Source organism: Pseudorca crassidens, chromosome 5, assembly GCF_039906515.1.
Source record: "Pseudorca crassidens isolate mPseCra1 chromosome 5, mPseCra1.hap1, whole genome shotgun sequence".
NCBI classification, from domain to species: domain Eukaryota; kingdom Metazoa; phylum Chordata; class Mammalia; order Artiodactyla; family Delphinidae; genus Pseudorca; species Pseudorca crassidens.
Window position 1 is genome coordinate 67,715,529 of NC_090300.1, and position 244,915 is coordinate 67,960,443.

Below are 244,915 nucleotides of genomic sequence, written 5' to 3' on the forward strand. Positions count from 1 at the left end.
GTGTCTGTATTTGTGTACTTGGTCATTAAATAAAACACATTTTTCCCTTTGAGTTGCAGTCGCTGATCTAGGAGTATCATTTCAGTATTAATCCCTTTCCATGCATTTGGATTCTAAGGAGACTCAATGTTTCTTTTCACTTCATACAGCTACTTGTGACAAAGGAATGAACAGTTAATATCAGTTTGACTTTGGTCTAATTAATGAACTATTCTTTAGTTCATAGCACAGAGAAAACCTATAGGCCCTAAGGGTATTTTATTTAATATTCTAATACCATCTACTCTCACACCCAGACCGTTATAACATTTAAGGTTGGTTTAACCTCATACTAGTTGAAAGATGGTATTAAATGTTTTCCCTTTAAATTTTTTTTATTTTACTTTTATATTTCTGGACTAATAAAAACAAAAAACTCCCGCTTAGTTTAGCATTGTTTGAGGACTCAGTGGAGATAGGTTCCAGAGAATATAGTTAGCATAACTGGGAGTTTGATGGTCGCTAGAAGAGAAAATGCCAATTTATCTTTCTCTGAGTACCTAAATTATCTTTAATGATTTAAGATTAAATAAGCCACTGGCATTAACTTATTCAACTGTTTCCCTAAAAACAGATATCCACTGTTTTGGTGATAGCATTAGTTAGGAATAGGTGACTTTTACAGTATCCATGAACAATAGGTAATGGCTTCTTCTTCCAAGGGTTGCACATTACAATTCATTGGGGAAGAACTAATTCTTTAGTGCTTGACTAAGTTGTAACCAGCATTTTTTTTTAAACGAAAGTACATAGAACAGAAAATTTCACAATGCATCCCACGTGGTAAACGTAAATATTGTTTTAGTTCTCTGTCATCTCCTAACAGTCCCAGCCACCCTGGTCTTCTAGCTGATCCTCAGAAAGAAAGCTTTCTTCTGCTTCAGAAACTTTGCTTCTCTGCCTGGAATGCTCTTGTGTTAGATATCTATGTGGCAGATATCTATGTGGTTTAATCCCTCATCTTCAGATCCTTCAGGTCATGATATGTCACCTTCTCAGTAACGCTCTCTCTGACATCTTATTTTAAAACTGTAACCTCACCCCCGCCCCCCGCCATGGCATCCCTATTCCCCTTCTCTGCTTTACTTTTCTCCATTGTACTTATCTCTGACTGACATCCTATTCGCCAGTGTTTTTCCCAGCACCTAGCACAGTGCCTGACACATGTAAGTGCTTAGAACATATTTATTAGGTGAATGAATTTAACTTGTATTCACAGAGGTGCACATTTGGGACAATGAGTCCTATAAACCGAATTATGGGGGCCTAATATTTTTAAATGACTTTAAAAGATAAGTTAATTAAATTTATTTATAGCTTGCTTTGTTCTAAATATTTGAAGTAGCTTCTAAAAATGCGTATAGTGCAAAGGGATGAAGACATAGAAAGAGAAGAAAACAAAGTGAATGTAATAGTAACATTAAACTGGGTAAAGTTAATGTATAGAAGGGCCTCCATAGTGACTAAAGGCAGATTGTAAGTTTGACTAGTTAAAGAGTTAGCTTGCTCAGAAATGATAATTGGACTCGAATCATGAACTTTGTCCTGTGGCACAGGTCACAGACATTTGAGTCTTATGTAGGGACCCAGAAAACCTATTTGGTTTAACTATAAGAACTTGTGAGATTACTCTTATAGAAAAAACTTGCTTTCTGTATTAGGAAATTTCCTACTGGTATAAAATGTACACAGTCTATCCATAATAAAGCTTCTGCTGTGTCTGAGAGATGGCAGTCATAGCTGTCAGCCTCTGCTTCTGTTGTGTTTAGGACATTTCCAAGGTTGATTCAAAGTTAGTAATCTGATATTTTTGAAAGTTTGCTGTCAAAGATACCAATGAGGACATCAATTACTCTAATTTCTCCTACTCATGAGGTAGTATGAGATTCCAGTGGTTGTGGCTTCCTTTTAAGATAGATAATTGGAGGCTTAGAGTTAGGTTTTTCTTTTTGTGATATACGCATATATCAAATTATTGTGATCAAATTATTGTGTTGTATACCTTAAACTAATGTAAGGTTATATGTCAATTTTATCTCCATAAAACTAGGGAGAAAAAGAAGTTTTTATACAGTCAACCACTGAATTGGGGTGGAGGATTGGGAGTTAAGTAGGTGAAATAGACTTCAAGAAATCTTTCACCAATATATTGGGTTGGCCAAAAAGTTCGTTTGGGTTTTTCCGTAAGATGAGCTTTTTGGCCAACCCAATAGTAACCAAAATTAGAGCTACCTTGTGTACGTGTGAAGTTCAATGGGACATTATGCAGTAAGACATGTCTTTTTTTTTTTAAGATTTTTTTTTTTTGATGTGGACCATTTTTTTAGTCTTTATTGCACTTGTTACAATATTGCTTCTGTTTCATGTTCTTGTTTTTTGGCTGCGAGGCATGTGGGATCTTAGCTCCCAGACCAAGGATCTAACTGGCACCCCCTGCATTGGAAGGCGAAGTCTTAACCACCTTGACCGCCAGGGAAGTCCCAAGACATGTGTGTGTTCGTAAGAAGTATACCTCCTGAATTCTGTTTTGTCTTTTTTTTGTCATTTAAAACAAATAAATGAAATGAATGAAAACAAAACAAAACTGAGAACTGTTGAGATAGTGCAGGCCAGAGATAAAGTGGGGGATGTGAGTGGGGGTGGACTGCAGACCTTCCAGTAAACTTCGCCATGCTTCGTTAAACAAAGCTGGCATTTTGAGGCAAAAGGAAAGAATATTTAGCTAAGTGGTGTTGCACTGGCAAAATGTGCTTTTATTTGACTTTTTCTTGCTTGTACCTTTCTCCTTTCTATCTTTGACCTGGAGATGAACAGTACTTTTGGAAGTCAAATCTTCTGCCCTGCCCCATTTTTCAGGTTGAAGGATGGGAACTAAGTGAACATTAGACTTTTAGGGAAATGATGAAAACATGGATTTAAAAAAAATCATTTATGTTCCACATATTTCAAAGTCAGAATATGGGGAAACTAATAACACCACAGAACCATTAAGGTGGACAATTCGCATAAACGGAAAGTAATTTTACCAAAAGCTTTATGTATAACATGTTGCTGATTAATCGATTATATTGGGTTATGTTTAATCTATAAGTATACATTTTTCTAACCGTGTATAAGTATACATTATTCTAATTTAAAATGTACTGATTTTGCTTTGCACATTTTATTTATTTGATGGAACTTTATTTTTAAAGAAATCAAGCAACTCTTCATTTTGGCATTTGATGAGTAACAGTAGAAAACCTGAGAACAGACAGAACTATCAGTGTAAAAATAAAGCAAAGGTCATCATATCTTCTAGCATAAGTGTTATAGAAGCAGAGAGCTCTTGTTTTCATTAAAAGTGCTGAAGTGGCAGAAAGAAAATATCCCCCAACAACTTTGCTGACACAAATTTTGCTACAGTGAGGACGAAAAAAATTGTCCAGGCTTTTAACTTGATAGTTCTCAAACTGTGTTACTCAGAATAGCTGATACAGCTAAAAGAGACTTCGTAAACCAAAAGGGTTCTATAATGATATAAGTTTGGAAAATGTCACATTTTTTTGGAAATTTATAATGCAAATAAGCATTTTCCAAACCTATGTGTGGCCAGAACTCTTTTTGGCTCATAAAATCTTAATAACCCTTGGAATAGGGTTTCAGGAAATGCTGTTCTAGATTGAAAAATAAATTTAAAATATATCTTTATACATATACACATGTATGCTAATATATTCTATTGTAATATTTTATGTACTGTTTAGTAAATAAATCCTATTGTCAATGAGATTTTTACCCAATATCATTAATGAATATAGAGGTTAGAATATTACGATTATTCAGAAATTTGTACATATGTACTAAGTTGGATGTGTGGTCATTAAATAATTGTACAGCCTTGACCTAGATAATCACTTATCTTTTCCTGGACACATTCTCTTTACTTGGCCTCCAGTATATCACACCCTTCAGGCTTTCCTCCTACTTCTCTGACTATTCCTTCTAGGCTCCTTTGTTGGTTTCTTCTCATTTTCTTGACCTCTAAACACTGGAGTGCCCTAAAGCTCAATCCTAGGACCTTAGCTCTTTTCTACCTAGACCCATTTCTCTTATTTACTCTCACAATTTTAATACTGTAATTACTAAAAAATTTTTAATCTCCAGCTTGGACCTCTCCTCTGAACTCCAGACTTTTATATACATCTGCCAACTTAACATTTCCATTTGTATGTCTAACATTCATCTCAAACTTCACGTGTTCAAAATTGAACACCTAATCTTCCTTCCCATCAAACTTCTTTTTAGTTTTTTTATCTCGGTAACAGACAATTAGATCATTCCTGTTTCTCAGCCTTGGAGTTATCCTTGACTCCTCTGTTTCTCTCATACCTACCATCTGATCCTTTAGAAAGTCCTGTTGACTCTACCCTAAACATACAGGCAGAGTCCAGTCACCTCTACCACTACCTCCTAACTTATTATCTTTTTTCTTCTACCCTTGCCCCTTTCAACCTATTAACACAGCAGCCAAAGTGATCCTGTTAAACAGAAGTAACATCAAGTCACTCTGCTCAAAACTCCAGTAGCTTCCTTTCTTACTAATAAGAACCCTTTACTTCTTTGACCTGATCTGCTACTACTCTTCACCAGGTAACCTGCTTCAGCCTTCTCTCTGTTTTAGGGATTTTGCTGGTGCTGTTCCCTGTGCTTGGAATGATCTTGCAGAAACCATGTGGCACTTTCCCTCACCTCCTTCAGGATTTGACTCAGAGGTCACTTCCTCAGTGAGATCTTCACTAGCTCCACTACCTAACTCCCAACTCTCCCTCCTGGCCACCACACACATACTTCTTAATCCCTTTTCTTGCTTTCTTTTTCTCCTTCTCACTGTATAACATTCCATGTATTTTCCTTACTTATCTTGTCTATTTCTTTCTTCCAGCTCTAGAATGTAAGCTGCATGAGAGCAGAGTGATTTGCTTTGTCTTTTTTGTTCTCTGCTGTAACCCTAGTGCCTAGAACAGGGCCTGGCTCATAGAACGTACTAAATAAATATTTGTTGAATGAATGAATGAATTAATCATGTATAGAATTGCTTAAGTGTCTTAATTAGTTGAATATAATATTGTTTATTTGTCTTAATGTGGCTGAATATAAAATAATTAAAGGTTTTATTTATACAGAAATAAAAGTAGTTTTGACATAATGGGAAAAATCCCATTTAAGCTGAGACTTTCTCAAAATATCAGTATATATTTATACTCATTTGATTACTATTTATCAAACACTTGATATTTTCAGGTATGCTGTCAATGTGCAATTAAGAAATAATGCTTTCGGGGCTTCCCTGGTGGCGCAGTGGTTGAGAGTCTGCCTGCCGATGCAGGGGACACGGGTTCGTGCCTCGGTCCGGGAAGATTCCACATGCCGCAGAGCGGCTGGGCCCGTGAGCCATGGCCGCTGAGCCTGTGCGTCCGGAGCCTGTGCTCAGCAACGGGAGAGGCCACAACAGTGAGAGGCCCGCGTACCGCCAAAAAAAAAAAAAAAAAAAAATTACTCTTGAATGGGTAAGGTAAATATAGTCAATATAGTGGTAGTATCTTTTTCTGAACTTGCCATAGTATGTAAACATAGATGTATTTAAAATGGTAGCTAGTTTAATCGGAGAAAATTACAGAGCACATATAAATAAGAAAATCACTGAAGGGGCTTCCCTGGTGGCGCAGTGGTTGGGAGTCCGCCTGCCGATGCAGGGGACACGGGTTCGTGCCCCAGTCCGGGAAGATCCCACATGCCACAGAGCGGCTGGGCCCGTGAGCCATGGCCGCTGAGCCTGCGCGTCCGGAGCATGTGCTCCGCAACGGGAGAGGCCACAGCAGTGAGAGGCCCGCGTACGGCAAAAAAAAAAAATCACTGAAGAAAGTGCGAGAAGAAAAGACTGACTTCCAAAGTTTTATGTGCTATAGAATACAACTGCCCTTGTAACCATGTGGTATTAGTACGGACAGATCAAAATATAAGTAGCAAGATTGAAAACCACAATTAGATACATCAGTATTAAAAGGACTATTTTGAAAAACGAAAACCTAAACCATGAATCAGGAATTAGCATGGATCCAATTCAGAGGAGAAAGCACTAGTATATATATTGTACATTCATATATAGAATGAAGACAAAAATGGAAACAAATACCAAGATAAAGATTTGTGAAATCAAGTTGTTTAGATATAGTTTAACAGGCATTGAATATCAAAGTGATAACATTTTCTTAGTATACATAATTTATGCCAAAAATTAAAAGTATTAGTAAACAGAGCAAATAAAGCAAAGTGCTTTCTGGACATGATTTTAGATAAAAAACCATTTGTAGTGTATACAAAAATTAAAAATCTCTTAAATCTAAAAGAGTTCATATTAACTATAGGAGGAGAGTTTTGCTTCTGTTTAAGATGTAGAAAGCTGCAAGAGAACATTTCTCCCACTCTAATGTGAGAAAAAGCCTGATAATCCACAAAGTCATAACTTTTCTTGAGCCCATGAGAGAGTTGAGTTCACAAGGCAATCAGGTGAACTGAAATTCCAAAGACAAGCCCTTCTGAGAAGAGATGGGACACAGGAACTGTTTTGCCTTTGGCAGAGCATGGGAGGAAGCAGCAATCACCATAAACGGGGATAAGAAGAGAACAGCTAAAATTTTAATGAATTCTTGAAGTCTGAATATGGGGCTAGAATAACAGTTCAGAATAACTGGGAGCCCCAGACACAGGGGGGTCTGCACTCACTTCAAGCTCTTTTCTATGGGTCCCTTGTATTAATTTCCTTAGACTGCCAAAACAATAAGTGCCACTAACTAGAATGAGTTAAAACACCAGCAATTCTATCACAGTTCTGGATGCTAGAAGTCCAAAATCGAAGAGTTGGAAGGGCCATGCTCTCTCTGAAGAATCTAGGGAAGAATCTGCTCCATCCCTTTCTCTCTCTCTTTTTTAAAAATCGGTATTGGATATTTTTATTATTTTTTAAATTTTATTTTATATTGAAGTATAGTTTATTTCCATGCCTTTCTCTTAACTTCTGGTATTTGCTGACAATTCTTAGTGTTGCTTGCTTTGTGACAGCATAGCTCTAATCTCCGCCTCCATCTTCACATGGTTGTCTTCCTTATGTGTATCTGTGTCTCTGTTGCCCCACACACAACATCTTAACCGTTTAAAGTGTACAGTAGTGTTACCTGTATGCACACTGTGCAGCACATCTCCAGAACTTTTTCATCTTGCAAAACTGAAACCCTGTACCCATTGAACAACTCTTTTCTTCTTCCCCCAACCCCTGGCAACTCCATTCTCCTTTATGCTTCTAAGAGTTTTACTACTCTAGATACCTCATATAAGTGGAATCATCCTGTATTTACTTTTTGGTGAACTGGCTTATTTCACTAGTACAGTGTCCTCCAGATTTATCCATGTTGTAGCATATGACAGGATTTCCTTCTTTTTAAAAGGCTGAATAATGTTCCATTGTATGTATATACCACAGTTTCTATACCCATTTATCTATTGATGGACATTTAGCTTCCTTCCCCCTCTTGGCTAATGTGAATAATATTGCAATGAACATGGAAGTGCAAATATCCCTTCAAGATCCTGTTTTCCATTCTTCTGGCTATACACCCAGAAGTGGGATTGCTGGATCATGTGGTAGTTCTATATTTAATTTTATGAGGCACTTCCATACTGTTTTCCAGAGTGGTGGTACTATTTTACATCACTCCCACTAATAACTCACATGGATTCCAGTTTCTCCACATACTAACACCTGATATTTTCCCTTTGGGGGGTTTTGGGGTTTTGGCTTTTGGGATTTTTTTTTTTTTTTGGCAAGAGGGATAGTGTCCATCCTAACCGATGTGAGGTAATATCTCGTACTGATTTGCATTTCACTGATAGTAAATTTGAGTGTCTTTTCATATGCTTATTGGCCATTTGTATATCTTCTTTGGAGAAATGTCTATTCAAACCCTTTGCCCATTTTTTAATTATATTATTTTGTTGTAGGAATTCTTTATATATTCTGGATATTAACCCCTTATCAGATATGTGGTTTGCAAATATTTTCTCCCATTCTGTTGCTTTTTCACTCTTGATTGTTTTCTTTGCTACACAGAAGTTGTTAAGTTTGATGTAGTCTCATTTGGTCTGTTTGCTTCTGTTGCCTGTGCTTTTGGTGTCATATCCAGAAAATCATTGCCAAATCAAATGTCATGACGTTTTCTTTTGGTTTTTTCTATAAGTTTTATAGTTTTAAGTCTTATGTTTAGCTATTTAATCCATTTTGAATTAATATTTATATATGGTATAAGGTTAAGGGTCCAGCTGCATTCTTTTGCATGTGGATATCCAGTTTTCCCTATACTGTTGGTTGAAGAGGCTACCTTTAACCAGTTTAGCCTTGGCTCCCTTGTTGAAGATTATTTGATCATAGTGAGTGTTTATTTCTCAGTTTTCTATTTTGTTCCATTGGTCTCTATGTCTGTTGTTATGCCAGTACCACACTATTTTGAATAATGTAGCTTTGTAATGTGTTTTGAAGTCATAAAGTGTGAGGCCTTGAGCTTTGATTTTCTTTTCCAAGATTATTTTGATTATTCAGGGTCCTTTGAGATTCCATATGAATTTTAGGATTTTTTTTCTATTTCTGCAAAAAAAATGTCATTGGAATTTTGATAGGTGTTATATTAATTTGTAGATTGTTGTGGGAAGTATGGACATCTTAACAATATTAAATCTTCCACTCCCTGAACACAGGATGTCTTTCCACTTACTTGTGTCTTCTTTAATTTCTTTCAGCAATGTTTTGCAGTTTTCAGTGTATAAGTCTTTTGCCTCATTGATTAAGTTTGTTCCTAAGTATTTTATTCTTTTAGATGCTACTGTAAATCAGATTGTTTAATTTCCTTTTTAGATTGTTCATTGTTAGTGATTTTTATGTGTTGATTTTGTATTCTGCAACTTCACTGAGTTCATTTATTAGTTCTAGTCGGGGTTTTTTTGTGGAATCTATAGTGTTTTCTACATATAAGATCATGTTTTCTGTGAACAGGGATAATTTTACTTCTTCCTTTCCAATTTAGATACATTTTATTTCTTTTTCTTACCTAACTGCTCTGATGAGGACTTCCAGCACTATATTGAACAGAAATGGCAAGAGTGGGCATCCTTGCCTTGTTTCTGATCATAAAGGGAAAGCTTTCAGTTTTCACCACTGACTGTGTGTTAGCTATGGCCTTTTTTTTTTTTAATTGAAGTATAGTTGATTTACAATGTTGTGTTGGTTTCAGGTGTACAGCAAAGTTATTCAAATATATATATACGTTCTTTTTCAGATTCTTTTCCCTAATAGGTTATTAAAAAATATTGAGTATAGTTCCCTGTGCTATACAGTAGGTCTTATTTTATATATAGTAGTATGTGTATGTTAATCCCAAACTCCTAATTTATCCCCCACCACCACCACTTCCCCTTTGGTAACCATAAGTTTTTCTATGTCTGTGGAGCTGTGGACTTTTTATATATGGCCGTTATTATGTTGAGATGATTTCCTTCTAATTTTTTGGACTTTTTTTTTTATCAAGAAAAGGTTTTAATTTTGTCAAATGCTTTTTCTGCATCAATTGAAATGATCACATGGATTTTGTTCTTAATTCTGTTAATGAGGTGTATTACATCAATTGATTTTTATATGTTGAACCATCTTTGCATTCCAGGAATAAATCCCACTTGGTCATGGTGTATAATCCTTTTAATGTGTTGTTGAATTTGGTTTGCTGGTATTATGTTGAGGATTTTTACATCAGTATTCATCAGGGATATTGATCTGTAGTTTTCTTGTAGTACCTTCATCTCATTTTATCAATAGTATCAAGGTAATGCTGGCCTCATAAAATGAGTTTGGAAATGTTCCCTCCTCTTCAGTTTTTTGGAAGAGTTTGAGAAGGATTGGTGTTAATTCTTCTTTAAATGTTTGGTAAAATTCTCCAGGGAAGCCATCTGGTTGTGGGCTTTTCTCTGTCAGGGGGTTTATGATTTGTGATTCAATCTCCTTACTAGTTGTAGGTCTGTTCAGATTTTCTGTTTCTTCATGCTTCAGTCTTGGTATGTTGTATATTTCTAGAAAAATATCTATTTCTTCTAGATTATCCAATATGTTGATGTATAATTGTTCATAGCAGACTCTTTGGATTCTTTTTGTTTTTGTGGTTTCAGTTATAATGTCTCTTCTTTCATGTCATATTTTTGTTATTTGAGTCTTTTTTTTCTTAGTCTAGGTAAGAGTTGTCAATGTTGTTGATCTTTACAAAAAACCAGCTATTAGGTTCATTGATTTTTTTTCTAGTCTCTATTTTTTTAATGCTGCACTAATATTTGTTATTTCCTTTCTTCTGCTAATTGAGTTTAGTTTGTTCTTCTTTTTCTAGTTCTTTGAGATATAAAATTAGCTTGTGGATTTGAGATCTCTCTTCTTTTTTTAATGTAGGCATTTACCACTACAAACTCCCCTCTTAGTAGTGCCTTCACTGCATCCCATAAGTTTTGATATGTTGTGTTTTCATTTTCATTTGTCTCAAGATATTTTCTAATTTCCCATGTGTTTTCTTCTTTAATGCATTGGTTGTTCATGATGTGTTGTTTAATTTCCACATATTTATGAATTTTCCCATTTGCATTCCTCACCAGAAGTTGTTTGTTTCTTTTTTACACTTTATCTTTGTTGATAGTCTCATTTTGTTCGTGCATCATTTTCCTGATTTTCTTTAGTTGTCTGTGTTCTCTTGAACACAGCACATTGAGCATCTTTAAGATGACTGTTTTCATTCTTTGTCAGGTAATTCATGAACCTCCATTTCCTTAGAGTCAGTTTCTGGAGATTCATTTTGTTTCTTTGATTGAGCCATGTTTCCCCATTTCTTCGTATCCCTTGTTATTTTTTGCTGGGATTTGCACATTTGAAAAAAACCGCTACCTCTCCCCATTCTTTAGACTGGCTTCATAAGGGGAAGACCTTCACCAATCAGCTCTACTAAAGATTCTGGGAGCCTCTCAAACATTGTATGAAGAGGCATCTTCTCTGAGCTTGTATGTATGTACCTTCCCAATTAGTTTCTTTTTCAGGAGTTTGTAATCTTATCCTCCCTCTGGTGTTGGTCTGTAGTATTGCTGGTTTTCTGGTGCTAGAACTAGTGTCTGTGCTCTCCCCTGTTCTCAGTGGAACAAGACAACTTCCTGGGAGTTGTCAGAAGGTGTTTTGAATCAACCTGTTTTGTGTCTCTAAAGAGCTCAAACGAGTGGAACTTTGATCTGGCTAGTACCTTAGGATTTTCTCCTATTTTAGAATGAGTTTCCTAGGGATATTTCTACTCCAAATAGTAGTACTCTTTGTTTCCTCCCTCCTTTGAGAATGTTAGTCTTGCAATCCCATGTGTCTGCTGTGAGCCCCAGAGACATCTTTGCTCATTTTCTTGGCAGCCCCGGGAGGTCTTCAAGCCCATCAAGGTTCTCTTTAGTTATTGTTTGGACTCTCCTTTCCTTCTCATTCAGCTGTTTTGAAATAATCTGTGTGCCTTTTGGTTGAAATTGAGAGAAAGAGAAAGGAGGGAAGGATAGGGGAAGGGAGAGATCTAGACACATTTTCTTCATATTGCTGAAATAATCTATTAAAATATTAATTGCATCACTATTTTTTTTTTTTTTTTGCGGTACGTGGGCCTCTCACTGTTGTGGCCTCTCCCGTTGTGGAGCACAGGCTCCGGACGCGCAGGCTCAGCGGCCATGGCTCACGGGCCCAGCCGCTCCGTGGCATGTGGGATCCTCCCCGACCGGGGTACGAACCCGTGTCCCCTGCATCGGCAGGAGGACTCTCAACCACTGCACCACCAGGGAAGCCCGCATCACTATTTTAAAAGAAAAAAAAAGTAAATAGCTTTCCTCTAAAGTTCTATTAAGAGGAAAATGGATGAATGAGCTTTGCTGACTGTTCATTCATTGTAATAAAATTCATCAGTGCATTATAGACCTGCTTGTATCAACATGGATCAATCTCAAAAAACAATGTTGAATAAAATAAGTTTCAAAAGGATTTTACATATTTTCATAAAAATGAAAAATAGTACAGCTGACCCTTGAATAACATGGGGGCTCAGAACACCAAACCCCACACAATCAAAAATCCACGTATAACTTTTGACTCCCCCAAAACTTAACTACTAATAGCCTATTGTTAACAGGACACCTTAACTATAACATAAACAGTCAATTAACACATATTTTGTATATTATATGTATTATATGCTGTATTCTTACAGTAAAGTAAGCTAGAGAAAAGAAAATGTTATTAAGGAAATCATAAGGAGGAGAAAATATAGGTACAGTACTGTACTGTATTTATCAATACCGTACGTTTACATCTGTTTGCAAGATGAATCATCTGTCAGTACCTACATCAATATTGTCTTATATGATACAAAACATGGTAGATGTTATCTATATTACTAACACTGGACATCAAAAATGAAAAGATAATGTGAAAAAGAAATTCATATTTATACAGATATAACAATTCATGTATTGATAATGAAGAAGCAGCAATATGACTGCTTTATGGAAGCCTAATGTAATCAATACGATTGCTTCATGGTAGCCCAACCTATACACTAATGAATGAATCATTATAAAATTTTTATGACATAGACTATTACTGTTATATTTATAATGTAGTATTAGAAACATTGTTATTTTTTTTTTAAACGACTTATCTGTGATGATAGGCTGTTTCTCCATTTAGGAGAGAGAGAGGCATACTGCATGGTAATGTGATTCTTTGAAAGCAAAATTATAAAACAGTAAGAAAATGAACACATTATTCTTATATTAAATATCACTCACCTTATGCCTGTGTTAGGATAGACTAGTATCTATATATACTTTTATGCATTCATGACATACCTTTTTCTTAAGTTTTTTCATATTTCTAGGCTACATGTTTCATCTGTGAGTTTTTTCAAATTGTCACACATCTCCAAAAATTTTTCCAGTATATTTATTGAAAAGAAACCATGTGTGAGTGGACCCACACATTTCAAACTTGTGTTGTTCAAGGGTCCACTTACTTTTTGGGGGATGATGAACACTATATTCAGAATAGTAATTAAAGTATTGGAAGTATGTGAATTTGGAAGAGTACAGAGAGTGTTTGAAAATTTTTATATTTTGGAAAATATCTGACAGAACTATGAAAAGATGAGGTAGCAGTGGGAAAAGGGTGAATTATTATAAAGTTAATTGTGGATTAAAATTGGAAAGCTCTTTGGACTCTTAGGCAGCTCTGGAGACTGTCTAGCTACTTTCTCTACTTGTCTCTCATGGCCTCTGGATTCTATCCAAGGAGGAATGATCTTACTGAGTTTGTTAATCACTGTGTGACAGGGAAGGCTGCTATGGTAATACCCCTGTTTTGGGTATGAGTCCCTGGGTTAGGACAGCAGGATATGTTCACACAAAATAATGTTTATCAGAAGGGTGCAATGGAGTGCAGCAATTCCTAAGAGATCAAGACACAGTCTTTCACCTATTGCAGTTTGCCCTTCCTCAGCTTCCTGTGCATCTCTGTCACTATATTACCACGTGGCATTGTAATTATTAAATTTCTGCCTATCTTACTAGACTGTTAGTTCTTCAAGCACTCATTCTTTTTTTTTTTTTTTTTTTTTTTTTGCGGTACACGGGCCTCTCATTGTTGTGGCCTCTCCCGTTGCGGAGCACAGGCTCCGGACGTGCAGGCTCAGCGGCCATGGCTCACAGGCCTAGCCGCTCCGCGGCATGTGGGATCTTCCCAGACCGGGGCACGAACCCGTGTCCCCTGCATCGGCAGGCGGACTCTCAACCACTGCACCACCAGGGAAGCTCCAAGCACTCATTCTTAAGCATGTAGTAGGTGCCTAGTAAATGTTCGTCAAATGAATGCAAATGAGTGCATCTTTCCAAGAGATATAATACGATTAGTAAAAATACAGTTATACCTCAGTATATGAAATATGTGGCCAAATGGGATCTTTTTCATAACTGATCAATATATTACACATTAGAACAATGGTTCTCAAACTTTAACATGCATCAGAATCATCCTGGAGGAATAATTTAACAAAAGCAGATTTTGTGTCTGTGTGTGTGTGTGTGTGTGTGTGTGTGTGTGTGTGTGTGTGCATGCGCGTTTTAACAAAAACACAGATTGCTAGGCCCTTACCTAGAGCTTCTAATTCAGTAGGTCTGGGTGGGGCCTGAGAATTTACATTTCTAACAAGTTCCCATGTGATGCTGATGCTGCTGGTCCAGAGATCGTAAGTAGAGAATCACTGCATTAGAAAAATCCTGGGAAAAGAATATGGAGATACACAATGAAAATAGCAAAATCACACATCCCTTTCCTCCAAGTATCACTCCTTAGGAAATACCTCCTGAAGAAATCAAAAAAAAAAGAAAAGAAAACAAAAGCAAAAGCAAATTATTTAATTATAAGAAACAAATTTTGCTACTGTGCTTTATTGCAGTTGGAATATAAACCACCTCTGTTTCCAGGTCCTATTTTATAAAGTGGGGATAACAGTATATTTTTAAACTGGAAGTAGTATCTCACAGGATTATTGTGAAGATTTAATTAATTGTTTGGAACAATGTCTGGCTTAATACATATTAGCTATTCTTGTATTTTTGGTTAAGAAATTTCAAAGCTAACCATAGAGAATAAAAGAGAAATAGAGAGGTCTGAGCAGAAGATATCAATGTGGGAGTCAATAGGATATAAGAAGTCAGTAAGAGAAAGCCTTGAATAAAAAAGGCAAGGGATTTTTTTCCCATACGTGTAAAAATGAAATTGTATCTTAGAAGCCAAAAGACCTCTTGTTTTTGCATTTAAGAGTTTACCGTTTGGGAGCTCTACTCAATACTCTGTAATGGCCTATATGGGAAAAGAATCTAAAAAAGAGTGGATATATGTATAACTTATCCACTTTGCTGTACACCTGAATCTAACACAACATTGTAAATCAACTAAAATAAAAACTTCTTAACAAAGGAGTTTACTGTTTGATGACATCACATAAAAATCTTTACGTCGAGTGGCTTTTATTTTCCAAAATGAAAATAACTTTATAGGGGCTTTGGGGTTATAAATGTATTTCAGCCAAAATATATAAAGAAGCATAAAAGATGTTCTTGAACTCTTCTCCCTCCCCCAAGATGCCCATATCCTTTAAGATATCTCTCTATATTGCATAGGTTTTAAAGAAAGCATTTTGGGAAGTAAAGGTTAGGAAATAATTGTGAATTGGTTATGCTAAGTATCTTAATTTTTCCAAATAATATCATCAAACTTTTTTTTTTTCTTTTTACTAACTAGATGAAGGTTGGGAGGTGGAGATAGAAGCGAGAAGTGGTTGGGAAAAGCAATTTGATACCTAATTTTTCCTTCCTCCCTGCCTCCATTACACTTTTATTCCAGCTTTATTTGAAAGCTCAGGTTGCAATTGGACATGGAATTATTATCCCATTTACTGTGCCTTCCTAAATTGGAGGCAGTAGGGACGGGAAACATTGTGAAATGTCATGCTAATGGTTTAAAATTTTTCTTTAAAGAATATTTTATATTCTTTATATAATATTGAAATGATTCCAGCCACTATTATAAAATAGTGCAGAGATACTCTAGGAAAAATATTAAAGTGCAGTGCTCCCTCTGCTGAACTTTCCCTGATACTCTTTCCCCATTCACTCTTGTGTACCAATTCATCTCAACTTCTGAAACACTAATATATTCTGTCGAAACTGAGATTATGAAACGTTTAATTTTTTTTTTTTCTGTCCTGTAAACAGCATTTGAGAGCAAGATAGATGACTGGGCTAAAATTCCAGAGCGAACTTATCGTACTTTCACCTTCTGAAAATGAGGGAGAGAAGTGCCAAGGGTGAAACTAGGGGTGTGGCCTAGATTAGGGAAATATTTTGTGTCTATTCTAAATCGTTCCCACTGTTGCTTATGACTCTGTATTGATTTTCAGTGGTTTAGGGTTAGTTTCAGGACTGCCTCACACTGGAAAGGACAGGTTTGCCATAAGCCTTTTCACTGTAAATCTGAAATAACTTCCTCTTGGTGAAAATAGGTATTTTAGAAAATCTGAAATAAAGCAAAAACAATAAATGCTTTATTATTATGTAGACTTTTAGTTATGCTAATGTAATGGGAATTAAATATGGACTCAGATTCTCACTTCAGCATGATATATTCAGTGTTTGACATACTTAAAAATTGGCCTTTGATAGCTTGCAGCTGTATCAGGGTGAATTTCTTGGATTGGGTAAATATGTGAAGTTTTTCTGTGTACAATACAAATATACACTGTTAGGTACAATTAAATTTGATCTTTTCTTAAATTGCCCAAGGGAAAAAAGCTTTTCATTTTGTGTGAAGTTTATTGATTCATCGGTGATGTAATATCTGAGTTCAAGGTGCAGAAACAGATACCACTTGGCATACCATTATAATGTGTCGTGTGAACGTAGTTTCTGTTTGAAATTTCCAGATAGATACTCCAGAACTGACAGGGGAATTCCAGCAAGGTCACTCACCTATTCAAATTTAAAGAGAAAGAAAAAAAAAAGCAAACGGAAAAAAATTGCCTTTGTGTAAACATTAACCTATCTGCTTTTAAGTGACTCTTTTTTTTTAATATTAAAGGGAGAGCTCATACTGGGTTTCCTTTATATTCCAAGTCAAAAATAATAAATTGAATTAATTTAGAAGTTAAGTTTCTATTTCTGTGGTCTATTATAGCTCTTCTGGATTGGCAAAATAGCCAGTGCTTAGAAAAATAGCTTCCCAGTGCCTAGCCCTTAAACACAAGAAGGAAGACAGAATAGAGGCAGGAATTCTTAAACCATTTTCATTGTGTTTTCCTTGATAGCTATATCAGATGAAACAGATCTAGTTCTTGCTCTTGAGGCTTTATAAACCTGCCCTTAAATGACATTGACAAACAGACAGACATTTGACTCAGCAAACATGGCTGGATATACATGATGAATTAAAGTATTGTCAGTCTGTAAATGTCTTTTGTGTGGTCTAAATACACAATGAAATGTTGACTGTTTAGAAAATAGAAAGAAGAGTTATTCATCCATAGGCTGGCAGTTTATTCATTCCTGCTTCTTTAAATCTGTGTTTACTGTTAACAGTTGCATATGTGGTGCCTCATAAAATGATAGCATATTGAATTTAGTCTTAATTTTAGTTATTGTGTAGCTTACAAATCTTTCCTTGTTGCAACTGTGTATGAGTTTGTAGGACCTCTGTGAAAGGTTCAGTGTCTGACCTGCAGCATTCTATGTATTTGGTGCTTTCTGTCCCTCCTATTCCATGTACCTCATACTGTGGCAGAGATCACAGATATATTTGCTGTCTACCTCTGGACAAAGTAGGACTTTTATAAAAGATGTTTATTAAACATTGAGTAGATATAAAACATTTACAAAATATCTGTAAGGCTTATGGAATAACTATATAGAGAGCATATGTGTCCCTACAGCCCAGTTTTAATAAAGCAATATGGCCATTACCTCTAATATCGCCTGTGTGCTTCTCTCTGATCCCAAACTTTGCATCCTCCCTCAGAGGTAACCAAAGTTCTGTTTTTTTTTTTTTTTTTTTGCCACGCTGCACAGCTTGAGGGATCTTAGTTCCCCAACCAGGAATGGAACCCGTGTCCCCCTGCAATGGAAGTGCAGAGTCCTAATCGCTGGACCACCAGGGAACTCCCCTGAATTTTTGTGTTAATAATTTTCTTCCCTTTTTCAATGGTTTTTTCACATATCTGAATATCCCTAAACAGTTTATTGGTTTTACTTGTTATTGAGTTCTATAAAAATAGAATTATATTGTATGTATTTTTCTGGGACTTACCGTTTTTTTTGCTCAACGTTATAGTCTTAGATCTATCCATGTCAATGCATATAGCTATTGTTCATTAGTTTTCACTGCTGTATAATATTGCATTGTATGAGTATTCCAGAGTTTATTAGCAGATGAATTGATTGATGAATATCTGAGATAGTCCAATTTTTAGTTATTACGAACATTGCTCCTATGTATACATATATTCCTGAATATGTGTCTGCCACACACAGGCAAGAACTTCTCAGTGTTTCCCAACATTTTTCATGCCATAGCACACATAGAAAATTGTAGATCATATTTGTACAAAACTCTCCAGTAAAGGAATGAAACTGTGTCTCTGGCCTGGGGGATCCATATCTGGGCACACCTATGACCTATTTGTTGCACTCTAGGGTACCATGGAACAGCAGTTAGGAAGCTGGGCTATGGTGTGTGCCTGGGAGTTAAATTGCTGGTTGTAGGAACGTGCTTCTTCATCTTTTCTAGGTAATACCAAATTGCATGGTGGTACTAATAATTCCATTTAACTGACATCCAAAGTGCTTGTATCAATTCTCATTCCTTTAATATTTAGTACAGAAAGGGAATCACTGAGAATTCTACCACTCTCATGATAATGAAGGTCAAGAAGGAAAATAAAATGATATATTGTTCCCTAAGATATCAATTCAGATTTGCTTTCTCAAAACATGATAATGTCAAAGTTTCTTTAAACTGTGACAACGGAGAGTTATAGGCAGTAGATGATGTTAAGAAGTGACAACGTGCCTCCGTAGTTGTAACTGACTGTGAAAGCTAACAGCCCAGGCTGAATGAAATATGTGTGAAAGCTGTAATTTTGTCTTTCAGATTTAGTGTTACATTAGCTTTTTGTTTCTTAGCCTTAAGAGGTACTTTCAGAGAAGGTATACAGGATGGAGTTAATGAAAGCTATTTGCTATGTAAGTAACTTTTAGTTTAGAAACCTAAACATTTACAAAAGACGCGGTTTGACTATTCTTAAAATCGGTTTTCTTTCAAACAGTAAAAAAGTCTCTAAGTATTAGAATTACAGTAGGGTAATAAATGATGCTGATATTAATTTCTCCATTCAGATGACATTAGACTAGATAGTTGATTTTTTTTTTTTAATTACTAACCCTACATAGTTTTCCCATGACATTTTCAAGAAGCTCCTGTATATTACCTACACTGTTACTGATCTAATGACTTTCTCACACAAAAGATTTAAAAGAAATCTTTACTTGGTGTGAGTATTGCCTTGTGGCTTGTAGACCAATGCTGTTTAAAATTAGATGGAAAATATCAGAGCAAAGCTTTCAAGTATGTATTTAGCCTGGTTTGTGAGGAACTAATGCCAAAGTAGTGTTTCAGGTTACTTGGCAGGGAATTGCATATGAAAACTACACTTCCATTTTACCAATATACCATGCACTACACATAAGCCAGGATTTCATTTGTTTTGTTATAAATTAGAATTTGAAGCACAGTCACCAATTCTTGCATTAACATCTGTGTTTACAGTATGTGTATGTACGTGTATGCATGTATATACATATTTATGCTTGTGTATATGCACACACACCACACATACATACATATTTACATGTGTATATATAAATTTTATATATGTATGTATATATATATATATATATACACACACATATGTATGTATATAGTATTGGTTGGTACTTAGTATACATTCATCATTCTCAAATAGCATTGATAAAGCATCCGAGTATAGTTGACACTGTGACTTCCCTCTCAGTTTGTAGCCAAGCTCTAGCTATAGACATAAAGGGTAAATAATATATGGTTACATGAATAGAAATAGCAAATAGTGGCAAATATGATAAATCCAAGATTTTGTTCATTATTTTTCTTCTTTGAATGTGAAATGTTTATTTTAATTTGCCATGCGAGGCCATAATTCATCGTTGTTTTTTTTTTTTTTCTTTTGCGGTACGCGGACCTCTCACTGTTGTGGCCTCTCCCGTTGCGGAGCACAGGCTCCGGACGCGCAGGCTTAGCAGCCATGGCTCACGGGCCCAGCCGCTCCGCGGCATGTGGGTTCTTCCCAGACCGGGGCACGAACCCGTGTCTCCTGCATCGGCAGGCGAACTCTCAACCACTGCGCCACCAGGGAAGCCCGATCGTTATTTTTAAATTATAGTTATCTTGAGTTTTAATAGCAAGCCCACATTTCAGCATAGCTGGCCATTATATCAGTGCTTCTCAAATTTCTACCCAAGTACCCCTTTATGGAAGTGGAGAGTGAATTTGTAGCCCTAGAAGTAAGAAGATGACCCCCATGCTTGAAATTTTAGGATTTGTCTTAGAAACTCATGCAAACTTTGTGTGTTCTCTCTCATTCAGTGTATTTTCCTCCAAATAAAGCTGATGCTACATAACAATATGTGCTGTGGCTTCAGATACCCAATTTGAGAAGCATGATAATAAATGGAATCCCATTTCCCAAAGGCCTTTGACTCAGAAGTGCTTTCTTGTAAAACTTTGACTTCTGTGATCTGGGTTCCATTTAGACTTCACTGAAAGTGAAAAAGGTATTTTGAGTGACTTATTTTGCCATCAGTTATCTCTCTCTCTCTTTTTAATCCACTGTCTCGTGGTCTTTTGTATATCCTCATTTCTTGGACAGTGCATTTGATGGAACCCTTCTTCTTTGATCCTTTATCTTGGTTTCCAGGAAATTACCCTACCGTGCTTCTTTTCAAAACCCTCTGCCCATTCCTTCTCTGTCTTTTTTGCTACTATGCTCTTCCCCCTAATTGTGTTTCTGTTCCATGGCTCAGTTTTGGCCTCTCCTTCCTCACTCTGTATCACCTTTCTCACCTATCCCAGTACTCTCATCCTCTAATATCCAGAGGCCTTTTAGACAATTGAACTAGAACATTTTAGGGTCACTCTCACATCCCCGGTGCCTTGCACAGTGCCTGGCATAGTAGGTATCAACAAATATTTGCTGAAGGAATGAATTAAATGAATTTCATTCCCCTTCAAACCAGCTTCTTCTTCTTTTTTTTTTTTTTTTTTTTGCGGTACACTAGGCCTCTCACTGTTGTGGCCTCTCCTGTTGCGGAGCACAGGCTTTGGACGCACAGGCTCAGCGGCCACGGCTCACGGGCCCAGCGACTCTGCGGCATGTGGGATCTTCCCGGACCGGGGCACGAACCCGTGTCCCCTGCATCGGCAGGCGGACTCTCAACCACTGTGCCACCAGGGAAGCCCCAGCTTCCTTTTTTAATTTTCATCTTTCATCTGGTATCACTATTCTTCTCTCTCTCCACTACTGCAAATATTTGGTTGATTTTTTTCTTTTGAAATGTATCTTATATCTGTGTTAGTTCTTGTCATTGTATTTTCATGACTTTTACCCTAATGCAGGCCTTCATCCACTCATGCCAGGATTACTCCCAAAGTTTCTCATCTGGCCTCTTTTTGGTTCCAATCTCTCCTCTCTCCAAGCCATTTCCACCATAGCTGCCCTAGTAACTTTTTAAATGTTTATTTCTTGTCTTAATAAACTTTTTATTTGGGGAATAATTTTGCATTTACAGAAAAGTTGCAAAAATAGTACCTTCACCTAGTTTCTCCAGATATTAACATCTTACATAACCATGGCTCATTTGTCAAAATTAAGAAATTAACAGTGGTACATGACTGTTAACTAAAATCCAGACTTTATTTGGTTTTTGCCAGATTTTTCGCTACTCTGCTTTTTCTATTCCAGGATGCCATATTGCCATTTAGCATATTTCTATTTTTAAAGAGCTAATACCAGCTTGGGTAAAAATTCAAAAAGGACAAAAAGATGCATAAGTCTCCTTCCACCTCTGAATCACAGCTATCCAGTCCCGTCCCTAGAGAGAACCCACTGTTTCTGGATTCTTGGTTATTCTTCCAGAGAGATTTTCTGTGTATACACTCTCTCTCAAACACACACACACAAATAGTTGCATTCTAAATATAGTGCTCTGTACTTTACATTTTAAAACTTAATACAGCTTGATCATTCTTTATCAGTAACACAAACTTGCCTTGTTTTCTTATTCCAGTATTCCATTGGATATCTGCACTGTAATTTACCAGTTCCCTGGTCATCGACATTTTTAACTTTTGCAAACAAAGCTACAGTGAATAGTCGGACATAAATCATTTTTTATATGTATGTTTTTAGTTATTGCTGGGTCAAAGGGGATATATATTCATAATTTGATTGCCAATTTGCTTTTCAGAGGTTCTACCAATTTATCTTCCATTATTTCCCTGTAACTTCACCAACATTGTGTCTCATGTGACTTTGAACTTTGCCAATTTAATAGGTTAAAATGTTGTCATTGTACTTTTAATTTACATTTCTCTTATAATGAGTAAGGTGGAGAGTCTTTTCATATATTTAAGAGCCATTTATATTTCTTCTTCTGTGACCTGTCCATATAACTTTGCCCATTTTTCAATTTGGTTATTAATGTACTCATTTTATTTTCTTTCCTTAAAATCTTTCAATTTCACCTATTTCCTGATATATTAATTTAAAATCCTAGTTCCCTTTTCAAGACTTTACGTTGTATGTTAAAACCCTAGTTTCACACTACTTTCCAACAACTACTGCCGCTCTGATCAGTCTGTTTTTTATACTCTCCCAAGGGCACACAGCACTCGTTCCTTCCACCATGCCTTCTTTCATAGTGTTCCCCCATTTCCTCCCTCCACTATATCTCCACTTTGAGACAGAGATTTTTGTCACTTCCTACAACTGGGAAAAATTTCGTTTAATTTCAAGTAGACTTCTAGAAAGAATAATTAACTGATAGTTTATAAACTCTTAAAAAAGAAAATGATAATCACTAAGAGACAGCACTGACTTACAAACAAAACAAAACAACTCACATCACAGTAACCACATCTCCATTTCCAGTAGAGTTCTAGTGGATTGGTATGCTGTAGACATATCTTTATTTATTAAGGCAGTTTATTCTCCTGATACATTTGAGAAGTTAAAAAACAGTATAAGCTACATGAGAGTGTTTTTGTAGCTGATCAAACTTGTGTACCCAAAGAGTATTGACTTGTGGACCAATTTCAAACTGAAGATCTCTAATAGCAGGACTCTGTTCTCTGTGTCAGAACTCTGTTCTTGATCTTGACTGCTCAGTGTTTATTTACTAATAACTTGGTGAATACATGGAAATTAAATCAATGCAGTTAGGCTTAAAAAATATTTCCAGTGACATAGTACAGAGGCATGATTCAAAATTATCTTAATATTGGAAAGATGGGCTAAAACCAATAAGATGAAATTTTAAAGGACTGAATATACAGCTCTGCATTTAATCTCCAATATTAGCTGAAAAAAGCGAATGAGGCACCTGATTTGATGTCGTTTGTGTGACAAAAACTTGAGTCCACTAACTTAAGAGCATAATGCATTAAAAATCTAAAACAGTCTTGAGTTGCATTTATAAAATTATAGTATCTTGATAGTTCCACAATTATTTTTTTTCTTCATCAGACTTCATTTGGAGTGTTCTATCAGTTCTGGGTGTTATGTTTTCAAAGAGACGTTTTGGAAGTAAAGTACCTATATTATATTTCTATTGCTGCTATAAAAAAATTTTCACAAACTTAGTGGCTTAAAACAACACAAATTTATTATTTTACAGTTCTGTAGGTCAAAAATCCAATGTGGGTCTCACTAGGCTAAAACCAAGGTGTTATCAGGGCCGTGTCCCTTTCTGGAGGCTCTAGAACAGAATGTGTTTCCTTCCCTTTTTCAGCATCTAGTGGCCCCCTTCCTCCATCTTCAAAGCCAGTAAGAGCAAGTCAGGTCCTCACATTGCCCCTCTCTTACCACAGCTGGGAAAGATTAGACACCATCTCGATAATCTCCCCATCACAAAGTTCTTAATTGCATCTACAGAGTCCCCTTTGCTGTGGAAGGTAACATAGTCGCAGATCTGATGGTTAGTGTGTGGACATCTGTGGAGGAGGTCATTATTCTGCCTACTACAGTGCTTATTGCAGAGGATCACCAAGATAGTGAAGGGGCTAAATTGGATACAGAGAATCAGACTAAGGCAAATTGAAGATGATCCCAAAATGTATTGCTTAGGAGAGAATGCGTTAATGTTTATAAAGTGATTAGTAAGTGCATAATAAATGGTTTCTGCTTCAAAGGCTAATGCTACAAATTATAGAAATATAGTAGCTCAGAGGGAAAGAAGCTTCGGGATGTGGAAGGGGATGAAGCAGCATAACATTTTATCTTGTGAAGAACAGAATTTGGGATCCAAGTTTTCACTTTACGTTAGATCAGCAAGTAGTTTCAATGTCAGAAAGCACTAAGTTTAACAAGAACTTTGCATTGTTTCCCTAACTAGTGAAAGAGTTGAGGTGAATGGAGGTGATGGACTATACAGTAGTTGTGACACAACTTTCTGGCCTCTTTCTGCCGTGACTGCACAATGTATGCACTCTGAGGAGAAGGGAAAACTTTTATCAAAGGAAGAAAGCAAGATTTTTGAATCTCAGAGGACTACTGTATTGGTTTGTTTGTTTGATTTTTCTAGGAAGGAAATCCCCTCTGAAACCAAATCCCAGCCATTAGAGATTATGAGATTTTTCAGGCTTTCTCTATAATCTTTCTTACATTTGTCTCTTTAAACATGTCCAACTCCCCCTTTGAGAAGTTGCTGATAGGTGGTTATCATGCAGGATTTAAATTAACAAACCCTCCCACCGCATTGGGTGGTAGCTTCCAAGGCGCCATGGTAAATGTGTATCAGTGTGAACCTGATCCAGAACCAGCCAGGAAGGGAACAAAGTTTAGTCTATGAGGAAGTAGGCGGCTGCTGGTAGTTTCATGCTGTCTCTGCAGACTTCAGGTTGCTGTGGTGTAAGTTTTTTTTTTTTTTTTAATATTTTGATATTTGAATATGAAAGCATGGTAGGAACAATTTCTATCTAAGATTAAATTAAGGTACTAAATCTTGTGTACTAGACCTACTTACAAGAAAGTTTCAGCGTTTCACAAGTAGTTTGATTTTTTTTAATGAAAAGGAAAGCCCTAAAGCTTTTTCAGCAAGTGTTCTGCTAACACAGGTCCTCCTGCTTGCATGAGATGACTTTTAATGTCTTGTCTTTGGTTGAGTTAAGGTGCTTATGGTCAGAAAATAAAAGTGCTTGTATATATATCTGGTGCCCTGAGACTGATTATTTCTGAGTAGTGCTTAAATTTTCTCCCTGATGTTCTTTCCAGTTGCTTTCCCTTTAGTTTAGGCTCATGTTACAAGATTATGTTAGCAAATATTTAGTAGTCTCTCAGGTAGTTAAACTGGAGGTTTTGATATTCAAAGAAATTGAATGAATGAGAACTAAGTAGAACTAACATAATCAGTTGTTGGGATCCTAGATTTAAGAGCAGCAGAATAAGAGGAGGAACTTCGTGAAATGGATGGAAATGGCAAGCAGCCTTAGAAATTTCATGCAACTTTGGAAAAATCTGTTTTTAAGATTTTGACATGTGTACTAATTTTCCAGACTAAATTCCCAATACTATAGTGTGTAAAATAAATTTCATATATGAAATTAAAATTGCTGTAGTTCAGCTGCTATAGTTCTGTGTTGATATTAGGATTCCAGGAACTACACATTGTTATACAAACATTGACTTTATTGAGTGCAGCTATGAGAGTGTTAAGATTGCATTTGGTGCTGGCGAGGTTGATATTTTCTATTTCCCTTTTGTCACGATGTATTTGAAAAAAAAAATCCTGGTACTTGACAAGTGTATGACTTTGAACATAGAAAAAGTTTGATGCGGTTAATGTATTATATAAAAATTATAAAGGCTGGCTGTGGGCCAGTAGCCTTTCAAATCATTCAGAAAGTACTGAGGAGACAGATTGTTTATGTGGAAGTACAGTTTTCCCTTTCCTCTAGCTTCATCTCAGACCTTAGGGACATTGGGTCTATTTCTCTAGCCTGCCTCTTATTCCTGCTGGACTGAGCGGGAGCCCAGATGATGGAATTGGGGCCCAACTGACCCTTGGTGGGATGGAAGACCAAGACACACTGTCCTAAGCAGGCTCTAGGGCTATAATAAAGTGAAACCTTGGCTCATCCTTTAGATTGCTGAACTGCAATGATTCTAGGTTCCTGAGCTGATTAACTTCCCCAGCTCTATTAATAGCAACTGCTGGGCCAGGTTACTTAGTTATCGGTTCATGGCGGGGGAGAGGGTTCGGTATCCTGGGAGAGGAGCCAGCATGGCAGGTGACACTATTACCAGGGAAGCAGTTATTTTCTGACCATATTTGAAATATTTCAGTCGTTTAACAACCTGAAAGGCCATACAGGTGTGCCCTGGCCAAATCTTAATGAAGACCCTTCTAGATTTTTTTTAAAACCTCCAATAGTTGTCTCTAACACCCAAACCCTTGCACATGTCCCACAAAGCCCATATGATCTGCCTTCTGACCGTCTGTTTAACATCATTGCCTGCCTTGTTCTCCTCACACAGTTTGCTCCAGCTGTATAAATGTTTTTGCTGTTTCTGCAACACATCAAACTTGTTCCTGCCTCAAGCCTTTTGCTGCCTGGAAAGCTTTCCCTTACATTGTTTCTTCTTTCCCTTCATTCAGATCTCTACTCAAATGCCTCCTCTTCAGAAGTACCACCACCTCACTTTCACTACCTCGCTCCTTTTTCCTTTACCCTGATTGACGTTTTCTTAAATAGCTACCTGACATAATTTATTTTATTCAGTAAAATATATATAGTCTTTCCCACTGGAATGTAAGTTCTATGAGGGCAAGAACTCTATCTTGTTCAGTGCTGTATTGCTAAATAGTGCCTACTTGACATATAGTAGATACTTGGTAAACATTTGTTTTATGAATCATTTAACGTCACTTGGTGCCATTAAATTTATTTCTAAGCATAGGAATTTTAATTGAACTTTTTGAATAGGTGATATAAGTCACATGGTTCCAAGACCAAAACATATAAAAAAGTATATTTTGAAAAGTCTTTCCACCCCAGTCCCCTACCTATTCGGTTCCCGTTCAGGGCCCCCAAATCATTATTATTATTTTTATTTATTTATTATTATTATCATTATTACTCTATTTTATTATTATCCTTTTCATGTATCTAGAGTTTCTTTATATGTCAAGGAAATATAAAAGTATAAACAGATTCCTACTTCCCTCCTTTTTTATACATACTATTATATATATTCTTAATTTTTTCACATATCTTGAACCTATTTCCATATCAGTACATAGTGAGCATTCTCATTTTAAAATAGCTGCATAGTATTCCATTGTATAGATATAACTTTTTTGACCAGTCATCCAGTAATGGGCATTTTGGTTATTTCCAGTATCTTTCTTTTGCAAACAATGCTGAAGTTCACGATCTTGTGCCTATATCATCTCATATATTCATACAGTATATCTGAATGATTAAATTCACCAGAGTAGAATTGCTGGATCAAAAGGTGTCATAGTTATTGCCTAATTGCACTCCATAGGGATTGTACCAATTTGTACTCCCCCAGCAATGAACATATAAGAGAGTGCTATCAGACTTGGATTTTTGCCCATCTGATAGCTTAAAAAATGGTTTCAGGACTTCCCTGGTGGCGCAGTGGTTGAGAGTCCGCCTGCCGATGCAGGGGACACGGGTTCGTGCCCCGGTCCGGGAAGATTCCACATGTCGCGGAGCGGCTGGGCCCGTGAGCCATGGCCGCTGAGCCTGCGGGTCCGGAGCCTGTGCTCCGCAACGGGAGAGGCCACAACAGTGAGAGGCCCGCGTACCGCAAAAAAAAAAAAAAAAAAAAAAAATGGTTTCAGCGTAGTTTTTTTAAGAATTTATAATAAAATTTGTGTTAAGGTTTTAAAAATAGTTTTTAAATTTTAAATTGTGATATAAAAAATAATGTAAAATTTACCATTGCAACCATTTTTAAAAATTTATTTATTTATTTTTGGCTGCATTGGGTCTTCGTTGCTGCACTCAGGCTTTCTCTAGTTGTGGCGAGCAGGCTCTCATTGTGGTGGCTTCTCTTGTTGCAGAGCACGGGCTCTAGGTGCGTGGGCTTCAGTAGTTGTGGCATGCGGCTCAGTAGTTGTGGCTCTCAGGCTCTAGAGCACAGACTCAGTAGTTGTGGCGCACAGGATTAGTTGCGTCGTGGCATGTGGGATCTTCCCGGACCAGGGCTCGCACCCGTGTCCCCTGCATTGGCAGGCGGATTCTTAACCACTGCGCCACCAGGGAAGTCCACAACCATTTTTTAAGTGTACAATTCAGTAGTGTTAAGCATTTTAACATTGTTATGAAACAGATCTCCAGAACTTTTTCATCTTGTAAAATTGAAACTCTTCACCTATTACATGACAATTCTCCATTTCCCCCTCCCCCGCTTCCTAGCAACCACCATTCTACTTTCTGTTTCTATGAATTTGACTAATATAGATACCTCATATAAGTGAAATCATACAGTTTTTTGTCTTTTTTGTGAGGCTTGTTTCACTTAGGATAAAGTCCTCAAGGTTCATCCATGTTGTAGCATATGACAGGATTTCCTTCCTTTTTAAGGATGAATAATATTCCATTGTGTTGTAGATATCACATTTTGTTTATCCATTTATCCATCTATAGATATTTGGTTTGCTTCTACCTCTTGGCTACTGTGAATAATGCTGCTATGAACATGAGTATGCGGATAACTCCTTGAGGTTCTGCTTTCAGTTTTTTTTGATAAACCTAGAAGTGGGATTGCTGAATCATATGGTAATTCTATTTTCATTTTTTGAGAAACCACTATGCTGTTTTCATACTGCACCATTTTAGCATAGTTTTAATTTGCATTTCTCTCATTTTGTGTGGGGTTGACATCTTCTCATATTTAAAAGAAACTTGCCTTTTTTTTTTCTATGAACATTTTGTATCTTTGCCCTTAATGAGATTTTTTTCTATTATTAATTTGAAAATTTTTTTGCTTTTGTGCCTCTGAGTCTTCCAAATTTAGAAGCTAGTAGTCATAAGTACGGGTTTGGAGTAAGACTGCCTAGGTTTGAATTCTAGATCTGTTAATAGATGTGCAATATTGATTGGGCAAGTTGCTGAAAATTTCTGAGCCTTAGTTTTCTTATCTGTAAAATAGGAATATCACTGAGTTGTTATGAAGATTAAATGAGATGATGTATATTATGTGCTTAGTATAGGGCTACTGTGTTAAGGCAAGAAAAGGGGATAAAAGGCCAAGTTTCAGGAAGGAGGCAAAACTGGCGTGATTCACACACGGAAAGATTGTATACATAGAAAACCCTGTAGAAGCTATAAAAAGCTATTTGAACTAATTAATAAATTTATCCAGGCCATAGGTTATAGTCAATATAAAAAATTTATTTGAAATAATTAGAATAGCTAAAACAATTAGAAACTAAATAAAAATATCACCATTAAAATACCAAATACATAGAAATAAATCTTTGAAAAAAGCACAAGACCTCTCTACTGAGAACTACAAAACATTGCTGAGAAAAATTAAAGATCAAAATTAAAAGTACAGTATATATACAGTTGACCCTTGAACAATGCGAGCATTAGTGGTGCTGATGACCCTCGTGCAGTTGAAAATTTGCCGTAATTTATAGTCTGCCCTCCATATACACAGTTCCTCCCTCTGGGTTCCAAATTTGCAGATTCAACCAACTCAGATCATGTAGTACTGTACAGTGTACTATTGAAAAAAATCTAAGTGGACCCATGCAGTTCAAACCTGTATTGTTCAAGGGTCAACCATACCATGATCATGGATTATAGAACTCAAAACTGTTGAGATGCCAATTCTCCCTAAATTAATGTATAGATCCAATACAAGCTCTATCAGAATTCTAGCAGGCATTTTTGAAGAAATTTTCAAGCTGATTCTAAAATTTATTCGGAAACACAATGAATATAGAAGAGCTAAAACAATCTTGAAAAGAAACAGCAAGGTGGAAGATTTATAATATGTGATTTCAAGACTTTAAAGCTACAGTTAATCAAGTATTGCCCTAAGCATAGATAAATAATATCAATGGGACACAACAGTGCGTCCAGAAATCGGTCACACATATAAGGTCAATTGATTTTTGATCAAGGTGGCAAGTAAATTCAATGGGAAAAGGATAGTCTTTTTAAACATGTTGCTGGATCAAGTGGATTTTCTTATGGGGGAAAAAAAAGAACCTCCATGTCTTTCTCACTCCATACACAAAAATTAAATAGGCATGGATCATAGATCTAAATATAAAGCTCAGAACCAAGAGCTAGGAAAAACAAAGAAAAATATCTTTGCAATCTTGGAGTATGCAAAGATTTCTTGAGCAGGCACTGAAAGCACTAACCATAAAAGTAAATTAAATACAATTAAATGAACTTACGTTCTTACTGCAAGACTTCTCGGGACCTTTATTAATGTTTTTAGTAAGAGGATCATGCAGCATTTCTCAGCATGTTTGACCACAGAAGCCTTTTTCATCTGGAGCACTGAACTAAAATACAGGAGTGAGTGTGGCATAGAATTTACTTGGAGAAGTGTTGCTTCAGTCCTCTCCTCAAAACATACTATTTTTGAGGGTTGTAATAAGTTAATGATCATTTTCTCCCTCTTTGGTGTGAATTACTGTAATTGCATCCATTTCAACAGAGTGAAGAAAACCCTTCTGCCAAAAGAGCTGTAATAACTCCTCACCCCATAATGACTGGTCAGCCAGCCAACTGTTGCAGTTATTACTACCGGTAGGATTCTGGGATAGTGTCACATTAGATTGAAATTTGCCATAGTAAGAGGAATAAAGAGTGACTGAAGATACAAAGCATTTTTGCATTCTGCCTGCTGCTGTTTCCATATACTTGTTTGGCCTGCTCTGCCCTGCTCACTTATTGCCTGGCAAACAAACTCCAAGTTATTAACCCCTTGCTTCTCTCAAATCACTCAACTCCTTTAGTAATTCCAGTTCCTAATTGCTTGAAAGCCTTTTTTTTTTTGCCCCCTGTGGAATTCCCACTCTCTGACTCACAGTTCACTGTCCTAATCAGATTCCTTTTTCTGCTGTTTCTGCCCATGAACTGATTTTTATGGAATATGGATTGTCACATAAGAAGTAGAAGGACCAAAATAGAAAGTAGAGGGAAATCAAAGCCAAACTTTACTTAAACCAGAATTTGGCTGAAGGCTGTATTCGGAGAAAGAGATCTGAGGAAGAAGTCAAAATAGTATTGTAATGCCAGTAGAAATATATAAAGAAAAGAGAGTTTAAGGAAGTGTCCCTATAATGTTTTTGGATTGTATTTTAAAAATTGATTACTGTAACAGATATTAGTTTCTCCTGAATGTGGAAAGCTAATAGCCAGATAGGGAAATGTTATCTGTGACATCTGAATGTCTTCCAATGACTTCCTCATGTGGAAAGTGAAGTGATAATATCTCACTCTGCCTTCCTCCCAGGACAACAAATACAATCATAACCAGATAATAAAATATACTACTTTGAGCATTAGTCTAGAATTTAAGGAATAAACTTTGAATGCCATGTTGTGAGATGTGTACCATTGTTTTCATAGCAAAATGATATGATGGATCCTGGTAAAATTCATTTCAAAATACATTTGCAATACAAACTTAGTAGAAACAATTTACACAGGTTGTTCTGCAGACATCAAAGAAATGATGGAACATCTGGAAAGTATAGAACGGCCTTTTTTCTACTTCTCAATAAATGCAACACAAAGTAAACACACCCTTTACAGTACTTTATGACACACCTCATCAAAAAACAGGCAAGAGAGATTACTTAGGCAAATGCTTAGAGGCAGGATTACAACATAGATGACAAAAGAATTTTACATTAGAAATTGAAAACCAATTTTTAGTTTGTATTATAATAGTATAAACAAAAGGGTGAGACATGCCTCAGAAGGCATCTAGGGATTGTGAGGTGTCAAATGGAAAGATGTTTACGTAACTCTACTGCTTATTAACCTGGACCTGGGAGCTGAAAGAAACTTGATGTCTTTATAGCAGCCTGATACTTTATTATAATCAGAATGGAAGTTTTAAAAGTTATTGAACCCCACCTCTAGGCTGTCTTTCCATTCTCCTTAACAGCTTTCATAATTTAATAAGATGATGGAGGTGGGGGCACAGTGGCTGCCGAGTGTCTCGGAAACTACAAGCTTTCCTCACTAAAGTTCCCTAAAGTATCTAGGGGATCATAAACCAGGAAACAAACCTCACCAAGAAAGACCATAAAAGGTTACTAATTGAAAACCTGAAAAAGGCTGCCTTGTAATCTCTTACCTGGAAAATGATTAGACAATAAGGTCCATAGGAACAAACATGAAAAACAAAGTGGTTTCTATGGCTGCTTTGAGAAACTGTGAAAGAAAAATAATTTTGCCAGAACTTTTTCCAGTTGAAAGTTTCAAGAATAAACTTTTCAGACAGTACTCTTCAGAAATCATATGAGATACACGTTAGCAGCAATAAATACAAATTGGAAATGACCAACATATAAGTGGATATTAACAGTGCTGGTTCACTGAATAAAGCAAAAGAGCAGAAAACATGAGAACCTTACATTCCAGTAGAGAAGTTACCTGCACTCGATAGCAAGACCGTTATGCCCATCTAATGAATTCTTAAATTTTTATATTTATTTTTATTTCTAGAATTTCCTTCTGATTCTTTTTTTTATACTTTCCATCTCTGTGGTAAAATTCCTCATTTATTCATGCTCCTTGTTTCTCCTAAATCCTTTAACAGAGGGACTTATTGTGATGGCAATTACAAGAATCCATACATAAGTTAAAATTTGTAGAACTGTACACCACAGGAAGTCAATTTCACTGTGTGTTATTTACAGAAAAAACTATGGCCTATTTAAAGCAAAAATAATAACAATGTACAATAGAGTTAAGAGCATATAAAGAAATAAAATATATGATAACACGAGCACAAAAGTTGGGATTGAAGTAGTACAAAATAGTATGAGGGAGATTGTAATAAGTTAAAGTTATATAACATAATCTCTAAAACAGTGGTTCTTAGGACGTAGTCAGCCCAGCAGCATCGGCATCACCTGGGACCTTGTTAGAGATGAAAGTCTCTGGCTCCACTGCGGACCTGAGTCAGCAGCTCTGGGGGTATGGCTCAACAGTCTTTCTGTGATTCTGATACATGTTAAAATGTAAGAACCATCACTTTAGAGCAAAGGTTGGGAAACTTTTTCTGTAAAGGGTCAGATAATAATATTTTAGGCTTTGTGGTCTCGCAGCGCTGCGTTCTAATAAAGTATTATTTATTCTTTAAAAAAGGCCATGAGCTGGATTTGGTCCATGTGCTGTAGTTGCTGATTTCTACTTTAGAGCAACCATTCACACACACATGCACATGCACATGCACATATACACATAAACAGATATAGCTAAACTGCCAGAAAGGAAATAAAAAGTTAAAAAACACAAACAACCCTCTCTATGCACAGTAATGTGGGACCGTAAAAATGATCATGCAAGCTGAAATCATGCAAAGCACTTTTAATATCAATGGGAAAAAATATGATTGTTCTGTGACCTTTAAAATCTTTTTTTTTTTTTTTTTTTTTTTTGCGGTACGCGGGCCTCTCACTGCTGTGGCTTCTCCCGCTGCGGAGCACAGGCTCCGGACGCGCAGGCTCAGCGGCCATGGCTCACGGGCCCAGCCGCTCCGCGGCATGTGGGATCTTCCCAGACCGGGGCACGAACCCATGTCCCCTGCATTGGCAGGCGGACTCTCAACCACTGCGCCACCAGGGAAGCCCCTTTAAAATCTTTTTTGTCATAACATTTTTGGCTTTACTGTGGTGTCATGCCATCCTGTGCGGCTGTTCTCCGGAACAGTAGTTATTTATCTGTCCGCTTTCTCTCCCACCTGAGTGCATGCCACCAACCCATGGAAGATTCGATGGAGATGGACATGAGCCCCCTGAGGCCCCAAAACTATCTTTTCGGTTGTGAACCAAAGGCTGACAAAGATTATCACTTTAAGGTGGATAATGATGAAAATGAGCACCAGTTATCTTCAAGAAGAGGGGCTGGCGCAAAGGATGAATTGCCCACTGTTGAAGCAGAAGCGATGAATTATGAAGGCAGTCCAATCAAAGTAACACTGGCAACTTCAAAATTGTCTGTACAGCCAACGATTTCCCTTGGGGGCTTTGAAATAAGACCACCTGTGGTCTTACGGTTGAAGTGTGGTTCAGGTCCCTTGCATATTAGCGGACAGCACTTAGTAGCTGTGGAGGAAGATGCAGAGTCAGAAGATGAAGAGGAGGAGGATGTGACACTCCTAAGTATGTCTGGAAAGCGTTCTGCCCCTGGAAGTGGTAGCAAGTTTCCACAGAAAAAAATAAAACTTGCTGCTGATGAAGATGAAGATGATAATGATGACAATGATGACTTGATGATGAAGAAGCTGAAGAAAAAGCTCCAGTAAAGAAATCTGTACGAGATACTCCAGCCAAAAATGCACAGAAATCAAACCAGAGTGGAAAAGACTCAAAACCATCAATACCAAGATCAAAACATCAAGAATCCTTCAAAAAACAGGACAAAAACTCCTAAAACACCAAAAGGACCTAGCTCTGTAGAAGACATTAAAGCAAAAATGCAAGCAACTATAGGAAAAGGTGGTCCCCTTCCCAAAGTGGAAGCCAAGTTCATCAATAATGTGAAGAATTGTTTCCAGATGACTGACCAGGAGGCTATTCAAGATCTCTGGCAATGGAGGAGGTCTCTCTAAGAAAATAATTTAAACAGTTTGTTAAAATTTTCCATCTTATTTCATTTCTGTAGCAGTTGACATCTGGCTGTCCTTTTTATAATGCAGAGTGAGAACTTTCCCCGCCACGTCTGATAAATGTTGTCCAGGTTCCATTGCCAAGAATATGTTGTCCAAAATGCCTGTTTAGTTTTTAGAGAGGAAACTCCACCCTTTGCTTGGTTTTAAGTATGTATGGAATGTTATGATAGGACATAGTAGTAGTGATGGTCAGACAAATGGAAATGGTGGGGAGACAAATATATACATGTGAAATAAACCAGTATTTTAATAAAGTAGCACTGCTCTTTCTAAAAAACAAATTTTTTTTTTGGCTGGGGCAGTGGAAGAAGATATTTTGCTTGACTGGAAAGGAGCATTAGGGAACTTTCTAGAGGTCTAGAAGTGTTCTAGATCTTGCTTGGGGTGGTGGTTACATGTGTAGAACTGTTGACATTCATTAAACAGAACACTTGCGATCTATGTATTTCATGTATGTAAATTATATGCCACTCAAAGATTTTTTTTAAGGTACAAAATAAAGGTCTGGAATAAAATTTGCAGTTCACGTTAAGTGACATCCTTATTACAGATAAAATAAGGTAGATTAGGGCTTTCCTGGTGGCGCAGTGGTTGGGAGTCCGCCTGCCGAGGCAGGGGACGCGGGTTCGTGCCCCGGTCCGGGAAGATCCCACATGCCATGGAGCGGCTGGGCCCGCTAGCCATGGCCGCTGAGGCTGTGCATCCGGAGGCTGTGCTCCAAACGGGAGAGGCCACAACAGTGAGAGGCCCGCGTACCGCAAAAAAAAAAAAAAAAAAAAAATAAGGTAGATTATACGGAATGAATTCTTTAGGAAGAAAGATGAGGAAGGCAGTCCAGGCAGAGGAAACATTTGCAACGCTTGGGAAGAGGTATGGGAATGAATGACGTTTGAGAAGCATTGCTTTATGCGATGGGGAGCCATGGAAAGATTTTCATTAAGGGAGTGAAATAATCAGAATGTATTTTAGAAAGATTGCTCCTGTAGGAATTGAAGGGGAAGGAGATTAGAAGCAGGGAGATATATTTGGAAGCTCTTGTTACAGACCATATGAGAAATGAAAGGAACCTAAGGGAAAAATGTGCGAATCAAGAGTGGGGCAAGGGCTTCCCTGGTGGCACAGTGGTTGGGGGTCCACCTGCCGATGCAGGGGATGCGGGTTCGTGCCCCAGTCCGGGAGGATCCCGCGTGCCGCGGAGCGGCTGGGCCCGTGGGCCATGGCCGCTGGGCCTGCGCGTCCGGAGCCTGTGCTCAGCAGCCCGGGAGGCCGCAGCGGTGAGAGGCCCGCGTACTGCAAAAAAAAAGAGTGGGGCAAAAACTTGAATGATACTTAGATGGAATCAATTGGATTTAGTGACTAGATTTATTAAAATATTAGCAAACATTTGTGAGCAGGCATTGTGCTTTGGGCTGCCATGCCTTATCTCATTTAACCTTTACAGTAACCATCTCAGTAGGTATGGTCATAATTATCACCATCACCAGCACCGCTGTCATTTTCTCCATTATACAGATAATGCTAAGTAACTTGCCCAAGGTTACACAGCTTAAAAGTGCCGGATGCAAAGTTTGTAATGTACAGTTTCTCAGGAATAAATTGTGGGAATTCTTAAGATATTTTATGTCCCAACTTGCTAACACAGTAAGTGAGAAAACAATAACGGAAGACTGATTTCATGACCAAATGTAGAAAAGTCAAGCAAATCATAAAATCAAAAGAAATACAGTCGTCCCATAGTATCCCTATGGGATTGATCCCAGAACCCCTCAAATACCAAAATCCACAGATGCTCAAGTTCCTTATATAAAATGACCTAGTATTTGCATATAACCAAAGCACATCCTCCTGTATACTTTAAATCATCTCTAGATTACTTATAATACCTGACATAATGTAAGTGCTATGCAAATAGTTTTAAATACAATGTAAATGCTATGTAAATAGTTGCTGTTACACTACAAATTTTGCTTTTTGGAATTCTTTTTCAAATATTTTCTATCTACAATGGGTCGAATCCATGGATATGGAACTCATGGATATAGAGAGCCAGCTATACTTGATTTAAATCAAATTCTTGGAACATATAACCTATGCCATATTTTCCAAAGAACAATTCAATAAAATTTCACTTATTTCTTTCTCTATATATTAATTTTCCCCAAAAAAATCTTTAGCAAGAAATATTAAGTTTATTAGTATACATAAGAAAAATATATAAAATTGAAATCATACTGCAATATCATTAAAAGAAATTGACTTTTTCACATAAAATATAAAAAATATTTTTATAAATAGTATAATGTTGAGAAATATTATAAACTGGAGATTAAATTTAATACCATATGAAAAGCCTCCACAGCACTAAGAAAAACTATATTGCATTAAGTTCCTCAAAAAGAAAATATGTAATTGAAATTTACATTTTGTAAATGTACAGTATGTACGTACAATGTATACAATGTATACAATGTATACATACAATGTATTGTATTGTGTTATATAATATATCCTTGTAGCTAAAATTATGCCTATTAGTTTGTACCTCTTAATCCCCTGCCCCTATATTGCCCCACCCCTCTTCCCTCTCCCCACTGGTAACCACTAGTTTGTTCTCTATATCTGTGAGTCTGCTTATTTTTAGTTATATTCACTAGTTTGTTGTATTTTTTAGATTCCAATAATTTGTACCTCCTACTCCCCCACCCCTATACGGCTCCTCCCTCCCTCCCCACTGGTAACCACTGGTTTGTTCTGTATATCTGTGTCCGCTTCTTTTTTGTTATATTCACTAGTTTGTTGTATTTTTTAGATTCCACGTATAAGTGATATCCTAGAGTGTTTGTCTTTCTCTGTTTGACTTATTTCACTTAGCATAATGCCCTCCAAGTCCATCCATGTTGCTGCAAATGGCAAAATTTCATTATTTTTTTGATGTAGTATTTCATTGTATATATGTACCATATCTTCTTTATCTATTCATCTATTTATGGACACTTAGGTTGTTTCCGTATCTTGGCAATTATAAATTATGCTGCTATGAACATTGGGATGTATTGTATCTTTTTGAATTAGTGTGTTTTCTTTTTTTAGATACATACCCAGGAGTGGAATTGCTGAGTCATATGGTAGTTCTAGTTTTAGTCTTTTGAGAAACCTCCATACTGTTTTCCACAGTGGCTGCACCAATTTACAGTCCCACCAACAGTGTATGAGGGTTCCCTTTTCTCCACATCCTCACCAACATTTGTTATTTGTGCTCCTTCTGATGATAGCCATTCTGACAGATGTGAGGTGACATCTTATTGTGGTTTTGATTTGCATTTCCCTGATGATTAGCAATGTTGAGCATCTTTTCATGTGCCTGCTTGCCATATGCATTTCCTCTTTGGAAAAATGTCTATTCAGTTCTTCTGCCCATTTTTAATCTGGTTGTTTGTTTTTTTGATGTTGAGTTGTATGAGCTGTTTATATATGTTGGATATTAATCCCTTATTTGTCATATCATTTGCAAATATTTACTTCTATTCACTAGGTTGTCTTTTTGTTTGGTTGATGGTTTATTAATAGAATTTTTTCAAATTTATTTATTTTGTTTATTTTGGCTGTGTTGGCTGTGTTGGGTCTTTGTTGCTGCACGCAGGCTTTGTCTAGTTATGGCGAGCGGGGTCTACTCTTTGTTGCGGTGTGCGGGCTTCTCATTGCAGTCGCTTCTCATTGCGGAGCATGGGCTCTAGGCACGCGGGCTTCAGTAGTGTGGCACGCGGGCTCAGTAGTTGTGGCTCGCAGGCTTAGGTGCTCCGCGGCATGTGGGATCTTCCCGGACCAGGGCTCAAACCAGTGTCCCCAGCATTGGCAGGCGGATTCTTAACCACTGCACCACAGGGAAGCCCCCTTAATAGAATTTTTTGAGCAGTTTTATGTTTATAGAGAAATGAGCAGAAAGTACCAAGAGTTTCCCATAAACTTTTTCACCTCTACTCCCACCCCAAGTCTTCCCTATTATTAATATCTTGCATGTAGTGTGGTACATTTGTTACAATTGATGAGCCAAAGTTGATACATTATTATTCACTAAAGTCCATAGTTTACATTAGGGTTCATCTTTGTGTTGCAGATTCTATGGGTTTTAAAAAATGTATAATGACAGGTATTTACCATTACAGTATCATGCAGAATATTTTCACTGTGCTCCATCTCTTCATCCCTGCCTCTTTCCCTCTTCCAAATTCCTGGATTTCTTTTACTGTCTCCATAGTTTTGCCTTTTTCCAGAATGGTTGGAATCATATGTATGTAACCTTTCAGATTGGCTTCTGTCACTTAGCACAATTTGTTTTTTCCTTTCCGTTTTCCATCATCAGTCTCACTTGCGTATTAACAGTTTTACTAATATTTTTTTAATTAGCTGTAGGCTTTATTAATTTTCTCTTTTGTTGTTTTTTATTTCATTGGTCTCTATTCTTATCTTTATTATTTTCTCTTCTTTCTTTAGGTTTAGTTCTACTTTTTGTAATTCTTACTTTAGGTTTAGTCTGCTCTTTTTTTTTTTTTTTTTGCTTTTTATTTTATATTGGAGCATAGTTGATTAACAATGTTTTGTTAGTTTCAGGTGTACAGCAAAGTGATTCAGTTATACATATACATGTATCTATTCTTTTTCAAATTCTTTTCCCATTTAGATTATTACCAAATATTGAGCAGCATTCCCTGTGTTGTACAGTAGGTCCTTGTTCGTTGTCTATTTTAAATATAGCAATGTGCTCTGTTTTTTCTAGCTTTTTTGGTGGAAACAAGATCAAGATTATTACTTCAAAATCCTTCTTCTTCTCTAAAACACACATTTAAAGCTATAAAATTTCCTCTAAGCACTGTTTTCTTTGTATCTTGCACATTGTGGCATGTTGGGCTTGTTTCATTTTCATTTAGTTTGAAATCTTTTCTAATTTTCCTTGTGATTTGTTTTTTCACCCATGGGTTATTAGAGGTGTATTTTTAGTATCCAGATATTACAGGGATTTTTTTATTGCAGTAGAGTTGATTTACAATATTATATTAATTTCAGGTGTACAACATAGTCATTCAATATTTTTATAGATTATACTCCATTTAAAGTTATTACAAAATAATGGATATACTTTCTTCTGCTGTACAGTGTATCCTTGTTCCTTGTCTATTTTGTACATAGTAGTTTGTATCTCTTAATCCTATACCCTTTCTTGCCCCCACTTCCTCTCCTCACTGGCAACCACTAGTTTGTTCTCTATATCTGTAAGTCTGTTTGTTTTGCTGTATACATTTGTTTGTTTTATTTTTTAGATTCCATATATAAGTGATAACATAGAGTATTTGTCTTTCTGTAACTTATTTCACTAAGCATAATACTCTCTGGGTCCATCTATCTTTTTGCAAATGGCAGAATTCCATTCTTTTTTATGACTGAGTAATATTCCATTGTGTATATATACCACATCTTTATCCATTCATCTGTTGAAGGACACTTAGGTTGCTTCCATATCTTGGCTAATAATGCTGCTATGAACATTGGGGTGCATGTATCTTTTCAAATTAGTTTTTATTTTTTTTCATATACATACCCAGGAGTGGAATTGCTGGCTCATGTGGCAGTTCTATTTTTAGTTTTTTGAGGAACCTCCATACTGTTTTCCATAGTGGCTGCACCAATTTACAATCCCACCAACAGTGTACAAGGGTTCCCTTTTCTGTGTATCCTCATCAACACTTGTTATTTGTGGTCTTTTTGACGATTCTGACAGGTGTGAGGTGAACAGGGATTTTTTAAAAAGGTATCTTATCGATATATAAAAATACTTATCTTACTGATGTCTAATTTAATTTGTATATGGTCAGTGAACATACTCTTTAAGATTTCAGTCTGGAAATTTATTTATTTTTTAAATTTTATTTATTTATTTATTTGGCTGCTCCGGTCTTAGTTGCAGCACTCGGGATCTTTGTTGCCACGTGCAGGATCTTTGTTGTGGCACGTGGGATCTTTAGTTGCAGCATGTGGGATCTTTAGTTGCAACATGCAGGCTCTTAATTGTGGCATGTGGGATCTAGTTCCCTGACCAGGGGTTGAACCTGGGCCCCCTGCATTGGGAACACAGAGTCTCAAACGCTGGACCACCAGGGAAGTCCCTGGAAATTTATTGAGAAACATTTTAAGGCCCAGAATAAGGTCTATATTGGTGCAACTATCTTTGCACTTATGTATTCTGCGGCTGCTAAGTGCAATGTTCTATGAGTGTCAATTAGAGCAAGATGGTTGATAGTTTTGTTTAAGTCTATCTGCTTATGGATTTCTTTTGTCTACTTCCATTACTACCTATTATTGAGAAAGGGGTGTTAAAATCGCTATGATTGTAGACTTATCTATTTCTGTAGTTCTGTCATCCCATACTTTGAAGCTCTGTTGTTGATTTTGTCCATATTTAGGATTATTTTGTCTTCTTGATTAAGTGGCCCTTTTATTATTATTAAATCTCCCTCTCTATCTCTGCTAATGCTCTTTGTTTTGAAGTCTGTTTTGTCTGGTAAAACAGTCACACCAGCTTTTTTATGCTTAGTATTTGAATGGTATATCATTCCTTCCTCCTTTTATTTTCAAATTGTCTGTCTTTTTTATATATGAGTTGTGTTTCTTAGAAATAGCATATAATCAGATCTTGCTTTTTTTAATCCAGTCTCAGTCTTTACCTTCTAGTCCATCTACATTTAATGTAGTTTTTTTTTTTTTTTTTTTTTTTTTTTTTTTTTTTTTTTGGTACGCGGGCCTCTCACTGCTGTGGCCTCTCCCGCCATGGAGCACAGGCTCCGGACACGCAGGCCCAGCGGCCATGGCTCACAGGCCCAGCCGCTCCGCGGCATGTGGGATCCTCCAGGACCGGGGCACGAACCCGTGTCCCCTGCATCGGCAGGCGGACTCTCAACCACTGCGCCACCAGGGAAGCCCTAATGTAGTTATTGATATGTTTGTACTTAGGTGTACTTTGTTTTTTGTTTTCTGTTTATCCCTTCTGGGGTTTTTTGTTCCTTATTTCTTCCTTTGATTGATCAATTGACTTTAGTTTAATCAAATGTTTTGTAGTATTCTATTTCAATTCATCTAATGACTGCTTAGCTGTATCTTTTTAATATTTTTTAGTACTTGGCTGTAGCCATTTTACTGTGTATCCTTAAATGATCACATTCTACATATTAACATGATATCATTTCTTATAGAATGTAAAGTCTGTGTATATAAAATATGACAATAGGAACATAAAAGATGGGATGTAATAGAACATGCTTTAGGGTAACATAAGGGATACTTGCGGTGTTGAAACTGTTCAGTATTTTAACTGTAGTGGTGGACATATAAACCTACACAGATGATAAAATTGTATAGAATGTAATGCACACTCACACAAACACATACACACACAAATGAATACAAATAAAATGGGGGAAATCTGAGTAAGATCAGTGGATTATGTCAATATCACTATCCTGTTTGTGATATCATACTATAATTTTACATAACGTTAACGCTGGGGAAAACTGGACAAAGTTTACAAGGGATTGCTCTGTATTATTTCTTCTAACTGTATGTGAATCTACAATTATCTCAATAAAAATTTCAATTTAAAAACTGTTCTTGCTATAAGGCAACCAAACTTTATTGCTTAAAGTAATGAGCCTTCAAGTATCAAGAAAGAAAAAAGTTAGAGAAAGGATATTTCTACTTTGATTCATAATATATAAAACTAGAATATTCAACACTGCTTCGCAGTTCACATTGCCTGGTTGGTGGAGAGTGGTAGAAGGGATTCAGAACAGTACTCATCAACTTGCCTGCCCTTATGTGTTCCAGATGCGGGCCAGCTGTGCACCCACAGTCCTTTATTGCCATGGCTCGGGCCTAGAGAGACTTTAATAAAAGTAATTATTGAAATAACAAATCTAGCCTCCTGTGTTCAGGAAGGACTGTGTTACAATTGTCCTAGCCCAAAGAGATTTTATCCTGCATTTAAGAATTTACAAGAAGAAAATCCTGTAACTTTGTTCAATCAACAAATGTTTCTTGAATACTTTCTGTTTATCGAAGTACTCTGCTAGTTGCTGAAGACACAGGAATGAAAATGACAGTTACTGATATCAAGCAGCTTAGGGTTTAGTGTAGAATACAAACTTATATACTAGTCATTACAATACAGATGTGTTAGAAATATGCAAAGGGTGCTGTGGAAACACGTCCAACAGATCCAGGGGTGTCATCAAGGGATTCTGAAGGGATAATCTTAAAGGTTAAGTAGAAGCAAGGAAGAGGTGACAGGGCACTCTAGGGAGAGCAACAGCAAGATCATATAGCCTAGCAGGTTAGGAGAACGAGCCATTCACTCTGACTAGAGCCTAGAGCTAGGAGTGGCAGGAAGTGAGGACAGAGAACTTGGTAGGGGCACTATTGTGTGTAGGGGGGGTGTTGAATAGTGTTCCTCTAGAATCCATATTCACCTAGAACCTCAGAATGTGACCTTATTTGGAAATAGACTCTTTGTAGTTATGATTATTTAAGTTAATACGAGGTCGTTCTGGGTAGGATGGGCCCTAAATCCAATGAGTGGTACCCTTATAAGAAGAGGAGAGGACACACAGAGAGAGAAGGGGCCATTTGAAGACAGAGGTAGAGATTGGAGTGAAACAACTACAAGCCAAGGAACACCAAGGATTGCTGGGAGCCACCAGAAGTTAGGAAGAGGAAAGATTCTCCCTAGAGCCTTCAGAGGGAGCATGGCCCCACTGATACCTTGATTTTAGACTTCTAGTCTCAAGAACTGTGAGGGAATAAATTTCTGTTGCTTTAAGCCACCCAGTTTGTATAATTTGTAACAGCAGACCTAAGAAACGAATGCAATATTTAACCCATATTCTGCTTACTATGTGTTAAGCCCATTGTGATGGTTTTAAAATACATCCAGAAATTCTTTTATTCCTCCCTTCAAGAGATAGAGCCTAATTCCTCTCCCCTGGAGTGTGAGCTGGACCCTAATGACTTGCTTCTAATGAATGAATAAAGGGAAAATGAGGGCATGCAGCTTTGAGACCAGGTCAGGGGTTAGCGAACTTTACTATATGGGCTGGACGCCTATTTTTATAAATCAAGTTGTATCGGAACATATCGTCCCCATTTGTTTACATATTGTATGTAGCTGACTTTGCAATGAAACAACTGAGGTAAGTAGTTACAATACTCTATGGCATGCAAGCCTAAAATATTTATTATTTAGCCCTTCAAGAAAGTTTACGACAATGAGTTATCACCTCACGCTGGTCAGAATGGCCATTATCAAAAAATCTAGAAACAATAAATGCTGGAAAGGGTGTGGTGAAAAGGGAAACGTCCTGCACTGTTGGTAAATTGATAAACCACTATGGAAAACAGTATGCAGGTTCCTTAAAAAACTAAAAATAGAACTACCATATGACCCAGCAATCCCACTACTGGGCATATACCCTGAGAAAACCATAATTCAAAGAGTCATGTACCACAATGTTCATTGCAGCACTATTTACAATAGCCAGGACATGGAAGAAACCTAAGTGTCCACTGACAGATGAATGGATAAAGAAGATGTGGCACATATATACAAAAGAACATTACTCAGCCATAAAAAGAGATGAAACTGAGTTATTGGTAGTGAGGTGGATGGACCTAGAGTCTGTCATACAGAGTGAAGTAAGTCAGAAAGAGAAAAACAAATACCGTATGCTAATGCATATATATGGAATCTAAAAAAAAAAAAAAAAAAAGGTACTGATGAACTAGTTGCAGGGCAGGAATAAAGAGGTAGACATAGAAAATGGACTTGAGGACATGGGGTGGGAGGGCAAAGCTGGGGCAAAGTGAGAGTAGCATCGACATATATACACTACCGAATGTAAAATAGTTGGCTGGTGGGAAGCAGCTGCATAGCACAGGGAGATCGGCTCAGTGCTTTGCGATGACCTAGAAGGGTAGGATAGGGAGGATGGGAGGGAGGCTCAAGAGGGAGGGGATATGGGTACATGTGTATGTATATGGCTGATTTGCTTTGTTGTGCAACAGAAACTAACACAGTATTCTGAAGTAATGATACTCCAATAAAGATCTATTAAAAAAAAGTTTGCTAATCCCTGAACTAGGGCATAAAAAGCACTGCAGCTTTTTCCTTGCTCTTGATTAACTTTCTTTGGGGGAAGCCAGCTGCCTTGTCATGAGGACAGTCAGAAATTCCTGTTTTCAAGGAATTGAGGGCCCCTGCAAACAACTATGTGAGTGAACAGTCTTGGAAGTACAATTGACCCTTGAACAATGTAGGGAGGTTTGGGGGACCAACCCTCTGCTCAGTTAAAAATCCACATATAACTTACAGGTGGCCCTCTTTAGTCATGGGTCTTCCATATCTACAGTTCCACATCCAGATACTCAAGCAACCGCAGATCATGTATTACTGTAATATTTTTAAAAGCCACATGCAATTTTTTAAAAGCCACATGTAATTTTTTAAAAGCCACATGTAAGTGGACCTGCACAGTTCAAACCTGTGCTGTCCAGGGGTCAACTTTAGTTCCTCAAGCCCCAGGCAAGCTTTCAGATGACTGCATCCCAGTCAACAGCTTGACTGAAACTTCCTGAGAGACCCTGAGCTGGAACCACCCACCTAAGCTGCTCCCAGATTCCTGACCTTCAGAAACTATGTGAAATAATAAAGGTTTGTTGTTTTAAGCTGCTAGGTTTTGGGCAATTTGTTATGCTTCAATACATAACCAATTCACTCATCCTCCCCTTCTGCAGTTTTCCATGCTGCCTACAAGCTGCTCTCCGTGCCTTATCTATTCCTCTGGCTTTGCTATTTTAGAAACACTGGGAAATAAGACCTTTATATAAAGAAACTCCCAGATGACACAGATAAGACTTAGGAAACAAAGGATATTGGAAGGGGGGGGCTGTATCTTTTATACTTTTCATAATTCTCCTTACTAACTAATATAGCACTGTGTATGATTATTGCTGCTGAATGTGACTATCACTAACAAAGTGTTAGGCTTGTAAACCATGCTTATTTGAGTTTGCTCTATTATGTTACTATTATTTATATAAAACGGAGTATTCAAGTATGCCATTATAATCTTTATTGGGTGTACCTCAAGAGTTTTAGTTGCTTTCTATATTAACCAAGTTGTCTCTAGTCAGGATGGTGTTGAATTCTGTGGGTGTATTAGTTTTCTATTGATGCATCACAATATTATCTTAGTGGCTTAAAACAACACACATTTATTATCTCAGTTTCTGTGGGTCAGGACTTTGAACATGGCCTAGTTGGGCCTTCTGCTTAGGGTCTTACAAGTCTTCAATCAAGGTGTTGGCCAGGGTTGGATTCTCATCTGGAAACTTGACTGGGGAGCTCGTGTAGTTACTGACAGCATTCAGTTCCTTGTGGTTGTAGGACTGAGAGCTTCAGCTTTTTGTTTTGGGGTTGGGTTTTTTTGTTTGTTTGGTTTTTGGTTTTTGGTTTTTTTGGTCACTATTACCTATTGGATAGAGGTGTCCCTCAGCTTATAGAGACCACCTGTACTTCTTTGCCATGTGGGGTTCCCCAACATGGCCATTTTCCTTCCTCTCAGCTAGCAAGGGAGAAACTCCAGCAAGACAAGGAGTGTATGGTGTTAGGGAATATCCTAATTTCATTCTTTTACAGGTAGCTGTCCAGTTTTCCCAGCACCACTTATTGAAGAGGCTGTCTTTTCTCCATTGTATATTCTTGCCTCCTTTATCAAAGATAAGGTGACCATATGTGCATGGGTTTATCTCTGGTCTTTCTATCCTGTTCCATTGATCTATATTTCTATTTTTGTGCCAGTACTATCTTGATTACTGTAGCTTTGTAGTATAGTCTGAAGTCAGGGAGCCTGATTCTCCAGCTCCGTTTTTCTTTCTCAAGATTGCTTTGGCTATTCAGGTCTTTTGTGTTTCCATAAAAATTGTGAAATTTTTTGTTCTAGTTCTGTGAAAAATGGCATTGGCAGTTTGATAGGGATTGAATCGAATCTGTAGATTGCTTTAGGTAGTATAGTCATTTGCACAATGTTGATTCTTCCAATCCAAGAACATGGTATATCTCTCCATCTGTTTGTATCGTCTTTATTTTCTTTCATCAGTGTCATAGTTTTCTGCATACAGGTCTTTTGTCCCTTTAGGTAGGTTTATTCCTAGGTATTTTATTCTTTTTGTTGCAATGGTAAATGGGAATGTTTCCTTAATTTCTCTTTCAGAGTTTTCATCATTAGTGTACAGGAATGCAAGAGATTTCTGTGCATTAATTTTGTATCCTGCTACTTTACCAAATTCATTGATTAGCTCTAGTAGTTTTCTGGTAGCATCTTTAGGATTCTCTATGTATAGTATCATGTCATCTGCAAACAGTGAGTTTTACTTCTTTTCCGATTTGGATTCCTTTTATTTCTTTTTCTTCTCTGATTGCTGTGGCTAAAACTTCCAAAACTATGTTGAAAAATAGTGGTGAGAGTGGGCAGCCTTGTTTTGTTCCTGATCTTAGTGGAAATGCTTACAGTTTTTCACCATTGAGAATGATGCTTGCTGTGGGTTTGTCATATATGGCCTTTATTATGTTGAGGTAAGTTCCCTCTATGCCTGCTTTCTGGAGAGTTTTTATCATAAATAGGTGTTGAATTTTGTCAGAAGCTTTTTCTGCATCTATTGAGATGATCATATGGTTTTTCTCCTTCAATTTGTTAATATGGTATATCACATTGATTGATTTGCATATACTGAAGAATCCTTGCATTCCTGGGATAAACCCCAGTTGATCCTGGTGTATGATCCTTTTAATGTGCTGTTGGATTCTGTTTGCTAGTATTTTGTTGAGGATTTTTGCATCTATGTTCATCAGTGATATTGGCCTGTAGTTTTCTTTCTTTGCGACATCTTTGTCTGGTTTTGGTATCAGGGTGATGGTGGCCTCGTAGAATGAGTTTGGGAGTGTTCCTCCCTCTGCTATATTTTTGAAGAGTTTGAGAAGGTTAGGTGTTAGCTCTTCTCTAAATGTTTGATAGAATTCGCCTGTGAAGCCATCTGGTCCTGGGCTTTTGTTTGTTGGAAGATTCTTAATCAGTGTTTCAGTTTCAGTACATATGATCGGTCTGTTTCTATTTTATATTTCTTCCTGATTCAGTCTCAGAAGGTTGTGCTTTTCTAAGAATTTGTCCATTTCTTCCAGGTTGTCCATTTTATTGGCATATAGTTGCTTGTAGTAATCTCTCATGATCCTTTGTATTTCTGCAGTGTCAGTGGTTACTTCTCCTTTTTCATTTCTAATTCTGTTGATTTGAATCTTCTCCCTTTTTTCCTTATGAGTCTGGCTAGTGGTTTATCAATTTTGTTTGTCTTCTCAAAGAAGCAGCTTTTAGTTTTATTGATCTTTGCTATCATTTCCTTCATTTCTTTTTCATTTATTTCTAATCTGATCTTTATGATTTCTTTCCTTCTGCTGACTTTGGAGGTTTCTTTGTTCTTCCTTCTCTAATTGCTTTAGGTGTAAAGTTAGGTTGTTTATTTGAGATTTTTCTTGTTTCTTGAGGTAGGATTGTATTGCTATAAACTTCCCTCTTAGAACTGCTTTTGCTGCATCCCACAGGTTTTGGATCATCGTGTTTTCACTGTCATTTGTCTCTAGGTATTTTCTGATTTCCTCTTTGATTTCTTCAGTGGTCTCTTGGTTATTTAGTAGTGTATTGTTTAGCCTCCATGTGTTTGTATTTTTTACAGTTTTTTTTGTCCTGTAATTGATATCTAGTCTTATAGTGTTGTGGTCAGAAAAGATAGTTGATATGATTTCAATTTTCTTAAATTTATGAAAGCTTGATTTGTGACCCAAGATGTGATCTATCCTGGAGAATGTTCCATGCACACTTGATAAGAAAGTGTAATCTGTTGTTTTTGGATGGAATGTCCTATAAATATCAATTAAGTCCATCTTGTTTAATGTATCGTTTAAAGCTTGTGTTTTCTTATTTATTTTCATTTTGGGTGATCTGTCCATTGGTGAAAGTGGGGTGTTAAAGTCCCCTACTATTATTGTGTTACTGTTCATTTCCCCTTTTATGGCTATTAGCATTTGCCTGATGTATTGAGGTGCTCCTATGTTGGGTGCATAAATATTTACAATTGTTATATCTTCTTCTTGGATTGATCCCTTGATCATTATGTAGTGTAATTCTTTGTCTCCTGTAATAGTCTTTATTTCAAGTCTACTTTTTCTGATACGAGAATTGCTACTCCAGCTTCCTTTTGATTTCCATTTGCATGGAATATCTTTTTCCATCCCCTCATTTTCAGTCTGTATGTGTCCCTAGGTCTGAAGTGGGTCTCTTGTAGACAGCATATATATGGGTCTTGTTTTTGTATCCATTCAGCCAGTCTATGTCTTTTGGTTGGAGCATTTAATCCATTTACATTTAAGGTAATTATCAATATGTATGCTCCTCTTACCATTTTCTTAATTGTTTTGGGTTTGTTATTGTAGGTCTTTTCCTTCCTTGTGTTTCCTGCCTAGAGAAGTTCCTTTAGCATTTGTTGTAAAGCTGGTTTTGTGGTGCTGAATTCTCTTAACTTTTGCTTGTCTGTAAAGGTTTTAATTTCTCCATCGAATCTAAATGAGACCCTTGCTGGGTAGAGTAATCTTGGTTGTAGATTTCTTCCCTTTCATCACTTTAAATATGTCCTGCCCCTCCCTTCTGGCTTTCAGAGTTTCTGCTGAAAGATCAGCTGTTAACCTTATGGGGATTCACTTGTATGTTATTTGTTGCTTTTCCCTTGCTGCTTTTAATATGTTTTCTTTGTATTTAATTTTTGATAATTGGTTTAATATGTGTCTTGGTGTGTTTCTCCTTGGATTTATGCTGTATGGGACTTTCTGCACTTCCTGGACTTGATTATGTCCTTTCCCATATTAGGGAAGTTTTCAACTATAATCTCTTCTTATATTTTCTCAGTCCCTTTCTTTTTCTCTGCTTTTTCTGGGACCCCTATAATTCGAATGTTGGTGTGTTTAATGTTGTCCCAGAGTTGTCCCTGAGACTGTCCTCAATTCTCTTCATTCTTTTTTCTTTATTCTGCTCTGTGGTAGTTATTTCCGCTATTTTATCTTCCAGGTCACTTATCCGTTCTTCTGCCTCTGTTATTCTGCTATTGATTCCTTCTAGAGAATTTTTAATTTCATTTATTGTGTTGTTCATCATTGTTTGTTTGCTCTTTAATTCTTCTAGGTCCTTGTTAAACGTTTCTTGTATTTTCCCCATTCTGTTTCCAAGATTTTGGATCATCTTTACTCTCATTACTCTGAATTCTTTTTCACGTAGACTGCCTATTTCTTCTTCATTTGTTTGGTCTGGTGGTTTTTTACCTTGCTCCTTCATCTGCTGTGTTTCTCTGTCTTCTCATTTTGCTTAACTTACTGTGTTTGGGTCTCCTTTTCACAGGCTGCATGTTCGTAGTTCCCGTTGTTTTTGGTGTCTGCCCCCTGTGGATAAGGTTGGTTCGGTGGGTTGTGTAGGCTTCCTGGTGGAGGGGACTGGTGCTTGTGTTCTGGTGGAGGAGCTGGATCTTGTCTTTCTGGTGGGCAGGACCGTGTCTGGTGGTGTGTTTTGGGACATCTGTGAACTTATTATGATTATAGGCAGCCTGTCTGCTAATGGGTGGGGTTGTGTTCTTGTCTTGCTAGTTGTTTGGCATGGGGTGTCCAGCACTGGAGCTTGCTGGTCATTGAGTGGAGCTGGGTCTTAGCATTGAGACAGAGATCTCTGGGAGAGCTCTCGCCGATTGATATTATGAGGGGCCGGGAGGTCTCCTGTGGACCAATGTCCTGAACTCGTCTCTCCCACCTCAGAGGCTCAGGCCTGACACCCGGCCAGAGTACCAAGACCCTGTCAGCCACACAACTCAGAAGAAAAGGGAGAAAGGAAAAAAAAGAAATAAATAAATAAAATAAAATAAATAAAATTATTAAAATAAAAAAGATTAAAAATTGTTAAAATAAAAAAATTAAAAAGTAATTTAAAAAAAAGAAGACAGCAACCAAACCAATAAAACAATCCAGTGATAACAAGAGCTAAAAACTATAGTAAAAAAGAAAAAAAACAGACAGACAGAACCCTAGGACAAATGGTAAAAGCAAACATATACAGACAAAATCACAGAAAGAAGCATAAAGATACACACTCACAAAAAGAGAAAAAGAAAAAAAAAAATATATATATATATATAAGGAAGAAAGCAACCAAATCAATAAACAAATCTACCAGTGATAATAAGTTCTAAATACTAAACTAAGATAAACATAAAACTAGAAACAAATTAGACGCAGAAGGCAAACCCCAAGTCTACAGTTGCTCCCAAAGTCCACCACGTTAGTTTTGGGATGATTCATTGTATGTTCAGGTCTTCCAGAGATGGATGGAACATCAAGTTGATTGTGGAGATTTAATCCGCTGCTCCTGAGGCTGCTGGCGGAAATTTCCCTTTCTCTTCTTTGTTCGCACAGCTCCTGGGGTTCAGCTTTGGAGTTGGCCCCGCCACTGCGTGTAGGTTGCCTGAGGGCATCTGTTCTTCGCTCAGACAGGACGGGGTTAAAGTAGCAGCTGATTAGGGGGCTCTGGCTCACTCAGGCCTAGGGGAGGGCAGGGTATGGAATGCGGGGCGAGCCTGCGGCGACGGAGGCCAGCGTGACGTTGCAACGGCCTGAGGTGCGCCACATGTTCTCCCCGGGAAGTTGTCCCTGGATCACGGGACCCTGGCAGTGGCGGGCTGCACAGTCTCCCGGGAAGGGAGGTCTGGATAGTGACCTGTGCTTGCACACAGGATTCTTGGTGGCTGCAGCAGCAGCCTTAGCGTTTCACGCCCGTCTCTGTTGTCTGCGCTGATAGCCGCGCTCGCGCCCATCTCTGGAGCTCATTTAGGTGGTTCTCTGAATCCCCTCTCCTTGCGCACCCCGAAACAATGGTCTCTTGCCTCTTCGGCAGCTCCAGACTTTTTCCCAGACTCCTTCCCGGCTAGCTGTGGCACACTAGCCCCCTTCAGGCTGTGTTCACGCAGCCAACCCCGGTCCTCTCCCTGGGATCTGACCTGCGAAGCCCGAGCCTCAGCTCCCAGACCCCACCCGTCCCGGTGGGTGAGCAGACAAGCTTCTCGGGCTGGTGAGTGCTGGTCAGCACCGATCCTCTGTGTGGGAATCTCTCTGCTTTGCCCTCTGCACCCCTGTTGCTGGGCTCTCCTCCGTGGCTCCGAAGCCTCCCCCCGACCCCATCCCCACCAGTGAAAGGGCTTCCTAGTGTGTAGAAACGTTTCCCCCTTCACAAGCTCCCTCCTAGAGGTACAGGTCCCATCCCCATTCTTTTGTCTCTGATTTTTCTTTTTTCTTTTGCCCTACCCAGGTACGTGGGGAGTCTCTTGCCTTTTGGGAAGTCTGAGGTCTTCTGCCAGCGTTCAGTAGGCGTTCTGTAGGAGCTGTTCCACATGTAGATGTATTTTTGATGTATTTGTGGGGAGGAAGGTGATCTTCATGTCTTACTCCTCCACCATCTTGAAGGTCCTCCTCTATTTATGAGAAACTTTAAAACAGATCTTTCTCTGAAAGATTTTTGGGTTCTGTCTTCTCTGTTCCCTTCATTAGTGTGAATAATAAAGAGCTGACTGCAGTGCTGAGTGTGGGTCTACACAGAGTGAGCCTGTTTATGGGTAGCCATATAAAGCTCATTTTAAAAGCAGGCCACACTTTACTGACTCTGTGTTAACATCTTCTCCACTCTGACTTCCAGTTTTTTCTCTGTGAACTTGTACACTGTAATCCAATATGGGAATGAAAAGCGCTGGTGTGTGCCTTACCAGTTTTACATTTGATAAGAACTACCTTGGAAGAATTGTCCTATTTGCTCATATCCAGTTTCCTCAAATCTTCCCCTTTCAAGTTTACCTACTTTTATAACTGACTGTAACCACCCAGCTCAAAATGATCATTCTATCAGAAAGAGAAGAAGGCTTGGTTCAAGCCCTGGGCAAACTGCAGCATAAGGACAAGGTGTGTTTGTATAAGACAAGCCTTTATTCCCTTTACAAACATGCCAACTTGCCAAAGACAAGCAAATGACAAATACTGGCTATAGTCTGGACCAGGAAGAGTGGCTCCCAGCCTTTACTCAGCCTCACCCCACATTCCCAGAACTCTCACTGAGCCTCAACACCAGGCTGTTCTTGGGACATTTTTCTCCAAGGGATAGGACACATTTTTTTCAGCTAAGGGCTTGATCTTACCTTTCTATGTCAACAGAGGGCAGCAGAGAGCACCACTCTGTAGCCTAACCTGTAGGCCTCAAACTGGGTGAAGCCCAATCCCCTAGTGCCTACAGAGACAAATAACATGGGTGATATTTTTAGCTATGGCTAAGACTAGGGCTGTTACAGGCATGGGGGAGGGGGGGGTTGCTAAACATTTTGCATTATGTAGAAAACTCCCATGCATGGAAGAATATTCCCACCCCCAAATGTTAGTTAACTTCCTTCTGGTATTGTTCTCCAACCTCAAGTAAAGCATTCCTGCCTAACTTAGCACTTTCACCATTTTGTGTTGTTATTCATCTTAGCAAAGCTCCTTGATACTACAAACTGGCCTTTTCATCTTTGCATTTTCACTTTTTAAACTCATTTTAAATTTTAGTCATTGAATGATCGTAGACAGATCTTTAATAGGGGAGGGACAAGAGGTAATGGATAGAATTTAAAAGTATGTCAGTAGGTTACAGAGTTTAGATAGAGCTGGATTAGATGAGCCCATCTTCTTGAACCTTAATTTTCTCACATATAAAATGAGACTAACATATACCCTATTTTAAAATACTCTGTAAATTGTAAAGTGAAGGACAAAATTTTTTCCAAAGAATGTCTAGGACCAGATTTGTTCCCAATGATTATTTTTGGAAATTAGATATCCAAACCTCTGAAAGAGCACAACTACGTAAAGAAGATATTTTAGCACAAAAGGCATGGTATATAATATGGGACATAAAAAAATAACAAGAAACAGATATGTATTGTATGTATATATCATTGAATAGTGATTTTTGAAGTTTTTGTACCACAACTCACAGTGGGAAGCATAGCTTTTATAGTGTCCCATTACATATATATAACAAGTTTCTTGAAACAATATACTTAACTTCACCACATGGGATATACTATTTTCTGTTCATTTCATCTAATTTTTAAAATGATAGTCATGACCTACTAAATTAATTTTTTATTGAAGTACAGTTGATTTACAATGTTGCATTAATTTCTGCTGTACAGCAAAGTGATTTGGGTATATATATGTTATATTATATATATTCTTTTTCATATTCTTTTCCATTATGACTTATCACAGGATGTTGAAAATAGTTCCCTGTGCTATACAGTAGGACCTCGTTGTTTATCCATCCTGTATATAATAGTTTGCATCTGCTGACCCCAACCTCCCAATCCATCTCTCTCCCACCCCCTCCCCCTTGGCAGCCATAGGTCTGTTCTCTATGTCTGTGAGTCTGTTCTGTTTTGTAGGTAGGTTTATTTGTGTCATATTTTAGATCATATACATATATATATGTATATATGAGACCTGTTAAATTCTTATTTTCCCAACAACAACAACTTTGATTCTTTAAAACAAATATGTCAAATATCTGAGTCCATCAAAAATAAATATTTCGGGGCTTCCCTGGTGGCGCAGTGGTTGAGAGTTCGCCTGCCGATGCGGGGGACACGGGTTCGTGCCCCGGTCTGGGAAGATCCCACATGCCGCGAAGCGGCTGGGCCCGTGAGCCATGGCCGCTGAGCCTGCGCGTCCGAAGCCTGTGCTCCGCAACGGGAGAGGCCACAAGAGTGAGAGGCTCACGTACCGAAAAAAAATAATAATAATAATAAATAAATAAATAAATAAATATTTCGGGTGCCTCTTTTCCTAGGCCTCTGTGCATATAGTCTGCCTGGGTGGTCCTGAACAATTCATTTCATGAAATAAATTCTAACAGCTTCTTTTTCATTTGCCTATTATTGCTCTTACCACTGTCACAGATCAGGCTGCCAGGCCATGGATTATTCACAGGCCTGTGGATCATACCCTTAAAATGGACTTCTTCAATAACTACTGTAGCATAACTTTTAAAATGGTTGATTATACATATTCCTCTGAAAACATATCCAGTTGTTTGGATGCTTTTTGTTTGAGACTCCCAGTCAAGTTATTTTTCTCTTACAAACAGACTAGTATAATGAGAGCATAGGTTCTGGAAACTGCTGCCCTTTTTTTTTTTTAAACTGGCTTTGTGATTTCAAATTATTTAGCTTTTCTGTGTCTCACGTTCCAAATCTTAAAACGGGGATCAAAATACCTACGCAAATCATTGTATTAATTGAGGTATTTATATGGGGCCCTTAGCATAATAGTTGATATATAGTAAAAATTGATAAAAGTCACTGACTTTATTTTTTTTTTAATTTATTTTTATTGAAATATAGTTGATTTACAATGTTGTGTTAGTTTCAGGTTCCCCCCCCCCTTTTCCCTTTGGTAACCATAAGTTTGTTTTCTATGTCTGTGGGGTCTGTTTCTGTTTTACGTATAAGTTCATTTGTATCTTTTTTTTTTTTTTTTTTAGATTCTACATATAAGCGATATCATTTGATATTTGTCTTTCTCTGTCTGGCTTACTTCACTTAGTATGATAATCTTTTTTTTTTTAAATAAATTTATTTATTTATTTTTTGGCTGCGTTGGGTCTTTGTTGTTGTGGTGCACAGGCTTCTCATTGCGGTGGCTTCTCTTGTTGCAGAGCACGGGCTCTAGGCATGTGGGCTTCAGTAGTTGTGGCACGCAGGCTCAGTAGTTGTGGCACACGGGCTTAGTTGCTCCGCAGCATGTGCGATCTTCCCGGACCAGGGATCGAACCCATGTGTCCTGCATTGGCAGGCAGATTCTTAACGACTGCGCCACCAGGGAAGTCCCTGTACTGAAGTTTTTACATGTGCTATTTTACTTAACTTTCACGTAATAGGCATAGCCTATTATCCCCACTTTATTTTTCCTCTTCCAGTTTTATTGAGATATAATTGACATACAACACTGTATGAATTTAAGGTGTACAACATAATGATTTGACTTACATACATTATGAAATGACTACCACATAAGTTTAGTAAATATCTATCATCTTATATACATACAAAAGAAAAAAAAGAAAAAACATTTTTCCCCTGTGATGAGATCTCTTAGGATTTACTCTCTTAACTTTCATATATAACATACAGCAGTGTTAATTATATTAATCATGTTGTACATTACATCCTTAGTACCTATTTATCATATAACTGGAAGTTCGTACCTTTTGACCACCTTTGTCACCATACAAAGATGTTACATTATTAATGACTATATTCCCCACACTGTACATTTCATCCTCCCTCTAATAATGAGAAACTGACACTCAGGTTTACCTGAACTTACATAACTAATAAATAACAGAGTCAGGATTTGAACCCAGATCTCTTTACTAGCTTCTAACCACATTGGTGCCTGTGAAGGAAATCTGAATCTTCATGCATTAGCACTGAGGTCGTCATACTCCTTCTTTTTCTTGGTGTTTATGACAAAAATTGTCACTGGATCATAATACTTTAACTTCTCTTAGGTTCTGGCTTAACTGAGTCATTTTCCTTTAAAAAAAACACATTTTTTTTTCTCAAGAACAAAACCAACTCTAGAATAGCTCATATTTTTATGCCAGAATAATTGTACCTTAACTTCTATTCTTAAATTTTTTCCTAATAATGAGTTTTGAATATCTTCTTGGGAAAGGAGACCAGTCATCTTCTAGTCATTATTGAAATTTGAAGAGGTTCATTTGGTTCTTTAAAGAGCTTACTCACCTTGATAATGGCTTTGTAGTACTCCACACTTAGTATGCCCACGTGCTGAAATAAAAAATTACTTGTGACTATGGGACTTGGCTTAATATCTCTAGAGGTGCAATGTCCCATTCAGTAGCCACTAGCCACATGTGACTATTTATTTTTCAATTTAAATTAAATAAAATTTAAAATTCAGTTCCTCAGTCATACTAGCCACATTTCAAATGCTAATGTATGAGACAGTGCAAAGTATAGAACATTTCTATCATCACAAGAAGTTCTCAGGAAGTATTGCTCTAGGATGTACATTTTTCATGGCCCCCTTTCCCTACCTTCCAAATTCTGTCCCTAAAACAACATTGGCCTCCTTGAAGAATAACTTGTGCAGTTTCTGTAATTTGGGGATACAGCTTATCCTCCCAATGATTTCCCACGATGTTTGACATAGAGAAGTTTTTATTGGCCCAGTTGGTATTTCTGTGCTCTACGGAGGCATGCTAACCCAGACTAAGTTCATCTTACTAAAATGGCAAGTCTGTAGAGCCAGCTAATTTTTATTTGCCAGATTACATATTAAACCAATATCTTAGGTGGCTGTTATTAGAAGCATTTATATACTGTTTTGTTGAATTGCTTCAGAAACCTACCCTGATCCTTGATTGAGTAGTGATGTTGCTCTCAAACCTTACAGGCAACATGTTAGCTTCTGTAACAGATTTGGCCATCTTATTGACATGTTCCACAAAGAGGTTGCCTGTATTAGTTAGTCTGTATTATTTGGAAGTGTTTGTTCTTTGTTTTTTTTAATAAATCCAATTCTTCCAGTGTATCCTGGTTGGCTTTGATTGCTGTTGAAGGAAACAGAGATGTATATTCATCTTCTTTCCATTTGTGGGTTCTAAAATAATCCTGGTACATGGACATATTGATTGATATAGATTAGTGTGGTGCACTCAGACCTACTAGGAATGTACCAGTACTACATTGGTCCTGAGCACACCCATCTCGCATGGGTAAATTTCTTTGGTCTATCTTTTCCATAGTGACATACCACAATAAGCTCCTTTAGAGAAATTTGTTGAATATGTTGTTTGCCAGTGATATTTTATTGCTTGAATATATAGAACAATATACTGAACATCTTTCCTGTGTATAAAATAGTCCTGGGAAGTTGGGTGTTTTTTTCCCCCAAGTGGGGTAAGCAGTGAGCAGTGCTTACTAGTGTCAGGTTTGAACCCTTTATAACCACATAGAAACAGGCAACCGCTCTCCTTCTCTCAGCTGTACAAATAATCTGATTGAGAGAGAGAGCAGATATCTGTTCAGAATGTTCTTGGTCACTGGACACCTTATAACCAAGGCCTTATATTAACCACCTTGTTCCAGTTTCAAGGATTTAAGGTCATTCCCCAAGTTCAAAAAAGTTATGATCAGTATTAGTAAAGTATTGGTAATTGTGAAGTGAAATGATGGGATACAGGGCAATAAATTATATTAATCTCCATTTCTGTGTAACTTTGAAAAAATTTAAAATGAAGAGTAAAAAATGAACTCTTCTCAATAACTCTGTAATGACCTATATGGGAAAAGAATCTAAAATAAAGAGTGGATATATGTATATGTATAACTGATTCACTTTGCTGTACAGCAGAAACTAACACAACATTGTAAATCAACTATACTCCAATAAAATTTTAAAAATTTTGTTGACGATACTAAGCTAAAAAAAAAAGTAAACAATGTCACAAGTTTTTTTGTTGTTTTTTTGGGGAGGGTTGTTTTGTTTTGTTTTTGCTCCTGAGTTGTATGAGTTCCTTGTATTTTTTGGAAATTAACCCATTATCAGACAATATATCTGGTTTACAAATATTTTCTTTTACTCTGTAGGTTGCCTTGTCATTCTGTTGACTGGAGCTTTTTAGTTTGATATAGTCCCACTTGTCTATTTTTGCTCTTGTTGCCTCTGCTTTTGGTGTCATTTCAAGAAATTATTGCCAAGACTGATGTCAAGAATGAGTAAGGAACTTGAACAGACAGTTCTCCAAAGAAGACATACAAATGGCCAATAGGTATATGAAAAGGTGCTTACCATCATTAATTATCAGGGAAATGCAAATCAAAACCACAATGAGATATCACCTCACACCTCTTAGGATGGTTTATTATTTTTTAAAAAGATAACAAGTGTTGGGAAGGTTGTGGAGAAATTGGAACCCTTGTACACTTTTGATGGGAATGTAAAATAGTGCAGCAGCTATGAAAAACAGTATGTAGATTTATCATAAAATTAAAAATGGAACTACCATAGGATCCAGCAATCTCACTTCTGGGTATATATCCAAAAGAATTGAAATCAGGATCTCAAGGAGATATCTGCACTCCCATATTTATTGCAGCACTATTCACAGTAGCCAACATATGGAAACAACCCAAGTGTCCATTGACAGATGAATGGATAAAGAAAATGTATATACTGTATGTACAATGGAATATTGTTCAGCCTTTAAAAAGGAAATTCTGCCATTTGCAACAACATGGATGAACCTGGAGGACATTAAGCTAAGTAAAATAAGCCAGTCACAAAAAAGACAAATACTGCTTGATTCCACTTATACGAGTTATCCAAAATAGTCAAACTCATGAAAGCAGAGAATACAATAGTGGTTTCCAGGGCCTGAGGGGAGAGGGAAATGGGGACTTGTTATTCAATGGGTATAAAGTTTCAGTTATACTAGATGAATAAGTTCTAGAGGTCTGCTGTACAATATAGTGCCTATAGCTAACAATACGGTATTTTATTGTGCATTTCAAAATTTGCTGAAAGTAGGTCTCATGTTAAATGTTCTTGCCACAAAAACTAACAAAAATATCAGCAATAACAAAAAACCCAAAGGAACATGAGGAACTCTGGGAAATAGATACTTCTACTACCTTGACTGTGATTATGGTATCATGGGTATTTGCATAGTTCCAAGCTTATCAAATTGTACACATTAAATATAGTAGTTCTTTGTATAGCAATTACACCTCAATAAAGCTGTTAAAATTTTTTAAATAAGAAAATTTTTTTTAATATCATGAGCTCTTTGGGTGAATTTAATTATAGCTGTTTTGTTATTAGTAATAAGACATCTTACTAAAACAAAAATTAGCTCAAAGAGACATTAACAGCTCTTTTGGAGCTGCATCTTAATTGAATGTCAGAAGTTTAATAAACCAATGAGGAAATGTCCTACCTTATTTAAATGTAGCAGTAAATTACTCTTCCACACCCACTTTTGATTCATCGCAAATGTCAGCAAGGTGATATTGTTCTACCAAACAATTACACTTATGTAATATTTTCTTACCTATTTCCTTAATCGCTAGGTTGTTATTCCCATTATTATTTCTCTACTATTTTGCTTTTACAAGTCTTGGTGTGCAGGGCATACTTGTCTACTGGACATCAGTTTTAGAAACTGTGACTTTGATTTGTTTTTATCACATCAGATCAGGCACATTGTTGAACAGCAAGAAAAGGGTTAAAGAAAATAGCTCTAATGAATAAAAGATCGTGATATCTTCTATATGCATGCACTGAGTTCACCAAAATTCTGATTCCCTCATTCAGTAGTAATAATAATGTTTTCAGGACTATTGCAGCGCTTGCACACACACGCACACATACGCGCGCGCGCACACACACACACACACACACACACACACACACACCCTCCCTCCTCAGGCTGCCAGTCTGCCCTCATTCAGTAGCAATAATAATGTTTTCATGACTATTGCAGCGCTTGCACACACACACACATATGCGCGCGCGCGCGCACACACACACACACACACACACACACACACACACCCTCCCTCCTCAGGCTGCCAGTCTGTCCTAAGGCATTGGCAGACGCCCTGATTGGTGGGCTCTGTTTATTCTGTGACCAGATTCCTTCTGAAAGAAGGCAGGCCATGACTGCCTGAAGTCTATTGGCCGGGGCTGCTCTGGACCCTCCCTTTCTTTTTCACAGCACACACCACAGCGAAGTCTGTGCGGAATCCTAAACCAGCCCAATTTACATCCATTCATGAATCTGTGACGTCAGCAAGCCTTCGGGCTCCTTTGCGGTGGGAGGGAGGATTGTGTGGGTAGAATCCCCCTCCCCCTTATTTTTCTAATTCTGCAAGGCTTTTTAAATTAACCTTACATCTTTTTAAAGCAAGAAAATGGAACGGCATGTGTAGGAATTCTTCATTGTTGTGAGTATCGCACTGTTTTTCTGTTTCATCAGCATTTATTTCACAAGGACAGATGGAGAATGTATTTGTGATTTGAGGTGATTAGAAAACTGATATTATTGAAGGAGACACGATGAGAGAGACAGACAGAAGCAAAGAGAAACCTGAAACCCCGTTACAGCTAGGAGCCTCTGAAACTGACAGCTGATTTTCCTTTGCTTGTCTGCCTGCTAGACGTGGACATTTTTCATTTACGGTTCTGCACGTTACCTCTGGATGCTGGCTTGGCTTTCCTTAAAGGGAGATTCATCCCTCTGAGCGATGATGTGAATTGTATTACAGGAGAAGCCCAGAACTGGTACCAGAAAGGTGCTGGAGAAAGCCGGGCCAGCTAGACAGAGCAGGTTCTAGCCTGATGAGCACTTGTCTTCCTTTCTGCCGTCCTTTCTGTTGTTTCTCACCCTTGACCTTGCCTTTGTTTCATAATTGTATAACAGTCAATATCTTGGGATTGCAGTTTGGGGAAGATGAATACCAGTTCAATCTTTTTTTTCTTCCCAAAAGCTTTTATTATGGGAGCTGTAGTCGTATATGCATACATATTTATAGCTCTTTATGTCACTCTGTACATTTTATTTACGTTTTCAAAAACCTAAAGCCTGCACCAGAGGCAAAAGGGGAATTATCCTTAAATTCTGATTTGTTAAATATCCCCTAATGAAAACTAAGAAGTGGTTTCTTAGTATATCCCATAATTATATGCCTAGAAATGCTCATGAGCATTTTTCTAAGATGAACTTCCCACTGAAAATCGTTTATTCCACTGTGTCTGGGGAACACAGAAAACTTCTGATATGTTCCAGGTATTAAGTTGGTTTGATAGTTTGCTTGGAGTTTTAACAGAAAGTTAGTCTTTGTGACTGAATTTGTTTTCCAAGGCTCTGGTTGATTCTGGTGAAAGTTGTGGTAGTAAAGAAGAGGGATGTGACATTGTGACATGTTCTACCCCTGGGGCAGCTCCTCAACCCATATAATCTAATAGCATTTTCCAACTGCCTCACTTAGAGCAGTTTATAGTCTAGCAGCAGCATGTACCCGGTTGTTCCTTCTAGTGAGAGAGAACACAAAATGTCTTGTTATTTTTTTATCATTTAGCCTTGTCTTGTTTACCTTGTATAATCAATTCTTAGTTTTGAGATTTTCAGATTATAATCTCCTCATGAAACAAGACTTCTAAATTATGGTCCTAATGCTATCTTTTGAATTATTCTTATTAATGAATCTTCCAACTGTAAACTCATTTCATTTCAAAATTACCTGAGGATTTAGAATTTTCTTTTTATTTCTCATCTGACATTCCCCTCATTCATTTTGTTTTCCTGAGTACATTTGAACTCACTAGAGTTATAGAAGGGAAAACTTCTGCCTGATTGTAAACCAGATTTTTGTCCTATGCTCAGATAACTATGGTGTCATATTTTGCTACTTTTTAATCTGCTGGGTTGAATAAATGACAAAATTCCCTATATTTGTAAACATCTAGACTTATTTCAGCATTTTTTGTGTATGTACCTTCAGAGCCTCTATTGAAAGTAGCAATTTCGAAGTTAGTTTAAATTATTAAAGTCTACTAGGTCACTGCTAGATCAAAAGACTGAATCCTTATGACTTTTTAAAAAATGTGTTTCCATAATTAAACTCATCTTAGGAAATGTTCATCAGACTCTTTTATATACATTTTGCCAAAGAGAGCTTAATTTCCATGAAAGAAATACAGTTTGCCTTTTGGTTTTATTAAAGTAAAGCTATCCCTTTAAGGCACAGAGTGGATATAGAATCTCCCCCTCTCTCCACTCCTAGTGGCTGTATTCTAGATTATATTTATTTTCATGTATGGTGTACTTGTAGGGAAAAAAACAATAACTCTTAATTGTTTAATATCAAACAATAAAATCCTGTGTATCAGTGACTGTCAATAGATGGCTTTCTGTTTAAAAATTGAAGCTACTCCAGAAGTAGGAATTAATTTATTTAGTAAACAAAGTCAGTCAAACCAGAGCTGTGTCCTGGGGAGCTGTCAAAAGAATAGTTCCTAAGGGCCAGCGGCCACATCCACTGTTATATGGTGAAACAACCATACTTTGAATGGCAGAACCGGTCAGTTTGGTTTGCACTGTCTGCTTACCATCTCTCTATGTGCTATAGCTGAATTAATTGCTTGGGGCATTTAAATGAATCAAGATAGCCAAGATGATCAGTTCTGCCAGGTGGCAGCCTGACTCTTTACAATTTTGATTAAAATTTTAAAAAAACCATTCACCAAGAACACTCTTTTACTTAAAAAAAGTCATTTAAAAGATATCATACTCCTGCTCTGTGTCCATTATTATTCCTTAAGGATATGGGAGAGAGAAAGAATTAGAAGATGCCATCTTTACCCCTAAGGAATCTAGAAGGTAAAATACCATATACACTTTGAGTGTTGTGGTTCAGAAATTGGTTTCTGTAAATAGACATTAAGATTAGAATTACCTGGGGAACTTTCTGTCTCTCTTTCCTAGCCAGTGGTTTTTCATATGTTCATAGAGTTGTTCAACCATCACCACAATCAATTTTAGAACATTTTCATCATTGCAAAAAGAAACCCCATACCTATTAGCAGTCACTCCTCATTTCCCCTCAACTATCAGCCCTAGGCAACCACTAATCTACTTTCTCTACACATAGACTTGCCTATTCTGACCACTTCTTATAAATGAAATTATACAGTGTATGGTCTTTTGTGACTACAGTTGACCCTTGAACAATGTGTGAGGGGGGGTTAATCTGAGTGTAATTTATACTCATCCTCTGTATCTGCAGTTCTTCCACATACTTGGATTCAACCAACCACAGACTGTATAGTACTGTGGTAGTTACTATTGAAAAAAATCTGAGTATATGTGGACCTGCACGGTTCAAACTCATGTTGTTCGAGGGGGAACTGTAGCTTTTTTCACTTAGTACAAGGTTTTCAAAGTTTATCCATGTTGTAGCATGTATCAGTGCTTCGTTCCTTTTTATCACCGAATAATATTCCATTGAATAGCTATACCACATGCTACTTATCCATTCATTGGTTGATGGACATTTGGGTTTTTTCCACTTTTTGTCTACTGTATGAATAATACTTCTATGTACATTTGTGTACAAGTTTTTGTGTAAACATATGTTTTCATTTCTTTTGGGTATATACCTAGGAGTGAAATTGCTAGGTCATATGATAACTATATGTTTAATATTTTCAGACTTTTCCAATAACCATTTTCCAAAGCAGCTGCACCATTTTGCATTCCCACTAGCAATGTATGAGGGTTTCAGTTTCTCCACATCTTCATCAACAACTATTATTATCCATTTTTCTGGTAAGAGCAATCTTAATGAGTTTAAAGTGGAATTTCATTGTGGTTTTGGAGAAATATCTATTCAGATCCTTTGCTCATTTAAAAAAGTAGGTTATTCATCCTTTTATTATTGAGTTTAAGAGTCCTTTATATATTCTGGATACAAGTTCTTTATCAGGTATATGGTTTGTGATTTTTTTGTTGTTGGTCTGTGGGTTGTCTTTTTCACTTTCTTTATGATATTGTTTGCAGCACCAAATGTTTTAATTTCGATGAAGTTCAGTTTATCTATTTTTTGTCATTGTTGCTTGTGCTTTTGGTGTCATATCTAAGAAGGCTTTGCCTAACCCAAGGTTATGAAGATTTACTCTTATGTTTTCTTGTAAGAGTTTTAAAATTTTAGCTATTACATTTAGGTCTGTGATCCATTTTGAGTTAATTTTTGTCAATGGTATAAGGAAGGGTTCAACTTCATTCTTTTGAATGAGGATATCTAGTTCCAGCAATATTTGTTGAAAAGATTGTTCTTTCCCCCACTGACTTGTCTTGGCACACTACCAGGGAACTTAAAAAAAATATTGATGCCATGCTCCCGCCTCCAGAGATTCATATTTAATTGGTCTGTGGTGGGGGCCAGACATCTGCATTTTTCAAAAGCTCCGCAGATGATTCTAATGTGCAGCCAGGGATGAAAACTATTGGTATGGATAGAGGGTTAGTCTTACAAAAGAAGAGGGACATTATTTCTGAATCGGGAGACAGGATGAGTGAAGACATAGAATTCTGATATGGAAAGGAGAGAAAAGAAGAAAATTAAGATTCATACCAGAAAGTTTTGATTTTCTTGCTAAGTAGATGTTAGTCATTTTCAAAGAGTGAGGGCATCATCAGAGGTTAGTGAAATATGTTAAATTAAAGGAAGAGAAGGAGCTAACACTTACTAAGCAACTTTTACATGCCTGTAAATCTGCTAGGAGCTTTCACGTACATTATTTCATTTCAAATATAATCCTCAAGATATGAAGTGAATACTACCACTCCCATTTTACAGATGAGAAAACAGCCTCATAAAGGTTGCTGACTCAGCCAGACACCAGGTAGTGTACATTATACGCAATTTTTAAACCCAGCTCTAATTCTTATTTTTTTTAATTAATGCTCCCCCTTTTTTTTCTTCTAATTTTACACATTTTTTGCCTGTGTTGGGTCTTTGTTGCTGCGAGCGGGCTTTCTCTAGTTGCGGCGAGCGGGGGCTCCTCTTCGTTGCGGTGCGCGGGCTTCTCATTGCGTTGACTTCTCTTGTCGTGGAGCACAGGCTCTAGGTGCACGGGCTCCAGTAGTTGTGGCACGCAGGCTCAGTAGTTGTGGCTCGCGGGCTCTAGAGCGCAGGCTCACCAGCTGTGGTGCACGGGCTTAGTTGCTCCACAGCATGTGCTATCTTCCCAGACCAGGGCTCGAACCCGTGTCCCCTGCATTGGCAGGCGGATTCTTAACCACTGCGCCACCAGGGAAGTCCCCCCAGTTCTAATTCTTAATCCCATTCTCTTTCTTCTGTATACCATGAATTTTGAGCATTGAGTCCTACCATGCATTGAGATTGGTCCAGTCTAGCATGAATCTAAATCTTCTCTAGCAATGCTCTGGACTGGACAAACAGTAAGATAAGTTGGACAATGGGAGTAATATAGGGTTAAGTGTTGGTGCAGCAGGTGCAGTGGAAGATAAGAGGGTGAGGTGAATGAAAATCATCATGTGTTAGCTAATCATGGTGCCCAGGCTGGCTGTACTTTGCCTAGATGTAGCTGACAGGAAGGACCTGTAGAGGTCCTCTGTCCTCTGTAGAGGACAGAGGCCAATATACTGGACATGGGAGAATGATTGAAGGGAATGGTGGGGAGACCAGGGTAGAAGCGAGGATATATCAAATGGACTTGGCAGGTGTAGAAGTGTTGGCATTCATTTAATCAACAAATATTTATTGAGCATTTACTATACTTCTAGGTACTGGGGACCCAGCAAGAGAAAAAATAGACAAAAATTCTTGCTCTCTTGAAGGCTTATTTTATTGGGGCTGACAAACAATGAATAAGTAAATTATGTTTATTATTAACTTAATAAATGTTAAGGAGAAAAATAAAGATAGGGGAGCAGAGAGTAGGGGTGGGGTAAAATCAAAAAGGGACCTTTTCATCATTTGGTTTATGTGCAGATATAGATTCCTCAAGGAGATTAAGGAGCCATCAAACTGAGGGGATGGTGGCTGACCATGCCAGGCACTTTGGGTATATAAAGACAGCAGCTTCTAAGTACTAAAACTCAGAGTGAGTATTTAGTGTTAACTCGATACGTGGGCCTCTCACTGTTGTGGCCTCTCCCGTTGCGGAGCACAGGCTCCGGACGCGCAGGCTCAGCGGCCATGGCTCACGGGCCCAGCCGCTCCACGGCATGTGGGATCTTCCTGGACCGGCGCACGAAACCGTGTCCCCTGCATCGGCAGGCGGACTCTCAACCACTGCGCCACCAGGGAAGCCCTAGTGTTAACTCTTGTTAAGCACTTTATACCCTGTTCGTGGCACAGGGTAGACACTTCATAAACGTTTGTTTATTGGATGAGTACTTTTTTTTTTTTTGGATTAGTGATTTTTCCACTGGATGGAGGCCAGGGCAGGGATGGTGCTTGGGAAACTTTTTCAAACTTTGCTTGCTGCCCTATTAGGATAGATCCTTCTAAGTATGTGTGTTTATGTATAGTGGGGGTAAGGGGTTGTGTCCTTCCATAATGTCACAACTGAGAATCACTGCGTGATGAGGGATAGTTAACAAGGAGGATGTGTTCTAGCATTCAGATGAAATGGGCAGAGAACCATCAGTGTAGGGAATACTGCAGACTCCTTTTGCTTTTTACACTTTAGCAGGAGATTCTCATGCACCTCCTTGAACAGAGGGCGAATTGAAGCCTTAGTGTATAGTAAAGTTTTTAATGAGGATCTGTTATGCATTCACCTGCCTTCTTTCTTTATCTAAAAGGTTACTTATATTAAAATGGATAAAATCAACATGTTTTCTATTTACCTGCTGTAAGAGACAGTGATGCAATGGAAGAAGAATTGTACTAAGACTGTAAGGGCCAGTGTAGCAGTTTCAGATCATCCTTGGCAAGATTCCAATTCTCTCAGCTTTTTGAAATTTTCCCTCAGCTTTGGTTTTAATAGATGAGATGAAGAAATTGTTCTTAGTGATCTCAAATGTCCTTTCTAACCCTAACATTGTTAAGATTCTTAAAATCTGGTTATTACCTACATCAGATGGGCAAGTGACAGTTTGTAAGGCAATCTGGTTAATCTACCTTTATTCCAATTTTTTCATAGTACTTTTATAGAAGTTTAACCCCCATGGGATGCTGCTACAGTGGAGGAGGAGAAAGCGTCAGAAGTGTTTCAGGTGGAGATATCTGGGTGCGACATAGAAAGGTTAAATCACTTTCAGATTTTCCTCTGTATGAGGAAGTTGTCTTGACCATTGTTCTTTGTAGTTAAGAGAAATTTTCCATTAGACTAGTGATTTGGTGGTCTGGGCTAATAGGGCATGTGGCAACAGATAATCTAATAACCTCAGGCTGGTTGTGTTTTGTAGACTTTTCCTTAATCTGACTTTTATTAGTGCTCTTAAGAAGCAAAACTTGGGGCTTCCCTGGTGGCACAGTGGTTAAGAATCTGCCTGCCAGTGCAGGGGACATGGGTTCGAGCCCTGGTCCAGGAAGATCGCACATGCTGTGGAGCAACTAAGCCCATGCGCCACAACTACTGAGCCTGTGCTCTAGAGCCCACAAGACACAACTACTGAGCCTGCGTGCCAAAACTACTGAAGCCCGTGCACCTAGAGCCCGTGCTCCGCAACAAGAGAAGCCACCACGATGAGAAGCCCGCGTACCACAATGAAGAGTAGCCCCCGCTCGCCGCAACTAGAGAAAGCCCGCGCAGCAACGAAGACCCAACGCAGCCAAAAATAAATAAATAAAATAAATAAATTAAGAAAAAAAAGAAGAAGCAAAACTTATCATATTGGCTCTTTCTGTCCATCTCTCACTACCTCCTATGATTCTCTAATTCAGGCTGAAGTGTGATGAAGAATGAAAGACTGCAGTGAATAAGAAAATGAAGACCCACTAAATTCATAATTGGTATATCTAGGCTTTGAAAAAATAAGATTTGGTTATTTTGTATGAGAGTTGCTAGCCTTTGAAAATTATTCTTTTCACAGTTCTCCAAATAACAAGTTGTTTGATGGATTGGTGTTTTGAATTTGCAGATTTTGTCAGAGAAAATTTTTTCAATTATAAAACAGAAAACCCCCTTTTCATTTTTATGCTCACTTCTTTCAGTCTAAATTTTTTCTTATATCCTTTTTCATTTGTATAATAGTCAAGCAGAGAGGCCTAATGTCTAGTCCTAACAGCTACAATAATTTCATATAGTGGTTCCATTTAGTAACAATACTTATATGTGTAGCAGTGTGGTTAAAAACATCTTACAAAAAGCAATCATGTATTGCAGGGAAACCCTAAGAGAATGTGTAGTAACTGCAATTTTAATTATTTAAAAAATTTAAGGAAAGGCAATGTAGGACTTCCCACTGACCAATAGTAATTGTCTTCAATATGCTAATTTATACTGTGAGTTCCTGGGCTGGGGGTCATATCTGAATTGAGCAGTACTAGGAGGACATTTTCATGAAATTCTGGATTCCAAAAGGCCAGAGAAGTGAAAAAATGAGTTGATAAAAAGTGAACGGCTTGGGACTTCCCTGGGGGCGCAGTGGTTAAGAATCCACCTGCCAATGTAGGAGACATGGGTTCCATCCCTGGTCCAGGATGATCCCACATGCCACGGAGCAACTAAGCCTGTGTGCCACAACTACTGAGCCTGCGCTTTAGAGCCCGCGGGCCACAACTACTGAAGCCCGCGCGTCTAGAGCCCATGCTCTGCAACAAGAGAAGCCACCGCAGTGAGAAGCCTGCGCACCACAACAAAGAGTAGCCCCCGCTCACCACAACTAGAGAAAACCCGCATGCAGCAACAGACCCAACACAGCCAAAAATAAAAATAAATTAAAAATAAAAAAGTGAATGGCTTAGGAAATAGCCAAAGACAAAGGAGTGGAGAAAGGTGATGGAGAAAAAGGGAGGCAGAGCCCAGGGAGACTGTGGCTGTGCTGATGGCTCACCTGCCCAGGCAGGTGGCAGCCAGGCCAGCAGTTTTCACCTTAAACCAAAGAGAATGGATCTGAGACCCAGACTGAAACAGACTCTTAGTGTCCTAAAGAGGGCTGTCACAGTTGCTATAACTAAAGAGGGCTCAATTTACCAAACAAGCCCTCCGAGGCTTCTTATTACCCCTGAGGCACTGTGCCTGCATTTCTAGTAGCTCTCCCTCCTGCCTTTAATGGGACGCATTAGGCTATCTGCAAACGTGCATAACCGTGGAGAATTGGGAGATTTGAGATTAGTGAGATGAAGCCCACCAAAACACAAAGCCATGATTGCTTTTTCCAGAGAAAATAATCTTTTGATTAAAGTGAGATTACGCATTTTACTAATTACTCACCAATTATTTCCTCTCACATAACAAATTCAAATATATATGCATGCTAAGAAGAAACAGATGCAACATACCTTTGGATATTTCCAGTCACTGCTAGACCTAAATTACAGACTCATTTTAAACCTTTGCTAAGCATAAAAACTCCTGGGAAATACCCACCTGATATTGCAGCTGCTGGGGCTCAAGAGCCAATTTGAAAAGAAATTTTACTGTTTTGCCAGGTTCTCCCTCCTTCCTCCTCATCCTCCCCCTCCTATGTATGGCCGTTTTTGAACAGAACCCCTTCCGTCTGTTTGTCTAATCAAAAATAACTGAACGTTTGCTTTATACTGCTTGTGTTAATCATCAAAGCTAGGTCCTAATCTAATCCTTATGTGTTCTCAGAGACCTGGAGACCAGAGTAGATTTCTTGGAGAAAGAAAATTAATCACATAATACTTTATGTTTTCTTAATCCTTTATATGATCTTTTCTCCATTCAGGGCTTCTACCATAACGCATCGAAACAGCACTCACTTCCCATCACCTGCTCCCCTTTGATCAAAAGGTTATCTTCATTGATAAGGATATCTTTTAACTGAATCTTACACCTTTGAGTATAAGATTAAGCATTTTACTAATTACTCACCAATTATTTCCTGGTTCTAGAACCACACTTTGAGAACCACTTCATTAGTTGGTTTATGAGTAGATCTCCAGCAGGATTAATGGGGTTTTTTTGTTTTTTGTTTTTTGTTTTTTTTTTTTTGCCGGTACGCGGGCCTCTCACTGTTGTGGCCTCTCCCGTTGCGGAGCACAGGCCCTGGTCGCGCAGGCTCAGCGGCCATGGCTCATGGGCCCAGCCGCTCCGTGGCATGTGGGATCTTCCCGGACGGGGGCACAAACCCGCGTCCCCTGCATCAGCAGGCGGACTCTCAACCACTACGCCACCAGGGAAGCCCAGGATTAATGTTTTTAACTGTTAGTGTCAACTGCTTTTGTCACAGATTGTCTTTGTCTTTTTCCTACTAACTATTTGAAAGGACTTGGAATGGTTTTAAAAACAAAGAGCTGCTAGCCACCCAGTTTCTAATAGCCTTGGACCAGGCCTGGAAAGTAAAGACGAATGACCAAGAGAACCTCACTATTAAGGTAGGGCAAAGGGGTCCCAGGTTAAGGAAAAGGAAGGCACTCCAAGGAAGTACCTATCTAGGAGACTGTACTGCCTTAAAACTTTGCCAAGTTCATAAGCAATATGAAATGGTAATCGTGATTTACCTGAAAGGCATATGGCTTGTTCCCAAAAATGTGTTTATGCTGGAGAATAATTATGTGTTTGAATTGACTGGGCTGGACATGAAGATTCAGGGTGAGGAAACTGTAGTCTCAAGTCTTCTATCTTCTAAAAAGAAATCTCCAGTGTATTCCTGAGTCATAGCCAAAGATTTGCCAAAGACTAAAAACACTAAGCTTTGGGACCTTGTTTTGGGACCTATCCTTTCATTGCTGTACACATATTATTTTTCACCACAGGAAACTCGAAGTAAAAAAAAAAAATCTCTTTGACACTTTTTACCATATTCTCTTATTTGGGGATGTAATTAATAAAATATAATTTATGAAAAACTATTCATTAGGAATTTTTCCAGGTACTTAAATTATAGATTCTTTTATAGGGAGGTGCCTAAATAAGAAGAGAAAAAACTTTTTCTTCTTTTTCTGTTTCTCAGTTGATCCATCCACAGTAGCCTTCCCCCACCAACCATGACTAGGTCTAACCATCCTGGCTGGCTTACCTGCCTCCACAAACCCTGGCCCTATACAGTGAGAAGGATTTTTTTTTTTTTTTGATGAGCTATAAATTGATTCTATTTTCCCTCCCTTCTACAAAAATAAGATGCATTAGCAATTTAAAAACATTAATCCTGCTGGAGAGCTACTCATGAACCAGCTAGTGCAGTGGTTCTCAAAGTGTGGTCTTAGAACCAGGAGCATAGGATTACCTGGAAATGTGTCAGAAATGCAGTTTCAGGTCCCTCCCCAGATGTTCCAAATCAGAAATGCTGGGGGTAGAGTCAGGCATCTGTTTTAACAAGCTGGCTAGGTGACGCTAATGCATAGTAAAGTTTGAGAATCCTTGATTTATAGGAGAGCTTCTCATAATTTTAATGTGCATGGGAATCACCTGAGGATTTTGTTAAACACCAGATTCTGATTCACTTAGTCTGGGGTGATTTTGTCAGCATTTCTAATCAGCTCCCAGGTGATGCTGGTGCTCCTGGTCCTAGGACAACACTTTGTATTGAAGAATTGGCACGAGCTACTCCAAGAGCTACTGCAATAAGCAGGATCTATCAAAATTGTAACTAGCCCTGTTCCTAAGGAAGTACTCCTAAAAGAAGTTTTATGCATAAACTAATCACAGCATTATTTTCATAGAAAGAGAAAGAAATAGCCTAACTGTTCAATAATAGGGAAATACAGTTGATACTCATTATTCACAGATTCCATATTTGTGAACTCACCTGCTCACTAAAATTTATTTTTAACCCCCAAATCAATACTTGCAGCACTTTTACAAAAGGTCATTTGCAAACATGTGTAGAGCAGTGAAAAATGTGAGTGGTCTGAAGTACACACTCCCAGCTGAGGTGGAATAAGGTGACTGTCTCTGCCTGCTTGTTTCAGAGCTCATACTGTAAACAAGTGTCTTTCTTGAAGTCGATTTAGTGCCCTGGTTTTTGCATTTGTGTGCTTTTTGTTGGTGATTTCTCTATTTAAAAGAGCCCCCAAGCATAGTGTTGAAGTGCTGCCTGGAGTTCTTATGAAGGCCATGATGTGCTAAGAAAATCAGCTTCATTTAGGCATGAATTATTGTGCTGTTGGCTGTGAGTTCAATGTCAATGAATCAACAATGTATATCAATAAAGTGTCTTTAAACAGACACACACATAAAGCAAAGTTGTGTATTGATCAGTTAATGAAAATGTTGTGTCCAGAGGCTCACAGAAACCTAACCCTATATTTCTCCAAGAAGCAACGGTTCAGTATTCACTAATTCATTGTTCATGGTGACTTTATATAGAACATAACTATCACGAATAACAAGAGTAACTACAGTTAATAATCAACTGACAGAATATATGCTGCCTTTTAAAAATGATGGTGACGAAATCTCTTTGATCAATATGAAAAATATATATGATGTAGTTGTAAGAGAAAAGAAACAGGAGACAAAGTTTCAAGTACAGCACAATTCGAGTTATGTTTAAAATTTTTCGAGGGAAAAATTGAAGGAAGTACACCAACCTTTTTTGAGTTAAGGTGAAAGAGTAATTTTTTCTTTATTTCTCCAATTTTTATAATATTGTTATGTTAGGTTTATAATGTTACACTTTAAAATTTGTGTCTTACTAGTTCTTTCAGAGACATAAGGTACTAAGAGGTACCACCTATTCACCTCCTTAAGAGACAGAGGCAATACATTCTGGTTGAGGAGCTGACCTTCTTAGGAAAGATCTTATTAACCTTAGTATAAGAGAGTATGCTCTCTGTGTTAAACCAAATAAAAATTGTTCCAAGTCACAATGTGAATATCCAGGAGAAAACCAGACTTACAAACCCCTTGCAAAGGTAAACTAGCTACTTGATAGAGACTACTGGAACCATGCTTTGTAAATAATTTGTCTTGCCTAACTATAGCTTTTCTAATTTCTCTGCATTTTTCCACTCTTTTGACATGGTTAAGAGCTTGGCTTCTAAAGTCAGAGAGTTGAGTCCTGGCAGGTCCATTTATTAGCTATCTATGCCTTTAAGTTATTTAATGTCTCTAAGTTTCCACCATGTATATAATAGGGGTAATTCTAGAACCTAATGAGTGTTAAATGAAAGGCTGAGCACGGTGCGTAAGAAACACTAAGCCCCAAATAAATGGTAGCTGCTACTATATGTTAGCTTCATTCGCTTTGCTGATGGTCTGACATATAAAAATAAAAAGGCTGTCAGTCAATACCTGGGGAAATTTTTTTTTTTCTTGCGGTACGCGGGCCTCTCACTGTTGTGGCCTCTCCCGTTGCGGAGCACAGGCTCCGGACGCACAGGCTCAGCGGCCATGGCTCACGGGCCCAGCCGCTCCATGGCATGTGGGATCTTCCCGGACCGGGGCACGAACCCGTGTCCCCTGCATCGGCAGGCATACTCTCAACCACTGCGCCACCAGGGAAGCCCCTGGGAAATTTTTTATAAAGAAAAAGAAAGAAGAGAAAAAGAAAGAAAGAAAAATTGTATTGCTGTCCACAAATACAGTCTACTTGAAGAGACTGACACATACACCGTAATATATAATAGAACAGTGGTTCTCAAACTTATTTGGCTCAGGACCAAGAAAATTATTGAGATTCTCAAAGGGCTTTTGTTTATGTGAGTTGTATCTTCTATATTTACTATAGTAGAAATTAAAACTGAGAAAAATTTTAATACTAATTTATTTTTTTAAAACCATTACACATTCACATAACTTTTTTTATGAAAAGTAACTGTAATTTCCATACCACCAACAGTTTTGTGAGGAAAGTGGCATTATGAGAAGAGACTTTTGCAAATCTTTTTATGTCTGACTTCGTAGATGGTAGTTGGATTCTCATCTTAGCTTCTGCTTTCAATCTATTATAATATCAAATGGCATATAGTAGCCACTGGGAAATTCCACTATAAGAATTTATGGAATTGTGAGAGAGTGTGACTGAAAAAGGAAAATAATATCTCATTATTATGAAAATAGTTCTGACCTCACAACCCCCCTGAGGTCTCAGGGATCCCCAGAAGGTCCCAGAGCCCACCGTGAGCACCACTGCACACAGGATGTGAGTGTGACAATGGAACAAGAACCATAGTGAACATCAATATTGTGCTCCCCATGTGCCAGAAACTGTACTTTACATAGTTAAACCTCACACCGGCTCTCTGAGGTAGGTGCTATTATTACTGTCCCTAATTTCCAGATGAAACCAAAGCAAAAAGATGGTAAATTCCTCAAAGTGGAGCCAGCATTCAGTTTCAGATAGTCAGGCTCCAGCATCCAAACTCTTTTCTATGCCTCTGTACTGCTTCCTTACTTGGGAATTGAGTAAGATTTCATAGTGAAGACATTTTTCTTAAAGGATATGTAAGAATGGGTGTTCTTATAGACAATCTTAAGAGAACACTTCATTGTTACTAAATACAGAGCAGGATTTTATTCTTGTGAAAGGTTTTAGCCTTCAGCTTTAACTAATAAGTTTCTTCTAAATCACTTTACACTTTTTTTCTTTTTTGCAACTTCATTAACAGTGCTATTCTACATACCCTAGTCTGTCCAGGGTTCCTACTAGTAGCTGCCAGTTACTTCAGTTTCAAGGCTACAGACAGGATATATTCCCCCTTCTTTATTTCTTTTTATTGTGATAAATTTACGTTTTAACCATTTTAAAATATACAATTCAGTGGCATTACGTAAATTCATATTGTTATACAACTGTTATCACCATCCGTCTCCAGAACTTTTTCGTGTTCCGAAACTGAACTGCTGTACCCATTAAAGAATAACTCCCCATTTCCCTCCCTCCCTAGTCCCTGTCAACCAGCATCCTACTTTCTACCTCTATGAGTCTGACTACTCTACTTACGTCATATACGTGAAATCATACAATATTTATCCTCTGTGACTGGCTTATTTTACTCAGCATAATGTCTTCAAAGTTCATCCATGTTGTAGCATGTGTCAGAATTTCTTTCTTTTTAAGGTGGAATAATAAATTCAGGGCTTTGTTTAAGAATAAATCAAACGCAGGACCTAAAGAAACATCAGTTAACAAAGAAGAAAAAGAATGTAAAATACTACAGGACATAAACCTATATTATGCTGCTTCTATGCCTTATTACAAAGTTACTATTTTCAAAATTTATCCTGTAACTTTTAATATTGCTTGGGTAAGAAGAATTCAGGAGATTTAAAAAAAAAAGAATGGCTGGGCAATAGGTAGGACCCATCAGTGTATACTGTAGCCAATTCTCGTGATTCTGGTCTTTTCTCTTTCTCATGCTTTTTTTCTACTCCCATTCCCTTTTTTCTGTCATAGAAGAAGTAAAACAAAACCCTCTTTCATCGCCTCTAGGCATGGCCATTTTATGGAACCGTTTCACATTTAAAAAGCCGATGAGTTAAAAATTTTGCTCTGACTTTACAAAATAAAAGCCTAAATAAACTGAAGTGCATTCTATTTGAGCATAACCGGTCCTTTTTTCATTGGGAACGTGGGGGCAAGAGGAGTCATGGTCCTTGAGAAGGCTTTGTATAGGGAAGTTTGTTATCCTGGGACCATACAGAGAACTCAGCTTTCAGAATACGTTCTTGAATGACTACTACATGCTGGTTGCTATGCCATGTACTGGGGATATAGTGTGAACAACCTAGTCATGTCACCTGCCCTCACAGAATTTACAGACTAGCAGAGGAGATAGTTAAAGAGCAATTATAATACAGTGGTATGTGCTATTAGGGGAGAGGTAAAGAGGTGAAGGCATACAGGCTGCTAGTGGAGGACAAAAGTGGAGCATCAACCCAGACTTGAGGGATTCAGGAAGGAAGTGATGACAGACATGAACCCTAAAGAACAAGCAAGAGTTGGGTGGAGACAGGTGTACAGAATGTGTTGCATGCAAAGCAGACTGCAAGTGCTAGATTCCAGAGGTGAGAGAGAAGGCAGTGAATTCAGAGAACTGAATTGAGTCTGGCTGGTGAATTGCAGGGCTCTGCCAAACCTGAGGCTAGAGAAGCAAATCATGCCAAGAGGGTTGAACTTTATGCTAGGAGCCGGAGATTTTACAAAGTTGAGAAATATGTTCAGCATTACAGTCTAGAAAAAGCACTCTGGCTATGGAGAGAATGGAATAGGACGGAGAGACTGGAGACAAGGGTAAAATTAGAGGATTGTCAAAATAAGCTAGGCAAAAATGATGCTGACCTGTGCTAGAAAGGCTTATTGCAATGGAGAGAAGTGCACAAATTCAAAGAGATACTCAGTATATTAAAGGATACTTTTTTAAAGGGTAAAACAATTCATACACATATAAAATGAATATATGTCAAGGTTATTATTTAACCCATTAGTTAATGAGGGAACCAGTAGGACATTATAAAGAAAATTCAAAGACCATACTTGTAGGTAGGCAATAAGGAGTGGTGAAAGGCTGAAATGGCTGTGCAATTAGGGGCGAAACAAGTCAGTATCCACAGGGCATTAATAATCAATTGCATTTCACCAGATACAATTTATTTGCATTTTTCTGGACAAGGGTCAGCTGCATTACTAGATGTGTGCTACAATTTTCAGTGTTGTAAATATCTCAAAAACAAGGAAAGTCTCACATAAACTGGGGATGGTGCCCTAGGCACGGATACCCAGCTGTCTTTTTTCTCATTTCAAAGTCTCTGACAATTTTCGCTGACAAGAAAATGTCCACAGGATTTTGGTGATTAGTTGAATGTAGTGAGGGTGAGCAGGGAGGAAAAGAGAGAGAGAAGTCAACTCTAACCATTCATTCAAAGGGGTGAGGGAACATTCAGTCACGATGTTGAAGATTGAACAGGAGACTACAGTGGCCAAGTTTTGGAAGGAAAGGATGATGGAAGATGGGGTCAGGGAAGAGGATGCAAAGAAAAATACAGAACTGAGACTATAAACCAGAGATAGTTACATCTTGGGCAGTAACAAAGGAGACAGGAATGTTATGCAAGGTGGGATTAGCTGGCTACAAGGTTTGAAGAATTATTCCCAGTAGTCCTGTGATCTCTAGTGTCAGTGTTAGAACTCTTCATTTATCCCATGTCCCTCTGGGCACTTGTTCCTATGTACCTCCTTACTTGGAGTAGAAGCCTAAAAGAATGTTGAAGATTAAAAATATAGATGGTGATTTTGATTTAACTAAATTGATTTAATGAAAATAAACTCTGAAGACAGAGAACCATGTCTTATGTATCTTTCTATCCCTGGGATGCCTAGCAAAACACCCAGCAATTATTTTTCATAAATATATACAATGAAAGATTAATATATTGGATTATGGCCTAAAGAGCTCAAGGGTTTACCCTAGTTTGTGTAGCTGCTTAGGCAAGGATTCTAAGATTCAAGCCCAGTTCTTCTGATTCTAAAGCTCATGTCACTAGGATGCGTGATTTAAATTATAACATCTCATGGAATTTTCAGCCTACCAATTATTAGGAAAGATGAAAAGGTATTTTTTATCTTTTAATATCTCATATTTCCAGTAACTAAATATAACTGTAAAAGATATACTTTTTCTAAGAAGTAACTTTCTAAAAAGACTGGGTTTGAAATCAGATGGACCTAACAGGCCATCTACTAACTGTGTAACCTTGGGCAAGTTATTTAACCTTTCTGAGCCTCATTTTTCTCATCTATAAAATGATGATAATATTGACTTCTATGAAGGTCTGAAGATTAAATGAGATAAAGTGTATTAAAAGTATAAGCATAATAGGTGCCTTAACAGATATTGCCATTTTTTTTCTTCCAAAGCTTAAAGCTTTTATATGCTTAGCCTATACCAAAATCTGCCTTTATTTGAGTGGGGCTATATTTAGAATTTAGCTCCTTTGCCTAATTCTTGATTAATCCAAATTTAGTTTTTTCAATATAATTTCTTTAGAAAGATCTTTGTTTCTTGATATGCTTATTTATCAGCTATTTCAAATACTTTTCTCTATCTGCCCAGTATACTAACCTTTTCCACTATGTGTTTCCAGAATCACATTGCTAGATTACAACTTAAATTGGATTTGGTTTGTTATAGTTTTTTTTTTTGGTCCCCTTTATTATTTCTCGGATATAGGAGGCATTTCTAATTCAACATCTATTTCTGTCAGCTTTTTAAAACAGCATTACAATTCAGGATTGTTATTGTTGGTTTCCTTTTTAAAAGATATTTCCTGAAATTCCATAACAATATTATATTCCTCTGTCATTTCCTGAATATATGCAAATATAATGAAATCATAAATAGATCCATAGATCCTAGCAGACCTCTTATGACAAAAGCATTAAAGGGACTTGAAAATGATATAATAAGGATTTGATCAGTTTCTCATTTTTGAGGAAAAGGAATATTACTAAACTTTGGTAAGCTTTAATTTTTCTCAGAGGGGTCAATAATACCTGGTCTGCTCACCTCACATGGCCATTATGAGGCTCAAAGGAGATTAAAATAGATGGAATTACTTTGGAAACTCAACTCCACGTATAAATGTAAGATAACGCAGTGATTATTGTTATTATTTGCCACCCTCTTGTTATATGGCCCTAAGAACGTGGGCCAGTGGAGCACATCAGTGTAGGAAGTGTCTGCGCCCAGACAAATGAGAGCCCATTGAGAACTTCCTCCCTCCTTCCCTTAGTTTTTCTGACTGACAATCAGAGGCTTTACTTGAAGAAACTCTATATGCTCACTTTGGAGTGACTGAAGGCATTTAGACCTTTTTATTGCTAGGTGTTGTGTTTGCAGAGTTATTTACACCACCTAGCAACCTGGCCCAAGGCAAACAGTTCATGTTAGCTACACAGTGACTTGCTATACCTGTCATTACTCTGTTAATGTAACAGCAAACATTTGCTGTACCTAGATGGTGTTCCCCTCCTCCACTTAATTTCATTCTCTGGTTGTTTTATGGTCTCTAGAACTAATTTGTAAAATGACAGAATCTTCCAGTTGAAAGACATAGGAGAGGTCATTTGGTTCAATCCTCTGTACCAAAGCAGGAATATTATAATTTCTCTGATACATCGAGCATTTCCAGAGATGGGGAGAACAAATCAGTTTTGAGATATCCTTTTCCATTGTTGGATTGTTCTGATTCCTTACACTCACAGAATACTTTTTCAGTTGCTAAAAGGGACCTTAGAGACCATTCTAGTCCAATTCCTTCAATTTGCAGGTGAGGAAATTGAGGCCTAGAGAGGTTTGGTGACTTGCCCAAGGCCAAACAGTTAATTTAGGACACAGCTGGGACTCCTGACTCCTGGTAGCTTTTTTCCAAATCATTAAACTGCAAAATTACTGAAGTCGTAAATGCTGAGTAGTGTTAAATGCTATTATGCAGTGTATAAATGCTTTAGATGCAGCATATTTTAGCATAGCAAATGTTTGTGTTATACTATAGATAAATTTATTTTGATTTTGATAGAGAAAATCTAAATCTTTCCTTTTAATTATGTATAAATATCTCCTTAAACTTAATGAGAAACTCCCTGCTTTAAACAGGACTTTTTTTTTTTTTTTTGCTTTCCTTTTTAGAGGAGGGAAAAGGAAGTCATCAGTCTGGTTCTTATATCTAAGTCATATGACCAAAAAGACACAAAAAACACATTTTTCTGCCTGACATGAGGGTTGTAGAGTGGACTGGAGCCAGGGGCTTTTTTATATTCCTGTCAGGCTTTGGTCCCAGGCCTGTCAGTGGCAATGTGGATGACACGGAGTAGAGCCTGCCCATATGCCAGGGGCACTTTGAAAGGTTGCCTGGCCTTTCCCTGCCTTCTGGAAGGACCGCACTTAAAGGGAATCTGCAACCTTTTTGTCCTGTGAAATTATACGCTGGAAGCTTTAGGATCACCCCTTGGCCTGTGTGTGGAGTGGGGGAAGGGTGGTAGTGAAGGGAAGGACTGTACACTGATTGGCTATGATGGGAGAGGCTGACAGACTCTGAGAGGGTTTTGAGGTACAAGGTGGACACACTGGAGGGGAAGGAGCATTGGAAATGGTGTGGTGTAAAACCCTGACAAGCAATGCTATCTGTTCCGAAAAATAACCAAGAGCCTTAGAAGGAGGACCAGCGGGGGGCTTCCCTGGTGGCACAGTGGTTAAGAATTCGCCTGCCAATGCAGGGGACACGGGTTCGAGCCTTGGTCCGGGAAGATCCCACATGCCACAGAGCAACTAAGCCCGTGAACCACAACTACTGAGCCTGCCCTCTAGAGCCCACAAGCCACAGCTACTGAGCCCACGCGCCACAACTACTGAAGCCCATGTGCCTAGAGCCCCGTGCTCCGCAACAAGAGAAGCCACCGCAACGAGAAGCCTGCACACTGCAACGAAGAGTAGCCCCCGCTCGCTGCAACTAGAGAAAGCCCTCTTGCAGCAACGGAAACCCAACACAGCCAAAAATAAATTAATTAAAATAAATAAATTTTAAAAAAATAAAAATAAGAGGACCTGGCAGCAGCTTTGGGCCTGTGATCCAATGGGCTAGACTTAGTGTCTTTCCAGTTGTAGATTCAAAAATATTTCTTTAAGGCTTATCAGATGTATCAGTGAGAAAGATACATATTCTTCCCAATTTTCAAACTTTTGGTCTCATATCCTTATAAAGATAGATGACCAGACTCTTGTTCCTCAAAAGCAGATTAATCTATTATTTATTATCTCATGGTAATTTGTACCCCTATTATAAGCATGTATCATGGCCTGCCTTCATTTGTGTTTGTGCCGTCTTCCCTGCTGGACTTGAGTTCCAAAGAGAAGGGACCATTTTTTTAAAAATTACGAAATATGTAAGGCATGCCAAAAAATAAAGAGGATGCCCTCTTTACACCTTTATATCCTCATATGGCTTCTAAGAAGCACAGTACAGCACCTAGCATGCACCTGGCACTCATGAAAGGTTTGTAGAATTGCAGTACTAACTTCCTTCTTACACTTGCACAATTGTCCTTTCTGTCTCTTGAAGATTATGCAGAATCAGAATCATTTTCCCTGGGGGCCTAAGTTCTGAGGGTCAATGCAAAATCTACTCTGATATTCATGAAAATAGTAGCTTTTCAAAAAGGCCTTAGAACGATGTTGCCCACATTAGACAATCCTAATTTTTGATGATGATTAGAACTCAGAAGTAGTGTCCTATTCGGATGACTTAAAGTTTAAATAAAGTAATGAAACAATAAAGGTATAAATAGCTAATGGGAATATGGATTTGGCATTAAATGAAAGAAGTAGTTTGTTATCTGTGTTCGGTTACATCCTTTAGCCATCACTGATTTTTTTGAGGAGGGCTCAAAAGTGGCTCATGGAAGACACAGGATTATGAAGGAAGGAACATGCTTGGGTTGAGGGAAGGACAGGAGATTATTCATGTGTGGTGTGGGGGGAGGGTAAGGAGCTAGGTGGTAGATTTAGGAGGAACATGAAAGAGACAAAGGACAATGATAAAATAACCCTTGAGAAAAGGCTAATACTCATCAACAAACTAAGGATAAAGTTGAGTCCATGAAATTTATAAATCTCCTGACCTGACTATAATAATTATATAAAACTTTTCCATCGTATTTGTCTCCCCAACAATATTTGTAGCCCTTTGACCCAGTTTCAGTTTAGCTACTTCCTTATTCCATTTCCAACTGCCTTGCCTGGTAGAGTTTGTGAAATATAAACCCTAGCTTGTTACCTCATCACTGCATGTCCCTGGCTGGCACTTTTCTACCTGATCAATGGTAGCATCTAGTCTGCCCTACTGGAGAACCGTCTTTCACCGTCACATCCAGCAGTCACATCCAGCAGTCACTATATCCTGTCAATTCTGTCTTCTAGATATCTCTCGGATGCTTTCCATTCTCTCTACAGTAGCTTTTTTCCATCCTCCATCCATCTGTCTTCCACCCTTAAACAGAATCATCTTTCAAATCTAATCATGTCACTTCCCTTCACTTCTCCATATTTCTCTGCCCATAGGGGAAAAAAAATCTCTAATCTATTTTTTCCAGCCCTATCTTCTACATCTCTCATCACTTCCCACCAGCCCTGCTGACATGTTCCCCTCTCCCCAAATAGCAGCATGATTTCTTTCACACCTCCATGCCTTTGTGCATGCCTATTCCTCTGACTCATATACCCCTTCTTTATTCTTCCTGGACAGCAATTTTCCCTTCTTTGTACTTCAAAAATTTGTATCCATCTCCTTCAGAGAGCTTCTGATACTACATATTAATCATTTATTCGTATGTTTCTCCTCTGTTAGACTGTAAGCTCCTCCAGAGCCAGGATCCACTGTCTAGTTCATCTTTGCATTGTCTTTACTGCTTAACACAGACGCAGCACCCTGAGTGATTAACAAAGTATTTGTTGATTCAGTGAATGAGCTGAGTAGAAAATATCTAAGTGACCACCTTCCTCACAAAAATGGGAGTTTTTAGGTGTAGGTTTGTGGTTTTGCAAATCTAATGTGTGCCTTTCTCAGATCCTTGTTGCAAGAACTGATGTGAGAATGTCTATAAAAGTCCTTGAATATCTTGAAAGATGTGACAGGTCAAAGCTTTAGGTGTTCAAGCAGCATACCAAAAAACCCAGTTGCTTTAGCACTTCTAACTTGTATTCTCTTTCTAAGAATGATCTCAGGTGCCCTTTAAGGCTTAATGTAAGGCCTCAGAAAATATCCTAACGGTACATTTTTCTTTCGACTTGTAATTTTCTGATTATTTTTATAAACTTGACTTTCTGCACTGTTTTCCTTCTTATTAGGATTATTCCTGTCTTCTGTCTTCTTTTCACCTGCTTATACTATCTTTGAAATTATGGTATTAGGAGTAAATAGTCCAAAGCAGCTAAGCCCTTAGTTTGCAGTAAGAGGCAGAAGACACTAATCAGCAGCCAGGGCGCCAGGTTTGGGGGCTGTGCGAGTTTACACAAGCACATGTGTGCACAATCTCATAGCTTCTTCTTGCTAGGTTAATGTCTCAGTTCTCATTCTGTGGTAAATAGTGTCACCTTTTTCTTTTCAAAACATTTGGAAGTTCATTAAAAATAGATGAAGCAGCTCTGAACCTCTTGTTTGTTCTCTCTCACTTGAGGACATTTTTTGGCCAGAGCTTCTTGAATCCTAAATTCCCCTCTAGTTGCCAGTATTTAAAGTGTGAGAATTTTCTCTATAATTGTCTTATTTCAGAAATTTGGTATGGCATTGGGGCTGGGGGTGTCTGAGAGGTGCTTTTGAAAACTGACTGCGCTGTATCCTTCCGCTGTAGCCCTTGTCTGGCCTCAGAGCTACCCTGTCCCTGAGTCCCTTGTCTAGATGGCTGCGCTGATAGACGGCTTCTCCTGGGGGAGCTTCATGGATCAGCCCTCTGCCCGTTACCGTGTAGCACGATTATAATTTATAGCCCCAGATGGTGACTCACAACCGTCAGAAGAGGTATTAACTATTAAATTGCTTCCCTCTTTTTAAAATAGTTGATGCTATTTGCAGAAGGTTCTGTAAAAAAATAATTATAAAAATATTGAAAAAAGTACAGTTTCATCAGAATGGGAAGAACATTATAATAAAAAAATAAACCACTGCACGGTCAGGTTTATTTTTGGGGGGGCCCACCTCCAGGTGGAAATGAGGTTTTGAGGCATAAATTCTGGTCATATTCCTGAATTTTCATAGGAAGGTATCAGCTTTTTCTCCTTCTTGGTTGATTCTTAAAGCTTATGGGTCTACCCCTTACATGAAAACCCAGAATGTTTGAGTTCCAGGTTCTTGCCAGAGAATAGAACCTGCAATTCTTGCTACTCAATTTTTTGGAAAGCTTGAGTGTGATCAATAATGATCAGGGAAAGATTTCCTGAAGGAGATGCAGTCCATCCCTTTCTGCATTAAATCAGAATTTCAGCTATTTCCTTGGAATTTCTTACTGTAAGTATTGCTTTTCTGGAATACTTGGGAAACTTACCTTGAATGGAGAGGTGCTCTAAAATCTGTCCAAGAAATGCTGCTGTATTTGCTATGAGGGTATTGTTGAGGCTGTTTTATCATTTTGTACAGATCAGTAGAAGAAAAGCCTCTTGGGCCTTAGTATTGTAAAAACTGCTCTTGGACAATTGGTATGGTTTTCTCTTACTTGAACAATTGTGTCTTTCTCCTTACTTTGATCCACAGAAAGCTCTGGTCCAAATTTGTGAACCATCTTTACAGTTGCTAGCATACAAATTATTTTTGCCTACTGTTTTTTTTCTTGGTGGTTTTTTCTTTTTTTTTTTTACATTTTATTCTCATTTTCCCTTCACCTGTTTACCTATTGTACTGTGTGCATTTTTGTCAGTAGCCTCAAGTCCTTTTTAGAACAAAGTCCATGTGTCTGTTTTCTAATATGTATTTGTTTAAGTCAATTTAAGAAGTCAAGCTTACTATATTCAGTCTCAAATAATATTGTAATATATTATCACTTTTAATATCACCAAAATATTTTCACTTTTGAATTTTAGGATGTAGCTGTATATGTTTTTGAACTCTTACGATCTTTAACAGCTCCACAATGTGAACCATGGACAGCATTTATCAGACAGGATGTAGAGGCCAGATGACGCCTGATAGTCTTACTGTGTAATTTAATCCTGGGTGCTGTGTTGTTTGGCTTCACTAGACTCCGAGTGTGCATATATAATTATGTGCGCATGTGTAAAAAGCCCAGCCCTGATAGGAAAGAGAGGGAGGAACATCATTAGCAAAGATTAGGTTTGTCTCTCCAGCTGGGCAATGTGCCTCTGAATTCCAAGGGCTTTCCCCAGTGTAAATTATGAGACTGACTCAGCTGCTGTTCAGTTCCCCTCTGGCTGAGCTGCATTTGCTAATGCTGTTAAGCTGTGGCTCAGGAGGCACAGTGTCCTGAGGTACTAAGTAGACCTTCTGCACGGAAAAAGAAAAACCTCCCTCCTTCTCATAGTCACGGGATGGGGGTATACGGTCTTCTCAAACCAAAGATAAAAAGACAAAAATGGAGAAAAAGGTAAACTGTATGCCAAACTTCAGCTACATATCCAGGGTTTTGGAAATTATTAGTAGACTGAAATCATTCCAATCTAGCGAAAGCAAATAGGAGTAATCTAATCCAAAGAGTTTAATTCGAATCAGTTGAGAGCCTCTGACTTTAGATTTGCTTCTGTTCTAAAATTGGCGAAGTTTAAACAAATTAACCCCCTCAGACAGCACTGAACCAAATTCAGGTTCAGAGCCACAGGAGGGTCTTGTCTGAAGTTCTTCAATGATAATAGTACACTCATAACATGAAAACATGCACTGTTTTAATGTAGCACGAAGCACACGGCTCAGCATAATATACATATCAACTGGTTGAGTAGAATTCACAGCTACAGTAAACGATCTGTTTCAATTTTTTCTATTGACAGCTAAGGCTATGTGTATTGTACGAATGCAATTCAAAAAAACATGGTGTCTTCTCTGATTTTATTGCCTAAGATAGCCAACTTATTGATTATAGATAAACCTAACGGTCAGCTTATCCACTGAATGTCAGAGAGAATAAACGAAATGCACGGATAATATAGGAGCTGTAATTAAGTTGTTGTTTTAAATCGTTTTTTGAGTCATTAACAGTTTTTTCTTACCAACCCTATTAACAAGTAGCAAAATTGTCTGACCCAAGTGATTTTTTTTCCCTCTCCTTCCTCTGTTTTTTCTTTGGGGAAAGTGTTAATATGCTGAGGAATAGGACTAAAATATAAAGAACAAGGAAATCAGATAGCAACAGGATCATCCACTGATCAATTTTCAGGACAGTAAAGTGCCCAGCACCGTACCTAGGCACTCAACCACATCATCAGTATTAGCAGCAGCAGTGGCAGCTATACTTAAACTCTGCACAAATAGTAGCCTAAACAGTGCATCAATTAAGATTAAATACTGGATGTGTTTGAGAACTTATTACCTTACCTCCTATTAGTGAAGACTTTATGAGGAAGGGAAATTTTCAACACAAATGATTAAGAACAGAAAGCCTGAGTTTTCAGTGAGCAGAAGAACGGCATTATAAGATCAAGTGAAGGAGTTAGCACATCTCTAAGAAGGGCTTTCTTGTAGTCACCACTGCCAGGGAAGGTGGAGAGGAAAGCACGTTGGTGGGGATGGGATAAATTCTGGGGGGGTAAATTGGTGTCAGAAATTCACACTTGAATATGAGAGCTGTTATACACATATCAGGCTGTGGAAACTAACTGGATTATCATTAAAAGTTAGAGTTGGAAGTCAGGCCAGCTTCACGGGTGTGTAATGGGGGCTTGCATAGGGCCCTGCTCTTGGTTTAATGCTCTAGATTGAAATGTCTCTAGATTGAAATTCTTACTAGTTCTTGAACAGGGGGTCTTGTTTTTTTATTTTGCTCTAGCTCTGAAAATTTTGTAGCCAGTTCTATTAGCATGTATAAAATTGTCAGAAGCCCTTAGATGATGATCTCAGTGCATCTCAGTACGTTGATTTCCTGTGACATGCCCATTTTTGCTCAAAGGTCAGCACTTTTATTCCTTCCTGTCTACTATCAGATTTCTAGAAGTGACTCTGAAAAATGTGTTTGTGCCAGAGTGACTTAAGGAAAACTCTGCCTCAATTTTATGCCCCCAAACAATGCTTTTAAGCTAATAAGGTATATACACATTATTTAATGTGATAGCATGATTTCAAAAACTATATATTTTCCTGATTTTAATTCCTGTGGTTTTTGCATAGGAAGTTTTCTGATCATTACACAAGTAATGAGTAATGGCTTTTAAGAAGCCAAATTATTCTGATGAGAGAAAAAAGACTTGTCAGCCCAGCCTTCAAAATCTTTCGTGATGTGACACCACTCTATAGTTATAGCTGTGCTGATCACTGCCCTCCATGTACCTGTTGCTCCAACTATTCCAAACTGCTTGCTATTCCTTGGAAAATGCCATTTATTTTCTTGCCTTCCATTCTTTTCTTTATGAAATTCTCTTTGATAAGAATGTATGCCCTCTTCCAAGTAGCACTTCTGCCTCCCCCATCCCTCACCCTTTTCCCACTGGTATGACTCTTACTCTTCCTTTAGGGTCCCACTTTGTTAGATGAGTGTCTCTTCCTTATGAAGCTTTCCTGTGATATTCTTAGTCAGAGTTAGTCATCGCACCCACTGCCGTGTCATGGCACATACAGCTCTTGAAGCCTTTCTTAATTCCGCCTTGCTTTCTAGTTACTTGTTTACTTGCCTATCTGACACAATAGGTTGTATATTCCTTGAGGGCAGGACTTTCTAAACTGTCTTTATTCCATCATCCATGGCATGGTAACACATTGTCTGGCACATGCTCAGACAATGTGTTTACTGAGTGAGTGTCTTAATCTGTACCAGCTGCTATAGCAAAATACTACAGACTGGGTACATTTTAACAACAGAAATTCATTTTTCACAATTCTGGAGGCTAGAAGTCTGAGATCAGGTGCCAGCATTGTTGGATGAGGGCCCTCTTCTGGGTGGCAGACTTCTCATTTTATTCTCACATGGTGGAAGGGGCTAGGGAGCTCTCTGGAGCATCTTTTATAAGGCACTAATCTCATTCATGAGGACTCCACCCTCATGACCTGAGTACCTTCCAGAGGCTCCACCTACTAATACCATAATGTTTGGGGGTTAGGATTTCAGCATATGAATTTTGGAGGGACATAGTCAGGCCATAGCAGTGAGTGAATTAGAAAGATAACTCAAGTTCCCTTACAGTATTTTCTTGTGTGTTGTTGTCCCAAAGCACTTAGTTGGGACTTCCCTGGTGGTCCAGTGATTAAGTGCATTGGTGGTCCGGTGCAGGGGGCATGGGTTCGATCCTTGATCGGGGAAGATCCTGCATGCTGCGTAGCATGGCCAAAAAAAAAAAGCACTTGGTTGTAATTCCCTAAAGTGAAATAATCAGTTGATCTTATTAGAAATAGTTTCTACTTTAAGAAACATTTGTGGGAAGAGAGAAATAATAAAAATAGAGCTGTCATTGGGGATGAAGTCCCTTAGAATTGTATAATGTAGTGACCCTAGGTGAAAAAGTAGTGAGAGTCCAGTAGTGGAAAAGTTAAAAAGACTAGAGGGCCCCAGAGTAGTCAGGAAAAATTACCTAAAACGTTTTGAAGTCAGAAAAACAGGAAGCCTAGGGTACCATTGACTCTCAGTTTAGCCATTCCTAGCCTGCAATTTAGTTCTCAACTTTTCTTTTTGTAGTGCCTTCCCTTAATTAAATTATACTGCCATGTCAAGAAAAGACTTGAAATAAAGCCAGTATAATGGCAGGCCTATTTAGGAGTACGCTACATACATTTTTTTAAGCCCAGGTAAAGCAGTTTAATTTAATTTAATTCGATTGAAACATGTACAAAAGAACAAAGACAATCTCTTTGAGCTGATATAGGGTGATTTTAAGGATATATTCTTTTTTCATTTACTTTTTATTGAAGTATAGTTGATTTACAACATTGTGTTAATTTCAGGTATACAGCAAAGTGATTCAAAAATATATATATATGTTTCAAAATATATATATATTTTTCAGATTCTTTTCCATTATAGATTATTATAAAATACTGAGTATAGTCCCTGTGCTATATAGTAAATCCTTATTGTTTATCTATTTCGTATATGTTGGTATGTATCTGTTAATCCCATACTCCTAATTTTTCCTTCCTCCTCCCAAAATACGTTTTCATTCTACCACTTTGACTCTTAAACTAAATCCTAGCTATTGTGAAATTTGAGTCTTTTCTCTTGATCCTGCCTAGTTGTAAGTAAGGAGAGAGAGAAAAAGAGAATAAGTCAGAATCAGAACCTGAATCTACTGGGGTTAAAAAATAATCAGGGTCTTCCCTGGTGGCGCAGTGTTTGAGAGTCCGCCTGCCGATGTAGGGGACACAGGTTCGTGCCCCCATCCGGGAAGATCCCACATGCCGCGGAGCAGCTGGGCCCGTGGGCCATGGCCTCTGAGCCTGCGCGTCCCGAGCCTTTGCTCCGCAATGGGAGAGGCCACAAGAGTGAGAGGCCCACGTACCGCAAAAAAATAAAAAATAATAATCAGACTCTTCTTTGAGTTTCTCTGTGACCACAGCCAATCATGTCTTTACTTTTGTCCCATGGGTAGGCTAATAGAATATATCACTAATCCCAAAACCTGAATTGTCCAAGGTGTTGTAAATGGGTTAATTTCCAAGGTACTGGTATAATTGGTGGACCATCCTCACCCTATTGTCATTTCAGTGATGACACATGCTCAGAAGGCCATTTAGTTGATTAGGTATAAGGACTCTGTAATTCCTCATAGGTATTTATTTATTTTCATATTTTAAATTTTCGTGCTCAATTTATTTCAGTCTAGTGAGGTTGAATTGATGCCCCATTGCAAAATCCATTCTTCTAATGAAACTGCTTGTTTTTATGGGCTCTGTGGAAAAATTCTTCAACTAAAAGTCATAAACTATACAGTGGAGTGGGATCATCCCAGAGGAGATGTGGGGTATATTCCCACAAAATTTTTATCCACTAAAATAAAGTTTAAAAATTAATATCGAAAGCATGCCTAGAAAGGGAAGAAAATCACAAAAGGACGTTAGAAACCCTGAAGATTTAATCAGAAGGACACTTTGATTTGCCTTAGTAAGTGAGGGAAAGGATACAGGAGGTGATTATGTGTTTGTCTGTGAACCCTCAGGCTATAACTAACGTCTCCTTCCTTAACCATTTTCTGTCACCTCACCCTAGATCTCAACCCTCAACCTTCAGTCAACACTGATTCTGGCATAGGAAACTCCAGGAATGGCTTTTAGATTCTAAGGACAAGTAACCTTGACTGTGCTAAACTCTTGCTCATTTTATTCTGTAGACTCATGTTTATTAACTTTCATTTAGAAACACCCAGAGGTACATCTATCACAAAGGATGTTAAAGGATTCTAAATATAAAATTAATTCTAATATACGCATGAATGGAAATTTATAAATCTAAAGCAATGTGGTTGCATTTTAACAAAGCTTACCACAACTTACACAACTAACTGGACTTTGTCCGAGGCATCCTAGTAAAAGTGTCAGGAAAAGTATCAGTGTCCTTAGAACACCGGTAGTTTCTAAGGAGCCTGTCAGAAGGCTATTGATGTATTCTGGTGATTCTGCCATTGCTCAGGACAGCTTGGGGACTTTGCCTTCAGAATGCCTTTTGCAAATCTCAGTATTGGAATTAAAGGGAAGAAAAGGGAGAGGTCCCCTCTCCCTCAACCCTTTCCCTGTTAACCACTTTTCTGTTTTCTGTATGGTTATGTCTTTTCTATAAATGTATTTCATATAAATGGACTCATAGAAAACTTTTTAGGAACACGTGATTGAAAACGTACACTTGTAATGAGTTCAAATTTTAATTTCTGAAGGGAAGCAGCTAAATATGTCTAAATTCTATCCTCTGTAATATTAATGTTTGTATTGAGGCACTACATACTGACTGTTTACTCTCACAAATGGTTGATTATTCTGCATTTATTTTTCTTTCCATTAGAACTGTCTTGTACATTTTTTAACACTTAGGAAAAATATTTAATATTTATTGATATTTATCCTCATCAAGGATCCTTTAGTAGTTTGCAAATTTTAGCTATATATTTGGAGTAGAAATGGAAACTACACCAATGAATAATTAAATGATGGGTTTAGATTACTCTCTAGCACGAAGTCAAAATCACATTCCAAAATAGTGACAGGAGACAGGTGAAAAATGATTGATTTTTGCCAGTGTCAAACTTCTTTTCTTGGTAAAGCTCAAAATGTCCTATCATACACTTTCTAGAATATCATCTTGATTGAACCATCACTTTAAAAAATTAAAACTGCTGTGCTTCTGTGAGCAAAAACAATATTAAGGAGAAATGTAAAAGTCTAAAGCAATAGGATCTTTTACTAATATGGTTTTAATTACTTCTCTCTTAAAATTGGATATTGGATCCAGAGTCTAGAGTTCCTTGTTCCCCCCTGGAGTCTTTTTTTTTTTTTTTTCGCGGGCCTCTCCCATTGCAGAGCACACGCTCCAGACGCACAGGCTCAGCGGCCATGGGTCACAGGCCCAGCCGCTCCGCGGCATGTGGGATCCTCCCAGACCGGGGCATGAACCGGCGTCTCCCGCATCGGCAGGCAGACTCCCAACCACAGCGCCACCAGGGAAGGCCCCCCTGGAGTCTTTATCCTGTTTATCTGTACAGTTTTCTCTGAGAAGTGACAAGAGCTGTTGGTGATTTGGTAGAAACTTCTGGTCCTGTTCAGCCTTCCCTCCATTAGCCCTCCCCTAGTTTTCTGCCTTTCACCTACACTAGTCCTATGATTAGGAACTTTAAGGAATGGTAATTATGAGAAAAATAGCAATCCAATTTCAGTTTTAAAATTCTCCACAAATGACTGTTGAAACTACTTAGGTATTTGAAAATGAATCCTTTGGCTCTTCTAATGATTTTAGACAACTGACTATGGTCCCTTGGAAAATCCTTTTAAAAAATCTCTGCTTTAATTTGATCCTGATGAACCATCATTAGAATGAACTGTACTTAAATCATCTTATTCACAGACATTACTAGAATTTGGTAGCAAACCTGTTATTTTAAAGGTGCTATTGGAGCTCTATGCATTTATCAAATTCCCATGTACAAAGGGAAGCAGTAATCTTTATTAATTCTCATAACAAACAAATCTGTTGATATGAATGAGTCATATGGAGAACTGCTGTCCAACTGAACCTTCTGTGATGATGGAAATGTTCTATTTTGTATTAGCCAGTATGGTTGCCATTACTCACATGTGGCTACTAAGCACTTGAAATGGACTACTGCACCTGAGGAACTGAATTTTTATTTCATTTAATTTTTAATTAATTTTAGGTTAAATATCCTCATATGCCTAGAAGCTACCATATTGGACAGTGCAAGTATGGGGGGTTAATATTAAAACAGAATGGAGTAAGCCCTGTAGAAAGTGGGCATATTTTAGAATTTTCCACTTGTGTCTATTCGTTGCTAGGAATTTTTACCTTTTATCCTAAATATAGAACTTAACCTCGAGGTAAGATGTGAGTCTAGTCCATCTTTTTCTTAGACCTTTCTTAATTAAATAGAAGCCCATTATAATATTGACAGTAGGACGTTGTGACTAACATCATGGGCTTGGACTCAACTCGGGCTCAGGCTCTGGAATTGGAGTGGAACTGGGTTCAACCCCTGTCTTTACCACTTAGTAGCTGTTGATGAGTTATTTAAACACTCTATGCCCCAACTGCCTTGACAACTATAGGAGTAATAGTAGTACTTTTCTCAAAGGGTTGTTGTGAGGATTAGAGAAGTTAATATAGGGCAAGTGTTTTGAGCAGTGTTTGGCAATAATCTCAGCAAATTTTAGCTATTGTTATTAATGTATTATTTATCAGATTGCTCTGTGTGTGTGTGTGTGTGTGAAGTTCCCTCATCCAAAAAGTAAACTGCATCATCTTACATAGGTCCTGTACTAGGTGCTGAGACTAGGTAGGGAGGAAAAGAAGAGGGACAAGGTACAGAGATAAATAATACTTGAATTCTACCCCTAGCAAATTTACAAACTAATTAGGATGAGTTGTTTCTCTTTAAAAATAGAAGTATCACCCACTCACTGCTCCCTCCAATTCTAACAATCTCTGTTTCTATCATTCCTAAGCAAGACCTGAAAAAGCAATGCAAAGGTGGCAGAAGGATCCTTGACAACTTGTCTTGCCTGCCAGGAACAAGCAGGACTTGCCCAGGAACAGTTTGTAGGATCTGCAGCTTTGTGGGAAATTCCACATATATCATTGGAAGTCTGTTACTGATGCTTTTCAATAACTCTATTATACTAAGCTGGCAATGAATTATTTCATTTTCATGTTATATAGTATAAAACAAGTGTGTAATGTGTTATATTCATAGCTCTACTTCAGTTATATTTCACTGTCCAACTAAACAGTCCAAACACTAACAGTAAATTTAATGGGAAAAGAGAACTTTCATGATATAATTTCAAAATATAAAATCAAAAAGATTTTCCTTCCACTCTCACCTGCTTAGAGCCCTGAGCAGTAGCTCCTGACAACAATTCTTACTAAGCCGTACACTATCCATCATTTCCCTATGGCTGCCATATATTTTAATAGTGACAGCATCAAGATACTACTTCATAGCTTGAAAAGCACTTTCATGTACTTTACCTCATTTAATACTCACTTAAACCACATGAGGAAGCCCATTTTTTCAGAACCCCTGTGTAGCAAGCTGCCTCCACTCTAAGTAGTTAATCACAATGTGGATATCATTTAGTTTTCTTTGATGAAATGCGTTTTTTGGAACATAGTACATGGTAGTAAGACTCGTAGATGACCTGAATATAATAAATAGTATTTTATATATTTAGAGGGGAAAATATTCTCCATACTTCAGCCCAGGCAGAAAGAACAGATTGTCCAGTGGTACCCAACTGCTATAGAGCCCATAACTGACACCGAAGTTCAAGTTTTCCCACCAAACTGAAAGATCCAGGAGCCAGAGGGAGACCTCTTACTAGCAGGGGCTTAACTCTCTGCTCATTGCATTTCCAGGTTTGGCCATCATGTCTCTGCCTTTAGCAGGAGGATCTGCACTGGTCTGGCGCTTAGAATCAGATCCATTTTCAGTCCTTCTCAGAGCACTCTGCTCTGTGCCTCTGAAGGCTGCATTAATGGACTTCCTTGCCTTCTTGTTTTCTTTTGGGTTCAACCAATGGGAAGCACCTGCAGGGTCTCAGAGAGCAAGAGGAGCGTGAGGTTGGGGTTCAATATTAATTCCCCTGGCTCCCTCCCTATCAGGTCATTAAACTTTGGTTGCATCCCTCTCCCAAAGCCACAGCTCTTGTTGGATGACTTTCTTCTATAGTTACGCTCTCCAGGTTCTGGCAATAATTTTTTCCCCTGCTCAGTTAACAGCCTTTTGACTGTTACTAGCTTTGGGGAATGGCACCATCCCTGTTGCTTTTCCTGCCCCCACCTTTGTAAGTAGTCTCATACATTCTTGTCATTTGCCCCATTTGAATGTGGCATCTCTTTCTTGCCAGGGTCTGGGCTAATACAGGGTCCTGCACCAACTTCAGTGTTAGTGCCTGCTTCTGCTGCTCGCTCATCATACAGACTTCAGAAAACCTTAATTCAGAAAAATGATTATTACAGCCTAAGAAAGCTTCCTTCAGTTCAACCCCTAGTACCTTTGGAATATAAATTAACCTCTAATTAGATTCTGCTTATTTTTTCTTTAGAATCATGCCCAGTCTACAAAGGAAGATACATATGACATAATAAACAAATGTTAACATTAATATTTATTAATTTATTAATATGTTGACATCACGATGTTATTAAGAAGTAATTATTAAATATGTTTTTATTCTCAACATCAAGTTAATTACTCATGCTACTTGTACTCTCTCCTAGTTAGGGGTTTATTAACCTCTCAACATCTATAATTCTTCAAATTACATCCAAAAAAACTTTTTTTTTTGCAAACTAGACAAAGCATGGCGACTTATGAGATGGGTCAAAGTGGTCTTAGGGCCTGGGATCAATGAATAGTGGTGTCAAATCCCGCAGGCTGGGGCCATTACTTATTTCTGGGCTAAGCTGTTCTGCTTAACTCCTTGGAAATAAATGGTCTTTTCATTATAAAATGAAAATAGCCATCCTCTGGGACAACTTTAAGTTTCCCTTTTTCTATGGTTATATCCCTGGAATGACCAAGGACAAAACTGTTGTAAACTATATGTACTCATTTGATCTTACTCCTTTAACAATATGGATATTATTATTAATAAAGAATATACTCTTATTTTAGAATAAAATGTTTATTAATTTAAAGTATAAATAGCAAAACCTTATTAAGTGCTTACTTTGTACCAGGATATATGTTAAGCACTCTGCAAGTATTATCTTATTTAGTCCTCATTACAACCCTATGAGGTAGATACACTTATTATCCAAGTTTTTGACTGCAAAAACTGAGACACACAAAGATAAGGAACTTCCCCATGGACAGAATCAGTATTCAAACCAGAGGGTTTGAATCTAGAGCACACATTTTACTACAATGTTCAATTTATCACTTAAGGACTATTTTTTATGATTTTTCTAAGCTTGTGGGAAGTTGCTACTGTACAAAGTTCTCTAGGCCTAGAGCCACAACAAACTCTTTAGACTTTGCCCTAGGGATGAGGTCTTCATAAAGAAAGTGAAGGCAAGCTACCTGAAAACTATAATGTTTCCAGGAAGGTGGGTGAGACAAGAGTAGAATTAAGGAGTTCCTGAAAGACAGAATGTCTTCATGTGTACATAACGTGATGTTGAAACATGTCGATCTCTAGGCAAGAAAATTCCATACTCTCCTTTGGGAACACAGTTCTGCAGTGGTTCTCCTGTGTTCTAATTGCTCTTCTGTTTAAAACATAAGCAGTCTTTTCCTAGAGGTATTTTCTTTAATCAATAAAATTATCTCTTAATTTAATATAGCAATGTTAAAACTATGGGAATTACATACTTTTTTCTCCCAAATATTAGAACTACATAGTATTAATATTCTCCCAAATATTATAGTTACATAGAGCCTTCCTTTTTTCTTTCAATTTAATGGAAACCTGGAATGTAAAAATAACTGCTGTAATTAAATCAAAGACAAAGGAAATTAAATATGAAAAAGAAGTTGCATACGTTTGGGATTTTCCTCTCTTGTTTTCCATCTTCCGTTTGCCATTTTGACCCAGTATCTCTCTGTTTATTGATTCTTTGTGCTTTCATTTATAATTTCAAATGAACGTTACAAGCTAAATGTGCCTCAATTTCTATGTATATTGATCTATCTCTCTCTTATCCCACTTTTGTCATTTTTCCACTTTCTTTTTTTTTTTCCCCACTTTCTTTAAGAAAGCTCACTTGTCTTCCTTTTGCCCTTCCTTTCATGCCCCTTGATCTCACATATATATTGAGCATATTGACATATATCTTTTCATTCTAGTTTTTCTAGTTAAAGCTTTGGATAGCTAACAAGTCTTGAGGATTTGCTGTGTGCTAGATAAGTGCATTATATATGCATTATCTCATATAATCATCTAATCTCTTCTATGAGTTGGATTCTGTTGTTATCACCACTTATAGATAACAAAATTGAGGCTTAGAGAGTAAGATCAAGTTAATGATTAGTATTTGAATCCAGGTCTATCTTCGTCCAGTGTCTCCCCTCTTAGCCCCTCACAGTGTTGCTCTCTATATGATGAAGTGCATAGAAGGTTCTGAATTGGTTGGGAAACAATATGAAAGTGTGCATTATAGCCCAAATTGTAAAACATAACTTAAATTTTAAATAGTAATTTTAAAATAATTTCAATGGTCATTTCAACTGTTCTCCTGAACTATTTATCTTAAGGAGAGTCTTAGATTTCCCAACGAAAGAGGGGAAAGGCACAAAATAACAGGAAAGGAAAAAAAGAAAAGGGACTAGCTTTTATTGAATGCTTACTGTATACTTGGTGCTGTTATCAGGGACCAGCTCAAGTTCACAGTTCTATCTATGTATTCTATAATTCTCCTTTATTAAAAAAAAATTAGGGTATTTCTCTATCTCCTACTTTTCCATGAATATCTTGCTCACAGTTCCTAAAGATAATTCTTTATGAAAGGTTGTTTTTGTGATCCTAAATGCAAGAGTTTCAGTGCATTAGTGTGTAATTCATCTGACCTTAGAACTTGGAAATAATCAAGATATAATTAGATATGCCTTTGTCTCTTCATCTGTCTTAAGTTTCAGTTCTCTTATCTAGATTATTCTGCCTTTTGAATATGATTCTTACTAGTAGAAAAGGTAAAAACAAAATAGGAGTCATCAGCTTTTGTTTCCTCATTTGTCATCTGTTTTTTATTCATTTTTCTTTTTGTTTTGAATTTATAAATGATTCTTATGCCTATTCGCAAGCCTCAGCACACACTGACGGTTAGTTTTCCTGACCATGTCCTTAACATCACATATCATTTTTCAAATATGCAAATGTAGTAAAGATGGCTCGTTCATCTATGTGTTTAAAGCAACAAAGATTTGGATTGAAAATTTCTGATTAAACAAGTGATGGATGCTAAGACTAGAAATTTAGGAAAATATAGAAAATTTTAAAAAACAACAGTGATAACCACTGTTGACCTTTTAAACCTATTTTCCTGTTTTCTCGAAAGGCTTCTATAATTATTTTTATACTCATTCATATTAAATATTTAAGGGCATATATGTCTGTATCTCATTTTTTAAGACATTTTAAGTAGATTTATTTAGTTACTAATTTTCTTCCTCATATAGCAAGTCAGATTTAAGTCAGAAAATATTGATTCTATTCTGGAATATTAACACTTAGTATATATTATTTATCATAGATTTATGGAGGTTATAGAGAAACCATTCCTTTGGTCAAGAAATTTGTTTGGCCTTTGACTGAAGGTATATTTGAAGCCTCACAAGTTGCTATTTTTTGATAAGATTATAGTCTGTAACTCTGAAAATGAAACATCTTTATTCATTTTATTTTTTTTAATTTAATTTTTTAACATCTTTATTGGAGTATAATTGCTTTACAATGGTGTGTTAGTTTCTGCTTTATAACAAAGTGAATTAGTTATACACATACATATGTTCCTGTATCTCTTCCCTCTTGCATCTCCCTCCCTTCCACCCTCCCTATCCCACCCCTCTAGGTGGTCACAAACCACCTAGCTGATCTCCCTGTGCTATGTGGCTACTTCCCACTAGCTACCTATTTTGTGTTTGGTAGTGTATATATGTCCATGTCACTCTTTCACTTTGTCACAGCTTACCCTTCCCGCTCCCCATATCCTCAAGTCCATGCTCTAGTAGGTCTGTGTCTTTATTCCCGTCTTACCCCTAGGTTCTTCATGACCTTTTTTTTTTTTTCCTTAGATTCCATATATATGTGTTAGCATACAGTATTTGTTTTTCTCTTTCTGACTTCATTCTGTATGACAGACTCTAGGTCCATCCACCTCACTACAAATAACTCAATTTCGTTTCTTTTTATGGCTGAGTAATATTCCATTGTATATATGTGCCACATCTTCTTTATCCATTCATCTGTTGATGGGCACTTAGGTTGCTTCCATGTCCTGGCTATTGTAAATAGAGCTGCAATGAACATTTTGGTACATGACTCTTTTTGAATTATGGTTTTCTTAGGGTATATGCCCAGTAGTGGGATTGCTGGGTCATACGGTAGTTCTATTTGTAGTTTTTTAAGGAAGCTCCATACTGTTCTCCATAGTGGCTGTATCAGTTTACATTCCCACCAACAGTGCAAGAGTGTTCCCTTTCCTCCACACCCTCTCCAGCATTTATTGTTTCTAGATTTTTTGATGATGGCCATTCTGACTGGTGTGAGGTGATACCTCGTTGTAGTTTTAATTTGCATTTCTCTAATGATTAGTGATGTTGAGCATTCTTTCATGTGTTTGTTGGCAATCTGTATATCGTCTTTGGAGGAATGTCTATTTAGGTCTTCTGCCCATTTTTGGATTGGGTTGTTTGTTCTTTTGTTATTGAGTTGCATGAGCTGCTTGTAAATTTTGGAGATTAATCCTTTGTCAGTTGCTTTAAAACCTACATTATAAAGTTATTTTAACTTTAGTCATAGTTGTATTTATAGGTAGTAATATTCATTAAGTAATCTGTCAACGTGGAGGTTGCCTGTTCGTAATTTTTATTTTTTGCTGGCTCCAGCATACTTTAATATTATGAAACATTCATAATCTTAACCAAAAATATAGATATATGGTAGACACTGAATCAGTATTTCTGAATGCATGACTATTGGATGAAATGTTATAAAGAAGATGGGACAAGGTAGGTCGGTGGATTTGGTTGATGTGAGGTTATTATTGTCCTTTCAAATAGGGATTTCAGTAGAGGGTTCACAGTTAGGAGAGCAAGTTAGGGGTAAAGGCGCAATTGTAGGCCACTATTCTGATCTGATTAACTTTGCAATTCCATTAGAAAAAGCAATCTAATTTTTTTAAAGTTCAAATCAAGATCTCCGTGATAGACCTCTATCCTAGAAAGATCATTTTTTATGTGATTACTATGAACAAGTAACTTAATCCCAGTTTTAAAATGGGAATGATGCCCTAACAGCAGAAATCTCACTTGTGCTCTAAATACTGCTATGTGAATTTTAGAGAAATAACCAGAAAGTTAGGATAGCAGCATTGTGTTCATTTTAAGGCAAGAAAATGCCAAGTAATGATAAGACAGCTTGAGAAGAGGTGAGCATCAATCAAGAAATCTCAGCAATAAGGCTTACTTTCTAGTTTTATTCAATTTTAGTCCTACTGAAAACTTTGTGAGGCAAAATTTCCCAAAATCTTTGATTTATTCATATTTATGATGTAAAACTCAAAATCTGATCTATTATAAAATTATCCTCTATTAGCAACATGGGGAAATTGTATTATATAATAAAAACACAAGAACTCAAGGGCCATTTGGCCACATGACCGCTTCCACTCGTCTTTTTCTCTGTGCCGAACCCATCTTGGCATGAAGCCAAGGTAATTTCCAGAAATTGGCAGTGCGCTGCCAAATGCACATCTGCTGCTGTCTCCAACCCTTGCCTACTAATTTTGCACAAACCACTTCCTCCTTTTGAGGGCAAGGGAAGTGTGCCCAAAGGGCAGAGACGGAAGCACCACCTTGTGCTCCTGGCAGATTCAGGAGCCCTTGTAAGGGAAGCAGCAGCATCACCTCACCTGCAGCCTTGCCCATAGAGCTTCCTACTGATAAGGGTGACACGCCAACCTTGCCCCTTTGCCCCTCTGCTCTTCCTTCTCTTTTTCCATTTGACTCTCAGTGTTTAAAATTCTTGCCTCATTTCCTTTCTATCCCCTTCTAATGAATTCTAGCTTTGACTTCTCATGAATTAAAATATCCAAACAGTCAGTTCCCAAAAGGGTACCTGAGCCAAATCTGGACAGAGAGGGAGGAACTGAGAGGACAAAGACAGAGGCAGAGATGGTGGGGCTGCTTGTGTTCCCTTAGGTTCCACTTACCAGCTCCTTCACTGTGCAGTGTGGCAGTGTGTGGGTGTACGTACAAACACAGGTAAAATTTAGATATTTTTATCCTCCTACACTCTTACATGTAGAGTCAGCTCTGATCATATTTGAATATAGCCATGGTGATGATTTCTTTCCCTTTGTTCTTGTGCTTCTCCATCTCTCTGCATTTGTTGGTTGCAATTGGTCTTGATATTCTTGGTGAGCAGAGGGAAACCTCTCTGACTACATATCTTTATACACACCTTGAGGTTTCCATCACTTCTGCCCACTCTCAGAGCCACTGAATCACCAATAGCTGGGTTCCCTTCACTCCTCTGTTAACAGGTGCAGGGCCACCCCTCTAAATGGGTGCTTGTGCTTCTTTGGGTGTAGCTTTAGTGCACCTAGAATAACACAGTGAATTATTATCGTTTTTGTCATCAATGGTCATGCTATCATGGCTATTTGTTTCTGTTTGTTTGAATAAACAGCCAGACTAGGGGAAGATCATAGGTTGAAGATCATTCTATCTCTGACACTAATTAGTTGTATTGAGGGAGTCAGCAATCTCTCTGGGATTTGATTCTCATATGTAAAACAAGTGGGTTGGACTATATTCCTTGAAGGTCCTGTTATTCCTTGATGTCTTAAATATCAAACTGAATGTGATGACCATGCTGACGTTCTCTTCTTTAGACTCATTCCCAGTGCCTGTGTGAACAGGTCCACTTCATGTATACCATTAACCTCTTAGAAATGTGAAGAGATGGGAGTTCCCTGGTGGTCTAGTGGTTAGGATTCTGCGCTTTCACTTTCATGGCCCGGGTTCAACCCCTGGCTGGGAAAATGAGATCGGAGGCGTGGCCAAAAAAAAAAAAAAAAGAAATGGGAAGAGATTACAGAACAAACACATGTTTTTCTAACTTTTTGTATATGAGCTCATTTCAATATGAGGTCATCAGAGAGAAGAAACTCAGAATAAAAATGGACAAAATGCAAATTTACCAGGAATTAATATAAAATCCTGTAGTTGGGTTCAAAGAACAAATTGCACAAATAGGTGTTTGGCTGACATTCACATATACATTTGGGTATTTGCATTATCAAGTCTGATGTGAGCCAACAGCATAATATATGCCCTGTGCTGTAAAGGATCCCAACGGCAAAGACAGACTGGAAGCAACTTTACTAAGGCAGTGGCCAAGTCTGAAAATATGAAGTCAGCAGTCTTGAAAGAGATCAGGCAGAGCAAGGTCAGAGAGACCAAAGGCAAGAGACAGCTCAAGGTTGTGGCAGGAGGTCAGCAAGAAAGCAAAATGAGGGGATCAGTAATGTCAGAGCTTAGAGATGAGTAAAAAAGAAGGAAGTGGAGAGGATTGGGGTGGGGAATGGCAGTCAATTCAGCAAACAGCTGTTGCTGTAGCGAAGGGTTCCAGCTTTTCTTTTTCTTTCTTTCTTTCTTTTCCCCAACATTATAGTCCCAGGCAGCTTCCCAGCCCCTAAATTTCTCCATGCCCTAGAATTTGTCCCTCTTAACCTAACCTCAAACAGTTAAAGTTTTCTGATTTGTTTAAAGGGAAGAATTATCTGCATTATTTCATGAGCTTTCAGAGCCCGTATGTGAAGGAGCTACCTTTATTGCACATTACTCTCCAACCTTAGCTGGCTCTTTCCTTATTTCCGGGTGATCAGCCCTCCCACACATGCCCTGGTCGTTTTTTCCCTGCCTCTGCTAATGCTCTTGTTCTTTCCTGACTTCCTTTCCTCTGTCAGTTTCAAACACATCTTCCTTGCAAAGGTTCACCTCAAGTCCAGTCAGCCCAATCTACCTTCTCCTGCCCCATTCTTGTTCCCCTTCTCCCACAGCCTGTAGAACAGAATATGGCTAGTATGTCATGGGGGTGGGAGTGGGGAGGAGGTAATTCCCTCGGTGTAATTATTAACTCTTTAAGTAGTGTATAAGCTTTGAAAAGAAGAAACTATGTCTTACAGAGACCACATGGTATAGGAGAGAGTTTGGAATTAGGAAAAAAAAAAAATGGTATTCAGTCCTGGCTCTGTGACCTTTGGCATATACCTCTCTCTAGGCCTCCGTGTCCTTCTGGGAAAAACAGGAATAACCATTCCATGCTCTGGCTTCCTTAAACAGGCAATCAGGTGTTTAGGTCAAGGTCACAGGAAAAGTACTCTAAGAAAGTGAAGGGTTATCATAAGAGGTGCCTTGTCGTAAAAAAAAGGCAAGGGAATTTGAGAATCTGAATTCTGAGTTAGATTTTAATTCCTGCTCTACCGCTTACTCAATATGTGGCCTTAGAAGTTTCTTGCTTCTCTCAAATGAAAATGAGATTATGGTGTTGATGCTGGTTTATATTGCCAATTTCTAAGAGCCAGCTGTCAAATATTTAGTAACTTTGCAAGCAGGTTGTTAAGCTGTTGTTATTAGCTTGAAATCTGCCTTGGTGGGAGTATTTACACCAGGGAAATGGACAAACACTACAAATCAGATTGTTGGGTTTTTTTATTCTGGAGAGTAAACACATCGGTGATTATGTAAACGGGGCTCTGTAAAGTATAAAGCCCTTTGCCTTCCTTACCATTAAAAGTAGCAATGGTGGGCTTCCCTCGTGGCGCAGTGGTAGGGAGTCCGCCTGCCGATGCAGGGGACATGGGTTTGTGCCCCGGTCCCGGAAGATCCCACATGCTGCGGAGCGGCGGGGGCGGTGAGCCATGGCTGCTGAGCCTGCGCGTCCGGAGCCGGTGCCCTGCAACGGGAGAGGCCACGGCAGTGAGAGGCCCGCGTACCGTAAAAAAAAAAAAAAAAAAAAAAAGTAGTAACGGTAATAGTAATGTCCTGTACCCATAGAACCTAGCCTAGTGCGTGGTTCTAGCATTTATTTAATAAAAACATTTTAATTTAACTTGGTACTGCTCCTAGCATGCATTTAATAAAAACGTTTTTAATTTAACTTGGGTTCACCTTTGTATTATTTTGATACTTCTGTCCCTGAGCTAAAGAAGCTCCCATGTTTACCTCTCTTTAAATTCCTCTCTATAAAGTGTCTTTTTATTTTTTTTGTTTTTCCTTTTTGGCCACACCGCCCACGGCACATAGGATCTTAGTTCCCAGACTAGGGGTGGAACCCGTTCCCCCTGCAGTGGAAGTGCAGGGTCTTAACCACTGGACCGCCAGGGAAGTCCCTAAAGTGTCTTTTTAAAATCAGATAACATAAATAAAAATCTGGTTCAGTGCATGAAACACACAGTAGGCATTAAACCGTCTACATTTATGAGCTAATTATCTTCATTCTAAAACTTCATCTCTTCTGATATTTCATATCTCAGTTAATGACATTGTCCATCTATCCATTATCCCAAGTTAGTTATCTGAAAGTATTCCTCTCCTGTCCCTTTCCTCACCCACCCCCATGTTTTATCAATCACTAGATCTTACCAGTTTTACCTCTTAAAACCTGTCCCCTCCTCTTCATTCATTGCCATTGCTACTGCCTTGGTGTCCTCATCATTTCTTACTTGATCTCTTCCTCCTAACTGATATCTTGACCTTCAGTCATTCTCCTTCAATCCAACCTCTATTGCTATGGGTATGATTTTAAATTACAAATCTGACCAAATCACTCCATTGCTTAAAATTCCTTAATGACTCTCTGTTGTCTTGAGGATAAAATCTAAAAGCTTTAAGCTTACCATACAGGTCCACCATATTCTGACCTTGGCCCACCTTTTACAAGAGTTATCTCCTACTGCTCCCCATTACTACCTGGAACGCCTAGTCTCACTTCCCTAGCAATCCCTGGTCTCAGTAATGAAGATGAGAAATTAATAACATAAGAATGGTCTATTTTTATTTGTAACCCCCAATATAGGATACTGTGGCTCCCCATCACCTTCAGAATAAAATCCAAATCTCTTAGCCTAGCATACTTACAATCTAGCCCCTGACTCTCTCCAATTCATATCTTTCTCTGTATATATACATATAACCTACATTCCAGCCACTAAGATATCTCATCTGTTCCATATTTTCATCCCTCCATGCCCTCGTTCACACTTTCTCCAAACCTGTAGTATCCTCTTCCTCTTCTTTCACTCACTCCTTTCCTGCCTGCCCGATGAATTTCTACACTTCCTTCAAACAGATCAATAGTTACCACCTTTGGGCAGCTATCCCTGAAACTATCCCTCCCTCTTCTGTGCTCCCAGAGCACTTGGTTAAGCAGTGTACAGTCAATCTTTGTTGGTCTGTCTTTTGCCCCCTCTGCGAGATCATCTTTATCCCGTGGCCTCTAGCACATCCTTGTTGCTTAATACAGAGTGAAAGAAGGAAGGGCTATTATATAGGGATTTGCAAAGAAAGTAAATTTCTGATAAGAGACATACATTGAATAAGTTTAAGATTGATTTTGCATGATCTGGTGAATCTAGAACAATTCTATGTCTTTATTTTCAGGGGGTAGGTGGCTCTGAGAAATTGGTGCTAATGGACAGATCAGAAGCAAAGAATAAGTTTAAAGAGCTGCGGCTTGGTCACATTGCTCCAGATTTGGTGCAGTACAGTAAAACAAAATTTACATCTTAGGAATTTATCTGTCACATACACAAGACATTTATCTACATGCCTTAATGAATGCCTTAGAAAGTAAAGCAAGGTGCCAGTGGACAAGACACTAAAGCAAACAGAAGATATCAGCAGTGACTTATAATAACTCAGAATGTAGTTTCTAACAAAAATATATTTATACCTTTGGGAAGGGAAACAATTTTTTTCTGATTATAAATATAATATATATTTCTTAGTCTGTTCAGGCTGCTATAACAAAAATACCACAGACTAGATGGCTCAGACAACAAACATTTTTACTTCTGACAGTTTTTTGGAGGCTGAGCTGAGATATCCAATATCAAAGCACTCACAGATTTGATAATCTGGTGAGGGCCTGCTTCCTGGTTCATAGACAGCCATCTTCTCACTGTGTCCTCACATGGAAGAAGAGGGAAGGGAGTAACCTGGGGTCTTTTTTATAAGGCACTAATCCCATTCATGAAGGCTCCACCATCATGACCTAATCCCATCCCAAAGGCCCCCACCTCCAAACAGCATCACAAATGAGTTTCAACATGTAAATTTTGGGGGGACACAACCATTCAGTCTATAGAAACATATTAATGCAAAATACTTAGAATATCTCGAAAAACACAACATAAATCCCTCCCAAATCTAACCACCTAGAATTAACTGTTGTTAATTCTTTGGATGTATCCTTCCAGTCTTTTTTTCTTGTATATGTGTTTGTGTATCCTTTTAAATAATAAAAATTTTTAATGGCTTACATTGTATATATTTTTCTAACCTATTTTTTATATTAATATGTCATGAACATTTTCTCATGTTAGTAAATACTCTTCTACAACATGATTTTTAACTGCTGCACAGTATTCCTTCATATGGATGAACACCACTGTTTATAATCAATCCCCCTTGTTTCAATGTTTTTATTATTATAAACGGAAGTGTAGTGGTGTGGATGACTAAAGAAAGGGTGATCTCACGACCTCCTCCTGTTTTCCCCAGGTTCTGAAGCCCCCTCTTACATCAGAACTCTTTTCTAATGATCCTCTGAGTGTCATCTCAGGACCCTGGGCACACTCATGGCACGATGGCCAACCCTCAGGAGCACCTGAGCTGCTCCCCTTCCCCACACTTGCCTTTGAGTGAAAACAAAACCTTCAATGGACTACAAGATGACATCGCACCTATGCGAAGCCACCCTTCACCCAAGCTTCTTAAGGACCAGCAGGAAAAGGGGGTGGTGCAAACAGAGCTAAATGAGGGCATGAACAGCCCCATCACCACAACAGTGTTGACAAGCGTAAGCGAGGATTCCAGGGACCAGTTTGAGAACAGCGTTCTTCAGCTAAGGGAACAAGATGAATCAGAGATGGCCATGTCTCACGGGAACAGCAACACTGTGGATGGAGAGGGCACAAGTGGAGAAGACATCAAGATTCAGTTCAGCAGGTCGGGCAGCGGCAGTGGTGGGTTTCTTGAAGGACTATTTGGATGCTTAAGGCCTGTATGGAATATCATTGGGAAGGCATATTCCACTGATTACAAATTGCAGCAGCAAGGTAAGCTAGAGTATGGACCTGGAAGATATTTCCTGTGTAAACGCACTACCACCATTAACTGCATAACCTTTGATAAATTAAAGACCTAGTGCCAGAAGAATACCCCATATCAATTTCCTATAGACCTGAATGGAACAGATTGACATATGGTTGGTCTTTTTTGGTCGAAGCCCACCTTTTGTGGTTGTACAGTCCAGTGGTGTCCAGAGTAGAGTACATATAAGACAATCCATGACATTGTGAAGAAGAAGATGTTAGAGCTTCTGTTCCTTTTATCTCATCATTTTAAATTTCTATTTTCATGCATGTTTTCATATATATTTGGTATTTTAATAAAGTTTTACAGATATATAATTTATAAATAAATTACATAGTGAGTGCATATTCAAAAATTTGATTGACAGTTTTTACAGTCAAAAAGTCTGATGGTCACTGGACTAATTCAAAACCAGACGGAAGCCACATGGTACTGCCCCTGAAGATTGCAGGCCTGCCTTAGGTAGTAGTAAAAAGGAATTTTTTTATCTTACAGTCAGGCACAGAAAGCTCACATTTTGAGGAAAGAACAAAATATCTAACCATTCTTGAGAAACATTATTATTTCGAGATCCCACAGCTTTTTAAAAAGTAAAAATTTAACTCCCATCATTGTGTAGTATGTATATTCATATACTCCAATTCAAGCCTTATGCTTTTGAAGTAAAGAGAACACATGGCACTAGTGTCCTTTATAACTTCATTTATATTGTTGAAACAATTTTTTCCTGAGAACAAAAGTAATATATATAGAAATTTTGAAACATACAAGTAAGTTCCCCCCCAAAAATTAAAATAATCTATGATTCTCCCATCTCCTGACAATAACCACCATTAGTGTTTTGGGTATATGTTAGTCTATACATGTGTGTATGTGTGCTTAAAAAAGTCACGCTGTTCTGTAACACTTTTTTACTTCATACTGTGAACATTTCCTGTATCATGAAATATACTTTTTCAGCATCATTCTTAATCGCTGCATAATATTAAATTGTGTTAACATACACAGTTTAAGTAATTATAATTAAGTAATCCTGTTTTTTTCCTTGTAATGAGAACTCTTAGGGTTTACTGTCTTAACAACTTTCATGCATTAACATAAACAGTGTTCATTATATTTATCAAGTTGTACACCACATCCCTAGTACTTACTTATCTTATAACTGGAAGTTTGTACCTTCTGACTGCCTTCATCCAATTCCCCCTCCCCTACTCGCCACCTCTGGTAACCACAAATCTGATCTCTTTCTTTGTGAGTTTGTTTTTGAAGTATAATTGACCTACAACACTATATTAGTTCCTGGTACACAACATAGTGATTTGACATTTCTGTACATTTCAAAATCATCACCATGATTAGTTACTGTCTGTCACCATACAAAGATGTTACATAATTATTGACTATATTCCCCACACTGTACATTTCATACCCTTGACTCATTTATTTTGTACTAAAAGTTTGTACCTCTTAATCTCCCTCACCTACTTCTCCCCTCCCCCCTCCCTCCTTCCCTCTGACAACCACCTGTCTGTTCTCTGTATCTATGACTGTTTCTGTTTTATTGTGTTTGTTCATTTGTTTTGTTTTTTAGATTACACATTTAAGTGAAATCATATAGTATTTGTCTTTCTCCATCTGACTTATTTCACTTAGCTTAGTGTCCTCTAGGTCTGTCCATGCTGTCACAAATGGCAAGATTTCATTCTTTTTTATGGCTGAGTAATATTCCATTGTGTGTGTGTGTGTGTGTGTGTGTGTGTACACCACACCTTTTTTGTCCATTCATCTACCGATGGGTACTTAGATTGCTTCCATATCTTGGCTATTGTAAATAATGCTGCAGTTAATGTAAGTGTGCAGATATCTTTTCTAAAGAGTGGGGTTTTTTTTGGTTTTTTTAAATTTTTTATTTTTTATACAATTTTTAAAGATTGCTTTCCATTTACAGTTATTAGAGAATTTTGGTCATATTCCCCATGTTGTACATTACATCCTTGAGCCTATCTTACACTGAGTAGTTTGTACCTCCCATTCTCCCACCCCTCCCTCCCTCCCCACTGGTAACCACTGGTTTGTTCTCTATATCTGTGAGTCTGCTTTTTTGTTACATTCACTAGTTTGTTATATTTTTTAGATTCCACATATAAGTGATATTCTACAGTATTTGTCTTTCTCTAACTTATTTTACTAGCATAATGCCCTCCATATCCATCCATTTGCCGCAAATGGCAAAATTTCGTTCTTTTTTATGGCTGAGTAGTATTCCATTGTGTGTGTGTGTGTGTGTGTGTGTGTGTGTGTGTCTGTGTGTGTGTCTATGTGTGTGTCTGTGTGTGTGTCTGTGTGTCTGTGTATCCAATCTTGTCCACTCATCTGTTGATGGACACTTAGGTTGTTTCCATATCTTGGCAATTGTAAATAATGCTGCTATGAACATTGGGGTACATGTATCTTTTCAAATTAGTGTTTTTGGTTTTTTCTGATATATACACAGGAGTGGAATTGCTGAGTCATATGGTAGTTCTATTTTTAGTTTTTTGAGACACCTCCATACTGTTTTCCACAGTGGCTGCACCAGTTTACATTCCCACTAACAGTGAACAAGGGTTCCCTTTTTTCACATCCTCACCGACACTTGTTGTGTTCTTTTTGATGATAGCCATTCCTTCTGACAGGTGTGAGGTGATATCTCATTGTGGCTTTGATTTTCATTTCCCTGATGATTACTGATGTTGAGCATCTTTTCGTATGCCTGTTGGCCATTTTCTTTTCCTCTTTGGAAAAATGTCTGTTTAGTTCTTCTCCCCATTTTTTAATCTGGTTTGTTTTTTTGATGTTGTGTTGTATGAGCTCTTTATATATGTTGGATATTAATCCCTTATCAGCCATATCATTTGCAAATATTTTCTCCCATTCAGTGGGTTATCTTTTTGTCTTGTCAGTGATTTCCTTTGCTGTGTGAAATCTTTTAAGTTTAATTAGGTCCCACTTGTTTATTTTTGTTTTCATTTCCTTTCCTTTAGGAGACAGATCCAAAAAAAATATTGCTGCAGTTTATGTCAAAGAGTGTTCTGCATATTTTCCTCTAGGAGTTTCATAGTATCTGGTCTTACATTTAGGTCTCTAAAGAGTGTTTTTGTTTTCTTTAGATAAATACCCAGGAGTGGAGTTGCTGAGTCATGTGGTAGTCCTATATATAGGTCTATTTTTAGTTTTTTGTGGTATCTCCATACTGTTTTCCATAGCGGCTGCACCAATTTGGGTTCCCATCACCAGTACCCAAGGGTTCCTGTTTACCTACATCCTGGCCAACACTTGTTATTTGTTGTTTTTTTGATAATAGCCATTCTAGCAGGTGTGAAGTGATATCTCACTGTGGTTTTCATTTGCATTTTCCTAATAATTAGTGATATGGAACATCTTTTCATGTACCTGAGAGCCATTTGTATGTCTTCTTTAGATAAACGTCTGTTCAGATCCTCTATCCATTTTTTTTTTTTTTTTTTTTTTTTTTTTTGCTGTATGCAGGCCTCTCACTGTTGTGGCCTCTCCCATTGCAGAGCACAGGCTCCAGACATGCAGGCTCAGTGGCCATGGCTCATGGGCGCAGCCGCTCTGCGGCATGTGGGATCTTCCCGGACTGGGGCACGAACCCATGTCCCCTGCATCGGCAGGCGGACTGTCAACCACTGCGCCACCAGGGAAGCCCTACCCATTTTTTAATCAGGTTGTTTGTTTGATGTTGAGCTATATGAGTTATTTGTATATTTTGGATATTAACCCCTTATCAGATATAGCATTTATAAATATCATCTCCCATTCAGTAAGCTGCCTTTTCATTTCATTGATAGTTTCCTTCACTGTGCAAAAGCTTTTTAGTTTGATGTAGTCCCATTTGTTTATTTTTGCTTTTGTTGCCCTTGCCTGAGGAGACATATCCAAAAAATATTGCTAAGACTGATGTCAAAGACCATACTGCCTATTTTTTCTTCCAGAAGTTTTATGGTTTCAGGTCTTACATTTAAGACTTTAATCCATTTTGAATTTATTTTTGTATATGGTGTAGTCCAGTTTGATTCTTTTGCATGTAGCTGTCCAGTTTTCCCAACACCATTTATTGAAGAGGCTGTCTTTTCCCCATTGTATATTCTTGCCTTCTTTGTCATAGATTAATTGCCCATGTAATTATGGTTTCATTTCTGGGCTCTCTATTCTGTTCCATTGATCTATGTGCCAGAACCATACTGCTTTGATTACTGTAGCTTTGCAGTATAGTTTGAAATCAGGGAGCATGATACCTCCAGCTTTGTTCTTCTTTCTCAAGATAGTTTTGGCTATTTGGGGTATTTTGTGTTTCCATACAAATTTTAGAATTATTTGTTCTACTTTTATGAAGAATGCCATGGGTATTTTGACAGGGATTGCATTGAATTCCTAGATTGCCTTGGGTAGTATGGTCATTTTAACAATATTAATTCTTCCAGTCCATGAACATGGTATATCTTTCCATCTGTTTGTGTTGTCCTCAATTTCTTTCATCAGTGTCTTATAGTTTTCAGAGTACAGGTCCTTTACCTCCTTAGATTTATTCCTACTATTTTATTCATTTTGACGCAATTGTAAGTGGGATTATTTTCTTAATTTCCTTTTCTGATTGTTAGTTGTTAGTGTATAGAAATTAACATATTTCTGTATATTAATTTTGTATCCTGCAACTTTACCAAATTCATTGATAACTTCTAGTGCAATCTTCTATTGCTTAACAATTTGTTTACTATTTTCAGTGATTATAAGCCACACTGCAGTGAACATGTCCATTCCTTAATTTTCGCACATATCTTGATTACTCCTTAGGATAAATTATTAAAAGAGGAATGCTGGGTTCAAAGGATTTTTTGCTTTAAAGCGTTTGATACATATCTTTGCAGCCTTATGTAAATGATCAGTTGTTATGAGTTCTTTCATCAAGAAATTTTATAAAGGAATAATATGGACCAGAAATGATATTCTGTTTTATTTATTTTATAACTGAATATTGGATTCTGTAGCCCTCCCTTAAAAATGTATTCATATATTTTAGTCAAGACTGTTGACAGCTTTTCCACAACTACCAGGTGACATTAGTTGCTATTAGCCACTTTTTCCATGCATTCAATTTTTTCTATTTCTGAAATACTTTTTCTTTTTTTGATATTTTATTTTAAGGTATTATTTTATTTTATTTTTTAACACAATTTTTACACTCCATTTACAGTTATTACAAAATGTTAGCTATCTTCCCCGTGTTGTACAATACATCCTTGTGGCCTGTCTTACAGCCAGTAGTTTCTACCTCCCACTCCCCCACCCCTATATTGCCCCTTCCCCCTCTCCCCACTAGTAACCACTAGTTTATTCTTATCTGTGAGTCTGCTTCTCTTTTTTTAATATTCACTAGTTTGTTGTATTTTTTAGATTCCACATATAAGTGACATCATACAGTATTTGTCTTTCTCTGTCTGACTTCTTTCACTTAGCATAATGCCCTCCAAGTCCATCCATGTTGCTGCAGATGGCAAAATTTCATTCTCTTTTATGGCTGAGTAGTATTCCAGTGTGTGTGTGTGTGTGTGTGTTTGTGTGTGTGTGTGTGTGTGTGTGTAGATATATATATACCACATTGTCTTTCTCCACTCATCTATTGATGTGAAATACTTTCTTTTAGAAATGCAAATCAGAACTACAATGAGGTACCACCTCACACCATTCAGAATGGCTATCATCAAAAAGTCTACCAATAACAAATGCTGGGGAGGGTGTGGAGAAAAGGGAACCCTCCTGCACTGTTGGTGGGAATGTAAGTTGGTGCAACCACTGTGGAAAACAGTATGGAGGTTCCTCAAAAAACTAAAAATAGAATTACCATATGACCCAGCAATCCTACTCCTGGGTATATATGCAGACAAAACTATAATTCAAAAAGATACATGCACCCCTATGTTCATAGCGGTACTATTCACAGTAGCCAAGACATGGAAACAACCTAAGTGTCCACTAACAGAAGAATGGATAAAGAAGATGTGGTACATATATAATGGAATACTACTCAGCCATAAAACAGAATGAAATAATGCCATTTGCAGCAACATGGATGCAACTAGAAATTATCATAGTAAGTGAAGTAAGTCAAAAAGAGAAAGACAGGGGCTTCCCTGGTGGTACAGTGGTTGAGAGTCCGCCTGCCAATGCAGAGGTTGCAGGTTCGTGCCCCGGTCCGGGATGATCCCACATGCCGCTGAGCGGCTGGGCCCGTGAGCCATGGCCGCTGGGCCTGCGTGTCCGGAGCCTGTGCTCCGCAACGGAGGAGACCGCAGCAGTGAGAGGCCCGTGTGCCGCAAAAAAAAAAAAAAAAGGTAAAAAAGAGAAAGACAAATACCATATGATATCACCTTTATGTGGAACCTAAACTATGGCACAGATGAACCTATTTACGAGACAAAAACAGACTCACAGACATAGAGAACAGACTTGTGGTTGCCAAGGGGGAGGGGGTATGGGGGAGGGATGGACTAGGAGTTAGGGGTTAGTAGATGCAAACTATGACATATAGAATGGATAAACAACACCGTCCTACTATATAGCACAGGGAATTATATTCAATATCCTGGGATAAACCATAATGGAAAAGAATATGAAAAAGATTGTATATATATATATATGTATAACTGAATCACTTTGCTGTACAGCAGAAATCAACAAAACATTGTAAATCAGCTATACTTCAATTTTTTTTTAATTGACTCTGAAATACTTTCTCTTAAACCAATACCAGACTCCCCATCTATACCCCTTCTCCATAAGTATATTGGGATTTTCCTGTAAATCTGTCTATTCCAGGTATACTTTCCAGGATTTGTCAACCACAGCATTCTTTCTCAATCCCTAGGTTTTGTCTGTCTGTTTTCTCTCCGTACCCTGCACATTCTATCCTCTTTTTCTCTCTATGATCTTAAGGTTTCAGGGAAATTAAAGAGTTGTTCCTTGTCACACAGCGGTTGGGGACTCCTATGTTAAACAGTTTTATTATTTTAAAAATTGGGAATAAAGACAAATCCAAAGAGGAAAATAAAAATCACTTGTCATCCCATAACCACCCACCCTTAATTTATTATTTTTTAGAAGTTCCTTCTTCTCTGCTTAGACACAAAACTTACTAATATCTGCTTATGTGATAAACTCATTTGGTTTTGGGGGTCTTAACTTGTCCAGTCTAATAATTATTTTGGTGGCAATTTGGAGGTCTCAGGATCCAAACGCAGCATTGAGGTTCAGACTCATAAAGAAGACTAACAGACACATCCTATGTCTGTTAAAAGAAGCCTTTAAAATTCTTTATTGTTCTGTAACCTTGTATTTAATCTGTGTTCCGATTGATTATGTGACCTTCAGAAAGGCTTATTTCAGGAGCAAGTAAGACACATCCTTGGTCAGTTTAAGCTTACAAGGGTACGGCAGCTGCCCAGCTCTTCAGCAAATGCAGGATATCCTACCGTGAGCAGGTGTTGCTGTGGGCTGTAGAAGAGATTCACTAGCCTGAAACTAAGTGTCGTTTTTTTCTTGTCAGCTCTGGGATCATGGAGCTAATCTTTAATCCTGGATTACAGTCAACCAAAGGATAGTACATATAACAGATGTGTCCCTGCATTTGGTATTATGAGGAAATTTCACTTGATTAAATTTTTTTTAATGATATCTTCATCTCCCATTTAGTATGTTGGTAGTGAAGCATAAGGTAATATGTGAAATCTTTTATTGCCAAATAGTTCCCAGTCTCAAAGCAAGTATTGTCATAGACTTGTCTGAATAAACAAAGGAGAACTTATGTGTTAAAGTGAGTGGGCATGTGGCTTTTTCTCAGTCCTAGGGATCATGGTGGATATTGGAATTAAGATAGTAGTCATAGTGATGAATCAGAGAGAAGATAAAAGCTGGGGAAGAGTACCAATGGGACAGCTGTAAAAGCAGCAGAAAGTCTGGGACTAACCCTGGAGGGAGCACAGCCAGTTTCCATCATTATAAGGTTTGTTATCTTGTTCCTCAGTGATCTAGGCCCCCAATTTGTATAGCCTTGTTGCTAACGTTCTTTTTGCTGCCATTTTCTTGTTCCTTGACTCCCTACTAGATATCGATCAGGATATTGGAACTGGACAGAGAGGACTAAATCACATGAATCAATTTTATTTCTGGTAGTCAGTTCTAGTAAAAAAAATTGATGGAAAGGTGGTTGAAGTATTACTTTACACTCTGTGTTCTTGAATTACCAATGCCGGCCCCTTTATTTTTCCATGGACAATTAAGATTTGGTTGAACATAGATGAATTAACACAGGCGTGAGCTACTGTTGGTCAAGGAAATTTTTGTTATTTATTATAATATCAACCTTTGGTATTTGAGTGCCAAATATATTTATCATTTGTATTTTATTTTATTTATATTTTTATTATTATTATTATTTTGAGGTACACGGGCCTCTCACTGTTGTGGCCTTTCCCATTGCAGAGCACAGGCTCCGGATGCACAGGCTCAGCGGCCATGGCTCACGGGCTTAGTTGCTCCGCGGCATGTGGGATCTTCCCGGACTGGGGCACGAACCCGCGTCCCCTGCATCGGCAGGCGGACTCTCAACCGCTGAGCCACCAGGGAAGCCCTATTTTATTTATTTTTTAATTGAAGTATAGTTGATTTACAATATTATATTAATTTCAGGTGTACAACATAGTGATTTAATATTTTTATAGATTATACTCCATTTAAAGTTATTATAGGGACTTCCCTGGCGGTCCAGTGGTTAAGACTTCACCCTCCAATGCAGGGGGTGCGGGTTCAATCCCTGGTCGGAGAACTAAGATCCCACATGCCTCGTGGCCAAAAAAACAAAACATAAAACAGAAGCAATATTGTAACAAATTCCATAAAGACTTTAAAAATGGTCCACATCAAAAAAAAAATCTTTAAAAAAAAGAAGAATAAAAAAATGTTATTATATAATATTGGCTACATTCCTTGTGCCATACAATATATCCTGGTAGCTTATTTATTTTATACATAGTAGTTTGTGCCTCTTAATCCCCTACCCCTATCTTGTCCCTCCCTCCTATCATTTGTATTTTAATACTTCATTTATTTCTCATTTTATAAAAATACTAAATAATAGGAATTATTTATAAAATATATAGTAAATTACAATATAAACATTATAAAATTATGTAAAGGGATTCCCTGGTGGTGCAGTGGTTGAGAGTTTGCCTGCCGAAGCAGGGGACGCGGGTTTGTGCCCTGGTCGGGGAGGATCCCACATGCCTTGGAGTGACTGGGCCCGTGAGCCATGGCCACTGAGCCTGCACGTCCGGAGCCTGTGCTCCGCAACGGGAGAGGCCACAACAGTGAGAGGCCCGCGTACCGGAAAAAAAAAAAAAAAAAAGTAAAAAGAAAGGATTATTTAACAAATTGTTTTTTGAATCACTAAATAACACTATGAAAAAAATTAATTTGCATCAGTTCTCATACCATACAACAAAATAAACTTCAGATGTAAAGGTTAAACTTTTTAAAAATCAACTATAGATCACTCTTAGAAGATAGATTAGGCAGTAGAAGAAACTGCAAAGCAGATGACAAGCAGCTATAAAAATATTTTGTTCAAAACATAATAAAATTAAAAGAAAAATGCTTTTGTAAAAAGCCTCTTCGTATGTATCAAAGAAATAGAAAGCTCCTTTGAGCTTATGAGAACTGCAAGACCCTAATAAATAAATGGACAAGGGATAAATTTGATAATTCATACAAAGAAGATGTATTAAACAAATGTTGAGAAAATATCCTATATCACTGGCAATTAAAATAGTGCGAACTTATAAAACACTATTTTATACCTAACTAAATTAGCACCAAAAAATAATCGGCAACATACATTGCTGGCAAAGTTGTAGTAAAAGAGACTTGCTCATACTTTGCTACTGTCAGCAAAAACTAGAAAAATCCTTTTGGATAGCAACTTGGAATGTATACCAAGAACCAGGAAACTATACTCTTTAATCTCAGGATTGAACGTGAGGAAGTAATATAAAGAAAGAAAAAAGTATCAAATTTAACTTAGCAAACAAAAAAGTGGAAACAAGTACAAAAAAAGGTAAGAGGGTACAGTAAGTAACTATTAAGCTTATAATAAAAACTGTAAGTACATGGGGAATACATAATATATGAAAAAAGTAGAAAAAATTATACATCACATACAACTCTGACATAGCTGTATACATATAAACAAAGACTAAAAGAAGATGAAAACAATATGTGCTGGGATTTCAGATAAAATATGTGCTTTTCTGCTTTTTCTAGTATTTTCTAATGTTTTCTAGTACTTAACAGTAAATAAAGATTGCATAAATAGGAAAAAAGACAGCGAAAGACTGTCTAATTTTAGTAATTATGTATTAAAAATTAGGGTAACTTGGGCTTTTATAGAGTTATTTGGAGAAATATTGCCCAGTTATGTTCTTGCTCAGAATCCAGTGTTAGTACTTTATTCAGCCCCCAGAATGGTCAAAATGACACTGTGTTTAGTTCTTCACTAGACCCCTAATGAATAAAACTAAGTGTGCCATCAATACCTGTGTCCTATGGGTGCCACATGAAAAGCCTATAGGGATGAAAGTCATTAGACGCTGTAAAGATACTAAAAGCAGTCGTCTGTAACTTATTGTTTCCACCCAAACTTGTTTCTTTGGTGATTTCATATTTGTGAGCTATTTGTATTGTAGAGAGATTGTTTTTGTATAGCATCTATTCAATTTCAGTAGAGCAGAAACCTTTAATACTGCTCATACCAGAAGAATGGGACAAGTGCCGATGCTTTTAATCACCCTCACTATAATTTTTTCTGCTCTATGTATTTATATTTTAAAGGTCATGTTTTAACCTTTGTAATGAGAAACCACATTTTATTAAGCATCTACAGAATTTCTTTTCTGTTAGAGAAAATTAGAAAAGAGGGAAATGTAGTTCCCTTCTACTCTTTCTGCGCTTGCTTCATTGATGTAGTAGTGAGTTGATTTGCTTTCAAGACCAGAATATCTTCAAAGCTGATTCAACACTACTTTGTTCAGTGTTCTGCAAACAGTGGCCTTTAAGCGATTGGTGATCTGACAAGAATCTCTCATAACCTTTAGCATTGTCATCATCTTCTCCTCACTCTGTGGGGCTCTTAGCTCTTTGATGTTCATTTCTGACCAGTGCAGTGATAATGCACTGGCAAAAAGGATAATCAATGGATTATAGTCGTCTTTTTAAGTTGCATGAGATTAAAGCACATATTGATTGAATTTTTGATCTATTTTAAATAGCATTTTATTCATTTTAAATGTAATATAGGCTGAAACTAACACAATATTGTAAATCAACTATACTTCAATTAAAAATAAAAGTACTATAGGCTTATGGTTTAAAATTTTTAATACAGAAAAGGATAAACAACATAACATGAATCATCAATAATGCCACCACTTAGAAATGACCCCTGTTATATTTTTGGTGCAGAAAGAAATTAAACTTTAAGAAAAACAGAAACTTGAAAATACTGCATCTATATGAGTAAATATATTATGACTAATGACCCTCTCTCTCAAATACTTCATGAGAGATAATGTGGTATAGTAGAGAAAACACTGTCCCTGAATTCAAGCCAGTTCTGGAGTCCTGGGCCCTGTTTTGCCACTTACCAATTATGTGACCTTGATTAAGTTACTTAAGGCATGGTTACCCTATGGCTTAGTTTTCTCATTTTTAAATAACCGTAATAAGGCCAGACTTATAGGATTGTTGTAAGAATTAAACACATGACAGATCTAAAGCATTATGCTAGTGTCTGGCGTATAGTAAGTGCTAAATAAAAGGTATATACTAATTTAACTATTATACATCATTAGATCTTTAGGAGAGTATCACTGAAAATTCATTCAGCAAGTATTAATTGAGAACCTGCACTAGAAATTCAAAGAGGAATAAAGCAACACATAATGGGTGATGGGGTAGGGATGGTGATGTAGAGACAGATAGGTGAATTGACTGAACATGCAAGCTTCAAGTGAGGAGGTGGGGCTGTGGGAGTGTCAGGATGTGTTTTGTTCAGAGGTGATTATATTGGAGATCTCTGATCTGCTGAATTTCACTGGTTAAAAATTGATACAAACTAATACATGTGAATATCTTATCTATGGTATCAAGACCCATAGAAAGGTTATATCTTTTGGAGAGTTACCGGGTGAGAGACAAAGGATAGAGGTCATTTTGGGTGATGGTGAAGTTGGTCCCTTCAGAGTGGCCTTGTAGAATGGCCCCTGAGCATTCTACAAGGGGCCATTGAGATCTCTTTAAGCTTGTTTCTCACTTGTGTGCCTAGATACTTGGGAAGTGCCATTTGAGGAGATCTCAGAGCTGCAGTGGCTGGGTAGTGGAGCCCAGGGAGCTGTCTTCTTGGGCAAGTTCCGAGCGGAGGAGGTGGCCATCAAGAAAGTGAGAGAGCAGAATGAGACGGATATCAAGCATTTGAGGAAGTTGAAGCATCCTAACATCATCGCTTTCAAGTAGGTCAAGGCTTTTTTTTTTTTTTTTAAAGAAATAGAGAGATTTTCTTTCCCCCAGTATATACATTTAAGTTCCTGCTTTGAAAGACATGTTAAGAACACTCTACAGACTTAGCACTGTGCTAGGTGCTTTGGGAGGGTACCAAAGAACTATTATATTAGAATCATGTCTTTAAGGATTTTATAGTCTAATAGTTCTTTTTGCCAGAGCACACACTTCTTGGAAGGGATGTATGTGGGACAGAGGGAGAAGGTAGATTCCTGCCAAGCAGTCAGATCTGCTGAATCAATGTCATTATCAGTAGGACAACAGAGGCTACTTCAAGATAACCTGAACATCCTAAAATTCAGTTAAGAAAACAAAGCTAACATGTGAAGTGATCAGAGAACAATTAGTTCCTTGTAAATAGAGATGTATTTTCTTACTAGTTTCTATTAGTGTCCGTTCTTAAATATTAACTTGTAATAACAGGTACCTTCAGAGTATTTCTCCCTGCCTCAAGTTTTGCCAGATCCATTTTCAAGGAATGCCAAACACTCAGCTTTCTAAATCTAATAATAGTAGAATTAGTGATGATAGTAAGTTAAATGCTATATTTATTTCACAAAGTGGTTGTTTTCAAGAGTATGTGAATATATCTTTCTAGTTTAGTCCCTTATTTTCATAATATTGACAGGGATCCCTAGCAAAATAGAAAGATTCAGAGGTAAATTTGTAGAAGGCACCAAACTTGGCAGTGCTGAGCTCTGAATATGTATAATCTCTTCTCCCTGTACTCTTCCCTTGAGTTCCTTCTCTTCCCAGCCTTGAAATTTTGCCCTAGGCTTGAACAAATGAATAATGAGTGGCTTAAGAGGAAGAAAGGTGAAGAACAGGAAAGAAAGCCTTTAGGAAGGAAGAGAGATTAGAAATTAGAGCTTCTTGGTATATTTTTATATTATATATATTTCAATTCTGGAAAATAGTATGACCAATAAGCCTATAGCTAAAAGTAGAATAACTTACAAATTCCCCTTTCCTAACCTAGGAGGGACTTCCTCCAGCCCCCAAGAGGAATCCTTTCCTCAATAAAACTCTCATTATAAAGCTAAACATGTCATGCAATAATTTCTAATTGGAAATATATCCCCAAAGTAAGGAATAGAAATCATGGGTACAAGTTTTGTAGAATGGGTTTAAATGTGTATTGAGGTTGAGTTTTGATTCCCAAAGAAGACCCCTTACTTTGGAAAGGGAAAGAAGTGTGAAAAGAAGAGAAGCATTCAACTGGGATACTAAATGAAGTCCTTGGATTCATTTCCTTGTGGAAGGAACATCCCTGGAGAGGACATGGGAGAGAATTTCAGTTGCTGTAGTGATTCTATTATTGGTTGCCTTAGGAGGGCCAGGAGGATGTGAAACTAAAACAAAATGCTATCGAGACCAATTATAATCCTTCCCAAGATGATAAGTTTCTCAAGACAATAGGAGGATTATTTTTAAGCAGACAAGTCTGTCAGAGGCTCACTTTCATTCATTTTACTTCACTGAGAGGATCATCATTGCAGTGCGGTTACCCTCATAAATGGAAGGAAGAGCCTTTTATTTAACTAAACTTTAAGCTTAAATCACTGGTATGCTAGGTTTGAGACACTGAATGTTCTATAGATGAGCATGGCTTTTTGGCCTCCCAAAGTGAACTAGGCTATGAGTCTCAGGTAAGAGGGCTTTCTAGCAAGAGGTCGTGGGTTACTGAAGGTAGAAATGTGTCCTCAGAGGATGAGTGCGAGAAGCTTGATTTTTCCTTCCTTTCTTTTGTTTCTTCCTTTTTCCTCTGAGTCTTTTCCCCGCTTTACCCTCTGACCCTCCTACCTGCATATAGAGTTTTCAGCATTATGGATAAGTATTGCTCTGTTGGTGTCCAACTCTTTAGGCTGAAGATGCTTGAATTGTCTTTACCTCTACATGGAAAACAATAGTGAGACTGTGTCCCTGGCCCATTACACCATGCTCTTGAGGCATTGTGCAGTGTTATGTTTGCAGCCATCTGTGCCATGTGTTGCTTAGCCAATGAATCATTCAGAACCGTCTGGAAGATATGAAGGCATGATTAGATTTTAGTACATCTCTCTGGATACTGATTTCTGTGCTTTCAGCTTCTTTTGAAGTTAGTAAGAACCATGTACAGAAGGGAAGTGCAAGAAAGGAATACTATATTCTCTTTTTCTTCCAATTTTTAAGCAATCTTTTAAGAAAACCCAACCTGCCTGTTCCTAATGGAATTGAGTGCCAAAGGGAAGAAAAGGTAGCAATTAGAAGTGATTATAGAGCTGTTATTTATAGCTACTAAGAAGTCTTGTCATAGTACAGGGCTGATGGAATGATTGCTTCTCATTTGTCAGTCAAGAAAGACGAAAAGTGTATAACATATCGCTGTTAGGCTCTTTATGTCAATATTTGTCTGACAAGTTAAAACATACTTGAGTAAGATGCTGAGTAGTTTCAAATAAATATTTGTTTTGATATTCTTAAGCACATTACACTATTTCTGCCCTTATTCATTATTTCTCTGTAGTAAAAATTAAATTGTCTGTTGCTGTATACTTGTGCTCCACTGAGGTTTCCTGAAAGTCAAGTAATAGAAACTTAAAAAATTTTTTCTTTAAAAATCAAGATGAGAATTCTGGGGAGCTTAGAAAATGATAGGAGAGTAATAGAAATAGCTTTGCGGCATTTGACAGGCACATCAAAGCAGGGAAAATAAAAACTAATTATACTTATTCATAATCTGCCGTTGTTATAAGACTTTCACATGATCACAAGTCACAACCTCTAAATTCTTTCAGCACTTATGGCAGCCTAAGAGATAGGACATGAATTGGTAGCTGGCTGAGGACTTTAGCTGGGAGTCTTGTAGGTAGAATAACGATATTCCTTTGGAGGAAGGCATACGTATCATTAAGAAATAAGACACAGAGAATTGCTCATGGTAATTTTTCTTCTCTTTTCTGATTCTCAGAACAAAACTGTGAAGTAGACCTAATATGATTTTCCCACTTTTATAGGATAACAGTATTAATATAGGCATCCCCAATATGCTTGTCTATACAAACTTTTAAAAGCTGGAAGGGAGGCAGTGTAGCATAGTAAGTGGAAAAAGCATGGGCTTTGAAGTAGACAGACTGGATTCGAATCCCAGCTCTGTCATGTATTAGTTGTATGATCCTAGGACAAGTCAGTTTTCCTCGCTGAGCTTTACCTGTAGAAATGGAAAAGATAATATCTATCGTACAATGGTTTGAGGCAGATTAAATACGACAACTAACTAACATGTAAACATGCCTGACAAATAGAGGATGTTCTTTCGTGTTAGTACCCTTCCTCCTACCCCTTGCCTCTGTACTTGTTTGCGCAAAGGCTTTATCAGCAAAGAACGTGCAGGTGAAGTTAAACAATATTTGTCAAGGACTTGCTGTGAACTTCTAAGCTATGTGGTAGAAAGAAAAGTACTTGAAGACCTTTTCCTTTAAGGAACCGATAATCTGTATAGGGAGAGAAAAATTGCATATAAAAAACAAATATGTAGCATAAGAAATTAGAGAAGAGAAAGATTTTTTTTTAGACTGGAATAATCAGGAAAGGCTTCATAGAAGATGTAGGAATTGATGAAAATAGAGGCTGCATAGGTGTATAATACATTGTGTAACATTATTTTTGTTCTAAACAGAAATGTTTTTCAGCTACTCTATAACATAGAAAATTGATTCTTTTGGTCCTCAGTCTAGTTATCTTAAATTTGAGTAATTTGAAATTCAACAAATAGTAAAAATAGCAATATTTTATTTGAATTCTCTCTGTACACTATATATAAAACTTTCCATTTAATTTTTAAAGGAAGATATTTAAATTATTCTTAACAATCTAAAATATCCAGGCTACACAAGTATCAGAGAAAGGTGCTCTTTGTCCTAGAATGGAATGGTCCCCCGGAAAAAGCACCGATATAGCATAGCATATAGATATCTAAAGTGAACAAAACAAACTAAAATTGTCTATGCACATAACGAAGAAACATGTAGACTAGAGGGACTTAAATGGTAATTTAAGGGTCAGGAAAGATTATATGCATTTTTAAAATAATGTGGACAGAGAATTGGTCTTAATTATTAAATTTATTAAATATTCTTAAAATATAAATATGTATACATATATGTTTATATGGATGTGTGTACTCATGTACATGTCTGTGTTTTCTTGAAAGGGGTGTTTGTACTCAGGCCCCATGTTACTGTATCATCATGGAATACTGTGCCCATGGACAACTTTATGAGGTTTTGCGAGCTGGCAGGAAGATCACACCTCGATTGCTAGTAGATTGGTCCACAGGAATTGCAAGTGGAATGAATTATTTACACCTCCATAAAATTATTCATCGTGATCTCAAATCACCTAAGTGAGTTCTGGAACTAATTTTTCAGCCATTTTGTTTTATTGTTTTGAAATATGGAATTTTATCAACCATAGTTGAAGCTTTTGGACATCATATTTTCAGTTCAGTTTAAATTAGCACAGTGGATAACTCTATTTGCATGTTTGGGGGATTATTGTTAACCTACTTACCTATATGGCAGATATGTCCAGGCACCTGACAGTAGTTTTCCCTTTTTGTTGCCTTTTAATTGTACAACTATGAAACAAAATATATTAACTAAAGTATTCACTTTCCATCATCTCAGATAATTAATGCCAGACTTTCCCATTGGAAGGCTTGACTTGTTGTTTTCCCAGTGTGTTCCCCCCAGAAAACCAATTTTTTAAAAACTGAGTTTCAGAAATATATACAACAGGATAAAAATGGATAAGAAACAGAGGCAAAGAGAAAATAAAAACATTAACTAAAGCTTCTTCACAAAATGTATGCCATAAGATTCTGTACAGTTGTTAGAGGTGGCTTATGAATTTCGCTTTGAGCTTCCTAGAGTCTAAGCAAAGAAGGAAACAAGGTAACGAGGTTCACAGTGCCCATTAAATAATATAAATTGGTTATTTAAGAGAAGCAGATTGGCATATCCCAATGATCTGTATTGTTCTAGGGTGTGATGGCTTAGGAGTGAATATGATTTGAACCTAATACATTTTTAGAGGGTGTCAAATTCAGAACCAGGCAGATCCATCTCCTGACCCTAAACATGGTCCTAAAGTAAATCGCTTGAGGAAATTGGATCCCAAAGATTACAGGTGGGGAATTTTGAAGTGTGTCCATATTTCATTGGAGATCAAAGAAGCCTAACTAAAAGAATTGTGGGCTGACTCACATGATAACTTCTTTTTGAAAGGGCTATTTTATCTTGAAGATTATGAGTTTGGAGGAACTAAGGTGATTGGCAGTGGAAAGAATCAGAATGTGTGAAATTCCATAAAAATGTATTGACTTAAATAACTTTGTCTGTGTTACACATAATAAAAAAAAAACCTTTAAAAAAAAAAAGAAAGAAAAGAAAAGAAAAGCAGAGCTGTTTTTAGTAACCTGTTTTCAAAGTGATTCTTTGGCTACCAATAACCACTTCAAAAGGAATGTTTATTCAGTTCCCCAAAATGCATGAAGGAAGGAAAGGAATTGATTAAATGGTATATTTCAGTGTAGCTCCTATTTTTAAACATTATTTTCATTATTTCCCACCACATTTTTGTTTAGAGAAGCAGAGAAGAATTAATCTTTATCCAAAAACATATTTGCATAGTGCTTTCATGGTTTACAACATTTTAAAATATCCATGATCACATCTGCTTTGATCTTAGCAAAAATGTATGGAATAGATGTAACATATATCATTTTATCATTTTATATAAGAAAATCTAGAACTCAGAGCCCAAAGTCATGGAGCTAGGACTTGAACCCAGAACTTAGCCCACAGACCACTGCATTCTCCCTCATCATGTGAAGATGAGGGATTCACAATTAATCCTGCCTCTTCTCCATGGAAGATACAAATCTGTCCTTGATTATCAACTTCAAAGCAGCTCTTATTTATCACCATAGTTCTCAACAATGTTTATTATAGTCGTTAGCTCACTGAACAACCTTCTCCTTGCTTTACTTGCAAATAAACTTTATTACAGTGTTCATTCCTTCTGTTCACATTTTTCACACAATCTGTTGCTTTTGCCATCCACTGCATACACATGAAGTACACAAAATACTTGCCGAAGACCTCTTTTCGGTACGCGGGCCTCTCACTGTTGTGACCTCTCCCATTGCAGAGCACAGGCTCCGGACACGCAGGCTCAGCGGCCATGGCTTACAGGCCCAGCTGCTCCGCTGCATGTGGGATCTTCCCGGACCGGGGCACGAACCCGTGTACCCTGCATCTGCAGGCGGACTCTCAACCACTGCGCCACTAGGGAAGCCCCCAAAGACCTCTTTGAATGGCCTCCTTCTTAACCACTTTGTTCTCTTTAAGAATTAATTTTAGGAAATTCCCTGGCAGTCCAGTGACTGCCCCGGTTCAATCCCTGGTCAGGGAGCTAAGATCCTGCAAGCCAGGCAGAGCGGCCAAAAAAAAAAAAAAAGAAGAAGAATTAATTTTAGAGGAAGAATTCAGGAAATTTTAGGATATGTAAATCACATGCTACTCTCTTTAACTCTTGTCATTTAAAAATTAGAGCAGGCACTTCCTTGGTGGTCCAGTGGTAAAGAATCCGCCTTACAATGCAAGGGACGTGGGTTCGATCCTTGGTCAGGGAAATAAGATCCCACACACCGCAGGGCAACTGAGCCCGCGCACCACAACTACTGAGCTCGTGCACCTCAACTAGAGAGCCTGCGTGCCGCAAACTAGAGCCCACGTGCCCTGGAGCCTGCGTGCCACAGCTAGAGGGAGAAAACCCAGACTCCACAACTAGAGAGATACCCACGCACCGCAACGAAAGATCCCACGTGCCTCAATGAAGATCCAAGTGCTGCAACTAAGACCTGATGCAGCCTAAAATAAATAAATAAAATAAATCTTTTTAAAAAATAAAAATTAGAGCAATAAGTTTGTTATCTAGTAAGTCTTTCCCTCTGCTATCAGTACCATCCCGAACCTCCAGCAGCCTTGGCCTCTTTGGGTTCCAAGCTGACACTGAGAAGACAAAGGTCAATCTGCTGTAAAGAGAGATTTCATTACCTACATTAAATCCTTAGGCTGTATGACCCCAACTTTGTCTCAGAAGCCTTCACGAAAGTCCCAACGTTGTATCTTTTCTAGTCTCCTCCCATGGCTCTTCCCTCTTGTCATACTAACAGGTCCCATAATGAGCAGAACAAAAGAGGCAGAAGAGGAAGCTTCTAGTGTTTTTCTTACTAGGAGCTTATCACCTTTTTTTACTTTCAGCGTATATGATACCAGCAATTCTCCAGTTATCTCACATATCCCATGATATTTTAATCCTTATGCATTTTCACCAAGACTAACATGATTAAATCAAAATTCCTAAATTATGTAAATTTTATATGTCACGTACAAAACCAGGGTTAAGATATGGATGAAGGTATTCTAAAGCAATCATAAGCAATGAACTGTTTGGTAGAGAGCCATCTGACATTGGCGGGGAGAGGGGCAAATGTCAAGTTCCTGGTTCACATAGAGGAGGAAGGAGATAGATTGAGCAGTTTTCTGTTTTCTAGCCGCCTCGATTCTGATACTATTTGAGTATTAAGACTTCTTGTTAAAATTAAGTCTGTATATCATTAAGCCTCTGAAACCCTAACTCATTACATTTTAAAGTTCTAAACAGGTTATTTCAAGTGAATTCAGTCTAGTGTGTGTGGATGCTAATTCTCTGGATTTGACTGGTACTAGATTTTATTCACTTTAAGGCTAGCAAAAGAAGTTTGCCCCAAGTCACAACCCAGATCACTGTAACAAGTATAACATGACTTGTGTGGAATCTACCTAAGCTTAAATTTATTCCTGCTTTTCCTTATCAACATTAATGGAATCCCAGCATACTTATTAGCCTTTTATAATAATGAATCCCTTGTGTCATGGTGCCATGCATGATTTTAGTTGGTCATCATTTAATCAGTGTTTTAAAAGAAGTGTTTTTCCTGTTGAGTTGTCTGAGACCAGCAAGGATGAAGACCAATATTTATGGAGATGGGTGCTTTACATATATTACCCCATTTAGTTCAAATGAAAATCCTATGAGACCATTATTACAGACCCATAATCCCTCATCCAAAGCTCTTGGAGTCAGATGATTTCAGAAATGTAACATAGGGCATTACCTTACACCCCCAGCGAAGTCTGGGGCCACATCCTATGATCAGCCACATTCATAAATCTGCAGCAAAACCTTTGACAGTCGCACAAAGTGGGATAAGTTGAGTTTGCTTTATATATATGAAAAAATATTTATAAAGAATTTTTGGAGATTTTTGAATTGTGGATAAGATACTGTGACTTGAATTGTCTCCATCTTACAGATGAGAAAACTGTCTTAGAAGAATTAAGTAATTGGCAAAGGTCACACAGTTAGCAGTGGTGGAGGCAGGATAAAACCAGATGTAGAAAGCCCACTATGCTATGCTACCTCACAAGTATGAATGATGCTGTTTGTGGTGTGTAGCTAATGCCCCAGTAGTACTGGAACTCGAGAGCTGAATTCTGCAAGGTAGGAGGCAGCAAACAAAATCTTCAGTTGCCAGTTAGTCGTGATTTTCATTAATACTAACGATCTGGATGTTTTCTTTATTTCTTTTTAAAGTGTTTTAGTGACTCACACAGATGCAGTAAAAATTTCAGATTTTGGTACATCTAAGGAACTTAGTGATAAAAGTACCAAGATGTCCTTCGCTGGCACAGTAGCATGGATGGCGCCAGAGGTGATACGGAATGAACCTGTCTCTGAAAAAGTCGATATATGGTGAGTGGTGCAATCTGTGCCAACCAGAAAGCCTGTTCCCACTTTCACCCTGTTAGCGCTTTCCTCTTTCAACACGTCTACTTTCCCAAAATATTCTTTAGTATTACTCACTTCTGGTTGGTTTCAGTCTCATATAATCTGAGGTACTACCCAGCATGATCATCACACCTGGTAAGAAGGTCTGGGGGAGAAGGAATTAGGGTGAATATCCATTCAGTAAGTCATCAGTTTGGGGGACTCCCAGAGAATATGCTGAACTTTCTGGAAAACTAATAGTTCACTTTATATAGCCATTTAGTATAAAAGTCTTTCTGAAATATACTACATAATTTTCACCTTCTTGAATAAAATATGTTGAACAAAGTTTACCTATTCTTGGTGACTGAGACCATCATTGGGTATATCAGTGATGTACTTTGTGATACAGTTATATGATTTAGACCTATTTGAGGTGTATGGGGCTGTTTGCCCTTTTATTAAACAGCCCTGATGGGCTTTATTTTTTTGGAGGGGGAGTTAATCTTTATTAACTTTTCCTCTGAGGTTACAAATCTCTGCTATTAACAGTATATTTCCCTTGGGACTTCCCTGGCGGTCCAGTGGTTAGGACTCCACGCTTCCACTATGGGGGTCACGGGTTCAATCCCTGGTCAGGGAACTAAGATCCTGCATGCTGCGTGGCCTGGCAGAAAAAAAAACAAAAAAAAACAAAAACAAAAACCCCGGAATATTTCCCTATAGTTGTTTTTCTTCCATTCTTAATATTGGCTACTAGTAACTTTTAGACTTAAAACCAAAAAAATAGCATATGTTAAAATTGCATGTAATTTTAGAGTAAATAAGATAAAGTAGAAATGTGGGATCATTTGTAATTTGGGTAATTATTACCAAAGTGTCCTTATTAGGGATTATACCAATTTATGTTCCCAAAAGAAATGTGTAAGAGTGTTCTTACAGTCTCAGCAATAAAATGTGTTAAACTTTGGGATTTTTTTGCCAACCATATAGGTAAACAAAGTGTCATAGGTGCAGTTTTAATTTGTATTCCTCTTCTAATATTATAAATAAGGTTGTACATTTTTTCATATATTTATGAACCATTTGTAATTTCTTATTTGTGAACTACTCTAATCCTTTACTAAGCTTTCTGATCTTTTATTCTTATCAATTTACAGGAGTATTTTATATATTAAGGATTTTATCCTTTTGTGTATATAAATTATAGGTACTTTTCACTTTTGTTGTTTTTCTTATGGTGGAAGTTTTTTTCCACAGCAAGATTTTCTTTTAAGCAGTTTGATTTATCAGTCTCTCGTGTTATGGCTTCTGGATTTCTTAACTAGAAAAGACTTCAACATTCTAAGATTCTTTTTTTTTAATTTCCATGTGTTCTTTGACGATTTTTATGATTTCGTTTCTCACATTTAAATCTTTGATACATTTAGAATTTACCTTGATGTAAGATGAAGTGTAAATTTGTTTCCCCAATTCTCCCAACAGCATTTATTGAATAATCAGTTTTCCCCACTGGTGTGAGATGTCACTTCTCTCATATACTCAATTCCTATATGTTTTGGGTCTATTTCTGGATTTCTATTCCATTCCAATATTCTGGCTGACTGTTGATCACCAGTGTTAATTATTGAAGCCTTATAGTATGTCTTAATATCTGATAGTGTTGGTTACCCCCTCACTAATTTTCTTTTTCAGAGTTTTCCTGGCTGTTTCTATTTTTCCTATAACAATATTAGAATTTTAAAACTGGGTATATATTCGATTGAATATTAATAAATGAATAACTAAAATACAAGTCAGTCTTTCTGAAATGTCTTTTATACTTGTTCCCGGTGCTACTGTAGGTCTTTTGGAGTGGTGCTTTGGGAGCTGCTGACAGGAGAGATCCCATACAAAGATGTAGACTCTTCAGCCATTATTTGGGGTGTTGGAAGCAATAGCCTACACCTTCCAGTTCCTTCCACTTGCCCTGATGGATTCAAAATCCTTATGAAGCAGACATGGTAAGAAATATGTTTTTCCCAATATTCTCTTTTACCTTCTTCCTCAAAACCATATTTAAAACTCTCTAAACTATATTTAAAACTGCAAGGAAGTCTCTAACGTGTATTTGGAGTGAATAACCTTACTTTGTGTAAAGTCTAGGAGACTTGGAATTTGAGAACTTTGGATTCAAATACTTGCTCTGCCCTTTTTTATCTGTGTAGTTTTGGGTATGTCATCCAAGTATCAGTTTTCTCATCTGTAAAATGGGGGTAACACCTACTCATAGAGTTGTTGTGTTATGATTAATTAAAAGTTATAAATAAAGAATTTGGTGTGATATCTTAAAATAGTAGGCCTTAGTAAATGATAGCTATCATTACTTTACCAGTCCTAAGGGATAATTATTATAAAACAGATCCTAGAGATTTCCAGTTCATCATTAGAGGTATCTCATAATTACATTTTCCTTTTGCTCTTCAGTACATCAAAACAGCCTGAGACATAGCCACACATGGAGTCAAAAATATTTTTTATAAAGTAGAGTAAAATCTTTATCCTCCTGGACACAACTTCTCAAATGCACAAGCTATTTTTTTTTTTTTTTTTAACTTTTAGGCAGAGTAAACCTCGCAATCGACCTTCTTTTCGGCAGACACTCATGCATTTAGACATCGCATCTGCGGATGTACTTGCCACCCCACAAGAAACTTACTTCAAGTCTCAGGTAAGTCTGGAAACTGTTCCAGGTGCTGCTAAACAGACAGGAAACTCTCAGTGAGAAGGAGTAAGGGTATTCTGATTCTGATAGCAATTATATGACTCTATTCATTGTGAAACAATAATGATATCTCACACGTATGACATTTTTGGAGTTTTTTAAGCCCTTAACATATATTATTCTCTTATTTGAAGATAGCATGTATTAAAATATCATCTTCCTAGTGGGTTCTGGTGAAGTTGTTGGAGAGAAAAGAGGAAAAGAGGATATGAAAACTGTATGTATATACATTTGAATTAGAATTACTGCTGACCTTCATGAAAATATTGCTTTCCTTAAAGTTAGAAAAGCTAAAGTACAGAGGAGGAAAATTAAATCCCAGAGAGAGCCCGTTGATTAAATTAGGCTTTTCACTAACTTTAAGTGTGTCACCTAGTAGCACCAAATAAAATATAATTTAATGTATCTGTTAGCCTTTACTCCATTACTTATGGCTCCATTACTTTTGGCATAAGTCCCAAAACTTATGGCTTAAAACAATAAGCTGTTGTTTAGCTCATGATTCTGTGGGTTTGTAATCTATGCTGGGCAGTTCTTCATTTGGCTTTGACTTGGGATCACTCACGTGTCTGCAGTCAGTTGCCAGGTTGACTGGGAGGCTGGCTGATTCCAGATGGTCTCATTCACAAGTCCAGCGATTAGCTGGCTATTAGCTAGAACACCTCTGTTCTCCTCCACGTGGCTTCTTATCCTTCAGCAGGCTAACTTGGGCTGGTTCACATGGTCTGCTCAGGGTACCAAATGCAGCAAGAGAGCAAGCCCCAGCGCACACGTGACTTTCCAGCCTGTGTGTGCATTGTGGCTGCTAATGTCTCATTGGCCAATGCAAGTCACGGGCTAACCCAGATTGAGAAATAGATCTCACCTCTTGACAAGAGAATCTGCCGTCACATGTTGTAAGGCATGGGTGCATTACTGATAAATTTGTGACCATTAAATAAAAATGCTGTAAATGGCATAAGGATCAGTGGTCTAACCACCGTCAAGATGGGTAGGGAGTCGTGAGGGATCAGTATACATGAGGTCCTTACTTACCCCTACCAGACCCAGGCAATAGCAAAAGGAGTAAAATGGGATGAAACTATGGCTTTTGAAATAATTGTGATGATCTTAAATTATAGCTTTATGCTTATAGAATTTTAAATATAGTATTACCTAATTTCTTCTCATACAGAAGAAATTTCTTCTCACTTTCCAAAATGAATTTTTGCAAGATGAATTCCACCTCTGCATTGACTTCCAGTATGATTTCAAAGATTCATTTTCAGAGAATTTCTTCTCAGAGAAGAAATATTATTACCAATTAGTGTCTCAGTCTACTCCTAATAGCCCCCAACTCCAATGGGTGATGAGTTTACCTACCAGGAAAGTATGCATTGAAAGCAAACTGGACTGGGAGGGGCATCATCCCTGGGAGTTGAACAAGTCCTCCAATATGCTTTATTACCTGGCCCAACCAGAGGCTTGGAGTACTTGCTTCTCTGGTGTCTGATAAACAGAGAGATATTCCGCCCATCAGATATTGGGGAATATCTTAATTAAGGAACAAGGTCTTTGCAGTTTCTAAGGAATAATAAATCAGAGACCTTTCCTCTATTGCCTGAAGTTCTAACATGCTATGACCCACAAACTTAGCTCTCCCCACACTGTCTTTGAATAGTCTGGCTTGCCCCTATAGTTTTTTGGTGTTTCTGGGGGATTCTTATGTAAGTAAAGTGTTTGATTTTAGAGAAAATAAGAGGATAACTTCATGACATTTCCTATGTTCTTTGATATGCATTCAGGTAAATTCCCTTAGAACTATTAAAACTATTGCCTATCTATAAAAATACATGTAGGTATTGGCTACTGGATTAGAAATCTTTCATATATTTTCTTTTGTTAAGAAGAAGACTTAAGTCCTCTTGTGAAATGAAAGAGAATAATAGTGAGTACTCTCCAGGAAATTTTTCAGACTTTAAGATATGGTTACAATCACAGCGTTGCTTCCTTTACTAGAAAACTATACGTACCACAATTCTGAAAAGCAATTTTTGGTGAGAATACTAAGCCACAAGCCATTGAGAGTATAACTGTACATACTTGGAAGACATCAAATTCTAAACAGATGCTACTTGTGTGCTCCCAGAATATCACTTCTGAAGCCAGCGCCACACTTTCTGAATACCCACCATATATATAAAACACTGTGTAGTACAACTAAGTCCCCGCAGTTAGTATCCTTACTTGTGTAAATTCACTTTTATTAATCTATGCAGCATTAAGATTAAACTCAGAGAAGGTTCTCTGAGAGCAAGAGTATGAAAAGGAGAGGAAGGGGAGGAAAAGGAATAGAAAGGAAAAACAGTGCATTGGACATCTTTTAATATTCATACATTCTACCACATTTTTCTCCCAGCATAAAATTTTACCTCTCCTTAAATAGTTCAAAATACCCTTGCTAGTTCCTAAAATCTTTCGGGTATTTACAAGCTGATTTGTTTCTGGGTCTGAAATTCAGACTATCTCTGGCTAATGATAATAAAGTATTGGGTTGGCCAAAAAGTTCGTTTGGGTTTTTCCCGAATGAAAACCCATCTTACGGAAAAACCCAAACGAAATTTTTGGCCAACCCAATATTTATGGACTAACGAGGGAGGTACTGGGAAAAGTAACAGATTTTGAGCCTAAACCCCTGTCCTGTGACTTTGGATAAGTCACTAAATTTCCCTAAACCTCAGCTTACTCATCTAAACAATGAGGATAACCATATCTTCCCTTCCTTGTGGAGTTTTGGTGAGGATCAAATAAGATAATAAACATGCAAGTGCATTATAAACTGTAAAGAACTGTTTGATTGTTAAGATATTATTATTCACCTCCCACAAAGCTATAAAAATTAAGCCTCCTTGGAGGTATTACATTCTGGATACTTTTTCTTTCTTTTTTTAAGACCCATTTATCCTTGTTTTTATTATTAGAAATGGGAAAATAGTTATTTACTGGTTGCTAATTATAAAGAAGATGGGTTGCTATTTGAGGAATGGGTATTTAATATATGTGAGAAGCACTGGTCTTTGAGTCTGGGGACCTGGATTCTGGTCACCATTACACCATTAATGTGGATGAGTAATTGGATGCCACTGGGCCTCTATTTTCCCACATATAAAATAGATGTAACAATGTCTGCCATATATCTCAGACATGTTTATAAAAATCTAATAACTAAAGTCCTTGGTATTTGCTGCTACTATAGAAAGGAAAAAGTTACATAGGAAGCTAGAAATAAAATTACCTAGGACATCTCAAACTCTAATTGGGAATTTAAGATTGAGTTTTTTTAAGTCACGTTATTCTGTATAATCTACAAACATAAAATACATCCTTTTTACTTGTACAATTTGATGTGTTTTGGCAAATATATACACCACAAACAAGATACAGAATATTTTCATCATTCCAATTTTCTCCACGTCCTTTTGTATCCAGTCCCTTCCTCCCAGCCCCAGTCCTTGCTAAAAAGATATTTGTCTTCTATTCCTATGGTTTTGTATTTTCCAGAACGTCATATAAATGGAATAATATGATATGTAGGCTTTTGTGCCTGTCTTCGTTCACTTAGCATAATGCATTTGAGATTTGTCCATGTTGTGGTACATATCAATAGTTCATTCCTTTTATTGCTGAGTATATGCCACGGTAGAGATTCTGGGTACTTTTTCTGATGAACTCCTGAGATGGATAAGATGGCAGCTAGGGAGCTCCATCCACAATTAAATTCCTATTTAAATTAAATTCCTATTTAATTCCACAATTAAATAGGAATTAATTGTCTTTTGACTTTATCCTCCCTCAATGGGCAAGAACTAGTTTTTTAGCACATAGTTTTGCTTTTCAATAGCACTTTTATACCTGCGGCCTTGCCTCCTGCCTGCTGACCAAACCCTTTCCTCATCAGTCATCCATCAATGGTTATTAGCTGCTGGTCGCCACCTTCCCCCAGAACTGTCAGTCAAGAGTGCTGACAAGAGCCCAGCTGACGCCTTCCTGAGAGAAAATGCTTCATCTGTTTCTCATCAACAGCACATGTATAAGGAAACAGCATATATAGAACAGATGAACAAAGCAACCAATTTCAGTACAATATTAGATTCTGCCAAAGCTATTGCTTCATTCCTAGACAATAACCCATTTCTCCAAGTAGGCAATTATTGCTCCTGGTATTCAATTACATTTGGTATGAGTTTTTAGAAAACATTTTAGCCTGGTCCCAGATCCCAGCTGCTAGGTATGTCACGTGCCCTGCTTCCGAGCTCTTTCACATCCCTCTGTCTTTGCACCATTCTAGTTTCCTTTTGAGTGCCACCATGACCACCCAGAAATTCAGGGGCTGGGAGTTGCAGACAGATAGCTCATTATAGGGACAGACTCTTCTGCCTTAAGAGTAATTTCATTGGGGGCTTCCCTGGTGGCGCAGTGGTTGAGAATCTGCCTGCCAATGCAGGGAACACGGGTTCGAGCCCTGGTCTGGGAAGATTCCACATGCCGCGGAGCAACTAGGCTCGTGAGCCACAACTACTGAGCCTGCGTGTCTGGAGCCTGTGCTCCGCAACAAGAGAGGCCACGATAGTGAGAGGCCCGCGCACCGCGATGAAGAGTGGCCCTCACTCGCCGCAGCTAGAGAAAGCCCTCGCACAGAAACGAAGACCCAACACAGCAAAAAATAAATAAAATAAATAAATTTTAAAGAAGAGTAATTTCATCATGAGCAAGTAGGCGCTTAGGCACAAGCTGGGCACTTACGTGGGGAGACAGTAAAGAGGACTCATGCCAATCAAGATTTGGACTTGACAACCTCTAAGACCTTTCTGACTCAGAATCTATGTTTTCCCACTACTTAGCCCCTCAACATCCTGCTTCTCTATTCCTCAAGCTAGGCTGGAGCTGGCTCAACTTCTTTTTTTACTTTATAAAAATTGTGGTTAAATATATATATAATTTGCCATTTTAACCATTTTTAAATATACAGTTCAGTGGCATAAATTACATTCACAATGTTATAAAACTGTCACCATTATCTATTTTCAAAATTTCTCACTACCTCATTAAGCAATAACTTCCCATTCTGTCTTTCCCCACAGCCCCTGGTAATCTCTGTTCTACTTTCTATCTCTATGAATTTGCCTATTCTAGATATTTCATGGAAGTAGAATCATACAGTAGTTGTCTTTTTGTGTCAGGTTGGTTTCATTTAGCATGTTTTCAAGGTTTATCTATTTTGTAGCATATGTCACAACTTCATTCCTTTTTATGACTAAATAATATTCTACTGTATGGATATACCCTATTTTATTTATCCATTGATATATTAATTCAGCTTCATTTTGACACATATTGTGAGAGAGAAGAGGAGCAAGGTTTGGGTACAAGAGCTTCAGTCTACTGAAGTCTACTGATTGAATAACTGAAAGACTGGAGAAGACAAAAACCTTCTAGATGTTACAGCCTTTCCCAGGCCTTATGTGGGTTATAAAGAGGATTCCATTCATGACAGTAACCCAACTGTCACTGTATTTTTCCCTTACCTGCTTACACAGGACTTAAGTACCTTGTGAAGCACTCCGTACTCCCTCCCTCCACCTTACATGCAGTTTGGGGGAATCCCCAGTAACGAGTCGGGGGGAATCTCAAACAGCCTCATATTAACGTCTGCCCTACTTTCCAGTGACTCTGGCTGGAACAGCACTCTTCCACCAAGCATCTGCTGGGTATTACTTTATTGGTTAGTACTGTTTTCTGCTGAAAGGCTGTAGTCCCCAGCTGGCATCCAGTGGATGCTGCCGTATCCTTAAGGCACTGCCATCACCCACCAGGAGCTGCTATTTTATGGAGAAGCTCTGGACTTCTCCATATTCCAAAGTTGCACATTGTTCTGTTTATGCAATGAATTGTTCCTTTCCCTGTTGAGTTACATTTTGTTAAAGGTCGCAGAATAGTGCTGATTATGGCCCAAAATTTTACAGATATTAGTGGAACAAATGGGAAATGCCTCTCCACTCCTATGTTGATGGCTTTGTTATAGGTCAAAATCACACAGGATTCCTTCTTCCCTCATATTTTCTTTCATAGACTCCTTAATCTCTGTGCAAATTGGCTTCAGCCTGCCCACCTCCATTTCTTAGTTATGCCCAGAAATGTCTAAATTGCAGATTAAGTGCAAATTGGAACTCCTATTACATAAAGATTCTAAGTATAGTGATGGAACTCCAAAATTAACATCTACCTGTAACACAGTACCTTTGGGGAAAACACATTATTAATCAGTACCTGGTGTTTTCCCACAGAGGGAACTTCTTTTGGGAAATCTACTTTCTTAATAAGTTTCAATCTTGAGAAGGTTTTCTTTAAGTTTCACATTCCCGTAAGCTAGATGTCAGGAGGTTTATTTCCTCTAGAATTTAAAAAATCTGATCTGTGATATCTGATTCCTCACTGCCAGAGGGAGGTATTCCTTTTCCTGGTCCCTTCTTTAAGTGCTGGAGTAGATCTACTGACATGTTTTTCACAAAAGAGGATGCTTTAAGGCCCACATTTGGCCCTCTCCCTTATCCTTCTTAGGTCCAACAACTCTTGATTTTCATCTTTGGCCTCTTAAAGCTCAAATGCTCTTCCTACTTCATGACTTTGATCTGATGGCTGAGAGAACAGCATTTCCTGGGGCTCAGTCAAACCTGCATTTACTGCTTAGATACAGTCAAAGACTGTTACCAAACAATGGACAGTGCATTCTAGAGCTCCACTCTTTGATGACGTTGGCTGTCAGGTTTGATGCCCGAAAGTCAACTAACAGAAATCTCTCCCCAATGGTCAGTCAACATATATATATGTGAAGATCTAACGTATTATAAACAGATAAGTAGGATGACCACTTTCTAAATAATTGCAATATTATTTCCTCTATAGAAACAAATGAAGGACTTCCCCGGCGGTCCAGTGGTTGAGACTTTGCCTTCCAGTGCAGGGGGTGTGGGTTCGATCCCTGGTTGGGGAGTAAGATCCCACATGCCTCGCAGCCAAAAAACCAAAGTAAAACAGAAGCAATATTGTAGCAAATTCAATCAAGACTTTTTTAAAAAACGAGAAACAGCAAATTTGGGGAGAAACTTCTGTAACTTCACAACTACTTAAGCATAACTTCTTCCATGATCTAGAGAGATCATTTTTAACATGAATCTGAAAGTAATAGAATAGCTCTAGAAGAAGATGATACAATTAGAAACATTTGGTTACATATCTAGCCTTCACTAGAAATTATTTTAGATCATCTCATTAGCTTCTTGGGATAGTAGTGTGTACATAATTTGAGGAAGCGTCTCCTTTAGCTGCTTTTCTAGAAATGGTCTGTAGAGTATATTCCTGCAGAGATGTTCCTACCTCCTAAAATTTAGATAAATTGGTCTGAAATTCAATGCCCTATGGAAAGTCCAATGTCCTTTTTAATACTTCTGTGAATTCCTGGGAGATTTATAATTTCATGGACACTTTGACTCTGTTTGCTTGGGCCCCCATTCCTGCCATCTTTTGGTTGTTCCTTTATCTTTTTCCTGTCTTTGACCTAAGCATGAAGTTCAGCACATTTCCTTGATTTAAAAAAACAAAACAAATAAAAACACTCATCCAAAGTCAAGGTGAATGTCAGAGGCTTTACTAAAGGTTTAGGAAATTGGAAGAGGCTTACATTTTGAACAACTTAAATCACACATTAGATATCCATCCCTCTCCTAAAATTTTTGTCAAACTACTAAAATGTTTGGCCGTGCTCTTTCTCCTCCTTCCCCTTCTCTCTTTTCTTTTCTTTCCCCCACCTCCAAATTCCCGTATAATTCCCCATATTTTTATCCCCATCTCCTGCTGTTCTTGCCCCTTGGATCTTCTATTCCAAATATTTTCTCAAGATATTTTCATAAACAAAGCCTAGGAGGAATTCTGGTCCAAATGTAAAGACAATCATATTGTCACTGACACATGCTTGTACCATATGGTTATCAGAGCTGTTCTTTCTAGCCAGGCTCTCTCAGCCACCATCCTGACTTAAAATTGAGCTCTTTTGTTCCAGAGATGATGGCTAGCATGCCAGCTGTGATGTTTCTTTTGGTTAGTACTGAAAGAAAATTAGAAAAGACAGCACTGACTGTCTTTGAGTACTGGACTACATACAGAAAATGGGGTGAGGAGTGGGGTGGGGTATGCAGATACACTAGCATGAGATATTTTGCTATCAAATAACATTTATTGAACATCTATTCTATAAGGCTCTTTAGTAGAAGCATACAGGGGGGAAAATCTTGTACATGATCCTATGGTTATATCAGGGATTAAAACTCCTGGACTATTAACAAAATCTAATTTGTCCTTGCCTAGGCTGAATGGAGAGAAGAAGTAAAAAAACACTTTGAGAAGATCAAAAGTGAAGGAACTTGTATCCACCGATTAGATGAAGAACTGATTCGAAGGCGCAGAGAAGAGCTCAGGTCAGCTGATGTCTCCTACTTCACCTCTTCTCATTCCCAGGTCTTCAGATAGTAGCAGGAACCCTTGCTGTGAATCATTTCATTTTCTACACACCTTGCACTTCTGCTGGTTATTGTTATTCTCTTTAAAAGTTGGTCCTCCCTTATATCACTTTTTTATCGTCTCCCCCCCCACCTCTGTTATCCTCCTTTATTATATCTCTGCAACAAAGATTCCTGGAGCAATGCTATTTGTTTATTCAGCCGCTGTCCTAGGTAACATGAAAGGTCAGAAGATGTAGTCCCTGGCCTCAAGAGGCTCATAATCTGTCAAGGGATAGAACACATGTTCTCAGATAACCACTAGATTAGACAGGATCTGTAGTGTGGATAAGTATAAATGAGTGATGAGTGACCGTGCTTTAACTGCATATTTCCCTTAACATATATTATACTGTATTCTTATTAAGATATTGCCAATACTGCACAGACAAAGGCTGTACATTATACATAAATTGCATTCAGTTTTATCTGTAGCCCTCCTGGCTATCCTATATGGCTGGATATGACCCTTAACAATCAACTAAGTGGAAAACTTGGATTTCCCATCTCCCACTCACTCTTGTCTGAGGCTTTGCATCGGACAAGGGAGTATTAAATTTAGAGGGCCCTTGGGCAAGTGCTTTTGAGATAAACCACCCTGTTCTTGTTTCATTAGAGCTGACCTTAGTTCTCCCTCACATTCATCAGCTTCACTGCTTCCGTGTTTTCTTTGATAGGCATGCTTTGGATATTCGTGAGCACTATGAGAGGAAACTTGAGCGGGCTAATAATTTATACATGGAATTGAGTGCCATCATGCTGCAGCTAGAAATGCGGGAGAAGGAGTTAATCAAGTATGTATCCAGACCACTGTGTCCTGACTGATTTGGGTCTATCCATTGGCTGAAATGTACTACTCGTCCAGGTTGCTGCTACTCAGAACTGGCAGCTATTTTATTCATCCACCCAGCATTCCTTAGGGCACGTGCCGGGCACAGGTCCCCGTCCCGGTGAGGCTTACAGCTGAGTGGAGCTGCCACAGAGCTGGTTCTAGGGGACTATGCGCTTGACAAGCCTTTGCCACTTCAACCTGCCGAATGGCTCAGGAAAGGGGTCCTCATTTCCAGAAGAGCCTGGTGTGGATGCATGGGAGCTTACTGCCCCCTGGGGAAGTAAGGCAGCTGCTGCAAGTGGTTCAGGGTATTCCTGAGAATGGTGAGAAACCCTGGGGTCCTGACTAAAACAGCAGCTGCTGAAAATAAGTAGGACTTCAGCCACTGCTGTGTGTCTCATGAGGCATGTTGGGGACAGGAGGGTTGGCCTCCAAGTCCATCTGCGACCTGAAGAAAAAAATGAAGTCAGGTTAGTTTGAATTTTTTTTTTTTTCCTTTTTAACCTGAAGAGCCGCCTTGCTATTCTTCAGATAGCCTGTATCTGTTAAGTATGGCCAGAATCTCTGGGTAGAGTTAACCTGTGAAAACATTCTGCCCAACTTTTCTGTCTGCGGTGAATGAGACATAGCTTTTTCTTTCATTCTTCAGGCGTGAGCAAGCAGTGGAGAAGAAGTATCCTGGGACCTACAAACGACATCCTGTCCGTCCAATAATCCACCCTAATGCCATGGAGAAACTCATGAAGAAGAAAGGTGTGCCTCACAGACCTGGGATGCAGGCCAAGCGGTGAGCACCTGTACTGACCTGATATTCAGATGAATGGGGAAACATGCCCCTAAAATACATGATCAGATGATGGTGGGTGTGGCCACACGGTACCACGTCGTCAGCGCACTTGCCTCTAGATATGGCCTAGGCAGGTGGGAGAGAGTGTGTCATGGACTCCAGGAATCTAGTTTTTACTGTCTGAGGCTTTGATGTTTATTACCTTAGCATGGAATAACGAAAAGAGAAATGAACTGGGGGCCAAACAGACCTGGATTCAAATCCTGGCTCTGCCTATTAGAAGCTGTGTGATTTGGATCATGTCACTTGACCACTCTCAACCCCATGGGTAAAACGGTGTAACTATAGCACATGAGATTTCTTTTTCTTTTTTTGACCCCTAGTGCACAGAATTGAGTTCACCATAATTCTTGATTTATGCAACATTGGTCCACGCATGTCCCACTTTTATTTATTCATTTAGTTAGTTCTTTTTAATAATGTAATAAGTGCCTGTAAATCCACCACCAAAAACAAAAGCAGGCACTTTAATAAGTACCTGTGTCTAACCATATAGTTCCCCTCATCCCACTCCTGTGTGGAACTTTCATGAGGTTTAAATAAGACAACGTGTGAAATCACCTAGGAAATCATAGTTGCTCAAAAAAAAAAAAATGGGTTTTTTAATTGTTTTAAAAGATGCCCTTTCCCCTAATTATAACACATTTTCCTTATATTAGTTTAATTTTAGAATGCTCTTCCAGTCAGTTTTTATTACCAGACTCTGCTAGAGCCTCATTCCTCCCAAGGAATAGAGAGTTGACCCTATCCTAAATTAAAGCAAAAGAAGGAAATATCCCTTAACCTGGGTTGTAGACCCAGCAGTGAGACTTGAGCTAAATGCAGGAAGAATAAAGACAGTGAGAAAAGGCAAACCAAGCATGTATTTTCAGGCTTTCAGAACAGTGACCATTCCAGCACAGCATGACTAACATAAATCTAAACTACTGAGGGATAACTACATGGATTCATTACAGTTTTGCTTTTACTGACCATCTTCTGGTCAAGCTCTGAGAAATTGTTTTCAGTTGGCACCCGGCAAAACCTTCCAGGAATCCCAGCACCTCTCTTCTTTTGGTGTACAAACGAGGCACAGACTTCACCTGCTGGCTCCTCCCTGCAGTCTGCCGACAGTTAAACCAAAGAGCACTTTGGGAGAAAATAGTACTGTTTAATTTTTCACAGTGTGAGCTTGTGTTTACTTTTATTTTGCCTGTGAGAAATGCATTTGCAAGAGTTTGACAGCACCAGTAGATGCTTAGTCAGTGAGCTGAACTTGTCTGGAAAGGTAACCCGGAGTAGGTATTAGAGCTGCAGAGAGTTATGCTTTCAGTTGATTGCCCCTTGAAAGATTTATGTTTCAGATTACTTGGACAGTCCAGTGATTATGGAGTCAGAAGGCCAATGCCCACTGAGGCGATCAGAGAGGAGAAACCATCCACTATCCTTTAGCCTTGGTTTCAGTTTGTGTTTAGTTAGGGACTGAAAAGAGAGTCGGAGTTCAGTGATGGATCCACCAAGCCCATCACAAGTGAGTATAGTCTAATAAGATAATCTAAATACTTCATAATATGGAGAAGCTTGGAATGGAGGAAGAACTATTTCTCGGTGTCCAAAAACTTGGCTTCAAGTTGTGAGTTTTGCCATTTACTAGCTTTGTGAGAGACACAAGCCAGCTAAGTTACCCTCTGATCCCTCAGTGCCCTCGTCTGTAACATGGATATTGTAATGGTAGGAAACTTGTGTTTTATATATTGTAAATTGCTTTGTCAACTGTGAAGCGCTGTCTCAGCGTTATTCTTTGAGTTTTGCACTGCCAGGTTCAATAAACACAGCCTTTACCTGACTTAATGGCACTCTCACCTTAGCTTTCTTTTAGATCCCGCCATAGCCAGTTACTGTGTAAGTATTGATAGATGCCCTAACTGGGCCTTGGAGGGCTCTCTTTCCCCAATAAAAAGCCCCAGGACCTCCTCGATCCAGATGCCTTCTGTGCCACAAGTTGGCCAGCTGACCACAAAGCTGTGAATCTGAGACAGGAAGATGCTGACAGCAGCACAGTACCCTACCCGCCTCATCATAAACCAGTTATACCTGGAACTTCTGTGCTAAGACAAGCCTTTAACTGAACTTCTCCTGAAAGAGAAGAAAAACCCATCTCCTATTGCCGGATGCCTACTGATTTCCTGTGAGCCTCTTCAAACTGTAGTCCTTAGTTCAGCATCATCTGAGAGCGTGGCTGCTAAACGCAGGCTCTTAGGCCCCATCCCAGACCCGTGCAGTCATTTCAACAAGCTCCCAAGTGATTTGTACGCACCTTCAAGCTGTATTCTGACGTCCAACAAGCCAGACTGTCAAGTAGGAGAGACTTCTTGTCTGGATTCTAATAGTAATGAGCTGTGAGACCAGGAGCCACTTTGGCTGGGGTTTGGGTTCTTCATCACATAGGATGAAGGCAGGACTGCATCTGTGGTTTCCTTACAAGGTCTGGGACCCCCTAGGGCCTGAATAGAGGTGTCTCTGCGGCCACTGCAGGGGTAGAGAGGACAAGGAGGGGGAGCCCCATGGGAGGGGCTTCTGCTCTCCCTCCTCTCTTCAGCTGTTCTACTATATCTGGGTTTGGGTTTTTTAAGATATAATTGACATAGAACATTATATTAATTTCAGGTGTACAACATAATGATTCAACATATGTGTATATTACAAAATGATCACCAAAATAAGTTTGGTTAACATCTATCACCACACACAGCTACAAATTTTTTTTCCTTGTGACGAGAACTTTTAAGATGTACTCTCAGCAAATTTCAAATATCCAATACAGTATTATTAACTATAGTTACCATGCTGTACATTACATCCCATGACTTATTTATATCATAATTGGAAATTTGTACCTTTGACCCCCTTCACCCATATCGCCCACCCCCTATTCCCACCCCCACCTCTGGCAGCCACCAATCTGTTCTCTTACTGTATCTCTTTTATATATTGGGTTTCTCATAATTCATTTGAGTAAAGGATTCTGTTGGTTTTTTTAAAAAAAAAAAAAGAAAAAAGAGTTTGGGCCCTCCAGCTCTGAAATCTCCAGCTGATTTGTGTCTGTCTGGTCCAAAAGAAGGGTGGGGCTACTCTTTGGGGGGAAGGAGGTAGCGATACTACCTGGCATCCTAGAGTCTCTGCCCTGAATCAGTTCTTCAGTTTAGAAATCATTTATTGGTTGCCTGTGTGCCTTGGTGTTGGTGTGTGTAAGGTTTACCTGCAGGCTCTGGGTTCCTCCTGCACATGAGCCACGTGACTAGCTCAGTGGGCTGAGAGAGGCCCTCCTCCCTTTAGGAACACGGTAGAATACCAGGTCGTTCCACATGAGCCCTTCTCTTACTGGCTCTACGCAACCTCCTGGGCTGTCTATTAATTCCCCCTCCTCTACTGCCACCCCCTTCGGCCCCTTCCTGAAACATTTATTGAGTACCTACTGTGAGCAAGACTCCTTGCTAGTGTCCTCCACATGCAAAGGTGGCTATGACTTAGTAGCAGCCCTCAAGGGGACCATGTCTAGACGAAACTCCCTGCATTTAGCCTCTTGTCTAATTAACTGAGGTTTCCTTCTCTGGTCCCAGACCTCTGTCCTTTGTGATCCCTCATGGGATCCATCACCAGACAGATTTCTGATCGTGAGCAAACACCCATGCCTGTGCCTTGGCATATTGGCACCAAGCTGAGAGCTGATACTATGAGGAAGAGGTCAAGAAGCCTGTAGGGTAAAATTAGAATTTAAAGGGGTTTGAGTACTCAGCTAGTGAAGCACAGAATAAAATCCAGAAGGAATAAAGGGAATCCTCTGTAAGTGGACATTAGGTTGTTTCTAGCTTTCTGCTATTTTAAACAATGCTTTAACATAACATCTTCCAACATACATCTTTGTGCACATCCGTTATCTCCACTGGATAAATCCCTGTGTATGTAACTGCTGATTCAAAGATTATGTGTACTTTAAGGCCTGGGATACATTTCCCCAAACTTGAATGTGTCTTCATGTGTTTAAAACCAAACCTGTTCTTTTCTCCCAGGCCAGATCTGTTGAGATCTGAAGGTATCCCCAGTGTGGAAGTGGCTCCCACTGCATCCCCTTTGTCCGGAAGTCCCAAAATGTCCACCTCCAGCAGCAAGAGCCGATATCGGAGCAAACCACGCCACCGCCGCGGGAGTAGCCGAGGCAGCCATAGTGACTTTGCAGCGATCTTAAAAACCCAGCCAGCCCGGGAAAATTCACCCCATCCCACTTACCTGCACCAGGCTCAGTCCGAATACCCTTCTCCCCATCACCGTAGTCCTCTGCAGCAGCAACACCAGCATCCCCCTCCTGCCACGTCTCAGAGTCACCGTCCCAGACTTGATATGCACGGACAGGACGTTGCAACCTGCGCCAACAACCTGAGGTATTTTGGCCCCGCGGCGGCCCTACGGAGCCCACTCAGCAGCCATGCTCAAAGACAGATGCCTGGCTCCAGCCCTGACCTCATCTCCACGGCCGTGGCAGCAGATTGCTGGAAAAGTTCTGAGCCCGACAAGGGCCAGGCTGGCCCCTGGGGCTGTTGTCAGGCTGACCCCTATGACCCCTGCCTCCAGCGCAGGCCAGAACAGCATGGGTCCATAGACGTCCCCTCTGCCAAGCCCGTGGGGAGGAACCCCAACCTTTTCAAGCCACCAGCACACAATCCCCTCTCGGAAAATGCCCAAGGTTCTGAGAAAATGGAAGAAAAGGAATTCAGCGGCTGTGGGTCTGCATCATCCCTCAACACCTCTCATCACATCACCCCCCCAGCGCTACCTCGAAAAACAAGGCCCCTTCAGAAGGTAAGGTGTGATGATAGCCGCGGTGTGTGTCACTGCCTTCAAGGAATGTCAGAGCCTGTCATATTCTATGCAGTATAAAACGTACATAAAAAATATGCATTTTGTAAAAGGATGAGATAACAAAAGCATAAATAGCAGTTTATTTACTTTTAATACTTTCCACACTGCTTAAGTGATGGACTAAGGAGTACACTTTGGAAACTCCTGAATCAGGGGACTGATTCAAATGTAGATAATTTATCAATGAAAAATAGCCATGTGTTAGCAACATGTCATCAAAATAGTTTGGAATCCGCTACTCTAGCCTAGTCCTAAGGGATGTAGCAAGAAGGAAGTCTCCTGTTATAAAACATGTTTGGGAAACAGTATTCTCTGTCCCCTCTTGGACTTCCTAAGCTCACATTAACAAATCCTAGGCTTTGAGAAATCATGCAATAACCTTGTTTAATCCAGCACTTCCCTCACCTATGTGACCGTATTGCCTTTTTAAAATAACATCTATTAATCCCCCATGGAACTAGCTTTCTTCACAGTATCGCCTTAATTAATAACCGTCATGATCCAGCTGGTTCTCAGTCACTGAAACCTGTTCCTCGCCCACTGGCTGCCTGTGGTTTATTAGCTGGGAGGCGGGCTACCTCTCCTCCCTTGTGGGTAAGAGCCCTAACTTGGGAGTCAGACCTGAGTTCAAAGCCAGCCTCTTCTACTTATTACCTTTATGAACATCGGTTTCTAATCTATGAAGTGGAGCTAATAGTGGACCCTGTCTCATTGGTCGATGTGAAGATTAAATGAGTTAATACATATAAAACATTTAGAACAGGACCTGGCACATAGCAACCTTCCAAAAATGTGAGCTCATCTTGCTAATGTGTTAAAAATAACACTATGTATGAAAAGTATTTAGCACAGAGAAAACACCCACTCAATTCTAACTACTGTTTCATATCATCATCGTTCATCAGAAGTTCAGTTGAAGGAATGAAAATGTCTAAAATGTAAATGAGGATGTTTTGGTCAACTAGACATTTACTAGAAAAGCAGTTGAAGCTGAAGGCCACTGTCTCAGAACTGTATTTCTTCCTCCGCATACAGTGCTGCTATTGACTGAGCTTTCCCAGAAATAAATTGTGTTTCAGGTAGTGCAGTGGATTTGGGCTAAGTCAGTCTCTGCTCCTCTGACCCCTAAAGCCAATAACATAATTTTTTCGTAACAACTTTATTGAGATACAATTCACATACCACACAGTTCTCCCATTTAAAGTGTATAACTCAGTTCTTTCTCTCGAGTTGTGCAGCCATCACCACAACTAATTTTAGAATATTTCCATCACCCCAAAAAGAAACCCTGCACCCTTTAGCAATCACCCCATTCCCCCGTCCCCTCCCAAGTAACATGTATCTTTGAACCATCCTGATGCCATTTTGAGGCATCCGTGGGTCTGCAGGCCACGGAACACACCCCTTCTACTTTTGGCCTCACTAAAACCACACTCCCACAGAGCAGCTTAACTTCTCTCTGCTGAGATACACTCCCACGGGTCTTCTAGGGGGAAGTGCTCATCTCCACAGTCAGGATAACTCCATCCCTGTCTTTCCTACGCAAAAAAGCACATCAGAATACAAATGGGTAAAAGTGATGGATTGTCAGAAATGACTTTAAAGGTAAATTATCCTCAATTTTTGGTACAGTTATTTGGACCTACTTACCCACCTCACAAGGGATTGTAGTAATCCTATGCATTAATGACAGTTGATCTGAAGTGGGGCTGTTCCTATGCCCTGGAAGGGAAATGGAATCTTCCCTCACAGGGAAGATCATGTTCTCAGATGGGACACTTACCCACCCTTCCAGATCAACCACAGAGCCCCAGCAATTATGAGGCCTCAGATGTCCCAACCAGAGTTCTCTTATCTGTGCCCACATGCTGACTCAGTCATGTGCTAAGCACCTGCCTTGTATGCAGTGTTGTATTAATGGTGGAGGAGGAATACAGTACAACAAGATGGGGTCTGACCCTAAATAATGTATGTCTTAGTTGTAGAGATGATGTAAGCATAATAACTATAATATTAGTGAAAAGGTGATTGGTACATAAAAGGGGAAAAAGTAGTTGTTGGGCTTTGAAGAACTAAAAGATCACCTCTTATTGGAGTCTCTATATCAGAGCCTAGAACCACAAGTGACAATGGTTACAAGACACCACCCCAAAATCCAAGACCTCTTCTCCAGTTTCCCCTCTTCAAGTTCAGGGCCTTTCATCATGGACACCCAGGGAAAGTTGCTAAATGAATGAAGAGATATATGTTTAAAAATGACAGCAAGCTACCACTCAATGTCTTTGATGAAAATTAAATCTTTTACAGGGACTGTGTGCGTGTGTGTGTGTGTGTGTGTGTGTGTGTAAGAGAGAGAGAGAAAGAGAAATAAGACTCTTCCCTCCTTGTTCTCCTCAGAGTGGAGATGACTCCTCTGAAGAGGAAGAAGGAGAAGTAGATAGTGAAGTTGAATTTCCACGAAGACAGAGGTAAAACCAATAAACACATGTGATTGCCTTCAGTGTAATCAGGGAAAATCCTGAGTTTGCCCTCCGGTTCGATCATAGGCTGCTTTCTAGCCAGCTTGTAGGGAAGTTGGAACCTACCATTGCCCATTTTGGCAGCTGGCTATGCACAGCAGATTCTAGTTTATCCAAATTCACTAGATAGGAACTGCAAGATGGGGAAAATAAATATGGATTCAAGGTTATAATTGACAACATAGTGGGCAGTTTATGAGAGATGGCTGTGCTGTTTTATGGGTAATTTTACTGATTTCTAGTGTACCTCCCTATATTAGTCTGCTCAGGCTGCCATAACAACATACCACAGACTGGGTGACTTAAACAATGGAAATTTATTTCTCCCACTTCTGGAGGCTGGGAAGTCGAAGTTCAAGGTTCCTGGTGAGAACGCTCTTCCTGGCTTGCAGACAGCAGCCTTCTTGCTGTGTCCTCATATGGTGGGGGAGAGAGAGAGAGAGATCTTCATCTTATAAGGCCACAGACCTGTCAGATTAGGGCCCCACCCATATGACCTCATTTAACCTTAATTACCTCTTAAAGACCCTCTCTCCAGATTCAGTCACATTGTAGGTAAGGCTTCAACATATGAATTTTGGGAGGATGCAATTAAATCCATAGCACTCTCCATGCCTTGGGTTTTATACCTCAAATTAAGTATAATTAAATGAGTCGAGTCCTCCTTCCACCCATCCTTAGAAATAGCTTCCTGCCTAGCCAGTAATAATAACTTTGCTTATAGGACTAAAGAAGGACCACACCCCTCATTTCTAGAATTAAGAACTGCCCTTTTGTAGAAGTATGGAAGGTAGTTTTCCTCCCAGGAGGCCTTTTCTGCTACTAGGCATCTGTTTTTGAAGAGGAAGCCTTTAAGAATCCCCCAGGAAGGTTTGTGTACCTACCCAGAACCAGGAATTTCCTAAAACCAAGGGACTTCTAGTACTTTGGTAAATTGTACTCCGGGTCCCTATGCTGTACACAAAATTGAAATCTGTCCTCATCCCCTGAGCTATTCCTACCACATTGCCATTGCTGTCTTGTTGTTTCCTTGGACGCTGTGTTTTCTCCTATGCAGGGACATTGAGCCCGAATAAAATGTCTTTTCACCCTCTGACCTCATTCTACAGGCATCACAATTATGTTACTTCCAGCTTTTGTTCTTATGACCACCATTAACTCAGCCCATCTGATGGCTTCCCACCTTTCTTTCTTGCTATGATGCAAAATTTTGGTTTTACCTCACGGTTTTGCTTTTAATATTATAACATTCTTCTCTCTGTCTCCCTTCTGCATTACCAGACTTTCTTTCTCTCTTTCTCTCTTTCTTTGTTGGATCTTCATTGCTGCACGTGGGCTTTCTCTAGTTGCGGTGCGCAGGCTTCTCATTGCAGTGGCTTGTCGTGGAACACAGGCTCTAGGCGCGCAGGCTCAGTAGTTGTGGTGCAGGGGCTTAGTTGCTCCGCAACATGTGGGATCTTCCCGGACCAAGGCTCGAACCCGTGTTCCCTGCATTTGCAGGAGGATTCTTAACCACTGCGCCACCAGGGAAGCCCCTGGATTACCAGCCTTGAGAAGGTGTGAGTCCTACTTTAACTTCCGTTTCCCACATGGGCTTCCTCCATCTGGCCTCTTTTCATGTGTCCTTGATGCCACCCCCGCCCCCAGCCCATCACCTGGCCTGCCCATCACCCAAACTCAGATCATATGCCATCAAAATCGCTTTGTACTAAGAAATACAGAAAGATCAGACAATGACAGAGGGAAAGGGCAGTCTTCTTTTTTCTTATTTGTTTTGTTTGTTAAGTCAGCGTAAGCTAACAGTATTCTTATTTACTAGGCTTCTTGCAAACAATGGAAAAGAAAAGAGGAACTTTCGTAAATCCCCTCCCCCTACCCCAGGAGCTTTGCCTCATCAGAGCTAAACCCAGATGTTACCTGGAATGAGCCAGCAACTGGCTGGGCAGCGCCCACAGCTGCAGAGTGAATGTTCCTTCCAAGCACATTTCTGTTGGAGGTCGGCCTTCTGGGCCGCTCTGCCCCATGAGAAACGCCCCACCATGCCCAGGCAGGTAGGGAAGGACATGGTGGTACGTGAGTAGACCTGGCCCGAGCCCAGCTCTGCTGTGTGGCCTTGAACACGTCACTTCCCTTCTCTGCCTCCAGTTTTCTGCTGTGGGAGAGGAGTCAGACCAGAGACTCTCCAAAGTCTCTTTCACCCTTGAGAACCTAGGTGGTTGATTCTCTGTGTATAAGAAGCATACTCTCAATGTGAACGTTTCCATACCACACCAGTGTACACAGTGTCATTAGACCAGCGGATTTTCTCAGAGACCAGCGGTAGCCATCAGTTTTGGAGCGTTGTGTGGAGCCACATAAACATATAAAACAAACAGAGCTCAGATTTCTCTCTCTGTTGCTTTAAACAGTTTCTACCTTTTGGGATTTGACTCTCCCTCAGGGGCAGGAAAAAAGAACTAGATCACCTCCCACCAAGGCTGCGACTGACTGACAAGGAAAGGAAAGTAAGGACTTCCCTGGCGATCCAGTGGTTAAGATTCCACGCTTCCACTGCAGGGGGCGTGGGTTCGATCCCTGGTCAGGGAACTAAGATCCCGGGGCATGCCAAAAAAAAAAAAAGGAAAGTAGCCGTTCCTGGGACTAAGTTCCTCTGGTTCTTTGTGGTTCTAGGCCCCATCGCTGTATCAGCAGCTGCCAGTCATATTCAACCTTTAGCTCTGAGAATTTCTCTGTGTCTGACGGAGAGGAAGGAAATACCAGTGACCACTCAAACAGCCCTGAGGAGTTAGTGGATAAACTCGAAGACCGCCTGGCAGAGAAGCTAGATGACCTGCTGTCCCAGACGCCGGAGATCCCCATTGAGATATCCTCGCATTCAGACGGGCTGTCTGACAAGGAGTGTGCTGTGCGCCGTGTGAAGACGCAGATGTCTCTGGGCAAGCTGTGTGCGGAGGACCGTGGCTATGAGGTGGGGGGTTCTCCTCCCTTCTCCTCTCATCACTCTTCCCTTCCTGGAGCTCTTTGGGTTAGAACATGCTCAAGTCCTTAGGGCCTTTACAATCATCGTCTAGTATATAAGATAAAACAACTGCCTCCATGAAGTCAGTAGAAGTACAGAGATAACAGAGCCCCCCCAGAATGGGGGCAGTTCTCCCAAAGGAAGCACAGACACGGAACTGCTCAGGAACCCTTCATTCCAAGATTTCACTCAAGCATCACTTCCGACCCCATCTCCCAACCTGGTTAAGGGTGTGAGCTTCCCTCCTCTGTGTCCCCACCAGCCCCTACATGCTATCAGAGCACATGTAACACTTTAGTTCACAGACGGTACTGCCTTCTGAGAGGCACGATAGCATAGTGGTTGGAAGTGTAGACCCTGAAATCTGACTGCCTAGATGCAAATCTCAGCCTTTCCACTAACTCACTGGGTGACATTGGGTAAGCCACTTAACCTCGCTGTAGGTCAGTTCCCTTATCTGTAAAATGGGCATGATAACAGCCTCTATTTCATAGGGTTGTTGTGAGGATTGAGTGGATTAATAGATGTTAAAGCACTTACAGCAGTGCCTGGGACATAGTAAACAATATATGTAGGGCTTTGGGGGCACTGTTATCACTGTCATCACCTTCGTCATAATTGCCATCATCATCTTTATATGTCTTCTTTCTCCGTAAACCCCACAAGGACAGGACCTGATCTCCTTTATCTTAGCGAGCAACCCAGCACAGCGCCTGTCACATGAGAGGTGCTCAAAATATGTTTACTGAGTGATTGCAGAAAGGAATTAAGGTCTTATGTTGTCTTGACTTTGCAGAATCCTATGCAGTTTGAAGAATCGGACTGTGACTCTTCAGATGGGGAGCGTTCTGATGCCACAGTTAGGACCAATAAACACTACAGCTCTGCTACTTGGTAATGAAAGAATACCTACCCTGAAGATCTCATGACTATACTGGCATTTCACATCCATCCCACACCCAGACTCTTCCCACTCTCTCCCTGCTTTTTTGTCTGGGAAGAGAGCTGCCCCATCTTTCTTACCCCTAGACGTGAGCTGCAATAACAGGAACATGAGACTTCACAAATCTCTGGAAAAAAATATCCAAATGAAATTAAGTCTCACTGAACATTTCAATCAAGAATGGCAGGGATCTATTTTATTGAATATTCTAGCTACTGTAACACTGATATTTATTTTTGTTTGACATTTTAACACTTTGTACTGTAAAGAGTGAACTATATATGATAGAGAGAAAGACAATAATTTCTTGCAAAAAAAAGAGAGAGAGAGAGAGAAAGAAAGGAGGAAAGAACAGAAGTGGAATTCAGGAGCAACATCCTTGGGAATCTGTGGAGCCAGGAGGTATTAACTGCTGCTTGAACAGGGGACCAGTTCCTCTGGCCATAAGTGACTGAAGAAGAGCCAGAGCAAGACATACTGAACATTTTAGAAAACAAAAACAGCAAAAGAAAAGCAATTCCAGGTAATCTGTGAACAGACCACATTAAATTCACCCAGCTTGTCCAGATGGGTGATGGAAAGACCTAGACAATTTTGGAGACCAGAGACTTGCACCCAAGGCCTTTGAGGGCATGTGCTTCCTCTAGGAGGAAAAAGAAAACTGCGTGTGTCAAAGCTGATCTCATTTTTAAAACGCTGAGCAGCGTTGGTAGTGAGACTTACAGACAATGTCCAACCTTGTCCTTGACAAATTTTCTGCTTTTTATGTTGTCAATGTCACTACCTTGGCAAATGCATTACCTTGACCGATGTGTTGATTTTTCAGACTCAAGTGCCAGTTTCCTGTAGCCTATTTCCTTTCCACCTGTTGGCCGCTTCTTTTAGGGAAAAAGGGGGCAGGGGAGGGAGAGCCTGAGGAGGAGAGAAGGAGAAGACAAAAAGAGAATGTCCAACAGTGTTGGAAGAGCAAATGTGGAATTTGTAAAAGGACATTCTCAGAATGTCTCAGTTCAACTACGTGCAGAAGATGGGATCACCCCACCCTGGAACCAGGTTGCTTGTCTACTAGAGTTTTATTGATTTAAACAGAACAGTCCTTGAAGACAGCTAGGAGGTGTGTCAGTCTGCCCGATGTCCAATCCCAAACCATCCCCCATGTTTTTATTTGTTAACTCATTCTATCCCAGAAGCTGTAGTGACTGGCTACCACTATCAGAATAAAGGCAAAATAAGCAACTTGCAAAGGGCAACCCCTCCCCTATCACGATAGCATTTTTGTTAAATGCTACTTGTAACATGTATTTGGATCAATGTAGTTTTGAATAATTGGATTTGGAAATTCATAGAAAGAACAACTGATGCTAAGCAGAGATTGGAAAAATATTGTCCAAGGCATGAGGTCCTTCCCGTCTCTAGGGTCATGGGCTCTGAGAAACATCCCAAGGTACCTCATGGTGCCTTGGCGTTAAGGAAATTTTTATCTAGAATTTTATATAAAAACAGATGTTGGCCTAGTTCCTGTCTCTGTCTCCAAAATCAGTTAAAGCCAAACAACCTCGAAGCTCAAGACCTGGAGAGGGTGGCTAGACGCTCTGATATTGCATCGGACTAGACTTCAGGAAAGACTTACTACATACACAGGTATTAAACCATTTCCAGTACAGATGAAAACATCACCCTCTGGGTGTCACTGATTGCATTGGCCAAAAAGGAAAAGCAGGAGGGAATATAGAGCAGTTCCTTTTGCTTGTTTTGATCCCTCCATTTGTTTACACTTTATGTTGAGACATTGATTTAAAATTTAGTGTCTGTAATTTATAGCTCTTAGGTAGGCTGAAGGAAAATATTTAACTTATACAGAGAGCAGTATTGTTTCATTAAATTATTCCATTTTGTATAAATTCTGTAGCTGGACTACATGAAAGATCTTAAGTTATGGTATTATTATCATTGTTATTTTATTTTATAACTATCTTTCTCATTTTCTGTCGATCAGAAAGTGTGGTTTATGGTGTAGCACAATGATTGTTTTTATTGCTAACCATGAATTATTATGGATTTTTATGAAGGAATGAAAATGGAACTGCCATTTGGGAGCTCCCTGGTATTTGTCTTAGCTGTATTCCCTCATTTTCTGTGTACAACAACAATCATCTGAGGATGCGTGTACCGCCCTGAGGTCCAGTGGATACGTTGTGATTTTGACTTGATCGCAAAAGCTCCTAGGTGGGCATCAGATGACTGAGTGGTGGACAAAGAGTTCAAAAGCTGTACATTTTCTCGAGTTTCTTAAGAAATAAAATCATGGGACTACATTAGAAGCACAAACAGAATTATTTAATGCCCTGAGAGGAACAGGCCTACAGGGAATCTGCATGGGGCCTGTGGGGTAGATAGTTTCAAGAACTGGCAGCATAGTTTGTAATCTCCTTCCTACTAAATCCCATAAAACCAACATTTTTCTCCTAGTTGGGAGACTATAAAAAGGAAATAAAGAGATGGCATGACCAAAAAAATGCCTAACTGTGATGTCACCCCATAGCAAGACAAGAGAAATTCTAGAATGAGGCTTAGTCTCTTAGTCACAGAGCTGGAAAAGTACCTTGAAAGCCCATATTTTTCATCCTCTGACTTCAGACCACACCATACTGTGAATCTCTCTGGTTCATTACTTCTGAGAACAGAGAGGCTACAACTCTGTGTCCTCTTTATTTATTTATTTTTTTTGACGTGGACCATTTATAAAGTCTTTATTGAATTTGTTACAATATTGCTTCTGTTCTATGTCTTGTTTTTTTGGCCGCGAAGCATGTGGGCTCTTAGGTCCCCAACCAGGGATCAAACCTGCATCCCCTGCATTGGAAGGTGAAGTCTTAACCACTGGACCGCCAGGGAAGTCCCTCTGTGTCCTGTTTCTGTCCAACATACAACACTGACCCTTCAGCGTGTCCAGGTCTTGCCCACCTGTCGTGGCCAAGGAGGAACATGAAGGTTAACGTGTCTTACCCCTTTCAGTGATGGTCTTCCTGGAAAACCCACCCCAATACCTCATAATTTTGATAACTTTTTTGAATTCCCATCTTGACTGTCTGTCATGGTAATGCCATATACCTGTCTGGATTGACTGTTATGAGCAAGTTAGCATAGCAAACAGTATTGAATATTCAAGTCATTCACTCTATTGTCAAGAGTTGAATAGGGCTTCCCTGGTGGAGCAGTGGTTGAGAGTCCGCCTGCCAATGCAGGGGACACAGGTTCGAGCCCTGGTCCGGGAAGATCCCATATGTCGTGGAGCAGCTAAGCCCATGTTCCACAACTACTGAGCCTGTGCTCTAGAGCCCGCGAGCCACAACTACTGAGCCCATGAGCCGCAACTACTGAAGCCCACATGCCTAGAGCCTGAGCTCCACAACAAGAGAAGCCACCGCAATGAGAAGCCCGCACACCACAACGAAGAGTAGCCCCCGCTCGCCGCAACTCGAGAAAGCCCGCACGCAGCAACAAAGACCCAACGCAGCCAAAAATAAATAAATAAATTTATTTTAAAAAAAAAAGTTGAATAAAGTTCCACGTTGAACATTTTACTTATTTTTTAGTAGAAGTGACTAGAGGCTTCAGAGAACAGTGTCTTTAGTCTAGGTTAAAAGAGAAATGCCTTCTCTATCCCAGGCTACCCTTCACTGCCTGCCTTGAAATAACCAGCACAATTTTGAATTAGTGTGTGTTTCTTTGAGAACAACTCCACAGTCATCTGAAGAGTGGAACGAAGAGCTCAGGGAATTTAAGAGCTAATTCTTCAGTCTGACAACTGGGTGGCAGTGCTTTAAGGAATCACAGGACTATGATTTCAAGCTTCATTGTTGATCAAAAGTTTAACCCCCTTGAAGTGAATTCCACATTCATTTAGCATCTGGTTTTGACTGACTGCAAGATAATGAGTTTTTATTTGTTTTGCAGATGGGCATTTGGTTCTGATTCCTATCTATTTCTAGATCATGTCCTCTGAATAACAATTCCTCTTAAAATTGCTTGGCAGAGGGACTGAGAAGCCTGCATCCTCCTTTGCAGTTATAATAGACCTTACCACCACTAAAGTTTGGACCTGTTGGTGAGATTGTGGGGAGCACCTACCCAGGGAGGTGAAGGTGTTAACTGTGTTGTATGATGGTTCGGTATGACCAGCTTGAAGTTCACATATTTTAAAACTTTAGTATCAACAAATCCATCCTTCTAGAATTAAGGATATTTTAGTAGGGTTTAATAAGTACACTGGACTTCCACTTAAAGGCCTCATTGTACTAAATTTTCCTCTTACCCTAAGTAATAATAGATTTGATGATTTGGGGTTTTCCTGGTACCAACCCAATTTTCAATGCCCTCTCCCACTGTGGAGCATTGACGTTTTTCCAGTGTGAATGCATTCTTATCGATCAAAAGATTTACCCTTTTTTTCCATGCCCTTTTGTCTCAATCCGCCCCCCTTCCTTAAAATGTTTCTACTTGAACTTCCTGTGACTGAATTCTACAAATTCCAAGGAATTCCTGCCCTGCTCTGCAGTATAGTGCCCTATGTTGTATTTTGTTTTTCTACCAAGCCAGAAACCAAAATACCACCTCATACCACCATCTGCCATCTCCACCCTCAATACCCAAGACCGTGGTATTTATTGATCACCATATTCTTTCCTACTGAGCCTGGACATGGCCTCAGAACCTCTCACAACACAGCATTTGGAGCCATAATTGGCACTTGATTGGAATTGGTGTGCAAGGGGAGATCTGTTTGCTGCCCCAGCTCTAACCTCATAATTAATTTCCTAAGGTGGTTTGAGATCTCGAGTTAGCCCTGATGGGAGAATGACAGGATATACCAGTGTACTCCTTATAGATCCCACCCTACAGCTATCAGGGGGCAGCACCAATGACAGCAAAAAGGCCATGTGCCTCCACCCACTGCCCTTTTGGAGTACGATTCCAATTGTATATTGAATTCCAAAATGTCTCTTCATTTACATCATTTCATTGTTAAATGAGCATGTTCCTCCACCACCTTCTATAAACAGAAAGTTAATACAAGTCCCAGTTACTTGCTTCTTCCTTAGACTCTATGAGACTGATGTACCAAAACGTGACATTCTTTTCAAGACTCTGACTTGTACTGTCAGTATGAATTTAGTGCCTTTCTAGGCAGCAAGATTTTTCTTCATTGCTGATTTCATAGAATAAATGTCCTAATGTACTCACATCGCCAATGTTAGCAGCCTCACAGACTAGCACATAAGAATCACATTAGTCTGCCTGTTTGCATGTTACAGCCAATACTGCAAGCACCTATTCAAACTGGAAGGAACTAGACTGCCAAATGGAGGACCCCTGTGGAACCTGGAACATTTCTCAGGGACAGGTGGCAGAAGAGGGGAGCTCTGAAATCACTGTTCTGAGAAATAGGGTAACCCCAAAAGGGTTAGGTTAAGGCTTTTGTTAACTGTCACGTAACCGGAGCATGCTGGCAGGATTTCACACAGGGCCAAGCCCCCAAGCAGACGGTAAGGCCACTGTAAGAAAACGTCCGGCCAAATCCCAGGCCTACTCGCTAGAGCCACTTCACAGCACTCAGGGGCACGCTGGCTCCTGGCCCCAGGCTGCTGCCCAGTGACCAGACACACAGGGTCCTCCCGTGGTTGCAGACCAGAGGGAACCCCACCAGAAGGCGCAGGCTAATAGGAAGATGTCCCTTATTGACCGCATCGCCCGGGTAGCTCACTACCTCGAGCGACCACTTCTCAGAGTCTGGAAGTGGGACGACCCACTTTGATTCTTGATTGCAATAATTTGAGTTCCTTTCAATTTGGAGCAAATTAACTTCTTTTGTAGTCAAGTCTCAGAATGATCTCCCTCATCTGTGTCCTCTGAGGTCTCCGGTACTGTTAGTTCCCCTGCTCCCTGTGTGGGTTCTGATGCCGGCTCCCTCTTTGTATTGAACAATTGTACAGCGATGGGAACAAGAGCGACTATCAAAGCAAACAAATGCATGGAATTAAACAAAAAGTGTACTTCACTGTTTTCTGTCCTGTCTTTTCCTTATAGGTACTGTTTGTGTCCTGAGAGCTGCCTTCACAAGTCTCAGTATTTGTCAGAACTTACGGGAAAGGAAGACTTTACATGACTGGGTCTCTCGCAGCCAGGAAAAATAGGTGATGGGAAAAGCTGGTTTCTGGGGCTCTTTCGTCAGACACATCCACAGAAGGAAGAGATGACCATGATTTTCTTTGGTTATCGTCTCTTGGTGATTATTCTGTCGTATCCTAGACAGGCACTCTTCTTCTTCCCTACGACTTTCCTGCTGCCCATCTTACAGCTACTTCTGTGGTATTAGTACCCTACTATAAAGTATGCATACGAGGGAAAAGGCAAAAGTGAAAATCTGGCTTCCAGTGTGTACAACTGGTAAGAAGCTTGAGAGTAGAAAGCTAAGACACCACTTTGGATTGTCTGATTTTCAGCCAATCCTGATTCCCACTGGCAATGGGAATTGAAAGTTAGCAACATGTATAAACACACACCACACAGAATATTTATATCCATTTATTTGGGAAATTGCTTTGCCTGTAAACTCACAACTGATAAGGCACATTGTTGCAAAATCACGGGGGAGATGGGAGAGAGACCAATCCAAGGATCTGGATAAAGGGCAAAGGGCCATACTTTCAATAGTGTAGAGAGCTTCCTTGTGTCTCCCCTTCCCTCCTCCTACTTCACAACACAAAGAGCCACGGATCTCCAAGTCCAGTTGGCATCCTCCTCACTCCCACTCTTGTTATCAAGCTTCTTTTAAAGCAACACATCCTTAAAAATGAAGTCCTTGTTGTGTTTTTTGGATTATACCATGTCCAAAAAACACTGCTTGGAAATTCATTCTCTGTCATGAATTCCCAAGAATTCATGTAGAACAACTGGTCTACATTAAAGCCTTGGCAAGATTCTTGGCCAAGCCAAATCAAAAACCCAGCAGATGGTGCCCAGGGACAACAGTTCTGCTAAGAAATGATGAGTTACTCCTGTAGGGTACAGGATCCCAGAGCTGGTCATTTTAGGTGCCAAGGCCCTTCTGTCCTTGGAAGCATGAACAGGTCTGTGCCAATTCAATCCTGCAGCCATAGGAAGCCATGACAGCTACAGATCATTAAAATACAACACAACAAATTAATCCAAAACCAAATTCTCCCCTTAATTCACCTGAATTAAAAGATAAAATAGAATTATTCCCTCAGTTATTCTCAGGAAATGACAAAATGAAAAAAAGCATTCAGAGGGTATACTGGGTGATATTGGAGTGTACTGAATCCATTGTCCCAGCAAGACAGAGGAGGGATTTCCACACAGAAAGGACAGACTAGAAAATGTACTCACAGTCATTTGGTTCAAGTGAGTCAAGGGTTCTGCCCATCCAGATGGGTAAGAACTTCTCCAGAGTATTCATAACATACAGAGTTTGCTCCACTGATATTCAATAGTCTGTTTGCAATCAGCTGAATTGTCAGGACATGCAAACAAGAGGAGATGTGACATATGTGGTAACATCAGTGCGTCTGAACACAAAGAGCATCACAGCAATCACTGTGGTTTTGAGCTGTACATGGAAATCCCATGCAGTTTGTCAGCTTGTTTCCTCTGATTTATGGAAGAGGTAGGTCATCAGCAAAACAGTGCAGAAGGATCACTCTTCAGGAGACTAACAAGATGAAGAGTGGTGTCAGTGATGTGGGTTCACATGTCATTATCTACACTAATCATGTCCACGAGGGACGTAAAAGGATAACACCTGTCACAACAGCTGATCACTGTGCAGACGAGGCGCCCTGGACAAGGGCAATCGGCAGCCTCTCCCGAAGCAGCTCAGGGCTTGGCCTGAGTTCCTTGTTATTCAGTAAAATACAAACAGGATTTGCTAGGAGGCCATCCATTTTGCAGAGTGTCCTGCTAAATCAGGGCTGCCTTGAGAACCTGATATAATTCACCTTCTAGAGCACAGAGTGTCCTTCATGACAAGACAGTGCACACAGAAGAATAGTGTCTAAATCAACTGTTGAGAATAATTTAAAAACAATGAGGGGCTTCAGAGGACCACGCCCATTACACAAATAAATAAACAGTAGAGTCCAGGGACGAGGCAACCAAAGGATCCAGATCAGGTGTACTTTCTACTATTTAGATGATGAGCGTTGCTCGTTTCATTCAAATGTAGGTCCTTCTGACTAAATTTTTTAATGAGGGTCCCAGGAACTAAGGCCACCAGGGCAATGGCCAACAGCTTAAAGGCAGTTTCCCAGGAGAAAAGAGCATCCAGAGAAGTCAGGGTTGACAGGATGGAGCCCGTCTGCACACAGATGAAATTATATGGAATCAAACCTTGAAGAAGAAAAGGGAAAGAGCCTGTTACTGGGGAGCAGGAAAATGAAGAACAATAGTCCTTCAGAAATGTCACCAGGAATTCACAACAGTGACTCCAGTTTTGTACTGTTTTTGCCCAATTCCTGACCTCTAAACATATTACGTCTTTCCCTTCTTTTCCACTCTTGCCCCTCCTTTCCTCACTTCCCACATACATTTGTCTCATTCAGCAAAAGGACTTGAGATGGTTCACAAAATATATATACTACAGTAAGATTAGACATTTTTTTAAATAGGAAAAAACAAAATGAATGGAGAATAAAACAAAATGAGAGAAGAATAAACAAAGTACAGTTAGTACTTAAGCAAAAATGCATAAAGTTCACTCATTTGCTAGAGGTGACCCCAAATTTGGTTCTGAGCGCCCAACAGCCAAAGTAAAGAGAAGCACCAGCATTATGAGGTTTACAGTACGCCTGTGATAAAAACAGGTTTCTTAGAAGCAGTAGTACTACTCATGTTCTGTACTGTCTGTAAGAGGTCATCAAATCCACTGGATCCCACAAGTCTGACTGGTGGCTAGAAAGGCTGGTTGTATAACAAACCCCTGGTGAAGTTGTTAAAAACACATCCTCAGGGCTTCCCTGGTGGCGCAGTGGTTGAGAGTCTGCCTGCCGATGCAGGAGACGCGGGTTCGTGCCCCGGTCCGGGAGGATCCCACGTGCCACGGAGCGGCTGGGCCCGTGAGCCATGGCCTCTGAGCCTGCGTGTCTGGGGCCTGTGCTCCGCGATGGGAGAGGCCACAGCAGTGAGAGGCCCGTGTACCGCAAAAAAAAAAAAAAAACACCACATCCTCGGGTAACACCCCAGGGATTCTGGTTACCTGGGTCTGGGGTAGAACCCAGGAACCTGCATTCTAACAGCCTCTCCTGACCCCCACTCCCAAGATTCTGATTGGTTTGGGACTCCCTGATGATCTGATCCACTCCTCTAGTAGATGATGCCTCAAGATCATAGACTCATGAAGGTCACACAGCTTGTCAGAAGGGTAACTAGAATCTCAGTCTCTGGAGTCCTTCCAAGTCTCGTGCCACCTGGGTGATTACAGGCTGCTAACAGAGGTGCTGAGGCATGCTGTCTAAAAGGCTGTCTGACAGAATTAGCCGTGGTAGATTCTGCTTCAATTTAAGATCTCAACTTCTCTCAGGAATTCCCTATTAATAGCAGCTGCTCAACCACAGATTTGTCATGTCTGACCCAGAGCCCTGAGTAGCCTTCCCTTCCATGTTCTAAAGAAGGGTTAAGAGAGGAGACCCTTGCCTTAGGTTTAGAGAGGGTGGTTTGCTTCCAGTGTGGAGAAAGTAAGTCAGTGATTTTACAGGCTGTTAACAATTTTACCATTCAGATGGTTCAAAGCTCATACTTAGAGAAACACTGCTCTAGTCCTAGCCCCTCATTTGGCCAAGTGGCCCATGAGGGTAAGGAGCTTGTTGAAGGTCATACAATTGTCAAAAGGCAAGAAGGAACCGCACTAGTACCAGCTCTTCCTAAGGCAGATCTTAATCAAAACGGGCCAAAGCCAAACAGGAAGCCCCTTGCTCTGACCCTTCCCTGCCTCCACTTGCCTTCTGCCCACGTCCCCTCACTCCAACTCTGCTTTTACTGAGCCCTTACTATGGGCCAAGATGTGTGTGTTACACAGAGTACTCTTCTAATCCCAGGGCCTGGCACAGTGCTTGGCACACAATAGGCATTAAATACAGTTACAGAATGAACAATCCCTATTTTTTCCAGAAGTATTTTTATGGGTTTTCATGTTCAAGCCCGAGTAGGTCTGCAGTCAGGAACAATTACTTTAGATAAGGTCTTTCAATGCTCTTCATGAGCCTGTGCTCGCAGAGGCAGGCACATGCCCAGGACAACTGTGAGACTCAAATTTACACACCACGTCTTACCGATAAGAACAGAGAAGAAAAACTGCACGATGGGGATGTTCAGAATTGGGGCCGAGAGGTTCAAGAACCAGTTTGGCGTCATGGGGAAAAGTCTCAAAAACAGTAAGAAAAAAAACAAGCTGTTTCTGTTCTCCTCCACCTGTAGCCAAAGAAGACAAGGCCATTAAGAAGCAGAAAGAGTCTCCAGGTATTGAAAATCTGTTAATGCCAGGCACTGTTCTACATACTCTATTTTACATATTCTATAAATTCCAGAGCAGAGATTCTTTTCCTCATTTTTAAAGTGGAGGTACCTGAGGCTCAGAAAAGTCAGGAACCTGCCCAAAGACACAGGCTCAGAAAAGTCAGGAACCTGCCCAAAGACACAGAGTTGGTAGTGATGGAGCTGGGATTTGAGCTCAGATCTGCGTCTCCTGGAGACATCAACAGGACCCCTGGGACATCCTGAGGCAGGATAGAGGAACACTGTGGGAGATCTCTGCCCCTACTCCCCTCAGGGCCACGTGGTAACTTTCTGGGGGCCCGGCACTTAGATGTACCCCCTCGCCTTACCTTCCTCTGCAGCAGGGCCACTCTGTCAGGAAAATAGGAGACCACCAGCTGTTTGCCAAAAACACTGGAGAGCAGGTAGCAGCATGTGGCACCCACCGAGGTCAGCACACAGCACAGCAGAAGCCCCAGCCATGGCCCAAACAAAGCACCGGCTAAAACATTCTGCAAAGAAAACAAATCCTCTGCCATGAGAACATGTGGCAGCTACCAGCCATCTTGTCCTAGAGCCCAAGAGTCCTAGGTTCCCTCCTCCTTCAGTGATTTTCCTGGAGAAAACCTAACTCCCACTCTAAAGAGATGAATGAAAAGTGATGAAGGGGCTTCCCTGGTGGCACAGTGGTTAAGAATCCGCCTGCCAATGCAGGGGACACGGGTTCAAGCCCTGGTCCAGAAGATCCCACACGGGCGCTCTAGAGCCCATGAGCCACAACTACTGAAGCCCGTGTGCCACAACTACCGAAGCCTGCGCGCCTAGAGCCTGTGCTCTGCAACAAGAGAAGCCACCACAATGAGAAGCCCGCGCACCGCAATAAAGAGTAGCCCCCGCTCGCCGCAACTAGAGAAAGCCCAGGTGCAGCAATGAAGACCCAACACAACCAAAAATAAATAAATTTTTTAAAGAAAAGAAAAAAAGTGATGAAGGAGCTGGGAACTACAGCCCCCGGCCTCGGTCTCCTCACCTTTGAAACTGGGAAGAAGATTAAAACCTCAGCGGGCGAGACAATTAAATGGGGAAATCTGTGTATACAGCCCCCAGCCTGCCACTTGGGCTGTGCAAGGCCCCGCCAGCCCTGGTGCCCTAGGAAGAGGCAGCAATGAAGCTCACAAGTTATTTCTGCTACTTTAAATAAACACAAACCATGAATTTTCCCTCAGGAAGACCTCCTAAGCTTTAGAAAATGTCTCATGTCTTTCCTTCCTGTAGGAATTACTTCTCTATAATGCTAACACTGGGGGTTCCATGTTGACCAGAGTTCTAGCTGACACTCAAAAAAGCCTTAGATTGACAAAAATGGAAAAGTGAACTAATACTTCCTAAGTGCAGTTTGGCTGGTAGACATCATCCTGCCAAACATGGGATCCAAGAGAGAAAGTAAAAGGGGAACCTGGAAGTGAGAAGGTGGGGATCTCCTCAGCACCTACTATGTGCTTGACTACAGGTCTGATTTAATCCCCACTATGACCCTGTTTAGTATACCATCCTCACCCCTTCTATAGGTGCAAGATTAAGTATCGTGCCCAGAGTCACACGAGGCAGAGACAGGATTCACCTCCAGGTAGCAGCTGGCTCTTCGCCCTGAAGAGGGATCAGCTCAAGAGAGAAAGAGGTACAGGGGAAGCCCCAGGAGTCAGTCCCTGGCCTCAAGCACCATACACACCCCCATCTCTCTTGGCAGAATGTGTTTGCTTTTCTTCCAGTTTCTAACAAACTGCTTAGGTGGATCCAGCCTGAGCTGAATGTTGGGGCCGGAGGGAGAAGCAGGGCAGAAGGAAGCTTTCAAGTCTTCCTGCTCAGTCACCCAATCATTCAACAAGTGCAACAAGTGCCAGGCAGCACACCATCACCGTGCCAGCCCCTCTGCACCCACTGTGTCATTTAATCCTCCCATGTAACAATCCTAGGGGGTTACATAGGAGAATGCCGGTTCTACAGATGAGGAAACAGCATTAGAGAAGTTAAATGACTTGCTCAGGGTTACACAGCTGGGATTCAAACCCAAAGCCATAACAGACATATACATTTATACCAACCAGCTTAAAATGCTGCTGGGAGGACAGCACAGATTCTTCTGTATCATCTGAGATGGCAACTGATGAGAAGCACCCAAGAGCCCCAGCACAAGCCCAGGTCTAACACTGTGGCTCCCGAGAGCCAGGGGGCCGCCCGGACAACCAGAATGACTCGTCCTCTCCACACAGGGAGACTTCCCAATCCTCTACAGCCTAACATCACCATGAACAACCTGCATCTGTTCGTCAAACATTTATAAAGGCACTTCCCTGGGCCAGGCAAAGAAGCACATAGGCTGAGAATAAGGAACAGGTCCTGACCTCAAGGAACTCACAGACTAGTGGAGAAAAAAGATTTTAAAAGAATCACCAGGGGCTTCCCTGATGGCGCGGTGGTTCAGAGTCCGCCTGCCGATGCAGGGGACACGGGTTCGTGCCCCAGTCCGGGAAGATCCCACATGCCGCGGAGCGGCTGGGCCCATGAGCCATGGCCGCTGAGCCTGCGCGTCCGGAGCCTGTGCTCCGCAATGGGAGAGGCCGCAACAGTGAGAGGCCCGCGTACCACAAAAAATTTTAAAAAATTTAAAAAATTTTAAAAAAAAAGAAACACCAACATGCGGAGGGGGAGAGGTCTCAAGCACAGTGCTCCACACCTATCCAATCCTTAGAAACAAAAGCAGCATACCTGAGAGGAAAGGCAGGCTCTGGAGCTGGGCGGATGTGGGTTCAGACCTCAGCCCAACCCCCTCCTCGCCTTGTCACCTGGGACGGTTACTTAACTTCTCACCATTCATTTCCTTATCTGTAAAATGTGGATAAAATTGTCCATTGTTGGCTCTTAGGAGAATTAAATAAGGTCGTGCAGGTAAAGCAACTAGGACAGTGCCTGACACAGGGAAAGCGATCAACAAATGGTAGCCACAGTAGTCTGTCCTCTGGACCGTAGGATCTGCAGCCTAAGGGCCCCTCTACAAAGACAGAAGGTGGCTTCCCGGGAGGCAGGCACAGGAGGAGGACAGGATACTGACCAGGAAGCTGGAGCCAGGGATGGCAAAGCCCTGTTTGTAGAGGTAGGCACTGCAGAAAAGCAGGAACACGTAGGCCTGATGCTCCTTCCGGTACTCTTGAAGGACCTCAGAGAGTTCCCGCAGCTCGGCCAGGTCCGAGGGGAACCACAGTGACCTGAGATTTGGAAAAGCAGATGGAAACAAGAGTCCAGATCAGCCTAATACCTAATAAAGTCACTTGTTGTGTCTTCTTTCCAAAGTAGGTTTATAAATGTGACCATCATCTGGTCTGCTGGGAACACACACTTAATGGGAGGCCAGAATAATGGATGACCTGATATAACACAGCAGAGGCAAGGAGAAGAGCCTTGGTTTGGAAGCAAGGGACCTGGCATAGCATCTCAACTCTGCTACTGTCCAGTTGTGTGATCTCAGGCTAGTCCCTGAGCCTCAGTTTCCTTATCGGAAAAATGAGGGGTTGAAGGTGGATAATCACTAAGTTCCCTCTTAGCTCTCAGGTTTTATGAACTATTCTTAAGAGGCAAATGGATTAATTTCTAGGCAAGTACTAAACGTCCTAAACTGCCTTTCTTTCTAGGAGTACCCCCTCCCCCTAAGCTTTAGGCCAAGGACAATTCAAACTTCACAGTGCTCCAAAGTTACTAGGTAAAACGACTGCTTTATCAGTCACAAAAGAGCCAATTAAAGGTTCCCTGGGAAAGAATATTTGTCCATACCATAAACATAATCTTCTTGATAATATGTCAGGCTTGGAACCAACCCTTTCAAAGAGGCTGCTTTTCACCCTGCCTCTCTATATGATCCTCAGTGCACTCTGAACCCTGTACAAGGGTTACAGTGTAAAGGCTACCTTGCCTCTGCCAGCTGAACAACTCTTGAATCCATCAATGATCAATTATAAGCAAACCCTCCTGTTTCTCATCAGAATATTTCTCTTAGTATGTCTGACACCCACAGCAGAGTCTTCCCAGCTAGAGTAAAAGAATACAGTCACTGAAAACAGCTGTCCTAATATTCAAACATCAGTAACATCCTTGACACACTTCCATTAACTTTATAAACAGTATGCTGGTTTATCACGACAAATCAGCCCGGTAGGTATTTGTACTGCCTCCTGCCTCAACCTGTCAGGGAGTAAAAGGAAAAGAGCAGAGACAGCCAAGAAAAGACAGCAGATAATTAATTAGTGAATAATTTAAAGTTGTCTATCAACGTTTCTCCTGAAGACCGGATGCCTTAAAGCCCCAAGGGCAGACCTGACAGAAGTGTAGTGAAGTGAAGTGGGGAAGACGATGGAGTGAGGCTGAGAGCAGTCGTTAAGAAGGGGCTGCGGGCCGCATAGCACAGGGAGATCAGTTCGGTGCTTTGTGACCACCTGGAGGGGTAGGGAGGGTGGGAGGGAGGGAGACGCATGAGGGAAGAGATATGGGAACATATGTATATGTATAACTGATTCATTTTGTTATAAAGCAGAAACTAACACACCATTGTAAAGCAATTATACCCCAATAAAGATGTTAAAAAAAAGAAGAGGCTGCGGGTCCACATAGAGGCGAAGGTCGGATGCAAACGGGGATCAGGGCTGGGCCTGGGAAGGCGACGGGAACACCGCTGAAGAGGCGATCCAATGGCGGGAACAGAGGTGCTCCAGCAGGATCCACCCAAGGTAGGGCGCCGCGTTTCCCTCCGCAAATCACCACCCCAAAGGCACCAGAGAGCACTCCCGCGCAGCCGGCAGCACGCAGGTCCCAGACAGGGCCAGGCCCCGCTCTCGTCCACCCGGTCTGCCCAAGACCGTGTAGACGCGGCCCAATCTCCAGTCCCAGAACTGAACCCCAAATCCCAGCCCCCGATGCCTCCGATCCAGGAACCCGAAAATCCGATTCCTAGACCCCATCCTCGGACCTGGCTCCCTTCCTCTGACCCGAACCCCGGCCTCCGTGACCGCCGCCACGCACCTGTCTCCAGCCTCCTTATCTGTGCCCAGTGTCGACCCGCGGGGCAGTCGCGTCGACAGCAAGTACAGGGCGAAGGTGCAGCCGGCAAAGACCAGGAGGAGGCCGAGCACGGGGCGCATCTCGGCGCCAGCAGCACCCGGACCCGCCCCGCCGCGGAGGAGCCTGGAAGCAGCGCCAGGAACCTCGCTGCTAGCGAACTGCTACAGCGGAGCGCGTTAGTGGACGGACAGGGGCGGGGGTCCGCTCCAGGCCCCGCCCCCATATCCTGGCCCCACCCCCGGCCCGGATTCCGCGTGCAGTTGGCTCCAGAGTCCAGCAGAAAGCTGTCTTGCAGCCCCTCTGCGCTTGCGTCTGCCCTCCTTCCGCCTGTATATCTTTTTCCTACGTTTATATCTGTCCCGTTCTCCACTTATTTGCAGGCTCTCTGCCAGGCGGTATGTGGTCCGGGGTGAATCACCAGCCCTGCCCACAGCGAGCTTGCAGTCTAGTGGTCAAGACGGCCTTGTCGACCACCAGGTGTAACACAAAGCAAATGCAGCCCGCGTAGAACCAGAGGCTCCAATCCAGTGCGGTGGGATAGTCAAAGCGACCACGGAAATACGGAGAATTTCCTTTTATTGAACGCCTACTATGTGCCCATTATCCTTAATCCTCACAACAATTCTGCAAGGTTGGTATTTTTGTCTTTATTTAACAGATGAAAAATCCAAGTCTCAGAAAGATTAAGTGACATTCCCCAAGAGAGTCACGATTAGAATCCAAGTCACCCTGGGTTCAAAACTAGTGGTCTTGCACTGAGTGGATTCATGGAAGAGGTGGGGTTTGAGTTTACCATAAAGGATGAGCAAGATTTCCACAACAGAGACAGGAGGGAGAAGGTGAGCTGGGGGCCTCAGTAAGGCACTAGCATCCAGTTTCCTTGAAGCCTAAAGGTGTGTGAGAAATGAGTGAGAAGGTGGGAACAAACTGGAAAGCATGGAAAGGCAGCTAAGGAGTTGGATTTTTTTTTTTAATATTGTACTTGGGGAGACACCAATAGAGGCGTTTAAGCAAGAGAATGATGTAGTTCCCGTTTTAGGATGTGTTGCCCTGGCAGATGATTAGACTACATTCTGAGTTTGTAGCAGCAACTGTCTTGGTGAGAAAGCGATCAGGCCTGAGCCAGGACCACAGCAGTGGGGAGGAAGGTGGACAGACTCGGAGGAGTTGAGTAGGACATGGCTGATTAAATGGAGAATGACAGAGAGGATTCCAAAATGTCACAAGCCTGGAAAACAGAAACCGTCCTTGTTGTATCATTCGAAGGCCCTCCTGGGCCAAATAAAGAGCACCTGTCAGAAGTCAAAGTGCACAAAGTCCTAGCAATTCCACGTCCGGGAATTTAACCCATAGATGTGCCTGTAGGTAGACAAAGATGTATGTTCAAGGGTATTCTCTCAACTTTGTTTTGATATGAGGATATTGGGAACAGCCTAAATGCCCATCATTTGGGGACTATCGAGGTTAATTATTGTATATTCACAAATGGAACACTAAGTAGCTTCCTGAAAGAGGGAGACAACGTTATGTATCCTGATACAGTACAGTAGCCAGATAGATGGCTAGGATAAAAATCAAACAAGTTGGGGGCTTCCCTGGTGGCACAGTGGTTGAGAATCCGCCTGCCAATGCAGGGGACACGGGTTCGAGCCCTGGTCCCGGAAGATCCCACATGCCGTGGAGCAACTAAGCCCATGCGCCACAACTATTGAGCCTGCGCTCTAGAGCCCGTGAGCCACAACTACTGAGCCCACCTGCCACAACTACTGAAGCCCACACACCTAGAGCCCAGTGCTCCGCAACAAGAGAAGCCACCACAATGAGTGGCCCGCACACCGCAAAGAAGAGTAGCCCCCACTCACTGCAACTAGAGAAAGCCCGTGCGCAGCAGTGAAGACCCAACGCAGCCAAAAATAAATAAAATAATTTTTAAAAAAATCAAACAAGTTGCAGTGTTAGACTATACTATGACTCATTTGTAAGAAGAAGAAAAAAGATATCCTTTTCAAAATACTGAAGCATTTATGAATGAAATGACTCAATGTCTGAGATTTGCATTAAAATAATGGGATGGGAGTGTAGTGAGTAGGGATATAAATAAAACAGGATTGGCCATTGAATTGATAATTGCTGAAGCTGGATGATAAGCACATGGAGGTGGATTTTATACCATTTCCCCTATTTCTGTGTATGTGTAAAATTTTCCATTTTACAATGCGGGGAAATGTTCTCAGCCTTCCAGTCTTATTTTCTCCCTTCAAGTCTCCCATTCCAGCTAAACATGCACCGTGTATGCACCGTGTTCGTTTGTGCCTCTAACACTCTTCTCTGGAAAACTTCTCTGCCTGAAAATCCCTACTCTTTCAGCAACACCCGGAGCAGTTGTCACCTCCTCTAAGAAGGCTTCTCCAGCTCCTACAGTCAGAAAGGTTGTGCCTTCTCTGTGCTCGGGGCTGCCTGTGGAGTGTCTGTATTCCAGTGATAGCAAATACTGTGCTCCAGTGTCATCATCCATCTCCTCAGGAGACAGTGAACACTTCTGTAAATGAGACAAGGTCTCACCATCCTATGTCTATGCAAACCCTTAGCCCTGTGCTTGGCTTATTATTGGCACTTAATAATAGTTTGTTAAATTAATGGACCGGGGGGCTTCCCTGGTGGCGCAGTGGTTGAGAGTCCCCCTGCCGATGCAGGGGGCAGGGGTTCGTGCCCCGGTCCGGGAAGTTCCCACATGCTGTGGAGTTGCTGGGCCCGTGAGCCATGGCCGCTGAGCCTGCGCGTCCGGAGCCTGTGGTCCGCAACGGGAGAGGCCACAACAGTGAGAGGCCCGCGTACCACAAAAAAAAAAAAAAATATATTAATGGACCGGGTCTACGGAGGAAATGGTTGGTTGTTTGGTGTGGAACGTGCTGATTTTGAGAAGTCAGAGGAGTACAGGGGAGAGAAAGTGAATGAATAACAATATTGAGCTTGTGCTAGAAGTGTGCAGAGCAGAGAACGAGAAGAAAAGCCCCTGCTCTCAAGGACTTCACTTTGCCTTTGGTTGGGGGAGAGGATGGAGAGAGTTATAATTATAGAGCACGTTGGTGCCGCAGAGGAAACAGACATGGCCAAGCTTCCAGAGGAGCAAGTGTCATCATCCCTCTTATGGATGAGTGGCTGAGCAGGTGTTCAGATGGAGTCACTGTGAGGGCTGATGAAGCCCACAGCTGTGAGTGCTGAGCAGGACTGAGCCCTCATCGGCCCCTCCCGAGCCCATGCTCTTTCTCTGCCCCACACTGCCTCTCAACAAGCAGGTGAAGATCCAGAGCTCGGGTTGAACATTCAGATTTAGAGGTCATCTGTCTAGAGGAGACAGTTGAAATGGGAGGAGGGAAGGGCTCTTAGGGAGACCATGAGAGGGAACGTAACAGCAGCTGACATTCACTGAGTCTAGGCACGCTTACCCCACAGGAAGACTTCTACATGCATGAATGCATTTATTATATAACAACCTTCATGAGGCAGGGGCTCCTAACAGCCCCCACTTTACAGTCCAGAGAATGGAAACTTTGGCAGAGTGAAGTCAGTCGACAGAGGTCACACCCCAGCAAACAGCAGAGCCTAACCACTTATCCTACCTGCCTTTTTCGGAGAGAAGACGGAGATCAGAAGCCTGGTAAGAAAATAGTGGAACTGGTGAAAGAGAACAAGATTTCATTCAGGGATGTTGGGTGAGAGATAGGGTGGTGGGGGAAGAGTGCACTGGGGGCCCAAGAAAGACTGTTAGAAAGGAACCAGTGCACAGTGTCAGAGTCCGTGGGAAAATCCAGGAAGGAGACCTGAGGGGCTATGGGACTCGGCCAACACCAGGTGACAAGGGACCTTTGACAGAGCTCTTCTGGGAGATGCAAACCTGATCGCCTACAGGCTCACTGCCCAAGCCCCTGCTTGCTGCCCCTGACTTACCCACCTTGCCTCCTGTTCTGATTCCTCCTGCTCAACCTGTCTGTTTCGGGGAAGGGGCCCTGCTCCCCACTCTCAGCCCGCCTCTCCCCAACCCTCCTGACCCCCAACCCAGCACCTGCAGAGCCAGCTCTAACCAGCCGGTGTACCGCCTGCAGGCTGTACAGCCTCCCCCGAGGCCACTCACTTGCAGCACATACCAGGCAGCCTGTAAAGGGCAGCGGCAACCCTCACCAGGGACACATGCTGGACTGGGGAACAGGTAGGGGCTAGTGGTGCAGGGGAGTGGGAGGGAAGAAAAGCCAGGAGGCTCTAGTGAGAGCAAATTAGCCAGCCGCTCCCCATGGGCCTTTATCATGGGGCTCGACCACGTTTCCTGGCTTAATTGGATCTACACGGAGCAATTGAAAGGAGTAGCTCTGATCAGACCACATGGCTTTGTTTCCCCATCCCCGCTCCAGCCACAACCAATGGGAACAGCATGGACACCTGCCCCAGGAGGAGGATCTGAGGGCTGGATCCTCTCCCTGAGCTTTGGGATTGGGCCATATAGTAAGCGAGTGGCCAAGGACCCAATGGTCCCAAGGACCCCAATGGTCCACAGCTGCCCTGTGGAGGGAGTGGAGTTGAGTCAGAGAGATACATGGCAGAGCACAAGGGTTAGTAAAGGCCTATGGACTCTCGTTGCTGAAGGTCCAGGGCATCCCCGTCCCTGCCCTTCCTGAGGTCTGATGGCTCAGCTCTCCCTGGGGTTCCACAAGTCTCCTCTCTCTGATAAAGTCCAGGTAAATATGAGTGGATTTCTGTTGCTGGCATCCCAGGTCAGGAATGAGAACATGGGGCAGGGGTCTGAGGGTGGGAGGTTCTACGTTTAGGTTTTGGGAATGAGTGTGTTGATGTCTAAAACAGAATGCAGGTGGCTCCCTCGAGTCCCTAAGGACAAATCCACTCCATTCTGTTCAATAGACATCTGTTGAGCACCTGCTTTGTGCCGGGCATTGTGTTAGGTGCCAGGCCAGCAAAGACAAGTAAGCAGCAGCTGCTCTTGTGCTGCTCACAGTTTTGGAGGAGATACAGACGTGGAAACCTATTACAATATGGATTAATACAAGCAGCGATGGTAGCACATACAAAGTGGGTGGTGGAGGGGAGTCGTGGAAGAGCAAGCCCGGCTTGGAGTCACCCAGGGATGCCTGAGGGTCCTGGAGGGTTTTAGCTGAGGTGCAAAAACAGGAGCTGGGGAGAGCAAAATCTCCTAGGCTTCAGGACAGGTGGGCTTGCTAAAGGATGGTATTGGGACCACCTGGAAGTTGCGAAGAGGAGTGAAAGCAAAAGCCAAACTCTCTTTTTCCCAGGGAGCCTGGGAAGTGGGCAGTGGGCCTCCAGAGATAACAGAGACAAGAGTAACAGAGGTGCCTGGGAGAGAGGTCTAAGGCAGCGAAGGGTGGGCACCTCTAGGGAAATGGGCTGTGGCTGGGGGTGGAGGCCTGTTCTTTCCTCACAACCGAACATGGCTCCATAAGGCTCACAAGATAATGGGGAACGTTCATTTAATCAGTATTTCCTGAGCACAGACTGCATTGTAGGTGCCACACTAGGCACACGGCCTCTGCCTGGCAGAGCAGCCTAGTGGAGAAGACAGACAGACAGTAATCAAATAATCATACACATAAATGTAAATAAACGCAGCTTAAACAGTGAACAGTGCTACGGAAGGACAGGTCCAGTGGGCTCTGTGGGCCAGGAAGACTCCCCTGGACCATGAGGTCCAGGGGAGTCAGGAATGAGGGCCAGGAAGACTCCCCTGGACCATCCAGCTAAGGTCCAAACATGGAGTGGGAGATATTGGTGAAGACAGGAGGGAACAGGGTAGGCTGCAGTTTCATTGCATCTTGGGTTGGGTATTTAGACAAATACACTGACAAAAGGAAGGGAAGAGAGGCAAGGGTAACGAGACAGAGAGGAAAGTTCCAGAGGCCTTGGGAGAAAGATTGTGAGAAGAGAGTGGCCACACCTGTAACTGCCTTCATTTCACCTGATCACTGTTACATGAAACACATTGAATTCACCTCCACTCCAGGCAACAAACTTCCTTCCTTTACTCCTTCATTTATCTATCTGTTCACCCACCCACCCACCCACTCCCCAGTGAGCCGGGCACCATGCTAGGAGAGCCAGCAGGAGAAGCTCAGAGACACCCACTGGCCTGAGGAGCTTATACATTGATAGAAATGCTATTCCTGGCATTTTCTTGATGTTGTTTTGATCCCCTGCTTACCAAGGAAGGCAAAGAGCACAAAGAAGTGACTGTGCTAATCAAAATATAGGACCAATAAAACTCTAAAAAAGAAATCAGGACCTATCAGCACCGGGATCTCTGTATCCACCACTGCTGAGGAAACGTGGGAAGGAGGAAGGCTGAAAAGATGTGCAAGTGGGCAGGAGCCTCGCTGAGCCTTACTCCTTTCAGAGTTCAGACATTCACTGCAGGCATCCCTCACTTAAGTGGAATAGACTCTGGATTTGCTATATAGGTATAAATCAAGTGTGCCATGCTGGATTACATTCACAGAGTTCCATCATTTTTGAAACAGAGAGTCTGTTTCTTTAAAATACGGCTCTCCACACAGAAAGCAGTAGGAGAGCAGTCACTTGGACGGGGAGGAGGTTAGTGAACCTATGACTCGGGAATCCCAGGAACCTTCCTGCAGTGGCCACGGCTGGGGGATGGGTGGTGTCCACCCCTCTGGCTCTGTCTCCACCCTGGGCATCTGATCTCAAGTGGTTCTGACCTCTCTGACCTTGGCCCTTGGGAGGGCCTCTTGACTTGGCTGCTGTTGTCATTTCAGATTCATGGATCGCACCTCTTCCTAGGGAAGCCTGAGAATTCCTCAAACTGGGAGCTTCGGGTGCGCCAAGAGCAGACCGGTTAGTGCTTTGAATTCACATGTTGGCAAAACAAGTTATTTAGCATCGCTCCAAAAGGTTAACATTAATTACCTCTAACAGGTGGGATTATGGATAGCATATTTTCAATTTGCATCCGTGCATTTTTGAAATTTCCTTCAACAAGTACAGATTACATTGGTGATAAAGAAAAACAAAACATTTCTTAAGTATTGCTTCAGATGAGGGTTGCATGTAAAGTGATGCTTCTTCACCTTAAGTGAAAAACAAGCTCTGCTTTTTCTCTCCTGCCTCTCACTCTATCCCTTGTCCCTGTGAGCAAGGCTGCCCCACTGCTTCATCTGCTCTTCTTCCCTCATCCACTAGTCCCAGCAGCTGCCTTCTTGGTTGTTGGTCTGTCCCCACCTCCTCCTGCACTAGCCCCACTTTAAACAAGGCAGGAAGCCATTCCCCCTCTGTGCAGAGCCCGGAGGGATCTGGCACAGAGAACATGGGGTCGAGTCCAAAGTGATGTCTCTAGCCAGTCCTTCCCTTAAGATGCTTGCCTGGCCACTGTGATTGGCAGAAATGCCCAAGTGACAGGCAGCAGAACCAACAGTTCGGAACAAATGAGGCCCCAGGACACAGCCTAACAAGGCGCTGCACCGTCAGGAGCCTGGCTATTTCTGACTTGCCCTATTTAGGGGCTCCCTTCCCAGGACTGTTTCATAATCCAGGATCACTTGATATTTTGCAATATGACATCCACAGGACATGTTTTTAAAAAAACAAAACAAAAACCCTGGTTATTCCATACTTTTTATGCCTTGAGGAGAAGGCGAGGTGAAGCTTTAAAAATCCTGTAGTTGTAGCATTCTTGATGTTACTGGTACCCGGGTGTCCTGACAACAGTTACATTTGCAACTCTGGGCAAATAATAGGTTGGAAGACTGTTTCAACATTTTCGATCAGTACAAGATCATAGCGACACAACTGGGGCCTGTGAAAATAAGATGAAATATGCTCGTCAATACAATAATAAAAATACCCCATTCTAGTAGAGTAAATTATATCATCTCTTTCAGATATAAAATTATTTAGCAATTATTTTTAATGTTCTAGGGAAATGCTTGTGCTAAATAAGCAAAGCCACATCAACAACAGCAAAAAACTCAGGGTGTAAAATTTTATTTACCATATAATTTCAACTAGGTTTAAAAGCAAATAGAAAGGGACTTCCCTAGTGGCACAGTGGTTAAGAATCCACCTGCCAGTGCAGGGGACATGGGTTCAAGCCCTGGTCCGGGAAGATCCCACATGCCGCGGAGTAACTAAGCCTGTGCGCCACTACTGAGCCTGCACTCTAGAGCCCGCAAGCCACAACTACTGAGCCCGTGCACCTAGAGCCCATGCTCCACAAGAGAAGCCACCACAATGAGAAGCCTGTGCACCACAACAAAGAGTAGCCTCCGCTCACGGCAACTAGACAAGGCCTGCGTGCAGCAACGAAGACCCAATGCAGCCATAAATAAATAAATGATTAAAAAAAAGTAGAAGATTAGAAAGAAATAACCAAAAATTTTAACAGTGGTTGCCTCTGGATAATGACATTATCCGTGGTATTCTTCTTCTTCCTCCTAACACTTTCTGTACTTTCCAGATTTTATAAAATGAATATGTATTCCTTTGATAATCAGGGAAAGAAGTATTTAAAAGTCCCAGTTTTAAGATGTAATAACTGGGCTTCCCTGGTGGCGCAGTGTTTGAGAGTCCGCCTGCCGATGCAGGAGACGCGGGTTCGTGCCCCAGTCCGGGAGGATCCCACGTGCCACGGAGCGGCTGGGCCCGTGAGCCATGGCCGCTGAGCCTGTGCATACGGAGGCTGTGCTCCGCAATGGGAGAGGCCACAACAGTGAGAGGCCCTCGTATCATATAACAAAAAAAAAAAAAAGACCCAATGCAGCCAAAAATTAATTAATTAATTAATTAAAAAGAAAAAAGATGTAATGACTATCCTCTTAGGAAAAAAACAACTTGTATTATTAAATGTTTTGAGGTATCCTAAACCTTCAGGAAAAAGGAATTTATAAACATAAAGTAGTAACTGCTCACATCATTTCCTGTCTCTGTCCACAGATTGAACACTAGGAATATATGTAGGAATGGCATTACTCACAAAACACACATACCATCACAGCTTTGTTCTTTCTCCCTCTCTTTGTCTCTGCCTCTCTCTCTCTTTCTACACACACACATGCAGTTTATTTTTTCTGAACCAACTGAGAATAGGTTGTTTACCCCTTAATACTTCAGTGTGTATTTCCTAAGAACAAGCACAGTCTCAGTGCAGTTATCAAATTTAACATTGATATAGTAGTTGTATCCTGTATCAATGGAATAAAACATTCCAAATTATCTGTACCTTTTTTAATGCTAGGCTGTGTTTTATCAGTTTGCCAAATTATATGAGGGTTTCTTTTCTACAACAAATTATCAGCTTGCAAGCAGCGTGGGTAGAGTGATTAGGGAGGAATCGTGTAACTCTAAGCATATAACAACATTGTTTCTTTGGATTATTGGACTGTTTGTCTTTAAGTGCATACCAGTAAATTTTTCTTGGATTACTGGGCAACTTATTTTTATCAAGTCTAGTTTTGGAAAACCCCTCACTTCTTTCATTGTGATTGATGAAGTCCTGTTAAAACGTTAAGACCAAGCAGATTGGACAGGAACCAATAACATCTTTGGAAAACAGGGGTTTGTCAGACGTTGCCTCAGCTCACCTCTCTGGATGGGCAAGTGACCTTAACTTCATTCGGAGAATCCTGAGCTTGTACCTTGGGCCTGTTACAGATCCTGTAGAGAACACCAAGGAAATGGCTGCCACTTTATCCAGATCTTGATTGAATCTTGCAAGCAGACTCACTTGGTGGTATTTCTGAAATGTTGTGGGTTCACTGGAAGGGAGAAATAATATATTTTTAAGTGGATATGAATTACCAATGAAAGAAAACAGTTTTGAAGCCTACAAAATCACTCATCAGCAAGTAGCCATTTGACCCCATAGCCTGCACTAGCCAACTTTCATGGGCAAAGTCCGTTGGATTCCAAGGGACTGCGTAAGTGAAGCTGCTGACTGATGAGATGCTGTGACATTGGAAAGGTATGCGCTGCCTACTATAGGCCAGACAGCATCCTCATCTCTTGACACATTTCTCCAATCCCCGGAAAAATTCTGCAAGGTATTATTGTCTTCATTTTACAAACAAGGAAACAGATGCTTTCAAAGCTGAAGCTCACCCAGGTCACAGGGCTTCTCTGTAGCAGTACAGTGATTAAAACCCAGTTCTGGCTGAGTTCAAATTTATGGTCTTTCCATTAAACTGCATTGCTAGATGCACAGGTATATTTTTAAGCCAGACTAGATACTAACTTATTTTTTTTTAATGCAAGCAGCCCTATAAGTTCTTTTTTTATTTATTTTTAAATATTTATTGACTTATTTGGCTGTGCTGGATCTTACTTGCGGCACGCAGGATCTTCATTGCTGCATGCGGGCTCTTAGTTGCGGCATGTGGGATCTAGTTCCCTGACCAGGGTTCGAACCTGGGCCCCCTGCATTGGGAGCGTGGAGTCTTAACCACTGGACCACGAGGGAAGTCCCTAGATACTAATTTAGAAGTTGTGCTTAAGCATATATTTTTTCAGTTCTGCCCTCAAGAGAAACCTTAAAACAGCTACAACCCAGGTTCCAATACTTTTTTTTCCAAGTGTGTGGAGATGTTTCCTACAATTGGAATCCCAAATTAAGCCTAAGGTGTATCCACTAGGGAGATTCACCTGGGTACTGTCCCTCTGGGGAGCTGCAAGAATAGGCTGTGGAGAAATGATTGCTCTAGGAATGAATCCTTAGTTTGGAGGTCGGGATGGGGTGAGGAGGTGCCTGTCACCCCAGCCTCACTGTGCAGAGCAGAAGTGCCACAAGTAAAACTAATCCAAAAGGTTGCCCAGATTTTGGTTTCTAAATACTATCTCCACAAAATGGAACTAGGGCTCCCTGGAGAAATGGTTGATTCCAGGGCTAGGGCAGGGAAAGTACAAAGTGATCCTGGAACAACATGTGTGCCAAAAGTAAGGAAACACTCAAAGAGTGATGGAGATGTTCAAAAGAATATAGAATCACACCCATTAGGGTGGCTACTGTGAAAAAAACAAAAACAGAAAACAAGTGTTGACAAGGATATTGAAAAATTGGGACCCTTGTACACTGTTGGTGGGAATGTAAAATGGTACCGCCACTATGGTAAACAGTATGAAGGCTCCTCAAAAAATTTAAAATAGAACCACATGATCCAGCAATTCTACTTCTAGGTATATACTCAAAAGAATTGAAAGCAAGCTCTCCAAAAGATATTTGCACACCCATATTCATAGCAGCATTATTACAATAGGCAAAAGGTAAAAGCAACCCAAATGTCCATCAATGGATGAACGGATTAAACAAATGTGATTTGTACCTACAATGGAATATTATTCAGCCTTAAAAAGAAAGGAAATCCTATCACATGCTACAACATGGATGAGCCTTGAGGACATTATGCTAAATGAAATAAACCAGTCACAAAAAGATAAATATTGTTTGATTCCACTGATATGACATATCTAAAGTAGTCAAATTCATAGAAATAGAAAGTAGAATGGTGGTTGCCAGGGAGTGGGGGAAGGGAGAAATGTATGTTGTTACTTAATGGGTATAGAGTTTCAGTTTTGCAAGATGAAAAAGTTCTGGAGGGACTTCCCTGGTGGTCCAGTGGTTAAGACTCCACACTCCCAATGCAGGGGGCCTGGGTTCGATCCCTGGTCAGGGAACTAGATCCCACGTGCCACAGAGAAGATCCCGTGTGCCACAACTAAGACCTGGCGCAGCCAAATAAATATATAATTTTTTTTTTTTACGTTCTGGAGATCTGTTTCACAATAATGTGAATACACTTAATGCTACTGAATTGTACACTGGAAAATGATTAAAATGGTAAATCTTATGTTTTTATTACCACAATTAAAAATGCATTAAAAAAAGGCACTGGCCAGATTTGGGACAATTTGAATATCAAAATAAATAATGATAGTAACTGATTATAATTCCCCATTGATAAAATATAAAAATCTGGGAGTCTGAAAAAAAAAATCTGGGAGTCTGTATTGATATATTTGGACATGAAACAAATAAATGAATAAATAAATGAGAAAAAATGCCTTTCCTAAATGTTGAATTAGAAAAATCACCGTATGGCAGCCATCAGAGTAATAATTCAACCACAAAACATTAAAACCAGTGGGTAAAAGTTTGAGGAGTAATGGACCATTTACATGGTCTCAAAGTACCTACCCACAAAATACTAATTACAAAGGGAAAAATAGTAACCTTAAAGTGGAGAAACTTGGCAGAAATCACTTTAATTGCTTGATCCACATTAATGAAACAATCAAAATTGTGAGCCTCCTAATAGGATGCACTGAGACAAACATTACGTCACCTTTGTGGTGTCTTTGCCAAAGATGCATGATCTGAACCTAATCGTGAGGAAACATCAGGCAAACCCAAACTGAAGACATGCTAAAAATAATTGACCTGTAATCTTCAAAAGTGTCAAAGTCAAAAGAGTCGAGGAGGGCTTCCCTGGTGGCGCAGTGGTTGAGAGTCCGCCTGCCTATGCAGGGGACACGGGTTTGTGCCCCGGTCCGGGAAGATCCCACATGCCGCGGAGCGGCTGGGCCCGTGAGCCATGGCCGCTGAGCCTGCGCGTCCGGAGCCTGTGCTCCGCAACGGGAGAGGCCACAACAGTGAGAGGCCCGCGTACCGGAAAAAAAAAAAAAAAAGAGTCGCGGAAAGGCGGAAGAACTGTTCCAAAGTGAACACTGAAGAAGCAGGAAAACCAAATGCAGCCAGTGATCCTGAATTGAATCCCTTTGCTACAAAGGACATTATCAGGACAATCAGTAAAACTAGAATGGGGTCTCAGGATCAGACGGTAGTAATGTATCAATATTATTTCTCTTATTTTGATGGTCAATTGTAGTTATGTAGGAGAATATCCTTGTTTGTAGAAAATACACATTAAAATACTTAGGGTTGATGAGGCAGCATGTTGGAAATTACTGTAGAATGGTTCAGAAAAAGAAAAGGCTCTTAGTACTACTGCAACTTTTCTGTAAACTTTAATTTTCCACAATAAAGAGGAAAAAAAAAAAGCTAATAGGAAAGGAGTGGTTTAACCAAAGAGGCTTATTAGCAGCACCACTCTGGTCCTCTCTTGATCAGAGTGTAGCAAGAGAACAAGGGATCCCTTCCCACTTCTCCAAGGGCAGCTATGGAATCAGGAAAGGGCAGGGACTCCAGGAGAAGGTGATGCCACCTGCAGATGGCAGAACCCAGTGGGGGTACTAGGAAGGCGGGAGAAGAAAAAGGAGATCGGGAGCTGATCAGGGTTGTCCATGAGTAGAGGTAAGATGCTCTCTTCCTCCTAGAAGGATGTCTGGAAATACATGGGGAGGCACTAACCAAGCGTTGGGTTCATACAAGAGTAAATAGAGTGAGAGACAGTGAACTGTGAGTTCTGGCAGTATGGTGCACTAAATACCCTGAAAGCATTCATAATAGTGGATACAATTACAAACAACAAAAAACAAAACAAAAAACCTTTTCAATTGCACTGAACTAAGAAGAAAGGAAAGAATACTGAGAAACCCTCAAAATATGTGAAAGCAGAAATCCAAATAGATAGGAATCCTGAAATCACCTTTTGTTGGTCTTTTTTGAAACTTTGTAACCTTGAGCTTCAATTTTCATGGCCTTGCAGTGCAGTAGGACATGAAACAAAGTCTATGGACCCCTCAAGGTCGGGAGTTGAATAGGAGAATTCTGGGGGAAGAGTGAACTAAACATGAATTTGAAGTAAACAACCTTCTACCACCTCAGGTGACAGAAAGTCCCCACCTCGAATCTTGGCGCTATGAGGAGCTAGGGGGCTGAGTGCCCTTCACATGGGTCAGCAGCTAAATTCAAACTACTTGTGGTCTGAGAAACCTCAAGTTTAAAAATTAAAGTGGTCTCAGATGGATGGTATCTCCAGGAACTTGACAGGCAAACGCAAAATCTTTCTGGAGAAATCTACTCCTCAGATCCTCAAAGAATTCCCGCACATAGTGAAATAATTATAATAATAATAAAGGCATTTGTAAGGAGGGTGGGGGGAAGCTGCGGGGTGCAGGCTTTATGGCTGCCAGCTGCGGGCGGGAGGACGGATCCTGGCGGGTGGGGCAGTGCAGCTGCCGGCTCCACACAGCGCCTGCGCAGCAGCTGCAGGGAAGGGGCACCTCCTGCCCGGGCTGGGTGCGAATGAGGAGGCCGGCAGGACTGAGTGCTGGGACATGGGACCACCAAAACGACCTTCCCAGCGGAGCCGCGTGCCCGGGGCACCCCTGCTCTGCAGGCGGGGAGCAGGCAGCCGCCTCCCCGCTGCACCAGACCCTGATGGGACCCAGATTGCTAACGGCAAAAAGAACTGGAAAAATGCAAAAGACTGGAACGATTAAAACCTACCAAAGACTCCTCAGAATTCTCAAAGAGCATGCAAACGTGTGCTTACATGTAAAAAATGTGATGCGTGGACTACCACACTCAAGCAACCTGGCAAGCACTTGCCGGTGACTGTCACTCTCAGGTTTCACTGTGGAATTTCAAACTGCCTAGGGGTGTGAGAAAAGATTAAGGCACCAACCCCAAAAATAATGGCCCATAAAAGGAAAGAGAACAAAAGGAAGTCCACCACTGAGTACTTCTGTTCTAGGGAAGGGGGACATGTGGCCAGAAGAGCCTGACTTCCCATAATGTCCTCAGGAAGAGCCAGAATATCACCCTGATGCTGCAGCCCAAGAGTGTTTTGCTGTTTCAAATTGAAAATTGTCATGAGGAGGAAAAGTCCATTCTGGTGCTTGAGGGGACCTCTCAAACTGAAGGCTTGTGTTCAGCTGTCTGAATAACAACCAGTAAAAACTACAGGAACAAAATCTCTCAAGAAAGGGATTTTTAAAAGAGACACGACAGAGCTTCCCTGGTAGCGCAGTGGTTGAGAGTCCGCCTGCCAATGCAGGGGACACGGTTCGTGCCCCGGTCCAGGAAGATCCCACATGCCGCGGAGCGGCTGGGCCCGTGAGCCATGGCTGCTGAGCCTGCGCGTCCGGAGCTTGTGCTCCGCAACGGGAGAGGCCACAACAGTGAGAGGCCCGTGTACTGCAAAAAAAAAAAAAAAAAAAAAAAAAAGAGACACGACAGGGACTTCCCTGGTGGAGCAGTGGTTAAGAATCCGCCTGCCAGTTCAGGGGACATGGGTTCGATACCTGGTCCAAGAAGATCCCACATGCCGCAGAGTAACAAAGCCCATGCGCCACAACTACTGAGCCTGCGCTCTAGAGCCCGCAAGCCATAACTACTGAAGCCCACGCGCCTAGAGCCCATCCTCCGCAGCAAGAGAAGCCACCGCAATGAGAAGCCCGTGCACCACAGCAAAGAGTAGCCCCCACTCACCACAACTAGGGAAAGCCCGGGCGCAGCAATGAAGACCCAATGCAGCCAAAAATAAAATAAATAAAATAAATAAATTTAAAAAAGAAGAAATAGAAAAGAAAATCTGAACAGACCTATAATAAAGAGATTGAATTAGCAATTAAAAACAAAAAGCAAACCTACAAAGAAAAGCCCAGGCCAAGATGGCTTCATGGGTGAATTCTACCAAATATATATTTTTTTAATTTTTTATTTATTTATTTATTTATTTTTGGCTGCATTGGGTCTTTGTTGCTGCACGCGGGCTTTCTCTAGTTGCAACAAGCATGGGCTACTCTTCATTGGGGTGCGCGGGCTTCTCACTGTGGTGGCTTCTCTTGTGGCAGAGCACAGGCTCTAGGCACTCGGGCTTCAGTAGTTGTAGCTCGTGAACTCTATAGTGCGGGCTCAGTAGTTGTGGCACGCGGGCTTAGTTGCTCTGCAGCATGTGGGATCTTCCCAGACCAGGGCTCGAACCCGTGTCCCCGGCATTGGCAGGCGAATTGTTAACCACTGTGCCACCAGGGAAGCCCCTCTACCAAATTTTTTTTTAACACTTTTTAATTAATTAATTTATTTATTTATGGCTGTGTTGGGACTTCCTTGCGGTACGCGGGCTTCTTATTGTCGTGGCTTCTCTTGTTGCGGAGCATGGGCTCTAGGCACGCAGGCTTCAGTAGTTGTGGCCCATGGGCTCAGTACTTGTGGCTCGCGGGCTCTAGAGCTCAGGCTCAGTAGTTGTGGCACAGGGGCTTAGTTGCTCTGCGGCATGTGGGATCTTCTGGGGCCAGGGCTCAAACCCATGTCCCTTGCATTGGCAGGTGGATTCTTAACCACTGCGCCACCAGGGAAGCCCCTCTACCAAATATTTAAAGAAGAATTAACACCAAATTCTTCACAAACTCCTCCAAAAAAAAAAAAAAAAATAGAAGAGGAGGAAACACTTCTCAACTCATTCTGTGACACCAGTATTATCCTGATATCAAAACCAGACATCACACACAAAAAGAAAACTAAAGATCAATATGTCTTATGAATATAAATTCAAAAAAGTCAAATAAAACTAGCAAACCAAATCCAGCAAAATATAAAAATGATTATATACCTTAACCAAGTGGGATTTATCCCAGAATGCAAAGTGGATTTTATATGCAAAAATCAATTATTTTAATACACCATATCAATAGAATTAAGGACAAAAACAAATGGTTATCTCAATACATGCAGAGAAAGCATTTGAGAAAATCCAATATCCCTTCAATATAAAAATACTCAAGAAACTAGGAATTGAAGGAAATTCCCTAACCTGATAAAAGGCATCTACAAAACAAAAAAGTTAATATGTACTTAATATTAAAAGACTGAATGTTTTCTCCCAAAGATGAGGAACAAGACAAGGCTGTCTCTTGCCACTTCTATTCAGCTTAGAAAGAAGTTCTAGCCAGGTCAGTTAGACAAGAAAAGGCGGGGGAAAAAAAGACATTCAGATTAGAAAGAAAGTAGTAAAACTATCTCTATTTGCAGATGACCTGATCTTGTACATAGAACATCTTACTGAGTCCTCTAATGAGTTAGCAAGGTTGCAGGATACAAGATCAGTCAGTTGTAATTCTGTACACCATCAATGAATAATCTAAAATGAAATTATGGAAAGAATTCAATTTACAGTAACATAAAAAAGAGTAAAATACTTGGATTAAATTTAACAAAAGTGCAAGACTTGTACACTGAAAACTATAAAACATCACTGAAAGAAGTTAAGTAAGACCTAAATAAATGAAAGATACCATGTCCATGTTCATGGATTGGAAGACTTACTATTGTTAATACAGCAGTACTCCCCAAATTGATTTGCAGATTCAAGACAACCCCTCTCAGAGTCCCAGCTGCCTCTTTTGTTTTTTCACAGAAATTGACAAACTGATCCTCAAATCTATATGGAAATTCAAGAGACCCAGAATAACAAAACAGTTCTGAAAAATACCAAAGTTGGGAGATTTATACTTCCTGATTTCAAATTTTGTTATAAAGCTACAGTAATGCTACAGTAAGCTATAAGACAATGTGGTACTTGCATAAAGATAAGATATATCAATCACTGGAATAGATTGAGAGTCCAGAAGTAAACTCTTACATTTATGGTGGATGGAATTTTTTTTTTGACCATGCTGTGCGGTTTGTGGGATCTTAGTTCCCGACCAGGGATTGAACCTGGGCCCTCGGCAGTGAGAGCACAGAGTCCTAACCACTGGACCACCTGGGCGTTCCCGGTCAATTGATTTAGACAAGGGTCTCAAGACAATTCATGGAGAAAGAAGAATTTTTTCAATAAATGATGCTGTGACAACTGGATGTTCACAGGCAAAGGAATGAAGCAGAAGCCCCTTACCTCACATCACATGCAAAAATTAACTCCAAATGGATGAAAGGCCTAAATGTGAGACCTAAAACTATAAAGGAGTTGTATCCAGAATATACACAGAACTCTTGCAGCTCAACAATAAAAAGATAATTAGCTTAGTTTAAAAATGGGTAAGGCACACAAAAACCTGCACCCAGATGTCTATAACAGCTTTATTCAAAACTACCAAGACTTGGAAGCAACCAAGATGTCTTTTGTAGGTGAGTGGATAAACTGTGATACATCAGACAATGGAACATTATTTAGTGCCAAAAGGAAATGAGCTGTCAAGCCATTAAAAAAAAAAAGAAAAGAAAAGGAGGAACTCTAAATGCTTATATTACTAAGTGAAAGAAGCCGATCTGAAAAGATTACATACTGTATGATTCCAATTACATGACATTCTGGAAAAGGCAAAACTATGAAAACAGTAAAAAAAAAATCAGTGGTTGCCAGAGGTTGGCGGGAGGGAGGGATGAATAGATTTGAATAGGGAGGGAGCACAGATTTTTAGGGCAGTGAAACCATTCCATGATCCTATAATGGTAGACATATGTCATTATACATTTGACAAAACTCAGAAAATGCACAACACCAACAGTGAACCCTAATGTAAACTATGGACTTAGGGTAATAATGACATATCAATGTAGATTCTTCAGTTGTAGCTAATGTACTACTCTGGTACCAGATTTTGGTACTGAGGGAGGCTGTGCCTATGTGGGGCAGGGAGTATGTGGGAAAGTTGTGTACTTTCTGCTCAATTTTGCTGTGAACTTAAAACTGCTCTAAAAAATAAAGTCTGTTTAAAAGGAAAAGAAATGGCTAAGGGATCTGAATAGACATTTCTCCAAAAAGCTCTACAAATGGTCTACAAGCATATGAAAGATACTCAGCATCATTAATCATTAGGAAATTACAAATCAAAACCACAGTGAGATATCATGTAATGCCCACATGAATGGCTGTAACAAAAGACAGACATGTATGAATGGATAATCAAAATGTGATATATACATACAATGGAATATTATTCAATCTTAAAAAGGAAAGAAATCCTGTTACATGCTATAACATGGACAAAACTTGAGGACATTATGCTAGGTGAAATAAGTCAATCACAAAAAGACAAATACTGTATGATTCTACTCATATGATGTATCTAAAGTAGTCAAATTCATAAAAACAGTAGAATAGTCGTTGCTAGGGGATGGGGGTGGGGGAAATGGGAATTGTTATTTAATAGATGTAGAGTTTCAGATTTTGCAAGATGAAAAGGTTCTGGAGAGCTGTTTCACAACAATGTGAATATACTTACGAATGAACTTACACTTAAACATGATTAAGTTGGTACACTTTATGGGGTTTTTTATCGTATGCTTCTTTATCATGATTAAAAAGAAAAAACAACTTTTAAAGACTGACAATAACAGTGTTGGCAAGGATGTGAAGAAACTGGCACTCTCATACATCGCTGGAGGGAATGTAAAATGGTGCAGTCCTTTTGGAAAACAACTTGGCAGGGAGTTCCTTAAAAAGGTTAAACACAAAGGCCTCTATGATCCAGAAATTCCATTCCTAGGTATATACCCAAGAGAAATGAAAGCATATGTCCACACAAAAACGTGTACATATATGTTCATAGTAGCATTATTCATAATAGCCAAAAAGTGGAAAAAACCCAAATATCCATCAACTGGTGAATGGATATTTAAAATGTGGTATGTGTGAGCACAGTGGTGCATCTGGGCCAGAGGTCAGTGGATCAAAATACAATGTAGGGCTTCCCTGGTGGCGCAGTGGTTGAGAGTCCGCCTGCCGACGCAGGGGACACGGGTTTGTGCCCCGGTCTGGGAGGATCCCACATTCCGCGGAGTGGCTGGGCCCGTGAGCCATGGCCGCTGAGCCTGCGTGTCCGGAGCCTGTGCTCTGCAACGGGAGAGGCCACAGCAGTGAGAGGCCCGCGTACAGCAAAAAAATACAATGTAGAATATTCATACGATGGAATATTGTTCAGCCATAAAAAGGAACGAAGTCCTGATGAATGCTACACATGGATGAATCTTGAAAACATGCAAATCCAAAAAAAAAGCCAGACACAAGGGCTTCCCTGGTGGTGCAGTGGTTAAGAATCCACCTGCCAATGCAGGGGACACAGGTTTGATCCCTGGTCCAGGAATATCCCACATGCTGCAGATTAACTAAGCCTGTGTGCCACAACTACTGAGCCTGCGCTCTAGAGCCCGTGAGCCACAACTACTGAGCCCACATGCCACAACTACTGAAGCCCACATATCTAGAGCCTGTGCTCCACGACAAGAGAAGCCACGACAATGAGAAGCCCGCGCACCTCAATGAAGAGTAGCCCCCGCTTGCTGCAACCAGAGAAAGACAACGTACAACAAGGAAGACCCAACACAGCCAAAAATAAATAAATAAATAAAATTTTTAAAGAAAGTCAGACACAAAAGACCACATATTGTATGATTCCATTTATATGACATGCCCAGAATAGGTACATCTATAGAGACAGCAAATTAGTGGTTGGCAGGGGCTGGACAGGAGGGAGGAATGGGGAATTACTACTAACAAGTATGGGGTTTCTTTTTGAGATGACGAAAATGTTCTGAAATTAGATAGTACTGATGGTTTCACATTTTGTAAATATACTAAAACCCCCTGAATTATAAACTTTAAAAAGGTGAATTTTATGGTATGTGAATTATATCTCAATTTTTTTAAGGTTAAAAAAAGAAATATATCTAAAACACATATACAGGGAGAGTCAACAGGCAGATAATATCCTTGAATGTGACTTCATTTGTAACCCATAGACTGGTAAGACTGAATAAGCTCAGGGTACATATTCTAATATTATTATTTCCATTTTCTTAAATCATAAAAATACTAAACACTAAAATGTTCAAGTTTACCTGGCAAAAAAGAGAAAAGTGTCCATAATCTTACCATGAAATAGAACAACTATTTCCTTTTCTCCCATATATTCTCTGATCAGTGATGACTTTTTCACAAACATGACTAAAATAGGAATGACTAAACATGACTAAAATAAAGATGTTAAGGTCTCTATCTTAATCAAGAAACAAGCCTCCAACTTTAGGAATTCCTACTTGGGAGAAATTCGCTATATGAAATTCAAATTTCTAAGACATATGCAGAGCAAATATGTAACCAATTATTGGCACGAATACCCAAATTTTGCTGAGTGAGTGCTCCTCATATAACTGCACAGTCTCCCCTGCTGTTTCTTAGACTCTCCAGATGAGGTCTCTGCCCACCTTCCTCATTGATGCTATAAACTACCTGAGGCTGGTTTCTCAAGATGCGGCCCCTTAGTGGTTCCCTCCCTGAAAATGCTGCCCCACTATGGGTTTCGGGACATCGGTGCTGAAGGGAGTGTGATATCGGCCAAACTGCTTGCCCTCTGTGAGGCTCAGTTTCCTCATTTATAAAATAGGGATGATAGGGGCTTCCCTGGTGGCACAGTGTATAAGAATCCGCCTGCCAATGCAGGGGACATGGGTTCGAGCCCTAGTCTAGGAAGATCCCACGTGCCGCGGACCAACTAAGCCCATGCACCACAACTACTGAGCCCGCGCTCTAGTGGCTGAGAGCCACAACTACTGAAGCCTGCGAGCCACAACTACTGAAGCCTGCGAGCCACAACTACTGAGCCCACGCGCCTAGAGCCCGTGCTCCACAACAAGAGAAGCCACCGCAATGAGAAGCCCACGCACCGCAACGAAGACACAACACAGCCACAAATAAAAATAAATAAAATTAATTAATTTAAAAAAATAGGGATAGTAATACTACTTCACAGGGTTTTAGTGAGAATTACATTAACCAATGTCTGTAATGTGCTTGGTTCAGTAAACAAAGGCTGTTATTATTATGATCCAAGGATGCATTTTAAAAAGTCACTTCCAGGGAATTCCCTGGCGGTCCAGTGGTTAGGACTCTGCGCTTTCACTGCTGAGGGCCCAGGTTCAATCCCTGGTCAGTGAACTAAGATCCCACAAGCCATGCGGTGCAGCCAAAAAAAAGTCACTTCCAAACCCCGCACCCACACCTTCCTTATTTATCTACACAGTGAGCCCAGAAGGCGATTGCCAGTTTCAGATGACCATCTACATGGTACTCTATGGATGAGGCCAAGAGACAACCCAAGTGTCTAGTAGATAATAGGACCCAGGAAACATCTCCTAAGTAAATGAATGAAAGGAGCCTCAAATTCCTTTGCTTACACTAAAGGGTTTGGGGGTTTTTTTCCCTTTTTCCTGATTATAAATGTAACATGAAAAAAATTATTCATTATTTTAAAACTATATATATACAACAGCACAGCAAATTGAAAAGTAAAGAGAAACTTTAAAAAGCACTCACATTCCTACCACCCAAGGGGCAATCTAACATGTTTTGTCATGTTTCTTTTTCATTATTTTTACAGTGTTGAGCTAATTTTATACTTTATATAATTTTATATCCTGCATTTTTTCACTTAGTACATTATAAGCATTTCATTTAATGTTTTATAAATAACTTCAGAGTTTGAGTACTATTTTATTATATGGAAACTAACAATTTCCCCATCATTGGATTTTTAGGGTGTTTCCAATTTTCTATTGCAAATTAGATTTTCTGAGTGTCAGAAATATATTTATGTATATATGTATATTATGAGCTCAGAAAAGAATAGAAACGTGTGTATGTGAGTGGGTGCCTTTGGGCATGGGATTGTTGGGATGGGGCAAGGTTTGTGCTTTTATGTTACATAATTCTTTACTGTTTAAATCATTTATAGCTAGCGGGGATGACTTTTGAAATTAAATGTTTATGCAAAGGAAGGAAGGAGGAGAGAAGAAAGGAGGGAGGGGGGAGGGAGAAAGAAGGAAGGAAGGAAAGAAGGAAGGAAGGAAAGGAGGAAGGGAGGGAGGGAAGGAAAGAAAGAAGGAAAAAAATTCCTGTACCAATTCCATTTGTAAAGAGCCTGAAAGATCAAGAGCCACAAGAAGTAACTAAGCAAAAAAAAAAAAAAAAAAGTAACTTAGCAACATATCCCCAAAGACGCATACAGACCTATAATTAAAAAGTAGATATGTTTGGGATTTAATTTCTCTGAGCAGGAAAGGAAATAGCAAGCTGCAAAGAATCCGAGCCCAACTTACTGATTGATTTTGGATTCTGTGGTGTTTCCAGCTTTGTCTCTCAATTTGATTGTAATGGATCCTCTTCTTATATTCTTGTTCCAAGTTATAATATCCACAAAGTAATGATATACTACAAAACAGGGAGAGAACATGGTAAGAGAAGAATATTACCAACTTCTTTCCTGAAGGTTCAATTCGTAAAAACCCAACCTCCCTAATAACTGAGTCTCCTTTTCTCTTCCTCTAGTTTTTCTGCAAAGATCCAGGGCAGAATTTTCTAATATTTTTTTCTATTCTCTTTGGTAAAGATGGCCTGAGTGATGGCAGGACTCAGTGGTATGCAGTTGCCATGTGTAGGCATCACTCTTGGATCAGTGTTTCCACCTTATCGACTGAAATCTCATGGCCTACCGGCAAGTATGATTGGTTCACTTCAATCCCTGCCCATTTTAGAATAAACCAAATAGGGGGCCATGTAGAGACCCTCCACAGCTGTCAAGGTCTTCTTCAATCTGGGCCATGTCCACCAGCCTACCCAGCCTCCCTCATCTCCTCCCCAGTCATGCCACACCACCTGCACTGCCATGCTCTCTCTTGCTTCTGGGCCTTTCCCCACCTTGGACACTCTTACTTTGCCCCCTTTGCCAATTCATCCTTCAGGTTCCAGCTGAATGCACTCCCTCCAGGAGGCCTTCACTGACCCTCAGACTAAGTCAGGTCTCTCTCAGAGCTCTTATCATGCTCTGGTATTCTCTCATCATTAGTTAACACACTCTATTTACAAAATGTAAGAAAAATGATAACCAAAAAGTGGTAAACATATGTGTACATCTGTACAAATATTGCCTGTATAACGTCTTATGGGGTTTTTAAAAAAGCTAAAATATACTACAACGGTAACTAGGAAGGGATGGTTATTCCTCTTTGTAATCCCAGCAGTAATACCTATGGATATCCATTAATTCCTACTGAATAAACGAGAGCACGTAACGTATCCAGAGAACTATTCTTCCTCCCTACTCTCTGCTCCCGAAGGTCAAGGATGCTCTGGGAAGACGGGGATCCCACCATGATAGTCAGATTTGCTATCTCTTGGTCAGACTTGCAGAGAAGGGGAAAGAGGCTCAGGGAAATGACAGTCCCACTAGGGAATAAGGTCAGCCATGGGGTTGCCATTTCATGGCCCATTATTACTCAGGGGCTTGCTCCATTTGGATTGGGCAGACACCAAACCCTGGGCTGCCACTCATGATTCCAAAGAAGGAGGGAAACCTGGTGATGTGCAACCTCTTTTATAAGGGTTGCTCCCAAGAAAAGTGAAAAGGGGGGATAAGATTGTAAGATGTACATCTGCCCAGGAAAATTCCTACTTGCTTCCCGGGGCATCTGATCATCTGCTGCCCCATTTAGCTCCCATCTTGAATACCCAAACTCTCAATGTCTTTAGAAGGTCATTGTTTTAGTTTTGGAGCTGGAACTGGCCCATAGATGTGGCTGACACCTGATTTTTCCTAACCACAATTTCACGTCTCTTGGGGCTCAAGCAAATTTTCTGGAAGATCTTAGTGATTAGAATGGCCATCCAGTGAAGCTAACAACTATGATTTGTTGAGCTTTTAATCCTTATAACTCAGAAGATAGGCATGATTATCCCCCTTTTACCAAGCAGGACATTGAGACTCAGAGAAGTTAAATGTCTTGGTCACACAGCTATTATGTAGGAGAGTCAGGATTCAACCTAGGTCCTTCCAACTCCAAAGTCCATGCTTCACCATGGCCTTCATTTGCCAAGAAGTAGCCAGGAAGCTGAGACTCAGCCATTCCAAAACTAGAAGAGCTGGGCAACAGCAAGCAAGCACATTCACCACTCACTGCAGAAGGGTTTCTCCTCAGCTGTGTCAAAGAACGCTTTAGTCATAGGAGGATCCCGCTCCCTTAAATAGTCTTTCCAATTATCAGCATAGTAGCCTATAAAATAAGTCAGAAAAGTGTAACATTAACATGTATTATATAAATGGAAAAGCAATGGAGGAGATAGTGAGAACAGCGGGTTTGACTGCCACCACCATCGAGACAATCCCCCACGTACCCACTTGCCAAAGGACCCTCCAGTGGCTTTTCCCCCTATCTATTGACATTACATCACCAGCCCTGGTCCTCAGTAGCAGGGGTGGGATTGTGGGGAGTGACACACACTGGGTAGATTAAAAATAGCACTGATATATTCCAGCAATTCATTTTCTAGATTATTTAAAACAGATTCAGGTTTATACCTAGAACAGCATCACTTTTGGAAAGCGATGTGCTTCCTTGAAGAACTGTGATTGGGCCCCTGAAGTGCAGAGAACTTGGAATTGCTGTGTTACTCTGTCAACAGGCAGGGAAATGTCCTCCTTCATCACGTGCCTACAGGAGTGAGGCTGAGGGCCATCCCTGGGGCCTCTCTCTCTCCTCTGTCCCCACTGCTAGGGAGTGGCCTCCACATTCTGACTTAATGATCTGGAGTGGAACCCAGGCATCAGTATTCTTTAAAAGCTCCGTAGATGATTCAAATGCACAGTCAAGTCTGAGAACCCCTTGTCTATAGCATGCCCTGATGTTAACTTGAGTCTTTCCTTTGGGTACAATCAGAGAATTCTCATGACCATCCAGTTGCAAAGTCTCCACCACCCAGAATATTTCCACTAATGCTTAGCAAATATCCAAGCAGTCTCCACGGTGTCTATTACCCCAGCCCACCCCTGTATGTGTCCATGCACACAGCACCAGAGTGTGGCGTGAGGGCATTTACAGACACAATTTGTTAGAGGGGTCGCCTTGCCAAACCCTCCCCCAGCAGAGAGGTTGTTTGCCTGGAAAGAGTGCTCCTGTCCCCACAGGAGTAGACTACATAAGGTGACTGTGCCTGGGTGAGCTTGGAAAGTCTTCTGGAACCTTCTTTTTCTTGCTAGAATAAAGTATACAGGGAGGTGGCACTACCTTCTGGATGAAATCCTATATAGATTGCCTTTCTAACATTCTTTATTATTAGGAGACCCCAGAGTACTTCACAGAACAAATTGGCTAGAAAAAACTAAGTAAGTTTTTTAAAAACACAGGATTTTCAGGCCCATTTTTAGATGGTAAAATGGTACTAGGATTCTACCAGAAATTAGCTCTTTGTTCATCAGAGTGGGAAACTGCTTACTGGACTTACCCAGAAGTGGGCAGGACTCCGTCTGTGATATGCCACAGTTGACACACTTGCCGTTCCTATAATCCCGGTAGGAGTCACAGGGATACGCGGTGATGGTGCAGTTCTCTCTCAGCGAAGAAAGGTACAGGTACACGGACCTCTGGTGGTCACACTTAAAATACTGCATTCCTGGGTTGTAAAAGGAATGATCAAAGAGTAGAGCAGTTGTAGCATTTAGTAATAAATAGTGCCTCGCATATTGTTTATACACATAATTTATCATGTCCCCTACATCAGGCACTGTGCTAACAGCTTCAATGTACTTGATTCCATTTAATCCTTATAAAACCAATAGATCAGGATTCATGCTGACAAATGGCAGGAGACAAGAAGATAGGCATGATTACCCCCATTTTACCTAGCAGGACATTGAGACTCAGAGAGGTTAAAGGACTTGACCTTGTCCTTCCTTTGTCAGTGAAAGGAAGAGGAAATGTCAGTGGTAGTCAGAGATCCACCAGAGATTTTCAGCAGAAGGCAAGCACATTTAAACCAGTAAATACATGAGAGAAAGACGGCATTGGGGAGCAGTTTGTAGAGGAAGATCCCCAATGAGGGCAAGGAGAGGAGATAGTTGTGAAAAAGGATGGGGCGATGCTTCCACCTTGGGTCAGATGGGGAAATGAATGTAAAGACCAACTTTGTGATCTAAGGTTAGGATAGATAAAATGGCTCCTTCGGGTGGGACCTTGATCTAGGTACAAAAGTCAAATCTAGCTCAGCTCTAAGAGGTGAGGGTTTATAGCTGGGGCAGTATTTGGAATAGAAGCATGAGGAGTGACCATAGGGAGTCCGCAAGAGATGCGTATGAGGCTTTTCTGGCATTATTGGGGGCCATGGAGAAGTTAACAAGTTTGCCTGGACCTTGTACTTGATCAACAAGACTCCATGACTTCTCCAGAATGTGCCCAAGCAAAGATGGGGGCTGACATGGCAGAGACCTAAGGGCCTGGGGGTGCACAGGGCATTCATGAGAGCAGACAAGTGGCAGGGGCTCCATTTCTGCTCCAAAGGTGAAGGGTGAAGTGAGAGGAGCTGAACAATAGGAGGTGGCACTGGAAGCTGTAAGTGGGCAAGAAGAGGTGAGACACAAGCCTCAAGTTAATTCTTGGTGGGTGCCATGTGATGTGATGGTGAGAGAGGAAGCGGATGAGGCACAGAGGTGGCCATCAGAAGAGTTGGAGCTGATGAAGGACTTCAGTACAAAACATCAGAGAGGTTCATCAGAAGGTTGATGGGTCAGACGATGAAGTCATTCAGAAACAGGAACTGGGTCCCAAAGATGGGTAATCAAAGGAGGTAAGGATCTCAATAGCAGACAGTGAACCCCATGGAAAGAGGAGTTGTGATTGTGAGCTAGTAGTTTGGAGAGGCACTGGGAGCTGGAGTCAGATCAATGTTTCTTCTTTCTCCGGAGTCCACATATGCCCATAGAAGAGATCAGTGGAGGACATAAAGAAATAAACTGGGTGACAGAGGAGAAGCATGGGGCCAAGCTGGACTGGAGTAAAATCTGACAAGTCGACATTTAATTATTGTTCCTGGAACTTCCACTTGCAGAAACAATGAAGTTAATAATGCTACAGAGGATGTCCTTTGTAAGCAAAGCACATTATCTTTGGCTGCTCATGGATGTAGTTACATTACAGCACACAGGACAGGATTTGAATACACACCATTTATGGTACAATGTGATTGGCCCTACTTATGTCATTTCATCTGGATCATTTTCAAACACTACATCATTCCCATTGAGCCATATACAGCTACCATTTTGGAACAAGATCATCTTTTTCTAGAATTATTTCCATGATTGCTTAATTGTCTCTAACAATGGTGAAATACAGATTCAGAGCACTTGGCGGGGGCGTTGTTTTTTGTTTTATGTTAATTTTTGGCTGCATTGGGTTTTTGTTGCTGTGCACGGGCTTTCTCAAGTTGCGGCGAGCGGGGGCTACTCTTTGTTGTGGTGCGCGGGCTTCTCATTGCAGTGGCTTTTCTTGTTGCAGAGCCCGGGCTCTAGGCACATGGACTTAAGCAGTTTTGGCACGCGAACTCAGTAGTTATGACACACGGGCTCAGTAGTTGTGGCTCACGGGCTTAGTTGCTCCGCAGCATGTGGGATCTTCCTGGACCAGGGCTCAAACCCGTGTCCCCTGCATTGGCAGGCGGATTCTTAACCACTGTGCCACCAGGGAAGCCCAGGGTGGGTTTTTTTAATTCTGTCCCCCACCACACTTTAATGTTGCCCTCCAACTACCCATTTTTGTTTTGTGAGTTTTTTCTCGTTATAAAACTAATACATGCTCATTTAGAAAATAAAAAATAATAGCAAATTATGATGCAAAAATTACCTAGAAATCCAACATCCAGAGATCACCACTAATAATTATTTGGAGCACTTATGTTTAGTGTTTTTCTCTGCACTTACACATGTACAAATATACATTTAAAAAACAAATTGGGATTATACTGTATAATTTGTGTATTTTTCATTTAACATCATATTGTAAGCATTTTCATTAATCTGACAATATGGTTTTTAAGAATTACATTCCTTTGTGTAGGATGCACCATACTATTTAATAATTCTCCTATGTTGGACATTTAGATTATTTCTAAAAACTTAACTATTATAAACAATGCCATATTGATATCTTCACTCTGATTTTTGTCTACATTTTCCATTATTTCTCTAGGAGAGATTTCCAAATGTGTAATTTCTAGGTCAAAGACACACCTTTTCAAGAGAGAGAGAGAATTCAAAATCGCTTTTAATCATATGGTTATTTTTTTTAAGTAGTATATTTGAGTAATAATGTTTAATTTATAATTTATATTTATACCACCTCTATCTTCTCAGGAAATTTGTTTTTGATTAAAAACGATTTCACATAGGATGATATCAGATTTTTAAAATACGCCTTTTTAAACCACTATTTTACAAAATATAAAGTATCTGCACTTACCTCCAAATATTGTTTTGGGGCAACCAGGTTGATCCAATCCTCCGTTTGGGTAGAAGTCTATGTTTCCTAATGGTTCCCTGTAGCCCAGTGCTAAAAGGCAATATACTAGGCTTTTATACTGCTTTGAACTTTTCCCATCTCACAGCTCATTTGCCTGTTTAGGATATAGGCAGAGATTGTCTCATTCTTGTCTTTGCTGCTGTTGTTGTCGTTAAACCTATTTAAATATTTTGTCCAAAGTTAGCCAGATAGTTAGTTAGAAAGCAGTGATTTCCAAGTAGGAGACTATGAAGCTGGTAACAGAATTTACTTCCCATATTTCTGAAACTGTAAGAGAGTTTGGTCACTCATTCACTGCATGGCTGATAAAATGATATGTTTCCTGTTTATATTTGGCTGGAACACTCATTGCTAGGTGCTTCCTGAGCCTCTAATTACATGTGTGTAAGTCTTTAATGAATAAGAAACAGGAAAAAATGAACCTTTACTTAGTAGGAGAAACCTTTAAAATTTGGGGATCTAGGATGGTTAAAAGATTGGAAACTCTTCTAGAAAATGGGGACCTAGAAAATTATAGATTTAATAATTGCTTATTCTCTTTAACCTTGTAACTCCAAAGTAATCAGTAAAATGCTTGATTAAAAGTTTATACAGGGGGGCTTCCCTGGTGGCGCAGTGGTTGAGGGTCCGCCTGCTGATGCAGGGGACGCGGGTTTGAGCCCTGGTCCGGGAAGATCCCCCATGCCACGGAGCGGCTGGGCCCGTGAGCCATGGCCGCTGAACCTGCGCTTCCGGAGCCTGTGCTCCGCAATGGGAGAGGCCACAACAGTGAGAGGCCCGCGTACCACAAAAAAAAAAAAAAAAAAGATTATACAGGATCTTCCCTGGTGGTCCAGTGGTTAAGACTCCACGCTTCCACCGCAGGGGGCATTGGTTCAATCCCTGGCCAGGGAACTAAGATCCCACATGCCGTGTAGTGTGGCCAAAAAAAAAAAAAAAAAAGATTATACATATGTATGTATGTATATATATGTATAAACACATATATAGTGTATCATTGCAATAATGATAATAGCTATTATATGTTCAGGAAACTACATGTGTCTGTGGGTGTGACACTAGGGGTTTTACACAGATTTCTTCTAATTTTCACAATGTCTGAAAAGTAGGCATTGGTAAATTCAGATGAAGTAAGTTACACATGAAGATTCTGGGGCTTGGAGGACTTATGGACCAAACATGATACCACCAGAAAGAACCAAACCTGGGATTTGAGTCCACACCTGCCTTGACTGCAAAGATATTTTTCCTTCAAAATTTGCCCTCTCCAAGAACAAAAAATAAATTACTCTGTGCCGTCAAACATTAAAATAACATTGAGGTACTGCACCTAAGTAAGGTAATACTTTGCAAACTGCATAGTAAGAACACAGCTATTTCACAGAGACACTTCTTCTAAGGCAAACAATTGCTGAATACCACACCAGAGTGCCCACAATAGGCAGTCAAGGGTGTTTCAGGTGGTTGTATCACAAAGGAGATGTACTATTAAGTGTCCACTATGGTCTGTCCCCTCAGCCCTCCCCCAAGTTCCTACTCCAGCTCTTCTCCCAAACATCTGGATATAAAGACCCATCTGTAACATCAGCCCAACCCCCAAGCCATGTACCCAATCCCAGAAATGAAATCAACACCATAAAAGATAGAAATAGCCAGGAAGATCCACAGAGAGCTAGAGACCTATAGGTGATTCAGAAATGCTCTGTGTGGAGAGATACAACACTTAAACATATCTTTCAGCTTAAGGAAATAATGACAAAGAACCAACAAAAACAGGGAATCATGCATCCAAACCCAGTTGTACTTATGGAAACATTTGTCCACATGGTATGCAAATCAGCCTGTCGTTGACTGGTCAAGATGATCACTTTAAAAATAACAGGAGACAATGGGAAATGCACCTCTACTCCATCAGGAGATCCTGGGTGCCTGCATTAAAGCAGCTTCCCTTCAGTGTTGTGGATTTGGAAACTTGCCCGGTACGAAAAGAGGGAATCTAGAGGAACCTGATCCACCCCTGCATGACAATCCCCCTAGCGGGAGACTCTTTGGGAGTCTGGGGGTGAGGGTGTGGGTGGTCACTGACCCACAAGGAATGTTACCATCAATGTCAGAATGGATGACGTCAACGAACTGTGCATCACCGGGATCTAATCTGTCCTCTGGAGGTCTCCCATTGAATAAAGGGCCTGCAGGGTCCAGACCTGGAAGGAAAACAGAGTCGGCTTGGCAGCCCCACGCCATGAGTCACCTGCAGCCGGGCTTTGGCTCCCTCCCCACGAAGATGGCTCACAGGCTTCGGGGAATCCTTGGGTGGGCAAGCACTCACATTCCCCTCCTGCTGTGTCAGGCTCCTTTCCACAGCCCTGTATAGCCTTTTCCCACACTAAAGGTGGTTACCCTCACAGTGCCCCCTGAGAACTCATCCGGACTCCATCTGGAGGTGTACTATACCTTGTGCAGGGCTCCACGGCAGGGAGTGCACAGACATATGGGGACCAGGGACTGGAATAAACTGGTTCCTCAGGAAAAAAGCATCTAAGAGTGCATATGAAAAGCAGACACTGTACTTATCTTTATCTCATTTTAAATAATCCAGAAACTTCACTCAACTTTTCTTTCTTGTTATTAAAAAAGCTCCTTTATTGTTTCCATTTTTATTCACATTTACCGGCTCACCTGGTCCACATCACAAAGGAGGAAAGGTAGCTATTGTCATTCCCATTTTACAGGTGAATGAACTGAGGTTCAGGGAGGTCAAGTGTCTTAGCCAGGGCCACAGCCTCACAATGCAACCACAGCCTCACAGTGCAACCACCTCTCTCTGTTGAGCTTTTGGTTTCATTGAACTGGGTTTGGCAAACTGAGTGGGAAAGTGTGAGACTCACTGGTCAGGCCAGGTATTAGACTAGGTATGGAAGAGGGAAATTAGGTGGGTGCCAGTTCCTGCAAAATTAACCCACCCCATAAAGGCCTGAACTGATTTCTTGCTCTTGGTCAATGGTAGCTGGACATTCCTCACCATTATTATGAAACATCTGTAAAAACAAGAGAGCAGCTCCTATGATGATGTAACCACAAACTAAAAACAAAACACCAGAGGATCCCAAAGACCTTGCTAACTAGAAACTTACCTGGAGTGAAAAAGGTTTCAAGGGATGTCTCCGAGTTTTTAATCTATGAAGGTCACTTTAAATGACATCCCCTATCCCCACCCCCCCACCCCCATGGTATAAAATCCAAGAGATAGCATCTTTGCCTCAGCAGTCCTGGTTCTAGCCCCAATCTCTCCATTTCTCCCTGGCCAACACCCTTGCTTCCTTGAGGCATGTCTTTATCTGCCCCCTTATTTTATCTCCCTCTGTTTCCCCCACTCCCCCACCCCCCAGCTTTTCTTCCCCTTCTGTCTGCTCCCAACTGAAACTGATGTGGGGAGGAGGTGGATCAACACCCAGGTACCCAAGTCCACAGGATATTCTCTGCACAGAATGAGAAACTCATAACCTTGGAAAGACCTTGCTGGGGAAGCCTCCCCCTCCTCACATGAAACAGCACCATTTCCAGTCTGAAAAAATGAACAGTGAGAGCCTCAGTTTATAGCAACCTCCAGATCCACAGCAGATATATTGGCTTACCCTATAAAATCCAAACCAGGGCAATTTTGAAAGTGATAAGGCTGCTATTAATAATTATGCCAGGACAGAAGACACAAATGAGGATGGTCACAGTAAACTTGGACATATGATGTCCTTAGAGATAAGTCATAGCAAATGATCAGCTTACACTGTCAGCCAAAAATCACAAACTGCCCTAAAAAAAGCTGCATATTTTGTGTGAGCAGAGACCATTGGAGTCAGATGGATGTGACGTGGAACCCCAAACCTAGCATTAACCAGCTGTGTGATCTTAGGTTACTTTACTTCTGTGAACCTCAGTTTCCTTATCTGCAAAATAGAGGTAGAATTAATTGCTACTTCAGAAGACCTACCAAAGCACTCTGGGATCTGAATCCAGAATATTGAAATTATTATAGAATAGAAACAAAAATGACAAAATGGAGCTCTTTCTTGTTGCTCTGTGATCGCCAGAAAAGTGTCTAGCTAGTCCCTGGCTCTGATTACAAGATTAACCAGTTTGAGAATTTGATAAAAGCTGTGGACCTCTCCCCAGGACAGACGTCAAACATTTTGCATGCGTTTTCAGGGGCCTCTTATCCCCAAGGTCACCATGAACTAACTCTCCAAGGCAGTGCTGTCCAATAGAAATATACTGTGAGCCACATATATAATTTAAAATTTTCTAGCAACCACTTTAAAAAGGTAAAAAGAAACAAGGAAAATTGACTTTAATAATACATTTTATTTAACCCAGTATAGCAGAAAATTATTTCAACATGTAGTCAATATAAAAAATTTGAAATTTTTTAATACCCTTCTTTTGTACGTAGTCTTCAAATTCCAGTGTGTGTTTTGCATTTACCGCACGTCTCGATTTGCATTAACAACATTTCAGGTGCTCAGTGGCACCTGTGGCTTGTGGCTCCTATATTGGACAACACAGCTTTGTGGTCATTTCTTAAAGTATGGTGTTCAGACCACCTGCATCTTCTGGTTAAAAGTACAGGCCACCGGGAATTCCTTGGTGGTCCAGTGGTTAGGACTCCACGCTTCTACTGCAGGGGGCATGGTTTTGATCCCTGGTGGGGGAACTAAGATCCCACATGCCTCACAGCATGGCCAAAAAAAAAAATAAAAATAAAGGAAGTACAGACTCCTGGACCCCAAGCCCAGAGATACCAATTCAGCAAGTCGGCATTGTATCCAGCACCCCAAGGTGATTTTTGCAAGAATCAAATTTAGTGCATTATCAAGTGATGTAGGTACTTGAAATGTTTTTAAATCCATTCATTTCTTCCATCTTCTGTTGAAGAAATTAATGAAAAGTAATACCAGGAGATGTGCCTGGAGAGCAAAAGGAGAAGCAAGAGCAGAAGAAAAAAAGGGAAATGGAAGAGATGAAGCAGCCATTCTGGTCTAGATAATTAACAAGCAGAATCACCCAGTTCTTGGGAGTTGGGAGTGAATTATGGCCTTGGGTAACAGGCCAAATTCCCGCCCCTCAATCCAGTGATTCCATTCTGGCAGGGCAGTGGAAGGTGAGTGGAGAAGGGAAATGCTTTTCCCCTGAAATAGCTCTAGTAACAGGTGAGATTGACCTTGGGGGTCAGAGAGGATGAGGAGTTGGGAGAACATGGGTCCCTTAGAGGAGACAGAAAATTGAGCTGCAGACCGTTGACTGAGTCCAGGTCACAGAGCAGGACCACGTGGGCCCAGGGTGGAAGGGAGGTTGGCTCAGGGAATTTCCATGGTCAGAGGCCAGGTTACACTGCATTCCCATCCAAAGTAGTCGTGGGAACAGGTTCACTGGGCGGCTGAGGAGCAAAATTAGGGGGTAGATAGAATAAGGCAGTGGTGGGCCAGAGCCCCCCAGCACCAGCATTGGAGAGCAGTTTGCTTATCTCTTCCCAAACTGTGTGGTCAGTGATGTCAGGTCAGTAGCTTGAAACCAGCCACAGTGGGAGTATTTACATCATGGAAATCAGCAAATGCTATAAATCTTTTTTTTCTTTTTTTTTTTGAGAGCTGATCAGCTTCTAAACACACCACTGGGAAAAGTCCCAGCTCCCAGAGGAGAAGCTCCCAATAGACAAGGAAAACAAGCACATTTGAGCCATCTGTCCTTTGTACCCATAAAGGAAAATGAATTTTTAAAAAGTAAAGACATACTGCTTTCTAAAACATTATAGTAATAATTTTAAAAAATTGAAAAAGAGCTTTGCTTCCCTAGGAAAGCAAGTAAATAAGATAAGGGCAACCTTGGCCTTTGGGGTGAAAGTGAGAAAAAAAATAGCCAGGAAAAAGAATGTGACCTCAAGTACCAGAGTTAGAAGAGACACCGGCCAATGTGGGTGTGTGTGTGTATGTGAGAGGGACAGAGAGATTTAGGGCAGGGGGTGGTGGTGGGGACATGCCCAGGGCCACATGTCAAATTAAGTAGCACATTCAGACCTGTGGCTCTAAAAGGTTACCTCCCAAATGTCGTTGGTTTGAATCATTTACCTCTCCCCTCCCTCCCTCTGTTCACATCTACCTTCCAGATTTCCTAGATTTGGAATGGCTATCTCAATGTAAGGATCGATTCTGGGAAAGGTATGGAAGGCTTGAGTCTCTGAAAGAGAAAGCCTCCCTCAGACCTTCATCTGTAGCTATGGAAAGTTACAGAACACTAGGCAAATGAACACAGCAAGGGAATCTTTGGAGTTTCACCTGCTGTTGTTTCTGAGGGTTTTTATTCAGCTTTGGCCTGAAAGCCGATATTCACAGAGTAAGCTCCAGACAACATAATTCCCATCTCATTTTCCTATCATGAGGCTCCAGCTATGCCTGGGGATATATTAGGTATATAGTTCAAACTATCTTGGATTAAATGAAAGGAAGAAGGCTATCTGCTCGGGGCAAAATCCCCATGGGATGTAGCTGTTTTTCTAGCCATAGGAGAAATAAAGTCACCACCAATCTTTTCTATGGCATATACAATTTACAAAGTGCTTTGCACCTATTTTATTAAATAATAAATTTAATATTGCTAAGATCAATTACTACTATGGTCTTCCCTTTGCACAAGAAGACATTTGCTCAGAGAGGTTAAGTAATTGGAAGAGCTGGCTTTGAACCCAAGGACTAGGATTGCCTGCATCATGCTCCCCCAGGGAACACCCTGGGCAGTCTGGTTATCCTGTGCCCATTCACAGGAAGCCTTACCTGTAATTCTTCCCAGCTGGCCATTGTACATCTTTCCAACAAACCCAGCTACGTGGGCTCCTAGACTTACTCCAATCATGTAAATGTCATCCAGAGAAGCTCCTTCTGCCTGCAATTTCAAGAGGTCCATCGTTATAAATTGTGAGGGGCCAAGGAGGTGACAACATCTGGAGAAATTTCCTAACTCTTGACTTTGGAGAAACATTTCTAGGCACCTTATATCCATTATCTTATTGAAATGTCACAACTCCACGACAAACTAAATGCTATTCCTTTGATTATACAGATGAGGAGACTGAGCCCAGGGTTGAAGTCATCTGCCCAAGGTCAGGCAGGGAGGGCGCAGGGCAGAATTCAAACCCGTCTGTCCAACTCCACACTTATGCCTTCACCTTTATGCCGTGGTGTCTCCATTCATGTTTCTGCTAGAAGCCAAGCTGAGACATCCTTAAAACCTTCCCAACTGAGAAGGGCAACCAAACATTTAATGAACTCCTTTCTGTCGATGCTGGCTCAGTTAATGAAGTCACCATGGAGAGGGAAGGAAGGAAAGAAAGGGGCGGGGCACACTGACCATAGTCCTGGGGCAGCCATTCATGAGTCATTTTAATATTCACTTTCCTGAAGTCTGTGGCTTAAGTAGGAAGTTCATGTAAAATTTATGTCACCCCTGGCCACAGTGGCCACCAGGTGTGACTCTCTGAAGTAGTCCTGGTGTCAAGTCACTTCTTTTTTTTCATAAAAAGGACAGTTCATGAGATAGATTAAATTAAATTAAATTTAAGATTTATTTCATCTTTGTAAGTCTTCTGAAAACATAAATCATACACACAAATCGTTCATCAACCATGTGTATCAGTTTTGGTTTTGGATAATCTGGTCACTAAACTTTTGGCATTTCTAAGAAAAGGAAGAGCTATAGAAGTTGAGGAAACTCTAGGCATTGAAGCCAGGAAACCCCTAGACAGAACCTCTCATACCCATTAGACACCTTTATGTGAGTTAGAAAAAGCTGCCCCTTGCTCAGGACACTTTGCTGTCACTCACTAGAAAATTATCATAATAGACATATAAATCTACAATGTCTACAATGACAATGGTGCTGTCTTAGATGGGTGCCCTGTGCAGTGCACAACCTGCACAACCATACGCATGGGCGTTGCCTCGGGCCCTTCCCTTCACCTTCCCTGGGGCTTATTCAGATTTGCAAAACATTGCAAAAATAGTCCTTCTGGTCACTGTAGTTATCTCTTGGCTTTAAATATCCAGATATTGAGCCAGTTTCAACTTGACCCTGAATCATCTAAGAGAATTCTCGCTTACCAGCATTTGGTCAATAAATTCCTTCAAGACTATTGCTACTTTTCTGGTCTTTCCAGAGGCATGGTTGTATATTACAGTTGTAGCTCCTTGATTCCAATCAACAACAACCACGTTCATGTCATCTACAGAGAGCAAACCCTCTACTAAGTCCTCCATCCAAACTGGAGGAGAGCCTGTCGGTCTGAATCCATGGACAGTGAAGATGGTTTTCTTGGTCACGTTCAAGTTCCCCAAAACTGTGGAGTTGATGACTTGTGCACAGGTCGGGTTTCTCCTTGTGTAGAGCATCAACTTCACATTTAGTCCCGTTCCAACCACTGCACTGTGAAAGCTCAGTTTGGTAAATGAAGGACATGTTTCTTCTGTGTCTGAAAATAAAAATTATATGGCATTGTGACGGTTCTTTCCTTAGTTGGGCATCAAGCAAAAGTGCTGTCCTACACCCTTTGGAGTCCTTTCTATGTGCCTCACGGCACCTAGCAAGAGGCTGGATCTAGTTGAATGAAGTTGCAAAGTCAGACCTGATTCGGCGTACATAAGTAGTAACTTCTTTTTCACTGATAAAACCATTTTTCCAAACCCTACCCTCTTTCAAGGTCTAACCCAAAATTCACCTCAACGAAGCCTTCTCCGACTCTCCCAGCCATAATTACTGTCTGTCCTTCAACCCAGAACTCCCCAAACCCCTCTATGTGCCACATTGACCGCACAATGAAGACATTTTCAGGGATGTATTATGGGTATTTCTGTACATATGTGTCTATCCCACTAGACCAGTCTCCTTGAAATGGTGTCTTGTAATCTTGTGTATCCCTCACAGTGCCCAGCACGTGGTAGAGGACTCAATAACAGAATCTGTGGAGTCCAAGCATCTCTTTCCTTGTCTATAGCACCCACCTGGGACGGTGGTAGAGAACATGATGTGCCTTGCCCTGCACCTTTCAGAAGCATCTGAAACTGTTAACCATGGTGGCCTTTCTTGGGCTCTCTCTCTCCTTCTTTGCTCAAGCACCACCTTTAAGCATATGTCCTGCTGACCAGGCTCTAAGAATGGAAAGGCTGGGGATGTAATGGGAACAGTTTAAGATGAGCTGAAAGTAAGAGAATGTTTTATGGCAGAAAGTAAGAGAGTGCTTAAAAACATGTTTTAGGGACACAGGAACCAGCTTGAAGAGGCTTCTGCTGGCCAGATCTGGGATAACTTGAGGACAAAATAATTAAGGAGAGTAATAAATGATAGGCCTTTGAAAACCAGGAATCCATGATTCCATAACAAATAAATACATAAATAAACAAAGAAACAATACCTACATGGAGAAGAGAGGAGGACTCTACCAATATAATGCTGAACGCAAACTGATAAATGTGGAATGCATGCTGGAGTTGAAATTCATCATTTTGCAACCATCATAACAAAGATTGGTTAGGCAAGAATCATCAATGGATGCTAAACTGAGGTTGGGGTGGGGATGTAGATCTTGAGGAGAAGCATGATATTTGTACGGTTTTAAAGTGTCTCCCACAGGGACTTCCCTGGTGGTCCAGTGGGTAAGACTCCGTGCTCCCAATGCAGGGGGCCCAGGTTCAGTCCCTTGTTGGGGAACTAGATCCCATGTGCATACCACAACTAGGAAGTCCACACGCCACAACTAAAGATCCCACATGCTGCAACTAAGACCCAGCAAGACCAAAATAAATAAATATTAAAAAAAAATAAAGTGTCTCCCACAGATTGCTCATTAGAGATTAGGGAAGAAACATTAACTGTAAGATTGAGAAAGTGAACAATACCTTGACAAGGTTATCAAACTTGACATCACCAATGAGGAGCAGATGGATATCATGTGCCTATAGCTGTAATGCACTGGGAAGGACACAGCTTCACCTGTGAAGTGTTCTAGTAGGGAATGCATAGCTGGAATCTAACCATGAGGAAAAATCAAACAAACATAAAATGAGGAATATTCTATTTTTTTAAAAAAGAACCTGTATTCTTAAAAAAAATGTCAATGTCATAAATGACAAAGAAAGACTGGAAACGTTCTACATTAAAGGAGACTAAGGCTTCCTTGGTGGTACAGTGGTTAAGAATCCGCCTGCCACTGCAAGGGACACGGGTTCGAGCCCCGGTCCAGGAAGATCCCACATGCCGCAGAGCAGCTAAGCCCGCGAGCCACAACTACTGAACCTGCGCTCTAGAGCCCGCACGCTGCAACCACGGAAGCCCGCACGCCTAGAGCCCGTGCTCCGCAACAAGAGAAGCCACCGCAGTGAGAAGCCCTTGCACCACAACAAAGAATAGCTTCCGCTCACCACAACTAGAGAAAGTCTGCATGCAGCAACGAAGACCCAATGCAGCTAAAAATAAATGAAAAAAAAAAAAAGTAAACCTCTGATCGACATTGGTATCCAGACACAATAATATGATGATCGAGAGGACTATTTTTTAAATTATAATAATAATTATTATTTATTATTATTACTATTATTGTGACCCTAACCATGACCATTCTTCAGGAGAGGGAACAGCCTGGGAAGACAGTTGACTTGCAACTGGCCCAAAAAAAGACAAGTGTGCCTTGGGAAACATCTGTTCTGACTTCTTCCAATAAGAATTTAGGAACCATTTGCCCTGGGCCCCTATTCTCAGTGAATCTGCACTTGCACACCCAGGAATTGCTCCTCCCTTATTCTGAGCCTCAGAGTGGCCTTCATCCTGGGGGCTGTACCTTTCCTTCACAACCTGGGTCCATTCATGGATACTTTTACTTGAAACTTCTTGCAAAGGCTCTGGTACTTAGGGGTGAGTGAACTTCTAAAATAGAATGAGCAAAAGAAGCTCAAATAGAAGGTTAGAAATTAAGGAGGCTTTGAAATGCCTCACCCTAGAAAAACTGTGGCTAAAAATTGAGCCCCAAAGTCTTATATTCCTCCTTTTACTCTGTACTATCCAGTAGATTGTGCAGTAAAGTATGCTCACAATGTAAATACTGTCTTTTTTTCCCCAGCTTTATTGAGATATAATTGACAAATAAATTGTGTAAGTTTAAGGGGTACAATGTGATGATTTAATATATATATTAAGAAACGATTACAACAATAAGGTTAGTTAACACATTCACCTCACGTAGTTAACTTGTGTGTGTGCGTGTGTGTATGTGTCTATGTGTGTGAGAGGAGAACATTTAAGATCTACTGCCTTAGCAAATTTCAAATATACAATACAGTATTGTTAACTATAGTCACCATGCTGTGCATTAGATGCCCAGGACTTATTCAGCTATGTAAATATTTTCTCCATCTGTTGGCCCCTTTCATTTTTCTCTTCCTGTAGATCACTTGCCCCAGGTGAACACGGACTGAAACTTATCTGGTGCTTGTAGAGCAAGTCGCAGAGTAAATAATTGACTGTTCAATTGGTCATTTTATTGGACAGGAAGAGTCACAGGGTAGGGCTGAGCTTCTAGGTCTTAGCCATCAGTAAAACTGGGTTTTGTTCCTGGTTGTGTGACTGACTCACCAGGTGGCCTGGGGAAATTATGTCATCTTTCACTTGCTACCTACCTGCCCAAGAAAATTATGCGGCGGAGATTAATTGTGAATGAAGTCATACTGGAAAAGATAGAGATCCCTTTCCAAAGAAGGGGACTGCTTAATTACTAGGGTTTGTTCATTTTGAGCCAATTGAGCAATATTATGTCAATGTGTCATAAACCGTGTGTCTGAGTACTTGGAAGCCTCAGAGATGCATCCTGAAGTTTGGGGCCAGAGCTATTTTTCAGCAGAAACTGCCAACTTTAATGACTATGGAATGGTTCAACCAATCTTTTTGGCTTGCTGAGTCCTTACTAGAAGCCTTTAAAACTGACAGTTACAGAAAAGCAAGAAGGGCAGAACAAATGGATTTTTATTTTTCATTTGATAGAACCACTGTGACTTCAAGTATTTTTAAATGTCTTAGTTATTTTTTTTTTTTTTTTTTTTTTTTTTTGCGGTACGCGGGCCTCTCACTGCTGTGGCCTCACCCGTTGCAGAGCACAGGCTCCAGACGCGCAGGCTCAGCGGCCATGGCTCACGGGCCCAAACCGCTCTGCGGCATGTGGGATCTTCCCGGACCGGGGCATGAACCCGTGTCCCCTGCATCGGCAGGTGGACTCTCAACCACTGCGCCACCAGGGAAGCCCTTAGTTATTTTTACAACAGCATTGTGCTCTGGAAAAGGCCATTGCTTTTGCTATGCAGATTCCCCTGTCTCTCTTTTCTTTGTTTTATTCCCGTTTATATTTTCTTTCTCATACTGGGATGTTTATAGCCCGCTTTAATTTTTTCTGGCATTGACCTTTATAACTTTATATGAAACACTTAAATCTCTATTTCATGGGATGTCAAGGTGTAGCCTGTAGGTCAGAAATAGACTACATGCAGAACTGCTCCAGACTTAGCAATATTTATTCAGATTTATTTATCCTCCAATGTGAACTCCTGGCAAGGAGTTTTGGGCACCTGGAAACTGTATTTCAGACTGTTGTAGGGCATATTTTTAACTTCTGCCATGTGTCCTGCTGCTGACCTTTGTCAGAACAGTTATCTTTCCTTATTCTGCTCTAGTCCTTGCTTTAGTAACTCGAGACAGTATCTCATGACCCTCTGTTATAAATGATGAGGGCATTAGCACACTCAATACTTCTCCCCTCTACCTCCTGATTTTTATTAGTTATAAAATTACTTTTAGTTCATCTGGTGATTCCTTTTTTAGTTTAAAAATAAAATTTAAGCCTCTATTTCCTAGTGTATCAATCACAGAGAGCTTCTATTCTATTTACTGTATCTATTCTAGCTCCTCATTCCCTACCAAGAAAGATAAGAAAGTCACTGCACTTGTATTGCCTCCTGTATTGTATAACCTCCTTGACCTCTTCTCCAGAACACACACGTACACACACACTCACACAAACACTGTCAAAATACAGTCAATCCTCTTTATTCGTGAATTTCATACTTGTGAATTCACCTACTCGTTGAAATTTATTTGTAACACCCCAAAACAAGAATTTGTCACCCCTGCTCGGCATCCCGGTAGTTTGGGTGTGCCTCGTCCAAGGGACATCCACTCTACTCCCCAGGGAGGAGGGCTGCCCCCTCTCTCCTTTTCCCTTAAGTGGTTTCTCTCCCTCCTCTTCCTCTCTGGTGGCAGGTACACCCTGCCACTTGGGGAGAGGTCAGCAGGGGACCTCTGGTTTGCATTAGGAGGAGAAAACGATTTGACCTCCACTTTTCTCAAATCCAGCTATGCCAACAATAAAGCTGATACTTTTAGCCCTGGGTCAAGTTCTCAATTGGTTGAAACCCAGACGGAAGAGGAGTGTGATTGCCACTCAGACCTCAGCAGCAGACTGGGAGCCCTTGAGGGCCAAACCTTTCTTAGTTTTAATAAATAAAAAAATTACATAATATTTAATACATTAAAAGAAGAATGCAGAATATCTGTGATAAAGCACAGCAATAAACACTCTACCTAAGAACTAAAATAAAACCCAAATGTATTTGTAACCCCCAAAATCAATACTTGAGGGGCTTTTCCAGTTATTCACGGCTAGGTGCTGAGTGGCAAAAAATCTGAGTTGCCCCACACACCACTCTCAGCTGAGGTCAAACACGGCGACACTCTGCCTTCATGTTTCAGCTCTCATAGCAAATGTCCTTTACCTGGCCTCTTACTGCCATGTTTTTTGCTTCTTGTGCCTTTTCTTGGTGATTTCACTGTTTAAAATCCCCCAGACATAGTCCTCAAGTGCTGGCTGGCATTTCTAAACTCATGAAGGCTGTGATGTACCTTACAGAGAAAATGTGAGTGTGAGATAAGCTTTGTTCAGGTATGAGTTATAGTGCTGGCCATGAGTTCAATGTTAGCAAATCAACACTATATATTGGGACTTTCCTGGTAGTCCAGTGGGTAGGATTCCACACTCCCATTGCAGGGGGCCCTGGTTTGATCCCTGGTCAGGGAACGAGATCCCGCATGCATGCCACAACTAAGAGTTCGCATGCCACAACTAAGGGCCCACATTGCTGCGGCGAAGATCCCGTGAGCCGCAACTAAGACGCGGAACAGCCAAAATAAATGAATTAAGTAGATAAATAAATAAATAAATATTTTAAAAACAATATATATTAAATAAGGTGTCTTTCAACAGAAACACACATAAAATAAGATTATGTATTGATCAGTCAACTAAAATGTCATAAGCAGAGGCTCACAGGAACCTAACCCTATATTCCCTCTAAGAGCAGTGGTTCAGTAACTGCTACTTCAGTGCTTGTAGTGCCTTTACAGAACATGAACTACTGTGAATAAAGATGAAGTGTATATAAAAATTATCTTCTGGGACCATATTTCCCTGGCTATGTAGTTTTAGTTCTATAATATACGAGACTATTGCTCACAGTGAGTCCTTTTCCTAGCCTTCTCCATTCACCCCTGGGTGACTGGCTGTTGCTGTCTTTTCAAGACGGGCTAGTGGATGGTCCTTCACCCATCCCCAACTCTGCTCATGGGATGAGAAACTTGAGTGGGGGACAGAACCAGCCTCAGGAATGAGCTGCTCTTTGCTTAACCCTCAGAGGCTCTGGGGCTGGTAGAAACTCTTGGTTTCTTCAATAGGACAATTTTATCATTTTGCTTTGTTCGATTGTTTGGAGACATTCCTGGATGCAGTTTGGTTAAAGTTGACTCTTTTTTTTCAATTAAAAAAAAAAGTGGCTAGTGGGTAATATAGTTCCTAAGTTTATTCATATCTGTAAATGAATTCCTTGGCCTAAATGATGCCCTGGCTTTAAATAATATGCTTTTCTACTTCCTTCTTGTGTTGAATTCCACTCCAGAGAACTTTTCCCCTTAAATGTTACTTGTCTTTTTCCTACCACAAACTTGAAGCATTCTTTCCTTTTCTGAAATAACTTCCCCTACTAGCACAGAAGCTCCAAGATGACTGATCTGTTTGTCCGTTTATCCATTCTTATGTTCCCAGTGCCAAGAACAGCACCTGGCTTGGAGTTGGCTTCAATAAATGTTTCCTGAATAAATGAATATCAACCTGTTAACACATTATTCAGCCATTCAGAATGAGCCATATAAATGCTATAAGGAGTGTATGATGTAATGTTTATAAAATAAATGAAGTATGAAATGGCACATGTATTATGATTGAAACTATATAAAAATATATCTGCAGGTAACAGGCCTGGAAAATCATATGCAAACAACAATGGGTCATACACTCCACTTCCAATGTTCTTTAAAATTGCCTCAGGTTATTAACGCTTTTCCTCTCAGAATTAATAACATTTTAAAAAGAAAACATTACACATCTTATTTTGGACCATGTTACAAATTAGTTTAAGCTCCTCTGAGGGCAGGCACTGTATTGTTTTTAGTTTAGTATTGCGTCCCCAGCACCAAGCTCAGGAACTTGTCTTGTCTTTGGGCCTGAAATTCTCAGGCAATTTGGAGAACATGCAAGGACTAGATATATGTGAATAGCAAATTTGTTAAAATGATTCACCCTCATAAATATAGTTCTTTACATTTTACTTTATGTTGGTATTACTAAAATGATTAACTACTATGTATGCCTTCAGAAAGCAAACCTCTTGTTGGTTATTTTGCTGTTTTGTTACAAAGTCAAGTTTGCTTAGAGGTAGTATTAACAGCCCAATCAAGAACCGCAGAACGTGTTAAACTGGTTTCTAAACCTTAACCTCTTCTACTAGAGTTTATTTGAAACAGGAGAAACTCTGCCTTTCTTCTTCAGACTAGTTTGAAATTCAATCCCTCTGAAATGCTGTTTCCTGTTGACAACTGGAAAATTACAATTGGATGGGTGATGTCTGCCATCCAGTGATGAATTCAGACCCCTATGTAGGGCAGGCCTGATTATCATTTACTGTCTTCCCTCTGTTAAATTAAAAGAAACATATTCAAGTAGGATGTCAGGGAAATCTGGCTATAGCATCTTCAGATATAACGTATTTGAGCCTGAGATATTTTCTTATAATCCAGTGCATGACTGCCCATGGGCCAAATCCAGCCATGCTCATTAGCGTACTGCCTACAGCTGTTTTCCTGCTATAAGGCAAAGACGAGTAGTTTAACAGTGACCACTGGCCCACAAAGCTGAAAATATTTACTATATGGCTCTCTACAGAAGAAGTTTGCCAACCCTGGTCTAATGTCTTAAACAAAAACACAACACAGTTTTGGAAAGAGCTTGGGTTTTGGAGACAAACCTAGGTTTGTGGTTCAATTCCATTGCCTACTAGCTATGTGACCTCTGGTAATTAATTACCCAACCTCTCTAGGTCTCAGTTTTGCATGTATAAAATGATCATAATAGTGCCAATCTGTCAGGCGGTGCTTTGCAGAGCCATATTGAGCCCAAGGCAAAAGAAAAACCACAGCATAAAAATATACATATTTATATAAATATATATTTATCAAAATATCCTCCCATATTTTGAAACAAGTGAAAAATAAACCTTCATTATTTAATCTGTTCATACACCATTGTCAACCCTTATAAACCGCCTAGCAATGAAGTGAGTTGTCATGGACTCAGGAATTCCAGCCAAGTAGAGATGATTTTTTCTGTTGTACAATAACACAGACTTGTAAAACAATCAATATCTTATTAAAATTTTTGACATTTTGTTCATCATATATTTGCAATGATTTTTGCTCTTTTAAAAATATTGCATTAAAATATCATCTATGAAAAAAATAAATAAAATAAAATATCATCTATGCATTATAATATGCATTATTAATGATATGCAGATTATTGTTTGCATTAAACATTAAATGGTAGTAAAATGTTATTTATATATATATTAAAATATCACTTAAATGTTGCATTAAAATATCACAAAAATAAAATATTTTTATTGCATTAAAAAGTCATAAATATGACTGATCTTGATGACTATTTTGGTGTCCCTTCCACCCTTAAATTTTGCACCTCGTGAGTGCCTCACTCGCCTCACTGTAATCCCAGCCCTGCCATCAGGACTGATGTGAGAATGAGAGAAAATACCTATGAAGTATCTAAAGCATTACATGATACATAATAGATGCCAAAAAACTAGTAATTGATGATGATGTTGATGATAAGTTTGGTTAATAGTAGTGATCTTTTAGGGTTGTTATGAAGACTAAATAAAATAAGTAAATCACAGTGTGGGATATGATATAAAATAAGTGCTCAATAAATTCCTTCCTTCCATCATTTTTTTTTTTTGGCTGTGTTGGGTCTTGGTTGCTGCGCACGGGCTTTCTCTATTTGCAGAGAGCAGTGGGTTACTCTTTGCTGCGGTGCACGGGCTTCTCATTGTGGTGGCTTCTCTTGTTGCGAAGCATGGGCTCTAGACGCATGGGCTTCAGTAGTCGTGGCTCATGGGCTCTAGAGTGCAGGCTCAATAGTTGTGGCACACGGGCTTAATTGCTCTGCGGCATGTGGGATCTTCCCGGACCAGGGCCCGAACCCATGTTCCCTGCATTGGCAGGCGGATTCTTAACCGCTGTGCCACCAGGGAAGTCCCCCTTCCATCATTTTAGTTTCCTTAATCCAACCAAGGATTTGGAAAAGGGAAGCTTTATTAACCAGTATACAGGTGACAGTGCTTCTCCCTGGCCAAAGGACTGTGTTTGTTTCTGGCTGTGTCATTAACAAGGTAAACAAACAACCTATTTGGGTCATCAGTTTTCTCATATTAAAATGAGGTGTTGATTCCTCATTCCTTAGCCATTTAGCTAACTCTAGCATTCCTTTTAGAAATGAAATTCTAAGATCTGCAAACTAACTTATTTGAAAGGATGCCTCTTGCATCTACTTAAGAAAACAAATTTCCAGGACTTTCTTATGAACAAAAGATAACCCTAATCTAAAAAAAAATAATATATCAAGAAATTTCCTTTTTCTTAAATTTTAATTAAAAGACCTGAAAATAACCATACTTTACTCTTGTAATTAGAATGTTGGTTAGATAGGTGTTTTCTCACCTTTATATCAAGCAGGGTGTTTTTGCTATTAAATACCTGTTAGTTAACAAACATAGTCCCACATGCTACAATAAGGATGAGTCTTGAAAACAATACAATAAATGAGAGATGCCAGTCACAAAAGACCACATATTATATGACTCTATTCATATGAAATGTCCAGAATAGGGAAATCTATAGAGACAGAAAGTAGATTAGTGGTTGCTTAGGGCTGGGGGATGGGAGGAGATGGAGAGATGGGGTGCAATAGTTAAAGGGTACTGGGTTCCTTTTTGGAGTCATGAAAGTGTTCTAAAATTGACTGGTGACAGTTGCACATATATGTGAGTATATAAAAAAACACTTTAAGTGGGTGAATTGTATGGTATGTGTTTTATATCTCAATAAAACTGTTTCTTAAAAATGGCTCCTGTAATTTCATGGAAAGAGTGAAAAAAAAAAAGACGAAAAGTCTTTTGGAAGTGACTGGGCAGAAGTTTCCCTTTTTCTGTCGCAATCAAATCAGGCTCCCAGTTTTCCAATTTGTTTTCTTTCCCCTTGGAAACTGAGGTTGATAGACCTTCATTTTCTACCACTGCAGGCTAAATAAGGCACCCCTGCCCCTCCGCCACCCACTCTGGTCAGTCCGTTGGCTGTGAGGGAGGGATTGTAGCTGTTCCTGTGCAAAACAAATCACTCTTATTCTCAGACTTAGGGATTAATACAGCTGTTATTCTGTTTTACCTTTACCACATAAAATTGGGTTGGTTAGACAAAATGCCCTCTTGGCTGGAAAGATTATTCCTAGCTTTTATCCACCAGCTATGTTTCTTTAGGCTACAGCCAAGAAAACAGGGAGACATTTGTTTCCCTAGATTGACTTATTTTATATGAGTCCCAGTTGGATAGAAAAGTGTGATGCCCTCAGACTGATCACTGACAACCTCGCTTCCTTTCTGATGAAACTTCCAAGGGATCCTTTGACTCTGTATTCGCAAGACACACTGCCCTGCAGCTAAATGAAGCTGCCCATGCTATCTCAGAGTCATGCTCAGTTCTGGCTTTTTAGCTTCTACCTGCCTTTGGAGGAACTGATTTCAGCTCCCACAACTCTGATTGGGGGAAAACTCCTGCAGAAAGAGGAAACTCCTCATTCATATCCAAAGAGGTGTCTGTGAAGAGAGAAGATGGAATTGTAGATAGAAATAAGCCACCAATGAAGCAATTGTGAGTGGGCGAAAAGAGAGATGGTTTTGAGATTCTATGAGAGTCAATGAGCAAAACCTCTCAATATGACCCATGGTTGGTGAAGTTTAGTCTACTAATCTCCAACCCCCAGTGACAGCGGTGAAATTCCACCTAATTTCACCTTGCTACCTCATATCCAGTCAGGAAGTACAACAGGCAGGGCCCTGACTCACACTTCTTTCATGTCAAGTTTTGGGCTGTGAGGTGGGCTCAAGCTCTCATTCTCCCCACCTCCAAACATGACGCAAATGTGTATGAATAACTTTTTTAGAGCAGAGGTCCACAGACAGGTATATTGACTCCATGCAGCCTGACAATATTTACTGAGATTCAGACCTAGATTAAGGGATACACTGTTGAGTATTTTGCCTGCCGGTGGTGGATGCCGGTCAGTGCCCAGGACACACAGCTCACCACACGTTAACTGATGGAGTTAGGAGCTTTCCAGAAACCCACGTCTGAGCACACTCTTAGGCTTGCCTGAAAACACTGTTCTGCAGGAACTTCCCAAAGTCTCAGAAATAAACACCTCTTTAGCCCAGAAACTTTGAGTTGGAGAGATTAGAAAATGAGCTGGACTCCTACTTTGAAGAGAGAAGGAGAAGGGGGAGGTGACATGTCCCTACAATGAAATTCTATTGATTTTTTTTTCATCTGAAAAGTTTATTTTTTTTTATGCAGAGAACCACACTGAATTTGGCACTAAAAATCCATCCTGAGCCAGATTGTGACGGGTTCACAGTTGGCCAGAGCCAAAACTGCTGGAATATCTTTGTTTCTCTTTTACCCAAGGCAGAGACAGGCAAGAAGCGTACAGGCCAAATACCCTCTTGGTCGGAAGGACATCTTTGCTTTTAACCACCAGCTTGGATTTCTTTAGGATATACCCCAGAAAACAAATGAGATGCCTGATTTCCTCACTCTCATCTCTTAATCACGTGCATAAATACGCACATTCACACTCCACCCCCTCACTCACCTTTGTCTCCTCTGTGTTGGAGAAGGATGAGTCACACACACACACAGAGTTATAAATCAATCTGAAGAGAGCTTCCAATATCCGAGGAAACAATTCTCTCTCTAATTTTGGCACTGAGCTATTTTCTCTAGGAAAATATCTACCTAGTTTTACACAAGTTGCCACAGGACAAAATATCGATGGCAGAGTAACTTTTAAAAATTCTTATGACAGGGACTACTCTGGTGACGCAGTGGTTAAGAATTCACCTGCCAATGCAGGGGACACCGGTTCAAGCCTCAGAGCAACTAAGCCCGTGCACCACAACTATTGAGCCTGCGCTCTAGAGCCCACAAGCCACAGCTACTGAGCCCGCGCACACCTAGAGCCCGTGCTCCTCAACAAGAGAAGCCACCGCAATGAGAAGCCCACACACTGCAACAAAGAATAGCCCCCGCTTGCTGCAACTAGAGAAAGCCCGCACGCAACAAGGAAGACCCAACGCAGCCCTAAATAAATAAATTTTAAATAAATAAGTAAAATACTTATGACAAGCAGCCTTAATTTAGAAGAATACTTATCAGCCTGTGTTCCTTGAACCACCTACAAACTGAAAAACCTTGTGAGTTTGTTTGAAATGCAGATTCCAGGACCTCACCCCAGACCCAGAGTTTGGATCTCTGGAGATAGAGTCTCTGCATTTTTTACCAAATTCCCCAAATGATTCCAGTGCACACTAGAGTTTGCTAGCCATTGCTTTGTACGCTAGTAAGAGTATGGCAAACATTCCTATCATGATTTCACAAAGGTTAGAACAACAAAATAAAAATCTCTGAAAGTAAGTGACCTATATTCTTGGGATTTCAGAGTCACATCTTAATCACTTGCTAATTTTTGGACTGCAAGCCAAGGAAGGGAAAAACAAAAAGTCACTGTATTTGTGATCAATACTTTCTGCATATTATTCAACACCCTCCCCCAAGAAAGTTCTCAGTTCACGGTTTTGCAGATACTGAGAAGTACGGATTTAGCTTACAGCTATAATTATGTTTTTTATATTTTTTCTTTCTAGCTATGGAAGTTTATTGTGATGTATATCTATCTGCTTAGATTCTATCATGCAGCAGTGGGTCTTATGGAATGACTTAAAACAAGACTTTACTGATGAGATAACATTAAGTAAAAAGGCAGGTCAATGGTTACCAGGGGAAAGGTTGGGGAGGGATAAATTGGGAATTTGAGATTAACTGATACACACTACTATATATAAAATAGATAAACAAAGACCTATTGTATAGCACAGGGAACTATATTCAGTATCTTGTAATAACCTACAATAGAAAAGAATCTGAAAAAGAATATATATATATACATATATATATGTATATATATATATGAACTGAATCACTTTGCTGTACACCTGAATCATTGTAAATCAACTATACTTCAAATTTTAAAATTAATTTAAAAATACATTTTTTAAAAAAGGTGGGTCACAAAAAATTAATTTCCAGCTTTTTAAACTGAGATATGTAATGGGAGACTGGAAGAAAGTACTCACAAATTACCATCAGGTTTTAGTGTTAAGGTTAGTTCCCACTCCCCTTAAGCTATCTCTAAATTTATTTTATTTTTTAAAATTTTAGGGACTTCCCTGGCAGTCCAGTAGTTAAGACTCCGTGCTTCCACTGCAGGGGACAAGGGTTCTATCCCTGGTCCCCTCAGGGGCCGGGGATCCCCCATGCCTCGTGAACAAAAAAAAATTTTTTTTTAAGTGATAATACACACAAACTTTAAAACGTTGAATTCTCAATTTAAAATATCATCACTAGTTTAATTTTAACTTACTATTAAATCAACTTCAAAAGCACAAATTAAGAAAAAGTTATTTATAAGCCTGAAATCCTAATACAACTATATTAATTTTCCATTTCCCTTCTAAACTTTATTTACAGGCATACACACACGATTTTTGCATAGTTGTAATCTTAGTTTATCTACAAAATTGAGTTCTGCTTTTTTGACTTTGCATTATGTTATAAACATGTTTGCACATTTCTGCACAGCTTCAGTATTATTTTAATGGCTACATATTTTTAAAAGTTGTTACACTGTACTTTATCCATTCCTGTATGTAGGAACATTTCTGCTGTATCTAGTTTTAACTTATTATAAATAACAGAGTTAGTATCATTCTTTGTATATAGGTTCTTTGTTTTTCTTTTACAAGATATTTCTTTAGAACAAATTCCCAGCAATGGTTTTACTAGTTTCAAAGGGCATGAACATTTTTATGGGTCCTAATATATAACATACTTCCCTTCAGAAAAATTGTACCAGTCTTCATTACAATAAACTATGTGAAAAAGTACTGGATTCCTAAAAAGCTGAGAAGTGTTGAGCTTTTCTTTAAAAAAAAAAAAAAAAAAAAGCATTTCACTTTATTTTTATTACCTTGCTGTGTACATTACTGTTTTAATTTTTATTTCTCCATTATGATTAACAATTTTAAGTAATCAATATGCCAGGCACCATTCCAAGAGGTTTACACATATAAAATCATGTTTTTTTAAATAAAAATAATTTAAGTAAACACGATGCATGAAAGCTGTAAAAACCTGTCCTCTCTGTATTAGATATTATAGTAAAATAAAATTTAAAATTCTCAGAAAATAAATGATCTTATTTCATAGAAGTGGAAAGGCACAGAAAAATGAACTATGAAAGAAAAAAATACTAGATTTTTCGGCATATTTAAGTTTTGTACATCAGAAGAACAAGCTAATTCAAAGGAATAATCGTTTCTTTTACTACTGAGGAAAAATAAAGTTTTTTCAGAATTCAAAACTTCACTTAATCCATATCTTCTTTCCTGAAAAATCACTGTGTGAAACTTAAGAAGTCCAGTGAAGGAACTGGGATGATAAAATGACAGTTATACTAAATATTTTTTAAATAATTAAGAAAACCATTCAATATATGACCAACCTGATCTCACCAAGCACATCAAACTGATGAGGAAGTATAATCTCAGCATATGGAAACTGGAGACAGTGTGTGTCGCATTCACAAGAAGAATGATTTCCTTCCCAGTCTTAGACTTTCCCCTCAGAGAGAGCTCAGATAACTAACCCAGAGGCGTGGTGACAACAGGAAGCTCCCAAGAGACTGCAGGCAGGTCCCAACCCTTTCAGGATATGTGACTCCTCCCCTTTTCAATAAAAGGTCAGGTACATTTCTGCTTACACAATTTTATGCACATCTTGATATTATGTATGTGCAGAATGATGAGTTCAAAATAGTTTCATTCTTTGTGGGCGTTTGGCTTGGTGTGTTGAAATCAAGTGTGATTTGAGACATTTTCCCCTCTTGTTTTTGTGAATGAAACAAATCCAGTTAGTCTTCTGTTGACCTGTGTATACAAAACTACTTTTTGTGTTTATTTACACACTTATTTCTCAGAGGGCAGTCTTCAGATTTTATTAAGAACATTTTAAGTCTAATCAAGTACCTATATTTGTAAAAATATGCTTTAGATTAAAGGCAACTTTTTTTTTTTTTTTTTTTGCGGTACGCGGGCCTCTCACTGCTGTGGCCTCTCGCGCTGCGGAGCACAGGCTCCGGACGTGCAGACCCAGCGGCCATGGCTCACGGGCCCAGCCGCTCCACGGCATGTGGGATTCTCCTGGACCGGGGCACGAACCCGCATTCCCAGCATCGGCAGGCAGACTCTTAACCACTGTGCCACCAGGGAAGCCCTAAAGGCAACTTTTTTTTTTTTTTTTTTTTAAAAAGGCAACTTTTAAAATGGTATTATATATCTTTATTTTTATTTTTTCCCATCTCTCTCTTAGTTCTTCTTCCTCCTCCTCCCCCCCTTTCTCCCTCTCCCCTTTCTCCCCTCCCCACCCCTCCCCTCCCCTCCTCCTCCCCTCCCCTCCCCTGCCCCTCCCCCTCCCCTCCCTTCTTCCTCCTCCCCTTCTTCTTCTCCTTCTCCTTCTTCTTCAAGGAAAAATAGATGAAAAAGCTTTAAATAGAGAACTAGGCCTGAATCCATCCACCTCAAATTTGGAAGTAACTGAATTTGTGCTCCATAGCTACAAGGTAATTTAATTCTCTCTCTGGTAGAAGTACTTGCAACACTTACTCAGGCTTGTGATGGTGGTCCGAAGAACTGAAAAATAGATGAATAAACACAGAAACAACTTAAGAATACATTTTCATAGGCAAAACATAGGCAAAAAGCATAGGCAAAGCATAGGCAAAATTCACTAGTCATTTAGCATTGTTTATGAAGTGACAGCATCTCTCATATAAGTTTATCAGTTTTCTCATATAAGTTTGAGAAATTATATGAGAAATTATACTCATATAATTCTGTGCGCCTGCACCCCATTCCTTGTAGGAAGTGGATTCTAGCAATGCTCTCCAAGTAATCAGTACATCAGTATCACTGGGGGAACTTTTAAAAGTATCGTGTATGGATTTCTGTGTCACACCTCAGACCTAATGAATGCCAAGACTCCCTACCAGCGGTCCACTGACCTGTGTTCAAATCCCATGTCTTCTACTCACTAGTTGAGTGGCCTTAACCAAAACATTTAAGTTCTCTAACTCTTCGTTTTCTCCACTGTAGAATGAAGATGATAAAACTACACATCTCACCAGGTTGTTATATGGATTAAATGAGATATTGTAAGTCAAGTTCTTGGCACTGTGCCTACTACCAAGGGTAAGTGCACTCACCACTTGGTAACTATTGTTATTACCTAACTGGTCACACAGTCACCTTTCCCTCCCCTCAGAAGGCCACACAGTTCTAAGAAGGATTAGGTGGACAAGCTTTGTGGGAATGTAGGAATGAAGAGGACCTTTTAGCAGTGATGTTTCAGGTGAATAATTTTAGCCACCGCTTGTCTGTTTTGGTATTTTGTCTCCTGCTTGGAGAAATAAATTAAGGATACATAAATAAGAAAACCAAATAGGTGGCCTGTTAGTTTTTCTTTTTCTCAATTTGCAGTAAGCTTTACTAATTTGAAAACAGCTGCCCTCTGGAACAAATGGAGAATTGTTTCACATTCTGTTAGGAACGTGTTATGGAATGCATTGCCCCTGTTGGCTCAGTGTACTTGCCTGATAAAATTTGTTGAATTCCTATCAGTTTTAGTACCATGCCAAATGTTTATCTAGACAGAGTCAATGTACATTTTTCTGGAAACTAGCCAATTATAGGAATAAGAATCATTTCCGTTGGGAGGCCTCTTTGTGTTACTATTAATGATTGTCCTGCTGGGGGCACAGAAAGTCCCCTAACTTCCTAGCTGTGTGCTCTCTTCTACTTCCAGCATTCAGGACAGCACAAGAATCAGTGGGAGAACTCATCCCCTCTTTTTTGGGTAGTGAAAAATATCAAATATAAAAAAACATAAAACATTCTAAAGGATTGGGGGAGGAGTGAGGAAGGGCTGAACAGAAAATGGGTGATAAAGGGTTAGCACAAGGAGTCTTTGAGAGGTGGATTACTTCCTTCCCTTGATTGTAGTGGTGATTACAGGAATCTACACATGTGATAAGGTTGCTTAGAACCCCTCCCCCCCAAAACACACACACAAACGAGTGCATATAAAAGCGGTAAAATCTAAGTAAGGTCTATGAATTGTATCAAAGTCGATTTTCTGGCTTTGATAGTGCAATTTCTGATAGTTTTTTGATAGTTTGATTTTCTGGTTTTGTAACTTCTTATATAAGATGTTACAATTGTGGGAAACTGGGTGAGTGTACAAGGGACATGCCTGTACTATTTTTCAACTTCCTATGAACCGATAATTATTTCCAAATAAAAGGTTTTAAAAATTCCAAATGATCTGCCAACTCCTAACCATTTGAATGATAACATTTATTCAAAGGTATTCTAAGGAAAACCATTTCTTCATTTCTCATCAGCTAGATAAGAATGAATAATGGTCAGTTTTCTCAGTACTATGACCCTGATAAATGACAACTCAGGAACATTAGAATTTTCCTCATTTCCAGTTTAGTATTATGTACTGGCTTTTTTTTTTTAACCTAGAAATCACTTGCTACAGAGAGCACTGTAGAAAGAGGCAGGTAAGCTTCCAAACAGAGGGACAGGAAAAGCAGGTATGGAAGTGTAATGGAACAGAGGGGAGGTGGTTTTATAACTCTCCTTGACTTCAACAGTCAGAAAAGTTGAACTGTGTCCCCTCCCGCCCTGGTCTAGGGCTCCAAGCTGGTATATGACTCACTATAATGTCCTTTTGTCTTTTCATCTGCATCAGTGGCCCTGCAGTTTCTCACTTGAGGTCCAGGTTTGGAAAGATAAGTCTGTTTCCTTGAGTCATATTCTATAAGGAGATCAGGGTAACTTTCTCCAAATCTATGTATTTGTTTAATTTCATTAAAAAATATACTTATTTGCTTATTTCTTTGGCTGCACTGAGTCTTAGTTACAGCATGCAGGATTTTCGTTGTGGATGTGGGATCTAGTTCCCTGACCAGGGATCAAACCTGGGCCCCCTGCATTGAGAGCATGGAGTCTTAAACGCTGGAACACCAGGGAAGTCCCTGTTTCATTTCTTCATTCCTTCATTTATTGAACATTTCTTGAGCTTCCATTAAAAATATAATAAGGAAAAAGTAGGAGATGGCTCCTTCCCTCAAGGAGACAGACACAGCACCACCACTACTACTACTTCTACTGCTATTACTACTACTGCTGCTGCTGCTGCTACCACTACTACAATGCAATATAATATAGAGATTTGGGTACACATTCCATAGGGGAACTGAGGAGAAAGCAGTGAGGTGCTAGGAATCCCAGGGAGGAGCCACTGGAAGAGTTTCACACAGGAAGAGTCTTTTTTTTTTTTTTAACATCTTTATTGGGATATAATTGCTTTACAATGGTGTGTTAGTTTCTGCTTTATAACAAAGTGAATCAGTTATACATATACATATGTTCCCATATCTCTTCCCTCTTGCATCTCCCTCCCTCCCACCCTCCCTATCCCACCCCTCCAGGCGGTCACAAAGCACCAAGCTGATCTCCCTGTGCTATGCGGCTGCTTCCCGCTAGCTATCCACCTTACGCTTGGTAGTGTATATATTGAGCTGGGTTTCAAAGACTAGGCAGCAGTTTACCAGGTGAAGAAGGAGGAAGCAAGGCATTCCAGGCAGAGGGAATGAACTTGGAGGCATAAAAGAAGTGTGGATTGAGAGTTCGGTGTGTATGAATAAGAAATGATAAAGTAATTTGAAGACAGGTTGTGAAGAACTTTATGTCATGCTTAGGATATTGGCTTTTTATCTTCAAGACAATGGGAACTAGATTTTTTTCTTGTTCACCTATTTATATGTTAATGTATTACTATTACTTAATAATACAAACAAATATAAATATTATATGATCATATATAATAAATGTAATAAATAATATAAATATAAAATAATATATTTATGCTAACTTACTAACATTATTATGTGAATAATTTTTTTGGTAGTTCATTACAAAAAAAGAAAGAAAATGTCTACATACTACTTTTCTGGCCTAAGAAGTATTTTTCATTGAATAGAGCTACTTTGTTTTAGAAAGCATGACTTCCTTACAAACAATGTATTGAACAAAATCAGTGCAAGTCCACTGCTCTCAGTAACCGCTTGTTTTTGGAGTGCTGCTCAGAACATTTCAAAGAGAGACTGCTCTAGCAAGGCCTTGCACAATGGCAAGACAGAGGCAAAATGCTTTTTACTTACTAAAATTTCATTAAGAAAAAAAGATCAACAAAAATTTCAGGGGGATGTTCAATACTTAAAGTCCATTGGTACCATGTTTTTTAGATTTACTTGGACCTTAAACTGTTGTTTTAAAATACTGATATTAGAGTCTGGTTTTTACTTTTTTTTTTTTTTTTGGTTTTTACTTTTATTTAGCTGGCTTCCCAAGCATTTGTCTTGAGAATTCTGCACCTTCATTGGACAGTTATTCCCTGGAGCATGCACACAAAGTTCTCTGTGCAAGACTCTATGGAAAAGTCTACTCCTGGCATTTGGAAGGTCTATCCTTGTGACTTATGGCTTGGGCATCCATTTGGAACCATTGTGAACAATTTGAGGGGCTCACGCTGTCTAAATTAAGAGAGTATTTCTTACCAGGTGGCTTGCTCCTCTTCTGCCTGCACCTCACTTTCAGCTGCTCCCAGAGATACCTGTCTCTCTTTTTGAGGTTCTCCCTAGGGCCATCCAAAGTAAATTTTAGCGTTGCCACATATTTTAAGTCAGACTTACTCCAAACAAACCTCCCAAATTTGGTGAAAGTCAACCAAACCATTTTTAGTGATTCAGTAACAGAAAACTAGAAATGTAACTTATAAATTACTTTCCTTAATAAATACGAACAACAGGGCTTCCCTGGTGGCACAGTAGTTAGGAATCCACCTGCCAATGCAGGGGACATGGGTTCGAGCCCTGGTCCGGGAAGATCCCACATGCCGCGGAGCAGCTAAGCCTGTGAGCCACAACTACTGAGCCTGCGTGCCACAACTACTGAAGCCCGCACGCCTAGAACCCATGCTCCACAACAAGAGAAGCCACTGCAGTGAGAAGCCCGCGCACCGCCAGCGAAGAGTAGCCCCTGCTCGCCAAAACTAGAGAAAGCCCGCGGGCAGCAACGAAGACCCAACGCAGCCAAAAATAAATAAATAAATAGACAAAAAAAAAATAAAAACAATAATATAAATTTACCTTCCTTAACAACAAAAACAAAAAGCAACAAAAGAACAACAATGACAACAAAAGACAGAAAAAGAGAGATCCTGAAAATACATAGAAGGACAGGGTAGGGCTTCCCTGGTGGCGCAGTGGTTGAGAGTCCGCCTGCCGATGCAGGGGACACGGGTTCGTGCCCCGGTCCGGTAAGATCCCACATGCTGCGGAGCGGCTGGGCCCGTGAGCCGTGGCCGCTGAGCCTGCGCGTCCGGAGCCTGTGCTCCGCAACGGGAGAGGCCACAGCAGTGAGAGGCCTGTGTACCGCAAAAACAAAAAAAAAAGGACAGGGTAGAAGAAGAGGCAGCTATTGCAATGATGTGAGAAATGATCAGGCCCTGAAAGACAGTGATTTTGATGGGTTTGTGTTACTGAGTTGGTCTAATTGATCTCGGAGAGACAGCAGTGAGCAGTCCTGAAGAGAGATCTTAGTTCCCTGCCCAGGAATTGGACCTGGGTAGCCTGGATGAAAATCAGGAATCCTAGCCGCTAGACCACCAGGGACTAGAGGCTAGAAAGAAAGTGGCCCTGGCCCTTTCCCCCAGTTGAAAGCAAGAATGTTTCAAGGAGGCAAAAACTGTAAAAATAGGTACGAAGTTTATTATTAGAGACACAGTACAAGGTATGGGAGAGCACACAGAGCATAAAGTTTGTTTATTTAAGACAGAAACTAGGCAGAAATACATACCCAGAGAGAAAGCTTATGGCCATCCTGAACAAAGAGTGTAGTAACGAGGTGATTTAAATTAATATTTAAATAGGACAGTCCTTCCAGGTCTTTGTTTACCTTTGGCTAATTATCTTGTTTCTTTTTTCACACCTGACTGGTCCTAGGACCCTCCCCAACATGTGTGTGCAACTTTAAAAAAATTTTATTTATTTATTTTTTTGTATAGAAATGTTTTATTTTTTGAATTTTATTTTATTTTTATTTTTTTATACAGCAGGTTCTTACTAGTTATCTATTTTATACATATTAGTGTATACATGTCAATCCCAATCTCCCAATTCATCCCACCACCACCACTCCCGCCGTTTTCCCCCCTTGGTGTCCATACATTTGTTCTCTACATCTGTGTCTCAATTTTTGCCCTGCAAACCGGTTCATCTGTACCATTTTCTAGGTTCCACATATATGCATTAATATACGATATTTGTTTTTCTCTTTCTGACTTACTTCACTCTGTATGACAGTCTCTAGATGCATCCATGTCTCTACAAATGACCCAATTTCATTCCTTTTTATGGCTGAGTAATATTCTATTGTATATATGTACCACTTCTTCTTTATCCATTTGTCTGTCGATGGGCATTTGGGTTGCTTCCATGACCTGGCTATTGTAAATAGTGCTGCAATGAACATTGGGGTGCATGTGTCTCTCTGAATGGTGGTTTTCTCTGGGTATATGCCCAGTAGTGGGATTGCTGGGTCATATGGTAATTCTATTTTTAGTTTTTAGGGAACCTCCACACTGTTCTCCATAGTGGCTGTATCAATTTACATTCCCACCAACAGGGCAAGAGGGTTCCCTTTTCTCCACACCCTCTCCAGCATTTCTTGTTTATAGATTTTCTGATGATGCCCATTCTAACCAGTGTGAGGTGATACCTCATTGTAGTTTTGATTTGCATTTCTCTAATAATTAGTGATGTTGAGCAGCTTTTCATGTGCTTCTTGGGCATCTGTATGTCTTCTTTGGAGAAATGTCTATTTAGGTCTTCTGCCCATTTTTTGATTGGGTTGTTTGGTTTTTTTCATATTGAGCTGCATGAGCTGTTAGTATATTTTGGAGATTAATCCTTTGTCAGTTGCTTCGTTTGTAAATATTTTCTCCCCTTCTGAGGGTTGTCTTTTCGTCTTGTTTACTGTTTCCTTTGCTGTGCAAAAGCTTTTAAGTTTCATTAGGTCCCATTGGTTTATTTTTGTTTTTTATTTCCATTACTCTAGAAGATGGGTCAAAAAAGATCTTGCTGTGATTTATGTCAAAGAGTGTTCTTCCTATGTTTTCCTCTAAGAGTTTTGTTGTTGTTATGGTTGTAAAGAGATATTTACTGGGACTCTTGTATAGAAAGGACAAGCTCAAGAAGGAACATGGCAGAATTACAAGATTATGAAAGCCACGGTCCAGGAAAACCTGGACCAAGGAAGCACTCTTTAAAAATCTTGAGTATGGTAGTACTTTGTATAGCACATAATAAATTTACAGAACTTACTATTTGAGGATGGTAGTAGAAATACCTCTTTTTTTTTTAAATGGTACAGTTAATACTTTGAATGTGAGAGACACACAAAGCTATTAACAAAGTTGGAATATATCTAATCGAATCCTGGAACAGATGGAGTATCTGAGCATCCATATCCCTAAGATCAAGGCAAAAGCTTTAAACAGTCATCCAACAATTCAGTGTAAACCAACACATTTTTTTAATATCCTGAAAGCAGAGTTTTTTACCTTAATGGCTGATTACACCTGGGAAATTGTACCTGCCTTAATAGTCTGCTTCATCCACTTTACTTCGGGTTGACTTTGCCTTAACAGAAAGCAACCATTAAAGTTTATTTTCCCTTGCCAAAGATTTTAAAAGTAGTCAAGCATTATATACAAATACAGAAAGGCCTATGCCAAGTTAACAAATGAAAATTTTAACTCAAAATGAGCTATGCACACTGACAGTAAGTGCATTGGTATACTCTATACAAAATGATGCTGGAGAGTTTACAAACAATTGGTGATGTAAAACAGTGGTTTCCTAGGAACTTACTTAATCAGACCTTTAGAGGGCCCTAGCAAACTTCATTTTTAACAAGGGTGCCAGATGATTCTAGAATTTGATTAAAGTGTAGTTTGGGGAAGCACTTTAACCTTCATTGTGTGTCAGATTACATATAAAATTAAATTACAAACCATGTAACAGAACAAAAAATAATATCCTTATATAAACCATTAGTAGATACCTAAATACAATATGGCTTTTAAAATGAAAACATGTGTGTATAGTTGTATTCATAAAGTACACTAATCAAAAGCTATACAATATTAACAGCAAATCCAAATGCAAATGAAGATATTCCTCTGAATTTCGTGTTTCATTGAGCATCAAAAAACACCAATCTTTTAGTCCTTTTCTTGTGCATTATTCCGTATCCACATTCTGTGCATCGGATTGGATCCCTTGATTTTATTTCGTTTTCTGTGTGACATTCTCCACAGATATATATCATTGGCTGTTGATTTGGGAGTTGAACGTCCTTCTGGGTGTCCATTGTTGTACCCACATAACTTGGAGAAACTTCTCTGTGCTTGCAAACAGATTCTGACTCACCGCTGTGTCCCCTCTAAGAGTTTTATAGTGTCCGGTCTTACATTTAGGTCCTTCATCCATTTGGAGTTTATTTTTGTGTATGGTGTTAGGGAGTGTTCTAATTTCATTCTTTTACATGTAGCTGTCCAGTTTTCCCAGCACCACTTATTGAAGACTGTCTTTTCTCCATTGTATATCCTTGCCTCCTTTGTCATAGATTAGTTGACCATAGGTGTGTGGCTTTATCTCTGGGCTTTCTATCCTATTCCATTGATCTATATTTCAGTTTTTGTGCCAGTACCACATTGTCTTGATTACTGTAGCACTGTAGTATAGTCTGAAGTCAGGGAGTCTGATTCCTCCAGCTCCGTTTTTTTCCATCAAGATTGCTTTAGCGGGGCTTCCCTGGTGGCGCAGTGGTTAAGAATCTGCCTGCCTATGCAGGGGACATGGGTTCGCACCCTGGCCCAGGAAGATCACACATGCTGCGGAGCAACTAAGCCCATGCAACACAGCTACTAAGCCTGTGCTCTAGAGCTCACGTGACACAACTAGTGAGCCTAGATGCCACAACTACTGAGGCCCGTGTGCCTAGAGCCTCTGCTGTGCAACAAGAGAAGCCACTACAATGAGAAGCCCGCACACTGCAACAAAGAGTAGCCCCCACTCGCCACAACCAGAGAAAGCCCGCGCACAGCAACGAAGATCCAATGCAGCCAAAAATTTAAAAAAATAAAAAATATATTGCTTTGGCTATTCAGGGTCTTTTGTGTCTCCATACAAATTTTAAGACATTTTGTACTAGTTCTGCAGAAAATGCCATTGGTAATTTGATAAGGATTGCATTGAATCTGTAGATTGCTTTGGGTAGTGTATTCATTTTCACAATACTGATTCTTCCAATCCAAGAAAATCCTATCTCTCTCCATCTGTGTCGTCTTGGATTTCTTTCATCAGTGTCTTCTACTTTTCTGAGTACAGTTCTTTTACCTCCTTAGGAAGGTTTATTCCTAGGTATTTTATTCTTTTTGTTGCAATGGTAAATGGAATTGTTTCCTTAATTTCTCTTTCAGATTTTTCATCATTAGTGTATAGGAATGCAAGAGATTTCTGTGCATTAATTTTGTATCCTGCAACTTTACCAAATTCATTGATCAGCTCTAGTAGTTTTCTGGTGGCACCTTTAGGATTATCTATGTAGAGTACCATGTCATCTGCAAACAGTGACAGTTTCACTTCTTCTTTCCAATTTGTATTCCTTTTATTTCTTTTTCTTCTCTGATTGCCATGGGGAGGAATTCCAAAACTATGTTGAATAATAGTGGTGAGAGTGAACATCATTATCTTGTTCCTGACCTTAGAGGAAATGTTTTCAGTTTTTCACCATTGAGAATGATGGTTGCTGTGGGTTTGTTGTATATGGCCTTTATTATGTTAAGGTAGGTTCTGTCTGTGCCCACTTTCTGGAAAGTTTTTTATCATATATGGGTGTTGAATTTTCTCAAAGCTTTTTCTGCATCTATTGAGATGATCATATATGGTTTTTATTCTTCAATTTGTTAATATGGTGTATCACATTGATTGATTTGCGTATATTGAAGAATCCTTGCATCCCTGGGATAAATCCCAATTGATCATGGTGTATGATCCCTTTTTATGTGTTGTTGGATTCCGTTTGCTAGTATTTTGTTGAGGATTTTTGCATCTGTATTCATCAGTGATATTGGTCTGTAATTTTCTTTTCTTGTGGTATCTTTGTCTGGTTTCGGTATCAGGGTGATGGTGGCCTCATAGAATGAGTTTGGGAGTGTTCCTTCCTCTGCAATTTTTTGGAAGAGTTTGAGAAGGATGGCTGTTAGCTCTTCTCTAAATGTCTAATAGAATTCACCTGTGAAGCCATCTGGTCCTGGACTTTTGTTTGTTGGAAGAATTTTAATCACAGTTTCAATTTCATTACTTGTGATTCATCTGTTCATATTTTCCATTTCTTCCTGGTTCAGTATTGGAAATTTATACCTTTCTAAGAATTTGTCCATTTCTTCCAGGTAGTCCATTTTATTGGCATACGGTTGCTTGTAGTAGCCTCTTAGGATGCTTTGTATTTCTGCGGTGTCCACTGTAACTTCTCCTTTTTCATTTCTAATTTTATTGATTTGAGTCCTCTCCCTCTTTTTCTTGATGAGTCTGGCTAAAGGTTTATCAATTTTGTTTATCTTCTCAAAGAACCAGCTTTCAGATTTATTGATCTTTGCTATTGTTTTTGTTGTTTCTATTTCATTTATTTCTGCTCTGATCTTTATGATTTCCTTCCTTCTACTAATTTTGGTTTTTGTTTGTTCTCCTTTCTCTAGTTCCTTTAGGTGTAAGGTTAGATTGTTTATTTGAGATTTTTCTTGTTTCTTGAGGTAAGATTATACTGCTATAAACTTCCCTCTTAGAACTGCTTTTGCTACATCCCATAGGTTTTGGATCATCATGTTTTAGTTGTCATTTGTCTTTAGGTGTTTTTTGATTTCCTCTTTGATTTTTTCACTGATCTCTTGGTTATTTAGTAACATATTGTTCAGCCTCCAGGTGTTTGTGTTTTTTATGTTTTTTTCCCTGTAATTTACTTCTAATCTCACAGAGTTGTGGTCGGAAAAGATGCTTGATATGATTTCAATTTTCTTAAATTTACCAAGGCTAGATTTGTGACCCAAGATGTGATCTATCCTGGACAATGGTCCGTGTGCACTTGAGAAGAAAGTGTAATCTGTTGTTTTGCGATGTAATGTCCTATAAATATCAATTAAGTCTATCTGCTCTATTGTGTCATTTAAAGCTTGTGTTTCCTTATTAATTTTCTGACTGGATGATCTGTCCATTGGTGTAAGTGAGGTGTTAAAGTCCCCCACTATTATTGTGTTACTGTTGATTTCCTCTTTTATAGCTGTTAGCAGTTGCCTTATGTTTTGAGGTGCTCCTATGTTGGGTGCATATATATTTATAATTGTTATATCTTCTTCTTGGATTGATCCCTTGATCATTATGTAGTGTCCCTCCTTGTTTCTTGTAACATTCTTTATGTTAAAGTCTATTTTATCTGATATGAGCATTGCTACTCCAGCTTTCATTTGATTTCCATTTGCATGTAATATCTTTTGCCATCCCCTCACTTTCAGTCTGTATGTGTCCCTAAGTCTGAAGTGTGTCTCTTGTACACAGCATATATATGGTCTTGTTTTTGTATCCATTTAGCAAGCCTGTATCTTTTGGATGGAGCATTTAATCCATTCACATTAAAGGTAATTATTGATATGTATGTTCCTATTACCATTTTCTTAATTGTTTTGGGTTTGTTTTTGTAGGTCCTTTTCTTCTTTCGTGTTTCCCACTTAGAGAAGTTCCTTTAGCATTTGCTGTAGAGCTGAATTTTCTTAGCTTTTTCTTGATTTCTCCGTCGAATCTGAATGAGATCCTTGCTGGGTAGGGTAATCTTTGTTGCAGGTTCTTCACTTTCATCACTTTAAATATATCGTGCCACTCCCTTCTGGCTGGTAGAGTTTCTGCTGAGAAATCAGCTGTTAACCTTATGGGAGTTCTGTTGTATGTTATTTGTCGTTTTTCCCTTGTTGCTTTTAATAATTTTTCTTTGTCTTTAATTTTTGTCAATTTGATTACTATGTGTCTCAGTGTGTCTCTCCTTGGGTTTATCCTGCCTGGGACTGTCTGCACTTCCTGGACTTGGGTGACTATTTCCTTTCCCATGTTAGGGAAGTTTTCGACTATAATCTCTTCAAATATTTTCTTGGGTCCTTTCTCTCTCTCTTCTTCTGGGACCCCTATAATGCGAATGTTGCTGCGTTTAATGTTGTCCCAGAGGGCTCTTAGGCTCTCTTCATTTCTTTCTTTCTTTCTTTTATTTTTTTATAATTCTGTATTTTAATTTATTTTTTATTAATTTATTTTTGGCTACATTGGGTCTTCATTGCTGCATGCAAGCTTTCTCTAGTTGCGGCGAGCAGGGGCTACGCTTTGTTGCGGTGCGTGGGCTTCTCATTGCGGTGGCTTCTCTTGTTGCAGAGCACGGGCTCTAGGCACGCGGGCTTCAGTAGTTGTCACACGCGGGCTCAGTAGTTGTGGCTCACAGGCTCTAGAGCGCAGGCTCAGTAGTTGTGGTACATGGGCTTAGTTGCTCCGAGGCATGTGGGATCTTCCCAGACCAGAGCTCAAACCCATGTCCCCTGCATTGGCAGGCGGATTCTTAACCACTGAGCCACCAGGGAAGCCCTGTCTTCATTTCTTTTCATTCTTTTTTCTTTATTCTGTTCCGTGGCAGTGAATTCCACCATTCTGTCTTCCAGGTCACTTATCTGTTCTACTGCCTCAGTTATTCTGCTATTGATTCCTTGTAGTGTATTTTTCATTTCAGTTACTGTACTGTTCATCTCTGTGTGTTTGTTCTTTAATTCTTCTAGGTGTTTTTTATTTAATTCTTCCAGGACTTTGTTAAATATCTCTTGCATCTTCTTGATCTTTGCCTCCATTCTTTTTCCAAGGTCCTGTATCACCTTTGCTATCACTATTCTTAATTCTTTTTCTGGAAGGTTACCTATCTTCACTTCATTTAATTGTTTTTCTGAGGTTTTATCTGTTCCTTCATCTGGTACATAGCCCTCTGCCTTTTCATTTTGTCTCTCTTTCTGTGAATGTGGTTTTCCTTCCACAGGCTGCAGGATTGTCATTCTTCCTGCTTCTGCTGACTGGCCTCTGGTGGATGGGGCTATCTAAGAGGCTTGTGCAAGCTTCCTGATGGGAGGGACTGGTGGTGGGTAGAGCTGGGTATTGTTCTGGTGGGCAGAGCTCAGTAAAACTTTAATCCGTTTGTCTGCTGATGGGTGGGGCTGAGTTCCCTCCCTTTGGTTGTATGGGCTGAGGCAACTCAGCACTGGAGGCTACAGGCTCTTTGGTGGGGCTATATGGCGGACTCCAGCAGGGCTCACGCCAATGAGTACTTCCCAGAATTTCTGCTGCCAGTATCCTTGTCCTCATGGTGAGAAACAGCTACCCCCCGCCTCTGCAGGAGACCCTCTAACACTAGCAGGTACATCTAGTTCAGTCTCCTGTGGGGTCATTGCTCCTTCCTCTGGGTCCTGATGTGCACATTACTTTGTGTATGCCCTCCAAGAGTGGAGACGCCAGTTTCTCCCAGTCCTGTCAGTCATGCAATCAAATCCTGCTAGCCTTCAAAGTCTGATTCACTGGGAATTCCTCCTCCCATTGCCAGATCCCCAGGTTTGGAAGCCTAACGTGGGGCTCACAACCTTCACTCCAGTGGGTGGACTTCTGTGGTATAATCGTTATCCAGTTTGTGAGTCACCACCCAGTGGTTATGGGATTTGATTTTATTGTGATTGCACCCCTCCTCCCATCTCATTGTGGTTTCTCTTTTGTATTTGGATGTGGGGTATCTTTTTTGGTGAGTTCCAGCGTCTTCCTGCTGATGATTGTTCAGCAGTTAGTTATGATTCTGGTGCTCTCATAAGAGGGAGTGAGTGCAAGTCCTTCTACTCTGCCATCTTGAACCAATTTACACGTGTGCAATTTTTTGCTAAGATGGATCCCACTGCAGAGGTCTGTGGGTGCATGTCCACACTTATTATGGGGTGGCACCTCCTTCCTTTTTGACCCCCAAGTAGCCTTCCTGCACATGTGCAGACAGGGAAATTTTCTTTGACCTCAGCAGTGGTCATCTTATCTCTTTACTTCAGCAGAGCTCAGCTTCTGCCATTACCTTTGTCCTTGGAGTGTCTGGGTGAGAACAAAGCTTTAATTTTACTCCACTTGACAAACACAGCTGTTTGTCCCAGGGGCCCATCTATCTTCTACCTCACCCCCACTTGGGCCCTAGCCCAGACAAAGCCCCCTGCCTTAGCAGGGAGGGTTCTTTTTCCATTCAGATTTACACAGCCAATAACAAAATGGATGCTAAGACTGAAATAGCACAGGCTTTAATCAATGGCCAGAGAATGGAGAAGTAGGAACTTAGTTTGAAAATCAACTTCTCCTTGCAAGACCACCAGAATCACAACTAACTGCTGAACAACCATTGACAGGAAGACACCGGAACTAACCAAAAAAGATACCCCACATCCAAAGACAAAGGAGAGGCCAGAATGAGACGGTAGGAGTGGCACAATTACAATAAAATCAAATGCCATAACTCCTGGGTGGGTGACTCACAAACTGGAGAACATATACCACAGAAGACCACCCACTGGATTGAAGGTTCTGAGCCCACATCAGGCTTCTGAACTTGGGGGTCTGGCAATGGGAGGAGGAATTCCTAGAGAATCAGACTTTGAAGGCTAGTGGGATTTGATTGCAGGACAACGACAGGACTGGGGGAAACAGAGACTCCACTCTTGGAGGGCACACACAAAGTAATGTGTGCATTGGGACCCAGGGGAAGGAGCAGTGACCCCATAGAGACTGAACCAGACCTACCTCCTAGTGTTGGAGGGTCTCCTGAAGAGGTGGGATGTGGCTGTGTCTCACAGAGAGGACAGGGACACTGGCAGCAGAAGTTATAGGAAGTACTCCTTGGTGTGAGCCCTCCCAGAGTCCTCAATTAGCCCCACCAAAGAGCCCGGGTAGGCTCCAGTGTTGGGTCACCTCAGGCCAAACAACCAACAGGGAGGGGACCCACCCAGCCCCACCCATCAGCAGACAAGCAGATTAAAGTTTTACTGAGCTCTGCCCACCAGAGCAACAGCCAGCTCTACCCACCACTGTTCCTCCCATCAGGACACTTTCATAAGTCTCTTAGATAGCCACATCCACCAGAGGGCAGACAGCAGAAGCAAGAAGAACTACAATCCTGCAGCCTGTGGAACAAAAACCACATTCACAAAGAGATAGACAAGATGAAAAGGCAGAGGGCTATGTACCAGATGAAGGAACAAGATAAAACCCCAGAAAAACAACTAAATGAAGTGGAGATAGGCAAACTTCCAGAACAAGAATTCAGAATAGTGATAGTGAAGATGATCCAGGACCTCGGAAAAAGCATGGAGGCAAAGATCGAGAAGATGCAAGAAATGTTTAACAAAGATCTAGAAGAATTAAAGAACAACAAAACAGAGATGAACAATACAATAACAAATGAAAAATACACTAGAAGGAATCAATTGCAGAATAATTGTGGCAGAAGGACGGATAAGTGACCTGGAAGACAGAATGGTGGAATTCACTGCTGTGGAACAGAATAAAGAAAAAAGAATGAAAAGAACTGAAGACAGCCTAAGAGACCTCTGGGACAACATTAAATGCAACAACATTCACATAATAGGGGTCCCAGATGGAGAAGAGAGAGAGAAAGGACCTGAGAAATAATTGAAGAGATTATAGCTGAAAATTTCCCTAACATGGGAAAGGAAATAGCCACCCAATTCCAGGAAGCATAGAGAGTCCCATACAGGATAAACCCAAGAAGAAACACACCAAGACACATAGTAATCAAATTGATAAAAATTAAAGAGAAAGAAAAACTATTGAAAGCAGCAAGAGAAAAATGACAAATAACATAGAAGGGAACTCCCTTAAGGGTATCAGCTGATTTCTCAGCAGAAACTCTACAACCCAGAAGGGAGTGGCATGATATACTTAAAGTGATGAAAGTGACGACCCTACAACCAAGATTACCCTACCCAGCAAGGATCTCATTCAGATTCGATGGAGAAAGCAAAAGCTTTACAGACAAGCAAAAGCTAAGAGAATTCAGCACCACCAAACAAGCTCTACGACAATGCTAAAGGAAATTCTCTAAGTGGGAAACACAAAAGAAGAAAAGGACCTACAAAAACAAAACCAAAACAATTAAGAAAATGGTAATAGGAACATATATATCGATAATTACCTTAAACGTGAATGGATTAAATGCTCCAACCAAAAGACACAGGCTCGCTGAATGGATACAAAAACAAGACCCATATATATGCTGTCTACAAGAGACCCACCTCAGACCTACGGACACATACAGACTGAAAGTGAGAGGATGGAAGAAGGTATTCCACACAAATGGAAATCAAAAGAAAACTGGAATAGCAGTACTCATATCCGATAAAATAGACTTTAAAATAGAGAATGTTATAAGAGACAAGGAAGGACACTACATAATGATCAAGGGATCAATCCAAGAAGAAGATATAACAATTAAAAATATATATACACCCAACATAGGAGCACCTCCATACATAAGGCAACTGCTAACAACTCTAAAAGAGGAAATCGACAGTAACACAATAATAATGGGGGACATTGACACCTCACTTACACCAATGGACAGTTCATCCAAACAGAAAATTAATAAGGAAACACAAGCTTTAAATGACACAATAGAGCAGATAGACTTAATTGATATTTATAGGACATTCCATCCCAAAACAGCAGATTACAGTTTCTTATCAACTACACATGGACCATTCTCCAGGATAGATCACATCTTGGGTCACAAATCTAGCCTCAGTAAATTTACGAAAATTGAAATCACATCCAGCATCTTTTCTGACCACAATGCTATGAAATTAGAAATCAATTACAGGGGAGAAAACGTAAAAAGCACAAACACATGGTGGCTAAACAATACGTTACTAAATAACCAAGAGATCAGTAAAAAAATCAAAGAGGGAATCAAAAAATACCTAGAGACAAATGACAATGAAAACATGATGATCAAAAACCTATGGGATGTAGCAAAAGCAGTTCTAAGAGGGAAGGTTATCGCTATACAAGCCTACCTCAAGAAACAAGAAAAATCTCAAATAAACAATCTAACCTTACACCTAAAGGAACTAGAGAAAGGAGAACAAACAAAAACCAAAATTAGTAGAAGGAAGGAAATCATAAAGATCAGAGCAGAAATAAATGAAATAGAAACAACAAAAACAATAGCAAAGATCAATAAATCTGAAAGCTGGTTCTTTGAGAAGATAAACAAAATTGATAAACCTTTAGCCAGACTCATCAAGAAAAAGAGGGAGAGGACTCAAATCAATAAAATTAGAAATGAAAAAGGACAAGTTACAATGGACACCACAGAAATACAAAGCATCCTAAGAGGCTACTACAAGCAACTCTATGCCAATGAAATGGACAACCTGGAAGAAATGGACAAATTCTTAGAAAGGTGTAAATTTCCAAGACTGAACTAGGAAGAAATGGAAAATATGAACAGAGAAATCACAAGTAATGAAATTGAAACTGTGATTAAAATTCTTCCAACAGGGGCTTCCCTGGTGGTGCAGTGGTTGAGAGTCCACCTGCCAATGCGGGGGACGCGGGTTCGTGCCCTAGTCCAGGAAGATCCCACATGCCGCGGAGTGGCAAGGCCCATGAGCCGTGGCCACGGGGCCTGCGCGTCCGGAGCCTGTGCTCCGCAGTGGGATAGGCCACAACAGTGAGAGACCCACGTACCGCAAAAAAAAGAAAATTCTTCCAACAAACAAAAGTCCAGGACCAGAAGGCTTCACAGGTGAATTCTATCAGACATTTAGAGATGAGCTAACACCATCCTTCTCAAACTCTTCCAAAAATTTGCAAAGAAGCAACATTCCCAATCTCATTCTATGAGGCCACCATCACCCTGATACCAAAACCAGACAAAGATACTACAAAAAAAGAAAATTACAGACCAATATCACTGATGAATATAGATTCAAAAATCCTCGACAAAATACTAGCAAACAGAATCCAACAACACATTAAAAGAGATCATACACCATCATCAAGTAGGATTTATCCCAGGGATGCAAGGATTCTTCAATATACGCAAATCAATCAATGTGATACAACATATTAACAAATTGAAGAATAAAAACCATATATGATCATCTCAGTAGATGCAGAAAAAGCTTTTGGCAAAATTCAACACCCATATATGATAAAAACTCTCCAGAAAGTGGGCATAGAGAGAACCCACCTCCACATAATAAAGGCCATATACAACAAACCCACAGCAACCATCATTCTCAATGGTGAATAACTGAAAACATTTCCTCTAAGGTCAGGAACAAGACAAGGATGTTCACTCTCGCCACTATTATTCAACATAATTTTGGAATTCCTCCCCATGGCAATCAGGGAAGAAAAAGTAATAAAAGGAATACAAATTGGAAAAGAAGAAATGAAACTGTCACTGTTTGCACATGACATGATACTATACGTAGATAATCCTAAAGATGCCACCAGAAAACTACTAGAGCTAATCAATGAATTTGGTAAAGTTGCAGGATACAAAATTAATGCACAGAAATCTCTTGCATTCCTATACACTAATGATGAAAAATCTGAAAGAGAAATTAAGGAAACACTCCCATTTACCATTGCAACAAAATGAATAAAATACCTAGGAATAAACCTACCTAGGGAGACAAAAGACCTGTATGCAGAAAACTATAAGACACTGATGAAAGAAATTAAAGATGATACCAACAAATCAAAAGATATACCATGTTTTTGGATTGGAAGAATCAATATTATGAAAATGACTATACTATCCAAAGCAATCTACAGATTCAATGCAATCCCTATCAAATTACCAATGGCATTCTCTATGGAACTAGAACCAAAAATCTTAAAATTAGTGTGGAGACACAAAAGACCCCGAATAGCCAAAACAGTCTTGAGGAAAAAATACGGAGCTGGAGGAATCAGACTCCCTGACTTCAGACTATACTACAAAGCTACAGTAAGCAAGACAATATGGTACTGGCACAAAAACAGAAATATATATCAATGGAACAGGGTAGAAAGCCCAGAGATAAGCCCACACACCTATGGTCAACTAATCTATGACAAAGGAGGCAAAGATATACAATGGAGAAAAGGCAGTCTCTTCAATAAGTGGTGCTGGGAAAACTGGACAGCTACATGGAAAAGAATGAAATTAGAACACTCCCTAACACCATACACAAAAATAAACTCAAAATGGATTAGACACCTAAATGTAAGACCGGACACTAAAACTCTCAGAGGAAAACATAGGAAGTACACCCTTTGACATAAATCACAGCAAGATCTTTTTTGATCTGCCTGCTAGAGTACTGGAAATAAAAACCAAAATAAACAAATAGGACCTAATGAAACTTAAAAGCTTTTGCACAGCAAAGGAAACCATAAACAAGATGAAAAGCCAACCCTCTGAATGGGAGAAAATATTTGCAAACAAATCAACAGACAAAGGATTAATCTCCAAAATATATAAACAGCTCATGCAGCTCAATATTAAAAAAACAACAACCTAATCCAAAAATGGGCAGAAGACCTAAATAGACATTTCTCCAAAGAAGACATACAGATGCCCAAGAAGCACATGAAAAGCTGCTCACCATCATTAATTATTAGAGAAATGCAAATCAAAACTACAATGAGGTATCACCTCACACTGGTTAGAATGGGCATAATCAGAAAATCTACAAACAACAATGCTGGAGATGGTGTGGAGAAAAAGGAACCCTCTTGCACTGTTGGTGGGTATGTAAACTGATACAGCCACTATGGAGAACAGTATGGAGGTTCCTTAAAAAACTAAAAATAGAATTACCATATGACCCAGCAATCCCACTACTGGGCATATACCCAGAGAAAACCATAATTCAGAGAGACACATGCACCTCAGTGTTCATTGCAGCACTATTTACAATAGCCAGATCATGGAAGCAACCCAAATGCCCATCGACAGACAAATGGATAAAGAAGAAGTGGTACATATATACAATAGAATATTACTCAGCCATAAAAAGGAATGAAACTGGGTCATTTGTAGAGACGTGGATGCATCTAGAGACTGTCATACAGAGTGAAGTATGTCAGAAAGAGAAAAACAAATATCATATATTAACACATATATGTGGAACCTAGAAAAATGGTACAGATGAACAGGTTTGCAGGGCAGAAACTGAGATACAGATGTAGAGAACAAACATATGGACACCAAGCGGGGAAGTCGGCGGGGGTTGGTGGTGGTGTTGTGATGAATTGGGCGATTGGGATTGACATGTGTACACCGATGTGTATAAAATGGATGACTAATGAAAACCTGCTCTATAAAAAAATAAAATAAAATTCAAAAAAAAAAGAAAAAAAAATAGTAATGTGCCAGTATTACTGTCTTACTTTGATAAATGTACCACAGTTATGTAGTAGAAGCAAATGGGTGAAGAGTATAAGGGAAGTCTGTATTCTCTGTAACTTTTCTGTAAATCTAAAATTACTCCAAAATAATATGTTTATTTAAAAAAAGAAAAGAAAAGAAAATCAAATTCTCAACCTGCTTGAGACACCATATATACAGGAGGGTCGAGGTAAAAGGAGGGAACTGAGTAAAGTGAGGGAGGAGGACTTCTCTGGAGGTCCAGTGCTTAAGACTCCATGCTTCCACTGCAGGGGGCATGGGTTCAATCCCTGTTCAGGGAAGTAAGATCTCGCATGCTGAGCAGCTCAGCAAAAAAAAAAAAAAAAAAAAGAGAGAGAGGAATATTTATGACTTATCTGAGAACAGAGGTGCGGTATGCTAGGAACTGGGACAACAATAGTTTTACAACACCCGTTTTCAGTCCTTTTATGGGCTCTTCTGGCTCTTCCTGTGGCAATTGTCAACTATCAGGTGTGTTATTTACCATGCAAATGTATTACAATGAGCATATAATGAGGGTCTACTGAAGGTCAGGTTTTCTACCACCTTGGACGTAGTTGGTTCTAACTGGTTTGGTGGGCTCTTGTTTTTCTATTCTGGTGGTTTCCTGTAAGACTAGGACAACACCTCCCTGCAGCTGAAGGGGGAGGATTAAAGCTCAAGGCTAACAGTCTTGGTAACATTTGGAGAGGGGAACAGGCAGATCTGTAGAAAACATAGGATGCAGAACTAGCAAGTTAAATGACTCATTAGATATGAGAAGGAAAGAGAGGGAAGAGAAACATTAAGCACTTAGCTATGCTGGGCATTGAAGTAGACCCTTCATATACATCAACACATTTAATGTGCCCACAGATCTGAGAGACGGGTTTGGTGAATTATGTTTTGCAGATGAGGAAATAGGCTTAGGTAGGGCCAGATGCTATTATTTCTCTACATGAGGCAACTACAAGCCATTTGTAGTTGATGTGAGCAAATTTTGTAATAAAATCTAGGACATGGAAAGCTATACTTGCTTTTGGCATAATATGGCCAAAGTTATTGGACAGACTGAATAAGATCAAAGTCACATTATTAGAAGGGCTCGCTTTTCTTGAGTACCAGAGGAGTTGGTCCCCAGAAGGAAGTCAATTTTCATGGTGGTGAATTATGTTAGATTTTAGGCACATTAGGCCCAAACCAACAACACTTCATCTATGGGCTCATACCCCGCTTCAGTCGAATGGCCCAGATCTCTCTTCTGACAGGGGTCAGCAAAAACGAAATTGGTAGGAGATCTTTTAACACTTCAAGAATGCTGGCAAAGGGAAAATTTGCAAGACTAAAGAATGGATTGGAGGGCTGGGTCTTCATTGTTCTGTGTGGTAGGTTTTGAGGAAGATGGGGGAGGGGCCATGGAAAGGCTTGAAGGAGAGGATCTCTGAAGGAGGAGGAAGAAGAGGTCTTTTTAGAAAATTAGAGTAACTGGTTAGGATACCCTATGAAAACTAAAGCAATGAGGTTGTGCTCCTCTGGCGGTACATGGGTGCAAGTTATCCAAACCAAGGGCAGAAATCTCAGCATCCTTGTTACTACGTGTGATTTTGGGATTCTCCTCTGGGCCCCCAGTGAAGAGTTCCTGAGTCTGGGAATGGCTCCGTCAGTAGTGGATTTGGGGTTAAGGATAATCCCACTCCTTGGTCGGTGGATGGGCAGTGGTCCACGCCTCTACTGTGGACGACAGGACATCGAAGGCACCAACTGGCAGACAAGACGCAGGCAGAAGCGACTGTAAGGCTGAATCCCCTTTCTTTCTCCATTTCAGAGCGTGACTAGAGAACTAGGAGAACACAGAGGTGGTGTATGTGCGCAGAGGGGCTGGCAGAGTTAGTTTGCTAATGAGGTCCAGAGATTCGGACTGAGGTTTGTAATCCCAAAGCCCTCCCACTTTTCATGGCGGGTGACCTGTTTCAGTATTGGGTATGTGAGGGTGCTCTTAATGAGTCCGGAAAAGAAAAAAAAATTGTGTTGTGGTGTCGTAGTAGTCTGCTCTGAGACTTGATGCCAAAGTTTCTTAAATCTTGGTGGCCAGAACCTGGGAGAAGCTGCTCTTCTAACTAAAGCAGCTTGCAGTTTTCTGATTTATGTTTTAATGAAGACCACTCTTTTGTTTTGGAGAATTCCTTCCCAATACTTGAGTGGTCTTC

At 39.9% G+C, this 244,915-nt stretch overlaps 3 protein-coding genes and 2 pseudogenes across 4 annotated transcripts; 2 read left to right on the forward strand and 3 right to left on the reverse strand.

Moving 5' to 3' along the window:
* Nucleotides 1–33,904: 33,904 nt before the first annotated feature.
* On the forward strand, nt 33,905–36,024 carry LOC137224457 (nucleophosmin pseudogene; annotated as a pseudogene).
* Nucleotides 36,025–60,895: 24,871 nt separating this feature from the next.
* On the forward strand, nt 60,896–163,139 carry MAP3K13 (mitogen-activated protein kinase kinase kinase 13). Its single transcript, XM_067738321.1, has 14 exons — nt 60,896–61,169; nt 106,638–107,194; nt 119,665–119,848; nt 124,090–124,281; nt 128,580–128,738; nt 130,598–130,756; nt 131,355–131,463; nt 139,918–140,027; nt 140,786–140,902; nt 141,590–141,727; nt 145,837–146,623; nt 149,081–149,151; nt 151,873–152,170; nt 153,018–163,139. The coding sequence occupies exons 2-14, from the start codon at nt 106,723–106,725 to the stop codon at nt 153,117–153,119; spliced, it is 2,898 nt and encodes a 965-aa protein (XP_067594422.1). The 5' UTR covers nt 60,896–61,169; nt 106,638–106,722; the 3' UTR covers nt 153,120–163,139.
* TMEM41A (transmembrane protein 41A) lies at nt 159,734–168,994 on the reverse strand. The gene is made up of 5 exons (XM_067738322.1): nt 168,780–168,994; nt 166,822–166,975; nt 164,063–164,224; nt 163,511–163,649; nt 159,734–161,573 (listed from the first exon to the last, which is right to left on the reverse strand). The coding sequence occupies exons 1-5, from the start codon at nt 168,896–168,898 to the stop codon at nt 161,353–161,355; spliced, it is 795 nt and encodes a 264-aa protein (XP_067594423.1). The 5' UTR covers nt 168,899–168,994; the 3' UTR covers nt 159,734–161,352.
* A 6,822-nt stretch (nt 168,995–175,816) lies between these two features.
* On the reverse strand, nt 175,817–221,610 carry LIPH (lipase H). 2 transcript variants are annotated; one of them, XM_067737243.1, is made up of 10 exons: nt 221,462–221,610; nt 206,235–206,602; nt 204,912–205,020; nt 200,193–200,294; nt 198,031–198,120; nt 195,023–195,190; nt 193,699–193,794; nt 191,845–191,956; nt 178,433–178,606; nt 175,817–176,649 (listed from the first exon to the last, which is right to left on the reverse strand). In XM_067737243.1, the coding sequence occupies exons 1-10, from the start codon at nt 221,508–221,510 to the stop codon at nt 176,562–176,564; spliced, it is 1,356 nt and encodes a 451-aa protein (XP_067593344.1). In that variant the 5' UTR covers nt 221,511–221,610; the 3' UTR covers nt 175,817–176,561. The 2 variants fall into 2 exon arrangements, with proteins under 2 accessions (XP_067593344.1, XP_067593345.1); XM_067737244.1 differs by lacking the exon at nt 198,031–198,120.
* Nucleotides 221,611–230,292: 8,682 nt separating this feature from the next.
* On the reverse strand, nt 230,293–230,587 carry LOC137224459 (DNA-directed RNA polymerases I, II, and III subunit RPABC4 pseudogene; annotated as a pseudogene).
* Between the last annotated feature and the right edge of the window lie 14,328 nt (nt 230,588–244,915).

Bases quoted from the DNA above. Each gene is read 5' to 3' on its own strand.
- MAP3K13 (XM_067738321.1), top strand. From the start codon at position 106,723: ATGGCCAACCCTCAGGAGCACCTGAGCTGCTCCCCTTCCCCACACTTG. The intron at 107,195-119,664 runs GTAAGCTAGAGT...TTGTGTGCCTAG, and splicing joins TTACAAATTGCAGCAGCAAG to ATACTTGGGAAGTGCCATTT. The intron at 141,728-145,836 runs GTGAGCACCTGT...CTTTTCTCCCAG, and splicing joins CCTGGGATGCAGGCCAAGCG to GCCAGATCTGTTGAGATCTG.
- TMEM41A (XM_067738322.1), bottom strand. From the start codon at position 168,898: ATGCGCCCCGTGCTCGGCCTCCTCCTGGTCTTTGCCGGCTGCACCTTC. The intron at 163,650-164,062 runs GTAAGGCGAGGG...CTTTGGCTACAG, and splicing joins TGGCCCTGCTGCAGAGGAAG to GTGGAGGAGAACAGAAACAG. The intron at 161,574-163,510 runs GTAAGACGTGGT...TTCTTCTTCAAG, and splicing joins TTTCTTCTCTGTTCTTATCG to GTTTGATTCCATATAATTTC.
- LIPH (XM_067737243.1), bottom strand. From the start codon at position 221,510: ATGCTGAGATTATACTTCCTCATCAGTTTGATGTGCTTGGTGAGATCA. The intron at 198,121-200,192 runs GTAACATTCCTT...ATTGCCTTTTAG, and splicing joins CATCCATTCTGACATTGATG to CACTGGGCTACAGGGAACCA. The intron at 195,191-198,030 runs GTAAGTGCAGAT...TTTACAACCCAG, and splicing joins CCCCAAAACAATATTTGGAG to GAATGCAGTATTTTAAGTGT.